Raw genomic sequence first — 288,358 nt, 5'->3', positions numbered from 1 at the left:
GGTTACCGGCGCCTCCTCGCCACCCAGAGCCGTCGAGTGAGGGCGCACCTGCCCCCTCCTCACTACTCCTCACTACAATAAAGTCGAAGAAAGCGAAACCGGGTCGACCCGGGGCTCTCGTTGGGGGCACGGCGCGGTCGGGGTCGACGGCTCCCGGGCCGGGGTCGACGACCCGGCGTATGCGTGGCCGGACGCCCTCGCCGGGTCAAAGACCCGCCGGCCCCGGGGTCACAGACGCGCGCGCTCGCCTCCGATTATTCCCTCTCCAACGCTCCCCGCTTTCCGCTGCACGCAGAGGCGGCAAAGAATGGACCAAACTGGGTTGTAAACCCTGGCACGACTGGTCGGTGTTGCGCGCATTTGTCGCTCCGAACAGTTGGTGCTGATCGTGCTTCGAGAAATCTGGCCCTTTGTGACATTTAAATACCCTTTCAGGAGAACATTATTATTCAGTTGCAGAGGACCAATTGAATGAGATTGGCCGAGAACAGGTTAGAGCCTCCACGAGGAAAGCGATAGAATACTCTGAAGGGCGGGTGTACAGTACTGAGAAAAAGTTGGGAGTTGAAGGAAACTAATAACCTTTGTGGTTTTTTTGGCTAGTAATAAGGATCAAGTGCAAAGAGAAAGTGACGAGCCATGCATATGCGACAGTGCATGTTCATCCCCTGTACAAGCTTTCAGATGACCATTGGCGTTTTTTACCACACTATAGTACGTAGCGCGTTGCTTACAATTTATTCGAGTATCGTAATTCACTATTCTTGTAGAATTTTCGGTTGTAGAGTCACGTGGCGGCGAAATACGTGGGCCTGTGAACTACGCCGATGGTCTGAGCACGCTTAACGACGCGGGAAATATATCGCAGTGGAAGAGTGCCTAGGACCATTACTGACCGGTCGAGGGTACGAATCCCACCAAGTCATCGAAATTACACTCGCTCGAGCGAAGCCAGAAACACGTTCCTTTTCGTGCTTTCTTTTGCCAGCTTACGGTTGTGCCGTCCCATGGGTCAGTGAAATAGAGAAAGGTGCAACGCACTACAGCCCCATTCTCATCTCTTGGAATTTAGCCCTGAGGCCTAAATGACGGTTTCGCTCTCGTTAAAACGCCCTTTGTGAGAAACGGAGTCTCTTTTTACGTGTAGGCCTTGGTCCGATTTCGTTTGTGCATTCAGTGTTTGATTGCTTCGTCGTCATGCTTTGCGCCCACTCTGCTCACGGTCATCCAATTACATTGCAAGGGTGTGCAAATATTGCTTCACTATCTTACTGCGTTCACCTGCGAGTTTCGCGTTATTCTTGTACCTACTACGTGCTCGTGTGAGTCACAAAGGTGCCCGCCATTTTCCTTACACACCGCCGGACTCAGCCGCTGCGCCGAATGACCGCACTGGTACTGGTGGGCTTTCAAGCTCAGCAAAACAGGAAGGTTCTGGCACGTTTATTCAGACCAACAGAGGTTGTGTGGTCGCTAACTTTATCACCGCAATCGATGGGTAAATGTGAGGGTTAATCGATGAAAACTGCAGGTCGCCTGCACTGCCCGGCCGTCTGGACCACTTCGCGTTGTACGCGCAGCGCAGTACATTGTAAAGTGACTGCGTGTGAAAGAGCATGTCTGCGAAGATCCAAGGGATATTGTTAAGTCATGGAGGATTCCGTGTGTCGACGCCGCTGTGCCAGAGGATGGAGTGCGGAATTTGATCACCTGACTACGCTGTGAAACGATGATTTGCTTTGTATAAGCGACACAAAGTGAAGCACGAGGTTCGCCGAGACCAAATCTACATATATTGCAGTAATATCATTCAAATTATCAGTATCATGTACACTGCTTTCGCTGCGCTAAGAACGCCGAGTGGGCTGCCTTGTTGAAACACATTTGTTTGTCTTCTTCTGGACCCCGTCATTAAGTGAAGAAAAATTAAGGTGACGCGCTGGTCTCGCCCATTCTCATTGTGAAAAAATAAATTAGGTCGGCTATATCCTCTTTCTTCACGCGATTTCGAAGATATTGCACTTTTCGTTTGCACCACTAATGCAGTTCCACCTAAAACCCCCCAATAAACTAAAAGTAGCGCCAACATGTGAAGTTTGCCGCCCGCCTCCCCTCCGGCGCTCTCCTTCGTCGTTCGACACTCTCATTGGCCGAGCGCCATCACGTGCTCGAGCGCGCTTTTTTTTTTTTTTTTGGCTGGGCGTGCAGCTTCCTCCTTTCAAGCGGTGAGGGCGGCGCGCGCGCGGCACATATCGCCGTGTGTTTTGCTGCGGTTCGCACCTCTTTCTCGCTGCTCTTTGAAGTCCTTTGTTTCAAATGCCAGCTTGCTGCGCATTCGGGTGCAGCACAACTGAGCGTGATCGCAAGAGGTTGTTTAGAATACCGTCCGGGAATCGAAATGCTGCTCGGAGGAAGGTCTGGCTTCATTGAATAGGCCGGGAGAATTTCAATGCAACACACACTGGCACGCACAGTTCCTCCGTGGCACAAACTAGTCTGTTGATAATGCTTTTATGGTTACCTGAACAATAAACTAATAATCAAAACAAATTAAAAGCGCAAGAATTTCCATGGCTCTGGTTTCTTTGGTGTTGTCAAATATTCAAAACTGGTTCTCTTTGCTGCTCAGCGAAGTGATACACAGTAAGATGTGTTGTCGGCCTAGTTGGTGCAGTACTTCAGACATCTTATAGTAGCGCGAACAAAAACACACACAAGACCCTGTCTTGTACCCTGTCTTGTGTGTGTTTTTGTTCGCGCTACTATAAGATGTCTGAAGAAGTGATACACACACTACTTACCACTTATATAGTTAGTGACTGTTGTTTTATTAAGTTGTATACTACTATTATGTGTAAACAATATTTTCTGTGATCTTATTTTCTACAGGTACGCCTCTTCTGTATTATTTCATGTTGTGCAGAGCATGTTTAAATCTCATTTATGCCGTGTCTAGTTTGTTTGCATCTTGAACAAGTCTGCATAAATGTATACTTACAGTATTTCATGGATCCTGCTTTTTGTTTTCCACCATATATGTACACAAAGTAAAGCAATATGGTTTTTGCTGTTAATTGATGTTTTATACCTATTTTGTTTTATTTTTTACATATTCTTTTATGCACTGAGGCAATAAGCAACGTTATTAAATAATACTGCTATCACGCTTCTCAAGTTTACCGGTACCTCACAAGTCAGTCAAAGTTGCAAAAAAACCACGCGGACTGCTGCTAAATTGTTCTCCTCCACCGGCTGGTTATTTTTTTTTTTCAAGCATGTTGCGCACTTTGGCCGGTGGCAGATACAAGTACGGAGGTAAAAGTGAGTTCAACCAACGCTGACATCGCGTACTAATGGTGTCACACACTGACAGTTGAAAACGAAACCATTTCAGCACAAAATATAAAAAAAAAAACTGCTAACACGCTTCTCTAGTTTAACGGTAGCTAACAAGTCAGTCAAAGCTGCAAAGACACCACACAGACTGCAGCTTCCGCCGCCTAGTTAATTCTGATCTGCAGCTGAAGTTGAAAATACATGGTAGACAACTGCTGCCACACTTCTCAAATTTACCAGCAGCTCGCAAACCAGTCAACGATACACAGACTGTTGCTAAATTGTTCCTGTCCGCCGCCTAGTTACAAATTTTTTAAAGCACGCCGCTGAGTTTGGCGAAGGATGACGAACTACGGACACACGGAGATGACGGCGAGTTCAACCAACGCCGAAATCGCGTACATGTGGTGTAAGACACTCACAGCTGAAACTATTTTGGCCGGAAATCCCTGTCAACATTCCGTAATTATGTTTCAGCAGTGAGTAATATTTTAACCTGAAAACATTGCGGCAAAATGCAAGCTGAAATTCTCTGGTGACACACGGCGCCAGCGCTTTTACCGGCGCACGGCCGCCTCGATCTGCGGGCGCGCGGCGCGACCGCTGATCGAGACAGCCGTGACTGGCGCCTGCTCCGGAGAGCGCGCGCTAGCGCGCTAGTCGCGCACCCCGTAGGTGGAGCCACGGTCGAAATGCGAGAGGAGGAGCGGCACCACCGGAGGAGGAGAGAGGAGATGGCGCTACTTTTAGTTTATTGAGGGGTCTTAATATAGTGCTTAGAATACTAGTCTGCCGTCCGAGCGGGGTGCGGGGTTCCCTACGGAACCGGTTGGCCGCTTCCCGGATGAAAGCGCAGGGGGCGCTGCACGCATTCGGAGCGTGTATAGTGAACTAGAATACTATCGGAGCGTGGTCGCGTTACAGTGAACTAGTCGCGTTGTGTACGTGGTGCTATAGTGCCTAGAATACGCTTGCTAGTGTGCCGTGCGGAGGGGTCTCTCAGTGGGAGGTGGTGGCCGCACCGGCGATGCCTTCCAACTTTGGCCGCCAGGGGCGCTGCTCATCGTAAAGGTGTTTAGAACGGCTTTAGAAATGGTAGGCGCTTAGATGACTGCCTGTTCGTGCTTACCCAATGCATCGAAATATCTAGAGTGGAAAATAGACCTTTGTATTTGGCCTTCCTGGACATAAACGGGGCGTACGACAACGTAAGCAGGGAACTCCTGTGGAACATATTAAAAGAAGAAGGTAGCGGTTATGAGATAATAGAGTTCCTACAGGAAATATACCGGGATAACAAAGTAGAAATTACGTGGGAAGGGATAAGAGGTACGGAGGATGTCAAAGTATGCAAAGGATTAAGACAAGGCTATCCTCTATCACCGGTGCTGTTCATGCTTTATATGATAAACCTGGAACGGAGGATACAAGACAGTAACCTAGGTTTTAACCTGTCATACAGATTAGGTGGAAAGGCGGTAGAGCAGCGCCTCCCCGGTTTGATGTATGCAGACGATATTGTGCTGCTAGCTGAGAGTCTGGAAGAATTGCAAACTCTAGTTAAGTATTGCGGAGACGAAGGGGACGCTCTAGGCTTCAGTTTCAGCGCAGTTAAGTCGGGTCTGATGATTTTCAACGGCTCAACTGATCAGGGTCTTAAAATTCAAGGCCTTGAAATACCTAGAGTAGCAGAATATAAATATTTGGGGGTATGGGTAAACTAAGGATTGGCATACATTGGAAAGCATGAGCAATCACTTAAGGCCAAAGGGCGAAGGAATGCCGTGATAATGAAGCATAAGGCATTGTGGGGATACAATAGGTATGAGGTATTGAGGGGTATTTGGAAAGGAATTATGGTGCCCGGACTTACTTTCGGAAATGCGGTTTTGTGCCTAAAATCAGAGGTACAGTCGACATTAGAAACAAATCAGAGATCCGTTGGACGATTAGCACTAGGTGCCCACGGCAAAACTACAAATGAGGCGGTACAGGGAGATATGGGCTGGGCATCTTTCGAAGTACGGGAAGCTCAGAGTAAAATATTATATGAGGAACGCCTGAGGAAATTGGACAGTAACAGATGGGCAGCTAAGGTATTTAAATACCTGTACCTAAAAAGCGTTGACTCACAATGGAGGAAAAGAACTAGGAAACTAACTAGTAAGTATGCTAGTAACAAGGACGGAGAAATAAAGAGCATTAAGCAACAGGTGAAAAACACAGAAGGTAAAAATTAGATAAATTCGGTGGAAAAAAAAAACAGAGTGTGGAATTATACCGAAAGTGGAAAATGCAGATCAGGAAGGAAGATTTCTTTGATAACTCAAGAGGCAGTGCCCTAGTTTTTGAAGCTAGATCAGGGTGCCTTAGAACACGCAGCTACAAAAAGAAGTTTAACAATGGAGATGACGCATGTGCTGTATGTGGAAACTCCAGTAAAACAATTGACCATATTATACTCGAATGCAATGGTATCCATCCGGAAGTTGATGCAGGCGCAATCACTGTTCCTGAAGCTCTGGGGTTTAGAGATAACAGTGGCCGGGTGAATAAACCGGCGGTGGAAACTAGCAAAAAACGGCTGGAAGATTGGTGGCTTAAAAGCAGAGAAGTGGCATAATGTTAGTAATGTAGGAACAAAATTTAATAAATAGAATGGTGGTTTAGTTAACCATTCTAAATCAAAAATTAAGATATAGAGAAATAAACGAGCATGATAGCAACTGCTACCACCCCGTTTCAAAGGGGACGCTCCTATATTCCATCCATCCATCCGTGCCGTCGACGCCGTCGGCCGCCGGCGCGCCCTTGATTTGTTGCGCTGGCCGAGTCATCAGTGGTTCGAGCGCTCTGGACACGTCTACGCTGTTCTTTTGTTTTAGTCGTTCTGTTCCTTGCATTCATGTGAGAGAATTAAATTTGCAACGACTAATGATGTTTAAAATAAAGCATCAGGGCAGGGAAAAGACATATGTTTCGTGTCACTCTGTCGGAGTGGCTACCGCTCGAATCAGAACTAGGTTTCTATGTTCGGTGTGCCATCGGACCCTGCGCAGCTTGCGTAGTGGAAGCGGCTGATTAAAAGACAGGACCGCAAGTTGACTTCAACATGTGTTGTCTGCGAAATATATTTTGAGGAGAGCTACATCGAGAGAACGTTCAAAGTGACGTTGAACGGCATCGTCAACGAGCTCGCTAGAGATAGACCACGCCTTAAGCCCGAAACCGTGCCAACGCTATTCGACCATTATCCGAACTATCTTCTGCCTAAGAAGGCATCGAAAAGGAAGTTGAGGAACCTCTGTGACCAACCGGCCGCTAAACGACAAAAGCGCAGTGCCAGTAATGTCAGTGGTGCAGACGACAGCCACGGACCGTCAAGGATGTTTGACAATGCTTCCAAGGAGCCGGCAGCAGAAGAGCCGAGCGAGAACTCATGCCTGCAGCAGCAGATGTGCACCTTTGAACCTCAAGATCCGTTTGACTCAATTTACATCCCTGCAACTTGGACCAAATTAACCGAAGCACATGCTGGCTCTGTAGCCTACGCGCGTTATCGAGCCGAAAAAAAGAAAAAAGAACTTTGCCACTTTGTACATATAAAAAATAACTTTTTGAAGCTTGAAGCCTGAACGCAGTTCTGTGGACGCTACCAGTGTATATTCTCTGAAAAAAAAAAAAAAAAAAAAACAAGCACGTACAATACAACATCTAAAGCTGAAGAGCAATATAGTCAGAGTGCACTGGAGGGTACGTTTTGTTCCGGATGTGGCCTGCAACCAGCTGATTCAGGAAGCACATATCATTCATGGGAATGTATTTTGCAGAAAAAGTGTCGCTTGACCGTTAACTCTGAAGTGGTTAGCTGCGCTTAATGCAAATACCAGCGGAGGCTTACACAAGATGCGCAGAAAGAAGGAAAAAGCATGCAACTAGCCAAATAAATGCTGCAACATTTCTCGCGCTCTGAGAAGAGCTAAGAGAAAACTAGCATGGAGCGCAGAAGCAAGTGGCTCAATTGAAAGCGCAAAATGAGGCGCTAATAAGTAAGTCTGCGGTTGAAGCTTTTTTTTTAATCCCGCGCGTGACCTAGACAATTGTGACCGTACAACAAAAGCTCGGCTGCTGAAACCGTGAAGCCGAAACTGGTGAAGTGAAATTAATTATAAATTACTTAGCGGTGGTAAGCGAAAAACCACGTGGAGAATTATACAGGAATATCTAGCGCATCATTAGCAAGTGGAAAAAAATATACCACCAAAAATTGGTATCATACTACTTTAAAATTATTGCGGTGTCATATGTGCGGCCTTTCTCCAAAACCTTTAGCGGTGCATTTCTATATTTTTACTTGTTTATTGTTGCTGAGCCTTTTTGCTCAAATTTTACTGTATTGTAGACTTTGTAAAAAAAAAAAGAATCAATGATACAATCACCAATTTTGTTTCTTGCCTTTCCTTCTGTTACAAAAGAAAGCACACAGCATAATAATCATTTATGTATGAAGCAACAATTAAGTGACTTCCTAATAAAACAAATGAATAAAGAGTAAGAACAAAAACTGAAGTCATATGATTCAGACTGCTTGTGTTTATTGTCGCATATGCGATTTTTGAAAACATGCGCGCGTCCAATATATGTTACGAAAAAGCAAGATGGCCCTTCTTTTCTGTAGCATAAATGTGACGCTATAAAACGTCACTAACCTGATATATATCACCTTAGCAATAAGCATGACTGAATTGCGGAAACGTCGACGTAACCTATCCGAAAGCATGAGGCCCGTATACGTATTGACGTTCGTAGCACTTGACTGCGGCATCGCGATATACCATGGACCATAAGAAAAGACCGAAGAGTAAATAAAATTCAAAGTTGGATTAATGAACAGTGTAAAATATAAGGGTATTTTCTGATACCTGCGTCACACGGACAATAACAGTCGTCGCCGATCCGTTCCGGGTTAGATCGGACTGAAAATATAGTTGCCATAATTCGGGACAGCCACCTGGGATATGAGCTGACTGAGCGCTCACTCAGAAGGAAGATGCATACGATACCCTACATACGCGATCGCGATGCGTGGATCGCAATCGAGTGGCTCCATATCAAATAAAATCGTCATTGGAATATTTCATAGCAATATATTGAACCCGGCCCGGACTCCATCGTTTAATCAAAACAAACTATTGCAACCAACGTGTCAACTTTAGGTGGTTGTTTCAAATTTCTTCTCTCGCTGGATATCAGGAAGTCAATATGTGTTCTGCTTAAGACCTTATCCGGTTCAGCTGAATAAATAAAACAGTTAGATATAGCAGACATGGGCCAAGCAGTATTTGTTAAACGCTTCCTCGAGAGCTATTTCAGCGTATGATTTTCTCCGCACAGTTCTAGGACGGTACGATTGTCTTCCACCAAGACTGCTTTTAGACAAAAAGTGCGCCCAAACCGTCAAGAGACAGGTTTCGCAGTGAAAAGCGCAGCGCGCAATCCGGACCTATATGCCGCCTATGCTGCCAAGGCCGCGAACGCGGAGCGATAGCACCTTAGCTATTAGTAGCGCCTCCCCGCAATGGCGGCGGAAGGCATCACCGCGGTGGCCACGCGAGCGCGCGCCATCGGCACAACTCTATGCTCGGCACACTAGCCAGTATATTCTAGGCACTATAGTGGTGCTGTGCTGTGGCACGGCCGCTCGATGGAAGCGCACTGGGTGCGGCCTGCTGCGTCGCGCCACCGTCAATGGGCAAGCGCGTCCTTGGGGAGTGTACAGTTGCGCCTGCTATTTCTGCTGAGGGCGCCACTGTTCGGGGACGCCTCGCGACTGCGTGGTAAACGCAAACTTTTTTGTGTGAGCGTGTGCAAGCACGTTAACGTTAAGACTGGATGCGTTTGTTTTTTAAGGCGAAAGCCGTTCTAGGCTCATGGAGCGAAAATCTATGCGCAGAAGCTGTGCCTGTTATCTGTGCGTCGCATCTGTGCACTAGTGTGCCAGTCGCAAAAGCGGACGTGCAAGGAGGGAGATTAAGAATGAAAATGATTGATGGTGATAGATAATCAATACAAGTTATAGACATTGATAGAGGTAATGACTAAGGCTAATCACTAATAATGGTTAATAATGACAAATGATTTGTAATGACCAGTATATCAAACTACGACATGTAATGACTGCAACTGATTAGAAAGGAATAAAAGTGCTTAGCGATGTGTGGTAATGACTATAATAGCTAGGCATGGCTCATCATTACTGTTAATGACTACGAAATGACCAATATGTGAAACGACGTTATGTAATGACCACTGCTGATTCTAAATGAGTAACCTGCTTAGTTATGAGTGATGAGGGCTACAATGACTACGCAAGCAGACTCATCATGTCTTAGAAACGACCAATATATCAAATGACGACTTGAAATGACGAACTGTGGCAAACGATGAGAGGCAAATGATAGGAGAAGGGTAGGCTTTCGCCATCCTGCGCTTAAAAGACATCTAATACCTCTGTCACACGAGCAGATTTAATGTCATTCGAATCGAATGTCATTCGATGCATCGAATGTCATTCGGTTTCTTTCGGTGCTACACGGTAAAATATAATGTCATTCGCAAATGGTGGCAATTACGATCAGCTATAAAAAAATGCTGCACTTAAGGAACATCAGTGCGCATAAAAGGCGTTTGAAATCACTGTATAACATTTTAAAGCTGATCAAAACATTTCTGTTCGATAATTTAAGCGAAAAACATTACTTTTGACTATGCGGTAGCACTTTAGCCATAAAAATCCAAGCCAAGTATCGAGTCACCCACAAACCGATAAATGTAAACAAACAATATGGCTGAACACAGCGGAGCGCGTATACACAGACACAGTGCGAAGACGCACGGAGACACGTAGAGCATGCGATTGGCGTCCAAACTGTGAGGCGCTCAGTCAAAACTTTAACTTAGTTCCGAGATAAACATACGGGGAGATGCGGCTACCAAGGAACACAGAGCCCAAAATGATCGTGAGTCGCTGCCATGACTGGACCACTGCTGTGACCGAGAGTAATGCCGTTCCGCGAAAGCCTGCAGTGTTAATAATTTTACACCTAAATTAACAGGTTTTAAAACAAAACTTTAGAAATATAATTTTTAAATTTCAATATGCGCAGAATATGTTGTTGGGTTACTTGTTTCTGCTGCGTATCTGGCGTCAAGAGTATACATTCGGTTCGCGATCGAATGCGAATGAGTTCCCCAAACTCATTCGATGAAGAATGTCATTCGAACCAAATGACATTAAATTTTCTCGTGTAGCGCGGGAATAATGACATTAGATGCTAATGTCATTCGATACGAATGACATTAAATTTGCTCGTGTGACAGAGGTATAAGAGACCCTCTAATTTTATCTGCTGAGCTCGCTTCAGGCAAAGACAGCAGCGAGGAGTGGAAATGCACTCGCTTCCTCTGAAATGAAAGCGGCGCTGAGGTTAAAAAGTCCAGATGCTGAAGCATAATGCCCTATCAGCTGCCATTGAATTTGCTACAAGGGACAGCAGATTGGACTTGTTGGTGATTAATTATAGGTTAACCGTGCAAACAACGTGTCGGGAACACAGAAGAAGAAGACGGCACAACCGCGCTAGTTGTGTCGTCCTCTTTTCCTGTGTTCCCGTCACGTTGTTTAACCTATTTAGTTACCAGGAAGCTGGCCAGTGAACTAGGATTCTTAACGATGTGTTGTGAAGCAGATGAACACGATGAGGTAGCACCAGAGGCTTTTCTCGCAGGTTATGTTGCGAGGACATATCAGAAAAAGCTACGAAGGGTTTTTTTTTATATAAGCATGCAATTTGTTCTAAATTTTGCCGCGCTAGTCTGAGTGGCCTTGCAAGTAAAGGAGCCTGTGCATACAACATTTGTTTATACTGTTGAGACTGTTCGAGCCGATGCGATAAAATTAAAAGCGACGTTGCACACCAAATCCGGCGCCCGCTCTGTCGGCGGAAAGTCGGAAAAAAACCTATCTGGTAAGAGGCACTTTAGTTGGTGATATGGCCAGACACCTTTGGCGCAATGAGAACACATGACATGTTCAATGTGGCAGGAGCTACCAAACCAGAGAGAGTCAATAAGATGTAAGGATGAAATGGGAATTATTGAAAGCGGGACCCTTAGATGCCAAGTCAGGCACACTACACTCCTATAGGGTACGTTCGTACGGTTTCGGTAAAGAGGGGCTTTATATAGCTATGTGTAGGGTGCTATTTTATATAATGCGGTGGCTTAAGGCTGTATTCTAATGATATGCGACAGAGACAGCAATTACGGGATACGGTGAATAAGCAGGTAGCAAAGTGCGGGCACTCTAACGAGGCTCGGCAAGGAGATTTAAGAGCCCCAAGTTTTGTTTATCACTACCAGGTTGTTGTTTAATTTATGCGATATTTGGTAATGGTTTTGAGGCGACATGTCGGTCGTGCAAAAGCCTGTTGCAGGAAATATGAGTCAACTGGACCAGTTACAGGTTGATGAAAACCAAGGATAATGGAGGCTTGATGTACACCGCAAAGGAAGTATCGAGCTTTGTCAGCTTACGAGCACCTTCATTAACAGGATGATGAAGTCTGAAGAGGTCCGGCGAAGTAGCAAGCTGTGTAAACTTTTGATTTCATCACTGTTTTCTCACTGTGCACAGTACCTGCAGCTGATCTATAAAAACAATGATCGTGCCCATGCTAAGGCGCTATGCAAGATATCGTTAATTTGCTGCCCCCACTGGGCTGGAAATGTCAACTCAACAGTGGAGCGATGTTTATGGCTATGGCATAAACCTCTCTCAAAAAAGGTTTTCCGTCTGCGATTGGTAATTTTCTTCCTTTTTTTGTGTGGCCATTAAATAAGAGTACTCGGCTGCTCGCTGAATCTCGGCTGCAGTTGCGCTCTGACGCGTGAACATTCTTGTGATCACAGCTAAGAGTTTCATAACAGCAACACTCGATGCGCGTTCTTCCATTGAAAATTACGAACCAGCTAAATTGTATGGGTTTGCAAGCAGCCAATAAAAATAGTAATAAAATCTTTCGGCGCATATAGCACCTTGTGGCAGACCGGCTGTATCAAGCGCGCTTACTTTGTCCGGTCATGCAAACTGCGGGAAGCCATGATGGATAGCGTTCTGGCGTACAAAGTTTAAGGTCTCCAACTGAGTAGAAGATCCCAGGTTATCATCTAGATTACCCCTAATAAACATCTTCATATTTCCACCGTAAAATTTGTTACAATGAAATAGAAAGGTTGGTTACATGTCGCATTTTCACAGAGGTTGCTCATAGTAGGACATTTTTTTATTTGATAGCGCTGGCAGCTTATAACAGGTTGACATCAATTTGTGTGTAAAAGCTGTATGCAGGAATGACTACATGGTATGAAAATGACACACGGAATTCGCGACATAGTTAATTAAGGGGTTATGCATTAGGCTACCATGGCAGCTGAACAGCTTCGAATTCTTCGCAGCCGGGTCACATTTTAATGTGACGAACAACTGGATCCGAATGCAACATCACGGTAATGCGAGCTCTCCAATCAAGTGGCCTTGAACCACTGTCACTATAAGTTTTTCGGGTACACTCCAGTATACATCCTTGCCGAGCAAGCGCTAAGTGCTGACATGGTCACACTAGACATGACAGTATATATTAATTCTTGTTGCCAAATTGTGTGAAGCGGAGCTCTTATATCCTTAAATAAAAGGCTTCTACCACGCCGACGCCTCCCTCAAAGCGCAGCCAGGCGCAGCTCTCCGCGCGCGGCTGTCCCTGAACGGTGGCGACTCCCGCCGGTTTCGGGCGACGTAGCAGGCCGCACCTAGTGCGCTTCCATCGAGCGGTCGTGGCTGTGGCGGTTGTGCCGTACTGCTAGTCTGCGCCGCGCTGATCCGTTGGTGCCGTGACAAGGCTCGTGCACAACGTGCACTTCTTTTCGCTCGCGAGCCGGAATGCGCGCATATTAGCTAGCATGTGTGCAAGTGTGCCTTTTTTATGGACGTGTGATCGCGTCATGTCCAGAAAACTGGGTAAGCGTGAAGCACGTGTTTCTTGCCCGGGTGCAAGAGCGGGTAGCGCTCGTGCAAGGTGAAATGCTCTCTCTTCAGGACACCGAAAGACGCAGGGAAGAGTGGCAGCGCAACATCAAGCGCGACGGCAAAGGCAATTGTTTATTGCCTCAGCTAGGGCATAAAGGAATATGTAAAACGAAAATTAAAAGGCGTATTAAATGAAAGAAAATAGGTTGGCTGTTCAAGAGAGAACGATGATAAGGTCTTTGCGTGCAAGCAATGTACGAAGATGGGTTGCTCAGCGAAAGGCCCACTGCCGTCAGGTGCCGATATTGTCGGCTTCAGTGGCGGGCAAGCCCACAAGTGGTGAATATCTTCCTCATTATTTTTATTTATTTATTTATATATTTATTGTTTCCTCAAGGGTCCACAGGGGACATTACATGAGGGGTGGGCAAACAAAAAGTTAATACGAACACAGATGGTCTTCAATGGCGGTTTTGAATAGAACACGATTGATGATGGCCGCCACTTCGGATGGAAGGTCATTCCAGTCATTGGCTGTTCGAAGAAAAAATGACATTTTATATGTTTCGGTGCGGGCCCGTTCAGGGTAGACGGCGTTAGGGTGACTATGACGAGAAAAGCGATGAGCGCGTGTTATCGGGGCAGTTTCATGATCGGAAGTGTGATAAAATTTATGATACAGCGAAAGACGGGCGATTTTACGCCGACAGGCCAGTGTTGGGAGATTAAGCTGAGATTTTAGTGCTGTAACGCTAGTATAGCGAGAGTAGTCTGAGCAAATGAATCTGGCGGCACGGTTTTGGACTGCTTCGAGCGTGGTGATTAGGTTAGTATAGTGGGGATCATATGCAGCACATGCGTAATCAAGTTTAGGACGTATGAAAGTTATATAAGCAAGAAGCTTAATGGGAGGGGGAGCTAGTGATAGGTTACGGCGCAAATACCCTAGAACTTGATTGGCTGAATTGGTGATGTGGTGAATATGATGCGACCAGGTTAAATCTTTAATTAAATGGATACCAAGATACTTGTATGAGTCAACGGATGAAATAGGATTGTTGATAATTGTATAAGTATTTTCACGGTGGTTGCGCCGGCGATGGAAAGAAATAAGTGACGTTTTACTGCTATTTAGGGACATGAGCCAAGTACTACACCATTCTTCGACGCGTGCGAGATCTTCTTGAAGAATGGTGGCGTCGGAGGAATTATGTATAGGGCGGTAGATGACGCAATCATCCGCAAAGAGTCGGACATTAGATCTGATGTTAGAGGGTAAATCATTTATGTAGATAAGGAACAGAAGAGGGCCTAAAACGGTCCCCTGAGGGACGCCAGACAAGACAGGGGAGAGGGATGACGAGTGTGAGTTAGCATGAACGAATTGATAACGATCAGTAAGGAAGGCTCGAATCCAATCCAGAACTAGGGGATGAAGGTTTAGGCGTGACAGTTTAAGAATTAGGCGCGCGTGCGGGACTTTATCAAATGCTTTTTCGAAATCCAGAAATATTGAATCCGTGGGAATGTTACGATCTAGGCATGCGTGTATATCATGAAGAAAAAGAACAAGTTGCGTGTCACAGGAATGGTCTTTACGAAAGCCGTGTTGGTTAGAATGAAAAAAATTACGAGATGATAAAAACTTGGCAGTATGAGAATATATGATATGTTCCATAATTTTACAACAAACACAGGTTAATGAGATTGGCCTATAGTTAAGTGGTGAAGATCTGTTACCTTGTGGACTGGAATGACCTTCCCAATGCGCCAGTCCCGTGGTAATGAGCACGAAGAATATGACTGCTGAAAAATCAGAGACAATATGATACTGCAGAGGTCTTTGGTGTTTTTGAGGATTTTGGCATTGATGCCGTCAATACCAGCGGATGAAGAATTTTTTAGTTTATCGATGACCATGGCGATGCCGCGCGGTTCAAATGCAATGTTATCCATAGGTGTGTGAAGAAAACTGGGTGCATCAGGGAGGTTATTAAGAGGTTCGTTTGTGAATATAGAACAAAATGCATCATTTAGAATATTAGGAACCTCTGATTCAGAAGAGGAAACACCAGAATTATCAGTCAGAGAAATTATGCTAGAGGTGGAGGGGCAAATAGTTTTCCAGAAACGCTTCGGGTTTTCATGCAGCATGTTAGGCAAGGTGGATGAGTAGAAGTTATTCTTAGTTTTGATGACCTCGGTATCGTAATTAGCCGCGGCAGTGTAATATTTCTCCCAGGCGGTAGCCGTGCCTGTAGTTTTAGCTGCACGAAATAATCGCTTCTTTTTGTTATTTAATCTTTTAAGTGTTTTGTTATACCATGGGGATCCAGGACGTTCTGTTACGGTTATGGTCGGGATATGTAAATTTATTAGGCGTTGCATTTCGGACTTAAAGAGTAACCAGTTAGATTCAAGAGAGCGTAGTGAAAAACCAGACGAAAAGTTATCAAGGAAAGCAGCAAGATCGCGGTTAAAGCCAACGTAGTTACCTTTATTATAGAGGGTAAGCGTTTTCTTGATCTTTTTCGCGTTTCGTAAATCACAAGAGAATGTAGCATGAATGGCCATGTGGTCGCTGAGCCCTTTAATGTAAGTGATGGGTGAGAAGCTATTAGGTTGTGATGTCAGCACAAGGTCCAGAATATTAGCAGAATGATCTGTTAAACGAGTTGGACGGTCGATTATTTGATCTAATCCAAACGTGAGGCAGGTGTGAACAAATTCACACTCAGGGTTAGATTTTGAAAACGTGGAAGCAAGATCCGACCAGACGATAGATGGAAAGTTGAAGTCGCCAAACAATAAAATTGGAGTATTGGTATAAAGGGTCGTTAGCGTGTTTAGGGCATCATGCAACAAGGAATTAAATAAAGGATCATTGTTTGGGGGGCGATAGCATATACCAATGAGAACACGTGGATAACATGCATTACAGCAGAGCCAAACCATTTCCAATTTGCTTGAAATTGTCACACGTGAGCAACGTAATGAGCGATCAGTGGCAATGAGAACCCCCCCACCCCTCATTTCGCTACGATCTGCTCGAAATATATCAAAATTCGGAAGGGAGGGTAAAATCTCAGTGTCGCAAACAGTAGAGGTAAGCCAAGTTTCGGTTAACAGAATTACGTTAGCAGAACATGATTCAACGAGGTTACATAAAGCATCGCGTTTTGGGATCACACTACGGATGTTAGTGAATAAGAATGATAATGAGGAACGGTAAGTCTGCTTCGCAGTGTGATTCTGTTGAAGTGGTTGCTAGGGTTGCTCATGTTCAACTACATGATTAGTGGTGCGATCAAATATATAAGTCTTACTTCCGGATATCAACTTGTCATGGCGTAATTTAAATTTTAGCCCTTCGCGTTTACCATAGTCATAGAGGCTTTTCCGCGCGAGACGGGTGTTTGGAGAATAATCCTCGGAGACACTGAAGCCAGTACCTTTGAATTTGCTATTCACCGATAGTACATGCTGCTTGTCTTTAAAATGAGCTAATTTGACGATAATCGGCCGGTTTTTATTTGGTGAATATGTGCCTAGTCGGTGGGCACGTTCAATGCTGCGAGGTTCGAGGGATACGTTTAGGTACTGGCTGCAGTGTTCAGTGATTATTTTTTCTGAATCTTGCCACAATTCATTGTCGGAATCTTTTATACCATAAAATACTAGATTGTTTCTTCGTGCTCGATTTTCCATATCGTCCAGTCGGGCAGTCAGTGCTTCCATTTCAGCCATGCATTTAGCTGTCGTAGATTTTATATTTTCGACTTCAGGTTTTATTGAGGAGAAAGAAGCGCAGTCTGCTTCAATTTTAGAAAGGCGGTTATTCACTTCAGTGAAAGCTTTTTCGTGGTCGGATAAAGATGTTTGGATTGATTTTATTTCAGTAAGCATTGTTAACTGCCCGTTCTGGACGTCCTGGATGGCTTTAAGCAGGTCGGATAAGGTTGGTTCAGTAGGTCCAGGATTGGATTCGACATCACCAGCCATTAGAAGCAAGTCAAAAATTACACAAGAACATTCATAGAAAATACTACATGCACAGTGTGGGCTTGGCAGCACGAATAAAAGGCGGTTACTTGAGCGTTTTGCATACAAGGAATGGCAATTGCTCACCTGTACAAGCAAGAAGGGAAAATTCCGAAGGTAAGTGTGGCCCATCATTTCCGTGCCGCCAAGCCCACTGAAGGTCGCTTTGCTGTGGAAAGGGTTTATGTAGACATGCCGAAGTGGTGATAACTGAATCACGAGGCAGGTTCCCCGATAATGTGGTTGGAGCTGATGTGATTGATCCAGGGCAGGAAGACGCACATGCGCAAGTTGGGATGCGCGATGGTCAGATGCGTTGGCTACGCGGCAACGGCACTCGTCCGAGAGATGTTGTTCCTGCTCCCAGGGAAGGCGTTCCCAGGCTGGAACGTGAGCGCGGCCACCGCTGTCAACGAGGGGCATCGGTACATGGCGTGGCACACCGGCAGGGTCCTGGAAGCGAGCGCAGCAGAGGCCAAGGAGCTGTACAAGCAAGAAGGGAAAATTCCGAAGGTAAGTGTGGCCCATCATTTCCGTGCCGCCAAGCCCACTCTGCAGACAGGAAATCCTGGACGTTGATATAAATATCGGTATATATAAATATCGGATGATCCGGATCGGGATTGCCCTCACATTACTGTAACACGAATAAGCTAGTGTCGACGTTTGTGAGCGACACTTCAAACCCTGCTTTATTGAGCGAAGTTTTAAGACAGGTAAAGGTAATTGAGATTCCACGGGATGTTACGCAACTCACCATCTCAATGCTGTTTCTTGACACTCCAAAATACTTGTTGAAACCCCTGCCTCTCAAGAGAAAGGAGCGCAACTTATACGAGCAAAAAACAGTCAGCAGGTAGACCTGCAGAGAAAGAAAAAAGCGCACTGATCCTGAAGCATCAGTGGAGCCAGTTGAAGAATACAGCGGTGGTGGATCGTGTGACGCGAGCCTGCTCCAGGAATGCACAAAGCTGCATGCCACCGCCACTGGGGACAAATATCGATCTTTCTGATGTTGGGCAATTAACATTCGCATAGTGCCATTCAAGCGAGGATGAATCTCCGGAGGCAATCTACGCAAATCGGCGAGTTCTGTTCCATCGCAGTGATACAGGTGAAGCTGCCATGAATGCTGCTGTGTGCATTCGAGGAAACAGTCAAGGAGATAGCTGTAAAATCGACAGAAGAGGTAATTAATCTTCCTCAGGACATTGCGAAACTCAGCTTATGATTGAAGCCTATACCAATTCTTTCCCTCCTACAATGGGCGTTTTTTAATTTGCGACGAACTGTACCATTATTTCTGATGCAGCATGCATATAGCCTGCAAATACTTGCGAAAGTTAACTCAGAACACCCTGTCAAGAAGAAGAAAAAATTCAGAAACAAACTTCTAAGTCTCCAGCAGTTTGTAGTACGAAGGACAAGGGGCAAAGCTGGTAAAAGCTGTATAGGTGAAATGAAAAATGAACACCTTTCAAGGACAGAGTTTGAAAGAAGTGTTTGTGCCCTTCCTCTCAACTAACAGCTGGCTGTTAAAATATGTTTTAGAGGTTGCTAAACGCAAGTCAACAAAAGTGATGGCATACTCTGATGAGTGGCTACTAGGCTTCATAAGCAGCAAAGAGTGCCTATCAGCAGTTTGCCTGAAGCGCGGTGCGATTTGAAGGGCTCGTGTTCCCATCTTGCGTGCTTTAATTGTGCATGCATCCGAAAGTTTCTAGTTCTACATACGTGCTATAACTTAGCTAAACGTCCGAAGAAGTTAAGATGAAACTATAGCGTGAATGAAAACGCCGGCGACAGCGCTCTGTTGCTCGCACATATGGTCCTTGGAGCCTAGGATGTGCGTCTAGTATAGTCCTCAATGCAAGCGCAATTGTTTGCACAAAATCCTCAGACGTCTTCATTACAATACGGCACGGCGGTAGCTTCAGCAGGATAATAGGGTATAAAAAGCAGCTTCGTTTCTACATCGGCTCAGGGGCATGCGCGCAAAACTTCGCTCACGAAAAAAAAAAAAATCGTATCTGTGGTTATGAGAACAACTCGGCTGCGAATTCAATATTACGACGAAACAAAAATCAAAGACTAAAGAGCGGCATCGCATGTACAAGACACCTGACAATGAGCATGCAGCGAATGCATTTCGAAGCGCACGGGCGCGCGCGTCGTCTGCTCCGTCGGCAGTAGCACTGGTAGCACTCCGCTTCACCGCAGCGCCACCGCAGCGATCATTCAGCGGCCGCATCAGTTCAGTTCAGGCGTTCAGTCGTGTCCGACTCTTCGTGACCCTATGGACCATGTCACGCCACGCTTTCCGGTCTCTCACTATCTTCTTAACATCACATAGCTTCATCTGCAATGCCTCGAGGATGCCATCTAACCATCGCGTTCGCTGCCTACCCCTTCTCCGGCGACCCTCAACTTTTCCCAACATCAAATCTTTCTCCAGCGACTCCTCTCTTCTCATCAGATGACCAAAGTAGCTGAGCTTTAACTTTAGAATTTGACCCTCCAATGAGTAGTCAGGGTTTATGGTCGACAATATCGACTGATTTGATATTCTGGCAATCCAAGGAACTCTCAAGAGTCTTCGCCAATAGTGCTCTAGAATATTGCGGCCGCCTCCGTCGCGGCCGGCGGACGACAGACCCCTTCTAACCACCATAGACAGACTATAGGGACCGGGCGCCCGTTGTATGGCGCCACCGTCGCCTCGGTGCACGGCCGGTCTCGAGGGAGAGAGCGTTTCTCGCGCGCTCTCCCTCGAGACCGGCTATGCTTAAAGTCCCTTAATAATACGAAAGTAGCGACTTTCTGTGAACTTTGCCGCTGCTCCGCTTACCCTCGCTGATCCTCCTCTCTCAACTCCCCCATCGGCGCTCTTCTCAACGATGATTGGCTACGCGGGCCGTCGCCGGGAAAAGCGCGCGAAAAGTTTGCTCTTTTCGTGTTTTCATTTTTAGCCGGCGCCATTTTTTAGGCAGCCGCCGTTGCTGGGAGCAAGCTCCCTAGCATTCCGCGCTTGCATTTCGCGCTGTTTTAGTGCAGCGCTATGCTGAGTTGCTGCGTATTTAATTGCACAAGCTGTCGTGAAAAAGGGCTTCATTCTTTTCGCAATTCCGAGCAGGAAGAAGGACACCATTCGAATAAAAAGTGGTTCAACAACATCAGCCGCAAGAACTTCACCCCGACGAAGACTAGTCACCTCTGCTGCCTCTGCGACATACTCTGCATTTGTTCCAAGCGACATGAAACTGCTTGCAAGCGCGTCACAAAGCTGATAAGTTCACTTAATTCACTGATCATTTTGTGCCGTTGTGCGCGTTGTTCTGACTTCATGGTTCCGCTCAACGTGCTATATAATAGCGACTGCTGATGCATACAATGCGCATAAAATAGCCGCTTTAATTTCTGAACTGAAGGTCTCGCTTTTCAACGCTAACGCGTGCAATGTGAGGGATTGTTAATTCATTAATAGGCTTATGTCGCAGGAGCGTGTAGAGTGTATGTATAACATATCCGCACATCAAAATTTTGTCTCCTTAGACCTTCGAAATTAGATCGCGTCCTAATCTGGCGAAAGTTGGTGTCAAACCTAATTTGAATATGGTGAATTTATTAGTTACGTCCAAATTTCCGCGGGCCTCCCTCAGAATGTAGCCCCAGGAACCCCTTAAATTTGACCTCATCCAAAGGTGGCAAAATTGGTGGCTAACCTCATTTGCGCATGGCAAATTCACCGGTTACCTCCAAACCGAGGTGGCCCATTGCCAAAATTTAGCTTTCTGGACCCCCGAAGTTTGACCTCGTCCGAATTTGACCAAAATATGTGTCCAACCTAATGTGCGTATACCTAGCTGGCCTATTTCCAAAATTTAGCTCTCTGGGCCCCCGAAATTTTACCTCGTCTGAATTTGACAAAAATTGGTTTCCGACCTATTTGAGTATGGGGAATTCAGTGGTAATCTCCAAATTTAGGAGGGCCACCCCTGAAATTTGGCCCTCTGAATCCCCAAAATTAGACCTGGTCCGAGTCTGACCGGAAATTGGTGTCTATAACCTAATTTGGGTGTGGTCAACTCAATCTTGACTTCCAAATTTAGGTGGGCCTCCTTAATTATTTGCCTAGTTAACAGGCGTCATATGTCCATTTTCGTAGCGTAGAGCAGCCGTCGGCCGTGGGCCCGAGAGTCTAGTGTGTACAAAGAAAATAATGCTGTTTGGTCTTGAGTTGATATAGGAGTATTTTGTATGTGCGCACCCTGTCGCAGTCATCGATATAAGGCCTGTACTTCCACATTTTGCCACTAAAAGAGTTGAAAGCGTTTTGGGTCACGTTTGTTTAGTCTTGTCAAAGCAAAAGAAAAAAATATTGGTCATACTAAAATTAGGGTTGACACCAATGTGGATGAACTTCCGACAAGGCCAAGCATCGGTGGTGGACAGGGCCAAATTTTGGGGTACCGACGACCGAAAATCGGTGCCCTGATCTTGGCTCTCGGTTTCAGCTCGACGTCACTTCTAGGCCGCCGACACCAGGAGCTAGATCCGTTTCATGCTTAACAGAAAAAAATGTTGATATTCGATCGTTTTCAAGCAGGCGCGAAAATTCTTAACTACGAAAACAATTAAGCAGCTGCATGTTCACTGCGCAGTATCAAACTCAGTCTAAACCTTATTGAGAAATTTTAGGATGACCATCAAAGCATTTGTTCCAGCCTGTTGCTAGCAACCATCGCATTAATGAAACTCCGCTCGTTAACAACTGCATAAACTTTACTTCCGCTAAAATTAGTTTCAGGTGAATGTACATTCAACTGAGCATAGGTATACTGAGAATATTCAGGAATGTTCAAATATATAGTAAATATTATGCTTAATATATTATGCCGTGTTGAGATACACGGTAATGAAAAGTCAAAAGGAATGTGAGGTGTATGCAGCAAGCGGTTTTTGTTTTATGCCACAAGCGCTCGTAATTTGCACTTTCATTGCGCGTACGAGACGCTAATTTATGTGGCTCGCGGTACAGTCAAGCGATTCGCATGTCTTACTCGTGTCTTTATTTGATAACAGAGCGTGGAAAAAGCGCAGACTTAAGAGCGCGCGCACGTGCCAGCCAATTTCCCGGACGGCGAAGGAGCGCTGCCCGAAAAAGCATGCCGTGTGCAGCGCGCGCAGCCGACGGGCGAGGATATTCGAGGAGGAAAGTGCCGGAGTGGAGGAGAGTGTCGCTACTTTCAAATTATCGAGGGGTTTTAGCTATGCTCGGTGGAACAGCGCCGCCCGCGGCGGAGTGCCGAAACAGCGGAATGGCGAGGCAGCTGAGCTTGAGCGGCGCAGTCGTTTCCGTTCTGCGAGGCGTTTTTGAGCCTGTCCCTACCCGTCGTTTTGCGGTGTGGCTTTGAGAGCTTCGAGCTGCTTTGAGTAATCGCAAGGAGTATTTTTTGACGGGGAAATCTTGAAAAAGAAAAGGGCCGTTCTCGGCAGGGCGTGCGTGTTCTTTTTTTTTTTTTTTTTTTGAAACCGCCCGGCGCATGGTATTTCTGTTATATACTCGAAAATGCCGCGCGCGTGGAACACCTTCGTTATGCACTTGTTAAGGCGACTTCGAAGACGGGAATTGCGCCTGCAGTGCGCGTCTATCTTATATTAGGTCTAGTCGGAATCTGCCTGAAGATCAAATGCCGCCGAGCCGTGTAGCCGTGTAGTAGTGGTAGTTGTAATGGTCAGCGTTTATGTAAAATGAAACAGATGCTGCACCTGTCTTTTTTGGTAAAAGCTAGGCTCGAACGATTCAGAGCAGAATAATAGCAAATTACATTCCAGTTTCAACCTTGCAACGAGAGCTGTAAAAGGAGAAAAATAAACAAGCAAGACAAAAGTAGGATCCTATTTATGGTTCGAATAGCAAACACACATATACTTCCAGGACTTCCTGCACAATTACGCTACAATAGCTCACTGAACCCGGCCTTGAGACCATCAAACTTTATCATAATATAAGCCAAATGAGTAATACCACCTCAGCATCATTTTTACATATACTGCAATGCTCTTGTTGAACACGTCGGAGCTGCTACATATAATTGACTTAGAAAATATTATACTATGCATGCCTTTCTCCCGACATGCTGCGGAGGTTGTGAAAATAAAAAGAAAATTAAATTTCCTGCTAGCGTTCTCTCAGCGCAGGAAATTCAACGCGATTTACCGCACCTGCCTTGAACATCTGAAGGCAAGTCCAATACTGTCAAACTGTTAAATACAATCGAAAAAAAAACACAGTGTGATGTGTTGTAAGATAAGCCACCGACAACTAAGAGAGCGTTCTATTGTTAAATGAATCCCTCTGATGGCTCGTTCGCTAAGGTGGTCTACTTTGTCAGCGTACCACGAACTTGCGGGGCCGATACCTAGCTGACCTCGATACCTGATGAGTGTGAGGGGACACGACCATGTATGTAGTTTTCTATGTAGTCAGGTGCAACGCGAATGCAAAAAAAAAAACTGCTACATGGCCTTCGAAATTAAAAAAAAAAAATGGTACGTTTATGCTCGTTTCCACAAATTAAATTGTATTTTTTTTCTTGTTCGACTTTTATATGAAGCCGATAGCAGATTTTGTGACCATGCGGTATTGATTGAGCTGTGAAATGAGTGATTTTATTAGGCGAAATGGACATGCCACAAACAAATATTAACAAATTCTAAGAGTATCAACGCAGAGCTCTCAGCGCATTTTCATTGGTTGACAAACGAAAAGAGGAAAAATGACAAGATCATGGCAATAGGAATTGTTCATGTCTCCTATCTGCTCTTTCTGTTAAGAGAAAAAAGTAAATTATCTTTGACTACGTCAGCGAAAGTATCCGCACAAACATTGTCTCTGCCCATCACTGAAGATCGTAACGCAGCCCGAACGACGATGGTGGAGCTGCCTTTTCTTTTTCCGTGCTGGGGTTTTCTTGAACACAGGCGGGGAAATACTAGCGTTGTAACTTACGCTGTTGGGTTACTTCGATTTCCAATTGTCAATAAAGTGACTACAGATGGAGTGCGGCTTCGACTCCGAGACTCTCGTGCCACCACTCCTGGGGAACAGAAGGCACAGAGCATCCGGTAGCAAGCGGAATTTTAAAAATTCGGTACTTTCCATGACCACACAGTAACCAAATACGTAGATTCGTGTCTTTGCCTTTCAAAGAATCATGCTTAGGTCACCCGCCACTCATGCTTCTGTGGAAACCCGTAGAAATAAATCGACTTCAAAACGTCCGACGAGTTTGCGTAGCTGCCAGTGGAGCCAACAACGCACCACGTACGTTTCGCCAGCCTTGTTCGACCAGACTTCATTTCACTGGACATATTCACACAATTAACTAGCCCAACTTTCTGTTCTCTTGAGGATATATTCAGGCACAACGTCATCTAAACCTTAGGATTTCCAATTTCCACACAAACCAACAACAAACAGTACCCCCCAATGCGCTGGCAATGCGCCGGCCGGGGCCGGCGCATTCCGGCGATTGAGCGATGCGCCGAGAGGCGGCGCCACCCGTTCAGCTGTCCGGCAAGGTCAATGTAGTACAACTGGTCGCGCAACTTGGAAGAAAACGCGTGCAGCTGCCTACTGCCAGCGGCATCAACTCGATGATGAGGGCTCCTGCGAACTGTGAGGCAAATTACTAGCGCGCAGAAAATATTATCTGCCAGAACTCCAAAGAACTAGAAAGTAAACATAATATTCGCGCTCAGGAATGAATGCAGTTTTTGTTCCTTGCGTAAGAAAAAATGTGTCACATTTTTAATAATATTTTAACTTGTTTCTAACGGCCTCTCTCGGCCACTTATTATCCGCTGCGTAGTTGCCCAAAGCTCAGATATGGCTCAGACCAAAGCTTTTTTCATCCGCGGCATGGGTGCGTCGTCGGCCCCGGTTCAACGTTCATCGTTGCTTGCTACGTACAGAGTGGGTTATCTGTAACAGTCAGTATTTCATTCTGCTGGTTGTGGTAGAGCTTTACAGCAAGGCGAAGACTGTCTGTGCTCGATGAGAAACTGATTGCCGCTGCATGTGCGCATTTCCGGACGATGGGACAATGCTGCGTCACAGCTCGGCGGCTCGGCTCGGCCTCCCAGGCACGTCGCAAAAGTGGTGGCTTGTTTTACGGATACACGTCTGCATGAGCGGCGTATCGCTGCATGTTTTAATTGAGTGGTGAAGGTGAGATTTTATTGCCCCCAGGACGCGTGTCGCATTGCTCAGAGCCTTCCGTTCCGCTCTCTTTGCTGCGTGTTTTGCTTACTGCGTCGTACATTACCGCACCAACGTTCGCTGAACGTGCTTTAGCTGTTATTACAGTGATGTTCCTATTGTCAATGGGATCTTTCTCATGAACATGTTAAATGCTTAAGTTGTAAATTTGTAACCTCACATTGACTCCTTTCAGTGGCAAATGAAGCGCGAGTAAAATATGGGAATCATGAACAGGGCGAGATTTATTGGAGCGAAGCTATATCGTAGATATTTTCACTTCTCAGACGCATTAACTTCTAAATACTAGCAATCCCAATTTGAATTGCCTAACTAAGCTCTTACAGGTTGGCGTTCTAGCGCTAGCGTTAGTTATTCCGTTCGTTTGTTTTTGTTCTATGACGCTGATATGTACTTTGTTAGCAAGATCTTTCACCCTTTTATAATCTCACCGCGTCTCGTTTGGAGACCTACGCTCAGGAAATTTTGTTATCACGAGGATTTCATGAAGACCGTGACGAATGAGCGGTGGTCGCTCTCCTACACTTAAAGATTTCATTGTCGTGAAGCTTCTGTGTAAGTAATCGTGAATTAATAAAGCCTGGCTTTCTATGCAGCACAGCTTCACTCATTTATGCCCTTAGTGAAATGCCTCAAGCCATGTGGTTCTATCCATGTGCTTGCCGAATTCGCTTGAAGGCCTTTGTTCACAAACGTGCCCGAAGAAATAAGCCCCAGAATGCGTTTACATGACGCGCGACGAAAGACTAGGCTAACGACGACGGAGGCAGAACGATGCTATGATAAGGTGGTTAAAGATGCCGTAACATTTCAGTTAACGTAAAACTTGACAGTAGAAATCCATGTCAAGTAAAGTTGGCTGAACAGTTACGGTGTCCATTTTTCTGCCTTATCCGAGCATCGTTCTGCCTCCGTCGTTGTTGGCCATGTTTTTCGTTCATAAGCAAAACGACAATCAAATTCCCCGCCAAAAGTACGTTACTGTGACGTCACAAGCAACGTCACGTGTTTGTTGTGCCTCACAGTTCGCAGGGGGCACTGGGAAACTAAAGCCTCGCTCAGAGTCGACACGCAGGCTTCTATGGGAGTTACGCTACCATTTGTTCTTCTACCATGTGTCCGGTCCAATATTTCTAGGGACCCTACTACAAAACCTTGGCAGAGCCACGGCCGGTCTCAAGGCATGCTCAAGGGAGAGATCGCGCGCTCTCCCCCGAGACCGGCTGTGCCAGAGGACCGCTCTTTCTCGGTGGATACGCCGGCGCTGGCGCCACCTACCCTTTCTAGCCACCATAACTGTATGCAAGTATACCACTACAATCTACACATCCGGCTTTCCCGACGTATCCCAAGTCCAAACGGCCCATCCCCATCCATCTACCTTGCGTATCCAGAAAAATGCATAGGGTCTATCGGACGTTAAACTTGAACCCCACCGACTGTAATATTTCCCGGATCCGTCGACGTATCCCGAAGAAAAACGCACCGGGTCCGTCGGACTTACCTTTAGCCACAGCCTTCTCTGTATCGTTGCCCCATTGTGGTGCATTTATGCTTTTTTAGTAAATAATCCTGCATGCTTTAACTAGATTCAGTGTAATTATCTAAGCATTTTGTTTTCGTATCTTGGCTTTCTGAGCAGTTAAGCAGTGGTGAAAAATTGCGTCGTTCTCTGTTAGCTGCTACCATGAAGGGCGGTGCGAAATGCTTTATTTGTTGCTGGATGTTTTGTCTTCATTCGCACAGAAGAGCACGCATTTCTCATGGAGAATTTCAAGTCCCGTGTCTCTCTGTATAGTTGTTGCGAAGAGCATGCTGGCATCACTGTTGCAATTCAGCCGACACCAGCGTCACCGTTGAAGCGTACGTTAACTGTGAAGGGCTCACCCTCGGCGGGGCCTGCAGCTTAACAGATCCGCTTAAAGCGTTCAGATCAGAAACAGAAATATCGGTTAAAGGCGGACAAACCTCACTAGCTGTTTCGATATGTGTGCACCTTGTCGTGACGTTTTGCTGGCCGCCGACAAGCTTGCTTTTGCTGGTCTTTTTCTTTCCAGTACGTCTCTGTTTAACGCTTCGCACAGAAAGGTATAAGAGGGGCAGACAGGCAGGAGTGTATATAGAGACCAAATTGCCAACCTTCGATGGATCATGGAAAAAGCAAGAGAGTTCCAGAAACCCATATACTTCTGCTTTATTGATTATGCGAAAGCGTTTGACTGCGTAGATCACAGCAGATTGTGGCAAGCTCTCCAAGAGATGGGAGTTCCAATTCACCTCATCTGTCTCCTCAGGAACCTGTATGAAGGACAAGAGGCCACAGTCAGAATTCTGGGCATGGTCTTACTGATTGGTTTCCGATTGAGAAAGGAATGAGGCAAGGCTGCATAGTGTCGCCCTGCCTATTTAACCTATATGCAGAGTGCATCATGAGGAAGGCCGGTCTGGACGAGTCTTCAGCTGGAGTGAAGATTGCTGGAAAGCGTATCGACAACCTTAGATATGCGGATGATACCACTTTAATGGCAGAAAGTGAAGTGGAACTCAAGAGACTTCTGATGCGCGTACAAGAAGAGAGTGAGAAGTTCGGGCTTAAATTGAACATTAAAAGATCATGGCGTCTTATCAATGGACAATTGAAGTGGAAGCTGTGACAGATTTTCTCTTCTTGGGCTCCAAGATTACCTCGGAAGGAGACTGCAGCCATGAAATTAGGAGACGCCTGCTTCTGGGGAAGAGAGCAATGGTTAGCCTTGACCGCCTAGTAAAGAGCAGAGACATTAGTCTGCCAACCAAGATCCGTATAACTCGTGCTATGGCCTTTCCAGTTGTGATGTATGGATGCGAGAGTTGGACTGTTAAAAAGGCTGACCGCCGAAGAATTGACACGTTTGAATTGTGGTGCTGGCGGAGACTCTTGAGAGTTCCTATGGACAGCCAGAAGATCAAATCAGTCGATATTGTCGACCATAAACCCTGACTGCTCATTGGAGGGTCAAATTTTAAAGTTAAAGCTCGGCTATACTTTGGTCATCTGATGAGAATAGAGGAGTCGCTGGAGAAAGATTTGATGTTGGGAAAGGTTAATTGAGGGTCGCCGTTGAAGTGGTAGGCAGCGAACGCGATGGTTAGATGGCATCCTCGAGGCACTGCAGATGAAGTTATGTGATGTTAGGAAGATAGTGAGAGACCGGAAAGCGTGGCGTGACATGGTCCATAGGGTCACGAAGAGTCGGACACGACTGAACGACTGAACTGAGGACAAATTGGTTTTAACTCTAGCCACCATAGTTTTAACGGTTTTAACGTTACATCTTTCCTCCGGAAGTGGCGCTACAATAGCATGGTGCGCCCGTGCGCCGCCCTGACCCTGGTTCCTGTTTTCGTCTTCTACGTGGTTCAGTTGTTTCGCTGGTCCAACAGTGATGTTTAATATAAACAAACTGTTAACTAAAATTTCCGATGCAAAGGTAATGGCACGCACATTGCTTCGGGAAGGCTATACACAGCTGCCTTTGATCAACCTGGTCTTGTGCATGTGCTTTTCAGAGCCCGAGTCCGACGAAGCCTCCAAGCCCATCGGAAACATCGGCAGCTGAAGAAGCGACCGCCGAGGTGGTGACCGTTTCCATTTCAATGCAAGCATAGCCTAGCCGGTCGTGATCTGGCTGGCTGCATGGTAGAATTTCCCTCCGCGTTCAACCGCAGGGTTTTATTTTATGATCAGCTGTTTTGTAGCCGTTCATCTCGGAGGCCTGCCACATGCACATGCCATGTGCTAACAAACTTCTGTCAAACTTGAGAGCGGTGCGTAATCCGGCCCCTGGCATACTCTCAAGCAAACTTTTGGCGGCAACGTCCGGCAGGTTGCGTGGTGTCTGGTGATCGGAACATTTGGAGCACTTTCACATCGCCGATATTTCAAAAAGCGCTTCCTTTTACAAGTGAGTGCAGTCTGGTTGCGACTGTCGACTTTTTTGCGGTCTGTGGTGAGCTGCTTTGCTGCAATCTAAAGCGGGCGTTGTTACAGCCACATGTAGTACATACGTGAGTACAGTACAAAGAAAGCGATAGGAGAGAAAGCAAATCTGCCGCCTGTCGTGGCATACTTGGAAGTGCTTTCCCTGTCGTAATGTTCACGTACTTGTTCCACTTGCCATATTTGCAGGCTTCATTTCTGGTTGATAGACAGGTGGCTCTTTGTGACGCAGGGCTTCCTGTGTCCATCGTGCCTGCGAGCTTTCCCGTCGGCAGGTGCCCTGCAGGACCACTATGAGACCAGCCATGGCAGTGACCTGGAGGTGGTCTGCCCAACCTGCCGCATGCGGCTGGGCTCGGAGGTTGAGCTGGAGAGCCACTGTACCCGCCACCATGCAATGCCGTCGGCCAACAACGAGGCAGCAGCGGTGGAGCAGCTTCAGCGCCAGCTGGCAGACCTGCACGTATCCCTGCGGGTGAGACAACTGTGTCCTCTTTGAGAGGTCAGTCCTCACTAAGAGAAGGTACACGGGAGTTCGGTAGGGCTCTGGATAAAAAGGCACAATATCAACGGCAAGAATATGAAAGCACAAGGAAATATTATGCTTGACGGCAGTCAAGAGTAACAACGCAAAATTGGTACTCAGATTTGTCATAAAAGCTAGAAAAGATGCGTAGGAAGAGAGCTAACAAAGGTCCTTATTATAGATATTACAATATGAGCACAAAGCTGGGATACATATTTTATGACTAGGGGTTGGACTTTTCGGTTTAAACCAAAAAACACCGATAAAGGTACGCCGAATGAATTTTAAAAGGTTCAGTTTAAACCCGAAAAGGTCAGTACCTTTTCACGCACACCGCATACTCTCAAAGACGGGAGAACATAACAACAGTGTTTAATCCAGGGGCGTGATGTGGGACAGTGGGATCGTTGGTTTAAGCACAGCAGTTGAGGGTTTTGAGGCATTCTTCATGGCCTCACGAATGGGGAAAGAATGGCAGCCATGCTTCCAGGCCCTCATAAACATATTAAGCGTCCGATGAGGGGCGCCTGCAGCAAGGCAAGCACTTCGAGGGGCTGAGGACAGACCAGAGTATTTGCAGCACAAGTGCTTCCAGGAAATCGCGATGACCAAAATCCGCCATTTTCTTGCCACGTGACACTTCTCAGACACTAGCTTCGAGAAGCGCATTCGTTTAAGTGATTTGGTTTATCGAAACATTTGATTGTAATGAATAATATTTCAGGTATTCCTTTGTCTAACGTGTGAGTTTGTTTTACATAGGTATGTGTTTTGTCATATCCCTAATTTTCATCACAATAGCATTTTCTTCCAAGAGCTTAGCTGTATATATGACCAATTGTACCTTAAATAAAAGGGCATAAAACAACATGCAAGAAAAAACATCTAAAATGAACACTATGTCACTTCTAACTGTAGACGGATGCCTCTTATCTCCCTGAAAAAAAAAAAAAAAAAAAACGATATTTCTTCCGCAGAAAATAATATTAACCGAAAAAGAAAAACGGAAGTTGTGTTTGCAAATAAACTCCGAAAGAAGTCAGCCGAATTCTCCGAAAATAAAAACTGAAAACTCCAATCCCTATTTATGACAGTAGCTTCCATAAAGCCAAATGTAATAGTTTGTAGCGCAGAACGGCTCCATTCATGCGGGAAAAGTGTTGAATGTGTTTTGCATCAAATAAAGACATGGGAGAGCACTCTAAGACATGGTGCCGCACACAGGAGAAAGCTTCATCCTGTGCACTGACTGCTTGAATTCAGCCTCGTCAGATAGAAATGTTCATTTTTGGTTGGTTTGTGAGATTCAATATCCCAAAGTGACTCAGGCTATGCGACGCGCTGTAGTGAAGGGCTCTGGAAATTTCGACCACCTGGTGCTCTTTAACATACGTTGACATCACACAGCACACGGGCACCTAGCTTCTCGCCTCCTTTGAAAAACAACTGCCGCGGCCGGGATTCGATCTCACATCCTTTGGGCACAGTAGTCTAGCACCCTAACCATTGCACCACCACAATGGGGTGTCCTGTTTCAGTTGTTTTAGCAAGCATGTCATAAACATGAGTGGCATGGCTGGAGTTATTTAGTGGGGCAGTCTACTACACAAAGACCGATTCTTTTGCAGACAGTGTTTTTAGGTAAAGTTTTCAGATGGTAGGTAATGTACCTTATAAGATGACAATCATGACGTGAATAGAAGTAATTCAGTTTAGGCATTTTTTGAGGCAGTCTGGGTCCAAAACACAGTCCAGGCATTTTAAAGAGACAGTGCTTTCTTTCATTGCCAATTACTCTCATTATTATAGGAACCTTTGCCAACAGAAATCAAAATGAATGCAGTTTGCTCACCCAGAGCCGAGATTTAGTGCTACCACTCAGAAGTGCCAAGGCAGCCTTGCATTTGGCAGAGTTCAGCACGCAGGGGGAAGGAAACTCCCCTTGGTTTCCCTTTGGCTGCCCTGTTAGCTTTTCTTGGCTCTTCATGTGTGTTGGCCATTTTCTTTTTTGCTCTCTTCCGCTAGAGTAGTTTCAAGTGTCCCAGCTAGCTCTATTTTTACTAGCTTTCTTTTTCTGTGTTAAAAGAAAGAATGTAGTATAATTTTGGACCCATTTCCCAATAGTGAAGGAACTAACTACAAACTAGCTGCCGAACCAACCAGAATTGCACTGCCAAGTTTGTTGACCGCCTCATTTCCGCTGCAAAATATTTCGAGACTATTTGCTCGAAATGAGGATTTGTGGAGTGGATTAAAATATTGAAAATTATGATTTCAGCTATCTCTTTGGCTGTTAGGCATCATAATGTTTCATGCAGCGCATAGGAAGAATGAAAACCACATGCTTGATTTACATCATAGAGTTCCTGTTAACTTGCTGATAACTTGCATACGCTGATCCAGCCAAAACGCATGCTCCATACTGTAAAGAGTACAAGGTAGCGAACACTGAACCGATCAGTTCCACACACTGCACTCAGTTTCGTTCTCTTCTTTCTCGGTTCCGAGAGGCACGCAGCATTACCCCCCCTCTTCAAAAGCGGCGACTCAACGCTGGGAGTGTCCTCAAGCTATATGCACACAGGAGAAGCAGGGAACACAAAGCTGCACACGCGCAAAAGGTCACTGCCTCTCATAATACGGTTTCATCCGCACTACATGAACAGATTCAGCACTTGAGCGCCGCCGTATTGGGGGTCGTTGACCCCGAGGAACAACTTCGTAGGTCACGTTACTAAGACGTCAAATGACCTCATATGGCCCATAGTAACGGCGAAGTAGTAGCTTTTCGGAGAGTCCTCGACGGCGCACTGGTATCCACACTCATACAAGATCGCCAGGCTGGTAGTGAATGTCTCGGTGTCGGAGGTTATACCGACTGGCATCGCGGTGTTGTTGATGTTGAATACGGCACCGTGCGAGCTGGCGCGCTTCTTTGGCCCACTGCAGAAATATGTCGACGTCCGCTTAGGTGTTGGTGGCATCATCGCCGTGACTTATGGGTAGCATAGCATCCAACATCATGGTGACAGGACGACCGTAGACTAGCTGGAATGGCGCAGGACAGGTCGTCTCCTGTTCAGCCGTATTGCATGAAAAAGTTGCATACGGAAGGACTTCATCCCACGTGCGATGTTCAACGTCAACGTACATGGAAATCATGTCTGCAAGTGTTCTATTGAGGCGTTCAGTCAGTCCGTTTGTTTGTGGATGGTAAGCGGTAGTCCTACGGTGACTTGTGCGGGTAAGACTGAAGAGAGCCTGCATTAGTTCGGCCGTAAAGGCTGTACCGCGGTTAGTAATAATAACTGATGGGGCACCGTGGCGCAGTATAATGGTCTTAAGAAAAAACTGGGCTACTTCTGCAGCAGTTACACGGGAAAGTGCCTGTGTCTCGGCATATCGCGTTAAGTAGTCCGTCGCCACTACTATCCATCTGTGCCCTGATGAAGACGTTAGGGAAGGGCCCAGAAGATCCATACCCACTTGCTGGAAAGGGGCTGTTGGCGGAGGTATCGGCTGAAGGAGCCCTGCAGGCTTCAGCGGAGGTCTCTTTCGCCGCTGGCAATCTTGGCATGTTCTCACGTAGGGCTGGACTGAAGGCAGCAGCTTAGGCCAATAGTACTTTTTTAGAATGCGTGCTAATGTTCGCGTGACTCTTAAATGACCAGCCGAAGGCTCATCGTGGCATGCGTGCAAGATTTCTGGCCGGAGGTCGGACGGCACAACGAGAAAAAAGGTTTCTTTGTAGTGCTGAAAGTTTCTCTTATATAGGACGCGATTGCGAATGCTGTAGGAGGATAAACCCCGTGTGAAAGCACGTGGGATAGCTACATCAAGGCCTTCGATATGCTCAATAAGCGGCCGTAAACCGGGGTCAGCCTGTTAACGCTGGGCCATGTCGGTGGTCGTGACTACGGAAAGAAATGGTAAGTCGTCTTCGCTGTCGGGAAAGGCAGTATCAACTGGTGTACGCGACAAGCAATCGGCGTCATTGTGCTTACGACCACACTTGTATACAACCGTAATGTCGTACTCATGGAGACAGAGGCTCCACCTTGCAAGCCGTCCAGAGGGGTCTTTGAGGTTGGCTAGCCAGCATAACGAATGGTGGTCACTCACAGCCCTAAAAGGTCGGCCGTGAAGATAGGGTCGGAACTTACCTAGTTATCGCCCAAACTACTGCGAGACATTCCTTTTCCGTGGTTGAGTAGTTTGCCTCTGCTTTTGAAAGAGAGTGACTTGCATAAGCAATAACTTTCTCAGTGCCATTTTGCCACTGAATCGGAACGGCAGCGAGTCCAAAATTACTGGCATCGGTATGAATATCCATAGCAGCGTTTTCGTCAAAATGGGCAAGTATCGGGGCGGCCTGCAGTCGCCGGCACAACTCATTGAAAGCATCCTCTTGATCATCTTGCCAAGCAAAAGGAACATTGTCTCGGGTAAGACGCGTAAGAGGCTCGGCAATCACTGAAAAATTCTCTACAAAACACCTGTAATAGGCATAAAGACCCAAAAACCTTCTAACAGACTTCTTGTCGGTTGGGCGCGGTATGTAGAGGGACTTGGACTTGGAGAACGATAACGGGAAGAGGTAATGACGCGGGACCCGTATTGTGGGACGTCTGGAGGATTCGTATGCGTCGACAGGTACTCTTCGATTTCGGGTGGCCGTTCACCACTCCGAGGACATTGTGCAGTGGATGGAAGCCACGAAGTCCGGCGCGGTGGTACGGACAGAACCTCAACATGTGACCGGCCTCACCACAGTGGTAACAAAGGGGCCGATTGTCAGGGGCACGCCAGATGTCAGTCCTCCGAAACCGTGCCTCGGCTAGAAGAGGAGGACGGCGCGAGCTTGGATCAAGATTAGGGGTGTCCACTCTGGCTCTGGGAGAGTCGTATCCACTATAGTGCTGGTCTGGATGAGGCACAGTGGGGTTCACTCTTGGAGGATCACAGAGGGTATGCTGCTGAAGCACAGATGCGTGCGTTGGCACACTCGGTGGCGGTGGCTGCACACCAGGCACAGACGGTTCTGAGACGGCTTGCCTGATTTTTTTGCAAACCACCTCCGCGAGTGATGGAATCCTCGACGACGACGTTAGACCCTGTAGCTGAATGTGTCTCAGCTCTTCTCTGACCACAGATCGAATAAGCTCCCTTAAGGCATCATCAGAACCGTTGAAGCCGGAACCATAGACGACTGGTGACATGGCGGACAGGTTACGGCTATAGTGCTGAGCCCTGTGTCAAAGTATTTGTTCTATCATGGTGGCTTCCATTAGAAAATCTGATGCCGTGCCAGGTGGATTGCACACAAGCCCAGCAAATAGTTCTTGTTTCACCCCACGCGTTAGGTGGCGCACTTTCTTCTCCTCTGACATATTTAGATCAGCACGCCTAAAAAGGCGGATCATGTCCTCGTAGTACATTCCAATACTTTCGTTAGGGGCTTGGCAGTGAGATTGCAGTGCCGGCTCCGCACGCTCTCTTCGGTCGTTGGTGGTGTAGGTCGCCAACAGCTGGCGACGAAAGAGGTCCCATGATGATAGTGTCGTTTCGTGGTCCACGAACCACGTCCGCGCTGAATCTTCGAGAGCAAAGTACACATTATAAAGCTTCCTTTGCTCATCCCAGCCGTTGTAATTGGTGACCCGTTCGAATTGGTCCAGCCAGTCTTCAGCGTCCTCTTAAAGCTCGCTATGGAAGGACGGTGCCGTTCGAGACTGGAGGACGATGAACTGGGGGAAGACTCACCGTTAGCCGCAATGTTCATGTTGGATCTGTGCATGTTGGCCACAGGCGCGCAGGAAAGAGGCCTGAACTCTGGCGACTGACCTCGAAGGCGGCGGCTGCAACTGCGATGGACCGGTGTCAAATTCGTGGTGGCTCTCGGTTGCCCTTGAGGGGTGGAACTCAGCAAAAAGGGACATCGTACCCCGCAACTCCACCAGAAAATGTAACGAGTACAAGGCAGCGAACACTGGACCGATCAGTTCCACACACTGCACTCAGTTTCGTTCTCTTCTTTCTTGGTTCCGAGAGGCGCGCGGCAATACCGTGACCAATACCTGCAAGTGATCACTGATGAATGTCATGCGTGCTCTTCTTTCCGATCTGTGCACTCTAGCAGCACACAAGGCGCTGCAAGTACTGGACACACTGCATCCAGTTCTTACGGCTTTACAGCAGAAGGCATCATGGCTCCGTCGAATATGTCTTTTCAAAAGAAAGTCAAGCAAGCTTTTATTTTTCAGTGGAATGCCAGTGGCCTCCAGTCCAGAATTTCAGATATTCGGCAATAGGTTTACAAATATCACTTCCCCATTTTGGATTTTGTGAACTGAATCTAAGAAAAGTTTTGCGAATATCTGTTTATGAGGCATTTGGATCTCCAACACACAATAAAACCAGCAAGGTCATCGTTTATATTCGGCGTGAACTTGCATATGTGCTTCGTATGTGCAGTGCATTGATCGGACAATTTTTAAAGCACGAATTGAGGATGCCAGCACAGAAAGATTCTCCGTAGGTTTTGAAGAAATAATTAAGTTGGCAATGGAAGGTGCAACTTGTTCATTTAACCGAGTTGCAAACTGCACCGATTTTGACATCGCGTTACGACTGCAATCACTTCGGCAGAGGGCAGAGCGTAGATACAGATGCACAAAGTTGCACTTAGACCTCAGAGAAGCAAGGCGCATGCAGAAGAAGATTCAGCGCAAAATTTAAGCACTGCAGACACGATGCTGGAGGTCTTTTTTTGAAAAGCTAGATCCACGCAAGCCTTTGTCATGCGTTTGGAGCGTCATTCATGGCCTTTGCATGTCCCCTCAACAGCGTCTCCCATTCAAATCTCTCACGCCCCACCCAAGACGCAATAAGGTAGAAGTAGTCGAAGATTTGTGCGCGAGATTAACAGTCGCATAGAACCCATCCACAACACTGTATTTCTGCGGTGTTCCACCTTTGCGGTATTCACGGATCGACCTTACCCTTCTCCATGGAGGAACTCACTCGATGCTGCACTGGCATGTTGCAGAGAGTTATCATCGCCAGGACTCGATGGTGTGACATACTCCGCACTATCTAACCTTGGCCAGGAGGCTCGACAGTATTTTTTAAGAGAGAGAGAGAAAAAAATAAACTAGAAAGGCAGGGAGGTTAACCAGGCGACGCCCAGTAAGCTATCCTACACGTGGGAGGGGGTAGAGAGCGTACTCTTAAAGCCTTGAACTCAACCTCGAATCCTTTAGAACTTAAAAAGCGCCTTCACTGAGTTCCTTTGTGATGAAGGAGTCATCCAAGGGCCCAGAATCGTAGCTTCAGTAAGAGCGCGAGAGTCCAAATGGCGAAGTGTAGCAGCCAGGAAGGCACGTCCACACTGAAACTGAGAGCAGCCACAAGGTATGTGCGCAATAATTTCAACCCACCCATACTACTCACACGTTGGAGAGTCAGCCATTCCGATGAGATGGGAATAGGCGTTTGTAAATGCCACTCCCAGCCACAGGTGACAGCATTGTAGCATCAGAGCGGGGGAGGCTGTATGGTACCTGCAGTTGAGGTAACCGGTCAAAGTAGTGTGAGCGGGACGCCCAGTCTCCAGGCGTAGACCATGATTGTCTAGTCACGTTTCAGGAGATCAGTCGCAGGTGCCTTTCTGCGTTGGCTCATGTTAGTGGTATTTCGACAATGTTGGTTGTATCGTGAGCTGAGCAGCATCGTCAGCCAAGTTGTCAACAATTCCACTATGGCCTGGTATCCACTGGTAGATTCGGGACCCTCTTGTAATGCCTGGTGGTGCATATGTCAAACCTCTGCTACAAGTTGCTCATAGTTGCCACGGCTCAAGACCGATTGAATCCATTTTAGGGCAGGTTTGGAATCACAGAACACAGCCCATTTTTGAGGAGCATGGTGTGATGGCACAGTTCCTAATGAATGGAAGACCAGTCATCTGGTTCCACTTCTGAAACCGGGAAAATCGCCACTCGACCTCGCACCATACCATCCATTTGCACTGGCTAGCTGCATCGGCAAAGTCATGAAAAAGAAATGTTACTAACACACATCAAATGATACCTGGAGTGATACCAAATTTATTCATATTTTATGTCCGGGTTTTGCCGTGGCCGCTCCTTTATCGACAATGTGGTTGACCTTGTAACGTCTATGGAGCACATAAAGGCTTTGGAAAGATTGACAGTAGCATTGTTTTTGGACATCAAGGGTGCCTACGACAGCGTAACACATAAGGCCATTTTGGACGCCTTGGTAGATGCTGAGATCGGAGGCCGCGTGTTCGGGGGGATATGCAGCTACCTGTCAGAGAGTTCCCTTTACGTCCATACTAAAGGCGTACCAACGTTTCTACATCGAAGTTCACGTGGAGTTCCACAGGGTGGAGTGCTGAGCCCAACTCTCGTCGCCCTCGTAGACTTACTACCACAATCGGCTCAAATCTCCATCTGTGCAGATGATATATGTATTTGGGCATCAGTGTGACTTGTCCCCAAGTTTGTGCGAGGCTGCAGCAAAAGTCTTCAACGATATTGACGTCATACCTTCATCTGCAAGGCCTAGATATTTCGACCGAGATGTATTCCCTTGTGGCATTCACACGTAGTAAAACAGTGTCACGTTACCCCGTATACATCAGTGGCAAATCCATTCCCTATGAGAAAAGCCATAGCTCTTCGCTCCTGCAGAATAATTCAGAGTTATTGCTTTCTTTCAGAAAGTGCTTTCAGAGAGTGCATTTCTAATTGTGAACATGTATCACACCTTTTTCCCTTAAACAATGCCGTTGTGATGATGTTCAATGTATGGGAGCCTGTGTCTCGTCAAGCTGTCTTTTATGGCAGGGTTTTCTGCAGGCCTCTAGTGTTTTGTACCTTTTATGGGACACAAATAAGCGCATTATTATTATTATTATTATTATTATTATTATTATTATTATTATTATTATTATTATTATTATTATTATTATTATTATTAATGAAAGCTTCCTGCATACATTATGTAATTCGACGGATGTGACATTTTTGATAAATTTTAGACATCTATATTAAACCTTTATGATTCTAGGCACTGGCAAAGGCTCCTAAAAGTATTTCTGTTTAAATTTTGTCTCCTGTTCCTTTATTTTTTAGCCTTTATAAATAAACTTCAGGCGAGGGGGCGCAATTTAAAAGATTCCTATAGAAGAAAACGAAAGGAATTAAAGGACGCCACATGGAGTGGTTCAAGCGGTGGAGCAAAATCAAGGTGGCCCTACATGAAGCAGACGAGCTTCATGAGAGACATCCTGACCACGTCGGTAAACTACCATAAGCATGGTGGAACGATTTAGTGGAATTTTTGTAATCAGCGGTAGAAAAATACCTTGAACAGAGGTCGTAGTTAAGATGACAGGCCGCTGCGCGGGAGGAGAGTGGACTGGAGCTGCTTACCCGTTCCCCCTATTTTTGTTAGTTAGCCTTTCTCATTATTATTTTTTTACTGTTTTCGAGCGGACGCATCCGGTCGCTTGTCGAGTTGTCTCGCTTGAAGAGAGGAAAAAGAGGAATGGCAGTCGGCCCACAGCAAAGGGACGAGATCGGACGAGGTGTATTGTAGGCTGTAGAGCAGAGCCAGCACAGTCCTATTGATGTTTTTAAGCACCGTTTATGAGCGCGGGCACCTTGATGGGACGCATTTCCGCGTACCGTTCGTCTTGTGTCGCTGACCGCGGCTCACCGCTTGGACCCTGTTGGAGAAGTCGCCAAGATCGCTGGGGGGGATTTGTTTAGGCACATCTCGTTAAGAAGATTTCTGTCGGGAGTACGTATGTATGAGCCTGTCGAGGGTTAACGACAGAGAAGGGTGCCGGTTTCGGACCAGAAGGTTTCTCTGTGCCCCTGGGCGCCGCTTTGACGCCGTGTGCCGCCTTGTGCCTATATGGCTGAGTCGTACCGTCCCGTGACTCTCGTGAGAGGCGGCATCAAGGGTTTCCTGAAAGGTTTTGGGAGAGCGGGAGAGTGACGTTTAGGGCCGCTTCCGCACTGCCTCTAGCAGACAAGCGTGCGCTCTCGAAAGCGGTTAAAATATTTTTTCCTCGCTTTGCTTACCACCAACAGGTTCAGATGCCATCTCCTGTATATCGGTTGTGTTCATTTTGTTTTGTTTATTCTCCGACCTGCAGTTGAGAGAGTGTTGAGAGTTGAGAGGGGAAACTGCATACAGTGCTGTAGAACGCATGTGCTGGTGGAGAGGGAAATTACCTCGTGAGTGCCGACATGCCATTGACTTCTTTTCCAACATTTTTTTTTCTACAACAAAACATCCGCGTACCTATTATCCATGCCAAAACAATCTCGTATAGGTAATATATGATCCCCAGTATGGGGGTTCGGTGCACCTGACGTCTACTTGGTGCCAGGTGGGTCAGGTAGCTTTTATTTTTGTTTTGTTAGAGATGGTTGTGGGCGAGCTTTCAGTAAATGCTGAACCATGAAGCCGCACAAAACTGCAACTAAGAGCGGCTAAAAAAGCGTTTAGCTGAATGAGAAGCTGTGGATGCTCGAATTGAGGCAGTGCGAACTGCAATTGCTGCTCAGCAGCCAATGGACGACACAAAGCATTTTTTGTTGTCCTTACATGCAGCTATGTTAAGGGTACCAAGAGATGGAAAACCATCTTAGGATGGAGATGACGAATCTTTTGTATACTTATGCTGGGGGTATGTACCCAACAAACCTAATCATTTGGAGACCCTAACATTAACTAACCTAATTATTGCAAGTCCTCAAATTAACAACGGTTTTCTTGTATAAAATGTTCTTTATTTTATGCAGAAGAATAAAGTTATCGTTTCACGTACAGTAAAACAAAATGGATTTCTTCCGCACATCACAGCCGCAGCCCAGCAGAGGCTTGCTGCCATGGCACAGCACCAGCACCACTGGTGAAATAAGCACAAAATAAGTCTCGTGTGTTCGCGGCTGACCGGCTGTAATTGTGCCCAGTTGGTGGCTGCTGGTCGATCAGCCCTCGTCCATTTCCACTTGTGCTACTACTAGCCTCTTCATCGCAAGTAGTTGACATGTAGGTAGCGTCATCCTGCAGAAAATTGTGCAGCGCGCAGCAAGCAATGTAATCTACATTGTGTGGCAGAAGATTTATGGTGCGGTGGAAAATCCGGAACCTGGATGCATAATCCCAAAGGTGTTTTCCACACACCTCCTGAAATGTGAATAGGAAACAATAAAATTTACACGATGACTAATCTTTTTTTTTTTTTAAGTTAAAGATGTTGAGCACCATATTCACCTCGCTCGGCTTAGCCGATAATTGAAGATTTGTTTTTCCTCACTTTGACCCCTGCCAGAATAAGGGCGCAGAAAGTCCGGGCAAAGCTGGAAGGCTTCATTCCCCATAAATACGTGGGGTGCCAGGGTATTGTTGCCTGGCAGGTTTGCTGGGCTACGGAGGCCAAGACATCCAGCCTCCATGCACTTGCCAAAGCATGAAACACTCAGTGTGCCCCCACATCAATGGCCACATACTTCAGGTCACTATCCACAACCGCCATGAGCACAATATGAGTACGTGCCCTGTAACCAGAATGTCTCATAACAAAGTGCAGCCACCATTTACTGCACGGAAACGAAGATCTATATACCTTGTAGTTGTAGTAGAGGCTGCTTGAGTGTGGCGGTGCCTGAATCTGTACGTTTGCCATCGACTGCGCCGACGCAGTTCGGGAAGTTGCATTTTTGCCTGAAGCCTTCGGCAACCTGCTCCCATTTTTCAGTTGTTGCGACCTAGAATAGAACCTTTGCATTTTACTGGACATTTTTTTAGCAATCAAGATGTACTTCAAATCTTACCACATGTTTCATGCAATTGCAAAGCATTCACTTCTACAACCTGTCAGTTGCGCTGCATTCATAGAATTCAGGACCCAACTCGCCCAACGAATTGTCGTACTGACATGTCTTCCTGTCCTTGAGGCAGGCTGGCTTTAGCGTTGTAAATTCAAACGACAGGGGAACGAGTATATAGCTTTCTTTTTTTATATATAATCATGTGACCTACATGACTGTGACGTCACAGCCATCTCGCGACTGCTGAAGCCGAAACAGGTGCGAAAAGAAATTCGATTATAAATAATTCAGCGGTCGTATGCAAATATCACGTGGTGATCCGTGTACAGTAATGTCTTAAGCACCATTACAAAAGATGAAACGCGAACCCAAACATTTTTGTGTATATACTCCTTTAAGGTAGTGAATGTTACAAACACTGCTATATACAAACAGCAAGCAAGCCTAGCTGTACATGTGCATAAATAAATGTGTGCATGCGCAGAATATATACCTTCAGGTACAAAGGTTGCAAACTGCTCCAGAACAGTCGGCATGTTGAGTGCACAATGGAGGACACTGTGAATATTCCTACGCGGTACTCCATTGAAACATCTTGCATAAACATACCGGATGCCAAGTACCCAGAAAAAATTCTTTGACATTGCTGAGGTTTTCAGTGTAGATTAGTTTGAGTGCATATTTTATATGCTTCATTGTCATAAAATGAAAGAAGATAAACCAACAACACAAAAGGACCTCTCCATGACACATGAGCTATATAAAATGAGAAAAGTTTAAGGAGAACCAGCGTGAATGGATAAGACATTAAGTGCAAACATTTTTAGAGGTCTAACATAGTTTAGGATTCCTACCTGAGGGTCACTGCAAGCCTTGCTTGTGATGGGATTGGCTCTCTCGCAACATGAAGCTTCGTGAGAGGCTCCTCGACAAGCAAGCGCAGCTCTTCAAATGTCTCACGTGTCATCTTGAAATACTTCCTGAAATATGTCAGGTCACCAGACATAAGCATCGGCATCTGTAAAGAGCAACTGCAGTATTAAAAAAACGAGCAAAACGGTTAAAAAAAAAAAGAAAAAACGCCTGCAAAATGGTTTGTGCAGCATGAACTTGCCACAGTATAAAACTCGGACTCTTGCTTCCGGTTCTGCCAAATCGGCCCCGTCCACCACAGCCTCGGGCTGGGCGTATTCATCGACTGTTTCCTCTTCCTCGGGAGGTAATAATGCTCCAAAAGCAAGAGAAGATTACTGAAGCCATCAGCCGGATGGAGCCGAGTGTCGGCTTGACTGTCCACCTGATCGAACACAGTGCGACTTGCTTCTTCGAGCAAAAGCCTCTTCTTTTCGTAAAGAAAGAGTTCCTCGAAGAGCATGAGTGTCAAGTTTTTCATTTTGAACGTGCAAAAATGCCACGGCCGCCGAAGGTGCGAAAGTACAGCGACCCCGTGCAGACGCTCGAACACAACACTACCACTCGCAGTTGCATACAAAAATGAAAGTTTCAAGAATAGTTTTTCGCCTAAATGTAGGTTATACATAAATGAAAAGATATCATACAATAAAATAAAGACAATACATCATGTTTGGCATTTATTTTCTGAAAATAATTTTTTCGGAACCATCAGGACGCTGTCAAGCCGTCAAGAATGTGAAACGGGCTACAGTGCGACAGGGCCAATTTTGTCCTGGGCGTCGCAGCATGTGAAACGGGCTTACGAAATATGTTGGCAGAAACTAAGACGTACGACAGTGCAAGAGGGGAGCGTACAAGGAGGCAGCAATTACGGGCAAGCAAAAGGTTGTGTAAGGATAATGCAAGGCAGAGAAGAATGACAGCTCTTTTTCTAGCAGGGCAGCTGACGGTGTGTTAACACATTCATCGTTTTGCTTGTTGATAGCGAAATCTCAATGCCATTGTTGCGGAGGGTAATGTGTTAGAATATGCTTTCAAATGCTTTGAGCGACTTCTGCTGACGGACTACTTTGGTCACACCGATGAAAACCGTTTTCTCCGGCAAATTATCGTTTTGCATATATTCTATTTCTTGAGTTAAAACCAAAATTCCAATTTTAATTTCACTGTTTGCAACTTCAATTCTGTTTTAGTTCAATTCCAATTTCCCAATTCTCATTAAAACTTAATTTCCAATTGTATTTTTTTCCGAGTCATCCCTTTTCTACTTCTACCAGTCCACACCTGTTAGCGTTCCTAAGTGAATCATCGGACAAGCTCCAAATGCTGTTTTTTTTTTTTATGTAAACGGTTAGTGCTGTCGCATTAAGAATTTTTACCTCGTTGACCACTGTCACATTGTGCACAACAGCAGATATCTTTATGTTCCTTTTTCAACTATGAAGCTACTCAAAACATTGTTTCAAACATGAATGTCAGAGGTGTTTCATTGAATTCCCTTGCATCAGCAGTAGTTTTCAAATGACATTCTAGAATTATCAGGTCTGCTTGTGTGAAGCCTTATTATAAGCTAAAAAACAGACTCCTACCATGTGGGAAAATTATATCCCACTCTCAACACCTTTAATGCCGTAGCGCAGTGGCTTACGTGGTGGGTATTAGTGGTGTTCACTGCTGAGTGCAATTGCCTTTGATGGCAAACATGATCCACTCCCTTGGTCTCAGTTAGAGAAGAATCCCGAGGCATTGAAGGTACCCTTTATAAGAATTCCAGTCCAGCGCAGTGTGGGCACACCAGCTATGCAATGCACTCTAAGGCAGCACTAAATTTAACTTCTTCAGGCAGGCCAGGGTTTTGTGCTCTCAAAACATGCTACCAATACACCTGTTATATGCCGTGAGGAAGCGCCTGTCGTGAACAAGCAGGGACAGTGGCTTCACAGTGCGAAGTGGAGTCTATTAAAAGACAGGCTCTAGTAAAACTGGGGCTGGCACCAAGCTTCAGTACACCTCATGCAAAAAACTGGCACCCATTGCATTGACTGTGCACGTTTCCACCATGTTGGGAGATTACGGAAACTGCATTATATGGTAGTGCGGGATTAGCGATGGTATATGTCATCGTATAAGGTGTCCAAATACTGCTTTGTACCTTGCTGTACAACTACGGAAACAAGGCGGGGCTGCTCGTTTCGTGCCTGGAGCACGATACGAGGTCAGTGGTAAGCTTCTTGCGACTGTTGAGTGCTTTTCAAATGGTAATAATTAGATTGCAAGAAAGGGCCACAAAAAATGAGTTGTTTGCTTATCTTGTATTTGCCTAGGAGCATTTAATCCTGCCTGCTAGCAGTAACGGCATACTATGTCGGTCAGTTAGTAGTTTCTCATACGGGATTACATTAAATTTGCATCTGCCGCTCGGCTTCATGTGCCCGTTTTTTATTCTTGGCATTCAGCTTGTTTTTTTTTTATGCAAGTCTTTTGTTGACAAATAGTGAGCGGATCCACAATGGACCTTCGCGTAGCCCCGGTGGGTTGGCCGTCAGTCATTTACCTCTTGTGGTCGGCTGTTTGGTCTTCATGTACTTTGCGATCTAATTTTCCAAGTGGAATCGTCCGAGCGATGGTGTGCACCCACAGAGTAGCATTAGCAGTAATGTTAAGGCCATTTGGTATCGTGCAGCACAGAAATGCAAGCAGCAACACCAATTATCACGCCCCTTTTTTAACGCGAAGCTACACCAGGGCTATGAGGCACATAGCAGCAGCAGGATACAGATTAATTTGGACCACCTGGGGTTCTTTAACATGTGCCGAAACCTCAGCAGCCGCCGTGTGTGCCTCGTCTTTCTTCATCCTCGTCATCTGGCTGATTTATTATTCTTCAAGACAGTCTACCAAATGACCCAGGTTTCAACTCTCCCTCAGCACACGCGTTTTTGTTTTTCTCCGCTGTCGGAAAAACGGCCGCCGTGGCCGGGATCCAGCCCAGATACTTTTGCTAAGCAGCGTAACGCCTTTGAGCAGCCTTAAATTCTTTAGAAATTAGCAAGCTTCACTAAGATGTGCTCAGTTATCGAGTTGTGATCATGATATGACGTCGTTCTTGCAATGCAGGCGTGAACCCCTTACCTTAACTCAACAATATAATTGTCGACGCAAAACGAAAACAAATGATCTGAGACCTCAAATGAAGAACAGAGTAAGTCTGACATAATAAAAAAAAAGATATCCTTGTCCAGTGCACTCCCTGGTCTTTGATGTCGGCAGGCAGACATATACGACAATGTTGTGAATTTCTTCGCTGTTGGTGCCTCTTTGACTACATTTTCAAAGCATAGGTGGTATTTGTCGCGTGGAAATATGAGCAACACAGAAACATTCAAGGATCACTCATTGCCCATTTATTTCTCAGAGCAAGGCAAGAGCGGAAGCTAGTTGATGTTCCATTATGAAGAAATGGCATCTTTCTGTGTTCACTTCTTTCTGCGCCACTTAGCATGATTTCTTCACTATTCACCATCAAACCGAGGAAGGTACTCACGTGTTCCACATAAGACAATCCCGTGACCGCAGTCCTCCAACATGGCGTTGCTTGCTCGTTTTTGATTTGCCTCTGGTAGATGGCAGCACTTTTGCATATTGAAGGCGGTGCCTCCATCCTGTACGCCTGCACTTTCCTTCTACATTGAGGCACCCTACTTTTAAAAAAACAGCACTGCATGAACATGTGTTGCAACAATATTTAGAACTAAATGAAAATATGGGGAAAACACAGCTTGCATTTTGTAGTGATCGTATGGTGGAAGTGCTATGGTATAAGACATTTAGGCTACCTCGGTGTGCATCCATTTTCAGTGCTGAGTGTTACGCAGTATGTATGGCTCTGGAAAAATTAAGTGAGAACACCGAGAACAGTATCATTTACGCTGATTCAATGAACATACTTATCTCGCTTCGTCCTAGAAATGCAGTTACATCATTATTCGGGTAAATTAGGATCATTGTTGTGTTCGATGACGTTATGCACAGTATGATGTCGCCAAGCGCAACACAGTGTAAAACATTGCTGGGTTCTTAGCCATGTTGGAATAGATGGCAATGAAAAGCTGATACATATGCTTCACGAGCTTGACACACAGATATAAGGGAAGTTAAAATTCCCTACAAAGATGCAGTACAGTTAGTGGGCTCTAAGCTGAAAGATAAGTGGCAGTCTAAGTGGAATCCCAGATTAAATAATAAGCTACTCCCAGTAAAACCTATCATAGCAGGATAGAAGTCATGCTCACACCAAGAACGATTCATTAAGTTATTTTATGTTGCCTTTCCACTGGACACATGCAGCCCACATGCAGTCTTGTTGTAGAAAGAGACACCAGCAGCATGCAGGTTGTGCGGACAAGTGGCCACTGCAAATCACATTTTATGTTAGTGCTCAAAGCTGTATTTTGCACTGTTCTGAATTATACCTTTTGTTGATATGTTAAAATAAGCCACTTTATCAAACTGATACTTTAACTGTGGTTGGGTCATGATGACTGTAGTTGCATAAGCGCCATAAAACACAACACAGCAGTTCCTTCTGCACTGAGGTTTGTTTAAAAACTATTAAACCTTTGGTCGACAGAAATACATTTATTTATATGCTGGCACAAAACTCTAATATCCTTCAAAGTAGTCTCCTTGGTAATGCACACACTTCTCCCAACGCTTCTGCCATTCTTGGCAACACTTCTGGGATGAGTCTTTTGGAATTGAGATCAGCCGGGCCGTAGCGTTCCCCGTGATTCTGGACCTGCCGCGCTTTTTTCTTGGCGTAGGGAGTGTCGGATGTTTCCACTGTGACGACTGCATCTTGGTTTCTGGGTCGCACTCAGACGGCGTTTCTTTTGCTTCATTGTTAGCAGTTTCGGTAGGAATTTTGCGGATGCTCTCCTCATGCCCAACTCCTCAGTTAAAATTGAATGTACGAATCCAGTGCCTACTCTTATCTCATGCGCAAGCTCTCGGACAGTGATGCAACGGTCCTCCATGACCAAAGGCTGCACTTGCTGAGGGACATTTTCATTCCAGCTTGTTGATGGTCTGTCTGAACACGGGTCACTGTCCCTTGATGTGCAGCCATATTTAAAGTGGTTTTACCACTCCTTTATTCGTGAATGGCATCATCTCAGAAAGGCTGTCTTGCGAATAGTTTCGGCTTGGGTATCGCCAAGCTTGTGGCCAAATTTTATCGTTTGGCCGCGGTAAAATTTACTGGAATGCTCACTTATAGGCAGACTGCCAGCGACTGATGCTTTCTGCGGGCCGGAAAAATATTGCACCTGTGAATGAATGTCCCCTCTCCAGTGAAGGAAGTTTCCCATATTTTATTTAAGCTCAATATTTTTTGAACGCACCTCATATAAATGTGAACTGAATTGTACGAATGCTAGAAGAGACACCTTTGCGTCAGGAAATGTTAATTAGCTTTTTTATGAGCTAACATTGTCAATAAAGGCCTTGTGCCTATCATTTTGCAGCATCCTATATGGTTTGGAATATAAGCTTTCCTGGGGAGTACATTTTTATTAGCATTTTTGAGACTGTAATATGTGTAAGGACCAGCGTGTGGCCTCAGACTGCATACTATTTTAAGATCGAATGTTCGTCCATAGTGAGTGATGAAAGCCGAGGCTGAATATCTTCCCCGTAATGCAGTTGCTGTGCTCATGATGCACAGCTAGCAATGCTCTTGGGGAACATTCTTGCGTGGTTGCCACTCCTGTTCAACTGCCACATAAACTGTTTGTTTGCTTTGGATGTCTTGTTTTCCCTTTTGTGCCTCGTGGGTGTCAAATGTCTCCCTTCCTGCAGCAGGCTTTACTATGCGGTCATGCAGGTGTCTCATACTGGACAGAACGAGAGCCTAAAATTTTTAATCTCTCTTGAGAGAATATTGAAAAAAGTTGAAACCACTGGCTTTGTGGGCTTTCGATGCTGTCACCTGAAACAGGGTGGTGCCATGATGAGGAGGACATGGTTGCTATTCAGTAAGGACTTCCACTCATTTGGTGGTGGTGCTAAGCAGTAGGGAAAAGACTGCTGTATGTATGGAAATTTTAAAATGTTTTGCTGCCGAGAAATTGTTTGCATGGGGGATCTCTGATTGCAGGAAGAGCGTTCCTGTTCAGAGGAGCTGCGGACGGAGGTGTCCCGGCTGCATGGAGCTGTTCTCAACAAGGGGGATACCGTGAGTATTGTTTTTGCTTTATTTGCCAAGGCTTATTTTCATGAGTCACCGTAGCCTAATAAAGGCCTTGAAAAGCCGTCATTTTGTATACTCCAGTTAAATATTAAAGGTAATCTGGTGAAACCAATGAAAAAAAAATATATATGTGTTTAATTTCCTTATAGCGCACTCAGAAACACTTTTATGCTTATGCACTCTGCTGTTCAGAGCATGTTGGGATTCTCATTTAGTCTCCTTCTCACCCCTTCGTCCCCACAGCACGTTCAAGTGTGTGCACTGGAGAGCTGCTTCGTTTCTTCACCATAACCCTGTATTTATCTTGGATTCTGAATTCGCGAGGCACTACGATACATGTTGAAATGTTAGAGCATCCTACTTGCATGTTTTGGTACTGCTTCATGGGTCTGTTCCCAATAGAGAAGTGCTTGTGTTTCCAGCACATGTATGCTATCCATCAGCAGCGCGAACACAATCAGAAGAAAAGATCCCCTCCTGCATTTTTTTTTTCTTTTTCTGATTGTGTATTGCGTTTGCACTGCTGATAGAAATGGATCGCAACCAACTAGCCTGGCAGATTTTGTGTAGTTCTTTTACGGGCACTTGATTTGACCTCTTTTGAGAATCAGGCCTCTGAGGTTTAGGGGCCAAGAGTACAAGCCAGGTGGCTGCATAGTTGTAGACTGGTCGCCCCTCAAAGCTCTTTCGGGTAATTCTTTAAGGATGCCATAAGGGCTTCGTTACAAGCGCCGGAACATGTAGCAAAGTTGACCGTGTTGCTTAATATCCACGCTTTATAGCCATACATTTTATAGCAGCCAGTTTTACAGTGTCACAAGTTTCATTGCACCTCTGCCCCTCGCACCGGGTTGTCCACAGTCCTTTAAAGCAGTAGACAAACTAAATTTTTTTGTTGTGTAATTTGACTTTGCAATGATGCGCAGTACTTTACAAAACATCCACATAGATTGCTTGAAAAAGCAAGTAGTTGTGTATAAGTGAATATTGTCACGTGGTAGTAACAAGGCCATAGGAACTAAATGAGGAAACAGGCGTAATAGCTTTGAAATCAACTCTTTATTGTGCTGACTTGCGCCCGCAAAAGGACTAAGCAACTCGGCGGTGGCAATAGCAGCAAACGGGCATGCTGGTTGCCGGAACTGAAAATCCCCGTTGCATTTGTCAGCACTCAATTTAAATTGGGCGAAGAACCATCTGGTCAAAGGGACCTGGAAACGTCTCAATCAATATGCAAATAGTTGTGCCTCGTTACGATTACTCGGGAAAAATCTCAGTGCATCTCGCACTACAAAGAAAGTGATAAAGCCGCATCTGGCAACAACGAGCATGAACAAGGTCATTCCATGCATTACAATCACACCAATAAGTCTGCGTGCTGGTGGCCGTTGAAAATAACGCCAAATAAATCTTCCAGTGGTTCACGCCAATATTTTTCTCGCACAGTTTCGATATCAGCTCCAAACTAAGCCATGGCTGGGATGTCATGGGCACAATGAGGTCACCTGATGCACGAAAAATTTGTTCCTTTTAATCTTCAGCAACTCTGGTGGCAGCCTGCCCAAGAGCTGGAATTGCAGAAAATGAATAACTACTTATTATTTGAACAGTTTTTTTTCTTGACTCGCATGATCAGAGTTCGTCTATCATATCACGACCGTCATTTACTGGCTGAAACCAAAGTACCGCACAAAAAATTCTGTTTAAAGTTATTTAGTTGGCTTTGGTAAACTGCACATTATGCCTCATGTGCACAATTGTCTTGCACACTGTTCTAAAAATAAACAGTGTCCAAAGTGTTGGTGTGTCTATTCTTTTACCCTTTCCTTTGTCTGTCCTTACTATTTTACCCTGTACTGTCTACATTACTCATTAACCCCTTAATCCCTTGCAAGGACGAGCTGCGCTCATCCTTGCAAAGCCGTCCCCAAACCGTTTTGGACAACTATAGCTCGTCCTCGCTGAATAGGTTCTTCCCTTCAGCGTTTCGAACGAGCAGCGCTCGTTTGTGGCTTAGATGGCATTTTGCTCGACAGATGGCAGCACTGACCTCTTAATTTCGTTTTTTTCTGCCACATAAACGTCTTTTTCGTATGGCAACATAATAACCGAAATCAGCACTAAAAAAATAAGCAGTTTTGTTAAGAAATTCGTTGATATAACAAAGCGGTGAAGGGGTTAGAAGGAGTAGACACACATACATTATCTGTTTTGGGATTTTTGCTTTAATTGATCCCTGATGGTCCAAAACAGAGGGGCTACAGCCCAGAAAGCCCCAGTGCAGCTGATTTAATTATCAGGGCATTTACCGAGACCAGTTTCATTTTCAGTATTATGGGGGTTATTCTCGTGGTAATGCTCCAGTGGCTAGAAATGGGAGCCTAGTTCCAGCACGCAAGCCCTAGCAGCAAGAGCCGTGACCCTCAACCCACGATAAGTCACCACTATAGCGGGTTCGAGCCAGGGGAACAGACACAAGTTGCATACTCTAAGCAGGCTTTATTCGGCCCAAGTAATTGCACAGCAAAACACTCAAATACTGCCGTAGCAAGCGAATGCCCCGCTCGCGTACGGAGGTGAAAGAACCGCCGAAAGGGGAAGCGCACACGAAAAGGGCAGAGGAACGTTCTGCTCACCTTATGTAGCTGTGTGCTCACAGCCCGCAGCGGCAAGTGCATACGATAGTCAGGCGATTCAGGTGGCAGTACCCTCAGTAGAAAGTTTTAACCTCGCATGTGCGCATCTACCGGCCGAAAAAACGAAATCGCGGGAGGCGCACTCCTCCCGGGCTGTGGAGAGGTCCCTCCAAAATATGCCAGGAGAAAAGAGGACAGTGGGGTTGCCCTCCCTTCACCATCCTCCTCATGTGACAGCGGCACGTGGCCGTTACAAGGGTGCAGATGTGTATCCTCAGATGCAGTGGAATGCCACACGAGTGCCGCCGAATGGCAAGACTGGTGATCATGTGGACACGGAATCTACTGGTGCATGCGGGTCTCTTTCTTTTTTTTTTTCATTGTGAAAGCAATATTCCAACAGCCAAAACGAGACCTCGGGGCAGCTGCGACATGAAGAGGCATAGCTATGCCGTAAAGAGACGTAGCTATGGTCTCCTCACAAAAAAATCAACCTGCTATGACATTTGAATTCACGTTACCCCTATGCCACGGACAAGAGCTGCCAACTCGGGTCGCTCCTTTCGTATGGGAGGGTGATATCAGAATCGGCCTGCCAGAACTGTTAGCATTCTCGTTACCCCTACGACATGCAGGCACCTCCATACGGCTTAGCTGAAGCATGACTTTATATGTGGGCTGGTAACTTACGCTCACGCGTCATACCCTTAAAGAATGAGCTTAAGTGCCCCCAATAATGTAGCACCTTACACTGACAGGACGTGATAGGGGAATAATGTAGCTGGCAAAAGAAGCTTCCGCCATTGCTTTCGCAACTCAACTAAGGTTAACCAGAGCTAAACCACAACTAGTTTTTTTGTCTGCTTGTGACCTCGCATAAGAAAACATTTAGGCGTCAGCTCCTAAAATTATCTTGCCCGACTACATGGACGTTGCCGATATTGCCACATACTTTGATTTCAACCCGCTCACCAATGACTCAAGTGACGAAAGCTTGGAGAGTTGGCATGCTGGGAATGTCAACTAGTAGTACATCATAATTTTGCAACCTTTTTGGGACACACCAGATCAACCATAACATTTTTTCGAAGTGAATTTTCTACAATGTTTTCCGAAAACTTTTTGTATTGATGTGTGTGTGTGTGTGTGCGCGTGTGCGTGTGCGTCAAATAAAGCTGACTTGACATGTCGAGCAGAGGAACTGATTACCACAAAAATGGTGCTCTTTCGGCCCAGCCAAACCAGAGTCCGGAAAGTCTGTTAGTATTATTTCTTCGCATACATATGTCCTTGTATAGAGGACTGGCTTGGCCAATGCTGCGATGCTTATAGAAGTGATTACTGAGTTGCAAGTGAGCTTTTTTTCCACAGCCGCTTTGCTGCTGCGGCTGCTGCTGCTGCTGCTTCTCTGCGGTGTGACTTGACTAGAATTTGCTAGCTCTGCTTCTGAAGGTGTTGTACAAATTGAGGTTATCTTATCTTATTATGAGATGGGCATCTCACTAGAGCGGGGGGGATGAAAGGCCAACCTTTATTACATCGTTGGCCCATTCCTAAGTGCCGTTCGCTGTCTCTTCAATGCAAAACTGGCTAGGCCTATGAAAGGTTAGATCAGGCAGGAAGCAGTACAGTTCATCGCCCGGCTCACCTGCAGGAAGTGCTATTCCTGAACTTGTGCAGGCATGCAAGTATAGCAGCCAGTACTTTTGGTAATCCTAGTTGAGGCACATGTGCCCCCGCTTACTGGAGGTGTAGAAAAGGCACATGTCACCCGGCTTCAAGTGTGACTGTTTTGTTGACAGCAACGTGAAGCAAGGAAATTCTGAGTCCAGCCTGTGCGTCTGGGCATGCACACAGTCTACCCAAGCGTTGCGTTATGCTTCATCTTGTGCAAAACCATTAAACGCAACGCCGCAGACAGTGGGAAAAGCTATGCTATGACAACTGTGCAAAAGCACACAACTTTCCCGGGGGCATGCAGTCACTGCTGTTTGCTCTGCTGACACGCAGTTGTTGATAACGTCAAGTGTGTGCATTTTTGTCACAAATATGTCACTATTAATGGGTTCTGGATAATGTGGTCTTTGTCCGATTTGTAATTAAAATACCTTTGTGGTCGGGTTTGCTTGGAGAGTACCTCGGTATAGCCAGGAAAGCATTTCAGTTGTTTTCGACACTTGGAAAATTGTTGCCTCTACTGCTTTTTAACCCATGGAACGAATGCATGATCTCTTTCTGATCCCTTGTGCAAACCTGCATGTAGCATCGTATCGCTCAAGAGGAAAGTATACAACAGTTGCATCTTGCCTGTACTCACCTATGGGGCTGAAACGTGGAGGCTAACCAAGAGATTTCTACTTAAGTTGAGGACAACCCAGAGGGCTATGGAACGAGAAATGGTAGGGGTAACATTAAGAGATAGGAAGCGTGCAGAGTGGGTCAGAGAAATAACTCAAGTTACCGACATTCTAGTAGAAATTAAGAAGAAGAAATGGACATGGGCAGGACATGTAGTGCGAAGAGAGGATAACCGATGGTCGCTGAGGGTAACAAACTGGATTCCAAGGGAAGGAAAGCGTAGCAGGGGGCGGCAGAAAGTTAGGTGGGCGGATGAGATTAAGAAGTTCGCAGGGGTCAAGTGGATGCAGCTAGCACAGAACCGGGTTAAGTGGAGAAATATGGGAGAGGCCTTCGCCCTGCAGTGGGTATAATCAGGCTGATGATGATGATGATGATGCATGTAGCTTTGTTACAGCTAACCTCCCATCAAGTACCAAAAGGTTTGTTACCTTGAGGCCTACATGTCAAGGTATCTCCATAACAATTACATGACTGCCACCATTTTTACTTCTGATTGAAACCCTTGGCTTGTAACTTTGGTAGATAGATATGTTTTGGATTTGTTTGACTGAAGTGGGATTTTCTGCACGATCGTTCTCGGACTAACAGTTACATTGATGAGGCAGCCAGTGTCGTTAAGCACTACAAACACCTTGGCTTGTGGCTGTGCCCTTATTGTGCTTTAGTTCAGAGAAATTGTCCTGCAAATAACAATGCTGCTGACTTACCATGCCACCATTTTGCAGGTGGAGGCTGAAATGCTGAGGTCCCAGGTTCGAGCTCTGGAAGAGGGCAAGGCACTGTGTAGGTAGCCATTGAATGCAAGTCTCAGGGCTTCGTGCAAGTACTTGTGTTTACGGTGGGAACTGCTCTTGTCTGCTTGGAAGACACCACTTTTTTTCCTAACACTTTCCTGTCCACGGGAAAAGTAGGGGTTTTTGAGTGGTGTCATAATTTTTTTTTCTTTTTTTTTTTAAACTTGCTTGGTACACAAGTGTATGGTAGCAAATTGTAGAGGAGGAACTTCTCTTCACAATGGTATTAGTCACAATCAACATCTTTATTGCATAGATGAGGAAAAAAAATTATCGGAAAAACATTTGTTAAAAATTCATAGAAACAGCAGAATTTCTTCACACAAATAAAACAAAAAAAGATTGAAATATACATTTTTTAGAACAGGGACTGAGGTAACAATGCTGCAAATTCTAGCTTTCTAACTACAGTATTACTCAAGTTAGGAAAGAAAACATTAGGCCATATGACTAATGTGCCACGGCGCAGAACAGTTCTTTGTTGCCGTGAAACAGACGTTTGCTGCACATGTCTCACAGAGAACATTTGTTTTTTGTTCCACCTTTCTTTCTTCATAGCACAATTTGCAGTTCTTGTACTTCTGCATTTTTTGGGGCTTGTGCTGCAGCCCCTGAGGTTGATCATGAGGTGGAAACAGAGGGCGAACGTTGGGGTCTCCAGGTTGTGACTCACAAAATCCAAGCAGTTGCTCGGGCAATTTTCTTTTGTGTTTTTTAATCTCTTCTGGAGTGACATCTCGCCAAGATCCGTTTTTTTTTGCCGTAGGAAGATTTTCCCAAAATATGCATCCATGCATATTTGTACGTGTTCATGCATATCTCATTGATGATCTCCGTGGTGAAGAATAGCAGAAAGAAATCGGTGGCTCTGGAGTAGCGCAATGCGGTGCTGCGGCTTGCAATGCCGAAGTCGACCCCTGGCTGTCTCCTAGGAGAAAACAGGACTATCTGTGCTGCCGGCGGCCAGTAGTCCCGCTCGAATGACGTTGACACCCTGCAGGTAAAAGTTGTGACCTTCAGAACACTCTGATTTCTACCCATCAGCGCGCAGCAAAAGCGGAACTTTTCTAAAGAGAAAATGAAGCTTACTGGGGCATGGCCATTGACGTTCCTGGTCGGTTTGACGCAGTTTCGCTATAGGTGCTGAAGTCTGAAGAGCTGAATTCCAAGTCATCACTGTCTTCCAAGTCATCACTGTTGCTGTTAGCATCCACAGATGAGCACTCAGATGTGTCAGTATCCATGGAAATGGGCCGCTTCCGAGCAGCAGCAGCGCGCGACGTCGACGCCATTTTGCAAGCAAGGAGCGCCGGTTACGTCACTCCGAAGCTATAAGAACAGGCGTGACGCGGCGAAAAGAAATAAAACAAATTGAAAAACGGGTTGGTCTATTACCCACTAGATGCCGCCGCTTGTCAAGGAGTGCTTCGAAAGCGGGAAAATTCAAACTGTGAAACCATCAATAGCGAGCTAATGATGGGAATAGGTGCGGATAAGAAAGTGTTAAGGATTGTGTAGTAGGGACATGAAGCTAGTAAATTTCTTGGCGAAACAAGACTTTGTGCTAGGCAGCTATATTGGCTAGTGTTGTGCTAAGAAGGCTAAAAATTAGGCTTGCAGGAACACTAGTCTCTTTAATGCAACAGCATCAAAGGCCCCATTCACCGAAAACCTGGCGTTGATGTTCTAAATGAAAAATGACAAGCATGGTGCTGTCGGGTGGTAGCTGGCAGCTGACATGGCTGAGGACTAACTGGACATAGGGCTTCCTGACATTACGTTTGGCAGGAGCTTCCAACTCTGTCCTTTTATATGGGAGGGTGATGTCAGAATCGGTCTACCCAGGACCCTTGCATTCACGTTATCCCTAGGCCAGACATACGGCTTGGTTAAAGCAGGGCTTGATATGCAGGCTGGTAGCCTACGCTATTGCGTCGTATCTTTAAAGGCAGAGCTTTATTGACTTAGTTAGGACTGAAGACAGCTTTGACTTCGCAGTCGTCCTTCGCAGGTTCACTGTCCTTGTTTCCATTTCTATTCTATTTGTTTAAAGCTAGTTTGAACTAAATAACGACTTTCAGGAAATATATGTAAAGCAAACATCTCAAATAGTTCTGGCTGTTAAGGCCATTTTATGAAAATGAAATTGACTAAGCTTTTTGTCACACTGATTGATGCTAAATACGTTGATCTTTGCAAAATGGGCGTTTGAAATTGGGGGCATTGACCTAACATGAAGCCGACCTATATTCATGGGCTGGCGTAAGTTTGTCCACACCATGTTTATTATGCACCACCCCGCACTGGTGGCCATTACTACCATGATTCACAATGCTATGTATGTAAAGAAAATTGTTCCGGATGAGAGAGGGGTAGCACATTAGCAAACTTCTTCCAGTTACCTTGTATGCGTGTGTCATCGCAGCTTTAGCCAAGACTACTGGGCTGTATGCACTTTAGTTTTGAAAGTCAGCTGGGTAGCAGGTATTGAAGTTTTATCTCCTTTGATTGCTGCTGCCTCCTGCTCTTAAAAGGCCTGTGAAACAGCACTTGTCATAATATTCTAAGGCAAAACATCAGTAGAGTAGGTGTTTATGAGTATTCAAGTCAAATTTGAAAGCTTTGCGTGCAACCTGTAATTTACAAATAATTTTTAAAGAGTGCTCGTGACGACCGCTCAACACCTATTAGGGCTGCACCTCTCCCGCACTCCCTTCCTGATGGCGTCATCGCGACTTGCTGGGTGCGCCCTCTTATTGGGCACTCCTGGGCCACTCTAGTGGGACAGGGCGTTGCAGGGCACCATCGCGACTTGTTCATTTTTTCTTGTGCGCCGGCATGCACCAAGAGCATCATTTTCGATGGCTATGTTCGGTGCCAATGAAGCTAAAATTTTTAAAGCAATAGGTTCACTACGTGAGGTAAAGCCACAATCACCATGTGCTTCCGATGGCCTTCAAACAGCTTCGAGGTGAAGTTGGAACCTAAGCCGCAAAGGTCAAAAGTCATACTTACGTGGAAAGTAGCTTAACGCATGAGCAGCTGCGTGGCGAGACACATGATTGCTGATGTCAGTCTTGAGTATATATAGAGGTGTGCTGCGCGTCTCGGCGTGGAGGAAGAGCAACTGAGCAGCCATGATCATCAGTTGGCTGCACCTGATGATCAAGAGGGCATTGCGTTGCGAGCTGAAAGTATGTGAAGGAGAAGAGTAGAGGCTAAAGCCAAAAGAGCGGCAGAAACGCTGGAACAACGTAAGAAGCGTCTTGTGAAGCACTGCCATGACGATGCTACAAGGCTTGAGTGACAAGCAGCTAAGGCGGTGCTGGTGCCACTGCTTCTGCGTCTGCACCGATAGCAGCAACAATGACCGAATTCAGCTATCGCTTCACACCAGGTTTAACCGAAGCTAAACCATTGCCAATCTTTTTTGCACTGTGGAGAGGCTGGATGGGATACTTATTGCTGGTGCACATTTTCTAGTTATAGTGAATAGCTTTTCATGGTTCCTTTAACTGCAACTGCATCTCTCCACAGGACATTTCACAAGAATTACATTAAACTGAAACCACACAAAACGAGCATTGAAATGAACTGAGTCATCATCATCTGCTGAACTATAGCCATTGCAAGGCGAAGGCCTCTCCCGTACTCCTCCAATTGACCCAGTCCTGTGCTAGCTGCGTCCACTTGACCCCTGCAAACTTCTTAACCTCATGTTGAAACAGCGCTAGAAACATGGACAGATAGAAAGACAAGCACACATTGCGCTGACCTGACAACTGAGGTTTTATTCATGAGGCATCTATTTATATACACAGAGAGGGATAGAAAGTGAACAACCAGTTCAATCATGTGACATAAAACGTCACCTTCTCCCTTCCAAAAAAGCTCGTTCCTTCGCATGAAGTATTAGGGAAGGGCTGCTTGCGCATGTTTCTTTACCATCTGCTATGCTTACTGCCTCAATAATTTCTCTTGCTGTTTGGTCTTGGTTTCGGCCTATTACTGTCTTTTGGAAGCACGGTTCACACATGCAGTCCTGGCAATGGCCAACTAGATTTTCGTCCCTTTTCTGCTCTAAAGTGTTCTTGTGCTCGCGGATCCTATCATTTAAACGGTGCCCCGTTTGCCCAACGTATGTCCTTCCACATGTCAACGGAATCCTATACACAACTGCTTTTTCGCATGCGACCGCAGGGGCTTTGTGTTTCTTTTTACACCCACTGACGTTCCTTCCTGGGAAGGTTATTATTTTGCACAATTTTCCCAATGTGTCTGGTGCGGAAGGAAACCACCTTTGTTTGCACCTGAGCATCGGTTCTCAAGTTATGCGACAGCTTGTGGATGTATGGAATCATGACTGTATTTTGCTTTTTTCCACCTGCTGCCTAGCTGGCTGCTGTTTCTTGGCGCAAAGATTTTTGAGCATGCCTTCTGCCACCGAAATCAATATTTGATATGGATACCCTGCATCTGTGAGCCTATCCACGTGCTGCTTAAAACTTTCATAGACCAATTTTGGGGAAGATTTTTTCCAGACCGTTTTAAAAACATTAGCAGGTTTCATGTGGAAAGTATAAAAGCCTGACATCGAGGAACCTAATGGAGCCATCAATAATTTTTTCGTACATAAGGGATTCATTAAAAACAGAAAGTAGCTCTACTACGTCACAGTCATATTTACCTTCATGATGGCTAAAAAGCACCAAATAATCATCTACAGATCTGAACACTAGTGTTCAGATTTGTAGATGGTTATTTGGTGCTTTTTAACCATCAGATGGTTTTTTAGCGCTTTTTAACCATCATGAAGGTAATGTGACAAGGTATTATGTAATAATGTACCTTACTGTTTGACCAAATATTATTGAATATTTGTGCAGATGTACTGAAAATGCAACCCTTTTATCGCAAAATTTGCCACCTTAAATGTCGCACTGTTTTTCATGTGAGTGCAGTGACCTCGGAGTTGGTGTTGGCACGGCAGCAGTTAGGAAGTGACCTGCAGCAGGCACGCATGGTAGGTGTGTGGTGGTGGCATCTCTGGTCTGTGTTGATGCCTGCCCATTTCAGGAGGCCGCCCAGCTCAGGACCCAGCTGGAGCAGATGCTACTGCAGGCACAGCCAACGGTAAGATAATGCGTTGGCTGCGGATACAAGCTGGCTTTTCTTTTGACGCTACATAGCCACTCGGTTGAAATGGTTAAGGAACTCTAGTGCTGTCATTAATAGCTGCAGTTATATTCTACCATTGCCCATCTTTAATGCTTGCTAGTGCTTGCTGTTAGTCTTGCAAGGCATTGTCTCTGCCACTTCAGAGCTCTCAAGGGTAAGAAAGAAGGCGACCTTCAGGACATGGGGGGGATTCTGTGGAGCCTGGAAGCAAATTGTCAAAAAGAGTGGCTGCCACAATATCAAAGTGGTCTGTGTGCCACGCACCTTGTGAAATCATATTGTGGAATTGTATCTGCAAAATCAAAAGAAGATCCAAGCTGTTGCCACTTTTGGATTGTGTGTGTTGCTGCAACATATGCAGCCTTGCTGATAAGTATTGGAGAGCTCACTTGTAACCTTCCATATTCAGTTGTAAGTGGCCAGCCATTGTGGTGCTGGAGCTAATGCTCATTGCAGACTTAATGGAGCTGATGTTAGCTTCAGTGAGCATGTTCCTGATACATGTGCTGGTCTTTGACTGCCAGGCAAAGCTTAGGACATGAAACCCGTAAAGAACATGCCAGACTGCAATCTTGTTTCACATCCTCATTAGCTAGGCGTGGCCAACTGAATGCTTAAGTTAACATTGTGGCACTTTTTGGATTGCGCTGCTTCATCCAGCACGAGCTGCCAACTAGCCTGCACCTCCAGATTGTGATTCTCAGGAGGATGACTGGGGGAAGTACTTGGAAGCCCTTGTGCCACATTGTCTTGCTAAGCACACTTGTCTGGTTATCCAGTTGTAGGGCAACCTGAGCAGAGTAACCCAGGAGGTCTCCGTTATGCTGGCTGATGCGGCTTCCTTATCACTGGCATGCACCCCTTAAATTAAGTTTGGAAATGTTGATGATCCATACTCAAATGGAAATGATATGGCACAAACAAAAACAGGAGAAGTGATAATTTCAGCTTAAGACATAGTAATTGTACATACATTATGCGATAAATATTAGTTAAGTCTGCATCCTATCTGCATTTGTGCGTTATTCTCATTTTAGTATGCGTGCTGCACAGTCTCGAAGGTTCTCCCCATTGAGAGCTCACTTAGTAGCCGAGCATGTGATGGGATCCTCCTGGAGATGTTCTTCTGTTGCTGGCATGCCCATGCTGAGCATTTCTCAGGGCAGATGTGGAAGGGCACCTGAAATTGCCTTGACCAAGGTCACTGCTGGGCAGTTGATGGCACACAGTGCAGTGTAGCCAATGTCTCATTGTTTGTGCCTGAGCAGTCATCTTGCTCTGATCAATACCAGGGTGGCTGGCATGTGGCAGGCCAGGTACTTGCTAAGTCTAGGGGAAACCTTTAAAATAAGGGAGCTTTCCTTTGTACCTTACGGCTGCACTTAGCTGGATGCCAATGACTGATCACTCCCTTATTGCAAATCTACTCTGCTCTGGAGGTGATCCCGCTTTGAGTTATGATCAATCCGCTCTTGCCTTCTCGGTTAGCTCAGTTGGTAGAGCCCTGGAAAGATTAACTACCAAGAAAGCAGTGCTTAGGTAGGTGAGTAATGATGATGCCCATAGTAGGCTGAGCACTGGGATATGCCTCCAGCAAGGAGATCTCTCTGTCAGGCCCGCCTGAGGTGCCCTGGCTCCTAGCATTCCAACCCACAAGCTGCACCTTTGACAAGTCTTCAAGAGGAGACATGGCCATAGGGAGGTTGTGGAGATCTCAGACTCTTGATAACCAAGATAACTTGGCCACCTTTGACGTTGTGCGTTCATATTACATGTCTATTTCAACATCTGTTCTCAGTTTTGAAATAGTCTTGTTTTTCTCCTTTCAGGGTATGGTGGAAAAGCTGTCACAGAGGTTTGTGCATTGTCTGTTCTGTGTAACTCTTTTTGGAGCATTGCCCAGAACAAGTGCAGCCTAGCTGTGTGCCGACAGTGAGGCATTTGGTTCTGAGATGGTGTGTCTACCAGAGTGTGGTGGTGCGTCCTCACACGGCTCCACCACCATGTTGCAGTGTCCAAACGGAAAACGCCGTGGCCTCGCTGCAACAACGGGTGAGACCTTTGCATTCTGTGGTGGTGGTGCACTGAACGGCAGTAGCGGCCATGCAGGAGGCTGAACCCATGACGGGAAAGGAGACGCGGGCAGCACTGGCCTCCCTCACGGCTGAGAAGCAGACCCTGCAGCTTAAGTTGGAGGAAGCTCGGATGCGTGCAGACAAGGCATGTACCTGCTTTTAGTGTGATGAGTGTGTTTAGCGTCTTGTTCTGTGCAGAGGGAGGCCCAGCACCGAGAAGCCCTGGCAAGGAGTGAGGCCGAGAGGCAGCGGCTGCTGGACGAGGTCAGTGGATTCAGCTGTGCTAGGCCAATGGACGAAATGAAGCCACTGCTGGCGATGTGTGACGTCATGTTGGACATGTCTCGAAAAAGGAGAGAAGTGGTGTTAGTTACTCTCGCAGTTTGAGAGAGCAGCTGAGCAGGAACCCCTTGAAACAACGTCTGTGGCACGCAGGTGGAGGCTGGTCGCACGGAGCATGCATCGCTGGCAACATCCCTGGAGGTTGCCAAACAGGGCCTGGATGCTGCTGCATCACGAGCTGTAAGCATCAGATGCCATAGTGTGTGTGTGACTGTGAAGGAAAAAACATGGTCTACTTTGCTGGCCACTGCACTGTTCACGTTTAACTACCGCCCTCTCACACTGCGCATGATCAACTTCTGCCCAAAGTTTTGTAGTGTGCTCACCTGAAGCCTCGTCTTGAAGTCCTAGCTAAAAGCCAAGTGAAATGCATGCCTAAATTCTTATTTCTACGAGTACCATCCATCTTGTTGGATCAGCTGGTTGTGTGTCTTGATTGCTCTAAACTCTCTTCATCAGTTAGAATTAATGGGGTCAGACAGGATGTTGTGCCGAGCAGAAATGTCCTGTGTTCCAGGAGGAGCTGGAAGCGGCACTGGCACTGGAGCAACAGCGGGGCAGCTCCGAGATACAAGCCCACCAGGTGATGCTGGAATGCCACACCTCAACAGAGGGTGGCAGCCAATCGTTGCCAGAGCGCACATATTCAGCTGCACAATGCTGGGCTGCAAATACTGTCCAACCTTTGGAAGTTAAGTTTGGTACTGAGTTACTTCAACTAGAAAGAGCATCTTTCAGAGTTCACATAGTTCTGAGAAGTGCCCTCGCTTGGACAAAGATGGGTCAGATGACATGAGCAAAGTAGCCATTTTTCTTTGGTGCATTACTCCTTCTGTCTGGAGATGCTTAAAGACCAACTGGCAGTGAAAGTTCTTGCGCAGTAAATGAGATATTTTCTAGTGGTACTTCAAGAGAGTGCTGAATTCAGAATATCACATTTAAAGATAAAAGAAGCGAGTGCATCACTAATAGCTCTCTAAAGCCATCATTCTTAAACAGGGCAAAGTAAAATTTTGCAGTTGGCCTTTGAGGAAGCACACAGTCCCTGTACTTGGCCAACATTTTCATGATGTAGCCTGCTAGTGGCATTATTTTAATAAAGTGACAGAAGGCACAGAGTGCCAGATCTTTGCACTGCGGTTGTCACTACCAGGTGGAGGTGGAGGAGCTGCGGAGCCAGCTGGCGCAGCTGTCCGCAGTTGAGGCAGCCCTTCGGGACTCGGCACAGGCAGCACAAACGCAGCTGGCCGAGTATCGCGCCCAGGCAGAGATGCATGCGGAGCAGTTGGCACGGCTGACTGCACAGCTCAAAGTAGGTGGCCCCTGTGCCTTTCTTTTATTTTTTATTAAGCGAACATTTCCATCTAAATATCACATAGAGTAAAATGCAGGTGCATAAATGAGGGTTCATGAGCATAAAAAAGTGAAGGCCTTAGCAGTACACACACACACAAAAAAAAATTGAAATGAATCTTAAAATTTTTTGAAAAATAAGTTAGAAATGCTAGAATGTGGAAGAAGGGAAGTGCAATAAAACAATTCCTGAATGTGCAGAATTGTCTCTCTTCTGAGTTTCTGAAATTTGGGATGCCTGTCTGTAGGTTTCTTTCCTTGGGTGCAGTCCAATTCATTACACGTCTAGCAAGACTGGTTCGTAGATATCTACACATTCTCCTATTGTAACAGTCTACTTCTCTGCACCTCACGCCACCTCGAGGCATATCAAATGAACTAAAACTTTTAGATAACTATCATAAAGTTGCTTTTTAACTTTGTAATAATGCAGATGATAAGCATGTTTTTTACATGTCGCAGATTTTTTTTCAGCAATAATACTGCAAGTCTCCTTGTCACAGTATAAATCCACTATTTTCCAGTGTACTGGTAGCAGATCGTATTGCTCGTGCGGTGGGCCTGTTCATGGAAGACATTACCGAAGTTATTACTCTTTTTTTACTTGTGCTGAATGGTTCATCCTTCTTGGATGTGCTCCTCCACGCAGCACAAAAAAATACAAAATGCTGGAAACTTGAAAAGATTATGGACAAAAGATGACTCGTACAGCCACTACAGCATATAAAAAACAGTGATCTATTCTCACTAGGGGAGAGAACCAAAGACAGCATCAAAGTTTAATCATATACAGGCTAAAATCATTGTGAAACAAGCCAGCATCGTCGAGTGATTTTGTTTTGAGGTTAACTGAATATGCATGAAAGAGTTTGCTAACGCTACTACAGCAAATGAGAGAAACACATCTGCATGCTGTACACCAGAGTCAAGGCTGAAGCAACTGTCATAGTCAAATTACAAAGTGATCATGTGAACACAACATCTCCCAACAGCAACGCGCGCTTCTCTTGTGCGATTCAGGAATATGCAGTGCTAAAAATCTCACGACCATGAAAGCTGCCTAATTGGCCACTAGTTTGCGTACGCATTAACGGAACGACTCACATTTGAAAGGTGGCGGATATGCATTCTCCAGTGATCACGAAGACCATGACTTGCTCAGATGTGAAGAACCGCGCACTGTCTGCCACGTTTAGACAACTAACTAGCCTGCATCTATGTGAGGTAGTCTTCTAGGACAGCTTTGTGAGAATTGGGACGCATCCCAAGATGGCAGCTGTCCGGCTAGACGTGTAAGTAGACATTTACTAGGAAGTATTGAACGGACCCCTTGATAATGAAACTTTATTTATTTATTTATCTGTCTGCTATCAGGACCGTTGAGGTGTTCAACATAGGAGAGGTAAGTAGTCATACAAAATCAAAAATAAGGAGTTCTCGGCATATGTGATGAAGCGCAGATTTGAATGCTTCAGTCTCCATTCATACATTGTCTCCATTCCTTAGAATAGAGACAATGTAGGTGGTTCCAGCCTGAGCTGGACTTCCGGAGGAAAGAGTAGAAGTACTGGTTAGTTCTGCAACTTGGAACATTAGGTTTACAATGATGATCAATGCGGAATGGTACAAAACTCAGGGCAGTGCAAACAAATTATAGCCAATTTGCACAGTTAATCAAATGCGAAGTAGGTGCGGAGGTAAGCACAAGGGAGCACCGCGAGTGCAAGTCTGCTGTGCGTGAAGGCTGAGGAGTGCCTGATGCGAAGGAAAAGATGCCGAAGTTGAGGACGTACGAGCGACACACGACTGCTGACGCTTGTGAAACGTTGCCCAGTGACGGCCGCCACGTCCGCAACTGACATTCCCCTCTCTCGCTGTTTTACTCTCTCACTGGGTGCATCTATGTGGCTGCCCCCTCAGTGTTGTCGCGTGATGTGGGCGTCGCCACTTCCCCTTCCTCCTCTTCAAGGAGAGACGCAAGGACAGAGAGATAGCAGCTTGTGCTGAAGATGTGCAGCTGCTCTACCTCCTCAATGCTGAGCATCGCCACTTTTTCTTTCTGCACTTCAACTTCACGGAGAGATAGAGTGAGAAGCTTTGCACAGACATCGGCGAAATTGCTGCTATACTCGGGGACACTTTTTCTTGGCAATGGAGCCAAAGCTACAAAGCCAAAATCTTCCTACGCAGCTGAATATAATCCATAGTTACTTAAGCAGTTTCTGCAAAAGCAAATTGAAATCATAGCATTAGTTATTTAAGGTATATTTTTTATCACCGCACTGATTTTCCGAAATGCAGCTGTTATGCCTAAACAGCCTTTTTTGTCTGTCGCGGGTTTTCGAGATGCCCTGTCTTTGCAGACAAGATGGCAACAGCCGCCCGTTTGGGTCGTTCTGGTTGTTCTGGTTTGTCCACTCCACAAGGGTTGGAAGCGTATTCGTGCCAAATTCAGGAGACGCTGGCTGTCGAAGCAAATGATGGAAATGATCTGCAGCGTCTATGCAGACCGAAAGCCGCGCGGTTGAACTGCATGACGGAGTGACACGTTTAAAGTCGCCCCGCCTCCCTACCTTGCGCCCATTGCCAAAAAAAAGTGTCCCCGAGTATAGTAGTGCTACGCATTAAAAAAAAACTTTGTTTCAACAATTCAGTTGTAAAATATAGTTTGTGAAATGTGGAAGTCTAGAAAAATGGTGCCCCACAGAAGAATCCGGGAGGTCTAGGGTTCTTTTCATATAAGGAGTGTGATGCTAGATGAAAGCGAGTAGTTATTTAAAATAAAACGAGCTGAACGATTCTGGAGAGAATAAGGGACTTGATGCTGGGATGTCATACGAAAGACACATATTCCATCTTACTTTGAACAGCCATTTTGTACAAAAGTAAGTTCAAAGCGACTGGAGAAGGTGAAAAGTTTGGTGAACGAAGCCAAGCATTCAATTAGCATTGTTACATGTTCGTTATGTGTTTTCCATGAAAGGTCACTGCTGATGTGTACGCCGAGATACTTATACAAAAACAGTTTAAAGGGGAATCATTAAGAACGTATGAATTCGAGTTAGCCTTGTCAGGAAGTCATGCTACTTTCATCGCTTTACATTTGGACACATTAAGTTTCATCACCAATTTTCACACTATATCTAGAAATGTTAATAATGTCTTGCTGGAGAACAATAGTATCAGACAGGTTGGAAATTTCTATATATGACACAGTCATCAGCGAACATCCAGATAGATGATCTTACAAGGTCAGGAAGATTATTAGATCATTAGATAGATTACAAAGAGGAGAGGTTCTATGACAGATCCTTGAGGAATGCCCGATATTACTGAAGAAAGATTTTGAGTTATGGTGATTAGCTGTCAGGTGTTGGATGCAACCACCCAAAAAACATATATAGTCTATTTTAGTATGTCGTTATCTATGTTGAGTTCTAAGCTTCAAGAGTAGAAGAGGATGAGACGCGGTGTCAAAGGCTTTAGCAAAGTCAATGAAAATGCAAAAATGCAATCAACGACTGAGGAATGATCCAAAGCTGCGAAAACGTCATTAGTAAAAGCGAGTAATTGTGTTTCACAGGAGGGATTGTGCCAAAAGCCATGCTGATTGGCTGTGAAAAGGAATAGGACTCAAGATGATTCACAAGGGTAGAAGAGATAACATATTGTAAGGTAACGCAAAGGTCAGACTTGGGGAATCAATCAGGTTTTATTGCAGACCTGAAACCTTGGTCGCACACTGCTTCCCACCACACTCCGCGATGACGATGGGTATCTACAAGAGGGAGCAGGATGAAGATGAAGCAGCACGTTCAGCCGTATGGAAGATGAAGCGCCACACAGTGCTCACACTATTTCGCCCACGCAGTTGAAGCGGCCAGCCTGGCCGCAATTAGTCCGCAGGATTGCGCCGAATAAAAGGCTTCATGCGTGAAACGTGGACAACTTCAGTGCCACGGTAACGACTGTCCGGAGGAGCGTAAACTGGGGAGACGCGATAGTTGACCGGGGAGGTTTTTGCAACAACTGTGTAAGGACCAATGTAACGGTGCTGCAACTTGTCACAAAGGCCAAAAGTGCTTAATGGGGTCCAAAGTAACACCTCGTCGCCGGGACGGAACGAAACTTGGCGATGGGTTGCATCATAGCGGCACTTGCGGTCTTCCTGGCCAGCTTCCGTGTTGGCGCGAGCAAGCCGGCGAGATTTGGCCACTCGGGAAAGGAACTGGTCAGGAAGAGAGGATGAGGAACTGGCATGTGTAGAAAGGAAAGAGGCATCAAGAAAGGTAGCGGGAGAGCGGCCGTAAACGAGGAAAAACGGGGTGTAACCTGTGGTCTGCTGTACAGCCGTATTGTAGGCGAGCGTAACAAAAGGAAGTATTGCGTCCCAGTTTTGGTGGTCCTGGTCGACGTGCATAGACAACATGTCAGAAAGCGTGCGGTGGAACCGCTCAGTCAACCCATTGGTCTGCGGGTGATAGCTGGAGGTCAATTTGTGATGAGTGGTTGAGGCCTCAAGAACTTCGGCTACAATCGTCGACAGAAATGTTTGACCACGATTGCTGAGAAGCACTTGAGGGGCCCCATGGTGCAGTACGAGCGATTCCAAAAAGAAGGTCGCGACCTCATGTGCTGAGCCATTAGGCAGGGGAGCGGTCTCAGCGTAGCGTATTAGGTGGTCGACGGCGGTGACGATCCAGCGATTACCTCGTGCGGACATTGGAAGTGGCCCGTATAAGTCTATGCCAACAACGGCGAAAGGGGTAGCAGGGCAAGGTAACGGCTGTAGTAGGCCAGCAGGAGGAGAAGTCGGCCGTTTGCGGCGCTGGCATGGCAGACAAGACGCGACGTATTTTGCCATGCTTGAGGCGCGGCCTGGCCAGAAGAAACGGGTTTTCACGTGGTGGTAAGTTTTATGAAAGCCTAAGTGACGGCTGTAGCATCATCGTGGAAAGCCGCCAGGATGCGGGTGCGAAGCGCTCTTAGAATCACGGGGACCCAACGGGTGCCTTCAGAGCAATAGATATAATGGGAGAGCATGCCGTTGTCAAGTTTGAACTTTTCGAGTTGCCTGCGCATCCTAGCGGTAGGAGGGTGAGAAGCACCGGTGAGAAGGTCGATTAGGGAAAGACAGTCGGGATCTGCTGGCTGGTGTGAAATAATGGCGTAGCGATCTGGAGCAGCGGCAGGAGTAGCACAGGTGATGTTTGGAGCTCTGGACGACATTGGGATGTCGAGGGTGCACGCAGGAAGGCACGAAGAAGCACTAGGTGGTGATTCTGGGAGCGGGCAACGGAAAGAGCATCGGCATCTCGATGTTTGCAACCCGATTTGTATGTGACATCGAAGTGGTATTCCTGCAAACGCAGAATCCAACGGCCCAGGCATCCAGTCAAATTTTTGAGGGTTGATAACCAACACAGAGCGTGATCGGTAACGATCGTGAAATGGCGGCCGTAGAGGTAGGGGCGGAATTTCTAACTGCCCAAATGACTGAGAGGCACTCTTGCTCAGTGATGGTGCAGTTGCGTTCCACTGTGTTAGAGTTCGACTGGCAAACGCAATTACCTTTTCCAGAGAAGCGGTATCACGTTGAAGAAGTACGGCGCCGATACCGAGGCTGCTGGCATCGGTGTGGAGAATGGTGGCAGCAGTGTCGTCGAAGTGAGCGAGAACAGGGTCCGAAGTGAGGGCATTCTTCAGGGTTTGAAAAGCTTGTTCGCATTCTTCGGACCAATTTAAAGTAGTACGGTCGGTAAGGAGGTGGTGGAGCGGTGCAGCAATGGTAGCGAAATTTCGAATGAAACGGCAAAAGTATGAAGATAGGCCAAGGAAACTGCGTAGATCCTTAGTCCGCTGAGGGCGTGCAAAGTTCAAAACTGCAGCAAACTTGTCAGGGTCGGGTCAGATGTCATCGCGGTTGACGAGGTGGCCCAGGATCTTGATTTCTTTCTTGGCGAAATTACTCTTTTTTGTGTTCAGCTGGAGACCGGCGGATGCCGGGCACGTTAATACTTGATCAAGGCGGCATAAGTGATCAGAAAACGTCGCAGAGAAAATAACTATGTCGTCCAGGTAGCACAAGCATGTTTTCCACTTAAGGCCTCTAAGAACAGTGTCAATCATGCGCTCAAACGTAGCGGGGGCATTACAAAGTCCAAAAGGCATGACATTGAATTCGTAAATCCCGTTGGGAGTAGCGAATGTGGTTTTTTCTTTGTCGGCTTCGTGCATTGGAATCTAACCGGAACGCAAATTCAGCGTGGAGAAATATTCGGCACCCTGAAGACAGTCGAGGGAGTCGTCAATTCGTGGCATAGGGTAAACATCTTTGCGAGTGACTTTGTTAAGTGCGTGGTAATCAACGCAAAAACGCACGGACCCATCCTTTTTTTTTTACCAAGACGACCGGAGATGACCAGGGGCTAGCTGAGGGCCGAATAATGTCTCGTCGGAGCATATCATTCACATTATCTTCTATGATTCTACGTTCTGATAAGGAAACACGGTAAGGGCGGCGGCTAACAATAGAAGTACCTTCTGTAATAATGCGGTGCTGTGCAGAAGAAGTTCGGCCCAAGGTCAGAGAAGTGGCATCAAAGCAGGCTTGGTGTTTTCGGAGTAATTCCTGCAAAGCTTGGCGGTGAGTCGCAGGAAGGTCAGTATTGATGGTGCCAAAGACAACACAGAGAGAAGTATCGGCAGAAGCTGCTGGTGAGGAAGAGGGGGCGGTAAGGGTGGTGAGGGACACCGGGTGAATGTCCAGGGCACAAGGAAAACATGTCCCTTTAGTCAGCACAATGGGCTCTGGGGAAGTGTTCGAAGCAGCGACAAGCGCTGTGCCATGCTCAAACCGAACAAGACTTGGTGGTAGCACGATTCCACGGGTTAGATGGCGATCAGAAGGCACGATTAGCACATCTCCGTTATCAATGTCAGTAGAAGTAAGCGCCACAAGTTGTTCGCATCCAGGGGGCAACACTGAGTCAGTAGCGGCAAGCAGGCGATGAAGGGGCTCGGGAGGTTCAGGAGACGGAACTCTCTCGTTCATGTAAATGACCCTGTCACGACACGAAATGCTGGCTGATGCGGCAGACAGAAAATCCCAGCCTAAAATAATTGGGTGAGCGCACGGTGACAGCACAGCAAATTGTACATGGTGGCGGACACCATCAACAAAAACTTGCACAGTACACTTAGCAAAAGGCCGAATTATTGCACCATTAGCTCCACAAAGTTCAGGTCCATCATAAGGCGTTTTCACTTTTCGCAACCGGGAGCACAAGTCAGTGTGCATCATAGAAACAGCGGCGCCCGTGTCAATCAAAGCCTCAACAGATAAACCTTCAACCCAAACTAAAATAATATTCCAGGGACGTTCCGGAGGATTTTTGGGATGGCCGAAGAGTGCAGTTTTCCCTCCTAAAACTGCAGTGGTCAGTTTTTCGATAGGCGGGGGGTCGTCAGAGAAGCTTGGCGGAGAGGCGAGGTTGAGCGGCGAAAAGGCGAAGGAGAACGGCGTCTTGAAGGCCTGTAACCAGCAGGCGGAGCGGGGCTTTCTGGCGGGGGTGATGAACGTCGGGGATAATCAGGGAATGAACGGTGGTTAGAGCCGGAGAAGCGAGGAGGGTAGTCTGCTTCAAATGAGTCGCAGTCGCGGCGTTCATTCTGGAGCCTGCGACGACAGAAGCGGGAAATATGGCCTCGGTACCCGCAGTAATAACAAACTGGGTGGGCTGGGCGCCAGGTGGGGTAGTATGTCGGCGCCTCGGCAGGTGGTAGGCGCTGGTGGCGTAGGCGCTCCAACTGCAGGCGGCAAGGATGTGACCTGGGCGTACGTTGGCACCTGACAGATGGTAGGAGCGACCTGTGTTGGGGGGGGGGGAAAGGTCATTGAGGCCAGCTCTTTTGACAATGCTACGCAGGCCGGCACTTGAAGGATGTGGCTCAGATGCAGGGCGGCACAAATTACCTTGAGCCGAAAGCTCTTCACGAATTAATCCGCGAATAAGCGCACGGAGGTCAGCATCGGCAGTGAAACCAAATGAAGTGGGATCAGGCTGCAGGCATATTGACTGTAGTTCGTCAAGGCGTTGACAAGTCGATATGATGGCGTCGATCGTGGTAGGGTTCTGCACGGCCAGGGCGTTATAGGCGAGTGGTCCAATACCTTTAAGGTCGTGCCGAACTCGCTCGGCCTCTGGCATGGTGTCATTTATGCGCCGACAAAGTGCGAGAACATCTTCTATATAAGAGGTATAGGTCTCATTGGACCGCTGAAGTCGGGCTTCTAGCTTCTTCTTGGCGGACTCCGTGCGAACAGTAGGAGCGCAGAAAATCTGGCGCAACTTTTGTTTAAAGGTAGCCCAGTCCGGAATCGTTGATTCATGATTTAGGAACCACGTTTTGGCCACATCCGTCAAATAAAAGGACGCATTAATTAGTTTAAGAGAATCGTCCAGAAGGAACCACAAACAAACAGGCTGAACAGCGGTAGAAAACGTTTTTCATTAATTTTTTCTGCACAACCCTGTTACGCCATATATCCATGTGCAGCTGAATAAATGGGCTGCAAAGAATAAAAATTTCAAATTCCTAAACTTGATAACAAACTGAAATTCGAAAATGCTCAGAAATCACAATAAAAAAATTCCAGAATACACAAAATGTACATTGCCTCTTTTCTAACTCCAAGCGAGAAAAAAATATGGCTGGCACTAGTGTTCCCCACTTGCTTCTGTAACAGGTGTTTGTGCCACTCAGTTCTGGAAAACATTGGGACACAAATTTACTGCAAGAAACTGTACCTGGATTTTCTCTTGTTCATTAGCACAGTCGACTATTGCAGAGGGCAGTTTGCGAAGATAACTGATTCTGAGCATTACATGCACACCAGGTTCCCGTCATGAAGATAACTCTGCAAGTGTCTGTGGTGGCAGGGTATTGTTACCATGCAGAAACCCTACCAAAGAGTGATGAAATAATGTGAACGTTTGGTGACAATGCCTCCAGAGCAGGTGGAAACTTAAAGTTTCTCCCATTTGGCCAGTAGTTAATGGCCCAAATTTTTGGTCTCCTATCCAAGGTGAAGTTGGAGCTTGTAAAGTTGTCTTCGCTACTGGTATCATCAAAAAATTCAGAAGTGGCTGAACAGTGCGATTGACAACCTGACGCAAATTTCAGGCCCTGTTTTGCTGGCCCCATTTGTTGCTTAGAAAAATGCAAGCTGGTCTAAAAGTGAAAGTGTATTCCAGTGCGTAGGAATTTTAGCTTGGCAGCAGGTGAAAAATCATAATGGGGCAGTCCCGAAGGGGTTGATATTAATTATGAAATGCATCTGAGAGCACCACTGAAATGTAGACTGTGTGTCCTACCTGGATTGAAGCATTTCAGCTCAAAGCGTTGTTGCTCATCTGAGTCTGTATGATACAAACACACCTTACTGATGCCAGAGCAACTTTTCAAGCTGCCTTTAGAGTTTGCGGAGAGACTCTGTTGAAAGCAGGCCATCCTGGTCACTGCCGATCTTCATCCCAAAAGCAGTTCATGTCATGATGTCACAACCAGGCACTCTGTGAGGGTATTTTTCTTTTATAATTGTTTCAACAAAACAGAAAGAACGACAGGCTGAAAACAGGACAGTTAGTGACTAAATGATCTGGCTGCTTCTTTGTCAGTGCTTATTAAGCTGTCATTGCAAATATCTGTCTCTTGGTCCATTAATAATGCGACTCAAGGGGGGATACGTGATGTCGTTTGCCCGTTTGATTGCACTGCTTGGCCTGTGAATGACCCAGGAGTGTGAGTGTGAGCTGTGCCAGTGCCGGGAGCAGCTGGCCACCAGCCATCGGGAAGCGCAGGCCAGCCGGGAGGAGCTGGTGGCCGGTCGTGCCGAGAAGGTGGAGCTGGCACAGGCGGTGCAGGCTCTGCATCTGGCTAAGAGTCGCCTGGCTGACCAGCTGTCCGCTCTCGAGCTGGAAGTGGGCAACCTGCGCAACAGTCAGGTGGCGCTCGAGGCCGATCGGGCAGCCTTCGAGCTGGAGGCCGAGCAGCTGCGCAAGAGCCACGCGGCACACGAGACCGGCCGAGCTGCTCTTGAGGCAGAGCTAGCCGCAGTCCAGCAACAGCGTGACTGCCAGGCCTCCAACCACCAACAGGTCCTGCAGGGTCTCCAGGCAGAGCTCACTCGGGTGCTCAACAGGGCTGCCGAGGCATGCTTGCAACTGGAGGCAGAGCAGCAGCGCAGTGCCCGACAGGAAGCGGCCGTGGAAGCCCTGCGGGAGCAGCTGGCATCTGAGCAGGCCACCCGCCAAGCTGCCCAGACCCAGCTGGACGCTGTTCAGGGGGACAAGCTGGGTAAGGAGGGATATTCATTAAGGTTTAAAAAAATTGCAGACTGAGACGTCAGTGTTAGCACTAGCACGTCTGCTCTTAAGACACTGCAGCTGTGTTAGCTAGTTCTGTGTTAGGCCCTAACAGTGACATTAATATCAACAAAATTCTGTGGATGTGCCAGATGGGCTATAGTTGTCACAACAGCATCTTGGTTGCTCATGCTTGGTGATTCACCTACACTTGTTCACTATTTCAACCTTTAAGTAATACCAGTGTAGTTTCATTACAAGTTCTCTTTCAATAAATCCTTTCATATGGCAGTTAACCTTGATTGCTCCTGTGTCCTTTTTATGGTGATGTCACTGAAGATGAAAACATTGTGCTACATGTGTGGCCAGAGTTCAACACAGCATAACTAGCAGTGCTGGTCTCCATCTTGCGCCCTACTGCAAATAAGGCTTATTTTTCCTTGTTAGCATGTTCCTGCATTGTGGTGAGAGCAGCAGCTCAGTGCAAGAGGACGAGTTGTAAGCATGAAATTGAACAGCCTGAGTGCAGCAGGTGGCCCTCTCTCTCTGGCATCTGCAGAGCTGGAGGCCAAGCTGGACAATGCCATGGATGAGCGGAGGGCCCTGCTGGACCGATGCCTACGGAGCGAGGCTGAAGCTGAGACGCTGAGGACCAGTGCCGCTGATGTGAGGCGTCGACTTGATGACACCCTGGCTGCCCTGCATGAGCTAGGCCGGGAGAACCAGCTGCTGCAGGTGATAAACGGTTACTAAACAGTTCACAAGGAGAACAAACACCTTTAACAGCAAAAATTACCACTACATGTACGAAGGAACAACAGGACCAACATCTTATAGAATGTAACATGCTTTGCACCGTTCGTAAAATTGTACTCTCTTGCTGTCAACCTGCTGGTGCTGATGCCTGATTTCTTGATTTTTAATGCTTCCAGGATTTCCCTTTCTACCTACGTTTTTCTGTGACCAATGATGTTGATGTCATTGAAAAAGGGGGGTACAAGTTGCAGTATTTTAACCAATTAGCAGTGTTATCTAGCATGCTGTCATGCTAGGTAACACAGCTCTTTGATAATGTCAGTGTCATTGGTCACAGAAAAACACAGGGAGAAAGAAAAATCCTGAAAGCATTTAAAATCAAGAAATTATAATAGAATCTCAATAATACGAATTTTAAGAATGCTTTGAACGGATTACATTGTACAGAATACATTAAGACTCTGAGTGATATGAACACAACCTGCCACGGATATGAACCGTGCAAACCAGCGGCGCATGCGAGCGGGTCGATGCGGTTGGTCTCAAGAGGGCAACATACCCACCGCGGCCGCCGCTGAATCCTCATCCCCCCCCCCCCCCCTCGGATGATACGCATGTTGTACAAATGCACAAACCGAGCTCAGAGGGGGAAAGAGTACCGGCCGCTGCCTCTTCTCTCTACTCCCGCTAGCCACCCTACCCCCACCTTCCTTTCATAACCTGTAGCAACCCGATGAGCCAAGGACGGCCGAGGCGAGTCACGTGCCCGGTCATGTACGTCAACCATTTGCTTCTTATTGGTCTATAGAAAAGTTGTCTCGCCGGCTGCTCCCGGGAAGCCTATGCCACTGGCCTGGCTGCTGCCGTCGCAGTTCTCGTTCTCCGTTTGCCACTTTTTTGTGTTTTTTGTTGTGACGTCCACCGCAGTTCTTCGTTCGCCGCTTCTTTGTCTGCTTCTCTGTGACGTGAAATACCCAAAAGTGACAATGACGCAAGCGTTCGCTGCTGCCGACATGTCGCAGAAGCGGAAAGCCCTCTCTTTTAAGGAGAAGCTTGATGTTCTGAAGAAGGTTGACGAAAAGCTCAAGAAGCGTGTCGACTTAGCAAAAGAGCTGGGGTTACAGTCGAGCCCGCTTATAACGAACCTGAGCGTCACGCGGCGTCCGTTCGTTATATCCCGAAGTTCGTAGTAACTGGACCACAAACTAAAAAAGAGAGAAAAAAAAAAAGTTGCCAGTCAAAACACGAAATGTATTTCTTAGCAAAAAAGTCTGTGATGCTCGTCTGTTTCTGCAGTGCAGATGCGATGAGGGCGGTCTCCAGTTTATTTAAAGCACTAGCGTGCTCTTCGCCGAGTCCCTTGGCATAGACAAGTTGTCTGAGGCCCTCTATATAGCCCATTGCTACAGATGTGCTTACGGGTGCTGGCTCAGACGTTTCATCTTCATCTGATTCTTCCGCGTCGCTCTCGGCCCGCACTTCAGAAACGATGCCTTCGTCCGTGCACGGTTCCGCAATATCCGCGTCTTCATCCGCAGAAATAAAATCCTGCCAACCAATGCCAGGGCCTCCCATGTCGGAGTCGACGACGCACTGCCACAAATCGCCGCCGGAATCATCATCATCGGAGGCATCAGGCCCCGTCCGGTACTGCGTCGACGAAGCCGGCCTTGCGGAAACAGTTTCGCACGCAAGCGGTCGTCGCCTCCGCCCAGGCCGCCTTCACCATCTCAAGGGCTGAATACAATGAAACTCGGAGCGGCAAGTTAGCGGCCGGACGATCAACGGCGATGACCAAGTGCTGCACAATGCAGCGCCTATCGATGCCTTAAAGGAGCGTATTATGCCCAAATCAAGAGGCTGCACTTTAGAAGTGCTATTGGGCGGCAGAAAAAGTACAGTCACTGCCGTCAGAGACGTTTGCACGTGGTGCGCTGAGCAATTGTCGAGCAACAGCAGCACGCGCCTGCTTTGCCTCTGCATGTCGCGGTCAAACTCGCCCAGCCACTCTGTGAATAAATCCCATGTCATCCAGTACTTAGTATTGTGCCTGTAGCGCGCCTGTAGCGCACGGGTACATGGTTCTGAAAGCAACGTGGCTTCTTGGATTTTCCGATTACAAACGGCATGCGCCGGTCGCTGCCATTCATATTAGTGCACAGAAGAACTGTAACGCGCACTTTACTGTATTTACCGCCAGCGCATGACTCCCCTTTCATGGAGTGCGTCTTGTCTGGAAGCATCTGATAAAATAATGCAGTTTCATCTGCGTTATACACATCCTGCTCCGCGTAGCTTGCAATAATGGCTCGGTTTGTTGCAAGCCAATTGGCAACGTCCTGGTCACTTACCGAACGCGCCTCACCGACAATCGATTTAAAAACAATCCCATGCCGCACTTTGAACCGATGTAGCCAGCCATTGCCTGGGCAGAAGTCGGGAAAATCTAGTAGGAATGCGAAGTCTTTGGCTTTGCCCAGCATCATTGGTCCACTTATCGGAATGTTGCGAGCCCGTGCGTCGACGAACCACTTCAGCAGCGCATCCTCTACGTCCGCATAGGTGGCCTTCCGCAGGCGCTTTCTGTCCGCTGTGTTGGCGTCGGAGCTGGCAATCTTTTCCTTATTCTTCAGAATTGTCGAGATGGTTGATTTCGACACGTTTTACTTCTTCACCAGCTCGCAATTTTTAGCACCTTGAGACAGTTCCGTCACAATTGCTCGCTTCGTTGCCATGTCCAGCGCTTTTCGTTTCGTGACCGCTGGAGGCAGGCAATTCCCGTTCGCCATCCCGAATTATACGACTCAGGCCCGACAGACGAAGCGCTCACACCACACACACGAAAATGACAACAAAGCGCCGCAACTGACGGAGCACGTGCGCACGTGCGACAATCACGCGAGGCAAGCGAGGAAGTGCCTAAGGAATGGAACGGAACGGACACACAGCGGGGCATGGTATGCAGCGGGGAGACCAATGAGAGGCATCCCTGAGCGTCAGTGCTGCCACCTGTTGGCTCCTACCGTAGTTGCTTTCAACCGCCGATGGCCTCCGAGATTACCTCCGCAAATCTCGGAGGCCACGAACCGTCACCACCATACTGAATGCAGCGGCGCATTCAGTCCACCCGTGCAAACAGTACAACCGCTCGCGTATGGAGAGGCCTGCCTCATGGCACCCCGCGCCCCTGGCACGGCCGCTCAATGGAACAGCCAGGAAACGAAACGACGAAACTTCGAAGACTGTGCCGGCGGCCGGCGCCGTGGAGACAGGCGAAGACGAGGGAATGGCGAGAGGAGAGGGGAGCGGAGTTGCGAGGAGGGGCGGCAGCTTGGCCTTGGAGGCCACACCACGCGCCGACACTCGTAGGCAGCGCGCGTCGGCGAGCGAAGGGTAGCTCGCTTGCGAGAAGAATTGCGAAAACAGATCAAAAGGGATGGGAGCCCATCATTATCTCGTATCGGGGCGCCGAGTTTACGCCGTCTGTTCGCTGTAACCGATCGGCAGCGCTCATGGACGTTCGTTATACGTGCGATCTTGTGTCATTGAAGTAATGTATATTTTGGCGGTCGCTCCGGTCTCGTTCGTTATAAGCAAAAGTTCGTCTTAAGTGGGGCCGTTATAAGTGGGCTCGACTGTAGTACCATAGTCACTCTGCATCATTGTTGGGCAGTGAGAGGTCATATTAAAGAATGCGCAGCACTTCGGTGTGAATGTCAAGCAGGCGAAAACGGCGACCCATGCCAAGCTGGAAGAAGTCATGCTGACTTGGTTCCGCGAAGTGACAGCGGCTGGCGTCAACGTGGACGGCAAGGTGCTGCATGAAAAAGCCGACAGGCAGTTTCGCTTGAAATTGAAAATTTCCAAGCCTACTGAGGATGGCTGCACCAGTTTAAAGAGAGGCACGGACATTTCTACCAGGTCGTCTCTGGTGAAGGCAGAAAAGCAGACAAGGCAGCTGTTGACAAGTGGCTGAGCACGCTGCCGGCGCTTGATTTCGAAGTACGCGCCACACGACATATTTAATGCCGATGAGACAGTCCTCTTCTTCAGCCTTCAACCAGACAGAAATTTGTGTGAAAGGCCAAGCATGCCAGGGTGACCAAAAAGCAAGGAGAGAGTAATTTTTGCTGTAATTCTGATGGATCCGAGAAGCTCCAGCTTATCGTCATTGGTAAGTCAAAGAAACCAAGGTGCTTCCGATCGGCGGAACGTTTGCCTGTCTCTTACAAAAGTAACTGAAAGTCGTGGATGACAGCAGATTTCTTCCACGAGTTCTTGACAAGCCTTGATCTCAAAATGGCGTCCAGAAACCAGAAAATATTGCTTTTCATGGAGCAGTTCTCTGCCCGCCCAAAGGAAGTTACATTTAATAACATGACAGTCTGGTTCCTACCGGCAAACACTATCAGCCATCTGCAGCCATTGGACGCTGGGATAATTCAAAATGTAAAATATCATTTTAAAGGACTTTTAGTCAGGCATCTGCTGGCGAAAATTGACCGTAAGGAAGCCAACTTGTGGATCAGTCTCTTGTATGCTTTGCACTTTCTGGCCATGTTGTGGGATGATGTAATTGCAGATACAATCTCGAACTGTTTTAGAAAGTGCGAATTTGCCATCGGCTTGATGCGGCTTCGGCGGGAGATTATCAAGAGCCAGGTGACGATTGATTGCTGGGACAGCCTGGAAACTCGAGCTTGGGTTCGAGAATTTGTTACCGCTGAAGACAATGTGGCGACCTGCGGGCTAAAGTCTATTGAAAACTTAGTCAGCGAAGCAGATGATAGCGAACATGTGCCTGACAGCAATGGTGAAGACGCTGACAAGTATGATCAGCCGCCATCAACGGCAGATACTCTTTATGCTCCGGACTTTCTGTGTCGCGCCGTAAGTGTCGGCAGCATGAGCGACTAAGCCGCTGCATAGTTTTATGCATTTCAGGCAGGGCTTGTCCACGACATCAATGGCAAAAAAGTGCTGACAAGCATTGCGGACATTTTCTGCCTGAAATAGTTTGCCATAATAAAGTTTGGTTCATTTTTGTGTTCATTTTCATGTTGAAATTGGCTTGTTTTGGATCATACGAATTCGGGATGATACGAATATTTTGCACGCTCCTTTGGAATTTGTATCATCAAGATTTTACTGTAGGCATGAGCAACAGCTCTGTCAGGTTCACAGCAAGAGAGTACAATTTTATCTATGGTGCGTAACAAGTCACATGCTATAAGATTTTTTATTTATTTAGAAACATACTACGTATTCTTACTGATTCCTTTGAAGCTTACAAGGAAATCGCTACTCCGGGTTCACAAGATGCAACAGCTACGGCTATACAGCGCCTCCTTAACCGCCACCAACTCGCGACCAGAACTGTCGCTATTCACTGGACCCCAGGTCACTCGGACGAATCAGGGGGCAATGCGGCTGCCTTGGCAGGTGGGATGTCCAACTTCCCCACCCCCCTTGCTTCATCCTTATTCGACCTTGGGCGGGCAACTCACCCCTTCTCTGGCCCTTATGCACTATACTCGGACCAGTATTCGTAGCCTCAGTCAGCATCGCATGCAGGTGGCCACACCAGACCCACCTTTTACGAGAAGAACCCACCTCACCCAAAGTCAAGAAGTATTTTTGAATAAGCTCATCGCTCATGCGGCTTACACGCCACGTATTATGGCCCGCTGGTGTCAGTATAAGGAGAAAATGATTACGTGCCCCCACTGTACGACTCTAACCTGCGGCGGCATATCTCATTTACTTTGGGAATGCCCTGCTTTTTCTACTGGACGCCCCGAGATCGAACCCTACCGCTTGAACTACCGTTCCCTTCTAGAAACTGATGCTAACACACAGATGATATTTGCCAAGTATGGCTCGCTTAGTGGCCTGGTTAGAGCAATGTGATTCGAGTGACGACCTAAACAATGAAGATTATGTCTACTCCCCTTTATCCCCATCCATGGCCATGAGCCTTCCCATTCAATAAAGGACATTCAATCAATCAAACATACTGCCAGCCTGGGTCTCGGGCTTTATGCAGGAGTAGGCATACAATGCATACATAGGATCGTAGCAAAAAAGATAAGTAAATCCATGGAACCATAGTTAATCATAAAACCAAACCATCGTTAGGCCAGCGATAAATAAATTTGTTTGCAGAAAGAGAAAGAATGTACAAAGAAACAGGTTGCAACAGAACTCAAAGGCAATACAGCTTGATGCCAAAATTCGAATACATGTCAGTAAAAAGCAGTTTAGTAAACGCATTCAGTGTTCAGACAGCACGGTACAGAATGATGATACACTTGTACACTGGACAACTTTAACAGATAAGGCATTCCACTGGCGAGCCGTTTTAGGAAAGAATCATTCTTTGAAAATGTTAGTTTTGCATGAGTATTCTTTAACGTTTTTAGGGTAATATGAATGTGTTGCGCGTGGATTAATGATTTCAATTTGTCAATTCCTAATTGGTCATGATAAAGCAAATAAAAGGTTTTCATCCTTTCCTGGTAATGTCTTGAAGCCAGGCTTTCCAAACTTGCATCTGATAGGAGCTGGGTTGGGGATGTGCGCCGCTTATATGCATTATAAATAAACGTTAGCAATTTACGTTGTACTTTTTCCAGTTTGGCGATGTTAGTTTGTGTGCAGGGGTCCCAAATAACGGCAGCATATTCCAATACCGGTCTGATGCACGTTTTAAATGCCAAAAGTTTTTTATGTCGCGTGCTGATTGTGCCAGTGTTCCATTGCCTTTTTTTCAACACATTCTATGTGCTAATTCCATCTCAGATCGCTTGTAATTATTAATCCAAGATATTTATAACTTGCTATTAAAACATGGTTGCCAATGCAGTATGTGAAGCGAAAAGGCTGCTTTTTGCGAGTGACAGTCATTGCGACCGTCTTATGGTGATTAATAGCCATTTGCCATGTGGTGCACCATTCTTGTATTTTTACCAGTGATGTGTTTAAATATACTTGATCTTTAGGACTATTGATTTCATTATAAAGTATACAGTCATCTGCAAAACATTTGATTTTCACTGGGATAAGCAATCTCATTAATAAAGATCAAAAACAACAGAGGTCCAAGTACCGATCCCTGAGGAACTCCTGATTCAACTAAAACAGCTCTAGAGGACACATTACCCACTGATGACGACACAACAGATAAGCTTCACTCCATGCAGGCAGGGTGTCATTTTTCAGTAGCACTTTTAGCTTCAATAGTAATTTACAATGGGATATGCGATCGAATGCTTTTTTGAAGTCTAAAAAGATAATGTCGACCTGGTTACGATTATCTAAGGCTGAAGAGAGATTGTGAATCATTTCGAGCAGCTGGGTTACAGTGGACAGGCCTTTCCAGAAACCGTGCTGCCTCATAGCAATTAGTATTTCGTGATTGTGAAGAAAGAGAGATATATGCTTGGAAATGATATGCTCCAGGGTTTTTGCACAAGTGTGTGAAAGTGAAATGAGTCTAAAGCATGCAGGTTGCGACTGGTCGGCAGCTTTAGGTACAGGGGTGGTTTGGGCATATTTCCAGTCGGCTGGAAGTTTGGCGCATGCCAATTATTTGTTTATTATGATGGCCAGGTTTTATTGCGAAAGCAATACTACTTGCACTTCCAAACCTTTGCGTGACCCGGCCGCAGTTATGTCTTACCCACGTGAGACACGGGCTGGCAGGAGCTGCCAACCTGGGTATCTCGTTTCACATGGGACGATTATGTCAGAATCGGCCTGATAGGACCCTGGCATTCACGTTACCCCTATAGGCCACTAAGGCACGTTCATATGGGTTGGTTAAAGCGGGGCTTTATATGTGGGCTGGGGAAGAAGAAAAAGAGAAGAACGCTCGGTCACCTGCAGCTAATGCTTTCGCTCAATATTTGGTTCAGCAGCATTGAACCTTTGTAATTTTATTTTCGCACACCATTCGACATACCTTATTAGAAAACAGTTCTGTATTTCATCTACACCAGACCACTTCTTGGCATCTAAATTGAGTAATAATGAAAGCACACCTTCCTCTCTAGCACAGACGTTACCAATAACTGGGATTTCTTTGTAGTGGTTAAAGCATGGCCTTGAGCCATCATCAAGTGTAAAAACCTAGTAAAAGTAATCATTGGGGGCATTTGAAATTTCGGATTTGTCAGTTGTGACGACGTTATTCAGGCAACCTATAAAAACCTTCAAAATGTCAAGAATGCTATGGCGTGGTTGCTCCTTTAAGCGCTACTCCCCATTTGTACCGTGTGGGGTCGGCGTGGTATATAATCTGCCTTTGTCTTGCGGAGGTGTTTACATAGGGCAAACGGGGCGGTGTCTCAACATTAGGCTAGGGGAACACCACAACTCGTTATTCAGGCACATGCTTCCCAATGATGCTTTTTTTGGCAAATTGTGGCGCCAAAATTTCTTTGGGGATGAACGCAGAAAATTTTTCAGGGACACATTTTGATAATGAGCTCTGGCCCTCTTAATGCTCTCTTTCAACATTGCGCGCAAATTGCCCATTTCCATCGCGTTGGCCGCAGACGGGTGTCGCTTAAGTTGCTTTCTTGCACTTTTCAACTTTCGCCCAATCTGTACGATTTCTTTATTATTCCAAGGGCTAGATTTGCGCGATACCTTTTGCTTAATGGGCACAAAGTCGTTTATGCACCTCAAAACCAAATCCTGGAAAAACTGCCATAGCTGGTCAACAGAACTGCGGTTAGAATGACAAGGAGAGACGAAGTCGGAATAGGAGCCATCTATTGTATCTAATATATCAACGTCGCTAGCGTGAGAAAAGACTGGAACAAAGCATTCTTGCGTTTCTCGTTGTGAAAGAACATTCACCTGCATCGAAAAGCATATTATCCTGTGGTCTGAAATGCCTTCAAAAATGTGGATTTCAGGGTTTCAACGAAGAATTACTGTGCCGACAAGAAACAGGTCTAATACAGATGGTGCATCTATGTCTGTTCCTGCGCAATAAAATAATTTTTTTTTGCCCCTGTTGTTCCTTCGTGCATGTAGTGGCAATTTTCGTCTTTTAAAATTCAAGTGTGTTTCTTTCATTATGCCGTGTAACTGTTCTCCTTGTGAATGGGCTGGTCTTTCTGTTACCCTGAAAAGTTTTGCACTGGAGTAGAAAAAGCAGGTAGACACAAAATGGCTGCATAGGCAAGTTGCATAAGGAAGCCCTAGGCAGGCCCAGTTGGCACCACAGACACAATCTCTCCAGGTTGAAAAGGAAGGACTATCTGCATTCTTTTGCCTTATTTTTCTTGGTTCACCTTTACTCTGGGAGTCACAAAGCAGTGAGCATTGCCTGAACCCTGCAAGCAAAAATGTTTAATGCATTTGCACTTTGGTAAATAATGCATAAAATTTGAAATGGTTGGAAGATGCCCATTGTGGGATGCATCGTGTTTGCCATCACCTGCACCCTTCTTCTATGCAGATGGACAATGCTAAGCATCAGGGCCGAAAGTGGGCAGATGATTCACAAGTCACGCATTGCACAGGATGTGAGAAGCTTTTTACTGTCACCATTCGAAAGGTGAGCATTGTGGTGAGGTCTGTTGGGCAAAAACCTCATGGGATGTCCCGTATCTGTCGGCATTTCTCTAAAGTGAAGGTGCTAAACTCGTTGCGGCCATCATAGCCTTGTGGTCAGAGAAGTGAGCACTATGTTTGGTTTAGTTTGTGGAGTTTAGCGTCCCAAAGCAGCTCAGGCTATCAGAGACGCTGGACACTAATACATGGAACACAGTAGCCGACCGATTTTTCCGACTTTTGTTCCACTCACTCTTTTCCCTCGAGTTCCATCTTGTGGTCTGTGGTTAACCATAGAAACTGAATGTTATTGCTTTGTGTGGTATGTGCTTTCATTTGTGGTATGAGCATGGCCTGCAGCTGTGTGACAGTAAGTGGCATGGTCCTGAAGAAAGTATGACTGGCTGGAGGGCTTTAGTGGTTTTAGCTTAGCACGATCCTCTTCTACCACTGCGCATGTCTTGAGCGAGTTGCCTGCTGTTCAGCAACACTCATGCCTGCCGCGTCGGCGCCAATCAGAGTGTGCGCACTGGCTGCTGTGCCCACCTTATCAGATCATGTGCTCATGGACAGCACGCGGAAGATCACAGTAGCAGATCACGGTGTGCTGTAACTCCCTATTATTGACATATAAATGAAACATAAGGAGCGGTGAAGTTCGTGATGATGTGTAAAGCTGATTTTCCGCATAAATTTTTTTCTTTTTGTTTCTTTTTTTGTCAATTTGATGGACTTTTCAGACTGTTTTATTATTCGGACCATTTCCTGGGTCCTGCAAAGTCTGAAAAATTGATTGGCGGCTGTAGCTGCTTGGTTGTGAAGGCGATATTTATGCACGTGTTTTGCTTGTTGACCCTGGCCAGCACTGTTTTGAAGTGTGAATGTTGGATGCTTAGTGGTGTCATTCTGTACGTCTGAGGGAATTTTCCAAATAGTGATGGCAGCAGCTTGCTCAAAGGTCGTCTGAAGTGAAATGTATGCGCCACTACACAGTAATGCTGCAGGGCAGGCCTCACCTAGGTTATTAATTAATGGCACTTTTGCTGCAGTGACATCTTGATGGAGGGCAGCTCTCTGTTAGCTGGACATTTAACTCCACAGCAGAGTTCCAGTGGGACCTATCCAAGGCACAGCACAGATTCAGCTCTTTAGCAGCTACAGTAATGGGAGCTTGGGCCATACTGGCGAGGCAATGCATTGGGATGGTGTCTTACCGATGGTTTTGTAAAGAGATAGTTGTCTTTTGAATGGTGAAGTGCAGGCTGTTGGTGCTGATAACTTCACTCAAGTGAACATACAAGGTGCTGAGAGTGGGTTTTACCCGACTATAAAAACCCGCATAGTGACAGATTTCGACCTCGTATTACATGTAGATCTGAACAATTTTGAGCCTAAATTTTTGGTTCTAGTCTCGTTATTATTCACCGCTACCAGTATCGGGCTTCCAGCAAGAGCAGGCACTGTCTAGCTGCGGTGTCTGTTGACAGTTTGGTGGTTTCAGTTTCGATGCCGTTTCGCCAAGCTGACCTTGCGATTGCACGATGTCAGGGTTGCGAAAGCACCACTCGGCATTTTGCATGGGTCTGTCACGGGCCTCTTCAGCCATGCTTGCCATGCCTTTATGGGGATTATTCCTGTAAGAACGCTCCAAAGAACAGAACGCGGAAGTCGCCTTCTAACCCCAGCGTGCCAACTGTAACAGTCAGAAATGTAACACCGAACCCGTGGTGTGAGAAGTCGCCACCACGGCGGGACAAGCATGACTTGCGTACTCAAAGCAGACTTTATTGTGCCCGAATAAATATACATGGCAAAACACGACACTCCAGAAACAATCGCTGTAGCAAGCGAACGTCCTGATCGCATGTGAGGGGGAAAAAAACTACCAAAAGGAGTGCATGGGGAGAACAACGTTCTGCTCACATCGCGTGGCTTTGCACTGACGGCCTGCAGCAGTAAGTGCGTAAGATGGCCAGGTGATTCAGGTGACGGTGGTGGTCTCCTCGGCAGAAAGTCTCAACGTGTGTATGGTATGTGCGCGGCATATGCCGAAAGACCAGAGGGAATCGCAGGAGGCGCGCTCCTCCGGACTGTGCAGAGGAGATCCCCCAGATATGCCGGTGGCGCGGGAGACTAGGAGGCAGTTGGGGTGGCCGGAGTGCCTTCCGCTCACCATCCTCCTTAACAGTGCGGGCGTTACCTCGCATGATAATTATGTGCAGCCATTATAGTGGGACGGGATTCATGTGTCTTTCACCTCCGTCTCCTTAAAACTGCTGTATGGCTAAGATGTCGCCGCGTTCATTAAAGGATGTGTCGAGTGGGGCTGGCTAAACGCCGAAACTCTTTCAAATCCATTTAAGAAAAGTGCCAATATATCAAAGTTGCAGGTAGCTCACAGCCACCAGTGTCTCTGCAGAAGGCTATGGTTGCCGAACAGGAAGGGAGGACCGACGACCATCTGAGAGGATCATGGAGCGAAGGGTGCACTTTCGATGACCGCAGCAAATGCAGGTCCGGCTCCTTCAGCATCAGTCGGTCAGAGCAGCTTGCTGGGGAAGCGAGGGCAGCAAGCAGGCAGAAGGCAATTATGTACTCCATCATTCCATTGTGTAATTTATGGCAGGCCCCAGTTAATGGAACAGCATGCTCTCTTTGCTTGCCTCTTTTCCCCTCTGTCGCCGATGCAGCTGAAAGTGTGCGCAGCAGGGTGCCAAGCTGCTGCTGCTGGTGAAGCCGCGGTTGCGACTCCCGAGTGGCGCCAAGGCGGTTTTTCTTTGCAGCTGCCTTCACTGTGGTAGACGTAGGTGCCTGTTCCTCGAACTCTTGCTTGCCTGCCCCGTGGACGACTGGGACCGGTCACAGATTCTTTTTTTTCTCTCTCCTTTTTTCCTTTTTTTCCTTGGCTGTGACATTAAGCTCTGGGTTCAGGAATGCGGCCACTTTCTGAATTGCTTGGCTCTCGACACTGCACCGAAACGGTCATTGTCGTAGCATCCATTGGCTCCTCTCTCAGCTGGCCGCAAGGCTGTCTTTTTCCTAGTTACTTTTTGCCTCTATACTATTCGTTTTCCCAAATCTACCACCACTCGATTTTCTCTAAAGAGAAAGCACGTGCGTGATCTGAAAGCGAAGTGCACTGAATATCGACAGAGTGTTCCGTTCATAATCAGCACAAAAAATTACACCGCGAGTGTTGGTCAGAGTTATTTTTGCCGTGGGCGCATGTTGTAACGCGTCGCGATTCTCAACTGTCGAGCCTGACCTTTCGCTGCCGCTGCTTGCTGGCGGGCAAGAGCGTCCTCCCCGGGCTACACTGCAGTGCTCGAATTCCGGTGCGCTTTGTGTAGAGCCTCCACCATCTTTGCGCGCAGCTCTGTTGCTCATTCAGCATGTGCCCGAAGCAGGAACCATGATGTTGCTGTGAACTTGTAGAGTAAGTTCTACCCGTTCGACAACTTCAACGTGCTCATCACCAGGCAGCGAAATGACACAACCTAAAGCAAGCCTTAGGGCCGCTCGCATGCCCAGCTGTGCACACGTTGTGCGTTATAGCATGTCTCTGCATGGTGTTACCAACCTCGAAGGACACGTGTGTGTCCTTCTAGTGGGGAAAACGGTTGAGCAAGGTGCCATCGGAGTTGGGCCGGCAGGGATCCAACATGCTCACATCTTTAGGCAGATGATACAGTGTACTATGACAATCACTAAAGCTTCAGATCCGAGAACACTTCCTGGGCACACCTTAGCACGATGCTAGACGCAAGCGCATGCTAGCCAACATTTTATGCACCGCTGTCCTGCACGCAAGCTGGACGTGGCATGGACGTTACAACTAGAGGGCCATGTGGCTTTCACGATTTCCGGAGTGAATGTGAGCTGCTCTTTTTTGTGCAGTGCATGAAATTCTCTGATCAATGAGCAGGGGAGCAAACCAGCACGTGAAGGTGCTTGGCCCTAATTGACTCCTGCCACAAGACTGCATTGGACACACGAGCATAGAGCACATTTGACTCACAGGGTGACCGCAGTGCAAACAAGTGGTTTAGGTGAGGTCTGTTCACTCGCATTTAATGCGCATCAACCCTTTTTTTCCCACTTTTACTATCCTGAGACAGCACCTTGTGCTTTATGCAAGGTTTTCTGCATTGTGTGCGCTGCCTTGAGTTTTATGTATTGTGATGGAACTATTGGAAACTGCTTTCAGTGTAGGGAGATATGTTTGAGGGCTATAGTTTTTAACTAACAGGATCAGTGGGATGTCCTTTTATTCTGGATATGGGCCGTCTAACCAAATTCACAGTTGCATACGAAAAGTACTGCAAAAGTAGTCAACACCCAGGCGCTGCCATTGCTCAGGAAAACTACATCGAAATGCCATCTAGTTTGGGGCTGTTTTCACTGATGAGCATATTAGTCAGCTTGACTTAATGCATAGTGCTTCTTGCCAAAACTATCTGATGCAGTAGCAATTCTGCGTGTGGCCGAGATGTGACACGTCAAAAGGTACTGTTTTAGCATTATTGCGGCACTGTTTACAAGTTGCCCGGCAGAAGTGGTATACATCGAAAGCAGCAAAATGGCATGCCTGCTAGTAAAGAAGCTGTCTTAACCCCAGATGCGGCCAGAAGGTGCATTGGAAGGCAGATTTTGGGTTTAGCTATCCCAGTGTTTATAGCACCCGCAGTTCCGGTGACCGTGCTGTTAGCAATGTCGATACTATTATGAATGCGGTTCAGAAAGACAGGATATCGGCAAGATTTTCAGTTTCTGCATTTGGCATTAGTTCAATCCTCCCTCCTGCGTATTCTTCATCGGGCCAGTGATTGTGTCCATTGCAGGACATTCAACCATACGTTGACCCGCAGTGCCTGCTGTCTGTATTCACCAGTATTGTTGTTGTAGTAGAAGAGGCATTATGAGCTTTCAAAACAGCTTCCTCAGCTATTGAAAAGCATGCTGCAAGCATGGTGACTTCGCTTTTATCCAGGGCTTTGCCAGTCCCACTCTTGGTCAGAATGAAAGAGAATGTGGAGTCGCTCTGCCGCACATCCTCCTTCATGTAGTAGTGCCAGGCAATTTGCTTACTATTGAGAGAGAGAAGGCGCTGCTGTTGGGTTTAGGAGGCTCGTATTGGAATACTGTTCATGAAAGTTGCTGCAGAGGACGATCGTATAAAGCGTCCAAAGGCTTGCAGGAAAGCAAGCAAAGCCATTTGCCACCCATGTTGGAAGACATCACGCTGACTTTGATGATTATTTGGAATGCAGTCTGCAATTTCACTGCTGCTGAGCCCTTGATCGTACCGTTTGTGAGATGCAATGGGAATGGACAGTACCCTCGCCCACTACAACTGTAGCTTTGCAGGTGCTGGCGCAAGCTATGTAGACATTGACACTGCAGTTAGTATCACAGTCTTTGTAGTAACAGTCATAGATGGCCATTATTAGGCAGAGTACAAACGTCTTTCCACAGCAGTAGCACCTGTAAGGAACTGTATTGATGTTTGCTTGTCGTCTGTATTGTGGCATAAATTTATTTTCGTGGCATTATGCCTGTATGGCCTGAACTGCGGGATTGTGATTGTGCATCTTGGATTCAGTTTGCTGAGGTCACCAAGAATGTCTATGTTGTCATTTTGATCTAGGAAGTGGGCCCACGTGGGAAATGATCTTGGCAGTTTCAGAGTCTAGGATGCTTGAGCACAGAACTTTCTTGTCTACAATACCTGTGTAGTTGGGCTTTTCTGCCAAGATTTATGCCTATATCGGTATTTTGCTGCTTGGTGAGCATCCTTCTGAGTTGAAATGTTTGCCAGCTGCCAGAGGCATGACCCAACAGAACAAACTATGCTTCAGCTGGAATGGTAAAATGAGTTTTTGGCAAGACATGCTTCAATGAAGTAGCAGACACTAACGGAAGGAAATTGAGATGACAAGATCATCTTTGAGATGCTGTAGCTGATGCATTGAATGATTTGGGTTTTATGAGCAGATTAGTTGCCTTATTCTGCATGCATAAACATGCATGAAAACATGCATTTTCTTGCAGCACCACTGCCGAAACTGTGGAAACATCTTCTGCAACGAATGCTCGTCAAAAAGTGCAGCGACTGCATCATCCAAGAAGCCTGTCCGAGTGTGTGAAAACTGTTATAGTGAACTGATAAAGTGACTGCTTCAGGGAAACTTTCCTAAAGCCTTAAGGCACAACATTGTGTATGCACAACACAGTGCAATTTATTGACAACACGGCTTTTGTGCAGCTGTGATTCACACGAGCACTGAGTGTGATGCGCAACTTCCAGTGCAGTGCACTGAGAAATGTGCCAGTGTGTATCACCGGTAGTGCATGTGTTCCATCACAAGTGGCACTGGTGTTCACCTTTCACATGCATGTAAGGGAACCACATTACTGGTGCCTGTGCAAAGTGTGTGGTGGCAACTTAACCACTTATTTAAGAATGACAAATAAGGATGTCCAACTTTTTGCTTCTGGTTGCAGTCTAGTATCTGGTCAGATTATTTGATCTTTGTCACACTTTATTATTAGACATCATGGGACACAATATAAGAGCAAATGCTGTGTCTTGAATTATTCTCATGTTATGTGTGCGTTGTGATTATATAACTCGAGATAGAAAAAGAGATCTGCTACAAACGATGCTCTTCCTACCAACGTGCTCTGCTTGTCATTTTTCATAGACAGTTCTGCCATGCCTTTGTATTGATCAGCTGCATGTGAAATGCTTGACTGCCTGTTCATGTCAATGTCTAGGCCATTTTTTACATTCTTGACATGCTAGCCATCTGACATGCAGAAAGCCCTGTCTTTGACTTATCTTTGCTGGCTTATTTATTAGTCTGCTGCCAAGGTCATTTGCTTGTTTCACTAGCATTTTACTGATTATTAATAAAAGAAATCTAGAAGATGTTGTATCCATAGTTTGTTGTTTGGCTTTCATGAAAACACCTGAACTGCTTGTCAGCCTGTCCTGCTGCTTCGTGATATTTGTTTTTCATTTCTATTTCTACTACCACCAACTACTGTATGCATCGCACATTCACTAGTTCCACATTTTATTCAGTTTGGACCAACAAGCTTTCATGGCTGCTGGGCATCTAAGCTTGTCATGAACCATAGCAACACGAACGTTTGAGTGTAGTGGGGCCGTGCGGGGTCCCAGGGGCTTGCATGCCTCAAACTCTTTTGTTTTATTAAAGTTATTACGACTGCTTGCCCGTCTCGCAGTTTTAGGCCTCTGGTTCAATACTCACCCTATCCCGATTAACCAAATTTTTATTTTCAGATCAATTATTTTTCTTTAATTGCATAAGGCTTGCAGGAAAATTCAGCAACAATCCAGACAATTTTTGTCTGATCTGTGACATCACATGGGCCAAGAGGACGTTTTGAATTAGGCACCGCTTGCTGATTGGCCTCTGGGGTGATGATGTCATAGTCCTTCTTCACCAGTCAGAGGTTTTTGGTACCATCCTTCGAGGACAAATGCTGTGTTTTGTTATTGAGCCATACAAGGCCTTGAAACATGGCTTGTTTAGCATGGATTGAACGCCACGTTTCAAGAGTGCAAATTGCGATGAGAAAGGTAAACAAAAAAACTGCAGCAGACATGACAGAGGGCAACAAAGGGTGGTACTTGCAACTGGCCTACTTATCTACTCTCCTAACCTTTTAAAGCATGCCCCAAGGTGTTCTTTGACAGTGCAAGGTGTATTGCTGCCAACTGTCGGAAACCACTGTGCCCACTCCTTGCCAGTATGGCACAACTCCATCCATGTGGTTAGTGCAGCACTTTCTCATAACAAATAGTCCATTCCAGCACCTACAGTGGCCATCCTTGCACAGTACTACTTGGCACGACACCTGCCATCTTTCCATGTGCACACAGGGAACTGTATTGGTGAAACAAAACACCTTCCTTCCTTCCTTGTGCTGTACTTAAGTCTCCCATGGCCCACACCACCGAGAGCTGTTGGCATTCATTGCTGCCAGCAGCTCTCGGTATATATTCAATAAATATAAATATTGAAGAGGCGTTTATTGGGGGTTATTCGAAGGACTGGAGACGGCGACTGGTGACACAAGACAACCGTAGAGCGAAGCACAATCTCGTCCGAACAAGACAGTCCGAGCTCTCAGTGCGCGTGCCAGCTGATCGGAGCCTTCATCGTCGTTAGTGTCGGCGCTGTATCATCTTCTTCCTTGCAATATCAATATATTTAAACCCTTATGTCGAAGGGCGACCATGTATTGAATTTTACTGCCCATCAGACCCAGTGCAGTAGCTCAGTGGCTAATATGCTCGGCTAGCTACCAGAATAAGAGTTTGAAACCAGCCACGGCAGCCACGTTTCGATGGAAGTGAAATGCACTGTGCAATGTCTGTGCATGGTAAAGAAATTATTTCATGTCCCTCCACTATGGCACTTCTTCCTCCTAAAATGGCCCCTCCCTTCCCTTAGGTTCAGGTGTCCACCGAGAATTCCAATTTTTTCCCTTTTTGTTCTGGTGTGTCAGCATCACAGAGGACTGGAGCTGCAAATATATACTAGAGTTCTTCCTAATCTTTTCATATTGTGACAGAGTTGCGATTTCTACCCTCAAGCTATGTTCAAGATGTGAAGTGAAAGAGCCAATAAGAGCTTGCTTTGGGCATCATCACAAATGGTTCTCATACAAGTACAGTACAGGTAGGTATGCTTTAAGTTTCTTCAAATCTAGGCCACGCAAGAGCGCTGTATCTTCAGGGCAGGCCCCACACTTCCAACATGCATGTTGAGCCACATTTAAAGCAACTATACTTTTCTAGCAAGTATTCAAAGCTGTTTTTTCCAAAAAATTTCGCTGCCTTTCTCTGCACAAAGGTGAACAAAGAAAAAGCATTGTCATGCGACTGCAGATATCTTGATGCTATACTGTTAATTGCAAAGGACAACCCTACATTGGCAGATGGTAGTGACCGATTGGTGGTGGGATGGGTGTGACCTCAGGATTAAGGGATTGAGTAGCTGTATGGGGACACTTAAAGGTCACTTACATCAGAAATACATGCGTTCCAACTGGCTAAAAGGATTGCTTTCTCTGGGGTTTGCCGACATATCACTGCCAATTTCTTTACTCAGTGAACTCGCACACGAGATAGGCTCCTTCCCATAATTCTTTGCCATCTGGAAAATCTCTACCACCGACTTCACCGGAAATTTGCATTTACAAACAGACTGCAATACCGCTTCAGATCATATTAGCAGTCCGCATTGTGAAAACTGCAACTCAATCTGAACCATAGAACATATTCATGCTTTAGTGCCCTGCATGTGCTGATGAGCATATGTCCTATGAATGAACAAGCCCACTCTAACAATGGGCAGCATTTTAAGTTTCTAGGCACAGAGACATGCAATGGACTTTCTTTGCGTATTTAAATGACATTGGACATCTTGGCATGCTCTTGCATGTCACCCTCGGGCATTTTTCACATTGTCAATTTTTTCAGACTATACATCTCATTTCACGAGATACAAATGCACTTTAGTACGCATTTAATGGAGGAATATGAGTCTCTCTCTCCAGTTTTTTTATTTTCACACTGCTCCCATTTCTGTCTTTCTCCAACAGTTCTCTTTCCTAAGCAAAGCAGCATGCCAGTGAATTTTGAACGCCGCCTAAATTGTTTTTTATACAGGAGTTCCTCTCTGGTCACACACCCTTAAACGCGGAGCTTATTATCGATAGGGCAGCTGCACTGAAATATTTTGCTCAGTAAAACGAGTTTTCTAGTACTACAGTAAGAGGGCACCGAGAACAAAATATGGCATTCATAACAGAAGCGAGTGTTTCAGGAATCTCTTGCAGAAACCAGAGCTTTTTCGAAGTGAAGCTGAAAAAAGGGGCAAAGAGCCGGAAATGATTTAAGAAGGGACACTATCGAACCTCTGGCTATAGTGCTATACCTTGTGGTTTCTACGTGGACATAGGCCACCAACCACCACGGGTTCGAGCGTCGCGCGAGCCGAAGCCCCGATCAGCCGTTACCACGCGCACACTGAAACACCGCAGCGCGCATTCAACCTCCACCGGGAGGAGAGCACTTCGCTGCAAGGTCACCAACCCCCAAGTTCACGAAGGAGACGTTTATTGAAACGCCATCCTCCAGCGGCGCGCACACACACACACACAAAATATACAAACGCACAAGTGAGACGGAGTGCGCGCCGCAAGCACCGCAAGCACGCAAGGGCGTGCTGTGATCTGTCTCTCGCAGTGACCAGAGGGTTCCTTTGAGAGAGAGTGGGCAACCACCGCAAGGTACGCATGTCTCGGATCGTTGGATCACGATCGACAGGCTCGAGTTGCGCTCTCAGGTACGACCCGGAGCAGACGAACTCGAGTACACACTGGTCTGCGCGGACAACGGCCGGCAGACAAGAACAGTAGCGTACGCACCTTACGATGTCTCGGAGGGGTCTCTCCCTGAGCTCCGCTCGGACAGTCGCGCGAGCGCGGCCGTCGAAGCGGTGCCGTGTTCCCGCCAAAAGGCGCCAATGAGAACAGCCACTGGGACGCCAGGGCGGAGCTGTGGCCCGAACGACAGTGACAAGTCGTCCGAGCTCCTCTCCGCCGCCTCAGGCGGGAGAAAGGGAACGGGGAGAACAACTGGGAAGCGGGCGGCGGCCGCGCAAAGGACAGCCGCAGCAAGCCCGAATCCCACATCCTCCGTACGAGTAAGGATCCAGAGCTCTTTCGCTCAGCTCCCAAGCGTCGTTTCGCCCGCCAACGGCTGCAAAGGCAGTTTGTGCGGGTTCACGCCGGTGAGGAAGGGTCATGGCCCCTCTCCATGCGCAGCGTGGCTCAAGGGCCTCGCTTGCCGGCGGTGGCGGGCGATAGGCACGCGCGGCGAGGATGTCGCCTTGAATGCGCTTTGCCTCGGCGGCCAGCTCCTCTAGATCTCGGAATCGGCCGCCGCGCAGGTATGCCGAAAAAGTCGGATGTGCCTGCCTGATCACTCTTTCGACGCGTTCCTCGTTTGAGGCTGTTGGCTCAGCGATTGAGAAAAGGTCTTCCATCGCCCGCACAAACTCCTGGAGCGACTCGTCCGGGGCCTGTGTGCGGAGCTCCAGCTCTCGCCGCATCCTACGCTCATAGTCAGCGGGCAGGAATTCCCGCATGAATGCTGCACGGAACTCCTCGACAGTCGCTGCTCGGTGGCCGGAAAGCCGGTACCACCAGCTGCCGTGACAGTCAGCGCTGCGGGGATGATGCGTGCAAGCACTACCTCATCAGGGAAACCCATAGCTCTCTGGTAATGGGCGAGGGAATCAATGAAATCCCGGGCACTGATAGGATCATCATAGCCGCGGTACGTCGGCATGGGCAACATGACCGCGGGGTGAGACAACTTCGGCGCGGCCGAAAGCGCCTCAACCGCCCCTGTTAGCGACTGAATCATCTGGGCAGCGCTTGTGAGCAGCGCCTGCGTCCTTCCCTCAGAGGAGGTTTGGGCGGGTTGCATGAACAAAGAAGGCAAACGGTCCTCCAGTTCGATGAGCGGCGCGGTCTCCGCAGGGAGTCCGGCCAACGCCTCACCGTTCACCGAGCAAAACTGACTGCTAGCGGGGCACGGCTGCTGTTGCGCGTAGCTGCCGGTAGCGACGGCATCGCGCGAACTGCTTCCGCCATGGGCGGAAAACTGATACAGCGGAGGTATCTGTGTAGCGGTCCCACCACAGGGTGGTCCGGAGAAAGCTCCAATGGGAGCCGAGTGATCAACGTTACTCGCGGCATTGCCGTATAGCCCAATGAGGCCGGCGGCCAGCCACTGTGTTTGGTTGTTCAGAGGAACAGCATCCAACGGATCAAAAGACGCTACGACTGCGTAAGGAGCCGACATATATCGCGTTTCAGATTCGCTGCCGTGTGCCCCGCAGGGGGCGGCAGGCATGGTGCAAGAGCTTGATCGTCAAGGCGACCGGCTCGGCCGATATGCAGTCCAACTCAAAGAGCCAGGACAATTTACGTTGGGCGCCAGTTGTGGTTTCTACGTGGACATAGGCCACCAACCACCGCGGGTTCGAGCGTCGCGCGAGCCGAAGCCCCGATCAGCCGTTACCACGCGCACACTGAAACACCGCAGCGCGCATTCAACCTCCACCGGGAGGAGAGCACTTCGCTGCAAGGACACCAACCCCCAAGTTCACGAAGGAGACGTTTATTGAAACGCCATCCTCCAGCGGCGCACACACACACACACACACACACACACACACACACACACACACACACACACACACACACACACACACACACACACACACACACACACACACACACACACACACACACACACACACACACACACACACAATATACAAACGCACAAGTGACACGGAGTGCGCGCCGCAAGCACGCAAGGGCGTGCTGTGATCTCTCTCTCGCAGTGACCAGAGGGTTCCTTTGAGAGAGAGTGGGCAACCACCGCAAGGTACGCCTGTCTCGGATCGTTGGATCACGATCGACAGGCTCGAGTTGCGCTCTCAGGTACGACCCGGAGCAGACGAACTCGAGTACACACTGGTCTGCGCGGACAACGACCGGCAGACAAGAACAGTAGCGTACGCACCTTACGATGTCTCGGAGGGGTCTCTCCCTGAGCTCCGCTCGGACAGTCGCGCGAGCGCGGCCGTCGAAGCGGTGCCGTGTTCCCGCCAAAAGGCGCCAATGAGAACAGCCACTGGGACGCCATGGCGGAGCTGTGGCCCGAACGACAGTGACAAGTCGTCCGAGCTAAAACCCCTCAATAAACTAAAAGTAGCGCCAACATGTGAAGTTTGCCGCCCGCCTCCTCTCCTGCGCTCTCCTTCGTCGTTCGACCCTCTCATTGGCCGAGCGCCGTCACGTGCGCGCGCGCGCTTTTTTTTTTGCTGGGCGTGCAGCTTCCTCCTTTCCAGCGGGGCGGGCGGCGCGCGCGCGGCACATATCGCCGTATGTTTTGCTGCCACGCGGACTGCTACTAAATCATTCCCGCTGGCTATTTTTTTTTTCAAGCATGTTGCACTCTTTGGCCGGCGACTGATAGAAGCACGGTGGTGAAGGCGAGTTCAACCAACGCAGACATCGCGTACAAATGGTGTCACGCACTGACAGTTGAAAACAGAACCGTTTCAGCGCAAACTATAAAAAAAAACTGCTACCACGCTTCTCAAGTTTCACGGTAGCTTACAATTCAGTCCAACCTGCAAAGAAACCACACAGACTGCAGCTTCCGCAGCCTAGTTAATTTTTTTTCAAGCATGTTGCGCACTTTTGTCAACGGCTGATGGACTCAATGAGGTGAAGGCGAGTTAAATCGACGCCAAAATCGTGTACGTATCGTGACACACCATGGCAGCTGAACACGGCACCGTCTCAACGCCAAATATAAAAAAAAAAATAACTGCTACCACCCTCCCCAAGTTTACCGGTAGCTCACAAGTCAATCAAAGCTGCAAAGACTCCACACAGACTGCAGCTTCCGCCGCCTATAGTTAATTTGATCTGCAGCTGAAGTTGAAAATACATGGAAGACAGCTGCTGCCACACTTCTCAAGTTTACCGGCAGCTCGCAATCCAGTCAACGCTGCAAAGAAACCATACACAGACTGTTCCAAAATTGTTCCTGTCCGCCGCCTAGTTACAAATTTTATAAAGCATGCCGCCGAGTGGCCAAATGTGACGAACTACGGACACACGGAGATGACGGCGAGTTGAACCAACGCCGAAATCGCGTATATGCGGTGTATGACACTCACAGCTGAAAATATTCTGGCTGGAAATCCCTGTCAACATTCGGTAATTATGTTTCAGCAATGAGTAATATTTTAACCTGAACACATTGCGACAAAATGCAAGGCTCTGGTGAGACCCGGCGCACGGCCGCCTCGATCGGCGCGCGCGCGGCGCTGATCGAGACGGCTGTGAAGGGCGCCTGCTCCGGAGAGCGCGCGCTAGTCGCGCACCCCGTAGGTGGAGCCACGGTCGAAATGCGAGAGGAGGAGCGGCGCCACCGGAGGAGGAGAGAGGAGATGGCGCTACTTTTAGTTTATTGAGGGGTTTTAGTCCGAGCCCCTCTCCGCCGCCTCAGGCGGGAGAAAGGGAACGGGGAGAACAACTGGGAAGCGGGCGGCGGCCGCGCAAAGGGCAGCCGCAGCAAGCCCGAATCCCACAACCTTGGCAGGCCTTGAGTGTTCTAGTGGCAGCTTGTTGCAGAAACCTCAGCAACTGGGCATGCATCTGACAATTATTCAGCACAACGAATGAATGCCAGCCGTTGTGCATGGACTGAAATGCGACGCACGCGTTCGTGCCCCGTGGCAAAAATTATAACCACTGCGATGTGGATTTAATAGTTCGTTTGAACGTCTAGCGCTGCCAGTAATTCGGGCAGAGCAGGGTCGAATTGCCAGCCGCAGGGCACAGCTTCAGCACGAGAGATGGGCGCCGGAGCCAAGCGATGGTGATGGCGATGCCGCAGCATTTTCCGTTCTTTGTCTTCTTTACATTTCCCCCACGTGAAGAAGTCGCCATCCTGGCGACTCAGGGAGAAGAGACGACCAGAGGGTTGTAATATGGCTTGAGGCGGCTAACGTGGACAATCTCGCGGCCGCGACGGCGGTGGTCGGAAGAAGGGGTGACTGGCTCGATGACGTAGTTCACAGGGGATGTGCGTTCCAAGACGCGATAAGGTCCGTGGTATTTGGTGTCTAGTTTGTTGGTGGCAGGAACGCATAGCCAAACGAAGCTGTCGGCCTGGAACGTGGGAGCAGGAGTATCGGTATCATGCTGATCTTTGCGATAGCCTTGAGTGTTGGAGGTAAACGTGCGAGCTAGCTGACGGCATTCCTCGGCCTTCTGTACAATGTCTGACAAAGCACTGTACTCAGAGGCATCTGGATGGTATGGCAAAATTGTGTCCAGAGTACATGATGGTTCACGGCCGTATAAGAGGAAGAAGGGCGAAAAACCAGTTGTTGCTTGGGTGGCAGTGTTGTACGCGAACGTTACGAATGGCAGTACTTGGTCCCAGTTCGAGCTTCCAGATTCAGATGTAACATACATTGCGAGCATGTCCCCAAGCGTACGGTTGAAGCGCTCCGTGAGGCCATTTGTTTGCGGGTGGTACGCAGTTGTAGCTCGATGTATCGATTTACAAGACGACAGGAGCTCTTGGACTACTTCGGAAAGAAAGACACGACCTCTATCACTCAGTAGCTCGCGGGGGGCGCCGTGTCGAAGAATGAAGTGGTGCAGAAGAAAATGGGCTACCTCTCGAGCTGTCGCCGCGGGAAGTGCAGCAGTCTCGGCGTAACGGGTCAGGTGGTCGACGGCGACGATGACCCATCGATTACCAGCGGCACTGCATGGTAGCGGACCATAGAGGTCGATTCCCACGCGATCAAACGGGCGAGCTGGACACGGTAAAGGCTGAAGAGGGCCAGCAGGGTGGCGATAAATCTTGCGTTGTTGACAGGCGGTACAAGAGCGAATGTAGCGACGTACGAAATTGTACATTCCCCGCCAGTAGTACCTTTGACGAATTCGATCATATGTTTTGAGGACGCCGGCATGAGCGCTTTGCGGGTCACTATGATGGTGGGCACAAACCTCGGAGCGGAGGTGGCGCGGAATGACAAGAAGCCACGTTCTGCCGTCTGAGTTGTAGTTCCTTCGGTAGAGAAGGCCTTCCCGAATGGCGAAATGGGAGGCCTGTCGGCGGAGTGCCCGAGGATGCGTAGCCGCGGAAGTAGTGCCAAGGATATCTAGCAGGTTAGAAACCCAAGGATCTTGTCGTTGCTCGAAAGGCATATCCTCAATGGTGAGTGCTGACAAGAGTGTTTGAGGAGGGGACGATGAGTTAGGCGAGCACACCGGTGACCGAGAAAGAGCGTCGGCGTCAGAGTGCTTGCGGCCAGAGCGGTACACTACACGGATGTCGTATTCCTGAAGCCTGAGAGCCCAGCGCCCGAGACGGCCAGACGGATCCTTGAGAGACGCGAGCCAGCAGAGAGCGTGATGATCTGTAACTACCTCGAAGGGGTGGCCGTATAAGTAAGGGCGGAACTTCGTTACAGCCCACACGATTGCTAAGCACTCCTTTTCGGTAACGGAGTAGTTGGACTCGGCTTTGGTGAGAGCACGGCTGGCGTAGGCGACAACGTATTCGGAGAAGCCAGGCTTGCGCTGGGCGAGGACGGCGCCGAGGCCGACACCACTGGCATCGGTGTGAAGTTCTGTAGGTGCAGTAGGGTCGTAATGGCGAAGGATTGGCGGTGACGTTAGAACATTGCGCAGTGTCGCGAATGCATCATCGCAGGCTGGCGACCAAGAGGAGAGGTTAGGGGTGCCTTTCAAGAGCTGTGTAAGGGGGGCTATGATGGTTGCGAAATTCCGAACAAAACGACGAAAGTACGAGCAGAGGCCCACGAAGCTTCGCAGTTGTTTCAAAGTGGTCGGTTTCGGAAAGTCAGCGACGGCGCGCAGCTTCTCAGGATCAGGCAGAACTCCATCTTTACACACAACATGTCCGAGTATTGTGAGCTGGCGGGCACCAAAGCGGCACTTTTTGAGGTTCAGTTGAAGACCGGCGCGGGTTAGGCAGGTGAAGACCTGGCGAAGTCGAGTCAGGTGGGTCGGGAAGTCGGTTGAAAAGACGACGATATCATCAAGGTAGCATAAACAGATGTTCCATTTCAGGCCGCGCAGTACAGTGTCCATCATTCTTTCAAATGTGGCTGGGGCGTTACAGAGTCCGAATGGCATAACATTAAATTCGTATAGTCCGTCTGGAGTAATAAAGGCGGTCTTAGGACGATCCGCCTCTGCCATGGGCACCTGCCAATACCCGGAGCGTAAATCGAGTGAGGAAAAGAATTCTGCGCCTTGCAAGCAGTCTAGGGCATCGTCGATTCGTGGGAGGGGGTACACATCACGACGAGTGATTTTGTTGAGACGGCGATAATCAACACAAAATCGTATGGAGCCATCCTTCTTTTTAACTAGGACCACAGGAGACGACCATGGGCTACAGGATTCTCTAATTATTCCGCGTTGGAGCATGTCATCGACTTGTTGGGCAATAACACGGCGCTCAGTCGGCGACACACGATACGGCCGCTGATGGAGAGGTGGATGAGCGCCAGTGTCGATGAGGTGGGAAATGGTCGTCGTGCGGCCCAAGGAAGATTGCGGGATGTCGAAGGAGGAGCGGAATTGGTGTAGAAGGTCAAGAAGTTGCTCGCGGTGGCGCGGCTCTAGAGCGCTGTCCACAGAATGGTCAAAAAGGTCCCGCTGTAGCGGATCGGAAGCCACACGAGTTGGGGTCAAGGCGTCAACTTGGCAAACAGGGAATGACACATCATCAAAGGCGAACAGAAGGTCCACGGGCTCGATGCGGCCAAGGCACTCCCCTTCGATCAACATAGCGGGAGACGCAAGAGGATTGGCTACCAGAAGTGTGCTAGCGCCGTTGTTCATGTCAAGGACGGCAAACGGCAGCGGTAAGTGGCGGCGGCGGCAGACAACGTTAGAGGGCACAAAGAGGACTGTCGCGGCGGTGGTAAAAGAGGCAGTGAGGGGAACCAGAACAGCGCTTCCGGGTGGGATGGTTGTATCATGAGCTACGAGGAGTTTGGTCGCAAAACGAGGACACGGCTCGTGGAACAGGGCATCAGACGGTGCATCACTCGATTCAATGAGCTCTACTTGAGGACTGGCGCAGTCAATGATAGCATGATGCTGGGACAGGAAATCCCAGCCGAGAATGACGTCATGAGAACATGTGGGGAGAACGACGAATTCGATTATGTACAAGGCTGCAGCAATGACGACGCGAGCAGTGCAGATAGCTGTCGGCTGTATACTGTGAGCGGATGCGGTACGAAGCGATAGTCCCTCGAGAGGCGTAGTCACTTTTCGGAGGGAGCGGCAGAGTTTTTGGCTGATAACTGATACAGCGGCACCGGTGTCGACGAGCGCAAGAGTATGAACACCTTCAACGATGACAGCAGTAACATTCGCGGGATTAAGACGAGGACTTTGAAATTCTGTCGAATACGCAGTTCGTGCCTCGCGAACTGCGGCGGTTAGTTTTCCGGCTGAGTAGCGGGTCGTCGGCGCATTGGCGAAATGGAGCGGCGACGTGGTGATGGCGAACGACGAGGCAGGAAGTCCGGAGGGTCAGGGGATGCTGTTGGATGACCCGATGGGACGGGGAATTGGGGGGCCAAATAAGGTGGCGCAGGCCGCGCAGCGAAGGCCATATTTATTCGGCGCCGGCAGTAGCGTGTAGTGTGCCCAGGGATGCCGCAGTGGTAGCAAATAGGCCTGTTGTCTGCAGTGCGCCATGGAGATGGTGTCTGACGCAAGGGGGGAGCAAACGCTGTTGGTGCCGAACGCATAGGGGGCGAAGCATAGGCATATGCTGGCTCAGGAGGTGGACTTGAAGTAACTTCGGCATATGAGCGACGCAATACCTGGGGAGGAGCCGGCGCGAATGCTGGAGCATAGCTCAGTGGCGCAACGCCGGACGATGAAATTGTGGGCGTGGGGAACGGCATTGAGGGTGCGACCGGAGGTGATTGAGGAACAGAATTAGGGAGGACTTCAGATACATGCTGTTGGATTGCACGGCGAAGCTCCGGAACAAGGCCAGTTGGTGACGACTCCTTAACATATGGCTGCAGGGACAGTTGTCGTGCGACCTCCTGACGTACAAAAGCCTTGATGTTTTCAGAGAGGCTAGATGACTCCCTCTCCGCGGCTAGTCCAGCAAGTGATGCTTGAGGCTGGCGAATCAAAACACGCTCCTTGCGGAGTTCGTCGTAGCTTTGACATAGGTCGTAGATTTCCTTGACCGTCGTGGGGCCTTTGGCGACGAGCATGTTGAAAGCGCCGTCATCGATTCCTATGAGGACATGACGTATCTTAACGGCCTCGGTCATGGTCGGGTCAACGCGACGACACATATCAACAATGTCCTCAATGTAACTGGTGAACGTTTCACCGGGTAGCTGCAGTCGCGACCGAAGACGCTGTTCCGCGCGGAGTTTTCGGACGGCGGGGCGGCCAAAGACATCAGAAAATTTCGTCTTGAAACTCGCCCAGGTAGTAAAGTCAGACTCGTGGTTTCTAAACCACAGATTAGCGACGTCGCTCAAGTAAAAGATGACATTGGTGAGCTTACGGTTGTCGTCCCAGTTATTGTGACGGCTGACCCGTTCGTAAGTGGTCAGCCAATCGTCGACGTCGTCATCGCTGCTTCCACTGAAGGTAGCGGGGTCCCGTTGACGAATCGCACCTGTGCAGGTGACGGGCGGAGGTAGGTGCAATGAAGTCGGCTCCGTCATTGGTGTAGTCAACGTTCTGCTGCGAAGTTCCAGGGCGAGATGAGTACAGGGAACCTCAGATTGACCTCCACCAAGTGCGATGTGGATTTAATAGTTCGTTTGAACGTCTAGCGCTGCCAGTAATTCGGGCAGAGCAGGGTCGAATTGCCAGCCGCAGGGCACAGCTTCAGCACGAGAGATGGGCGCCGGAGCCAAGCGATGGTGATGGCGATGCCGCAGCATTTTCCGTTCTTTGTCTTCTTTACACCACCATTGTGGCAAACTGCACTTTCAAGCAAAATTTGAGCCTTTGCAGCTTAGAGTGTTCTAGTAATGCTGGTTCATAGCCAGTTTGCCCATCGGCTTGAGGGCCGTCCTCGAGTGTCTGTACTATATTCAGATAGGTTTTATGCGCACAAAAAGACAAGGGAGAGAGGACGGAGCGCATATTCGTTAAGTTGCCCAACTTTGCGATATGCCACCAGGTACTACATGCGTTGTCTATTACATAGCTTTAGAAACACTATAGAACTCTCCCCTAAGATGTATAAAACCTTGTTATTAAGGCGAAAGCCTTAAATGCCTCATACCGTCGTTAGCAAATGTGTCTGTGTTTTGGGTGCATGCCTTATATGGGCATATGCCAATCACCATTGAATTGATACTTAATAGCAATCGGATGATATCGGGACATGATTTAAATTTTCAAGACAATTTCATAATTTATGACTAATAATAAAATAGTGAAGCAGATGCCCATAGGAACCAATGCATTTGGAAGTCATCTAACTCATTAACCATCACTTAATAATTACGGGGTGTTTAACTAACACTAGCCAGACATTAACTAGTACTCAGAAAGTGCAAGTCATGCTTAACTATCGCTCGGTTTAGTCGTGTCCAACTCTTCGTGACCCTATGGACCATATCACGCCAAGATTTCCAGTCTCCCACTGTGTTCCTTCATCTGCAGCGCCTCGCGAATGCCATCTAACCATCACATTCGCTGCCTACCCCTTCTCCTGTGACCTTCAATCTTTCCCAACACCAAAGTTTTCTCCAGCGACCTCTCTCTTCTCATCAGATGACCGAAGTAGCTGAGCTTTAACTTTAGGATTTGACCCTCCAATGGGCAGTCGGGGTTTATGGTCGACAATAGCGACTGATTTGATCTGGCAGTCCAATGAACTCTCAAGAGTCTCCGCCAGAACCGCAATTCAAAAGCGTCAATTCTTCGGTGATCAGCCTTCTTCACAGTCCACATCACAACTGGAAAGACCATAGCTAGTTATATGAATCTTGGAGCCATGGCTCTCTTTCCCAGAAGCAGGCATCTCTCCATTCATTCATGAATGCAGTCAACTTCCAGGGTAATCTTGGAGCCCAAGAGATAATCTGTCACAGCTTCCACTTCTTGTCCCTGTATGTTCCAGGACTTGACAGGGTAAGACACCATGATCTTAGTCTTTTTAATGTTCAGTTTAAGCCCAAACTTCTCATTCTCTTCTTTCACACACGTCAAAAGTCTCAAGTTCCACTTCACTTTCTGCCTTTAAAGCGATATCATCCGCATATCTAAGATTATTGATCTGTTTTGCAGCAATCCTCACTCCAGCTGAAGACTCGTCCAGACCGGACTTTCTCATGATGCACTTTGCATGTAGGTTAAATAGGCAGGGCGACAGTATGCAGCCTTGTCTCACTCCTTTCTAAATCGGGAACTAATCAGCAAGACCATGCTCAGTTCCAACTGTGGCCTCTTGTCCTTCATACAGGTTCCTGAGGAGACAGATGTGAATTGGAACTCCTATCCCTTAGAGAGCTTCCCACAATCAATAAAGCAGAAGTAGATGGGTTTCTGGAACCTTCTTGCTTTTTCCATGATCCAGCGAAGGTTGGCAATCTGGTCTATCACTAACCAATAGTAATGGTTAGATGTTTCGAGACGTCCATAGCCGTCACATGGTGACGTCATGACACATCCAGTCATGTCTAATAACCGGAAGTGACAATGACGTCACATCCGGTCTCGATATCACCAGGATAGTCACGCATATATGAAACTGACCCCACCGGGCGTTCAATCCAGGCGTTCGTGTGGCGCTTCATCAAACGCCGCACCACAGAGCATATATAGAAATAGACACAGTACAGCAGGCATCAGCGCGACGTTTAAAATTGATTGACAACAAAGGAAAGGTGCAGTATCTGTCACAATTCTAGTCAATCACAAACGGTCTCGCAGTCAATGCTAAGCAGCGCGACGGGAAAGGCTTCCGCCTTGAAGCAAAGTGTCCCCTGAATTTTTATTAGCTTTACTCGCCGATCACGTTATCAGGCATTGTAGCCAAAATAATTTTATTGCATGTTGGCCTCAAATTTGTTTTTTTGCACAAGGACATAAAACCCTGAGCCAGCAGTGATAGTCTGTGTGCACTTTGCCATTTTGCTTCCCTGGCCAGACTTCCCCGATGAAGTACCTACTTCCGGCGACTGCTCACCTCATTGAAATGCCTTCAGGGCATCGACAGCTGTGTCTAAGCTGGCAGTCTGAAGGAAGACTCACTTCCAGACAGCATGGTAGAGGATCGAATCGCATAGTTCTAGAAGAAAAATTAAATTTAGAGGGCATTTTGCATGCAGTACCACTAAAGCACTAAAGTGCGATGAGGCGAAAGCCATTAATAGTGCGGTGGATCTTAGCCCTCCACTACGGCATCTCTATATCTCCCGTTCAATTCTTTCATTCCCATCTTCCTCCCTTCCTTTATGGTGCAGTACATGTGTCAGCAGAGAATTGCAACAGATACTGCGCTTTTTTTTTCCTGTAAAACAATTTGAAAAACCGCTGATGCCTGCTGTACTAACGCCTCCTAGACGTAACTGGGTCTGCTTCTGTTTGCCGTGTGGCGCGGCGTTCCAAGAAGCATCAAATGAAAAGCGCTGCACGGACGCCTGGAGCTGCCCATAGGGCCATTTTTTTAATCTACACCAGCAAAAATCCATTGTAAGTATACATTTCCTACACTGGTGCAGCTGGTGTAGGTTAAACAAATGGCCCTCATGAATCGCTTGGTGACGTCACGACCAGTAGTGATGGCACATGGCGCGCCCTTTTTCGAACACAACCAGCATTTCATTGAAGGCATCAAAGTTCACCGGCGTTCTACACTTCGTTCAGGAAAGCAAAGGCGCAGTATCTGTCACTCGCGGAATCCCACTATCATCCTCACGGTAGACAAGGGAAATTATAATGAGCATTTCACGATCCTTCAAAAAAAAATTACGGCCAATTTGCATAGTTAATCAAATGCGAAGTATGTGCGTAGCACTGCTTAGGCACAGAGGTAAGCACAAGCTGCTTCACGACGCGGCGAGCAGCTTGGAGCAGAGGTCCAGGGAGCACCGCACGTGCACTTCGGCTGTCCATGAAGGCTGAGGAGTCTAGGGGAAAAGATGCCGAAGTTGAAGACGCGCGAGCGACACACGACTGCTCACTCCGGAGTAACACGCGCTTGTGCAACGCTGCCCAAAGACTGCCACCATGTCCGCAACTTACACGCCCTCTCTCACTGGGTGCATCTATGCCGATGCAAGCGTCGCCACTTCCCCTTCCTCCTCTTCAAGTTTAAGCAGAGACGGATAGACAGAGAGAGCGGCCTGTGCTGCAGTTGTGCGGCCGCTCCGCCCCCTCAATGCTGAGCCGCGCAATGCGCTCGTCACCACCTTCTCTTTCTCCACTTCAAGTTCACAAAGAAAGAGTGAGCGGCTTCAGACAGACATGGGCGAAATCGGTGACTGCGGCTAGTAGTGCTACGCACTAAAAAAAAGCATCCGGTGCGTGGTGCAGTTGGTAAAGCACTCGGCTGGGGATCCAAGGGATGGAGGTTCGATCTCCGGTGGAGACTAGATTTATTTATTTTTAACTATCTTCCTTATGGTAGACAAAAAAATGACGCGGGTCATAGTCGATGACGTCACCAGGTCATGACGTCCCAATCTCGCGATATTCCGCAGAATTTCATGAAGTGCGACACTTCTCTCAAACGGACTACAGGCTTTCGCCTTATCAAGAAAGCCTGTACTAACTGTTGGCTTAGAAAAGTGTTGTGTGCACACCATTACAGTATCATCCTACGCATTCTCCAGTTTGCCCATGGAGTCGCAAAAAATTCCGACCGATCTAGTTGCTATGATGTGAACAGGATTGGGCAATACATGTGCACAGAAAGGCCTATTCATCACGTGATTTTCTTCATACGCTGGAGTGAGCCCATGACAGGGGCTGCTGCCAGTAGCCAATGTGAAAATATATGGCTCAAACAAATTCTCAAGTGTCTTAGCAACATAAAAAAAAAAACAACCATAAAAAAGCAACATAGTAGAACCTACCATGGGCCTTGCTTCATCTGATCAATAAGATGAGCTTTAAATTCAGTTTTTATTTGAACATTTCGAGCACAATAGCAATCTTTCAAGTTGAAGAGTGTGTCTGCTCGCTATCTGAGAAGCAGGCTGTTCTCTAGCAAAACGAAGAAAAGCATGAGAGTAACTGTATGATGTACAGGAATATGTCAACATTTTAAAGAAGCACTAAATAGAGTTCTGCATAATTTAATTTTTGCTTTTACTTTGACTTACTGACTTGGATAGTTTTAGTTGCAGACAACGCGGTTATAAATTAAGCCTACGGCAATAGTTTGCTTTCGTGAGATTCAACCTCATCACTATTTGGTGGCTAATGAAAATTTTCTAATCCTTGAAGACATCGAGGGCCATCTTTGTTGGTGTTTTTGGGTACGATGCAAATAAGATAGAACCATTACACATTTGTGGCGCAAAGAGCAAGTCACAACCATTCCACATATTAGCCCGCCGACAGCAGAGCTGCCATACAACTCCCCGAAATTAACTCTGCGCGCTGAGAGACTCCTCCTACTCTCTGCAGCAAGTTCAAAAAAAGGCACAAGCTGGGATGTATTATGACTAACATTAAAATCCAGGGCAAATTATTTAAAGTTTTGTATGAATGCTCAAACAGACTTCCTGCATTAAAAGATGCCTTCAAAATTCACTTCAGTGCACCAGTAGGATACCAAGCGTCAATATTTAATTCCCCTTTGACCAAATTTTAGCCTGCATTATCTTTTTTGAATGAGCTTGACTTCCAGGGTCACTTGGTGGTATTGTTTCATTAAAACTTCCTGCTGGGCGAGTTGGTAGTTCATCTTGATGTAGGGTTTTTTTTTAGCGCAAACAAAGACAAAGACAAGAAACGCGCGACGTACACACACGCGCGCTATGCGTATTGCCCTACGAGTGCTGGATAACTCGTAACAAAATTCTTGATGCTGTTTCGGCTTCAACAACTGAACAATGGCTGTGGCATCGATGGTTGCTTTAGATCACGTGATGCACGAAAAGAATGGCAATATCACAGTATCACATCTAAACGGAATCTGAATTAACAAATGAAACAGCTCTTCTGTTTAGCTGAGCAAGAAAAGTTGCTCCGTACCACCACTGGGAATTTGCCATGGGCGAAAACACTTCTTTCATGCCTCACATTACCTCAGATGTTGAAATCTGTGTTCAATTGATGTAACCAGAACAGGACGAGAGAAGAATTTTAAATTTAGCAGTCATAGGCAAAAACTGAGAAAACAAACCAAGCATCTATAGAGTGAGGAAGAAAGCAGTAGCACTATGCCTCTTGATAACAGTGTGTAGCATGTCCACCTATTCCCATTTCGAGAAAAGTGCCTTGCTGCGCTTCTCTAGACTTGTGCAAGGCAACTGCAGTGCAGTTCTGTTCAAGCAGTGGCAAATGTTTGCGTACTAAAACCACATCAAGCTCAACATTTTTTCCATCAGACTATGCGCTATTACACATTTTGCAGATACCACAAAATATTTATGGCATTCACCAACATAAATATTCAGCAAGACAAAATTCTATTATATGCATGTAGACATTTCATTTTCTATTCTTGGCAGCCTCACCATACCACGCTTGTGCACCATTAATGGAGAAACTTAAGTGCTTGTTTCCTACAAGGTAAAAATTTAGCAAGTGCATAGGTAGGCCACACCAGTATCTGAACCTTGTCTAAGCAACCCAAACAAAAGCAGATAAGTTGATTAGATTCCTACACAGCCATTAGATAGTGCCCGTCGCAAAGGCTCAAACATCCCGAGCATGCAGCGCAATAAGTAGGCAGTAGGCTGTAATAAGGCAACAAATTTATTTTGGCATGCTCCACAAAGTACATCACAGCAGGGTGTGGCCTAGCTTGCTAAACAGCTGGAAGGGGTTCTAAGCTGGGCTGCTTCTCGAGTCCAGGGAGAGCAACACTTGTGGAATGTGTCATCTCTGGCCAGCACGGGGATGTGCGGAAAACAAAAAAATGTACAGCATGCACAAACACTCCGCAGCCTCCTCTCTCTCTCTCTCACACACACATAAATAACCTCTGGGGGAGGGAATACTGCGGGGACTAGCCGTCTGTCGCTCCTCTCAGGCCTCTGCACACCTGCACACAACAACAGCCATCATGTGTTGATTTGGAGAAAAGGCGGACATTTTGTGCAATGTGTGGATGTCAGTGTGTTTCGCAGTGGGAAAGCGATGTGAAACATCTGAATGTCTAACCTAGCAAAGTTTGCTACTGCAAGATCCCTGCAAAAGGACCCACTGGACGCTGCGTGAAAGATTTCAAACACACTGAATGAACAGAAGCGTGGAAATATGTCCTGAGTGTGAACTTCTCTGGTAAGCTCAGTGGCTAGTGCCCTAGATTTGACAAGCTTGGGCCCACCTGAAGCTTCAGAGGGCACCGAAGGGATCGTTTACGGCGGCAGGCTGGCTGCTAGCTGCTGCAGGTGCCGGGGCACCAAACAGGCTGCCTGCCATGAGTGGTGGCTGTGCTGCTCCAGGTGGCCGGAAGGGCACCAGGGGCGGGGTCCCAAAGGGCATGGGTGACCCCCCCCACTGTGCTCCAGGGGCTGCCATTGCCTGCACAGGTACACGAAATGCTCCCTTCAGTTTCATGCCACACTTGGGTCGAGTACTTGCCATATGCAGTGCCAATGAACCAAAACAACAAGGTTTTCAAAAAACAGAATGCCCACAAGAGAACAAGCGCGCTAACCAAAACGTTGCAGGGAATGTGGAAGCAAAAGTTTGGCTCAGCTCTTTTGGGACTGTGAAAAAAATGGAGATTCTGGGGGCTCTTTGAAAGGTTACATATACTGGACACAAAAACCAACTCTCCCAAACAAGGGTATTACCTGAGGGCTCTTGGAAAAGCCTTTTATAAACACAATATTTAAACAGCCCTGGTTTAACATATCAAAATAGAGCTATTTAAATGCTCTTTTATATACATGAGCACCATGTATATAAAACTGTCTGGCGCACCTATTTTTTCTCATTTCAGTAGTGCTGTTTGTAAGCCATGGCATGGCCGCTCGATGGAAGCACACAAGGCCATTACTTGGGGTCAGCTGCACCGGCTCCGCTTTGACTGATGCATTGGCATGGTTGGAGCTTTGCTATTTTAAGGATTTAGGAGCTCTGTTCCACACAATGTGGCAACACGAATTCATAGTGCAAACATGTCAGTACTACAGCAAAACCTTGTTAATTCGAACTCTGCTTATTCGAAATCCCGCATAATTCGAAGGTTTTCAGCGGTTCCGACATTTATGAAAATTTTGCCGGACAAATTGAACAGTTAGGGTGCCTCAACTCGGTTAATTCGTCGGTTCTGACTGTGGTGTCAGTGATCTGTGCTATACGGCACAAGTTTCTGAGGCTAGAACCAGTTCCCAGAGATTGCACGGTCTGGTCTTATCGTCTTTGCTGCATTTCAACCTGTTCTGTGCCGTGAGTGGATGTGTATGATCTATGCTCTTTGTTTCCGACCACGTGCACGGAGTTTCTGAGAAGAAAATGACGAAGTACAGTCGCCGACCGATTTTTTTGGACCCTCAAAGGGCCGAGATAGTGTCCGGAAAATCAGGCAGTCCGAAAAAACGAATTCACGCAACAAATGTCACTTCATTTAGCGAGCGGCTTGAAAAAGGGGCTCAATATGCCTCTGCGGGGCGCTATGTTGCCGTAAAAGTAAGTCAGCTTGCACGTCTGCAAGGATGTTTTTGCTGTACACAGCCAAAAGCACCATCAGAGCTCGGATTAGTTCACTGCTAGTTAGCAGCACAGCTCCTTACTGTCTGAGTCATCACTTTCAAGCACCTGGCGAACAATTTCGTCGTCAGTAAGTTCAGCGCAGTTCGATCTCGCTGTCAGCGTTAGCAAACTGCTCCAGTGTCACTTCCATGAGAACGGCTCCTGCAGCGCGCAAGTGCTCGATGAGGACAGCAGACGAAGACTGCTGATGGGATTCACTGGCGCTATCATCGGATGATGACAGCACTTCATCTCTGATCGCGAAACCAGCGTGGCAGAAGCAATTCCGCAGTGTCTTCTCGGTCACAGCCTCCCATGCATCGGAAATCATGCTGAGTGCAGACAAGTCAACACTAGGTTTTGTCGCTGTCCACGCATAACACCATGCGACTAAGCACGCGTGACCGATAGAGGTGCCCGAGTATGATAGTTGACGCGGCGATGTAAACAGCACAACACACAACACTTGAATGGCGACCGCGGCGACTGACGACTGGGCACGGCGGCAGCACCTTGGCAGCACGGCAGAGCTGGCACTGGCGGGACGCTGCAGCAAGCAGTGCCTGCTATCGAGGCTATACCGGGTATGCGAGGTTCTGATCGGACGATATGACACGTGCGTTCGAGGTTGCAGAAAACCAAAATGGCAGCAGCCAGAAAAGCAAAATGGCACCAGTGTTCGCGTTTTCGGTAGCTCTTGAGTCTCGAATCGAAAGAAAAAGTCTGGAAAATTGAACGAGTCAAACGTCCGAAATTTCGGGCGGTGTTATACATTGACTATGGAGTGCATGGCTGTCCCATGGCAAGGTCTGGATTTTCAGGCAGGTCCGGAAAATTGGGCGACTGTATAAAGCCTCGAGTCTGTGCCAAAAGGTGTTCCTCATTGAAAAGGCAGAAAAATGGACGAGGTCCAGAACGCAGCTGGCAGAAAAAAAACCTTCCTCTATCAACCCTTTCGACTAGAAAAACAAAGCGAAGGTTCTCGAAGCTTATGGAAAGACCCATTCAGCGAAGCGGACAAGAATTCGTTTTCCAACCTATCCGGACGATGAAGGCGCTCTACTGAAATGGCTACAGCAAGCAAATGCAGCGCACCTATGGCACACTACTATGCGAAAAAGCCAGTGAGCTTGCCCTGCGAGTGGGCCATGAGGAATGTGCAGCAACGGCTGGTTGGGTCGATTTAACGACTGCAACAACCTCACATTCGTGACAGTGTGCGGTGAAAGTGGGAGCGTTGACACAAACGTCGAGCAGTGGAAGCACATGCACTGGCTCCACTGCTTCAAGAGCATGCAGAGGATGATGTCGACAATTTAGACAAAGCTGCATTGTTCTACAAAATGCTTCCAACAAAGACTTTTGCACCAAAAGATGAGGTTGTCAGTGGAAAAAAAACGACCAAAGGGACAGGATAATCTCACTGTTCGGAGTGAATATGTCCAGCAATTACAGTCAAACCTCGATATAACGAACACGCATATAGCGAATTATTGAATATAGCGAACTCTTCCGAAATATCTTTTTCAAACACATGTATTTTTAACTTCCCATAGCAAACGCGGTTTGGCATAAAACGGATATTATGAACTTCGCGACGCCAAGCACTACCTCACTTTAATAGCAGGAGGCAGGCTTCGTTGCACTACATGCGTGTTATGCGGCGCAGCAAATGTTCAGGATTACCTCGCAGGCGCTGACAGCGCCACAGATGCCACGACGGCATTGGGAGTTGACAGCCAAAGAAATCTATCGCCTCCGAGATTACCCCCGCGTGCCTGTTTGTGCGCACGGAGGTGATCTCTGAGGCCATTAGAAATCATTCGCATCTCACAATCGCTGACAGCGCCGCTTCAGCAGCGACGGCAACGGCGCGATCGAATGTTTTTTGCCTTTTTGCATGGAGGAAGCAAAAAACTTGCTTTTTTGGTTTTAGTGTTAGCAGCGGCGTGGCCGACCGTCGTAGCGTTTGGCGGAGGTTGCGTCGGTCGTTGTGTCGAGTGTGGTGCGCAGTTGTGCGTATTGCTGTGATGGCGGTGAACATGAAAAAAAGAGCAGCACTGGCGTTAAAGCCCAAGTTCAAGATAAAGGCAGTTTACAAGAGGAGGCTGATTGACACTCTTCTCGTGAAGCTTCTTATAAAGCAGGACTTGAACATAGACTTGTTGGGAGCATTAAAGCGGCATGGGACAGCGTGAAAGGCGAAACGATTGCCAACTGCTTTCGGCACGCAGGTTTTGTTCCAGCAGAGGCTCGTGCATCAAGTGACGATGGGGACGAAGCAGAAGCAGAGCTCTGCGAGCTCGATGAGATTGGAACGAGTTTTGTTGGTGACATGCCCGCAACAATGACTGTAGAAGACTTTGTAGGCGGCGACGGCAACCATAGCTGTACTGACGGACGCCGAAATCGCTGTGGAAGTTTCTGAACATCCCGCAGACGAAGCTCAGGCTGACCGTGCAAACGATAACATTCAGACTTCACAAGAAGCACTTACTGCATTGGATTTACTGCGCCGCCACTACAGTGCTATTGAGAGCAGTGGGTTTGCCCTTGTTGAGCGTTTGCAAACTGTGGAACAGGGCGTGATATGGAACGCGATCAACACAAAGAAGCAGGTTGCGATAACGCAGTTCTTTGCGCGTAAATAAATGGATGTGACCCAAGAAGGCACCCTCCGAGTTGCTGTGCCTTCTCTGATTGAGGTTTGCTGCTCTTGCATGGATTTTTTACGAAATTTTATGTTACGAATTATGGATAGAGCGAACTATTTTCTGATTTTTTAACTGTTCGTTTTATAACGAGGTTTCACTGTATAAGCTCCCAATGCTAATCATTGGGAAAGCAGCGAAGCCTCAATGCTTCAAAAATGCCCGGCTCCCTTCCAAGGACGATGTACTCTAAAAGAGCAACCGCCTGGATGACAGCAGCACTTTTCGAGGAGTATGTGCGCCACCTCGAACACAAGTTTGCTGCATTGGGGCAGAAAATTGTTTTCATTGTGGACAACTGCCCAGCCCATGGACCAAGGAATCATCCTGCATGCAAGGAAGATTTATCACTAAGACAACGAAGGGAAAGCACTCTGTGTGTGCATGAACAGTGTAATTTAGTTTGTAATCAAAACTGAAAATTTGCTCTGAAAGCTACATGTTCAAACTCAGCTCAATGAAGCTGAGAGAGCTTTGTACTTGCAGAGTTTTTGAGGTGTCACCTCACGTGGCTGAACTTTGTTGCAGAAATCGTAGCACAGGTTACTGAAACCCAGCAAACAAAAATAAAGCAGCGGCAACGCAATGTGAACATGTGTAACATGTGTAACAGCTCAAGGGTGAGCTGAAATTGAAAGTATGCATTCCTTGGATAACTAGCTAAAATTCAATGCTTATATTTGACATTCGCTATCTGACCTGAAGTCAGAACTTGTGAAATTTTCTTTGGACCCTCGGCTACCGCTGTCAAGAAAATCAGCAGCAGTATCAGGGGAATGGCACTGATGTCCTAATAAAGGCTGACATTTTTGTTGACAACTAATACTACCCGCTGCGAATAATTATCTCTTCTATGTCGAAGTGAACCCCATGAAACCCTCACCTGTGGCTGGAAGAGGTGCTGTGGGGAGCCACCAGCAGCCCATGCCCCTCCAGGGGTCCAATTGGTGCCACCAGTCTTGCCAGCTGGCTTGGGCGACCCCCACTGGTGGCCTCCACCCGAAGTCCTGAAACAAGACACCTTGGAACATTTACCCCCCAATCAGTAGCCAACAGCAGCAGCGACCTGGAATACAAGTCGAGACATGTTTATGAATATATCTCTGCCAAGATGTTTCCATTTGGGCATTACAGAAGCTGTTAGTGCACTACTACCACACCATACCATGAAGCCTGGTTAAAGATGGGGGTGGCCTTATTACATAATGACCACAAGGTTCCGGGAGAGTCTGGCGTCACTACCCAATGCAGTAATACTAGCATGAGGCACACACTGATGTCTACACAAAGCATTTCTCACCATTTTGTGCAACTGCTTTCGACAAACAGTAGTGGCACCGCAAACGCTTACAGCCCAAGATGGCCCACAACTCGAGAGATTTTGTGCTCTCACTAAACTTAAGCCATAGTCTCATAGCATAGTACATTTAAATTTTAGATTAGGATTACACTACCATAGCTTAGTAGTAGTATACTGATGCGCAAGAAAGCAATGTTTTCCTTGCATATATCATTATCTGGGCTCATTATTGTGTGAACATGTTTCCAAGAACAGCATCACTGGTTGCCAACAAACTGTCAGTGGTCAATTACATGTACAACTATACTTTGCTCAAAAAAAAAATTTCCTGGGGCCCAAGTTGTTGGAAGGTACTGATGTAAGTGGCATGCACCTATACTCCCGTACGACAGAATTTTGTGGCCAAAACTACAGAGCTTCATGAAACGCATCAGCTCACTGCGCAGCATAATATAGTCCCTTCAGAAATATCCCGGATCATGCTCTGGAATAATATACCATTATAAAAATTACTGTTAAGCCAAGATTACACAACAATACAAGCCCGCAACCCCTTAGTGCATGCTAAAATCAGAACACTGTCCCACGCAAACTAAACGACAGCCACCTGTCGGGAAAGTGCAGTCGAACCCGGATATATTGAACTTGAAGGGGATCACGAAGTAGTTAGATTCGATATACAGAAATCTGCTTGAGACACCGCTTGCAATCGTGAAAAATGATATGGTATTTGTCGCGTAATCAACCCACTCAAATAATGAACTCACCCTCCACTTTTTCCACAGAGAATGAGCAAAAAAAAAAAGTTAGCCAGTGACACGTCTCTCCGATTCGGCCGTTGCATCCACACCACATTTATTGGCAGCGCACCGAGATGCAGCACAGCAATAACATCACGACGTGTTTACCTTTTGACTATAATTTTGATAGCTCCTGCATTGGCGGGGAGCGAACTTGGCGACTGCACAAGCCTGGTTCAATTTATCATGCCGCGCTTGGAGCGGCTGGAGTCCACTGCCACAAAATTATTGGAAAGCGCGGTTGCTGCAAATGCCCTTTGAAGCAAATAATGCTAAAAGCCGGTATCATGATCGCAGCTGACCGTGTGCTTTCATTGATTCCATAGATGCAAAAATAAACAACTCTAGCAAAAAAAAATTGCCGCTTCTCAACGTCTGCAGCAGCACAACGACAACACACACTTGAGAAAGCATCTGACGTTCTGTCTGCCACAGGCCGAGCTGGCTTGTTGGTACATGAATAGTGAGGAAAGGGAGTAAGCTCGGCAGAAGGTTGGGCACACCCTTGCACAATCGGATTGTTTCCCCTCTCCTGAACACCACGGCTGCATTGGCTGTGTCTGCTCCGTACCTGCTGTTGTCAATCCGGTTCCCTCTTGTTCCTTCACGCACATGGCTTGCAAACGTCACGTGCTGGCGCGTGGCAAACAGTCACCGCAGATGCACGTGCCTTTGGGGAAGGGGTGCAACACTGCTCTAGACCAGCCGTCGCCGAACTCTTTTCTCTCATTCCTTCCGCACGTGATTTGAACATGTCACGCGGCAAACGGCAGAGGGTGATGAGATCATTTTAGAGGAAGGCGCAACTTCCAGTACTAGTGCGGAGTTCGACATCGAATGACCTGCGCAATTTGAGTTCGATGTATGGCGCAGCTTTCATATACTTTTACATGGGATTTTCAAGGGAATATTACACGAGTTCGATATAACCAAAATTCGAATTATCCATGTTCAATACTCGGGTTCGACTGTATGTCGTCTACTGTTTCTGCTGCAACTATCTGCCGGTTTCTGCACAGTTTTGCAATGCGCTTGTTTTGACAACATACATAACGTGGGATATCTATTAACCGCGAATTTATATTCACTTAAGCCTTTAGTAGTGTAAAGAAACATTTCTAAATCGTTGGCAGCTAACCGTAACTGAGGCTTGGTATGCTAGAAGTATACAGTGTAGTAATACATCGTTAATCCGGATCGCAAAGAACCGGCAAAAATGTCAAAGTTAACCAAATTCCGGATTATCGAATTTACCATGAAAACAAAAAATGTACTGGGCGTGCACATACAGTGAAAGCTCATTAATTCGAACCTCGATAATTCGAACTACACTACTTGGTCCGGCCAAGCTCCATAGAGATCTGCGTATAAAAAAGCCGTTAATTCGAACGCGAGTCGGTTGCGCTACGGATAATTCGAACTACGCGCCGCCGTGTCTGGGCGGCTTGGCGCACATCACGCGGCCAAAAAAAAAAGTAAAGAAACACCTCCGTGATCGGAAGGCATAATTAGAGGTTGCGAACATCCAAAACGGGGACAGAAGACTGAACCGGGTAAAACCATGGGAAAGTGGGTAAAACTTAAATGGCGCCATGACTGGCACGGCAGCCGGCGGCGTTGGAGGGAAGAGACTGCAGCCGCGGCAAGTCAGTGCATGGCGGCGGCGCCGGCTGCCTGCTCTCTCTTCTGCGCAACCTCCGTAGCTCGCAACTAAATACTCGTTAATTCCAACCCTGTTAATTTGGAAATAGGGATAAGTACTGTCGGTGCGGTCCCAGCCGACACCCATGTAAGGTTGATCTCGGACGAGCACTATGGGTTAAACTTTTTTTTTTTTGCGATAGCTATCCATCCTTCCACCCATCAGTTGTCAACGGAAGTATGCGAGTCAGCCGCGATCATGGCGTTGGCTTTTAGCACCGTTCGCTTCAAAAGCCGCTTGCTGCTATCGCGCGTTCCGATTATTGGAGTGGCAGTAGACTGCACCCACCCCAGTCGCTCATAGCATGATAAAGCGAACATACTGAAAAGGAGGCTTGCACAACCGGACAAGCGCTGGCACTTTGCCAAGTTAGCTTCTCCCTTTCAAGCGCGCGGTTACCGGCGCTACCTAGCCACTACTGCTCAAATGATCTGTTATGATCATAACGTTTCTTGCCTTTTAGCATTTTTTTTTTTGTTGCCGGTTTTTTGTTTTTTTTTTCTTTGCCGAGCAACGTGCAGATTGACTTGCTTCGTATCAGTTTCCTGTTGCCCGCCCGCTGTGGATGCACATCCGTGCCGTATCTCACGGTAATGTAGGTAGGTCGGTAGCCGTTAATCGATGTATGGGTAAATGCCTCTGAGATAATGAGCGCTTGCCGCACTGAACTACGCAGTCTTGCCGGGACCACGCAGCGAGTGCAAGCTAATTGAATTTGAGTTAATGAGAGCTGGATAAACGAGGTGTTACTATAGTAACACTGACAGAAGTTCTGCTCCCCATAGCCTTGGCTGTCACGAAACGTTAGTATAGTTATGATTACATGGCAACATGCACAGATATGTTCACATTCAAAGCAGTCACTGCCAAGCTGCACTTGAACTGCTGAAGCCTGTGTCCAAAAAAGGGTCAAGTATTGGGAGATTGCAAGGGTGGAGAGACCCACTTGCGTGCTGCAGCCTGCTTGGGACCATTGATGTCGAGGTTTTGTGCGAGACTAGCCAGCGTGGCATCCAAGTCTCCTTTCAGCAGGCCTCCTCCACTTGTAGAAACAGCCTTGGAGGCCAAGGAGCTCTCGGCTGTGGAGGGTGCAGTGGTTGCAGGACTGGCGAGTCCACCCATCAGTGGCCGAGGCTGCAGAACATCTCCAAATGAATCCATGCCTGCAAAAGAGAGAAGATTGCTGAAGCCAAGCCGCACACCACGCTGCAACCATCGATAACTGGGTGCAAACTCAACAGACGGCAACCAAGCGTAACTGAACCAAGGCCATGCCAACCAAGGAGAACAAAGCGCAACAGTGCGCCACCTGCACTGTGAGCAGGCGATGAAGCACCTCCCAAGGCTTGCTGGATGGCAAAATTGAGGTCATCCAGGGCCGATGCAGGCTTGGTTAGTGGCTTGACTGGCATCGGCGCCACCATTGCGCCAGGCATCACCACATTGGGTATCGCCGCACCGGGCATCGCTGCGCCAGGCATCGCTCCGCCAGGCATGGCTGCTGGTGGCTTTGCCATCACTGGCCTGGAGGCAACCTCCTGTGGCTGGCCCTGATCAAAGCCCAGCCAGCCGGCCGGGGCTGCACCGCGTGTGGCCGGCTCCAAGGGCCAGGGCTCCTCTGAGGTGTCTAGATCGCCAAAGCCAGGCTCGGGCATATGTGCCAGGATGGGAGTGGTGCCGGCGCCCCGCATCAACTCGGCCGTGGGTGATGGTGAAGAAGAGCGGGGGGGCGGGGGCTCAAGGGTGGGCAGTGTCAGCCCACCCACCGTAGGTCGTACCTCCTCTTCCTCATCTGGGGATGGGCATCATCTCGCACCACTCATCTAGCAATGCTCATGTGTGCACTTTAACTAGCAGAGAACAAGGTGATGCAAAGCACGATAATGAATATACTATGACTCATTGGTAGAGTTGCATCGGGACGTTACAAAAGCATCAGGAACAAGTCTCTGCATTACATGTAAAACAATGGACACCGCTTGCCTCCAACTTGCCTAGCAGATAACCAGAAATTGTACGACACCATCTGCATGGTGAATTAATGAGTCACACTTTTGATAAAGCTAGGAAAACTGGTGAGACTAACAACACGCGATGGACTGTCTGCTTTTGCATGATATCTAGCCATCCCTCTAGGGCACAAATGCCATTTCCTCGTAATGGAACATATAATTCTTTCACACTGAAGTATAAACAGGGGCAATGAAGTTTTAGGGAAACAAGGTCAATGCTCGCCGATTTTGATTAAGGGGCATCAGCAATGATTGAGAATTCCTGGGAAAGTGCAACAAAAATGTGAGGAAAGCAGAGGTCAACACTGACTGCAAAGCATCACTTGGAGGAAGCTGTCATGTGCAGCAACTTCAGGAGCTTTCAGGGCCAAAACGTACCTTGTGACAGGCTACCCAAAGTGCTGTGGGCACAGTTGCCATGCTACCACACTGAAGCATAATGCTCGCTGATAACACAGAGATATGATCACGCAAAAGCTAAGGAGACAAAACTCCCGAGAAAGTCCTCACTGTGCAATTGCAAAGAAAAGCTCTAACAGCACATTTGTTTCCTTAAGCACTGCAAACAATTGCCCAGGTTCTTGAACAAGGTAAAACTTTGGGCATCAAAGGCTTCCAGCTTTAAAATAACCCTTCAATAGAGAAGAACTAAGAAATTTGAGCTCAAATGAGCAAAGTACTTCAATTTTCAGTAAACTGGCCACTTTAAGAAATTAGATTGAGATGAGACGTTTAAAAGTTCATAAAATGTTTTTAGAAATGCGAAGCTAACTGAATGACTCATGCACATATAGAATATAGCAAGCAGACAGCAGCTATAAAAAGACCAGATTATTCATCAATATGCTTACAATATTTTTACTTCTCGAACTTTTGTATCTCAGCCTCTAAAATGGCTTTTGAGGCATTTCTGACATTAGGTAAGCAGAAAGGTAAACTTTTTTTCACATACAGTCGAACCCGGATATATTGGACCCGGATATATCGAATTTTGGTTATATCGAACTCACGGAATATCCCCTTGAAAATCCCATGTAAAAGTATAGGAAAGCTGCGTCATATATCGAACTTAATTTCACCAGTCGTTCGATATATCGAACTCCGCACCACGCACTGGAAAGTGTGCCTTCCCCAAAGACGATCGCATCACCCTTGGACAGTTTGCCACGTGCCGTTTTCAAGCCACGTGCGGAAGGAATGAGAGGGGACAGTTCGGCGACGGCTGGTCCGGGCAGCGCCGCGCCCATTCCCCAAAGGCGCGCGCATCTGCAGTTATCGTTTTCCGCGCGCCAGCACATGACGTTTGCAAGCCATGTGCGTGGGTGTGCCCATTCTTTTCCCAAGCTATCTGTCTCCTTCAGCACGCGCTACGCATGCGCCAAGCCAGCTCAGCCCGTTTTCAGACAGGCGTCGACGCTTTCTCCAGCAGGTGTTGCGAACCCTCTGCGCGCGCAGCGGCTGAGGTGGCTATGGTGCCTTCGAACGTTAAAAAGCGGCAGCTCTCTGTTTTTTTTTTTTTTTTTTTTTTTTGCGAGTCATACTTTTTCTTATCGTTGTGCTGTTCGGACATTGAGAAGCGGCAGGTATTTTTTTTTTTTTTTTTGCAGGAGTCGTTTATGCTTGCATGTATGAGTCAACGAAAGCACGCGGTCAGCTGCTGCGATCATGATGCCCGCCCCAAGCGCGGCGTGATAAATCAAACCAGGCTTGTACATGCAATCAAGCCATTACGGGCACTCTGCCAAGTTCGCTCCCCGCCACCGCAGGAGCTATCAAAAGATAAACGCGCCTCGACGTTATCGCTGCGCAGCATCTTGGCACGCTGCCAAGCAATGAGCTATGGATGAGACGATCGAAACGGAGTGACGCGCGCCATCGACATGCAAGCAAAAACGCTCGCGATTTCTGCCGCGGCAACACAGAAACCTAGTTAAGAGCTGCCGCGGTGGCTCGAGCGGCGAGAGGGAGTTTGAAATTTTTCGCGCTGTCGCTGCTGCTCGTCACTGAGACCGCTCAATCGCTTGCATGTCAGCGAGCTGGCTTAACGCTTTTTTTTCAAATTCTCCATGCAAAAGTGCAGGGTGGGTTCATTATGCGAGTGGGTTGCTTACACGACAAATACGGTATCGTTTTTTGGCATCGTAAGTGCCGTCACAAGCCGATTTGTATATCGAATTATCGATATATCGAACTATTTCGCGAACCCCTTCGAGTTCGATATATCCGGGTTCGACTGTATTTAGAACTACAGCTGAGCCTACAAGAAAGCATGTCCCTGGTTTTCTTTCACCAAGTGAAATCTCCAATCTTGAAGCTTGACTCAATAGGTACACACTGAGCCCACCTAAACTATACTTGAGTTCCATATCTACCTGGGCTTCTACTGCAGCAGCAGAAAAATCTTAGACACTTACATTGTATTTCTTCAGAGAAAGGTACATACAAGGAAAGCGAGCGAGCTGAATGCCCTTGGACACTTATTAGCATGACAAACCATTTAAAAATGGATGACATTCTCTCATTGCCCGGTCCAATATACATTTCACTTAATTTACGACTTGGTTGTTTTTGCCACCTCTGCAGGTCCTACACTACTTACAAATGACAACATGAGGCCTCGCTAGTGTTAAATGCAAGCCCCTAGCAGGCAGTGGCCTACCTGAGGCAGCTGCGGGGGGCACAGATCCAAAAGCAGCGGCAAATGAGGCATCTGACGCAAAGGTGCCTGAGGGCGTGGACACTGGTTGGGACATGAATCCTGCGCACATGGGTATGGAACCACATTTTAGGACAGGAGTAGAATCTGATCCTGGCCAAAGGTGTGCAAAGGAGACACTTTTCACCTCACTGGTTTCACAGCTCAAACACCCCAATTGCTACGAGCAATGTCAAGCCCACATCTGGTCACTGTGACCCCCTTTCTGCAAAGCCATGTAAGGCCAAAGGGGGAAGCTAATGGACAAATTGAAGCAACAAGGCAAGACAGGTAATCTACCAATGCTCAGGTATGTTGATGGGCTGCAGCAAGAGGGAGAAAAGGTAGCAGGAACAAGTGCTGCTGAATGCTTTTTATCCATAGACTAAAACAAGGTAATTTGGACTCCAAGGGACTTGAATGGGTTGAATAGGGAAGAGCACTATTCAACTCCACCAAAGAGCTGTGCACCACAGTGTCAGGCAAAAGCCTGGGTGATGGGTCACATGCTTGGATGCGAAGAAATATGACCTTCACTGTGTGACCAGCAACAGAGGAGCCACATGAGAGAGGACAATCAACAGAGCATGCAACAAAACTGCAGCTTCAGCACAGTGGTAGAACTAAGAAGGAAGAGAAACATCTGTGCAAGAATAGCGCAGAAAAAATTGAGTTCCAACTATCCTAGCACCGAGTCAAAAGCATTAGTCATCGGTGTATTCGCTGCTGCCGCTTCAACCTTGGCTCGATTCAATGCTAGGTAAGATTCTCAACAACGATCTCGTTCAATGGTCTGGCATGGCTGCGGTCTCAGTCTTTAGTGAGTGTGGCTTCCTCTATGCCTGGTCGATTCGCCCAACACTATGCTCACGGTTGCCCAGCTGGTTCATGTGATGGTGTATTTATCGATTGAAGGACTGGTGCAGTCATGATGTCGTTTCACACGAGGAGTGATCACCTGGGCCAGATTTCATTATAACCAAGGTCATGCACTGTTTACAAATTACGGAATAACGCTCTAAAAATCCAGTGATGCACCACAGCATTTTCACATCTTACCAACTGGCAAGACACCAAGTGCCAAATGCGGTGATCTTTGGCCAAACCTGGCTTCTCGTGCTGTTGGAATTTTCAGACATTTTTGCGGTTCTTCCCTAACGGCAATGTGGGCCAGCAACTGTGGTGCAGGGAGAGGTGTGTCATCTTGAAAATTTGCGCTCAACCACTATCCCCTTGTACCACACTTCGTTAATAATTTTACATGTGACTGCCAATGTCACCGAACAGCAGACAATGCTTGCACAAACATTTGGGAACTTCCCTGTTTAGCACTGCTGCAAGGTGCCTAAAGGGGTATTTATTGTTGGTTTCAAGAGTTATCTCAAAAACTACTCGCATATATTTACTTGAAATTTTTACCTTTACTATTAATGATTGCGGCTCTGAGGCCATGCAGTTTTTGTTTACTGCCAATACTTTGGTACTCGAGTGCCAAACATTAGGCAAAGTATAAAATTAAATGCACAGGATTGGTCAAATGTTTTCAGGCCACAGGATCTGTTTTTACTGGGACAGTCCACTTACTTTTTCAACATTTTTTTCTTTCTTCATTTGAAAGCTCCATCCCCAAATTATTGAATACCCGGCTGTGGAACTGACAAACATGCAGAACTATATAAAGCTGAATTTTTCCATATGATAGTCTTGTTTTCTCAGTGGCAGATTGTACAAGTAATACTCTTGTTTGGGCGAGTTGGTTCATCTTTAAAAGGTTACGTCAAAGACGTGCCAAAGCAGTGCCCCTCTTCGAATTTCTGCCGAGAGCGTTTATATTCCGCCACGTTCCAGTGTTTTTGTGACTGTTAACTGCGATGAACTACGTGACAGAACAGCGGTCGCTGAGGGCAACCAGTCCCTTTTGCTCACCCACGGCATCACCTCGGCGCGGAGTCTCATTTATCTGCGTAACGGCCGATCTGAGCTCCTGGTGACTAACTTCACGAACGAACCCCACCATCTTTTCCGCGCTACCGCAATCGCATTCGCCGACGCCTTAGCGGACGTTTCTGAATGTTTTACGTTCGGAGAAGTTGAAAATGTGCGCCCATCCCTTGATCGTCTGGATATTAGTACAGATCTCTCGGAAACACAGCAGCACGACCTGCGTTCTCTCCTTCTAAAAAAATACAGTGCTTGTTTCGCGACGTCATCGACAATTCGGCAAACGCCTCTTATGAAGCACCATATAGTTACTCCCAACGATGCCCGCCATATACGCCAGCAGCCGTACCGCATCTCAACGACGGAACGTGAAGCGATTCAGACACAGGTTCAGGAGACGCTTCGTGATGGTGTCATCCAACCCTCCAACAGTCCGTGGTCGTCCCCTGTCGTGCTGGTGAAAAAAAGGATGGCACCCTTCGCTTCTGTGCTGACTATCGAAAGTTGAACGACATCACTAAAAAAGACGTCTACCCGCTGCCCCGTATCGACGATTCGCTCGACAAGCTTCGTCGCGCCCAGTACTTCTCCTCCATTGACTTGAAGAGCGGGTACTGGCAGATTGAGGTCGATGAGCGGGACCGCGAAAAAACAGCTTTTGTCACCCCAGATGGACTGTATGAGTTTAAAGTGCTGCCATTCGGCCTATGTTCAGCTCCAGCTACTTTTCAGCGCATGATGGACACCGTTCTCGCCGGCCTCAAATGGCAAATTTGTTTAGTTTATCTCGACGACGTTGTCGTGTTCTCTGAAACCTTTGGAGAACACCTCGAACGCCTTCGCGCAGTATTAGATGCCCTCCAGTCAGCTGACTTGACGCTCAAGCCCGAGAAGTGCCACTTTGGCTACAAAGAGTTGAAGTTTCTCGGTCATCTCGTGAGTGCCGCAGGCGTTAGGCCAGACCCCGACAAGACTGCCGCTGTCACCAAATTTCCCGTTCCTGCCACGAAGAGGAGTTTAAAACGTTTCCTGGGTTCCTGTGGGTACTACCGCCGCTTCATCGCCGACTTTTCCAAGATAGCCGCACCCCTGACCCGCCTCAAGCGGGATGATACACAGTTCGTGTGGGCCGCCGAGCAATAGGAGGCTTTTGCGGAGCTGCGCAGACGACTGCAAACTACCCCTGTTCTTGCGCACTTTGATGAAGACGCTGCCACCGAAGACAGACGCCAGCAACATCGGCCTTGGCGCTGTACTCGTTCAACACCAAGCTGGCGTGGAAAGGGTCATTGCGTATGCCAGCCGCACGCTCTCCCGCGCTGAAGCAAATTATTCCACTACGGAAAAGGAATGCCTCGCGGTTGTGTGGGCAACTATGAAATTTAGGCCTTACCTCTATGGCCGTGAGTTTAAAGTCGTTACTGACCACCATTCTTTGTGCTGGCTGGCCAATCTCCGTGACCCATCGGGGTGCCTAGCACGATGGAGCCTTCGCCTCCAAGAATTTGATTACTCCATTGTGTACAAATCTGGTCAGAAGCACGAAGATGCTGACGCCCTCTACCGGGCACCCGTTGGGTTTGTCGATAACGTCACGGATGACAGAGGTTTTCTTGGACTAGTGAATGCCTCAGACATAATAACCCGACAGCGAGCTGACCCAGACCTTCGACCTGTCATTCACCACCTGGAGGGTCGCGCTGCTGACGTCCCCCGCCAGTTTGGAAGGCACCTGTCTGCATTCTGTCTTCGGAATGGCGTTTTATTCAAGAAAAACTCCAGCACTGTTGATCGAGCGCACCTCCTTGTCGTGCCGGCCGACCTTCGCGACGATATCCTTTTTGCTTGCCACGATGAGCCCACCTCCGGCCACTTGGGCTTTGCACGCACACTCTCTCGAGTTCGTCAAGCCTATTATTGGCCTAAACTTTCTGACGCTGTCCATCGCTACGTCAGAGGCTGCCGCGAGTGTCAACGTCGAAAGGTGCCTCCTCTCAAGCCCGCGGGTTTGCTCCAACCTATTATTCCACCTCTGACGCCGTTTGACTAAGTCGGCATCGACCTACTGGGCCCATTTCCGCTGTCATCGATGGGTAACAAATGGATTATAGTCGCGACAGACTATCTCACACGTTATGCGGAAACCAAGGCAGTGCAGCGGGGTACACCAATTGAGATCGCTCAATTCTTTATGCAGCAAATCGTGTTGCGTCATGGCGCACCGTCCCTAGTCGTAACCGATCGAGGCACCGCGTTTACGGCACAGCTCATGCACGACGTGCTCGAGCTTAGTCATACCAGCCACCGAAAAACTACTGCATATCACCCGCAGGCGAATGGCCTCATGGAGAGACTCAACAAAACCATCGCCGACATGATCGCAATGTACATAGACTCGCAGCACAAAAACTGGGATGAAATTCTCTCCTACATCACATCTGCCTACAACACGGCCACCCAAGAGACGACGCGTTTTACACCATTTCGCCTAGTCTACGGACGTGACGTTCAGACGATGTTGGATGCCATGCTTCCGAGCTGCACAGATGATCATCTACTCACGCCAGACGCCGAACAGTTTCCTCAGTGCGCTGAGGAAACACTTCAACTTGCCCGCATTCACATTCAACAACAGCAGGGCACGGATGCACGCCGCTACAACCTCCATCATCGACACGTCGCATACCATCCTGGAGAGAAAGTTTGGGTGTGGACCCCGGTGCGTCGGCCCGGCTTGTGTGATAAACTGATTTCCCGTTACTTCGGACCTTACGAAGTTCTGCGCCGAGTCACGGAAGTGACTTACGAAATTCTTCCAGTGGGTACTGTGCAGCCCTCGCGTCGGCAACCACGCTCCGAGGTCGTGCCTGTTGTCCGCATGAAGCCCTATTTCACGCTGTAGTGCGCTATGCGCTTGTTTCGTTGTCGCGTAGGTCACCTTACCCCGCCTCCGTTATCTATGCTGTCCATGTGCTGATCTTTCTTTTCGCTTACATTGGCCATCGCTTGCGCTCCGTCCCTTATTTCTTTTTTTAAGAGGGAGAGTAATGCCACCTGGTGTCCCCATGTTCTTGCTGCGCCTGGAAGAAGAGGACACTGAAGTTGACTCGCGTGCTGTGCGCCGAACGTTTGCCTGCTGGTACAGTTTCGTCCCGTCGTTTTAGTCAAGTCTAGCCCTGTTGTACGTGACAGTATACTTGCGCGAAGAAGACTGGACACAAAAAAGGCACACACACGACATGTACGGAGCACAACTTCCAACTGGTTTAATTTTTTGAAAAGGCCGATACATTTATACCGGCACTGTGCAAACACAAGAAAAATGAACGCACTGCCCACGTAGCATCCCGCCGCCAAGTGTTCCGCCAGATAGCGAACGTGTAAAACTGATATCCTTCGATATACAGTAATCAAATACAAGAAAAGGCCACGACACGGATAAAAGGGAAGATGAAGCATGAAGTGAACGATGAACATATAACATTTCTTAGCAAAAGCAATGTCAAGAGAAAAAAAAAAAAGAAGAAAGAAAAGGGAAAAAAAAAGACAAAAAAAAAGAAAACAAAATAAAAGCAAAAAAAGAAAAAAACGGACAATGTGTAAAATTTGCTCATCGTAGCAATAGCAGTGTCAAAAAGTAAGAAATAACTACCGTAAAATTCCGAACAAGCGCCCCCACCCATGCAAGCGCCCCCCCTAATTTCACTGTCAATTTCAAATTTCCGCGCCGTTCCGGGAAAGCGCCCCCTCCCACCCACCGCCCTTGTCACGCATCGCGCCCAAGCAACACTGGTCCATCCTGCCCATCCCATCCCATCCAACAATCCAATCCAATCCTGCTTTTCAATCCACCCGCATGCATGCCCGCATATGCTCATTCGCACACGCCATTTGTCGACTTGTTTTTGCTTAGAGAAGTTCGCGATGCCGATGCATTCGTACACAGTGGCGAAAAAAGTTGAGGTTGTGCAATGGCATCGGGAAAACGAAAGAAACGTGCACCAAACGTCTCGGCATTTCAAGCTCGACCGCAAACGGGTACGAGAATGGGACAAAGATTTCGAGAAGTTGCTTCAACAAAACTATGGGAGAGCAAAACTCCGAAGAAAGTTGAGTAACGGCGTGCCAGTTTTCAGCGAGTACGTGGACGATGCGCTCTTCGAGTTCTTCGAGGGGGAAAGAGCGGCAGGACGTGCTGTTAGTAACCGGCTTCTTTCTGAAGAGGCTGTCAGAATAGCCAAAAACATGCAGTTGGAAAACTTCATTGCTTCCAGCCATTACGTAAGTCGATGGAAGCAGCGGTTCGGCGTATCAATGCGCCGTTCTACGAACGAAAGTCAGAAGAAGCCCGAAGAGTTTGCAGAGGCAGCTAGTGCCTTTCGATCTGCCGCAAACTCCCTGCGACGGCGCAACGACTACACATTGTACAACATAGCCAATATGGACCAGACGATGGTCCGAATAAATAACCCAGAGAACAGGACGAACAACGTGGTCGGCGAAAGCACCATACGGATAGCAAACACTGGATGTGCCCGACGCGGCTTCACGGTTTGCCTAGCCGCATGCGCCACCGGCCACAAGCTCCCGGCCTTCGTTATTTTCAAGGAGCCAACCGGGAAAATTCCAGCCAGGGCCTTCGCGAGCCTTCGCATACCAGGTGAGAATTATTTTTTTTCAGTGGGGCGAGGAATCACGATGTCGCAAAGTTCGTTCTATCAAAGCGCTGACTTTTTTTTTCTTTTCTTCTTTCACTCGTAGGAAATGTTCGTCTCACCGCCACAAAAAATGGCTGGATGACATCTGAAAAGCTGCAGGAGTGGCTATCAAGAATCTGGGGCCCAAACGTCGATGACGTGCGGCGTTTGCTGGTACTAGACCAGGCGCCCATCCACAAAACGCAAGCTGCAAAGAATGCTTTTGAGGAGCGCGATACCGACGTGCTCTATGTGCCTGCGGGGTGCACGAGCATCCTGCAGCCAGCTGACGTGTACTGGAACAAGCCGTTCAAGTCCACCCTACGGCGTTTGTGGGAAGAATATATGCGCGAAGAAGAGAGGACGCCCAAAGGAAACCTGAAGAAGCCGTCGCGCCAGCATGTGCTTGATTTTGTTGCCCAGGCGTGGGCTGCTGTACCCGAGGAGACTGTGGCACGCTCCTTCAAGGGATGCGGCATCACTAACGCACTCGATGGCTCTGAGGACGGCGACCTGCATGGCGGACTGGCAGATGTTGGAGTCGTGGTGCCAGAAGACCGGGGTGGGCTTCAAGCCGAGTGCTGTGAACTTTTCTTTGCGACTGACTCGGAGGAGTCTTTTGATGGTTTTCAGAGTGATTGATATAGTTATCATAAATCTTTCACTCAGTATCAATGTAGTTCACATTCCTAAAGGTAAATAAAATTTTCAATCCATGTGCACTGCGCTTTTTTTTTTCTGGCGGGGAAATGTCGCCGCCATCTTGAATTTCGGCACCGTTCCGGGATAGCGCCCCCCCTACTTTGCCAGTGATTCGACTTGCTAGAGGGGGGGGGCGCTTGCTCGGAATTTTACGGTAGACGCCGAAAGGCCAGAACAAGGCAAACACGGTGGGAAAAGGCTTATCTAACCAAACAGCAAACGGAGGCTAGGTCAACAACCCACCAAAACTAAGGTGAGGCAAACAAGAAAAAGAAGAAGAAGAAGAAGAGAAAGAAAACACTGACGCTGTGGACACCACATACAATTAATATAGTAACTATGCAGCATTATGAACACAACTGCGACGCCACCCAAGTTCCGTGCAGAATGTGTCATTAAAAGACTTTAAACTATAATTGAGAGTACTAAAATAGCTGTAAATAAAATAAAATGAATAAATAAACTAAGCAAATCAAGCGACACCTACTGCAAACATCAACAACAATTCCTGCTTGTAGCACTGTGCTGCCATCAGTGCCTCTACAAGTGTTTTGAACACATTTGAAAAAGCAAACCCAGCAAGATTAAGAAATAAAAGTAGCTAAAATTTATTGAAAGACAAAAAAGTAGGCTGATAAGAATACCAATGCCGCTCTGCATGATGCTGTCGCATAGTCATAAAACATAGCATATTCACTTAAGACGCTCTAAACAGATGCCATTTACGTAGTAGCAATGAAAGGACACTGTATGGTACCACTATCTGCTAAAACCAGACTTTCTTGATTAATTTACAATATATATTCCCAGTAAAATTTTGAGTTCTTCCCTCGATACTGCCACCAAGTTGGTAAGATCTACCAAGATATGCCAACATTTTTATACCCATCCCCAGCAGAACTCCCCTTTAAGCAATACAATTTGGCACCTAAGATAACCCTAGGGTTCCAAATCCAAGTAAAGGGCAGTAGAAGTATCATTTGCACTTCAGCTGTCGGGATATGCCGCTGAGAACACCCTCCTTTTAACAATAGAAATTAGTACGACGTGGGAATTCCACATATCAATGGCCTTAAATTTAGCGAACCTAAAACACACCTGATGTCGAATAAACTGTAAAAGAACTTTCAACCTATTCATTTCTTTCATTCTTTAAACACAGCTAGTTTCATAAAAAGTTAGGTTCAGACTATTGACAACAGACTGCAATAGAACCTTGGAAATTTTCAGCACAAAAGCTACCAAGACATGGTACATTGTCAAAACATTTTCAAAAATGCCAATTCGGAAAAAAAAAAAATGCTTATGTTCCCCATCTACAACAGGGGTTCAATAGACACCAGGCAAATATATCCCAAACTAAGGGTGTTATTTCTCCTTAGTGTGTGTGTCTTTTTTTTTCTTTTTTCAAAACAGCATACAATGCTGACTACTGTAGCATGCCACAGCACCACAAATGATGCTGGACTCAACAAATGCTTGTTCAATTGCTTCACCGATTGATGTCCCATCATGGAAATACTTGCCTTGACACGCCTGCTTCATTATTTTTAAAACAGCAGTGTGCCACAGGTTACCTTTATTGAGGCTACCCACACTATGCTGACAGTCCCCCCCATTTGGTTCTACACAACTTTATTTCCCTCGCCACATTTTACCCCAATTAAGCACAATTAACGTGGAAGAATGACTGAAAACCATGGCTCAATGCCCTCGGGACACCACCTTGTGCTTCAGTTCTTTCCTCCAGGAACACAAAACAGTTGCTCAAAATAGCCCATTTGCACTCTCATTTTCGCATGTGTGCTGAAATGTGCACCGCCAAATGTCTGGTACGAGGCACTCTCCCATCACCACAATAATAAATAAAACCATACCAAAAAACAAGCCTCTCTGGCAATCAATGCAAGTATAAAATGGTTTTATTATCAGTGCTGTCTTGTCATTTGGCTCCACAGCTCAAGCAGTTGTGACAACAATGTTATGCTGGATGCTTTGCGGCTTACTTGAACCAGGACAGCTAGATGGACAGCAATGAACGCGGGCACATCGTCCCCACACACCACAGTGGAGACGCATGTTTTAGGCACAGAGCCCTTAGCGCTTTTGTTCTGATGGAACCCTGCAGACTCACAGAGCTGACTTAACTGTGTTTGCGTTGCATTTAGGCAACACATGGTGGCTGTATGGAGGCAAACTCATTCAGTGCCTCCTCAAAGACAAGAACAGGTGGTCACGCTACATTAGGCAACAAAGCACATGCTCAACAACAGTCACTAGTTCTTGCGCAGAGCATCACCGTCTTCACAAATTTCCATTCGTGTGTAAGCCAGTCTCAAAGCAAGACGACAGACAAAATGTGTCCGCTTGTAGGAAGGAGCAAGGACAGAAAGCAAGTCCAGGCATCTCGTCTACCACATCTGGACGGCCAATACTTAATTCACTTTAATTTTATGCACCTAGGCATTTGATTTGTAAAGAATACAATAATTAAAGAAACAGCTCGTGAACAAATGCTGACATGTGCCATATTTTAATACCAGCACATTAACATCAATTTTTGAATGCCACTGAGTCTGCACTCAACACTGCATTGATTTGCTGCTCGCACTTTTTTTGGTAACGAAATAAACAAAAATTGTGGTCAATGTTCGTTTTATATGCGGCACAATACTAAGAATCCCAGAGGCTGTAAAGAGAGTGCTCCAACAGCAAAGCAACTCAGTAGCCCAGCAAAGATAAAAGGAGGCTGACCATTTGTGGTGAACTGTGCAAAGGCCAGTTGCTGTTGTGGGCTTTGCATTGTGGGTGGCGGCGGCGCTGGGCTGGGCTCGGCAAACGGGTTCCCCAGGCAGAGCAGGTCATCACTGGCAGCAGAAGGGGCGGCGGAGAACAGGTCCAGCACGGGCTCGCTAGTGGCTGGGGGCTCTGGCGAAGCCGACAGGAAGGGATTGGTGCTGGCCTCAGCCTCCTTGAGATGCCGCTCCTGCAGCCAGCCACACACTCCCGCTACAGATCTGCCCCATGCCCAATGGCATGCACTCCATGCTCTCACCTCAGCACTGCCCACTGCTGGCTGGAACGAGACATGCACGGGTCAGACACCATTCAACAGCAAGGAAAAGAAATTAGCAGCAAAGGCCTAGTCAGCTGGCTTCCAGCAACAACATTTTGCCCTCACACTCGGGTGATTTTACTGCTCTGTGCCATGCCATCAACAGAGATCCGTATCATGTGACGACAGGATTTAAATCCTTAAAAAACATTTTGAGGGCTGCAGACTCCCCTAGTAAAGCTGGCACCCACGGCTGGCAAGCTTAGCCAAACTGCACATGGCCATGCTAGTAGCAAAATTCCAAATGGGTGCGCAGCAGGCAAGAAGACCCAGGTGTAAGCTAAACAGTACCACCCTACAATATTAGCCTTTTCAGTAGGGGTATGCTGAAATTTTCAAATATGCCTTTGAACACTGAATTCAGTGAAGAAAGAATGAAAACATAAAGATAGCAAACATTGATCATCTTATTTATTTCAAAATTCACATACTATTTGCAAATAAAATTGAACTAGAATTGCACAGAAGTGTATGCAGTCGTGTCTCGTTAATATGGACACCTGGGTTTCTGCACAAAACTGTGCATAAAGCGAGTCGCCCGTAATGACTCTGAATAACTTCTGAAAAAAATAATAAATGCTACGGATAAGGTCTGCTTTAGAGCATAATGTAGGCCAGCGAAGCGAATATTAGGAGCTACAAGAACGTTATCCGACTCACCGTTAAGCTTCAAGTGCAATGCAATTGAAAGTATGTATTGTGATGCAGTTGCATATTGTTCTCGATGGCATTTCATTAATAAATTACTTGACTTCTACTTTTCATCTCCCACAACTGCTACGTATCAGAATTCAGTCGGCTGAAAGTTGCTGAATCCAACTTTCTACAAGGCACCAGCTGCTATCAAAGTTTTGCTCAAGTCAATTCATGCAATACAAAAAATCGTAACGTGCATTAGCTGTACAACTTCGCAGTATAACATATGCATCCAAAGAAAAAAGGGCAATCAATCAGTCATTGGCACTACATTAATGTGGTGCCTGTTAACAAAATGTAGGGGAAAACATCTTTGAAGCAGTGTAACGATTTGGTTTCCATTACTTTTGTATTAATGTGACAAAAACACATGAACCCTAATGGTATCTGTGCATTTTCTCCTTGTTCACTATCCGGACAGCATATTACCAAGATGTAAATGCATGGAAAACATTTGTAAGAAAAACTGTCCATAATTCGAGTTGTCCATATTAACGGGTGTCATTAACGAGGCGCGACTGTACCCTACATATATATCCAGTATACATTTTATACAGGATACCAGTCTTTTGTATAGCATGGACCTGCACAAAACTTGGTGGAGCTGTCAAATTGCTGCTGAATACAGTAAGCTCATTAATTCGGCCTTCAAGGGACCACAAAGAATGTCCAAATTAACTGAAAGCTCGAATTATGAAACGGGCCTAAAGAAACTGCCAAAAACTGCTTTATCACTCCTGCATGATACTTGTCTGCATTAAGGTGAACTTCGCTCTTGGCACACTGTCGGGAAGGCCCTCTTCACAAAACAGGCCCATCACCGAACAGCAGTTTTTCAAACATGAAACAAATTTGAAATTTCGAATATTTGCAGCAAAGAATGCAGCCCTACAAAGCAATCTATAATATAACGAATCAAAGTGCAAAGAGGCCATTTCTGGTTGCCCAAGTTTTAAAGGGAAACTGAAGAGATTTTAGAATTCAACTAAATTTAAGGAGTTGATGTGTGATGGCTAAGGTTCAATCATGCCAAGCCATCTTGAGCTAGCATTTAAATTGACGACGTAATCACTGAATAGAACTATTTCGGTGATAAGTGGGAACACCAGTGATTACGTCATGTATAGAGGTGATGCATTTCCAACGCGAAAATATTTGCTCTGAGGATGAAGACCAACGCCAACAAAGGTAAAGGTCGCGAGGAGTCATTCTGCGGCATCGGGTGAAAGAGTTGAAATTTGAAACGTCACCTATAATGACATCATTGTTTAGTTTCACCATAGTGCTGCAATGATGCGAGAAGAAGCCTGAGAATTGTTGCAAATTTAACAGTAGATTGCGTCATTACTTTATATCGTAGCACAAAACCTTTTCATGAGCTTAATATACAACTTTCATATACTCTAATGCACCCATCTCGGGAAATTGTCAAAAAGCATTTCAGCTACCCCTCTGATGCAGAACTTCTCCCCCAATCAGCCAATGGTTTGGTTTATGGGGTTTAATATCCCAAAGTAACTCTGGCTATGAAAGACATCAGGGCTCCGGAAATATCAGCCACCTGGGGTTCAATAACATGCAATGAGACTGCACAGCACACAGGCAGATGAGGTCCAACCACCACAGAGGGCGTGCAAGTACAAGCAACAAGAAAGGTGGGCAACAAAACCAGCTGCTTTTTTGCGCCTGAGTCTTTCCTGCAGTCTGGTGCAGTGCTCGGAACAGTTCCAGCTACCTGTGTGCAACTGAAAAAAAAAGCTGAATTTACTCATTTCTATGTTCCATGGCACTGATCACTAGCATTCTTCAATACTTAACAATAGCTGCAATGCATGGCCAACAGCAGAAGCCTCATGTCTCCAATATTCTGCTCTGATAAGACAAGCAAAGAGTAAATGGACCAAGTACAGTAATGGCCATGCATTTTGCTTTGATAGACAGTCCCTGATAACACACACCAATAAGTCTGCTTTTGATAAGCAACCAAGAAAAGGGCAAAAACCACACCTACATCGATTTGGTTGGTTGATTTGTGGGGTTTAACGTCTCAAAGCGACTCTGGCTATGAGAGGCGCCGTAGTGGACGACTCCGGAAATTTCTACCACCTGGGGTTCTTTAACGTGCACTAACATCGCACAGCACACAGGCGCCTTGCTTTTCGCCTCCATCGAAAAGCAGCTGCCGAGCCCGGGATTCGATCCCGCATCCTTGGGCACAGTAGTTGAGCGCCGTAACCACTGCACCACCCCAGCGGGGCCCTGCTACATCGATTTATAGTCGCACAAATACCAACTGGACAAGCGTGCTAGTAACAATGAAAAACATATATTAATCTTCATCCACTGCCTCTCTGCCTTTCCTCCCTCAGTGAACAAATAATAGAAATACCCACCACCCACGCAACTGCCCCAGAAAAGACTCCCTACCACTACCTTCCCCAAGTTCTAAGTGGGCAATTTCAGAGGCAAAAGAATGGTCAACTTGCTCAAAGAAACACCACCTAAGGGTTCACTTGTACTGCTTCAGTAAGGGGCGACAACGTAGTAGAGGTGACTGCCTTGGAAGATGCAGCTTCATTGCTCAGGTGCAAGTGCAGTGATGCTGTAGAAATGCAAGCTGCTTCAAACAAACAAGACATCACCCAATATCGCCTCATCAGCTAAGGGAGCAATATTTAAGCAACAAAACTGGTGCAATTGCAGGCTGAGTGAGGGGAGGACCACTGATGCAGTGCTGCTGCCTGGTTCGGTTGCCAGGGCCGTTTGAAACTTGCTTGAGCATTGACTCTCGCACTCCTGGCTAAATTGTTTGTATACCCCCCCCCCCCCCCCTCCTCTTTAGCGCTTGGCACGATGACAGAACAATAACCCCTTCAGGCATGAACTTTGCAATAAAAAATGTGCGCTTCAAATGATGCATTCTGAAGAAACTGAAATAAAAATGCGCCTCAGTAAATGCATGCTACTAGCAGAAAGTGTGATACTAGTGTCCTTAGCAAGATATTGGGCACAAAAGATGGTTAACGGATTACTGCTTGATTAATTAAATCAATCACTTCAGAATATACTTATAGTTAAAAAAGGCAAAAGCAATTGCTCTGAGCAGGCATGCACAAAAAGATGCTTTTGGCAGCAAATCCAGCACTTTGCTGTGCATCCTTCATAGCGGTAGCACTGAGAGTTTGGTGTGTTGACTTGTTCCGGCCGGTGGTTGCAGCTGTAATTGCTGAATCATAGCTGTCAGTAGCAAATGTGGTTTAGCCTTCAATGCAACAGGCTCTGGGTACTCACTACTTGGCCGACCGCGCTATTTTTGAGGTGTTCTGCTGCATGCGATTAGGCTGTGCGCAACGTCAGTTTGGAAGGCCGTCATGTCCAAAATAATTTTCAGTGCAAGCTTCTCAGCTCTTGCGTCTCAAGGGTACTTTATCCAGCTGTTGCAAAGCGCAAAAGATAGAAAGTGAGAAATTAGTCACCGGCTACTTTCTGGTTCTTGACCTAAGAGGGTACAGTGAGAAGAGTTTGTTGACTTGTCAAGTTTAGAGTTTTTTTATTGCCTATTTGCACAGCAGGGTGCACAAAGTAAAAAAGTGACGCCAAACACTCACAAAAGGAGTGTGCTGGCAGAGGCAGCTTTGAGGCGCCCTGTCCCCGAACAGGGACGCTAACATTAGGAAGTCATGCAAGGCTGAATACACTCGCAACTAAGATGATAGCATTAGTCATGAGCCTTTCCTCCGACAAATAAATGCTAATATTTTGGGCAGCGAAGATTCTTAACAGTACAAAATGACAAAAGCAAGAAGCAATTACTTTTAGCTTCTTAGAACGTAGTCGTGTCCATTCATGCCGCACTTTTTAGGCAGGATTTCTTTTACTTCGCGTAAGATGGTGCCAGTTCAATAATGTAGCTCAAGGCGTATGTTTCAAAATCTTCAAAGCAGCATTTTAGTACACTGCCTTTTTGCACAGCAGGCCACACAAAGTTCACGCGACACATGTTGAGGCGAGCGGCATATGCAGCCAACAGCATTCATTCATTCATTCATTCATAAATGCAATGCACAAACAATTATAAGCCGACCAAACTATTCATGCGATCAGTTAGCTGTGTATGCTGCTCACATCAAATGGCACCAACATCCTGAATCAGATTACGAATTTTCAAACAGCACATCGCAATGAAGTGTTGCAATAGACCACTGCAACCTCGATGCATGTGCACCATGCAGCAGCTGATGCAAAACTCACATTTTTTACTGATCATGAACAAAGTCAGCATACATATTTCTGTGAATTCAAATCTTTATTTGTTCTTTTTCGATCACCGCTGGCATGCAGTCTCATCAATGTGAATCTAGCGCACAGATCAATTCTTTATTCTTTGTTCATGCCCGGTGTCGCAAGACGCTGCTTTATCATTTCCTTTGTTGTGGCAGATGATTCGAGATGTATCTCGAAGGATTCCAGCCACACGCTTCTATTTCTACTATGTTCCAGGTTATGCTAGTCACTGTTCACAGTTTTATCTAGATGTTCCTTTGCCGCTTTTAAATTGAGTGCTGATGAGTAAAGCGGGCATCCTCAGTTCGTCGACCAGAGAGCACGTTTGTTGCTATCTCCGCCGCCGAGTTGTTTAGATTTTTTGCTGGCGCTAGTCAGCCCAATAAAGAGTTTGTTTAGTGCACTCCCGCATGCTTCACCTGTTCTCATCAGCCTTGTCACCATCAGGTGATGATACCATACCACATGCTTGTGCATACCAAGATACTTTGTTGGGCGAGTTGGTACACATCCATTATTAATTTAAACAGCGCGAACAAGAAGACACAGGATAAGATAAAAGGAAGCCACAGTACAAGCGCCGACTCACAACTATGCCTAAGCCTTTACTCCAAGGCCCACATAAAAACATATATGATCCTGGCTCCGTAGTGCACAGAATTTCACATGGCCTCAAAAATGTAGGCAAGAGGTATGGTGCTGACGTCGCATTGACCGCCCCGCTCAAGATGAAGATTTGCCCGGCTATTCAAATAGAAAGAAAATCGAAGAAGCAAGAATCTGGGGTGAAACACAGAGACCCATTTGTTGGATGCAAGACTAGTGTTGTGTACAGGCTTCCACTCTCTTGTGGAGCCTGTTATATAGGGCAAACAGGACTCTGACCGGAACTTAGAAAGTGGCAAGGACAGAACATTTCTGGTCTCACATTGCCATTCATGTGAAACAATGAAGAAGGAGAAGAAGAAATGTACTCCTATGTTTACCAGGCTAGGATTTTGTATCGCCACAAAGAATACATGACGAGAGAAATAGTTGAATCGTATTTTATTTCAACAGACAATAAGTGTGTCAGCAAGACTTCTCTTGCTCTTTCAAGCAAAGAGATGTCTTTTTTGAGTGACTTTGTGCAGCAGGTGAACCCAAGGGTTGTTTCACATGAATATTTCGTTTTCGTCGTATATGTTTTTATCTGGGCCTTGGAGTAAAGGCTTAGGCATAGTTGTGAGTCAGCGCTTGTACTGTAGCTTCCTTTTATCTTGTCCTGTGTCTTCCTGTTCGCGCTGTTTAAATTAATAATGAATGCTTGTGCATGTTTACTTTTTAAACGTGATGTGGAGGATGAGTTTATGGTTAACTCAGGCCCCGTTCTCGTTGACGAGTGGAATGATTTGAGTCTCTGTGCCATTTAGCACAGCACGCACGCCACTGATCATAGCACCAGCCATTGTCTGCTTCCATGTGACGGCGACAGCTACACCATTTCGGCCCTCACCGCTGAGGATGTGCTGAGTTTTCCTGAACTTTTCATGAACTGAACTTGCACGATGACTGCACTGTTTTAAACGAGCAGCATCGTGCAAAGGGTGCCATGTTGTGCCACCGAAACAAATGGCGAAGTGCAGCACCACAAGATCCAATTCCTGTAATGCAGCTGAACGAACAGACCTACTACCACAGCACGGCAGGCAAAGCAGAGTGTGGCGTTGGTGATCGATGTGATGCTGGATACATGGAGGAAGGGTGATGAGTTTTCTAGCTGCGTGGTGCTAGAATGGCATCAGTCCCAAATGGTTTTGAAGTAAGCAGAGGAGCCTCATCCGAGGGTACTGAATTGGATGCATCTGTGAAAATGTAGGTCACTGCTGGGCAGGGTCAGGAATGGGCACTAAGGGCCACCGTATGACAAGTGCAGAAGGAAAAGACGTGGGCAGGAGCCCAAAAATTAGAGGGTTCAAGGCTGCTGAACAAAATGTGAAGCAAAAGCTTTCACTGCGCATGACCGAGCATTGCATCAAACACAACCAGCGTTTCGTTGAACGCAAAAAGTTCGCCAGCATTCTTGGCAGAATCCACTTTCATACCCTGCCCATGCGATGCCAATAGATACTTTCCTGCCCCACTCGATCAACTCTCAGTGGTGGCGCGTGCATGCACAGTGCAGGAACTACCCTTCTCCTCTTCACGCCTCTTAGGATGCCACTACCACCCTCATCCTCCCTGCAGCAAGCGCAGCGGCGGAACACTTTTGGAACGGTGCAACTGGTTGCCATGGTAACAGTGCACTGCCGCTCTTTTCCAGGCTTCGCGAAATGAGTGAAGGGCAGCATTTGCTACAAAAGTGCACACCTGGCGCTTCAGGTTGAGGTGAGACAAAACAGGGCCCGAAATGGGCAGCGATGGCTTGGCTCATGGCAGGCAGCACGAAAGGAGGGAGAAAATGCACAAGTACGAGACCAGCCATAAGGGAGGTTAGTTGCACAACATGCCTTGATGCCATGAGCAGACCAAGACGAGACCCACTAACTGTGGCCCCAGCCAGAATGGTGAAAATTGCCAACTTCAGCCTGTCTAGAATGCAACACAAACTTGAATTCAACGCAGTGCATTGCAGCCGCTTCTATTAAAGCTATGCAGCAAGTAGATTAAGGAGTGACCTCCTTGAGGGAATCTGCCCTTGTTCACTCTGCGGTCATGTAGCTGTGTCCTCCCTAGTTAAAAACCCACTTTGGAATGCAAAGATAACCTGGTCCCCTTGACAAAGCCCTAGTGGTACAGCTTGAAGCAATCCCAACACTGGGCTCACCTTGAGCTGATCCATGGCAGCTGCTTCTTCCTCGAGGGCCCTGCGCACGCTGGCCTCGTCCACACGCACACCGTTGAGCTCGGCACCCGTGCCACCGACCGAGCCGAAGGCACTGCTCGTGCAAGAGAGCGCCGACACCGCACTCTGCACGTTGCTGCTCACCCTGCTCAGGCCGCAAGGGGGAGAAAAAGCATGCAAGCAGCCATGCAGCCAAGATGCAAAACAAACAAAAAGGGACGCTGCTTCTTGCAATCAATGCAAAGAATGTCACGCATTGCATGCATGTTGCCAGATCCTGTTCACACACCAAGGAACATATTGCCCCATCCTGGCTTGCAAAAAAGGTTTAAGCACACCCCGTTGCAGCAGTATCAGCGCCATGAATTACAACACTATTTGTGAATGCCCTCAGTGCAAGTGGAGCACAAGCGACCCACATGATTGTGACAGCTCTGCTCTTCACGGCACGACCACTGTACAGTCAAATCTAGTTACTACAAACGCCACATTAACCAATTTCTCAGCTTTAGGAATATATTAAAGATCCCCACCAGATTGTGAACATTATCAATGTAAACATATTTCACAACTACATAAGACATTTATTTTTGCCTCTATAATCAAGGAATATCCTAAAAATTAACAGCTCCGCAACTCTATAGTGAAACAGTCACCATAAAGCAGTGGCTTTAATATGGAGTAGCCTAGCAGGTTTAGTCACCTGCCTTTCTCTCAGTGCTGAGTGCCGTTTGCTGGCCGGTCAATCACGTGTGTGGGCAGGTATTTTTTATTGCGGGTGATTGAAGTTTGTGCGAGATATGAAAATGAATACAGCCAATGATATCCCCCAAGAAGAAGCGAAAGGAGTTTTCGCTGCAGGAAAAAGTGGATATACTGCAAGAAATCAACTTCTGCAGAGAGCGTTGCATTGCTCCACTGACCGCTGCAGCCATTTTGAAAGAAAGACAAGATTGTCAAACTTGAGTAAACACTGAAGATGAAGTCATATCAAACTGTGATGTTTTGATTCACATGAACAAAGTCCGCACTTTGACTGCTCAGTGCAATGACATGCCCAATGCGATGCTGAAGTGCTCTTAATCAGTCATGTACTGCATGTTCCAGAAGAAAACTGGCAAACATAGCAGCTTTGAAGAGAGTACAACATTTTCATTTTAGATTTTGCCTGTTTGCACATGTGTCCACTGTGAAGGGATGCCATTTTCGTACCTAGGTTTGACCACTGGCTTACAGCAGCAAGTTTTTCATTACAACAATATATTTCAAAATAATGTTTGGCATGTACTAAATTAAGGCCGGTAATTGTTATTTCTATTAATGAACTGTTATCGAACAGAAGAGCTGTACAAAGCTTTTAAATCAAAACAAAAACACTGGTGGCCAAACACAGCAAATGAAGCTTCGATCCCTGTAGGTCCCACTGACGTTACAAATGGCAACAAAGGGTTTCACACAGAACAGAAGCACAGGGTGACAACAGTTTCTATGCACTAAGGTGTACCAAAAAACGGCACTGGGCAAACACGAAAACAAAATTGAAAAAAGAAAAAAACTCAAGGCCATGCGTTGAACCAGAAGGTGGTACCTTGTCACAACTGCTCCTGTTCCTCCCTTGCGGCCTTCAAGCGCAGCCAGATGCTGCTCCAGGGCATCCAGCAGGCTGCTGGGGGCCTGCAAAGCAGCACACGTGTCCACCCCAGGGTGGCCAGCAGAGAACCAGTGGCACACCACGCGCTCCTTACTTTTGCCCCTTACCTCTGACGTCCTACGGGCAAAGCTTATTAGGAACACTTCAAAGTACTGAAAAAGGAGAGAGGCGTGCGCCGCACCCCATGATCCGACCCCCACGAAACAGTGCCAGCACCTACCTTGGTCAGGTCGGGGATGTCACCTTTGTCGATGCCCACCGTCTGCACAGCAGGAACAAAAGTCACCCTCAATGCACCCCACCAGCAGCAGAGACTGGCTCACCTCGGCCACCTTGAGGAACTCTGCCACCCGATCCATGCGGATGAGGAACTTTTTGTAGATGTCCAGGGCCTCACGGCAGTGTTTCTTGTTCATGTCAAAGTACTTCTCTGCACAGAACGAGATGGCACACTCTGATCTACTTACACTCTGTGAACAGAGGAGATATACACCCTCTAGTGGGTGTCACTCTGTTTACTTTTCCAATCACAGAGACATATGGGGCCCTCCCATCAGTCTGCAAGGCGATCAAGTCCTGCTTGAGCATTCTGCACATCAGACGCCGGGTGTCAGGGGCACCTTTATATGGCTACAAAATGCCCGGCACCTAGTGTATGAATGCTCAGTAGTGGCAGATCACCAAATGGCCGCAGCACAATCCAATGCATTGCTAAGTCACGATTCCATTTCAAGCACTCACACATTCACCAGTGCTCTAGACCTGCTTCTGTCACATAACAAAGAGGCCAATAATCTTTAAAACCAATGAAAGCACAGCAATACAACACGTGAAGGGCCAATTACATGCAACACTAAGCCGAGTGAGAGACAAGCAGAGTTTGTAGGTTGCAGCCAAGGAAGAGTTGAGCTCTTCAAAGATTACCGATTTTCTTAAAATACCATGGGATTTCATCTGTGCCTGCTTTGTTACACAGATCACAGCACACATTCCATGAGGCAAGGACACAGGTTATTTGCTCAAAGAAAGTACTTTGAAGCTCTTTTAGACTGTGATAAAAGAAAAATGAGCCACTTGGTCCAAGTACATGGAACATTGCTGCCAACTCAGTTGCAGTGGTTAAAAAATTGGGAGCAGTCAGCTGAGTTTCCTTTCATTACCAAGCAGGTTGATGATTCCATCGTTGTAGCAGGCAAAGAGTCGGATCAGGTCCCGAAAGAGCAGCATGAAACACGAGCTGATGACCCCATTGGTCAGGTCGTTTGCTGTGCACTGCAAAGACACACCTATTTAGCTGACAGCCACAACAGCAGCCAGCCACAGCCACTCACATCGAATTCGAGCAAAGCATCCAGCTGGCTCTGGAGGGCCGGCACTGTCTTCAGCAGCTGCAACAAGAGACCAGAGTGTTTAAACACTTTGGGGAAAGTGTTTACACACTTTCCCCAATGCAAGTTCTGTGCCAAATACCATAGCAGAACGCTTGTAGTAAATATAAACACTAAAACAGGTAAAAAGAAAATAAACAGTGCTGCAGCCAGCCTAGATGCAAAAACGAAGGCATGTCAAAAGTTTCATAGCGAACATGAGCGCATAAACACAGACAACAGAGAGAATAGTGACAAGATCTCATATGAGCTACATATTCACAAGAAAGCAACGTCTCCAATGTCTCCAGTCTATTCCTGACTAGCTGCAATTCAGTCATGGTGGCTGCAACAGGCTGATTTCGTGGCGGAGAAAAATCACACCACTCAATAAAGAACCTAGAATGTAAAAAATATTTAAAAGGTGTGATGAATACTGAGTACAAGACTGCTTTAATCAAGTCCACTAATGTCCATAGAATTGCATGCAAGCCAGAAAAATCTCAACATTAGAACGATCCGGCTCTGTTCCATTCCCAGTTACTTAGGAGTATCACTGAAATTATGGATGAAAGAACTATACATTTGAGTGGGTCCGAACAAGATCTCTGCATCACCGGTCACTGGTGGGTCACGTAAGTTAATACTGATGATCAGTTTTATTCTCAAAGGGGCCTTAATTATGCTTTATGGCCATGAATAATACCAGCAGCAGTGAACATGTTATCATAAACACCTGTTACAGTCCTCACTAAGCCCCTCAAGTTCTTGAACATAGTACCAAAAATACAAGACAAGCAAAAACACAGGCACATTCCAACTCGTGTAAAAAAAACAAGCCCATACACCCGTAAAGTAAGTGCTTTTTAACTTCATAAAAATACTCGTAGACTGCCACAGTGAGCCTGCAGAGAAGACTTTTTGGCAGGGAAATCCAACCCACTTCTATATTTCAATGCTAGAGGTGCACTAAAGAGTATTTTGGAAAATTTCAGCTTTTATTTTGTTTCCTGCATTTCCGTTGAAAAAAAAAGTTCAACACATCCGCAATTTAAGCTCGTGGAAATATAACATGTGCATTGTTTGCTTTCAAGAGGCACAACCTTATCACTTTGCAGTGACCAATGAAAATACATAGACTGTTGGAACGCTATGTTGCAAAGAAGTCAGCGCAAAAAAACGGATGACGGAGGTCATTCTATGTGTCCTCTCAAGCAAGCAGACTATGTTTATGTGTCCTCTCAAGCAAGCAGACTATGTTCAAAGGATCACACCACGTATTACTCTGCCGACGACAGAGCAGCCATTACATTTGGCTCCTCCTACTTTCTGCCGCAAGTTCAAAAAGAGGTGGGATGTTTAGTGTGGTTTATGGGGTTTTCTAAAGCGACTCAGGCTATGAGGAAATTACATGCATTGACATCGCACAGCACACGGTTGCTTTTCTTTTTGCCTCCACTAAAAAGTGGCCACTGTGGCCAGAATTCGATCCCACATTTTTGGGCACAGTAGTCGCGCCTTAATTGCACCACCGCGATGGGGCACTGGGATGTTTAATTTGAATTAAATCAGCCACACGGGGCAACAATTTGAAACTTTAGGAATGCTTGAAGCATGTAGACAAAATCTTTTGGGTGAATCTTCAAAAAAAAAGACATGTAACCTGTACTCACCTTGTCAGTCGGCATGGTGCGCAGGGTGCCATCTTCTTTCCTGCAATGAACAACAGAATTACACACAAATCTGTGCACCCCCTGCAAAGTCGAAAAGGAGAGGCACCACATTTTCAGCTGAGTACTTTCTATGGAATTCACCCAGTTGGCTACGATGTCAAAGTATACTTGGATGTAAAATTCTTTGCAACAGAGTCAAATGTTAGTAAAGCGCACGACAGCAGCACAGCAAATGTACACACTGCATGCACCCTTGTCAATGTAGGCCAAGTGCCACTGCAAATCTGCGAGGATATGTTCACAAGGAAACTATATCCAGGGCACCATAAGGAAGTGGAATGGACCACAAGGAGAGAGTCTTAAAAATTTGGCACTCACCCCCTTTTCACCTTGCAGAAGTCAAACGCCACAGTGCGGTAGGAGACAGCCTTCTCTGTGAGGTACTTGGCATAGCGTCGAATGAACGTCGACATGTCGAAGCCAGCTGCACAGACACATGCATCACAGTCAAATGCAAGCTCCACTTGACAAATGTAAAAAAAGTGTTTCCAACAAACCCGCGTCACCAGTTGCTGAGGGGAGAAAAAAAGGACCACGGTTAGCTGGCACTGTGATACAAGCAGACGCTACCAACACTACACAAGGAGATCTGCACATGATGCGTATCTGGTACAGTGAAAAAGAGCTCACCCTGGACACCTGTTTTGTCCACAAAGGTGCCTAGCTGGAAGGTGCAGTTGCTGGATGCCAAGTACTGGGTGAACCTCTGCATGAGGGACAAGGGTTAACCCAGGTCAGCCAGCAGAACCAGCAGCCTACCTCATTGCCGTAGCACATCAGGTGGTGGATGGTGACCAGGGACTTGAACACCACCACCCAGTTGCTGTTCTGTGTGCGCTCAATCAGCAGGTTGGCCAGTTGTGGGATGGAAACATTCGGCTCATTTGTGCAATGCAGCAGGTCTGCAAACAAACATCTGCTATAGTGGCTCCTGTGTTGTACGTTGTGAGCATAAAGCGAACAAATATTCGCTCTGACTGCACTGCCACAACACATGAAACAAGCTCTGTGGACGCTCCACCTCAACATCACCCATCCTGCACTTGTAGGCACAGCCCAACCAGGAAGCCATTAGGCTGCCCGGAGAAAGATCACAGAAATGCACCAGTAGAAGAGCAAGTTCCCGCCCGATCAGTAGCATAGCCAGAAATATTTTTTGCGGAGGTGTTACATGTCGTGGTTGATAAAAATGGGCAAAAAAAAAAGAGGGGGGGGGGGGGGGGGGGGTAAAAGGAGGCGGTGAGGTGATGCAGAGACAGAGACCAGAAAATATATGCGGTGCTCTGGCACCAAAACTCCCTCTGTGTCGAATAATAAGTTTCTGAAATTTCATTTTTTTTTTAAAGCATGCATCGCTTGCATAGAAAAGGTTTTTCCTTTCCTGATTACTAAGCCACTTCTGTTGGGCCCTGTCATTTGGGTCATTTCTTTAAGTAGTTACGAAAACGATTAAGCTTATCTTAGGCCTACGCTTCTAAGCGAATAAAAATGCCCTCTCCAGAGTCACAGAGGTGCTCACATGAAACATGAAGGCATTCATCTTTAAAGCAGTTTCCTGAATTCATTTTGCATACCTGGCTTGAAAATGTACAGTACCACTAGTTTTAAAGGATCTGAAATGTTAACCAGTAATTCACAGCACAACCCAGCAATGGCTGGAACCTCAACCGCAATGTTTACACTCATTTTGGGACCTTCAGAGAGCACCTGCAATTTCCCTCTATATATTCTCTACCCTTTCAGATGTCTGTGATGGATGAGCTGCTACTAGGAAATGAGGCAGGAATTGATCACAAGTAACCCGCAGTTCCTGCATATAGCTGAAGATGAGGGCCCTCCACCATAACGTGGCACAGGGCCTTCTTGGTGTTGGCAAATCAGATCAATAAGTCAGGAAGGACACTTAACTTTTCTTCAGCCTTGTCTACTGCTGGAAATTCCCGTTGGCATTGCAATAAATGTTGCATTGGGAGGGACGAACATTGCTTTCAGCACATGGCGAGACAAGTTTGTGACACCAACCTGCCCTAGCCATAACCCATCGAAGTATCAAAGCAGGGAAGTCAACCAAGCAGATGAAATCGCCTACGCTGGAAACAGATTCGACCAAGAAAAATGACCTCCTCAAGCACTTCCGCTTTCATCTACATTAAGCTTAGTTCAAGCTGAGCTAAATATTTCAGAATATGCGCCCGCCACAGAACTTAACATGCGATCACGAATTTTCGTGTAAAGAGACGCAAACAAATGAAATGTACAAAGAAAGCGTGTTTACACAGGGATGCACTCAAGCATGCACTGACGTGCCACCGGGAATGAGCGGGGCTGCTTGCTCCAAGCGGTGGTGCACTTTTGAGCCCGACAGCAGGGTGTCACGCAGGGCATACTGGAAAGCCACCGTTCCGAAATTCGCTGCACAAACAGAAGGGGTTACTCTCCCTTGTCGCAGACGGGCGACGGAGGGAGGCGGTGGCGAGACCGCGACATTTGAGACTGCAGCACAGGAGGGTGTCATGCAGCAGTGCGCAGCTGGGGCCGGGAGGGCCGGGGGCGGTGACAGCGCGGCGGCCCTTCGGCAGTGCGCACTGTTAGGCTTATAACTCAGGGTCCACCTCGGAGCAACCGGCGAGCAGCCACAAGCGTGAGCGCCAGGCACAGAACGAGCGGCCCACTTACAGTCGAGGTGTTTCTTCTTGGGACCGATCACTTCCTCGGTGGTTGCTTTGCAGACCACCCTGGCGAGGCCTTGACCCGCTATGGTGTGCCGGGCTGCCATTAGCCGATCGTTGAGACTCTGGCCGGACATCTTCGACATAGGTGCTCGCGAACCTGGCTACGAGGACGGACCCGCAAGACAACCCTGCGACAGAAGAGTGTTGCCCCTGCTGGCACAGCGCTCCGCCGAGGCCCCAAACACACACACACCAAGCGGTGGGCAACGAGAGAAAACCGTTCACGTCAGCGCATGACGTCACGCCGGCCCTATGGTCTGCTTTGACCAATGGTGACGCTCTCCATCACCCTCCCTTTCGCCGCCCTCTTTTGCAACATTTTGCCAGCTACCGTCGCGAGCGCGGCAAAATAACCACAAGTATACAAAAAATATCCACCAGAGTTCACCACGAGGAACTTGGCGACAGCGTGTGCAGAGCACACGCGGCAAAAATTGCGAAAATGGTGCTTCGGTGCTGCAACGTTGTGGCAGAAAAGGGCGCTGGCGTTTGAAAACCAAAACAAGGCTGCGCAAAACTAGAGCTCCGCGGATGCCGGCCTCAAGGACATGCGGTGAAATCGAATTCAACGTTCATTTTGTCTCCCAGCCCCGTGGAAAATGTCACACGTGACGCGAGCAGATATAGTCGTCAGTTCAGGCGTTCAGTCGTGTCCGACTCTTCGTGACCCTATGGACCATGTCACGCCACGCTTTCCGGTCTCTCACTATCTTCTTAACATCACATAGCTTCATCTGCAATGCCTCGAGGATGCCATCTAACCATCGCGTTCGCTGCCTACCCCTTCTCCGGCGACCCTCAACCTTTCCCAACATCAAATGGGACATGCTTATTCTTCCGGTCGCGGCCAACAGCACACGTGATGTCTGCTCAAAATTTTTAGCTTTGATCAATATGGGAATGCATCCGCAGAGCGGCACAAGAAACATCTCTTCCATTTTTGTTTTAGCTGCCACTCATATCTAGCTAGTGCATTTAAGCTGACTCCAAACTTTCAAACCCAGTAAAAAAAAAAAAAAAAAAAAATCAATGGGTCCAATTCGGAATTTTCCAACTGAAATGAATTGGTCAAACCAATTGTGTTTTCGCCACCAATATATATGGACCTGACCATTTGATATGAATTGGTGCTTGAATTGGAAATAATTGGATAAAACGTGCACCATCGCTCCTGCCGGGTGGCGTTCCTTAATTGGCGCGCGTTTTCAAGTGTGACATTGCAGATGGCAGGGTCGACGTACGTCTCGACCAATCAGAACGCCGCAAAAGCGGGGCACACCACGACAGCATGAGTCATTAAAGGCTTTCGCCTTAAAAAACGGCACACACTTTTACGGCGAAAGCCTCCAATGGCTCATATTGTCGTGGACAAAGTGTGTCCCGGTTTTGCGGCTGCTGTCGCGTGGTGTTCCTTGGCGCGCTTTCAAGTATGGGATTGCAAATGACAGCTGAACGCTTGACAAGATGAGACTTCTGAAGGAAAGGTGCAGTATCTGTCACACTTTCTCCGACAAGTGTGCGTTTGGATGCTACGTACGCCACCGCTCCTGCGCCTGGTGCGTTCCTTGGAGAGCGTTCAATTGTGGGATTGCAGATGGCAGGAACGCTAGACAAAATGAGACTTCCGGAGGAAAGGCTGTCTTTCTCCGACAAGTGTGCGTTTGGATGGTACGCCATATAGACCAACACCGTGTTTACAAACAAAGGGGGCGCTCGCGGCGCCGCATCCGACTGGGGGTGAAAAGTAGGCTTAGCGTCCATAGGAATACGGAATCGAAATATTCCAAAGCAGTTTTCTCATTTCACGGGGCACCTGTGATGTCATTATTCGGTACGAAGCAACTATAGACATCCTAGAACAGATCGTCAAAATATGAAATCTCGTCACCGAGGCGAAGTATTTTTGAAATACCGCGAAACATGTGTGGGTGCAAGTTGGGAGGGCGACCCGTAGAAATGCATGTAAACACAACTTACCGGAACATTTTTTCTCATTTCGCAGAGCATCAGAAGTGGTGGCCGGTCATTAAACGTTGACCAGCGCTTTGAAGAAGTGTGTGATGAAATATATGGCGCGTCATTACGGAGGCAGTCTACTTTTAAAACTCGAATAACCTGTGTTATGAATCCAGACACCGCCAAAAGGCAAGCTGGGTGTAACGAATCGAGCAGTTTTGCTTACAGTCTGATATGCGGCCGCATAGGGTAAATAAGCTTGATAGTAATGTCGCTCCAGTGATACGTCCTAGACAGAATTACATTTAAAAAGCAGTTGTTAAACGCCATACAACCGAACGAGATTCGCGCATTGCAGCAGACGACCGCGCCGCTGGCGATACCCACCGCGGCCGCCTCTAACTCCGGAGCGTCTGCTAGCGACAGCGCAGGTTATGCATGGTCGTCTGCAACTGTGCGCTGTCAGTTTATCCTGCTGTGAACGGTTCCACAAGTCGTCAGACTTGCATTACTTGCAAGAGAATGTAGTTTGTCATGCAACATGACGTCGGGGCGTCGTACAAGACGTTCACTAAAAAATGAGAAAGGTTCAACGCTGCTGAACCGAGCAAAATGTTGCGGTAAGTTGTGTTTACATGTATTTCTATGGGTCGCCCTCTCAACTCGCACCCCCGTGCGTTTCGCGGTGTTTTAAAAATACTTCGCCTCGGTAATGAGATTTCACACTTACACGATCTATTCCAGGGCGTTCATGGTTGCTCTGTGCCGAATAATGACATCACGGATGACCCGTGAAATTAGAAAACTGTTTTGGAATATTTCACTTCCATGTATTCCTATGAGCGCTAAGCCTACTTTTCACCCCCAGTCGGCCCACGCTGGCGATAGAAGCGCCACCGCATCGTGCTTACGTCACAGCACGCCGGTCTCGAAGGAGAGCGCGCACTCTTTCTTACGGCCTTCTCAATCGCCGCGGGAACAATGGGAACGCATGTTGCCGAGCTAGTTGGTGATCCATTAAGTAAAAAAAATTAGCGCAGAAAAAAAGACAAAGGACAAAAAAGAACACACAAGACGTTTGACGAGCGCTTTCTACTACACACAAATGTTCTCGAAGTACTTAAGATCCTGATTCAATCAGCACTTGAGAATTACCATTGAGTTGCCCGGTAGGCATTGACAACAGCCATGTTATAAGGTCCGCTTCCAGTATCTGAAAACTTTTTCAGAATCCTTCTTGTCAATTAATTATGCCTAGAAAGTGACAGACAGGAACGAGAGGCCAACTCCTTATGTACACAATCCATGCAGGAAGATTTTGAGACTGCAAATTTTCTAGCCGCAAGTCGCATTTTGATGAATTGATGAATAGACAGTACAATGTGTAACTTTGAAAGTCCATAATTTTTTTTTAGTGTTTGCCGCTCTTTTCAATTATGCATAACTGTTTATGCCTATTCCCTTGATTAAATGTTATTGTTTATCTATGTATTAAACAGACTACGTCTCTCATGAATGTGTGCACGGGCAGAGGCATATTATGTTTTATTACTTTTGGGTAGCCTTACCATAATATATGTGTATAATATATGTATGACGGACATGTCATACATGTCCGTCAGTCGCGAGACTACATATACATCTTCGGTATTTCAACCGACCGATATATTTTGAACGAAGCTAGAACAGCCCACTCCCCTAGACAACTGAAATTTTAACTATATGCGTAAATATTTGTTCCTTACTCTGAATCTGAGACGCGCCATGAATTTTCGCCGGTCCTCTTTTGCTCTGAACGAAAACGGTAGCGGTTGACAGAATCTCCACCCAACAGTTCACTATGCACTCACGTCAGGTCGCGCTACATCTGCTTAAAACATTCAAAGGCACATTGCATAGCCTGGTAAATTTATTTTTGTACAAAACTTAGGGGTAAAAATTGTTGAAGTGTACCCGAAGCTTCATTCGACCGTGCACGGCCCCACTGACGAAGGCGCGCGCGTGTGAGCGGATTGTTGACTATTTTATTTTTCGTACACGATAAATGTTCGATTCTGATTACCGCCTTTGTATAAATCATAAGGGGCGAAATGTCAGGACCTGCCGGTTGCAACTGACGCGGGCGAAGCTAAAAGCGAGCGCGCGTTTCCCTTGCGCGTGAACGGCTGCTTTAGCGGTGGCGACTTAGTGGCGACCCCACCGGGGCGCGGCAGGCGGTGGAAACAGACCCCATTGGAGAGACCGTAAGTATAGTGCCTAGAATATACTGGCTAGTGTGCCGTGCGGAGGGGTATAGTGAACTAGAATACTTTCTAGTGGCGCGAACAACGGCGCTCGGGCACGCCGCTTTTCATTGACACCGCCAGATGGCGCCACTGCAACATCTTCTAGTCAACTTTTCAATGCTTTCTTGCAATGGTGCGACATAGTACCAATGGTTTTGTGCGCCTATTCAGTAAAAGTGGTGATTTTTTCCCTATGCCGACGTATGTGGACCTCCACCCATGATAGAAGGCGTTTCATTCGACATTATTCGGGTTTTCACCGTTGCACTAGGGTGAAAGCGCTCTTATTTCGCTGGCGTCTGCTACAGCTCATGCGGGACGAGTTATCGCGCACTGTAAATCATTACAGCACATAATTTGCACGGGACAGGTATTTTTCTGAGCCCTGCAGAGCCCGCTTTATTACAGAGCCAACTCAGCTGTCAGCAGCAGACTGGTAGCAGAGTGGCCAGGCATCGTGCGCACGCACGGGTTCTCGCATCTCTCCAACCACGCCGCGGTAACTTTCCTTTAGCCAATAATGACGATTATATTACACTGCGCTATTCGGTATCCACTGGTAACCAGGAATGCTCATTTTAGCGTGATATCTGCTTAGCGTTAGGAAATTTGCCAACTGGTAAAGTGAGGAGCAGCTTCAGGCTGTTACATTTGTTGTTGTTGTTTTTTTTTTTGACAAAGTGGTCATGAAAAAAAAATTCCTATGCTTTGAAACGAATCAGCCGGCGATATTCTGTGGCGTCACCATTATTCTCTGTTCATAGCAACAATATCTGTTATAAATCAACACTGTAAGCCAGGCGTTAAAATCCTTTCATCATCTCATATGCATAACATATATGCCAAAAATACATACATGAGGAGGGCAGAGCAGTTTGGTTAGGTACTTCACAGGGCATCTCCACTGCTGTTTTATTTTATTTGAGCGCATGGGACAAAAGCCATCAACAATGAGTTGTTTTGTGAAATTATTGACTACACAAACAGAGCTGAGCATCCATCTGCTCATCTTCAGGTGCATTGAAGCTTGACATTGCGCTGGTTAATGCATTTTGTGAAAAAGTGCAAGGGTAGTCAAGCAGTGATTTCAGCTGCACCAATTTGACAGTGGTCAGAGTACCCAAGTTAGCAGGTTTGCTTGGCCAGTAGCATACTGAATACAAGCTGTCAGCTTGAATTTAAACTGAAGCAAGTTGTAAACACATTCTCAAGGTCAACCACAAACTGGTATCACTTGAAGGGTGCAAAAGGCCTCTGTTGTCCTTAAAATTAGTAAAATTAGCCAAGTTTAATACATGTGACTTATCTTTTTCTTTTCAAAAAAAAAAAGATTAAAGCATTTCTAACAGTTAGTTTGAGGTAGGATTTGAGGTAGGATAGAGAGACCACAATTGTATACAGCTGCCAGCCAGGCTCACCCCAGGCAATTTTTTATTTTGAAGTTAAGTAATAGTAATTATTTTTTAATTACTAACTATTGCCTTTAGACAATAACTGGGTTTGCAGAATTTGAGAGCGCCTTCTAAAACCTCCATTTCATTTATTTCCGATAAAGAAAGCCTCATCGTTTTTCCAAGCTCTAAAGAAAGCCCGCGAAATACAAAAATTATCAGCCTGTACTGAGACTGGGCTGTTGAGTCACGACCGCCACTAATTTCTGTCACTCAAACCATACACGGTTGGGAGCACCACAATATCGTAGCGCATGAATGCGTCAGTCACGTGATATTTTTTTTTTTTTATTTCGCGGGCTTTCTAAAGAGGTGGGAAAAACTATGCACGTGAGGTTTTCTTTATCGGGAATAAATGAAATGAGGGTTTCAGAAGGGCCTCCCCAACTTTGCAAATCACGTTTATTTGAAAGAAATACTTAGTAAATTAGAATTGCAAAATGAAAAATTGCTTGCACTGTTTTTTTAATCGATATTTATTGTCTTAAGGCATCAGTAGGGTATGATATGAAGGATGAATAAATGATTAAATTAATGTACCAGCTAGAGATCCAAGGACATACCATGACTACGCGGAATTGAATTTAATTTAATCTCAGCTGTCTGCTTTATTGAGCCAGTGTAGTATTCGAGATCACGCAAACAGTCGAAGCTTTCTTCCCCGAAGTCTTACTTTTGTTCAGATTTGTTCAGACAGCCACCTGGTGCGCCAGGTGGCTGTCAGCAAGTGGTTTCTTTGGCCCATCTCAAATGGTTTATTTTTAACCCTTGGCTGAAGTTAGCTTGGACACGCGGTATAAAATATGTCGGCTATTGTTTGGTGTCACAGGCTTAATAGCAAGAATCTGCACTGAGCACAACTCTCTGCAACATCAATATTGCCCCCATCCAGCCTTGGCTTTACGGGTTTGACGGTAATATATGCCGGACAACCCGGCAAGAGTGCATAGGCACCACATCAGGTGCCAATGGCTTTTCACACGGTATATCCTCACTTTTGCCGTTGATCATATATATAGTCACGCAGCAGGATGAGATGCGGCTCGAAATGATGCTCACACACTGTCGATGTTTCTGTGAGAGGCTTTTCCTGCCTTCACAAGCTTCGTTTCCGCTTTCTGCGATGTTTGTTGTCCCTCGGAGCAGCAAACAAAGGTGACTGGAGCACCCGGATAGCCGAGCTTCGGCCTCTCGGATCAAAACAGTGCGAATTGGTCTTTTTCCTGGCCATTTCGAACTGCACATGGTGCTTTTGAAGAGCTGAGATGTCTTAGTTGCTGTGATGAAAGGCAGAACTGAAAGTTCGAGGGCAAAATTGCAAGAATGTGCAGACTGCACGGCGCGCCAAGCCTTGACTTCCCTTTGCGGACGCGCACGCGGTACTAGTAAACGTAACTGCAGCGCCACCAGCGGCGGTCAGTGGCGTCCGGCGTGCAAGAGGCGCCCATTTTCCTTCCGTTCGCGCCACTAGAAAGTATTCTAGGTGTCCGCGCCGGCGATGCCTTCCAACTTTGGCCGCCAGGGGCGCTGCTCATCGTAAAGGTGCCGTCGACGCCGTCGGCCGCCGGCGCGCCCTTGATTTGCCGCAGCTGCGCTGGCCGAGCCATCAGTGGGTTCGAGCGCTTTGGACGCGTCTACGCTGTTCTTTTGTTTTAGTCGTTCTGTTTCTTGCATTCATATGAGATAATTAAATTTTCAACGACTAATGATGCTAAAAATAAAGCATCAGGGCAGGGAAAAGATATGTTTCGTGTCGCTCTGTCGGAGTGGCTACCGCTCAGGACTAGCTAGTTTCTATGTTCGGTGTGCCATCGGACCCTGCGCAGCTTGCGTAGTGGAAGCGGCTGATTAAAAGACAGGACCGCAAGTTGACTTCAACGTGTGTTGTCTGCGAAAAATATTTTGAGGAGAGCTACATCCAGAGAACGTTCAAAGTGACAGTAAACGGCATCGTCAACGATCGAGCTCGATAGAGATAGACCACGAATAACCGTGCCAACGCTATTCGAACATTATCCGAACCATCTTCTGCCTAAGAAGACATCGAAAAGAAAGTTGAGGAACCTCTGTGACCAACCGGCCGCTAAACGACAAAAACGCAGTGCCGTAATGCCAGTGGTGCAGACGACAGCCATGCACGCACCGTCAAGGATGTTTGACAATGCTTCCAAGGAGCTGGCAGCAGAAGAGCCGAGCGAGAACTCATGCCCGCAGCAGCAGACGTGCAGATTTGAGCCTCGGGATCCGTTTGACTCAATTTACATACTTGCAACTTGGACCAAATTAACCGAAGCACCTGCTGGATCTGTAGCCTACGCGCGTTATCGTGCCTAAAAAAAAAAAAAAAAAAAAGGAACTTTGTCACTTTGTACATAGAAAAAGCGATAACTTTTGGAAGCCTGAACGCGGTTCTGTGGACACAATAGTGTATATTCTCGGAAAAGAAAAAAACAAGCGCGTACAATACAACAATATCTAAAGCTGAAGATAGAGCTATATAGGTAGAGTGCACTGGAGGGTCTTTGTTCCGAATGTGACCTGCAACCAGCTGGTTCAGGAAGCACATATCATTCATGGGAATATATTTTGCAGAAAAAGTGTCGCTTGACCGTCAACTCTGAAGGGGTTAGCTGCGCTTAATGCAAATACCAGCGGAGGCTTACACAAGATGCGCAGAAAGAAGGAAAAAGCATGCAACTAGCCAAATAAATGCTGCAACATTTCTCGCGCTCTGAGAAGAGCTAAGAGAAAACTGGCATGGAGCGCAGAACAAGTGGCTCTATTGAAAGCGCAAAATGAGGAGCTAATTAGTGAGTCTGCGGTTGAAGCTTTTTTTTTTTTTTTTTTTTTTTTTAATCCCGCGCGTGACCTATACAATTGTGACCGTACAACAACCGCTCGGCTGCTGAAACCGCGAAGCCGAAACTGGTGAAGAAAGTAAAATTAATTATAAATTACTTAGCGGTGGTAAGCGAGAAACCACGTGGAGAATTATACAGGAATATCTAGCGCATCATTAGCAAGTGAAAAAAAAAAATACCACCAAAAATTGGTATCAGACTACTTTAAAATTATTGCGGTGTCATATGTGCGGCCTTTCTCCAAAACCTTTAGCGGTGCATTTCTATTTTTTTACTTGTCTATTGTTGCTGCGCCGTTTTGCTCAAATTTTACTATATTGTAGACTTTGTAAAAAAAAAGAATCAGTGATACAATCACCACTTTTGTTTCTTGCCTTTCCTTCTGTTACAAAAGAAAGCATACCGCATAATAATCATTTATGTATGAAGCAACAATTAAGTGACTTCCTAATAAAACAAATGAATAAAGAGTAAGAACAAAAGCTGAAGTCATATGATTCAGACTGCTTGTGTTTATTGTCGCATATGCGATTTTTGAAAACATGCGCGCGTCCAATATATGTTACGAAAAAGCAAGATGGCCCTTCTTTTCTGTAGCATAAATGTGACGCTATAAAACGTCACTAACCTGATATATATCACCTTAGCAATAAGCATGACTGAATTGCGGAAACGTCGACGTAACCTATCCGAAAGCATGAGGCCCGTATACGTATTGACGTTCGTAGCACTTGACTGCGGCATCGCGATATACCATGGACCATACGAACGCTACATTCAAAGGACGTTCAAGCATCTCATAAACGGGAAGGTTGTGGAAATTGATCGCGAGCGGCCAGCGCTCACCGATGATGCCGTCCCGACGATATTTCCGACGAAGGAATAACGTCAGAAACATAGAACCGACAGAACGGTTTGTGAAGCTGATGGAGAAACTAATTTTTATAATGTCATCCAGAATCCCAACAAAAGGCCTTCGTGCTGAATCGAGAAGTGCAGAGTTTTTGAGCGAGTTCATTGCATTTCTCAAAGAATGGGAACAATATGCGGCACAATTAACATATGGTGGCGGCTTTTTAAGTCCAGGAACTGCCTTTGGAATGCGTGTAACGCTACAAAGTACACTATCGCTTATAAAATACCTCACCGCATCCCTGCAATATAAATACTTGTTGACAGCAAACTTAAGTCAAGACAGGATGGAGAATGTGTTTGGGATTGTGCGACAGTGCTTTGGCTGCAACGACCATCCGACTGTAGGGCAGTTTTTGATAATTATCATGCAATACAATCTCGTAAAGCCGCCAAAAGGAGGAAACGCATCTGCAGAAGTAGTGACTGCCCTCCTGCAACCATCTGACATCCCTAAAAAAAAAAAAAAAAAAAAATACACGAATAACTGAACTTGTTGATGGATGGTGACCCTGGCTTCTGCTGCAGAGGTATACTCGAGGAGCACAGCAGCCTGAACGATCATCAGAGCTGTGTAGAAAAAAAAAAAAGTGACAGCCGACTAATTTTTTATATAGCCGGATATGTTGTCAGGAAAATACTGAAGAAGTTTCCTTGCCCTGAATGTGCAACTTATTTCAGCACTTTGCCTCTGCAAGCTGAGTCGAACAACAATGCCTCGCTTACACGACAGTTTGACCATGGAGGCTTAGTTTATCCATCAAAACCAATTGAACAGCTGATAGAAAAGCTTGAAAACCAATTTACCGTCTTTTTCAGCCGCAACAAGCTACATGCAGAGAGTACGATTAGCTTCCTGCATTTTCTTCAGGGAAGTGAGCTTCAGGGTGTGGGCTGCGAGGAGCATGGACGTCGAATTACAACAGAAATCATCAAGTTTTATGCTCTGACTAGGATGCATTTCTTTGTGAAGGCAGTAAACAAAGAGCGCATGATAAGATGACCTCCATTTCTTTCGGAATAGTTTTATATCCGGCATCTGTTTTGGAAGCAACCCTAATATCTTATTTCGCATAAGATTTAGTCACTGCTAAATAATTAGTAATAAAGAAATTTTCAGCCTGTAAAATTGCTTCCCAGAACATGACAGTGCCCATGCGCAGTTTATATCTTCGCAGCGAGTAATTCGTAGCTTGCACATTAACGTTACTGAAAATTAATCGCTGATTATTGTAAATTCTGTCAAGTGTGTAAATGTTCTCTCACACAGTGAATTTTATTGGCATTCCAAAACAAAATAATTGCACTACTAATTTACCGTTATATATTAACATCACACACATCAGAAATCCCTTATACTTTCCTCGGTTTCGGGAAATCATTTCCAGTTAGTGGCGCATGCAGTAATACACTATCACATTCTATGACAGTGGCCGCAAAAAGCATCTCGGCAAATGCAATCCATTCAGCGCTGCACAAGTGAACTATCAGCTTTCCTGTGCGGTGTTGTGCCTGGCCAAAGCCGCCTAGAAATTCAGCCGGACGCCAAACTTCTTCGGCGAACGCCTCCTTCACAAACTTTGGATACTTCTCTGCAAAGCACCAATGCACTGGAGGCGAGCCGTACCAAAGGGACAGAAGCGACGTGTTTCAACATGCGCTGAACGTCCAGACAGCACGGCGCGCCGTGGCCATGACGGTGAACCCCTTCTCGCCCCGCAGCATATTTGAAGCGAGAGCGCAGCAAGCTCTCCCATTGGCCCTGCGAAAGTGCTGCCGTCGGATTGGACCATTTTGAGCGTCAACGGTTCTCGGCAACGGAGTCTCAAGTGCTTCCGTTCGAGACTCCGAGTGTGAGTTCGTCACGAGCGTCCATCGGGAGCAGTTCGCCCCCTGACAGTGCGGACGCGGCGGAATCTCCCCGGCCGTCGCTGCGCGAGAACAGTCGCGTACGGCTATGTTAGCTTTCGGCCCCAGAGCCGATCTTGTTGTGTAAATGCATGTAAATAGTGTATAAAGCCTTTTCTTCATCTCACCAACGCCGACTCGGATTCATCGCTACCGCCCAGGGAGCTGACAGCCCTCGTTCACGAAACGGGTGACGAGCGCTGCGTTACCAACTCCTTGGCACAACCCTGTTGACGGTGGGCTACTGTGTGATAACCCCACCGGCACAACATTGGTGGCAGTTGCAGGATCCACTGGCACAACCCTGTTGACGGTGGGCTACTGTGTGATAACCCCACCGGCACAACAGCGGCGAGGTTCCTGTATATTGTCGGCGTGATTTCATTTTTGGGAAATACTTGTGCGTGGTTGTCTGGGGCCAGAGTTGATGTGCACTCAGTCTAAAACAACTCGCCATGCAGTGCGCTGCCAATGCTACATTTAACCTGCTTAATTAATCCTCGAATCAAGTACGATATAATGAACCAGGCTTTCTCGATTCAATCTATAGTATTGCAGGTATCTGCCTGGCCTTGACACTAAATTTGCCGGTCTCACTCGCATGAGACACGCGCAAACTGTTTAAAAGTCGATAAGAAAAACAAAGCTGTCATTAGGCAGGCCTAAGCATTAGGCGCGCGAGCGCGCTACAGCGCAAGAAACGTGCAAAGTAAATTTGGAAGTCTGGTGGTTGCGTGCTTTGTTTTTCTAAAATCCGCTTTTCTTCTGCTGCATTGGCGAAATCCTTGGATCTTTTTCTGCAATATTGCAAAAATACTACAGAAGACACGCTTTCATCGCCAACAAACCCGCCGTAAACTCGGGAGCAGACCTACGCAGCGTGCGTTTCTGCGAGCGCCGCCGGCTGCCGATCCACACTACCGGAGTGATGGTGGCGCCACCTCTAGGTCGATCTCGCGGCGATATTCGCCGCGAGATCGACCTAGAGGTGGCGCCACCGGGAATGTGGAGCGGCAGCCGACGGCACTCGCAGAAACGCACGCTGCGTAGGTCTGCTCCCGAGTTTACGGCGGGTTTGTTGGCGATGAAAACGTGTCTTCTGTAGTATTTTTGCAATATTGCAGAAAAAGATCCAAGGATTTCGCCAATGCAGCAGAAGAAAAGCGGATTTTAGAAAAACAAAGCACGCAACCACCAGACTTCCAAATTTACTTTGCACGTTTCTTGCGCTGTAGCGCGCTCGCGCGCCTAATGCTTAGGCCTGCCTAATGACAGCTTTGTTTTTCTTATCGACTTTTAAACAGTTTGCGCGTGTCTCATGCGAGTGAGACCGGCAAATTTAGTGTCAAGGCCAGGCAGATACCTGCAATACTATAGATTGAATCGAGAAAGCCTGGTTCATTATATCGTACTTGATTCGAGGATTAATTAAGCAGGTTAAATGTAGCATTGGCAGCGCACTGCATGGCGAGTTGTTTTAGACTGAGTGCACATCAACTCTGGCCCCAGACAACCACGCACAAGTATTTCCCAAAAATGAAATCACGCCGACAATATACAGGAACCTCGCCGCACAGGAAAGCTGATAGTTCACTTGTGCAGCGCTGAATGGATTGCATTTGCCGAGATGCTTTTTGCGGCCACTGTCATAGAATGTGATAGTGTATTACTGCATGCGCCACTAACTGGAAATGATTTCCCGAAACCGAGGAAAGTATAAGGGATTTCTGATGTGTGTGATGTTAATATATAATGGTAAATTAGTAGTGCAATTATTTTGTTTTGGAATGCCAATAAAATTCACTGTGTGAGAGAACATTTACACACTTGACAGAATTTACAATATTCAGCGATTAATTTTCAGTAACGTTAATGTGCAAGCTACGAATTACTCGCTGCGAAGATATAAACTGCGCATGGGCACTGTCATGTTCTGGGAAGCAATTTTACAGGCTGAAAATTTCTTTATTACTAATTATTTAGCAGTGACTAAATCTTATGCGAAATAAGATATTAGGGTTGCTTCCAAAACAGATGCCGGATATAAAACTATTCCGAAAGAAATGGAGGTCATCTTATCATGCGGCTATAAAGATGTATTTATTCCCGAACTAAACACTGATATTTAAGCCCGCATGAGGCTGTTTTACTCCCCTTGTCAGAAACGACGAGTTTGCTCGGAAGACAGCACTTGGGCGAAAAGGGATTGTAATGATTATAATAGGCTACCAGTAAAGTACATTAATCTAGGTGTATTATATAATATTTAGGGTAACTATTAGGTGCAGGGAATACGCTTCCCAAACATTTGAGCATTTCTCTAAAGCAAAATGTGCTCACTAAAACTTTTACGGATGCACAGGAGCCTTCAACACCAAAAAAAAAAAAAAAAGAAAAGAAAAGCATATTGGCCCGGGTTTAACGCATGAAAGCGGCATCGGCTATGACGGATGATTGCAGAGGCTGGTTTTGGTGTCGTTTTTTTTTTTTTTTCATTATTAACACCACATTTACCACGTGGGATTGTTTATTGTGCAGTCAAATCCCACAGCAGAGGAGCGCCTTTCGAAACGGTTGTGATTGAATCCCCCGTTCTCGAAATCAGCAGTCGAGCGACCTTACCATTGAGACACCGCGACAGAGGTTTAAAAGCAAAAAAAAAAAAAAAAGTATACTTACACAACTGTATCGTGAATACAGAAGGCATAGTATGCATAGAGTGGTCTGTTCAAATTGCATTCTGCTATATGAAGCAGTCTGCGGTGGCATATGTTTCAGTAGCTGCGGTATTCCAAACAGAAACGGGAATATGCGATTTCTGAGCGCTTGCATTACCTTTCATTGACGGCAGCGACCTGTTTTGCTTTGACACGGCGGTAACGACAGTACCACTTCGTTTGAGACATTGCATGTCAAAGGATCTCAAGCGCCAAAGACCGCGATGGATGATGTCCTTATCCAAGCATGACATATGCTCGATACGGACAAGTATATATATTTTTAATGAAGCGTGGGGTTATAGACTGTTCATATTTCTTTTGCAAAAGGCATAGGTAAGCAAAAGCGCACAGGAACCGCGAAACAAACAAAAACACTCGTGTACACGCCGCATGCGCGCGCGTAAATCACTGCGGGCTGGCACGCGACGCGAAAACGCATCCACACTGAGTAGGTTTCGCCGCTGAGCCGCCAGGTGGCGACTCTGCTCGATCTCGAGGCCAGCCTAAGTAAAAAGACAAATTCCCCGCCAAAAGTATGTCACTGTGACGTCACAAGCAACGTCACGTGTTTGTTGTGCCTCACAGTTCGCAGGGGGCGCCAGGAAACTAAAGCCTCGCTCAAAGTCGACACGCAGGCTTCTATGGGAGTTACGCTACCATTTGTTCTTCTACCATGTAAGGCACGCATTCGCGCATACTGTGGTGGTGCTATAGTGCCTAGAATATACTGGCTAGTGTGCCGTGCGGAGGGCTCTCTCAATGGGAGGAGGTGTCCGCGCCAGCGATGCCTTCCAACTTTGGCCGCCAGGGGCGCTGCTCATCGTAAAGGTGCCGTCGACGCCGTCGGCCGCCGGCGCGCCCTTGATTTGCCGCAGCTGCGCTGGCCGAGCCATCAGTGGGTTCGAGCGCTTTGGACGCGTCTACGCTGTTATTTTGTTTTAGTTGTTCTGTTTCTTGCATTCATATGAGATAATTAAATTTGCAACGACTAATGATGCTAAAAATAAAGCATCAGGGCAGGGAAAAGACATGTTTCGTGTCGCTCTGTCGGAGTGGCTACCGCTCGAATCAGGACTAGGTTTCTATGTTCGGTGTGCCTTCGGACCCTGCGCAGCTTGCGTAGTGGAAGCGGCTGATTAAAAGACAGGACCGCAAGTTGACTTCAACGTGTGTTCTCTGCGAAAAATATTTTGAGGAGAGCTACATCGAGAGAATGTTCAAAGTGACAGTAAACGGCATCGTCAACGAGATAGACCACGAATTAAGCCCGAAACCGTGCCAACGCTATTCAACCATTATCCGAACCATCTTCTGCCTAAGAAGACATCGAAAAGAAAGTTGAGGAACCTCTGTGACCAACCGGCCGCTAAACGACAAAAACGCAGTGCCGTAATGCCAGTGGTGCAGACGACAGCCATGCACGCACCGTCAAGGATGTTTGACAATGCTTCCAAGGAGCTGGCAGCAGAAGAGCCTAGCGAGAACTCATGCCCGCAGCAGCAGACGTGCAGCTTTGAGCCTCGGGATCGGTTTGACTCAATTTACATACCTGCAACTTGGACCAAATTAACCGAAGCACCTGCTGGATCTGTAGCCTACTTGCGTTATCGAGCCTAAAAAAAAAAAGAAAAAAAAAAGAACTTTGTCACTTTGTACATAGAAAAAGTGATAACTTTTGGAAGCCTGAACGCAGTTCTGTGGACACTACAGTGTATATTCTCGGAAAAGAAAAAAACAAGCGCGTACAATACAACAATATCTAAAGCTGAAGATAGAGCTATATATATAGGTAGAGTGCACTGGAGGGTCTTTGTTCCGAATGTGGCCTGCAACCAGCTGATTCAGGAAGCACATATCATTCATGGGAATATAGTTTGCAGAAAAAGTGTCGCAATCGACCGTAAACTCTGAAGGGGTTAGCTGCGCTTAATGCAAATACCAGCGGAGGCTTACACAAGATGCGCAGAAAGAAGGAAAAAGCATGCAACTAGCCAAATAAATGCTGCAACATTTCTCGCGCTCTGAGAAGAGCTAAGAGAAAACTGGCATGGAGCGCAGAACAAGTGGCTCTATTGAAAGCGCAAAATGAGGAGCTAATAAGTGAGTCTGTGGTTAAAGTTTTTTTTTTTTCTTTTTTAATCCCGCGCGTGACCTAGACAATTGTGACCGTACAACAACCGCTCGGCTGCTGAAACCGCGAAGCCGAAACTGGTGACGAAAGTAAAATTAATTATAAATTACTTAGCGGTGGTAAGCGAGAAACGACGTGGAGAATTATACAGGAATATCTAGCGCATCATTAGCAAGTGAAAAAAAAAAAAAAATACCACCAAAAATTGGTATCAGACTACTTTAAAATTATTGCGGTGTCATATGTGCGGCCTTTCTCAAAAACCTTTAGCGGTGCATTTCTATATTTTTACTTGTTTATTGTTGCTGCGCCTTTTTGCTCAAATTTTACTATATTGTAGACTTTTAAAAAAAAGAAAGAATCAGTGATACAATCACCACTTTTGTTTCTTGCCTTTCCTTCTGTTACAAAAGAAAGCACACCGCATAATAATCATTTATGTATGAAGCAACAATTAAGTGACTTCCTAATAAAACACATGAATAAAGAGTAAGAACAAAAACTGAAGTCAGATTCAGACTGCTTGTGTTTATTGTCGCATATGCGATTTTTGAAAACATGCGCGCGTGCAATATATGTTACGAAAAAGCAAGATCGCCCTTCTTTTCTGTAGCATATATGTGACGCTATAAAACGTCACTAACCTGGTATATGTCACCTTAGCAATAATCATGACTGAATTGCAGAAACGTCGACGTAACCTATCCGAAAGCATGAGGCCCGTATACGTATTGACGTTCGTAGCACTTGACTGCGGCATATCGCGATATATACAATGGACCATAAGAAAAGACCGAAGAGTAAATAAAATTCAAAGTTGGATTAATGAACAGTGTAAAATATTAAGGGTATTTTCTGATACCTGTGTCACACGGACAATAACAGTCGTCGTCGATCCGTTCCGGGTTAGATCGCGATTGAGAATATAGTTCCCATAATTCAGGACAACCACCTGGGCTGACTGAGCGCTCACTCAGAAGGAAGATGCATACGATACCTTACATCCGCAATCGCGATGCGTGGATCGCAATCGAGTGGCTCTAGATCAAATAAAATTGTCATCGGAATATATTTCATAGCAATATATTGAATCCGGCCCGGACTCGATCGTTTAATCAAAGATTAACAAACTATTGCAACCAACGTGTCAACTTTAGGTGGTTTTTCTCAAATTTCTTCTCTCTCTGGATATCAGGAAGTCAATATGTGTTCTGCTTAAGACCTTATCCGGTCCAGCTGAATAAATAAAACAGATTATAGCAGACATGGACCAGACAGTATTTGTTAAACGCTTCCTCGAGCGCTATTTGAGCGTATGATTTTCTCCGCACAGTACTAGGACGGTATGAATGTCTTCCACCAAGACTGTTTTTAGACACAAAGTGCGCTTAAACCGTCAAGAGACAGGTTTCGCAGCGAAAAGCGCAGCGCGCTATCCGGACCTATAGACCTCCTTCATGTTTGTAAACAAACAAGGCGATCGAGGTGGCGCTGCTCTCGTCAGCGATCCCACGGTAGGCAAAAAGCACGACCGCGGCCGGTGTACAGTGGTTAGCCGGGGCACTGTGGCCGAGCTTGTCAAGGCAGTGTTATTGTGATTTGCAGGCGCCTTCTAGGCAGACGAAGTGACCATGTGCTAGTATTTCGTGAGCCTCAGCGATGAGAACAGAAGCGATACACTGAAAAACTCTACGTACACGGCGTGCAGCGTACGGACCCGCACGCCCTACCGATGGGGATTGGGTTCAAGGCGCACAAGAGAAGCGTTGCTGCCAGCCGAGGAAAATGAGCGACGTTGGCATCTATTTTCTGTTTTCTCCCAGAAAATTATGCATGGAACGCATCGAGAATTACAAAGCTTCGGATGCTCACAACTACTTTGAGTCGAGTAAGCTGACGGCGATATTTCTCGCTCATAAATAGCGCTCGTACCGCGTACGAATAGTCCGCTCGAAGCATCATAGCATAATCGGAGGATTCTTCACACCGAGCGGTAAATGAGCGTTCTTGGTAAGCACGAAGCACCTCGCTAGCGTCGAGCGGCTGTACGGTTAAGATGATTTAGGTCAGTGTGGCAACGGTAGCCTTGACACCACACGGTTTGCGTATCATTGCGTTATTGGTTGAGATCAGAACGCTGCGCATCTGTTATATTTGCTTTGTTCGTGGGCGGCTGTCGTCGATAAAGGTAGCAATTTTATTACGGGTAGTCGCGCTGTTAGCTTGCATTACAATTACGAGCTGCAGCGGCCACTGTGGTTCCGTGGGTTCCGGTAAAAACGTCCCAGGAACAAATGGCCCCAAACAGATGCAATGAAACGTACTGCAAAGTCGAGCTTTCCCCTTGCCTGGTGCTTGGCTTATCAGCGATGAATTACGCTCATTGTAATCAACTTTCACTGTTTTTATCTTACATTGTGTTTATTGTTTTAGCGAACATTATGTATATTTTGAACCCCGCCGTTTTATTGTTTGTTTTTTTTTTACGTTCTGTAGTTCTGTTTACTAAAAACGTAGACTGAGTTTCCTTGTGTCTAGCCGTCATAATGTATGCTACAGTGCTTTTTTCTACCCGTCCGCTTGAAATTTGCAAAACATGGCACTGATGCCGTGTGTTCGCAAAGAAAAAAAAACGTTATGGCGCCGAAATTTGTGCTGTCGAGGGCAAACACGTCTCTCGAATGTGTAATATTAGCCGGGTGATTAGACCTATATTAAAGAGCGATATTTCCCAGCTTGGAAACTGGGAACTATGCACTGTATAATACTCGCTGGATGTTATAGTGGTGGGGTTGTTTTTTTTTTTCGGTTTTTTTTTTTTCAATGCTTTCTCGCCAAGCCTTCTCCAGCTCCTGTAAATCTGTAAAGCACCCAGAGGGCATACTGCCCAAACAATAGTTGCATCTATTCTAAAAAAAAAAAAAAAAAAAAAAAAAAGGCGTCCAATAAGATGTTCAGTTTTTCGCGGAGTGAGTTCCGGGCAGATTTTCAGCCAATTTCTTCGGTGACATTTTTTCCTAGGGGCCGCTTCCTGATAGGACCTTTCTGGACGATTATTCCGGGGCTATATATCTCAGGGACTTTTTTTTCGGGACTGTATCTTCTGAGGAACTCTTTTCTGGGGCCGTTTTTACCTTCACCCGTGATTCCGTAGTTAGGGCGGCCCAGTTCGGTCTCGGCCACTGTGACCGCGTTTCAATGTAGGATAAACCCCACAACTCGCATTCACAATCAGCCGCTGTGAATACAAATAAAAGCGCTCGGCATAAATAAAAAAATGCAGCTCCAATCCAAATCAGCAGCTGTCAACGTGAAGTGGCAATCTTCATCAGGCAGTAGATTAAAATAATTTGGAGTGAACGCGGCGAAGTTTAGCCATGCAATATGGTACATCACGGATCGAGGAGTGCTACACAGATCACTTGCGTAGCAGCTCACGCGCTTACATACACAGCGAAAAAACGGGCTTGAGGAACAGTTTACAAAGGTAAAACATCTACGCATGCTCCAACAAAGAAACGCGCAGGTACATATGTTACCTGCGCACCCGCGCCCGCACCAGCACTAAAACAGTACCAAGATCCCATCACGCGTCGTAAAAAGGCCAAACTCGAGATATTCGCGACCTTTGATCCGATAGACCGCTCTGGCGTAAAGGTGAATAAGTTTCAGCTTAGCCGTGACGAAGTATTTGCCACATATTCGATGAGCAGGCGTCGGTATCCAGCCTTGGCGCTTCACCGCGGCGGCCCACCACTGTTTACGGCGACCATTGACGGCAAGAAACCTATGCAAGCTTACTAAACTTCCTCTTGTTTGTCTTTCAACACATGTCATAGCGACGCGATTAGTCGGCATGGTGCTCTGCATTCCCCGGCAGCAGCAAGCCATCGCACAATCACGGTAGGCAAAGCGACTGAAGCGTGTTTTTGCCTACCACGCGAAAGTCACTAACGACGACAGCGCCACCGCATTTTCATGACGTAGCCGGAGTGAAGGAGGTCTATATTCTAGGCACTATAGTGGTGCTCTGTGATTAGTCGAGACCTCCATGACGTCATCAAAGAGAGCCGCTGAAAAAGCGTGACGCTGACGACAACGACGAGGCTATGAAGGCTTTCGCCTTAAAATGTGTATGATCCAAAGGGTGCTGCACTCCTTGCACACCTGACTGTCACATCTGGTTACATGAGTAGTTTGCACTGTGAAGTGCCCCTTTAATTTACTAATTGCTATACTTTCTCGGAAGCTGTTTGCAGCACTGCCAAGGGCAGGGCGACTGGTCCCAATCTTGGAACCTCTTGCCTCTGTGCACTGTAACAGATATTTGTGCTGCCACTGTCAACCCCACCAATTCAGGCTGGGGAGTGTAGAATCACAATTGCCTATTATAATGCATATGAGCCTAATGGATTACTAGTTTGCTTGATTTTATTTTGTGCACAATTGGGGGGGGGGGGGGGGTGCATTGTAAACACTTGTGTCTCTTTAATACCACGCAGATGCATTGCTGCTGCATGAAAGATAGTGATTGCATCTTTCAATTTATTTTCGTTGCTGCCCCTCAAATATTTCCTAAACCTTTCACTGATGGTATTGATTTTTTTTTTTTTTTTTCAGAAAAATGTTTCATCTCGGTCTACAAGTTCAGCAGTTAGAATATTGCCTGCACACAGTAACCATCCCCTCTGCATGGAGCTTGTGCTGCTGTGACCATCCTCAAGACTGAAAGAGGCCTTAATATGTCATGAATAAAATTATTTTAATCTGCTTTGCAGTAACTAAATGTTGAGGCATGCATCTGACATATGGTTAGGTGTGTCCCCAGCAAGTGAATGCCTCTCGTACTGCGCTAGGCCCATCCGGGCCAGGAATAGCTATAATCCCTCCAGGCCCTTGACACAGATTAGTAGAACTTTTCAGCCATTTATTATTGGTTTCATGCATGTTGGGGCATAATGCATACATGCTAACTGAACATTCACAGCAAACAATGCAACATATGTGATTCAGTTGCAGTTTGCAATACAGCTGAAATATTCAATTGCATGAGACTTTTTATTATGTACGTAATACTAGGCTACGGCTGCTATAGCAGCCTGAATATTCAGCTCTTGGTAATGCAGAGCCGTCGGAATATGTTTACTCTAATGTATAATAGACACACATTTAGCGGCTGTACAACAAAAGTAGCAACCGACAAACTTTTAGCAAGCGATTGGAGCGTATGCTAAACTTCAGCACGACCCGACGACACGACTACAACGCCTTTTCACTCTTTTTTCAGGCAGACAACGCTGAACGTGGACACAATAATGTACACAGATCATGCTGACCTTTTTTTGCTACTTCATTAGTGCTCAAAACACAAATGAAAATATGAATTAAATCTTGACTGCGCCGCGTTTCAAGCGCTGCTCCGTAGACGCATTTCTCGTCGAGCAAGCTGGAAGTTGGAGTACCCAGCATGCTTTGCGCTTCGTTCACTTTGACCACCACCTATTGCGCAGTAGCAATTAGAGCCGAAGGCAGGGCTTCGCTCATTGTCTGCTACAGAGCTCTCTGTATTGGACTGAAATCCGCTTCAATTGCTAGTCTTTCGGATGAGAGTCAGAAGTGTAATCTTTTTCGCCGGTGTACCGTGCGACCACAACTTCCCAATTGATAAATTTCTATGAAGATGTTTATCTATAGATGCAAATGGTCAGGCAGCTCTGTTATCTGCCGCCGAGTGCAGCTGCTTACACAAGTCATTCGGCGATTAAGGCAACAAGAACGCTGCTTTATCACAACAGCGACCTCAAGTGCGATTTCCTTCCTGTCTAGACCGAGAGCACAGCTGCGTCTGGTCACTTCACGTTTTCTGCTCGTCCAAAATATCAAGAGTGCGAAAAGAAGACTTGCAGATTCATGTGTCAAGGAATGTTCACAGCGATGAAGAATACTCAAAGACGTATACTGCTGCAGCTGCAACTGCTCTGCAACGACTCTTCGACTCTGCAAAAAGTAGACTCCAGACGCATCTGTGCTCTCAGTCTAGACAGGAAGGAGTTACATTTTGGGTCGCCGTTGTGACAAGGCAACATTCTTGTTGCTTTAATTGTCGAATGACTCATATAAGCAGTTTCACTCTGTGGCAGACAATGGGGAGACCTGAACATTTTCGTCTGTAGGTAAACTTTGTCATAGAAATTTAAAAACCGGGAAGTTGCAATGTCACCGTACCACCGGAGGAAATGATTGCACTTTTAGCACTCATACGAAAGACTTGCAATCGAAGCCCACTTCATAGCAATATATAGTGCACTGTAGCAGATGATGAGCGATGCCCCGCCTACGGACCTCATTGCTCCTGTGCAATAGTTTCTACGGCACCCGCCAGAGGCGCTCCGCAGAGCGCCGGCAGCATGGAGAGAGATTCTAAAGAGTGGACAATCCTGTAATTGACAGATGAAAAATTAGTAGGCAATGGCCCCGCATAGAGCAGAAAGAGTGAAATCAGAAAAGAATAACTTTACTGAAAAAAATTGAAGAGGTCCCATGTTTAAAGCAAGATTAGGATGCCCTAATATGCTGATCTACAAAAACAACAAACGGAAAAAAACTCAAGATAATGACTCAATGTACAGCATATGGCAAGCAGTAAAAGCAAAACATATATGTCCTTCCTGGCTTGGACTGCACGAGATCCCGTGTAATAAGCAAATAAAAAATATTTTGTAGGAGTGGTACAATACCTATCTAGATATCAATACTATTACAAATAGTATATGCCAAGACCATGAAGTTCCAGTACATCAAAAATAGCATGAATGTATGTACTAATAGTGTAATTAGCAGAAAGTGGGATTTATGGTAGAGAAGTAAGGAAGCAGTATAGAGGAAGATAAAAAATATATAAATGAAGTTGACTAAGGCCTAAACGTCACAGATATTAAAAAGTTTAGTTTGCTTCAGTTACAACATTACATATGTGCACAATGGCAGAGGACACAACACAGTGCCTTTTTGCTATCATTTATGCCTTTAGCACTGTGGCTACGGTGCTCCACCTTAATTAGTTGTACGAAGGTTAAGAAAACAAAAAACAAATTTAAAATATTTACTAAGTAGGGTGATACCGTCCTGAAAGACAGCAACACTCTTACTGTCCTTCCAGCATCTCCTACCACAAGAAGGAGTGATTTATTTGCAACAAAGTGAACCGAGCATCTCATAAGCTCATCTACATTGCTGTCAGAGGCTGAACACCCAAGAGACGCATGCCCTGCGCCAGTGTGACTCTTGCAGCATGGAAAAGCAACAGCCTTGCCTGTGAAAAATAAAAACATATCCCAATTACAAATGTTGCTTTCTGTAACATCGCTGCTGTATATATAGGGAAATGAAAAAAAAAAAAAAAAAATGCACGCAAGCATAAAAAATGCCACAACAATGAAACAGCAGAAGGAAAAAGTTCCAACACTTGCACTTAACATGCAGCAGCCGCGGAAATCGATGCACTTATCCACATTGGTCAGGAATAAATGGGTGTATTATTTGATTGTGTGTACAACATATTTTGACACTGCATCAATCATTACCAAAGCTGCTCTCAACAATAACGCCACAAAGAAGCTGACGACAAGCACAGTGCTCCTAGAATACACTGGCAATTCCAACCTCATCTGATGGTATCCTAAAAGCACCTGTATATGACACTGTTCATCAAATAAATATTATTTGAGACAGGCACTGCACAGGTTACTGCTCTTATTTAGGAGAAGAGGGTCATAAAAAATTGCTCAGTCACAATTATTAACTCATCAAGGATCATGTGTTTTTGCATGTCCTTCTATAATATGATACTTAATTTTCTGTTCAGAGCTTTCAATAAATTTTGCTCTAGGAAACTTGATAAAATGACACCAATGATTTTTCTGGACATCAAGGAATGCAATGAGAAAAAAGTGATCACCCTAGCTATTACAGAACTCGAGCTTCCACTTTGGAAACAAAGATGCAAGCTTTTCCTCTCGTTTCCGGAATGGCATTTTCGATACACTATTAACTCATTATCTATGGCAGGCGGGATGACAATTACACACTTACTGCATTCCTTGAAGTCAGGGTAAAACCTATGGCATCCATTTTATAAAGTTTTCTGTGGGGAAATTTCTTGAAGGCTCTCCTCAAAAAAGTTACTTAGTATTGTACAGGGTGTCCTGTATTTATCTGTTCGAGTTGTGAAAAATTCTCCAGCGAAAACTACTGGACCATTCGGGCTCAAACACCGACAACACTCGGTACTTGGTGGCGGTCTATATTTTTCAACAATGTAATCTGTTGCCTTAACTTGCCTGCATTTTCTGGAACCAACAAAACACTGCAGTCGTCTGCAACTAAACTTTTCGTCGCGGCGAGCAGATAAACTGATCCTACAGGCTGCGCCATCTGGCGAACTGTGAAGAAATCAATATCCTGCATAGGCTGTCGCAGGCCTCGAAGTTTCCTGGATAGCGCAGTCTGTCGAATCCGTTGATCTGCTCACCATGACGAAAGGTTACACTGCAGATGACTGCAGTGTTCTGCCAAATCTAGAAAATGCAGGCAAATTCAGGCATTAAATTACATTACCAAAAAATATAGATCATCACAAGTTATCTTGTGATCAGCGTTTTAAGCTCGAATAGTCCAGTAGTTTGTGCAAAATTTTTCACAGCTCGAACAGATAAATACGAAACGCCCTGTATGCAAGAGCACAAAAATTAATGCACAATGACTCCTTTTGCATTAAATTAAATCACATATTTATATAATATCAAAAGAATAGCAAAGTGGGCGAGTGGGTGATACATAGTTATAAATAAAACAGCGCGAAAGCAGACGAAAGAAGAGAATAACACACCACAAGCGCTGACTCTCAACTGGAAACACGATATACAAGGGAACACAACAAACTCAAAGAAGTGTGCAAAATTTTTCACAGCTCGAACAGATAAATACGAAACGCCCTGTATGCAAGAGCACAAAAATTAATGCACAATGACTCCTTTTGCATTAAATTAAATCACATATTTATATAATATCAAAAGAATAGCAAAGTGGGTGAGTGGGTGATACATAGTTATAAATAAAACAGCGCGAAAGCAGACGAAAGAAGAGAATAACACACCACAAGCGCTGACTCTCAACTGGAAACACGATATACAAGGGAACACAACAAACTCAAAGAAGAGCACATGTAGCTATGTATTGTCAAGATACGTCACTTCACTATCACGAAGTAACAGCACTAGCACTGAGCCCTGCGACGTGCCTTTGCTATCTAACTATCCTCCTCATCCAAAAAACGCTGAATAGGAAAATTCAGTTAATTTGGACACCCGCTCACGCTGCCGTCTTGGTAACGAGGCAGCTCACGAGCTATCCCGAGGTCTCTACTTCCGGGTAGCTGTCGAGGCCCCTGAACATTGGGCATACGATGAGCGTCTGCAAAATCACAGGGAAATCATCGACCATTATAAATTGGGGCGTAGACTGGTACCCCCGCCAGATATTAGCCTAAATAATAAAGAAGCTGTCGCGTGGAGGCGGCTACAAACTAATACCTTCATGAACCCGGTCTGGGCATTTCACGCACTACCAGACCTTAGGGGCAATTATCTGTTCAAACACTATGGGGCGAGAAAGACCCTCGACCACATAATTTGGGAGTGCCCACAAACTCCAGGGATAGGACAAAATATAACAAGTAGAGAAGCCTGGGATACCCTGCTGCGAAGTGCGGACCCTGCGATCCAGCACCGTACCATCCATCTGGCGGAAGAGGTCGCAACAAGCCAAGGGCTACCTGCCAGCCTCTAATTCACGGGCGCACCAGGGAAGGGGACGCCTATTTCCGATGGAAATAAAAGTTGTGCACCCAATGCAGAAACAGCAATGGTTTGCTAATAAGCAACCTCAGTCTTTTCTTCATTTTAAAGACTTCAAAGATTTCACGCATCAGTTGCAATGGGTGTTCGTACAAAATGTCACTATAGTGGAATAGAGGGGAACGGAATTGGCACCCTTGGCAATGGTCAGTTAATTTCGAGGAACAGGCAGATTCCAGTGAGCGGTTATGTTCACCGAGACGTGTATTAATGCAACGTCTTGTTTGGCAAACGTAAACTTGGCCACAGGCAAAGGAAATTTTATACACCACTCCCTGACAACAAGGAACGTACTCCAGGTCATGCTTTATCCCACACATCTGTTCTGGTTTCGAAGCGTTACAGGTCTTATTGTCCACAATAGAACAGAAGAGATTTTTCCGAGCTTATTTGGTGCCGAAAAAACAACTCGAACACCAGATCTGCGGGCCATATTTTAAAGGTTGAGACAGTCGGTGTATATAAGGAATAAACGCGATCTTCTGCATTTCACAATCTTTCTGAGGTGTTGGCAAGTTCTTTAGCCTTTTTAATAATTTATTATGCCCAAGAGTGATCACATCATCCGGGTAATCTGCCTCTCTGAGCCTCTGCACTTGATCAAGAAAGCTTTGATCCATCTTATGTGCGCAGGATCTTCATAACACCAATGACAAGAAAGATACAACAATCCCGTTTTTAATGGTTTTTGAATGCTTCGAAACATAGTTAAGTAAAGGTTTGTCAGTCCGTGGTGAATATTTCCAGCATAAATGATCCTTCCCATATACAAACATAAATCTACAAACTTTATTTTATTATCAACCAGGACTTCATTGGTGAACTGTAAACTGCAACCGTTCGCTTTAAACACATCCATCCCTTCGACCATATGCCTCGAAAAATGCATTTTAGCAACAAATACTAAGAAATAATCCACGTATCTGAAAATGTGCGATGTCTCACCCAAGTCCTTTTGAATGGCTCTATCGATAAAAGAAAGAAAAATATCACTAAGAACAGGCGCTATTCTCTAACCTATACACACACCTCCTTTTTGGGTGTATAGTAGACCTTCCTGTTCAATGAAAGTAGACCGCACATAAAAAGACAGCAGTTCAAAAACCCCCCTACAGAAATTCCACATGACCATATGAATTCTTCTTCATCATTGTTTAAAGCGATACAGTTTGACATAGCAGTCATTAAATTCTGGTGGGGAAGAGAGTAGTATAAATCCACCACATCTATGCTGAAAGCCGTGCACGAACCTGGATTTTCCTGATATAAAAACTTTGCAACGCATTCGCAATTGCAAGCCTTGAAAGGATTGTTAATAACCAAAGATGACAACTGCTTCTGTAAATATCCGAAAACCTGGTATTGCCAAGTGTTCTTCTCCGTCACAATGGCACGGAACGGTGTCCCTAATTTATGTTTTGGCTGTGAAAAAGACATGTTAACAATAATCTTTGCCTTCTTCACACTGCCCAAAAGTTGTCCTAGATTCAACTGTTCAAGTAGGTGCAAAGCTCCGGATTTTACTTTTACTAGGTCTTCTGAGACCTGGCGAAAATTCTTATGGAAAGCCTCCATAGCCTTTTCCAAAAACGACTGGTAATACAACATCCTTATCCGCAGTGACCAATCGCAAACCATTACAGACTAAAAAGTTTGCCAGAGAGCCAAACTCCTTGCTAAATGACATTATAGTGACATTTTGTACAAACACACAGTGCAGCTGACATGTGAAATCGTTGCAGCCTTTGAAATGAAGAAAAGACCAAGGTTGTTCATCAGAAAACCATCGCCGTTACTGCGTGATAGTGAAGTGACGTATCTTGACAATACGTAGCTACATGTGCTCTCCTTTGTGTTTGTTGTGTTCCCTTATATACCGTGTTTCCCTTATATATATTGTTATATATTGTGTTGACAGTTAGCACTTGTGGTAACAATCATATAATCTGCACACAGAAATGCAGTCCCCTTAAAATTCATAATTGCGACTTGATTAGTAACAAAAAGAAAATTTTTTCTAAGGCTCTCTTAATAAAGATTATGACACCATGAAAGAAATATTTATTTGTGCCAGCTGTTCTTCTGAGATGCTTGGTTTTCTGTAAGAACCTTGACATGAGATATTTGCAATTCAAGGGCAATGGTGTTAAAAACTGCATTTATAGAAAAGTGAATAACTGGAACCTGAATGAGGTGTTGAGATAATCCAACAAGATGCAGACAGATGCAAAGTTATATCACCAAGCACACACTGCGTCCCCTTGTTTATTAGTGGCTCGTAATAACCCGCATATTCTACCTGTGCTACGGGCAGAGCTTGGTTCTTGACAGGTAGTTCCTTGCTGGCTCGACCAATGGTGTGACTGCACAGACAGCGCAAACAAGGGCTTGTGACACCTCTCCCCGCTCAGCCAGTTTTGTTTGTTGAAGACAGACTCTGCCACCACAAGCATTACCAGCCATTTGCAGAGGCGTGGCAGTACTGGCTGACAATTTGCCCTTGAGAAGCAAAGTTGTGTCAGCAAAACAAAGGTAAGACAGTTCAGGCACAAAACCTACAAGGAATAAAGCATCGCCAAAGAGAAACAACTTTGCATTTTATTCTTTCTCATGAGTGCCACCAGAAGAGATGCACATTAGGGGCTAAGTTAAATCATTAATTCAAAACAGTCACATGTGTACAGCAGAATGCACCCCACCAATTCTATACTCTTGTTCAGTCAAAGGATGGAGCACAGAAAATCTACTGAGGGCTGCCACCACAACTACCTACCTCAGAGTGAACAGGTACTGCACCACAATGCAGGGCTCCAGCTGGACCAAGGCATTGCACACCACCTCTTCAAACCTGCAGGCAGATATGTCCTCAAGGGAGCACCCCTCCTCATGGCACAAGCCCATCCAACAGTTGTTCTCAGCAGTGGAAGGGAGGGCACACTGGGCCACTAGACACGCACACCTGATGCGTCGCTCTCCCCACAGTAACCCATCTACTGACACTTCTTGTCCTAGCACATTTGCTGTCATCGAGAACACCGTTATTTCCTTGACCTTTGACTGTAAGCAGCTGTTAGAAATATGCCTCGAATAATGAGTACTAACAACATACTATGTTTCAAGAAGAAACAATAACTGCAAGTGGGGCTTTAGGAACACAGGAATGTTTGGTAGTGTTGTCACCTACCATTATCACGTCGGAGGCCAAATCCACAAGGCCATTAAGACAACGGAGCTGCTCTTGGTGGCCTATGCCTTGTGCCACTACCTCCTGAGCCTGGGCGTCACACTGCCGTATCGTAAACTGTTGCTAAGTGTCAACAGTTTTCTCAGCTGTGACCACCTGGCAGCAGTGCTTCCACAATGGTTTGGGTTGGTTTATGGGGTTTAACTTGCCAAAGTGACTCAGGCTATGAGACACGCCGTAGTGAAAAGCTCCGGAAACTTCAATCACCTTGGGCACTTATATCGTATAGCACACGGGTGCTTTGCTTTTCGCCTCCATCAAAAAGCAGCCGTCACGATCGGGATTCGATCCTGCATCCTTGGGCACAGCGGTCGAGCAACCTAACCACTGCACCACCGCGATGGGTGCTTCCACAATGGTCCCGAGTTTCAATGAAATACATTCTTGAAGCATGGTGCTCAAGCATCCCATCTGATGCCCACTATGGATTATCCTGACTGAGGGAAGCAATGTTCAAGGGCAGTCCTGCTTCTCTTGTCCATGTGCTAACACGCCGACACAGAAAAAGAAATCACCTGCTCTCAACATTTTTTGCAGTTTATATTAATACAGTTAAGATGGGGCATAAGCATACAGGCACAAACTTATTTCCAACAAATTTAGTTTGGGAAGCTGGGGCATGAATGCAGCTTTTTTTTTTTTTTCATACACCATCGAGTAATGAAACTGTGCCATCATATATTGTCACGGGTTCTATCGCTACCCAGACGGCAGTCCAGAAGTACAGGGTCAAAGGACGGGGTTGGGGCGCTGAGGCACAGGAAGCAGAGAGCAGGCGCTTGACCAGGCAAAAGCAGCGGCGGCGGCCCAGAACCATGCGCACTCAGCACGAACTTCGTCTTCTTCCCCCTCCAGAACTGACACGGTTAGCGCGGGTTACACTACTCCTCCCCCGATGCGCGCTCCAGCGTAGCTGAAACGTTAAATCGAGCAGAGCTCAGAGTCAGAATACGTGGTTCTAGCATTCGCAATAAGTTTTGAGACGAACCACATGCACCACTTCAGAATGAGGGGACCGACGAGATGTGCTCGGAACAATTGGAATCACCTTGTAATTCACGTCGCTTATACGGCGAACGACATCGTATGGGCCAAAGTAACGTTTTAGGAGCTTCTCGCTGAGACCGCGACGGCGAACGGGAGTCCACACCCACACTTTATCACCAGGTGCAAAATGAGCTTCACAATGCCGGAGGTTGTACCTGCGTGCATCGACGCGCTGGCGGTCTTGGATGCGTAGTCGTGCCAACTGCTGGGCTTCTTCCGCGTGCTGGGTTACCACTTGGACATTGTCGTAAGAGTAGGCCTCCGGCTCATGGGGAAGCATGGCGTCAAGCATGGTAATCACCTCTCGGCCATGCACTAGGCGAAACAGCGAAAACCCGGTTGTTTCCTGAGTTGCGGTGTTATAAGCGAAAGTTACGTAGGGAAGAATGTCATCCCATGTACGGTGCTCGACGTCCACATACATAGATATCATGTCGGCCATAGTCTCATTAAGGCGCTCAGTGAGCCCATTCGTTTGGGGGTGGTATGCGGTAGTTTTGCAGCGGTGCGTGTTGCTTAAACGCAAGATCTCTGCCATTTAGCTGGGACACGAATGTGGCACCGCGATCTGTAATCAAGACTTTGGGAGCACCGTGACGGAGGACGATGGACTCGACGAAAAACTTCGCTATATCAGCCGCTGTTGCAGAAGGTAAAGCTCGCGATTCAGCATACCGCGTGAGGTAATCCGTAGCAACAGCAATCCAGCGGTGTCCCAAGTTGGACGTAGGAAAAGGTCCGAGTAGGTCCATGCCTACCTGTTGGAACGGAGTCATAGGCGGTGGAATGGGGTGAAGATGTCCTGCAGGTTGTATGGGCGGAGTCTTACGCCTCTGACATTCGCGGCAGGTCCTGGTATAGTGACGAACAGTCTTAGCAAGTTGAGGCCAGTAATACTTAGAACGAATTCGTGCGAGTGTTCCCCAAATGCCCGGAAGTTGGGTCGTCATGACAGGCGTCCATAATTTCATTACGTAGGTCAGCCGGAACAACCAGTAGCCAAGACCTCGCACTCGCTGCGAAGCTCTTTTTGTATAACACATTGTTGCGAAGACGTAATGCTGGTAGAAAGCGCAAGAAGACGCGTGGAATGGTGCCTTCTTGACCTTCCAGATGGGCGATTACTTCACGGAGTTCAGTGTCGTGTCGCTGCCGCGCTGCCATATCGACCGTGCTTATGGTACCTATAAAAGCGTCTTCATATTCGTCGTCATGACCGTCAGATGCTGATTCTATAGGGGCTCTCGAGAGGCAGTCAGCATCTGTGTGCCTGCGACCGGACTTATAAACTATAGTAGCATCGAATTCTTGCAATCGAAGGGCCCACCGTGCAAGTCGCCCTGAAGGGTCTCTCAGAGTGCCGAGCCAACATAGAGAGTGATGGTCGGTAACCACCTGAAATGGGCGTCCGTACAAGTAGGGTCTGAACCTATTAATCGCCCAAACTACCGCGAGGCATTCTTTTTCAGTGGTTGAGTAGTTAGTCTCCGCCTTCAATAATGTTCGACTTGCGTAAGCGATTACATGCTCGGTCCCGTTCTGTTTTTGAATAAGCACGGCTCCGAGGCCCTTGTTGCTGGCGTCTGTATGAACTTCAGTCTCGGCGTCCTGGTCAAAGTGCCTGAGTACAGGGGAGGTCTGTAAGCTTTGTTTAAGGCGGTCGAATGCACGCTGCGCTTCATCCGACCACTGGAAGGCGACGTTCTCCTTCGTGAGATGAGTAAGTGGTGCAGCGACATGAGAAAAATTGGGAACAAAGCGCCTATAGTAAGCACAGAGGCCCATAAACCTCCGTACGGCGTTCTTGTCCGATGGTGTAGGAAAGGAGGCGACAGCGGCTGTTTTATCGAGGTCTGGGCGAACACCTGCGCTACTGACGACGTGGCCAAGAAATTTTAGTTCATCGTAAGCAAACTTGCACTTTGTTGGTTTCAGAGTGAGGCCTGCACTTCTTATAGCTTGTAGTACTGCCCTCAGGAGAAGAGGATGATCGGAGAACGTGCTTGAGAAGATTACAACATTGTCAAGGTAGACCAGACAAGCTTGCCACTTCAGTCCGGCCAAGACGGTGTCCATAACGCGCTGAAAGGTTGCTGGGGCGGTACAGAGGCCGAACGGCATCACTTTAAACTTATATAGACCATCCGGGGTGATAAAAGCAGTCTTCTCTCGGTCGCGCTCATCAACTTCGATTAGCCAGTAACCACTTTTCAGATCTATGGATAAAAAGTAACGGGCACGTCGTAGATGATCAAGTGCGTCATCAATGCGAGGAAGGGGATAAACATCCTTCTTGGTGACGTTGTTGAGGCGGCGATAGTCAACACAGAGTCGAAGAGTGCTATCCTTTTTCTTTACTAGTACCACTGAAGCTGCCCATGGGCTGTGCGAGGGTTGGATTATGTCGTCGGCCCGCATTTCTTGCACTTGGTTCTGAATAACTTCATGTTCTTTGAAAGAAACTCGGTAAAGCGACTGACGAACAGGGTGAGCAGCGTCATCGGTAATTATTCTGTGTTTGGCAATGGTCGATGGTCGTCTGGCGAACTCCGGATGACGTAGAGAAGCAGTCTTGGAATTCTGCCAGCACCACTATCAATTCGGCCCTCTCGCTCACAGAGAGATTAGGTGCAATGCTTACACCCAAAGGTGCATCGTTCTGCAGCGAAGAGAAGGAGGAGAAAGCACCTTCGGACAGGGAAACTTGAATAGGGGCGGTAATGCTCTTGATGGTACCAAGAGCCGTGCCTTTCGTAAGGCGCTGTGAACTGCCACAAAAGTTGGTGACAAGGACGTGTACGCAGCCAGTATCCAGCTGCGTGAGACCTCGACCAACGACCTAAACAATGAAGATTCTGTCTACTCCCCTTTATCCCCATCCATGGCCATGAGCCTTCCCATTCAATAAAGGACATTCAATCAATCAATCGCAAGTCTGAATCCGCTTCACTAAACAGCACCATAAATGGATTGGAATTTAATGAAGGCCGTTAAAATCAGTGCAAGAATAGAGAGAAACCTCACCTGGCTATCTGAATGGCCAGGGCAAGAGCAGGAGGCTCTTGCAACGTGTCCACTGCGACTCTAGTATTCACTGGAAAGCCAGCCTTCTCCTCAAGGCTGAAAAAAAAAAAAAAATCTACGATTGCTCCAGCAAGACAATCTGTGGTGTGCACATGCTGGTCATAGAAACAGCTGCTGTGCTTATGCCCATGTGAACTATGTACCTGTCCCTAAAAGGCAACTCCAGCATTTTTGCAATTATATTGAGTTGAATAACTGTTTCATGTTTCTAAAAACCTCCTGTAATATGTACAGCACATGATTTTAAAATTCAACCACGAAATAATTTTAAAACAGCCAAAAACGCCACACCGAAAAATGACATGAGCAGTGACATCATGGTTTTCGGCTGTTTGTGCAGCTAATGCTAGCTGAAAGTATCAATACACATTGTCTGATGATTTCATAAGATGTTTTTACAAAGGCTACTTCATCTGGCTTGGGTTTCACAAGAGTGATGCATGCTGTCCCAGGCCTGCATGTCCCAGGCCAGGAAGATTACGGATGCACATCCCAACTTTGTCATATCTGAAGAGTTAGGTTCAGGAAACTACCAATGCCGCCCACTTGCATTCTGACTAATATCAACTATGTACAATAAAACATGCTCGGTACATACTAAACTGTTTCTTCTACATTTTATTGCCAGTATATAGCCTGCATCCCAGCTCCCATATGTGAATATCCGAGAAATGTCCAGCAACTGACCTCCAGAAACCAGTCAGAGCGTGGTGGCTGGGACATGGTGTAACAAGCAAAACAAGACAACACTCAGCCACAAAGCCCATGCAGGAATGATAGTAAATTTAAAGGAGTAGAGACAGTGGAATGATATGCAGCACATTACTGAATATGAGTACAGATTGTGTGAAAAAGAGGCAAATTATTTATAAGAAAAATTCTTCCTCTGTGCAGTTTTGGTTTCAATTGCCAAACGATGGCCATGACATGACAGACACCTGAGGTCACATGAATACACAAATTGCAGTATGGTTGCTGTTTTGTTCACTTTATGCTAACTCTTGCACAAGCCTGCCCCAAAGTTTGAACCACAAAAATTAATAAGCAGTGATCTGTTTTTTCATGCCTCATGAGACCAAAACTTTTCTGTGACATCACAGCCTTTGTTCGGCAGCTGAAAGTGAAACCGAAAAACTTTGTTAAAAATTATTTAGCTGATCTAGGTGAATTCTGCTTTGCGATTCATGTTCTTGAATGCATATTGACTGAGGCTCAAAAAGCTTAAAGTAAGTGCAGTCTTCATACCGTTAAGGTGCAAGCACAGGCTTGTTGCCAGCAGACCAGTTGACTCGGAGGAGGCCCTTGGCATTTAGAAATTTATGACAGATCATGGCTGCTGTCATACCCGTTCCCATGGCCCACCACTGTGACATATACTTCTCATCAAGCTAAAAGCTCAACTGGTATAAGCACACTTGGACGTCACAAAACTGCTTACAAATCCCCATTTCCACGTGTGCCTGATCAACCCGTGACCTGTAGAAATTGCCCGAGTATGCAGTTTGGTTCACATCAAGGGCTGCTTATACAATAGTGGAAAATTATATCACGTTGAGATACAAAGCTGACATGGGCGATTGGAATAAGATGGAGAATACAGAGTTAAAATTTCTTTACCCCCCCCCCCCCCCCATTTGAGAACACCAAAAAATTGCCAGAGTTTGCCTTTAAGCAACCTACCACTGGTGCTAAAAACAAAATGTGCCAGTTTCAGCTAGTCAGATCTCTGCACATAGTGATGCTATGCTGGCTAATGTAGCTGTCAGAAAGGCATGCAAAACTTGACCTACCTCTTGCAGCCTTCTAAAGAACTGTCAGACATCTCAGGTCCAACATATGCATCATGCACATGCTTCCAAAGTGAGTGGCAAAAAAAAAGAGCAGAGCAGTGCCTGAGTTGCCTTCCTTTCAGCTTTCCTTGCATAGCGCTGTCAGATAACCATGAATGGCACATGCATTTCCCACTTTACATCACGCAGAATGTTGTGTTGTGCATCAGACGCCCCAACAGCCATGCCTCTGACCACACTCCATCTCAGTGCTTTCCCAGAGATGTCCTTAGAAAGTGTTAATGCTCACCTTACTGTCTGCCTTTGACTACACAAAAGACTGCGATACAATGCCAGAAAAACTTATGTCCGGGCTAGTAGGTTACTCATAGCTAATGACTGCTGACAAACCATAGTGCGTCACGTAAACGAGAGACAGCACTGAAACAAAAAAACCACACCGGTGATGTGCACACTACAAACTGATGTTTTATTTTTGGTTGGAAAAAAAAAATGTTCCAGGAATAAAGAAAAAGAGGGAGCCATATAAGAAGAAGAAGAAGAAAAGAATTGAGGAAAAGAAATGAAAGCAAAAAGTTCAAGAAAAAGGAAACAAAAGCATGAACCATTTTGAAAACAAAAAAGTGCTCCTATTGTCCCAAAGAAGCATTCGCATCTCCTTCCAGCTGAGGGCTACCAACAGCACACTCACACATTCCCTCTTCTGACCAAAAGCCATCTTGATCATCTCCCGAGCCAAGGAGCCTTCGGATGTCAGAACAACAGTGTCCGCCAACCTGGCCTTGCAAAGCTCCATCCTGCTTTAATTTTGGAACTTGACTGCCCCGTATGCATCAATGATTTCTTCAACAACGAGGATGACCAACTGCTGTGGGATGTTGTAGAAAAGGTCTTTCACGCCAACAACGCATTGCTGGTCATGAATTCAGATGAACTAGTCGACTTCCTTCAACGGACCACACCCGTCAGGTGCTTCTAGGTACATGCGAAAGACCTATTCTGCAACATCCCACAGCAGTTGCCCATCCTCACTGTTGCATGCACAGAGGGAGCAGTGGTGTAGAGGCAGAACATCCACCTCACGTGCAAGAGGACTGTGGTACAAATCCCGGTGCTATGCAATTCGCCACTGGAATAAAAAAAATATGCATGTCCATTGAATTTCATAAACAGGTTTGGGAGTGCGGCCTGATGCCGATGAATACCTCCGAAAACGCACTACCTCACCAAAACAAGATTTGACTACCCTGGTGTAGTAAATGAACTCCAATACACCTCCGGCCCTCAGTCCCAAGTGGCTGAGAAGCAAGTGGCCACACTAGCATTCAGACCTATCACGCAGTGAAGGGTCCTAAGAATCTCTGGCTCCGGACAAGCTGCCATTGGAAACTGACCCTGACAATGTGTAACGCTAGAACTTTAGCTAGCGAGGCTAGTTTAGCAGCGCTGTTCGAAAAACTAGGGCTCATAAAATTGAATAATGTCACGTGCTTGGGGCGTCAGGAAAGGAAGAAGAGGCTGGAGAGAAGAAGAAGAAACGGAAGACACAGTGGTGTGTCCTAGTGTTCCTTGCGTTACTCGCAGCGCTTTAGACTACCAATAAACACCCCCGTTACGTACTGAGTACGTAACAGTTGTGGTGGAGGTGCTGAGTCTCCTGTCTCCTGAGGTGCTGAGGAGGAGGCAGAGTCTCGAATCCAGGCAATGATAAACACAGTGTTGGGAGCACAGGAGCGCCGAATTTTGACGGACCTGCTCTCCAAGCATGTTTCGGTTTTCGACTTCGCCAGAGATCATCAGCCACCGATTCCAAATTCTCGCATCCATCATTCGATTGATACTGGAATTTCTCACCCGATCAGACAGAAGCCCTATCGTGTGTCTCCGGCCGAACGTCAGCTTATTGACGAACAAGTTCATGACTTGCTCCAACGTGGCGTTATCCAGGAATCGTCAAGTCCTTGGGCAGCTCCAGTTATTCTCGTTAAAAAGAAAGACAACACATGGTGTTTCTGTGTGAACTATCGTCGCCTTAACGCTGTCACCAAAAAAGATGTATGTCCACTTCCACGTGTTGACGATGCAATCGACTGTCTTCATTCGGCGTCATACTTCTCCTCGGTAGAATTGAGATCGGGGTACCGATGAACCCAAGCGACAAAGAAAAGACGGCATTTCTGACCCCCGATGGTCTCTATGAGTTTAACGTAATGCCCTTTGGATTGTGCAATGCGCCTGCCACGTTCGAACGATTCATGGACACCATTCTGCGCGGACTCAAGTGGAAAATTTGTTTGTGCTATTTGGATGACGTTGTGATCTTCGGCAAGACCTTTCAGGAACACAATAGCTGCCTCGCCATCGTTCTTGATTGCATTGAGAGAGCAGGCCTCGTCCTCAACTCTAAGAAGTGCCACTTTGGCGAACGCCAAACAATTGTTCTTGGTTACTTGGTCGATAAGGATGGTGTTCGGCCGGATCCTCAGAAGATTGCGGCTGTAACCAGCTTTACAGCACCGAAATCAGTGAAGCAGCTTCGGAGATTTTTAGGACTGTGTTCCTATTTTCGTCGTTTTGTGCCCAGATTCGCTGACATCGCATACCCGCTCACGTGCCTTTTGCACAAAGATGCACCGTTCAATTGGACTACTGACTGCAACTCTGCCTTCCGCCACCTCAAATTCCTTCTGACATCAGGACCTATCCTACGTCACTTCTGTCCTTCTGCCCCTATCGAAGTTCACACCGACGCTAGTGGCGTGGGCGTTGGTGCTGTGCTCAACAGCGTCAGGGCACTGATCAGCACGTGATAGCTTATGCTAGTCGTTCGTTGAGCAAGGCAGAGCGCAACTACACCGTTACTGAACAAGAGTGCCTCACAGTAGTTTTTGCGGTGCAACAATTCCGTTCCTACCTATATGGCAATGTTTTTGTCATCGTCACTGACCACCATTCGCTCTGTTGGCTCGTAAATCTTCATGACCCTTGCGGCCGGCTCGCTCGATGGGCATTGCGGTTGCAAGAGTTTAACTTCACTGTGGCATACAAAAGCAGCCGCCAACATGCTGACGCTGACTGTCTGTCACGCTTGCCGCTTTCATCAACTGGTAGTGATGATGACAACTTTGATGACTACCTGGCGCCTATCTCGGCAACGTTTCCTGACCCTCAACTGTTTCAGACAGAACAACGCAACGATCAGACTTTGGCACCGCTCTTCTCTGCCACTCATGATTCAAGAGATGCGCGTTTCTGTGTTCACACCGGCCTACTTTACAAGAATTTCAACCCCGGAAGTGCACGCTTTCTCCTCGTCATGCCGGAAAACCTCCGCATTCCCGTTCTTGAAATGATGCACGACGATACCACGTCGGGCCACTTGGGTGTCGCCCGGACCCTTCATCGCACACAGGAGCGCTTTTACTGGCCGAAAATGCGTCAAGTCATTCAGCGCTATGTAGCCAGTTGCGTCAAGTGCCAGCAGTACAAGCTCCCTACTTCCCGTCCACCCGGACCGCTGCACCCTATTGCGCCTTCGACCACACCCTTTAAGCAGGTGGGCATCGACCTCTTGGGTCCTTTTCCGCGATCTTCTAACGGTAACCGGTGGATAGTGGTATGTGTTGACCATCTCACTCGATATTCAGAAACAACCGCAATACCCTCAGCCACTGCTTACGAAGTATCCCTATTTCTTCTGCGATTTGTCGTCCTGCGCCATGGCCCTCCTCGAGTTCTGATCAGTGACCGTGGGCGCCAATTTACTGCTGAAGTTATCGAAGAACTCCTTCGTCTATGCACCTGCGATTACCGTCATACAACGCCGTATCACCCGCAATCGAATGGACTTGTTGAACGGACCAACCGCACTCTGACCACTATGTTGGCGATGTACGTGGACTCTGATCACAAGAACTGGGATGAAATTCTCCCATTTATTACATTCGCGTATAACACTGCACAGCATGAGACGACTGGCTACAGTCCGTTTTACCTCCTGTATGCTCGAGTTCCCCGCAGTTGTCTTGATACCATCCTTCCTTTCTCCCTCCACAACGAGATTTCTATCGCCACTACTTTATGTCGAGCCAAAGAAGCTCGCCGCGTTGCCCGCCTCCGCATCCTAGACTCACAGGAACGTTCGAAGGAGCGTTATGACAACCGGCGCCCACATGTCTCTTATGTGCCCGGTGATTTAGTGTTGCTGTGGACGCCGCTACGCAAGCGTGGTTTAACCCAGAAGCTGCTGTTTCGTTATAGCGGCCCTTTTGTCGTTTTGGAGCACCTGAGTGACGTGAACTATGTAATTTCACACCGCACTGAAAGTGGCCGATGCTCACGCCGGACCCAGGTGGTGCATGTGGCTCAGCTAAAAAGGTTCCATCCCCGGCACCTTCCTTAAACTGCTTGTCCTGGGGCTTCGTCTGCGAGGGGGGAAGTGTCACGTGCTCGGGGCGTCAGGAAAGGAAGAAGAGGCTGGAGAGAAGAAGAAGAAACGGAAGACACAGTGGTGTGTGCTGGTGTTCCTTGCGTGACTCGCAGTGCTTTAGACTACCAATAAACACCCCCGTTACGTACTGAGTACATAACAATATCATAGGGCTTAGTGAGGTTAGGAGGCCGAGTGAAGCATATACTATACTAAAGGAAGGGCACATATTGTGTTATCAAGGTTTAATGGAAAGGCAAGAACTAGGAGGAAGGTTCCTTGTCAATGGGAATATGGCTCGCGTTTCACTGGGCTTTCGTGGGTGGCAAACACCAAAGATGGGGAGGTACCAACATTCTTCTCCATCTCGAAGCGGTGGGGCTTCCTCGGCATGGCCGTTCTTGAACATCTTGTCCATGAAGTTCGTGAATTGTTCCCTCAGTTCTGGTTTCTTCTTCATGGTCCGTTGGAGAGAAGTGAGACGTGTCTGGGCCAGGTTCTTGTTATTCGGAAGCCTAGGTCTTGGGGAACGGAAGAGAAGAGGCGCTACCCAACTGTTTGATTCGTCCCGCAAGAACTCACCATCCATTATCTTCAAGAACTTCCTGTCCTCCACGGAAAAGGAAGGTCTGTTGTCATCCTTCGTAGTCTGGAATAGCGTTTCTGCGATTCCATTATCATAGCTGTCGTTCCTAGCAGCGTGCTGAGCAGGTTGGAAGCAGTGTATCAACTCAGGAGTGCTTGCGATCTCCTTGACCAGGAAGTGATTCTGGCATGGCTCAAAAAGGGAGGGACGTCCATTTTCGGGGACATTTATTTTGAAGTTGTTGACACAGTCTGGTCCAACTCCCAAATCCCAGGTCCAGTCTGTGAGCAAATGGTGCATCAGCTGGCCCATTGCGCTTGTCGAACCTTGTTTACTCTGAGGATGTCTCCCCCGAAGAGAAGTAGAATTTTGACCTCCGAGTCCAAACAAGGAATGAATCTAGCTACAGATTTGAGATGAGGGTGATGCAATGGCACTTCCGGTGTAGGAATCTCATTCCTGTTGTTAGGCATGTCGTTGCACTCAATGAGTGTTGGTAAGGGCAGCTTCAAGGAGCCGTGAATGTCTTCAATGAGAAATCCGGATGCCCTTCTTCCCACTGCTTCCATAATTCCAGCACACGTCCTTAGAGTGTAGGCAGAACTTTGTCCATTAAGACCGAAAATGTCGAAGAACTCCGTTCTTGCAAGGGACCTGTTGCTCTGGTCGTCTAGGATGGCATACATTTTTGCAATCTTGTGAGGCTGGACCGGATGACTGACTTTAACCAAACAGACCTTTGAGCATGACTTGTCACTGTAGCCTTGTCCGCACACTTCTGTACACTTGGACGATACTTCAAGTGAGGAATCCTGGTCTCCTCTGGCGTCTTCAGTACTGTGCTCAAGGACAGAAAACCCATGGGTGACATTTCCTGCGTGGAGTGGTGTAGCATGCCTATCGTTACTACAATCGGCACACTTGAGAAATATTCTGCAATCTCTTGCAAAGTGGTCTGTATAAACACAGCACCTGAAGCAGATCCCATATTCTTTCAGCAGGGACTTTCGTTCATCCAGTGGCTTTTCTCTCAAGGCGTGACACTTCCAGAGAGGGTGAGGTTTCTTGTGCAGAGGACAATGCTTGGTTGCATCCTGCAGCTTCGGTGTGTTTGGGGGTGGATGCTCAGTGCCTGCCTCCATGTCAGTCAGTTGGACTGAGATGGGTGGTCTTCTCATGCCCTCATTCGTTGCCAATCTGTATGCTTTTGGGAGACTTGAAGGGGTGCTACTTGCTGAGCTCGATTTGAAGCTGCGGTCGTTTCTTATTTTCGCCTGGTCCCTGACAAAGCTGGAGAAGATCGAGAAGGGGCAAAAGGCGATCTGATGATCTTGCTTGTATTTGGAGTCTGTGATCCACATCTCCTGCAAGCGGTGCAGCAGCTTTTCTACAATGGGATTTACCCCTCTTGCGGTGTAAAGATAAGCTAGCCCAGTCAAGTGAAGGTCCTCTTTTGCAGCGTCAACCTCAAGAAGCAGATCTCCAAGCTCTCTTAATTTATGGGTGTCTTTCTCGGACAATCTGGGGAAGCTTGAAATTCTCCTGAAGATGGTCTCTTCTATAATTTCCGGGTGGCCATAACATTCCTCAAGTCTTTCCCAGACTATCTTTAGCCTGGCCTCCGGGTTGTCCACGTGCACTGAACGTAGCCTCTTTGCATAGCTTGACAGCTCAGTCCCAAGCTACTTCACGAGGTCAAGTTCCTCGCTTGCTGTGACTTCAAGAGTCCGTGTCATTCCCTTGAACATAGATTTCCACGACTGGTAGTTTTCAGGGCAGTCGTCGAACTTTGAAAGGGCAGTACTCACAAGATCGCGTCGAATCATACACTTCGCCATGGCGGTCAGCTCCAGAGCATTAGCTTGATCAGCTTGCTTACTCGCAAAGTTCGGCGTGACCCCTTGGTTGCGAGCGCTTGGTGTGTATGAAGCGTGGCCCTCAGGTTCCGTTGCAGCGTTCCGAGAGACGTGGTGCTCACCGCCGTCATGCTGCTGCGATTGCGGACGCCAGTTAGAGGGAGGTTTGAGACAGAGAGAAAGCGCGAGGGCGAGAGGGAAGGCGAGTGGAGAGGAGTCCAGTGTTTCCAGATGACGGTTGTGCACGGTGGGAAAATTGAACTCAAATCATGTAACAGCACACAGTCAGCCCAAGGAAGGCTGTAGTGTGCAGCATAAGGAACACTTCGCAGTTGCTGCAAGAGAGTTTAAAGACTCCTCTGACGTGTAGAAAGGCGTATGCAGGACAGACTGGTCACTATCTCCTTGAGCATCGGATGGCATGTGAAGTATTGTGGATGCCAGGAAACCCGACAACCCACTCACTACTCCTGGTGCGAAAAAGATGGCATAGAGAGGGATTCTTGTGTGAAGCTTTGCAAGGCCAGGTTCGTGGACACAACCGTCTTGGCAACATCCGAAAAGAGTTTGATTAGGATGATAATTGAAGTTTTTAAAATGACTGACTTCGGACAAGAGGGAGAACGTGTGAGTGAGCCATTGGTAGCCCTCAACAGGAACGAGATGCCAACAGAAGACAGGATTTTTTTTTCCCGAACATAGTTCATGTTTCTCTAAGTTTTCTTCTTAAGGTTTTGTTTTCATTAATCCAAAAATATTTTATGCTTCCCTCTTTTTCTTTAGTCCTGGAATGTTTTCGCCTTTTTCTTCAAACCAGAAATAAACCGTCATTCGGTAGTGTGCGCATCACCAGTGTGGACTTCATTTAGTATTATCTCTTGTGTTTGTGATAGACTATGCCACGTCAGAAGACATCAGCCTGCTCAAGCTTTTCAGAAGTGAGCGCGTGTTGACGTCTTCAAGCACAGGACAGACTGGAATGTCAACATACAGTATGAACATAACGAATACCAAGTACAATCAAACCCACTTATACCAATATACTGGATATAACAATAGACAGCCATAGCACTACATCTTCTATAGTAAAATAACCCGCATATAACAATTCTGTAACAGTAGATTATTGGTTATAACACTTACATTTGTCACTGAGTGCAAATCCTAGCGGGAAAAAAAAACACAAAAAGCTCACAAACACTGCGACCATGTCAACCAAACCACATCACGAAGTCCTAAGAATGACCAAGTCCTTGCGGAACCTCATTTGTGCTAAATATTTTTCACTCAGCTATGCACAGCAGCTGGATGGCCTGCAGAGGGATGTCGACAATATTAGCATGAAGCAGTCAAACTAAATTTAAGCTGATTAATTGTGTATTTTTGCCTGCAATTAAGTGAAAAATGTAAGCAGCTACTTTCTCTTAAATAAAAACTCTCCAGTTTCTCATGCTTTCTTTGTTGTTTTGGCTTAGCTCAGTTATAACAATTATTGGTTATAACCATAATATTTTCGTGGCACTTCAACATTGTTATAAGTGGATTTGCTTGTAATATAGAGTGCTCCAGTTGTCCAATCACAAAACACAACACCAGTGCCAGCTCACATCCAGCCTCAGTGATACCACACTACTGTGCCGAGAAGAAGAGAGGACATCAAAGCACTCAAGTATCCTTGGCAGCAGCTATGGCAGGGTTGTGGTGTAGTGATGCCTGTCTCACAGTACACACCTGCACAGCCTGGCGTGAGTGTACTGCAGCGAGACGCCTGAGTCACCAGCTGCATGAAGCGCCTGCTGCCAGTCAAAGGTGACATCCCTGCTGCGCCGACCACGAAGGCAATTCACCACCACGGCCGCCAGCCCCAGCTGCTCGGCTGTCAGCCCTAGTGCCTCCTCGCCATTCACTCGTGTAGCTGCGCAGCCCCTTCCAGTTTTAGGGCCTCTAAAAAATGTGCTGCACAGTTGATAAACTGACAGGGCTATGCACAAATAAGACATGACTAGTTTCTTATCCCCTCCCACCTGAAACTTTTCATGCCTACCATTACAGACAAGAGTTAGCCCATGACGTCAGAGATAAGGCAGCACTGGCGACAGCAGTGACTTTCGTGGTGTAGGCAAAAGCTCGGTCCTTCTGTATTGGCTGTGTGATGCTTGCTCTATTTTAGAGCATAATTATCAATATTCCGACAAGCTGTAGTGCAGTTGGTTGCGTCGCAAAAACGGCACCTGTTTTCATGAGTTTTTTGCAGTTGGATAGAAATGAAAGCAAAGGGTAGCGGCGTGGAGCGCTACAAGTAGACCCTTCGGCGACGGATATCGCCTTCGTGGCTAACGTGTGTTGCCCTTCTGCACTGAAATTGGATCAGTTTGTTCGCGGCTCTTAATCCCATGATTGCTCTACAATAGTGCGACGAATAAAGCAAGAACAAACACCTGCAGCTCATGCATTTTTGTTGTACCCTCAACAATAAGAAGTTTAGATGGAATATTCTGTGTGCATGTGACCTTAATCCAAACACAAGGAAGCTGTCAGATCCTACTCGCCTGCACTACTTCCTGCGCTCTATTTCTACAGAAAGGGACACAAAAGCTGCCGCCAGTTATCTTGAGTGCGAAGCACAATGTCTCTGAAACAGCATCGAACTTGTCAAGTAGCACGCTTTCCTCCGTTTTCACTTTCATGAGTTTCAACCAGTGACCCTTTCAACATCGGTCCTAGAAAGTGGGTATAAATGTTGCTAGGATCTCAACACAGTCACCCAGTAATATCTCCCAGACTATCTAAATTTTCCTACCGAAGGTTGTTTAAAACCTGACTAATAAACGAAATATCCATGTACTGAACACTCTAATTAAGCAGGCTAAGCATATACCGTATACACGCGTGTAATGGCTGCACACATGTAATGACCGCACCCCGAACTTTAGAAAGAAAATTGAGAAAAAAATTTTTTTAAAAATTTCCCGAGTAAAAGCCGCACCATGAGTTTCAGGCAGTTGGGCAGTGCCGTCTACTGTGCGGTGCAAGAAATACGGAACGTTTCGTGGGGCCCAAAAATCAAGTGAAAGCCAAAATGAAGCGTAAGGTTAGAAGTAGAATTGCCAATAAGAATTAGGAAAATATTTGAGGAAAAAAAAAAGTCGAGCATGGGGGCAGCGGCCACCACCTCCGTTACAAAGAGGGCGCTCCTAGCCGCAGCGATGCAAGCCCGTAAGGGTGAGGCCAGCAAATCCAATGCAATCCAATCCAAGTCTGTTCGCTCCTTCGTTTAACAGCCATTTCCTCGATCGCCCGCATTTTTCTTCCTCCATGATCGCCCGAAGTATATCACGTGCGATCTCGCAATCGAAACGCATCGCTGCCCTGATTTGTTCTGCGCTCGTGAGCTGAAGATTTTCTTTTTCCTCGATGGGAAAATGTGTTAGTTATACCGCTCATCAGTTATATCAAACAGGCTGGACGGTATGGAGGATGACCTCATCTGGGACAAGGACGAGCCTGAAGTCCCGATGAGTTCGGAGGAGGAGGAGGACGACAACGAGGAGTGATGTTTTGGACACGGGACAAGCCTGAAATCCCGACGAGTTTAGCGGAGGAGGACGAGGAGATTTTTGACAATAATAAAGGCAGGTACCACCGCAAATAATTTTTTTTCGCTGTCTTTTTTTCTCATGTAATCGCAGCACCCCCTGATTTTCACCCCAATCTCGGAAAAAAAGGTGCGGCTATTACACGCGTGTATACGGTATGTTACAAGTCCCAAAGTGAAACTAGCTATGAGGGATGCAATATAAGCAGAACAAGATGACATACATTTGAATAAAAAATTTCAAAATGGCTCAGCACAGCGAGTGTAATTTTCGCTGCAAGCACGTGCAAAACATTGGCATGCGCACTTTTGCAGCTCTCCTATATATCGAAGAGACCGAAATGAGCCCATTCATGCCGCCCTCCAGATATGCATTACCTGCGAGTCACCTTGACTATTGCCTCAAACGTCTCTTTCATCAAGCAGAATATAACAAGTTGACAGCACAATCGGCGAAGTTTCTTAAAACTATCGCGCGAGTGGCGACTGCTGCGCTGGAAGGCAAAAGATATAAGTTGACAGCACAATCGGCGAAGTTTCTTAAAACTATCGCGCGAGTGGCGACTGCTGCGCTGGAAGGCAAAAGAGAGGAGAAAGCATGCGAAGGCGCACCCACAATTCCTTCTGCTGCAGTGAGTGCCGTCTGCTGGGAGCCGTTCTAATTAGTGATGCCACCCTTACTCATAAACGACTATTGTGTATCGAGGCCCAAGAAGCTGCGACGTTTTTTTTTTCATCAGCTGCATACAGTGCGGTTGATATTTCCGACAAATAAAGCAGCATGCTTCAAAAAACCAGCTGTGATCATTACTTATGGAAAAGGACCCTCGATATCGGCAGTCAAAAGAAACGCCCTCGGGACGGTACCTGCAAACACGTCTGGAGCTTGGCATCGTGGTTAGAATGTAAAGCATTTGCCTCAATGAAAGCAAAAACACGCAGCAAACAGAACACACACACAAAACAAAAACGCGCTCTGAACTCTGCCGTAAAACTTGTTTCGCGGGGTTATTTCACACGATGCAAAACAGCCAACCAGATAACACTCGGCATGATCCTCTCCTGATTTCTGCTTTGCTTCATCTTCTGCACCTGGAAATCAATGCACGTACGATACTGTTAAAAAAAGTGGCTGACTGTACAAAGGTTCAGTAGTTATTCATCAAAATAAGAGTATAGCTTAAGTTCTCTTGAGTGATGGTGCACGGCCCATGAAAAAGTTTGTCATGTGAAAAAGAGACTTCCAGTCGTTCCAGGGTTCATGGTGGGCGGCAGTGGTTTTGCCACCCACCCTGAAGACCGACCACCCACCATCAACACGTACCTCTCGGGCTTTCTGCGACTGTGATGAGGCTGGTCATGCCATTTCAGATGCTGCAGTGCATGTCATGCACGTCACTGGTTTTTAGTTGTTTTTTTCGGGATGGCGTCGTGCTGTTCCAAAGCCTACTCATATTTTCTGCTTCCTTGAGTATGCTGAGCTGTTGCGTTTTTGAGGATGCTCAGATGCACGGGTCACACTATATGTAGGGACGTATTGCCATAATGCAAACGGGCCGTTTGCTGCCATCATGTGTCTTGTTGTGCACGTTGTTGCTGCTTCCTTGAAAAATGCAGCAAGCACCGGATTGCTTAGATAGTTACCGGCTAGTCTTTGTGCAATTTTTTCGTGACTTTTGAAGCGAAAGGTTCAATACGCCATGTAAAGCCAAGGTCGCTGTTCGTGGCACACCGCCACAACAGACTCGCCATAACCATGGCGGTGTTTCGCCGCTCTGCTCCAGATGTGCGTGTTGGCGCGGAGAGAAGGGTTGCTTCTGCACTGCACATGTGCGCACCGCCACGGAGAGCTAAAGTGGGCGAAAGCTGCACTTTTCATGCCGGCTGATGATCCATGGATTTAGAATGAAACACCCAACAGTGCAACACGATGCAAAGAAATGATGGGCACAACATAATTAAAAGAAAACAGCGGGGAGCAGCAGTGCAGCAAGGACGCCGAGATGGCAAAGAAACATTCGCCTGAGAACTGGCAGTCTGAGGGACGTAAGCGCGGCGGTGCTCCGCTTTCCCAGGCGGCCTTGCGCGGCTGCTCGGTGGCACGGCGGAATTACTGGAAAGGTCTATTAGGCGCCACCATACTGTGAAAAGGGCGATGGTGGTACTTGAAGCAATTCTTTGACATTCCTGACACCATTGCACAGTTGCATAGGTTTCATTTCAAATGTATATACAACCATATTCCAGGTTTCATTGTATAAAATTGCTCTGATGCAAACGGTTTTTGACAGTTTTTTAGGGCTATTTGATAATTCTAACATTTTTCCTGAGGGTCAAATTAACAAACAAGATTTTACTCTATTCGAAAGAAGAGCTGTGCAGCCACGTCTCCTGTCGTTTTTTTTCTCTCAAGACATCTGCCGCGTTATCATTATCGGTATATACTGCCATTCTCCCTCTCCCCGGTCATCAAATGTGCATCTGTCAAAATTTTCTGAAGAGAACTGAGTTGTTCATGGCGTTGTCCACCTCCTCACATGCACGAGCAATCAGCCCAGAAGTCCAGGAGGGTAGGTGATTAGTATTTGTCATACCTTACACCTTCATTTAATTTAATCAGTGACTGTGCAATCACACAACGTAGCCATGCCGCCATGAAGATGGAAGCTGATATAGCACTCTGTATGCCCTTCTGGGGAATAGACTGAAAATCTACTCTCCAGGCCTTGAAACATTTGCACGTGTGAGTTGGTTTCAAAGGCAGCATTGCTTGACGCACTGTAGGCATGTTGCGTTTTTGCCTCCCCCCTCCCCCATCGCTGCAGATCGCAGCATCATATTCAATAATCCAGCATCCAGCCTTTGCGCTTCTCTCCGGGGCCCCACTGTTTACAGCGACCTTCGTCCTGCGCAAGCTTACTAAACGTTCCTTCTGTTCTCAGCGCATGCCACGGTGATGTCGCCATGATGCTCTATTTCTTTCTGGCAGCAGCAAATCACTCTGCAATCAATGCGTTGAAATGGTGACAATGCCACAGAACTATCTCAAAGGTTATCAAGACAGGGCAAGCAAATACCTACTGGGTGCCTGGTCCATGGCAAGGCGAGCACGACGCGCAGCTTCATCTAACAGGTCGTCAAGCAGCATGCCGACCCCTTTGCGGCTGCTGACACCCCGGATACGACCAAAGGGCACATGCTGCACACGACTGGCCCATTCCACACCCAGCCGCTCCAGCACCAAGGCCAGCCGACGAAAGTGTTCTGCCTGGGACCTGTCCACCTGCGCCATGCCACTGAATAAAGTGTGATACTGATCCTCCATTTTCCTGTTCTACAGAAAATACATGGCTTCATCCTGTCATGGAAAAGGCAGACATTTCTCTGTAGCTGCAACCTCACTTGCTGGATCTCTCTGTTCAGTTGAAATGTACTATTGTGGAGATCCTGAACATGTTTGCAGGTGCACTCATTTTAAGCCATTATGAAGGAATTCAAGACTGTAACCGGATGGTGCGGTGGATTCTACCATCACCTCGCCAATGTGGAGTGAAATGCTTTCATCTTCAGTGGGGTTACCTATATGTTTTGCATTTCAGTTCACTGCTGGCGCCTTTTCTCAGGTATCGATCTCTTCATGGTTATGCAGCTTGCTCTCTGACATTCACGCCTGGTGACACTATAATGAAAATAAATAAATAAATAATTGTCCCAAAAAATTCCATCTTAAATAATGCTCAAGCTTTATGCTGCCTCTACATGAAGAGCCAGGTCACTGCAATAGAATCTATGAACATAGTTGAGATACGGTTTCATAAAACTGTCTGGCTGAAGTGCAGTATTTCGGACATTCTCTCTTCTGCGTCACTACAATGTGTGAACCATGATTGTGCAATGTGGCACACACCACGAGCATTGCATCAAGTTTAAAAGCGCGATAGCTAGCTGTGCGCTTGGCCCCTGATGTTGCTGACATTGTGACTGAGCGTGGCCTGCATGTCGCACTTCGTAAGTCTGTGACTGAACGTAGGCATTTGGCCTGTGTTGTTGATGTTGTGACCACCAGCTGCATGAACTGCGAGCAGTGAGCAAATAAATTCCGTTAGCCACCCTGTGAACTCATGCTTTACATGCAGACCATGAGAAATTCAAAATTATACAAATTTTTTCAAAGCCCCAAGGAGGTTTCAATTCTTTGGCTGCCAACACTTACCACGTAGTAGGCCCAGTCAAAGTTGTGCAGCTCCTTGCGCTCCAAGGCTGCCACCACATCCCTGCAGCAGCAGGAGAGCACTCGTGCAATACTCACCTGGTGCTCGTCTGCCATTGTTCACTGGGAAAAACTGAACAGCTTCAACTGAACATTGGAATAGCGATGGCCTGACAACAGCTGCCTAGACAAGCTTGAAATGCATACAGTAAGTATTCAAGTACCTCCTGATCCATATAGACCCGTTTTATCATTTGTATAGGTGGTACCATCTAGTAGCTACACTGGGATGTGTGGTCGCACCCGCGGAACAGGAGACACCTTAGTGCACAACGGCATTTCAGCAGCAGTCAAGTCGTCAGAAAAGACCAGAATTTATGCACCTGATTGGGTCGGCTGAGGAATGCAAGCCTGATTACAGTGTTATGTGGCTCAGAGAAAAACACCATTGGCCGTGAGGGAGGTGAAGCAAACAACTTTTGATCTACTTTTTATCCTTGAATGATTTTTAAGGTATCATAACAGTTTGTGCAATGAAAGCAAGCATTCATGTCATTTTTAGAAGCAATGCTAGTCTCGCTACATTTGTTGGGCTGACCGATTATGCATATACTCTGTTTACTGCTTGAGTGGTCACTGCGAGGAGTTGTGTCCACTGGGGTTCTACTGATAAGGATCCACTATCCACTTCAGGCCCATTTACTCTGCCCTAGGTCACTGTTATCGAGTAACAAAGCCGCCGCGTTAAAGTGTCTGCAGCATTGACTGCCTGGAGATCGAATTTCAGCATTGCCTGCATGACTTTGCCACCGGTATACCAATTGCGTGCAAGGAGCGGCAATCACTGTCGTCGACAGCTGGCGCTGCTATCCTGGAATTTCTGTGACTGGCCCCTAGCTTCATTTGTCTGACGCTGCTGCCATGCTCACATCTGGCAGATGAAACAGAAAACAGATGATTGATCCTTATGGAATAGTGACCTAATAGAATAATGTCCCATAATGACATCAGCAAGAATTGGTTGGTTTGGTTTGGTTTTGTGGAGTTTAACGTCCCAAAGGGAATCAGCAAAGATTGCTTCTACGAACAATTATTTTATAGTCCATTTGTTGTAGCAAAATTTGCTTATTTTAAGAAATGGTTGTCGTTCTCATGACCACATTCACATTTATTACTAGCAGCCAAATTATGAGATGAGAGTTTTTGGAAAAAAAAAAATTGTGGCACTGCTTCAATAAATAATAAGTTGACAACCAATTTATTAGATATCGTTGACTGCATGTGGGACATGCATGTTCTTTCATACTTGCATAAATCTCAGGTGACTACTGTGCTGAAATAGTTTTTCTTCACCAGATGACATCTCATAAATTTTTGCCGCAAAGAATATCATCCACCTGTCGCATGGCTATTGAGTTTTTCCTGTCCCTCCTCTACAAACACAGTGTTCGGAACTTGAACGAAAGGCTGCCAAGGCAAAATATTTTCGGTTGGTGCTTGAAATTTAGTGGCCACTCGTCTTCACCTCATTAGAATAGTTGCAAGTAGAACAGCGTACAGTGACATGCATGCACTCCAGCACTGTTAATCTTATTACCTTTTTTTTTTAACGATCTGTTTTTGGTTGTTATTCCCTCGTTAATTCGGACATCGAAGTAAAGAAAAAGATTTTGCTAGCTGCGGCACTCGTTAGCAGCTAAGCTGTGGCCGGCAGAAACGAAACAATCGGGGATGGGAAGGAAAGGGTGAAAAGAAGACAGTACAGGGGTAGGCATATAAAGAACTAAAGATAGAACGTATCAGCTGAGCAGCTTGGACGCTTTTTGGCTATTCAAGATGCTTTGTGTGCAAAAGAGTGCGTGGCCCAGGCGCCCCCGCTGCAATCACCTCGTCTTCACATACCAGAGAGGAGGAGTGAGGCTGCGCACTCCAGTTTCAGGCCATTGTCCCCCTCGCCACGAAAACAGTGTACAGGACACCATTACTATATTTTGACTACCATTTCTGTAGCTGGTTCTGACTTGTTGACATTCAACTTGTAGGCCAATAGCTCGACCACTCAGAATGATTTCTGCAACGATTCTAACTGCCAAAGACACGAGAAAATGTACCAGTTTGATGGCATAGTTAATTGGGCCAGCTGAATATCTCACATTTGAATAACCCCTGATTATCCTCATGCCATGAAGAGTTGCTGCACAAGCAATTATTTGGGCAAATCTTGGACATGAAACCAGAAAGTCGCCAATTACCTTGTCACGTAGAGACTGGCTCCAGAGCTCTTTGCCAGGGGCACAAACTCTGGACACTCAATTCCCAGGACGCCATCCCTGCAAGTCGCACACAAGGAAGCTGTCGGCACTAACAGATAGCAACAGTCTAATCTCGTTACTACTAACACCACATTAACAAAGTTTTCAAACTTATGAATATTCTCAAAATCCCTGCCAGATTCCTAACATTTTGAAAGCAAAAATATTTCAAAATTACGAATTTCAATATATAGTGCACATTCCAGAATAACGCACCAAATTGACTTTTTCCTTTACAATCAAGGAACATCCGTATTATGAATTGGGCAAAAATTAACAGCACCACAACTGTCACCTGAAACAGAAACCACTGTTTCTCTGTGCATATACCTTGGGCAGTAGCTATCATCGTGCCGAATCCTAGCACCACCTAAAAGCTGCTCTTTATTTCTCTTTTCCCTTTGTGTTGTGTGTCATTCAAGCTGTTCAAACGGGTAGGTACGTATTTTTTGTTGTGGGAGGTCACAGTGCAAAGTTTGTGCGAGATCCAACGATGAATGCAGCCAGCGGCGGCACCAAGAAGAAGCGAAAGCAGTTCTTGCTGCAAGAAAAAGTGAACATATTGAAATCGATGCCAAGGAAAAGTGAACCGACTTGGTGCAGACAATCTGGCATTTGCAGCCCACTGACTGCCGCAACCATTTTGAGACTAAGACAAGACGGCCAAATTTCCCTGAGCACAGAAGACAACACCCTAGCGAATGCTTTAGCACATGACTTTCATCGCTCAGTGGTAAACAAAGACCGGGTTTACAAGTGCGCATTGGTTGTGTGTTCTGCAGCTGCCAGAAGAAAATAAGTGACTTCATCAAGTAAAGCAGGTTTGAAGCGAATGCAACATTTCCCTTTGAGATTTTCCCTGTCTGCGCGCACGTTTACTGCTAAGGTCACTTTCATTGCTAAGTTTCACCAATAAACCCCAGAGTTTTTCCTTACAATGACATTTCAAAATAACGAATAATTTTTGACGATCCCGTATGATTTGACTATACCTTAACTAGCCACACAACATCAGCCCCTCACCACATTCCAGCGATCTTGACATCAATTCTCATCAGTGCTGTTAACAGGTAATGAAGCAAAGGTGATACAATACTCCGAGGTCTTGAACACTATTTGTAGTGCACAGGTTGCATGAGTGGACATTTATCGGCAATATTAATTTTAAAATATCTGAGCGCAGTAACAGTGGCTGCTGTTTGTATTTTTCAGAGCAATTAGCAAGTAACCTTCTTCTATGCTGCCCCAGAGGTAGACTGAAATAAGAAGGATGTTGTTGGATGGCCCCTCTCCAAAACTACCTCACCCCACCAACCTGTGTATTACAGCACATTAACTATGTGCGTGTATCAGGGGCCCTAAGCCAAACAGTGACTACAGTATGATAGCAAAAATAGCATGCTTCCAGCTGCAAAGTAGACACATTTTTAGCGGCACACCTAAGGACCAATCTCTGAGGTTGCTCTCACAGCTGCTGAAGCCTGCTTCACAGATACTACAAAAACACTTTTATGAGAATAGTAACTACACTTACGCCTTCCCGTAATATATTCGCAAGCAATGACATACTTTAACAAGACAAACAAGCAAACACACTTGCGGGAGACTAGCTTCCCCTCCGCACGCAGCCGCTTCAGCAGGTCCAGGGCAGCCCAGCTGTGCCTGGACTCCGCATCCAGAACATCAAAAGAGATACCCAGGCGCTGCAAAGACAGCACTGGCTAAACAGACTCTGTTAGGACACATACTAAGCTGGACTGCCTCCACTAGTGTGTGGAGAGACAGCTATGATAGGCCTCCATTATTAGATCCTCCTCCTTGAATCCTCAATCCAGGTTATCCCGTTTCATAGCAGCCAGAGCTAAATGGTAGGCAGTTAACAAGTTTTTAACAGCACCAGTGTGCACAGCCGCAATCCCAAAAGTGACGAAATGCATGGAAAAAGAGTTCTACTAGCAGCAATCATGAAATGCAAGTCACCTTGTAGTGCTGGCTGTAGCCATCCAGGCTCAGCTGCCGCCAGCGCTGCCACATGTCCAGCATCCCCGGTTCACCTAGAAGGTGCAAGAATTACCATGCACAGGATGAGCTCCAACAGCCAGCTGCACGATGCTTTAGTCAGCCCACTAAATATAACAATGGCAGCAGCTCTCACCAGCCTCGAGGTCAGCGAAGCATTGCAGAGCTTCAGAGCGAAAGTCCGGGTCCTTTTCTGCTTCTGCATTGGCTGCCACATACACCTGAACAACAAAACTAAAACTTGTTTTGAAGGCATAAAAAACATAGGTATTCACATGGCTCTAGGCATGCATGGGTGGTTCAGTTTCAACTGTCTTGTCCCTCTGATACTCGCTTAATCACTAATCCCTGAATAGGCACGCAGTTCTCAAGTCCACACGATATATCACAAAGGAGCCACCCACGGCGAAATGTTCTGCAGAATAGAGCCGGGCCGGATTATCCAGGGTTGAAAGGGTTCAAATGAACCAGACCTTCCGTTCTCCGGGGCCCCCAAAAGCTGGAAAAATATGGCGCATTTCTAAGTTTAGTCCGAAAAACAGTCAAATCATCTTGTTCCTGATGTCCCGTGATTGAATTAGAGCTTATGTATTGTAATTCCGAATGCTTCAAAAGCTGTTCTTCGCATTCTACGCTAATGTTCTGCAGAATTGAGCCGGGCCGGATTATCCAGGGTTGAAAGGGTTCAAATGAACCGGACCTTCCTTCTCCGGGGCCCCCAAAAGCTGGAAAAATATAGCGCATTTTTGGTTTAGTCAGAAAAACAGTCAAATCATCTTGTTCCTGATGTCCCGTGATTGAATAAGAGCTTATGTATTGTAATTCCGAATGCTTCAAAAGCTGTTCGTCGCATTGTACGCTTAATCGCAAAGCCAGTCTCATGATTCGCCAAAGTACAAAATTTTGTATTGGCTCAAATAGATAAAAAAATTCCAAATGGTTGCATCCATAGGCCGTTTTCATGGCGAGGAGGAAAATAGCCTCGAACTAGAGCGCACAGCGCCGCTCCTCTTCTCTAGTATGTGGGGACGCGGTGATAATAGCAGGAGCGTCAGGCCTTTCTACGGGAAAGCACATGTGTTGCGCAGTCTTTCACACACAAAATGTCTTTAATAGCTGAAAAGTGTCTAAGTTGGTTAGCTGATGCAAGCGATCTGTTACCTTTAAAGCCATTTTTATATTCTATAACTTTTTACATACCTCATCTATGTTATTTCTTCTTTTCGCCCTTTTTTTTTCCTTCCTTTTCATAAGTGTTTCATTTCTGCCAGCCGCAGTTTAGGTGCTAAGAAGTGCCGCGGCTAGCAAAATTTATTACTTTACTCAACCAAAAGGAGGTGATTAACGGAAGATAAAAGATTTACACCGGTGGTATGCGTGTGTGTCGCTCTACGCTGCTCCAGTTGCAACACTTTCAATTGGGTGAAGACGAACAGCCTCTGAATTTAAAGCCCCAACCGAAAGTGTTTCGCCTTGGCAGACTTTCGTTCGAGTTTCGAACACTGCGTTTGTGGAGAACGAACAGGAAAAACTGAATACCAGTGTAGCAACGGTAGCCTTTGGGCAACAAGCGGATGATATTCCTTGCAGCAAATATTTACGAAATGCCGCCTGGGATTTAAGGAAAGAAACTATTTCGATGCAGTCACCTGAGGTGTATGAAATTATGAAAGAACATGTCCCACTTAAAGACAACGATGCCTAATAAATTGGTTGCGCTACAATTCTTCTTTTTTTTTTTTGCAAAACACTTATCTTGTAAGCTTCTGCTGCTGATAATGGAAATATGGTCATGGGAACAGCAGCTATTTCTTGAAGTAAGCAAACCTTGCGAAGACAAACAACTTTCGCTGAGGTCATTATGGGACATAATATAAGGTCACTATTCTATAAGTATCAATTGTGCATTTTCTCTTTCACCTGGATGTCAGCATGATGGCAGCATCAGACAAACACAGCTAGTGACCACTCAAAGAAATTGTAGGATAGCCGCTCCCATTGTCGACAACCTTGCCTACATGACTCGGGCAAAACGGTTCCCGAGTCATGTAGGCAAGGCTGAGATCCAATTGCCTAGTAGTAGACTCTTGAATGACCCAGCTTTGCCACCCAACAAAAGCATTCAGACATGGTGCTGGTGCACAAGAAAGACACACACACAGAAGGTAGGGAGACAGGACACACTCTAGACTTGCAAGTGAATTTTACTCTGCAAAAAGACGCATTTATACACAATTTCTCTTTCTTCCTCCTCTTTAACATTGCTCCGCCGGTGCCGCACTCAGTTGAAGTAAAATTTAGTTGCAAGTCTAGCGTGTGTCTTGTCCACCTATCTTCTGTGTATGTTTTCTTGTGCGCTAGCACCATGCTTCAATTCGTTCACCAACTAGCCCAATTAGGAGTACGACCAACAAAAATAGCCTAGAGCAGATCAAATGGATCCGAAATGGATAATAGATTCTTAAGAATAAAAACCCCAGTGAAGGTGTGAGAACTCCTGCAGTAGCCACTCAAGCAGTAAACAGTATATTAATGATCGACTGACCCGACAAATGTAGAGCGATTAGCATTGCTCCTAAGCATGACATGAAACATCTACATTCACTTGCTTTCATTGCTCATATTGTTACGGTAGCCTGTCTCAAAAAATCATTTAAGGATAAACAGTAGATCGAAAGCTGCCCTGCCTTGCTTGCTTCATCGCTGTCGTGAAGCAAGTGGTGCGCCACCGTCTCTCTGTGTCACATAAAAGTTACACACTATAATTGTAATTAGGCTTGTAGCCTTCAACTGATCCGAACAGGAGCATAAATTTTGGTCATTTCTGACTGAACAGCTTGGCTGCTGCTGAAAAGGTTTTTTTTTCTTTCAGCCAGGTCATTTCAGAATACAAAAAATTTGCATGCTAAAGTTCCGAAATGTCAATGTGCGCTGTACATGTCCCCTGCTGTGCAAATGAAACTGCACATACTAGCATGGCAGCTTTTTTCAAATTGGCTGCTAGATGGCGCCACATACACAAATGAGCATGATAGCTACTGCTACCACTCCGTTTCAAAGGGGACGCTCCTATATTCCATCCATCCATCGGCGGCGCCTATAATAAAATGGTCTACAGTTCCAAATGTTTCAGCTGAGTTCAGCTAGTTCCAGCTGGTACTCAACAGGTATTAAGTGGTTCCAGATGCCTACAAGCTGTAAGTCAGCTGGTTCTAGCTGGCTTTCAGTTGGGTGTCATCTCGTACCAGCTGGTAAACCAACTGACCTCTGTCATTACTGCTGTTGAGGACAGTTGCGTGTTTTATAAATCTGAGCATAAGCAGTGAAAGCTGTAACAAAATCAATAAATTATTAGTTAGGTATTGTGACTGTTCATAGCTGGCAGCCACCTCAGTAATTTGCCGCTACTGTGAGTGGAGACTGGAGGTCCTTAGATGGGGCAACGTTGAAGGTCTCATCAAGGAACTCTCCCACCAAAAGGTTTGAAAGCGCTGCGTAAATACCTTTATTTACTTGCTTATAAGCTGGACCAAAATCAGACATGCTATGTGAATAAACTGAATTCCTGTCAAATGATAACACTTATATTTTCTGCATTGTGTAAACATGTAACGTTTCTGTAAAAAGATAGGGGGAAGCTTAAGCTTCGCTTTGCAGATGCGATAGCACGGCTTAAGTGTTCACCCTATCTTAAGGGTAAGTGCATGCATTCGCAAACAACAAACCACAAGAGGGGGGGGGGGGGGGGGAATGTGGGAGCCATTAACGTTATCATATAATACACTTAAAGGCAAAGCTTAAGTGTCCACCACCTAAGGCTGCGGCTTCTCGGTGGAATGAGCTGCATATGCTAGTTCGTAAAACGTCAATTTTTTCAGTAAACTGAAAGCAGAAAAGTGGGTGACGCATGCAAAAGTTCTTCCTTTTGCTAAGATGAAAATTTTGTGAAAATTTTAAACATACTCTGTTTGTAACTATGAATAATCTGTATAAATGTAAATATATATTACTGAATATTTTGGCCCGTTATAACTTTATTTTGTGCCAGTTCAGTAACAATGTCATTTTCTACAGGCGCAACAATTTCAAAACGGTTTAACTCCCTGCAGTATGAAAGCGTGTGGAGAAATAAACATTATTTTCTGTACTTGATAAGTCGGCATATAGGACATAATATAACTGTTTCTGTAGAAACATTGCGTTAGGCGAGCTTTCTTTTTCTAGATGAATTCACAAAACTATTAGATGATTGGTAACGCATTTACGGAAAGGATTTGCGAACTGCTTATGAACAAGCCCCATCTCTATATTTGATCTGTGGTCACACGCAGCCAATCGTGCTTTGCTATCGGATGAGCAAGTAAAAAAACCACTCGAGAAATTTGTTTTTTTACAAATGCCCGTCTGATTTCTGAGGGAGATGTTCTGTGCCCTGTCTTCCCGAAAATAGCTCAGTCTAGAAGCCAATCTGTCCAGGTGCTGTGTGAGAAAGTATATTCTCAGGTGATGCACATAAACAGTCCGCAGATTTTTAGAGTAAATATGGCGTGTGTTCTCAGTAGAAGTTCTAAAACGCGCCAAGTCTCAAACGTGTCAACAATCAGCGGATGAGTGTGTGTGTATTGGGGAAGGGGGACTTACAGGTGTCCTCTTAATATTGGGCCCTCATCACTGTCAATCCCTGTTGAATAGCGAAGCCTGTAAAGGCACATGTCCATTCATGGCCTTGTACACAAGGTGCAGTACTGATACCAATGCAAGAGGAAAACTGGCAGGCATATTAAACGTTTAGCAATCCCATTCGCAATGTCACAAGTACGGTCCCTGAATGATGCAAAACTATGAGAATACATTTACACTGCAGGGCAGAAGGAGTACAGAGCAAGAAAGAATGTGCACAGATTGAGGTGCATAAATTACTACAGAGGCATGTTCCATTACCTCACACTATTAGGAAGATTTTAAGGCATAAAGACAAAACCATCCCTTCTCGTTGTGCCCTGTGATTTCAATTCCTAGTTGAAAAGCTGTAACATGGAAGCTATAGAGAATTTTTGTAGGGGTTGACACCAACCGACAGAAGGTGCCTGAGAGGATCCTTGGCAAGCTCCTCGCTGTTGCCATACTTGCCAAAACCTGCTACGAGGAGACCTGCAATCATTACAGCAATGATATTATTACTTTTGATTTCTGCCTGAAAAAAAAATGATCTCCAAACAGTAGCCACAGCACACAACACTGCTCGTTTTTCAAATGCTCAAATGCACTAAGAGAGAGCATGTTTTACCGCGCAAACATCATGTTACTGCGGGTGAGGTAGATTTGTCTACTTACACCACTGAAGTTCTGGAGCACGGGCCCAAGTTTGCCATACCCCCGAAGATTGATGCAGCTGGCAACCTTGCCATTGTAAGACATATCGCCCAAACAGCGGAAGAAGAGGATGCTAGTAGAGCTTTGGGTGAAGGTATTGACTATTTGAATCGCACACAAGAAAAGAAAAGATCCAAGTTAAGTTTTGAAAAGGTTGTTAAGGAACTTGGAAGCAAGGACCTGAAGCTTTGCCAGTTGGATAAAGAAGGGGGCTTTATAGTTTTGGACTCTTCCAACTATGGAGAGAGAGCTTTGAATGCCATGAACAAGAACTTTCGTGAGGTAAAGAAAAAAGATTTGAAGGCTGCCAAGAGGATGATTATAGGAATACTAGAGGAAGGAAACTTGAAGCAGCTGTGCCTCAAGATAAAAAGTACAAAGAAGATACCTTGTCAGTGTTCTTTAGTGTGAAGACACACAAAGCAGATATACCTTTCAGGGCTATTTTATCTGAAGCGCACACTTGGCAGATGTTAATCTCTGGTTACCTAGTGACGCATTTAAGCAAAGTTCAAGTGGATGATCCTTTCAGGATAAAGAATTCCGAAGAGTTCGTATTTGACATTAAGAAATATGAGAAGAAGACTTTATTTGGGTTTTCACTAGATATTGAAGATATGTATTATTCAATTCCACAGGATGGTTTGTTGAGAGAACTAAGAGACATGATTGAGAATCATGGCGCCATCTCTTTCCAAAATGCAGCCGGTGTGTCTGTGGACACGTTCCTAGAACTGCTAGGAGCTTACCTTAAGTCAACTGTTGCCAGCTATGAAGGATTACTATATGTCCAAAAGAGTGGAGTTTGTACTGGGTCAAGGGTGGCACCGGCCTTGAGTCATGTGTACCTTGCAGCTTGTGACAGAAGGATAAAGGAAGAATTAACAGATAAGTGTTTTGTTAAGGTCGTGCGTTATGTTGACGACTTTTTGGTGCTGTGTGAGGGACGTGACACAGAAGACTTCAGAGACATAGTGCTGGGAGTTTTTCAAAGATGTTGTCCTGATCTTCGATTCACTTGAGAACTCCCAGAAGAAGGTGTTCTAAGGTTCCTGGACTTGCGGCTTGAATTCTTGGCTGGACATCTGTGTTGGAGTTATCAGCCCCGAGCGAAGAAGCAATTCCTGCCATATACGTCATATCATTCGAAGACAGTGAAGAGAGGCATAGCGAAGGCTGCTTTGCTTTCAGCTCTTAAGAAATCATGCCATCACACTAGTAGGCAAAGTTTCTTAAACCAGTATGAAAGGCTTATAGACGCAGGACTTCCTGATGAATTCATATGCCAAATGGCTGAAAGCTTGTTGACACAGAATAAGAGACAAAGGATAGAGAATAGACATCTGTTGCCGAGGAAGAAGAGCTCTTTGGTGCCCTATATCCATGGCTTCACCCACAACATGATGAAGATTGGGAAGAAGCATGGCATTCATATAATTCCTACGGCTCCCAACGAAGCTAGAAGTATGTATGCGTGTGTAAATTGGAATGACAATCGATCGAGATGCAGAACAGCACATTGAACAAGATACTCTGAGCGCATCCAAGGGATTGTTTATGGCATCCCCTTGTCCTGTGGCAAGAATTATATTGGCCAGACCGGAAGATGCATAAAGATAGGATTAGAGAACATGCCTCTACGATATTGGAAAAGTCCAGGACTAACCTTGCGATAAACTGCAAGGGCTGCACTCTTTGTGAAAAAAGAATGTCTCCAACAGAACTTAATAAAGTAGCAGTTTTGAGGAAGAACAAGGACAGATTAATGAGAGAGATTTTGAAAGCTTAGGAGATATCTTTAGCTGGTGAAGACTGCGTGAGCATGCCTTCTGTTCTCCTGTCGAAGAAAGAGAAAGACTTTTTAGATCATTGGGAGGGCCGTCAAAGAAGAAGTGGAGTGTGTCCTTAGAAGTGGAGAAGGAAGAGGATGTTGGTGTTAATTTAATCAGTTGTCAGTGTAGCATTGTCCTTGTTCATGTGTAGGTGTGTATTGCGTGCCTCTCCTGTGTTTCGTCGCCTACTCTGCTGCGTGGTGCATCATGTCAGCTCAACTTTACTAGACTTCTAAGGAAATTAAATTTAAAAAATGAAGTTAGCGCAAGGATCACAGGAAGTTATGCATAGAATCACATTGGCCTTGTGGTATATTCCAAATGGTGATCTCAAGTATCCTTCCCAGCTCCATAAATTAAAACCCAGGTTCCAGAGGGCGATTTGGACTTATGCCCCAATCATGGATCAGGGACAACTCGCTGTGCGGAGGATTTTGTTTCAAACAACAATTTGGATTTTGTGCAAGTAGAGAGCGATTCCCCAGAGAGAAAGATGACATTATATAGTTACGAAGTGCATTCACAAAAGAATAAATCCCTTTCAGAGAATTTCTGATGTGTGACCTCTAATCATGAACAGCTATGCTTACCTATTTTCCCTTTGGAAGTATTTTATGCATCGTAGTTGCCTTTGAACTGCACCACCATCAACATCACATCTTGTTTTTTTTTTTCTCTGAAGCTTTTTACAACTCATGAATCATGATAGTCAGAGGCTAAACGAGTTGGCCCCCTATGGTCCTTTAACCATTTCAGCCTCAACACTTGAGGTTTGAAAACAGCATGAAATAACATGGCACAAAGTATACACAAACTATTTCTAAGCAGTATAATGCCATCAAATAATTGAGAGTAAAATGAGGCAAACAGCAGTACCACACTGGGTACCCCAGTCTCCTAGGAAGTTGAGTCGCGTGACGTGGTGGCCAGCCAAGCTGAGCAGGTTGCAGAGGCTGTGGCCCAGCACGGTGGAGCGCAAGTGGCCGACATGGAATGGTTTGGCCACATTGGGGGAGCTGAAGTCCACCACATAGCGTAGGGCACGCACGGCACGGGGCATGGTCCCCGCTGACTGCAGCGCTGCCTGCAAGCAAGCTGACCCCTGAAAACGGAACATCTGGACGACTATGGTGATAACAGAAGAATCAGTCTTAACATCATAGACTTTGAATCGAGCGTATTTAGGGGAGAGGTATAGATTTAAACTGGGGAGCAATTACTCATTGGCCTGCTTAGCCTGTATGGGTCATGCTTTGCAATTTGTCCTCACAGTTACTTGGCATGGTAGTACAGTCGAGCCTGCTTATACAAATCTGAGCGTCACACGAAAAATGTTCGTTGTATCCAGAAGTTCGTGACATGTGGGCCGCTCACAAAAAAATCGACATCAATGAAAAAAAAAAATTCAGAAAACGTCTGAAAAAAAGTCGGTGATCGTTGTCTGCCTCTTAAGCGCGCATCCGACGACGGCGGTTTCAAGCTTGTTCAAAGCTGCGATGTTTCGTCGCCCAATTAATTGTCACTAACGTTCCATTGCGTGCCACCATGGAGTCACAAAGCATAAAAGTAAGCCGAGCGAGTGGTGTCACTTCAAACTTGCCTGTAACACTAAGAAGGAAATCACTGCGTTTCAAGAAAGAAATTTATACTTCCCACTTTCATTTTTATTCGAAGTTGCCAATACACTCCCCCCCCCCGCTCCCATCCCCATCCCCTTGCTTTTCCAAACAGATTTCTGGAAAGGACGGTCTGCACTGAAGTTGAAAGTGTATCACGGCTATATAGTGTGCAAATAGCAATCTTTAATTTACAGACACAAATTGAACATTGTAGATATATCGAATGGCGAATCAGATGAATCACGTATCTTTGTGACTCCATGGTGGCACGCAACGGAACGTCAGTGACAATTAATTGGGCGACGAACACATCGCAGCTTTGAACAAGCTTGAAACCGCCGTCGTCGGATGCGCGCTTAAGAGGCAGACAACGATCACCGACTTTCTTTCAGACGTTTTCTGAAATTTGTTTTTTTCATCGATGTCGATTTTTTTGTGAGAGGCCCACATGTCATGAATTTCTGCACGCTTTGTATTTAATATATCAAGTTAAGAAGCCGCACTGTGAGTTACATTCACTTCTGCTCGTGCATATGTTCGCACAGAAAAGGTCACAAAAGTTGCTGGGAAGGTAACTGCTGTTAGTTTGAGCGCTCACTCCAGCGCGATATTGCCGAAACAGGTCTTGTGAAGCAGTTTTCTCTAATATCACTTTCGCGAGTTTCAACGAGTGACTCTTCATCACCGGCCCTATAGAAAGTAAGTAAATATTGTTAGGATCAGGGCAAATTCACGCAGCGTCATTTCTCAGCACTTTCTTTTTGAAGGTCATTTGCATTTTCATCCAGATCATAGATTATAAGTCCTAAGTTTCGATATAAGTAAACCATACACAGCATCGAACATCTCGCGAAAATCCAAGAAAAAACAGTCAACATCTAGCTGCTTCTCAGTAACCAGAGCTAAGTTATGCATAAACTCTGCTAGCTATGCAAAGCGAGGAGTGAATATGGTGTGACTTTGAGTTGCTTGAGCTGGAAAGTGGCCCAAATGTTGGTGCGCAAGCAGCCAAGTCGAGTCTTGATCTTCCTTGCCCGTCAGTAATTCCCATGGCGCGGACCTGGTTACAGCATGGGGTGTCATCCGATATTGAAAGATCAGTCGTGCTAAGTTTTGATGTGTCCAGGTGCACTCTTCAGTTTGTCCTCGATAGTTCTCACCACTCTTTCTGAAGCCAGTTAGAGGCGGGGTAGTTTGTTGCGATTCGTGTTAGCGGCTATGTGCGAACTTGAATCGCAGTTCTGCGCTTAACCAGCGCTCAGGTTAAAGATCGGATAATAATTGTAGTTGGAGTGATGCCGCAACGCACATCATGCCTAAAAGTGCCTGTAAGGCATTGTGTGGGTTAACTTGTTGTGATTCATGTTATTATGCAAATCTGAGCGTCACACGAAAATCGTTCGTTGTATCCAGAAGTTCGTGACATGTGGGCCGCTCACAAAAAAATCGACATCAATGAAAAAAAAATTTCAGAAAACGTCTGAAAAAAAGTCGCTGATCGTTGTCTGCCTCTTAAGCGCACATCCGACGACGGTGGTTTCAAGCTTGTTCAAAGCTGTGATGTGTTCGTTGCCCAAGGCCTTAAAATATACAAAATTTTTAAGTGCTTCAATATGGTTCACAGCTGCGCTTGTGCTTACGGGTGCTGGCTTCGATGGCTCACTGTCGTCGTGATCCGATGCTTCGGCGTCGCTTAATGCCCGCATTTTCTGGATGACCGTCTTACCACAAAAAGACTCCGCGACTTCAGCAGTGTCGTCCGCATCAACAAAATCTTGCCAATCGATATCGCGACCGGCCAGATCAGCATCAACGTGTCGCCACCAGTCATCATCAGGCTGGCTTTGTTAAGTGTCTTCAATGCCCACTTCAGTTGCGTCGGCAAAGCCGGCCTTGCAAAAAACAATTCCGGATAGAATTGGGCGTCACTTACGCTGCTTTGATCAATTCCACCGCCGAGTACAGCGAGATCTGGAGAGGCACATTGGCAGAAGGACGATCAACTGCAATCAGCATCCACTGCACAACACAACCATATTATGCCCATGTCCAGCGGTTGCGCTTTTGATGTCGCATTTGAGGGCAGAAAAAGCAGCTCAACTGCCGTGGAGCCTGCACATGGTGGACAGTATAGTTGCCAAGAATGAGAAGAACTCTGCACTCTTTCTTTTCCATGCTGCTGTCAAAATCGATGAGCCATTCTGTGAACAACTCGCGTGTCATCCACGATTTTGATTTGTGTCTGTACCACATAGGTACGTAAGTGCAGAAGCAACGTGGCCTCTTTCACTTGCTGATGACAAATGGCAAGCACCGATCGATTCCGTCCACATTCGTGCACAGCAGTACAGTTATCCTCACTTTGCTGTGCTTACCGCTAGCACACTTGTCACCCTTCATAGCATGCGTTTTGCCAGGCAACATTTGGTAGAATAGGGCCGTTTCATCTGCATTATATATGTCGTCCCTTTCAGCATACCTTGATACATGGGCCAAGTTTGGTAACAGCCATGTACTGACGTCTTCGTCATTTACTGCTGCCGATTCGGCATTGATGCACTTGAAAATTATCCAGTGGCGAGCTTGAAGTGATTGAGCCAGCCATTTCCAGGGGAATATCTGGGAAGTCCAGGAGGAATGCAAGGTCTTTTGCCTTGGACAAAATCAGCGGCCGGCTGATAGGCACATTGCGTGTCCGAGCGCCAAGGAACCATTTAAGGAACGTGTCTTCAGCGTCTGCATATATGGCCTTCTGTAGGCGCTTCCTTGTCGCGGAGTCCGTGGTGGCACTCTTGTAGATTTTATCTTTCTTTTTCGGTATTGTGGACAGTGTCGACTTTGACAAACCATACTTTTTAACCAGTTCATAATTCTTCGTGCCTTGAGAAAGGTCTTTCAATATCGAAAGTTTTGTGGCCAAGTCCAAAGCTTTACGCTTCAATGTCGAAGCAGATGCTGGCAAATCCGCCATCTTGAATATAAGCTTCACACCACTAGAAACAAACAACGCACCAGCACAACTGCAACCAAGAAAAACGAGTGAACAACTGCGAACTGCGCCACTGTCAGTCATGTGAGATGTGGGGATAGAGAGAAGGGGTGAGAGGGAAGGGAAGGTGGGTTCGACAGCAAGTGATTGCATGCTACGTTGTCGATTGGTAGCGAATCTGACCGTTGCTCTGACGTTGACGGTGGCGAATGGGGTACCGTGGCAAATGAGACGTTACTCTCGGTCCTTTCCTTCGACCTGCATGTTCACATGGCTCACACGTGCTGGACTCGGCTAGCTTTTTTATCCCCCTTTTTTTTTCGTTTCACCGCTTTCTTTGCCCTTCTTTGCTTTTCTCTGATGCTTCTTCCGTGCCTCCGTCTAAGGGCTCATTCTCACAGCCAGTTTTTCCCTCCTCCATCGCCTCCATCGCGCAGGCATTTGACAGAGGAGGATAGTTAATGGTGCCGATAGTCCCCGAAATCGGGTGGCTGGTGCCGTAGGCTCTTGCTCTACGATGCCGCCGTCCGGCAAGCAATGGATTCCACTTCAAGAAAGCCGGACCAGTGAGCGCACTCCCTTCTCTCACGTGACCCTACGTCGCGGCTTGCGTGTCGCGACCAAGCGAGCACCGGCGGAGTGGCCGCGTGGTCTCACATGCAGAAAGCGGTGCACGAGCACAGAGAGAAAAAAACTTGGCAGCGGCTTAGCTCTGCTATGCCTGGATACACGTTAAGTAAAGCATGCGCAGTAGCGCATGGCGCAACTGTCGTAAACAGGGCTCCGGCTAAGGGTCACGCATCAGAGACAGCGCATGCTGGCGGCGGTGGTGAGAAGCACGCACCGGCTGTGGCGAGGAGGTGGCACACCTGCGCCTCTTGTGACATCACGTGGCTCTCGTGCATGCGCATAACGGGCGGCACACACTGACGCGAAACTGGACTCTGACCTGCGTAGTGTAGCTTTACGTTTCAGTTGGTGCCTTTTCAGCTTGATTTTTTAATGCTTGTATCAAAAGGCATCTTGCCATGCTGTCGCGAAGAATTCTTTTATTGATAAAATAGTTCATTACGTTTTCGCTGATTGCCCTGATTGCGAAGAATAATTTTGCTCATTGTGAATTTCACTGATTGAGAAGAAGGAGAAAAAAAAAAAGAGCTGATGTAGAGTAGATAGCTTTGAGAGCGGCGAGGCTCCGCCAAAACAGGTTTGACAAGTGTCCGGCGCCCCTTTCTGTTAGAACATTGCGCTGCTCTAACCGTCGTGCGGTGCCCCCGCCGCTGTTGCCGTGACCGAGAGGAGCACCGGCTGTGAGAATGAGGCCTAACCAGGGAAGTCGCTTGCCGCATTTGGGCCGCTTCTCATTGCTCCAGCGAGACGCTGCGAGAGATAAACCGGGAATCCTCTTGTTGCGTCTGCACTGCCTCTCATGCCTCGGGCGAGATGCCGCGTGGGAATCGGGAGTGCCAATTGCCATGGCTTGCAGAGCACAGGATCGACGGATCTCACTCAGAATGTGGAAAGTGGTCTGCGGCACCAAGGCGTTCGCTGTAGCCGATTGGCTAGTCTCAGAGATGTTCATTGTAGCCAAGACAGCGCCATAGCTCTAATGTGTATTTTGACGGTCGCACCGGACTTGTTCGTGATAAGCAAGCGTTCGTCTTAAGTGGGGCCGTTATAAATGGGCTCAACTATACTGTCATCAGCAAAATAGGGATGACAACGCTGGTTTGTGGCACATCTCCGAGTGACACAGGGACACCACAGTAGAGAACCTCGACATCACATGGGTGCCTTGCGTTCTGGCTCAGCAGACGAACGCTCTAACTACTGAGCCTCCACGCAGACAACAATTGAATAACTCGAGAAAGTTGGAGGATACCTAGGCAGCTGCAAATGGTAAGGAGGTGCCACCTATGTATATGGTTAGAACACATCTCACAGGTACTCCGAGATCACAAAAAAAGAAAAGTATATGACAGCTGTATCTTACCAGTACATACCTATGGACACTACGAGTACAAGGTATAAAAAAAAGGAAAATGATAGATGCAACATCTGGAGGCTGGAAGAGTGGATCAGGGAACAAACACGAGCCGGTATCATCCCATTTGAAATGGGAAGGTGGGAACTTCATGCAATGCAAAGGCAACTAATGGTTGTTGACGAAATGGAAGCAAGCAAAGCAGAGGGAGAACAAGTAAAGTGGACGGATGAGATTAGGCGGTTTGCAGGGGCAAGGTGGCTGCAGCTACAAACACACAACTACTAACAGAAGCTACTAAGAGTTAACTGGAGAGATATATGTGGAAGGCCACAGTCGTGCAGTAGGTGTGGTTATAGTCTTGCGATGATGACAACTCACCAGCTCAGCTGCATATATGCATAAAAGGCAGTATAGTAGGATACAGTCCCGTCGTAAAGAGAAAAAACAAAGGGTTATAAAACGTGTTTCAATCAGGCAATCTTACTGCTAAATAGCAGTGACAATTCTTATTTCATAAAGGACACACAGCATCTGTCATGGATCAGACCGTAGTGATGTCATGTTAACATTAGAAGCAATGCAAAGGGGGAAAGGGAAAGATCAGGGGACTGCAGATTTGTTGATAGGCAGCGAGGCGCTGGAAATGGTAGAGGAATAAGTCTACACTACGAAAGAGAAATATCTAAAAGAATCAGATTTCGATGGAGTGCATTTGGCAAGTACTCTCAGATTATGAATGTCAGCTTACCAGTATGCTTCAAGAGGAAGGTATATATAGTATCGTCTGTACCTTAGCTAATGAAAAGGGCTGAAACTAAGCTGAGGACCGTGCACAAAGCTATGCAGCAGAAAATGGTAGGTGTAATTTTAAGAGACAGGAAGGGTGCCGAGTGGGTCAGGAAACAAGACAGAGTTCATCATCATCAGCCTGACTATACCCACTGCAGGGCGAAGGCCTCTCCCATATTTCTCCAATTATTCCGATTCTGTGCTAGCTGCATCCACTTGACCCCTGCGAACTTCTTAACCTCATCCGCCCACCTAACTTTCTGCCGCCCCCTTCTATGCTTTCCTTCCTTTGGAGTCCAGTTTGTTACCCTAAGCGACCATCGGTTATCCTCTCTTCGCACTACATATCCTGCCCATGTCCATTCCTTCTTCTTGATTTCCGCTAGAATGTCGGTAACTTGAGTTATTTCTCTGACCCACTCTGCACGCTTCCTATCTCTTAATGTTACCCCTACCATTTTTCGTTCTATAGCCCTCTGGGTTGTCCTCAACTTAAGTAGAACCCTCTTGGTTAGCCTCGTTTCAGCCCCATAGGTGAGTACAGGTAAGATGCAACTGTTGTATACTTTCCTCTGGAGCGATACCGGTAAGCTGCTAGTCATAATCTGCGAGTGCTTGCCAAATGCGCTCCATCCCAATCTAATTCTTCTTGTTATTTCCTTTTCAAGGTCCAGATCCGCGGTTACTACCTGTCCTAAGTAGACATATTCACCTACTACTTCCAGTACTTCGCTACCTAATTTAAACTGCTGTTCCTTCCCGAGGCTGTTGAACATTACCTTAGTCTTCTGCATATTGTTTTCAAGCCTACCTTTCTACTTTTCCTGTCTAGGTCATCAATCATTATTTGCAGTTCATCCCCCGAGTTGCTTAGCAAGGCAATGTCATCAGCAAATCGCAGATTACCGAGGTATTCTCCATCTACCCTTATCCCCAGCTGCTCCCATTCCAAGTCTCTGAATACTTCCTCTAAGCAAGCTGTGAATAGTACTGGGGAGATTGTGTCTTCTTGCCTAACTCCTTTCTTTATTGGAATTTTGTTACTTTCTTTATGCAGAACTATGGTTGCTGTGCAGCCACTATATATATCTTCCAGCACTTTCACGTACGGCTCGTCTACCCCCTGATTTCGCAATGCCTGCTTCACCGCTGAGATTTCAACTGAGTCAAATGCTTTTTTGTAATCAATGAATGCTATGTATAAAGACTGGTTATATTCTGAGCATTTTTCTATCACCTGGTTGATGGTATGGATATGATCGATAGTAGAGTACCGTTTCCGAAAACCTGCTTGACCCTTTCTTGATTGCAATCTAAGGTTGTCCTGATTCTATTAGCGATTACCTTAGTAAATACCTTATACGTAACAGACAGTAAGCTGATTGGTCTGTAAGTTTTATAGTGCTTAGAGTCCCCTTTCCTATGAATGAGGATAATGTTTGCATTCTTCCATGGTTCCGGTACCATCTATGACGGTACAAGGTGGCCAGTTTTTCTAGCACGATATCCCCCCGTCTTTCAACAAATCTGTAGTTATCTGATCTTCTCCAACTGATTTCCCCCTTTTCATAGTTTCTAATGCTTTCTTGACCTCGTCCTTCGTCACTGGTGGAACGTCTCACCGTTTGCCTACCGCCAATCTCATTACGGTCCTGACTGCTCTGGCAACTGTAGAAATCTGTATAGAACTCCTTGGTTACTTTGACTATCTTGTCCATACTCGTGATGACGTTGCCCGCCTTGTCCTTTATCGCATACATCTGGTTTTTCCCTAGGCCCAATTTCTTCTTTACCGCTTTAAGGCTTCCCCCGTTCTTTACAGCATGCTCAATTTTCTCCATGTTATACTTTATATTGGCCACCTTCAGCTTATTGATAAGCTTTGATATCTCGGCCAATTCTATCTGGTCGGTTGGATTGGAAGCTTTCATATTCTGGTGTTTCTTATTCAAATCTTTCGCCTCCTTAGACAGCTTACCGGTATCCTCTCTAACTATCCTACCGCCTACTTCTACAGCGCACTCAGTAATAATATCTCCGAAATTATTGGTCATTGCTTCTAGGGTAATGTCGCCATCCTTGGTTAGAGCTGAATATCTATTCTGTAGAGAGATCCTGAACTCTTCTGCCCTCTCGCTCACCGCTAATTCGTTGGTGGGTTTCTTTCTTACTAATCTGTTGCGTTCCTTCTTTAGATTTAGTCTAATTCGGGACCTCACCACCCTGTGCTCACTGCATTGCACTTTCCCGATTACCTTACATCTTGCATAATGGCGGGGGTTGAACACAGTATGAAGTCAATTTCATTTTTAATCTCCCTGTTAGGACTTTTCCATGTCCATTTCCGGTTCTTCCGCTTGCTGAAGAAGGTATTCATGATTCTTAAGTTATTGCTAATGGCGAATTCCAATCGCAGAACTGGAGCAGCGTGCACGCTCCATCACAGAACGCCTCAATCCGGCGGAGAGCACGCTCCCAGACTCTGCGTTTCGAATACTCTTGCTCCAGCCGGAGCAAGTAGGTGGCGCTCGCGAGCAAACGGAGATGGAGAAAGTACCCATCATTCCTTGCACTTGCCCGCGCTTTTCGTGCACTCGCGTCGTCTGCTTTGCAAGCCTGCAGCCTTTCTTCCCTTTGATATGGAGGTTACACCAGCCGTTTGCGCAATTATATCCTCCTTGCTAGAAGAACCGAGCGCGGACACACACGGTGAGACTCCTTCAGCACTTTTTTTAATATGGAAGAAAACTTCGGTTCACGTACCGAATGTTTGCAGTCTTCCAGAGCTGAGCTGTAACGTGCGCGGCTTTGAGTTTACACGGACGATGGACATATAAATAGTTGATTCTTGATTCTTCGACAGGTGAGTCGGAACTGCTGCTCTCCAACTCGCTGTCCTCAAGCAAAGCGAGCGCAAGAGCGCGACGCGAATCACCATCCATGGCAGCGGCAAATACTGATCGTCTGCTATGGAGCGGCGCGTTGCAGAGACCAGAAGCCAACGCGGCGAGCCACCGGAAATGGATGCGCTAGCTAGCGCATGCGCAAGCGTCGTTCGGAAAGTCACGTCACGCAAACTTCCGGTCGGTTCCCCCGATTTCGGCGGAGCAGTTTTGACTGCTCCGCGGAGCAACCCTTGCTCGGCAATTGCTCCCGTTCTGCGTTTGGAAGACGCGATCCGTGTTCCGGATCTGCGTTTGGAAGACAATTGCTCCGAAAGGAGCAGAAAACGTTGCTCTGGAAGTGCTCCTGCCCTGCGATTGGAATTCACCATTAACTAGTAACTCCCCCTTGCTATTCCTAGAACCAATGCCATAGTCACCTACTGCCTGGTCTCCTGTTTGCTTTTTCCCTACCTTGGCATTGAAGTCGCCCATTAGTACAGTGTACTGCGTCTTTACTTTTCGCATTGTCGATTCTACAAACTGCCTGGTCATCATAACTACATGTAGGTGCATAGGCCTGTACAACCTTCAGTTTATACCGCTTATTAAGTCTAATTGCAATGCCTGCCACCCTCTCATTAATACTATAGAATTCATCTATATTACCCACTATATACTTATTGACAAGGAAACCTACTCCTAGTTGTCGCCTCTCCGGTAAACCTCGATAACACAGTACATGCCCATCTTTCAGTACAGTATATGCCTCATTCGGCCTCCTAACCTCACTAAGCCTTATGACATCCAATTTCATACCCTCTAGTTCCTCTAACAGCACTGCTAAACTAGCTTCACTAGCTAGGGTTCTAGCGTTAAACGTTGCCAGGATCAGTTTCCAATGGCGGCCTGTCCAGCGGTGCCAGGTATTCTTAGCGCGCCCTGCTGCGTCACAGGTCTGACCGCAGCCGTTGGTCAGTTGTTCTGCAGCCGCTGGTGACTGAGGGTCAGGGCTTAATGGAACTAATCATGAGGTTGCGGCCAATTACTGCACCAGGGTGGCCAACTCCTGTTCTGGAGAGGGAGTGCGTTGCCGGAGGTGTTCACCGGCATCAGGTCGCACCCCAAACCTGTTGATGAAATTCCATCGACACACGGATTTTTTATTTTTTTGTTAACCGGTGGAGACTGCGCGGCACCGGGATTTGAGCCCCAGTCCTCTCTCATGCGAGGCGGATGTTCTACCGCTATGCCACCGCCCCATCTTTAGACCGAATTAATGACATTCTAAGTCAAAATCAAGAAGGAATGAGCACAACATGTAAGGTGAAGAGAGGATAACCAACAGTCGCTAAAGGGTAGCAAATTCGATTCCAATAGAAAGCAAAGCGTATCAGTGGGTGGCACAAAGTTGGGTGGGTAGATGAGATAAGGAAGTTTGTGGGAAGTTTGCAGTTCACATAGGACTGGGTTAAGTGGTGGGTATTGCCTTTGTCCTGCAGTTGGTGTGGTCTGGCCCCTAATGACTCCTTTTTAAACACTCCATGGTTGTCAATGTCAACAGTTAAAACTACTGCCTAAGAATGCTGGTAGTTTACTTGAGCAGTCTCACCAGATCACAAGGCCATTCAGAAGTGGTGCTGTGCACAATTGATCCCTTCCAAGGAACGTCTCCTTATTCAGAAGAAGGAGCTCGACGACTACTACGCATTTCCAAAGCATCTGAAGGCCTGGGCAAACGATGCAAGCTGCTGTCCTTGGTGCTAAAATACAACTTACTCATAACACTCATTAGCAGCTACAAAGAAATTTTTTTGTCTTGGGTGGATGCCAACAAGTGCCTTATTACAAATTCTACTCCATCTCTGGAGAATGTGCCAAACACTGGACCAACAACTCACTCAGTTTCGTTTTCGTGATGCCACCCGCAACGACCTTTACCGCACCCTGTTTTACTGGCCTTACAAGAATTTTATATGCAAGGAGGCCCTTTACATCAAGATTAATACTGAACAGAGAGTTTCAAGCTACAAGGCAATTTAGAAAATCGGAGAACCATGCACATGTGATGTAAGAGTCATACTTATGCACTTAAGCATGGTCTTATTTATTTGATAATTGTTATTAAGAATATTTTCCTTTCTAGTTACGGACACGAACACTACCTCATTCAAGTTTAACTCCGCCTGCCAATCTTCATGCCATTTAATCTGTCAAAAACCTCTACTGCAACGTTATTTGTGTATACATCACCTTTTGTGCACATATATTTAACATTATATACAACATTATAAGTATACATTATATTAGAAAAATATATGTGGTTACATGTTAGGTGTTTTGTTTAGATTCGATATCAGAGCGTGAAAGTAGATTGCCGTGCCTAGTCTCATTAGTATTAGCTGTGAAGATAGAAATATTCACCTCAGAAAACCAAATACCTGAAGGAAAGTGGCTCGGTCAAGGGCCACGGACAGCTCACCACCCACCTCGGACACCACCTCCTGGGACCATAACATCAAACAAAGCACAGGAGAAGAAAAATATCACCTAGTATGGGGCAAATAAGGTCGGAGTGCCAATCATGTGTTTCAAATTATTCAATACAGATATTTCTGGCTAAAGCTCAGAAAGATGCACCAGTGTGGTCTGTGCAGGCAGACATTATATGTGACAAAGTGTAATAAAAACATGAATATCCAATGAGGTTCTTAATTTTTGTTTGAGAGTACAACATTATATTTCAAGATTGAAGACCTTGAACGTTGAAGGAGAGCCCAGTTTATTATAAAATTTATAAATTGACGTCACAGCTGGAAACATCGAAAGTGAAAAATATGCATTTGATATGAGCACAATAAGCTGGCTTTGCTGCAGTGCACACTGCTTAACGTAACCCTTCTTCTCTTGATCGCCAATCATTACGCTTCTCCCTTCAGCTCTTCATCGGGCTACTGGAGGTGTGCGGCACTACATAAAGCGGCTTGACTGGGCTGTTTTTCCCACATCATGATCTCTACCTAAGCCGCCTCATGAGGCTACCTCCACAGATAACCACATACAAAACTCCCTGTTTCACAACCACTACACAGACCCTACTTGAGGCATTCAACGAGGTACAGCATTATGGAGTCATTCCAAGAGCACTCTACTGTTCCAATACCCAAGTTTCCACCTGTTTTTCAATTGACCATCCGCCGTACTTCCCTCATGCTTGCAAGCTTTCTCGCAGCTCGCTAGTTATGATGGTTACCCAGAATCTTGAATCGATTTCTATCCTCAAATCTGAATGTTTTGGCTGCAGAAAAACCTAACTACTCCTTCCCCCCAGAGTCATCTTCTTCGTATCACAGCAGATATCACGAAGGTATATGACAACATCCTACATCCCAAACAGGTTCCTCCATTCAATCCTTTCGAATACGTAGAACCTTCAGTGTATGTGTTCACAAGAAGCACTTAGGTCCCGTCACCTCGAACCAAGGAGTGCTCCAGGCCTCCATTCTTGCTACCACATTTTCTAACATGGCTGTTATTCCTCTTGATATCCCTTCTATTAGCTTTCTTGCCTATGCAAATAACATAACCTTGTGGTCCTCTTACATTCAGCTTTCCAGCACATCCCTCACCTGAGTCTCTGTTTCTATCATGTACTAAATATGTTTCATTCGCATTGGAAACAAATCTGGCTTACACAAAACTCCTCTCTGATTTTTACGTCAAATACTAGAAAATGTCCTAAGTCTCCTTCTTCATACATCTGGGACTGCCCGTGAATCAGCAGTCTTATTCGCCATTGGCGGCATGCATTCTGATACTGCCCGCGAGCTTGTACGCTCCATCCTCCAGCCACGGATAGCATACCAGGCAAGAGTGGTACTCCTGTATCAATATGCGGCATAACTCCTTCAAGAATATGCTCAACCTAACACAGCTCATCGACCAGCACAAGGCAAAAAGAGCAAGCATCTTCAACTTGATCATACTGCCGGCTTTTAGTTCCTCCACATTATTTATTTATTTATTTTTTGAGTACGTACAAATCGCCCCACTGAGCATTAGAGTATGGCTAGAAAAGGTCTAAGAAGTAGTCAAATTATGCTCTTAGTCACTGCCTATGATTAAAAATAGAGCTTATACATTGCAATGTCCAATGCTTCAAAATCTGATTATTTTATGCTTAATCCCAAAGCCATTCAAAGTATACAAAACTTTGTACTCGCCCAAATAGAGTAAAAAAATTTACAACCGATTTGCATAGTTAATCAAATGGGAAGTAGGTGCGTAGCACTGCTTATCCCTGCTATACCTTGCCATCGCTAGCAGTCGCGCAGCCCGTTGTCCTAAAGTTTCTACCTCACGTTTGATCCTCTTCGCTTCGGCATCTGTTTCACGATGACGCTCAGTGTCTTGAGTAGTTTCCTGAGCACTATCGGCCCGTTTCCTCATTCTTTGTGCTAGATTCTTAAACCGTTTAGCTGCAATTTTAGAATCAGTAGACTGAGGATTCCGCTGCCTTCATAACCATTGTACTTCAGCACATCGAGCATGACGAACCTGCGCCGCAGTGCCAGACGGCCCGGCTTTGTCCATTGCGACGCAAAACAAACGCGCAGCACAGCTGTGTTCTCAGCTTTCCTTACACCATCTTCAGGAATGAATGTAAACAAGCCCAATGTACCCCTTTACAATGCACTGCTCTGCGGCCAAAAGGTGTGGGGTGGGATCATAGAGGGATAGAAAGAGAGAAGAGAGAGGGAAACGTGCTTGAAGGCGAGCGCCAGTTGGCGCGAAGGTGAGCACAAGCTGCTTCACGACGCGGTGAGCAGCTTGGAGCAAAGAGCCAGGGAGAACTGCGCGTCTGCTACCCGTGAAGGCTGAGGAGTGACTGATGCGCAGGGAGAGATGCCAAAATTGAGGACACGCGAGCGACACACGACTGCTCACTCCAAGGTAATACACACTCGTGCAACGCTGCCCAGTGACAGCCGCCACGCCCGCAACAGACACGCCCCTTTCTCACTGTCTTACTGTCTCAATAGATGCATCTATGCGGCCACTCTACCCCCTCAGTGTTAAGTCGCGTGGTACGGTCGTCTTCACTTTCCCTTCCTCTCTTCAAGTTCACGAAGAGATGGATGAACAGAGAGAGAGAGCGGCTCCTGCTGCAGCTGTGCGACCGCTCCGCCTCCTCAATGCCGAGCCGCGCGACCTCTTTCTAACTTCAGGTTCACAAAAAGAGAGAGAGTGAGTGGCTTCGGACAGACATCGGCGAAATCTGCGGCTAGTAGAGCTACGCACTAAAGAATTCAAATGGTTGCAGCTGGTTCTAAATGGCTTCATATGTTTCCAGCTGATTCCAGCTGGTACTTAACTAGCATTAACTGGCTCCAGATGCCTACTAGCTAGTAGTAAAACGGAATCAATGGGTTCTAGCTGGCTTACAGGTTGAAGTCAGGTCACGTCAGCTGGTAAAGCAACTGACCTCTGTCATAACTGCTGTTGAGGCCAGTTGTGTTTTCTATTAATCTGAGCGTAAGCAGTCGGATTTTCAGAAAATAGCAAGGAGAGATAAGAATGACTTCCTGAACATACAGTGCCAAGCAGTTGAGGACAACAGCCTATTGAGGAACACAAGAGCTCTGTATAAGACAATCAAAGATATCAAAGGAAGCTTCTATGCTAAGCTGGGTGTCATAAAGGACAAAGGAGGCAGGGACCTCACTGAAGCCTCAGAGATAAAGAAGAAGTGGCAGGAATACACGGAACTGTACAAGAAGGACCCGGATGTGCAAACCCAACATAAGACGATTGTGATTACTGATCTCGAGCCAGGCATCTTGAAGAGTGAAGTTGAATGGGCCTCAGCCAGCCTTGCTAAGAACAAAGCTAGCGGAATTGATGGCATTCCAGCTGAGTTGCTTCAAAACCTCAACCATGATGCTGTTAACATTCTGCATACATTATGTCAGAAGATTTAGACAACCCTGCAGTGGCCACAGGATTGGAGGAGGTCAGTTTACATCCCCATTCCAAAGAAAGGCAGTGCCAAAGATTGTTCCAACTACTGCACGATCGCGCTTATTTCCCATGCTAGCAAGGTGATGTTGAAAATCCTCTAAGGAAGGCTGCAGCAGTATGTGGATCGGGAGCTTCCGGACGTGCAAGCTGGGTTTCGCAAGGGCACAGGAACTAGAGACCAGATTGCCAACCTTCGCTGGATCATGGAAAAAGCAAGAGAGTTCCAGAAACCTATCTACTTCTGCTTTATTGATTATGCGAAAGCGTTTGCCTGCATAGATCACAGCAGATTGTGGCAAGCTCTCCAAGAGATGGGAGTTCCAATTCACCTCATCTGTCTCCTCAGGAACCTGTATGAAGGGCAAGAGGCCACAGTCAGAACTGGGCATGGTCGTACTGATTGGTTTCCGATTGAGAAAGGAGTGAGACAAGGCTGCATACTGTTGCCCTGCCTATTTAACCTATATGCAGAGTGCATCATGAGGAAGGCCGGTCTGGACGAGTCTTCAGCTGGAGTGAAGATTGCTGGAAAACATATCAACAACCTTAGATATGCGGATGATACCACTTTAATGGCAGAAAGTGAAATGGAACTCAAGAGACTTCTGATGCGCGTACAAGAAGAGAGTGAGAAGTTTGGGCTTAAACTGATCATTAAAAAGACAAAGATCATGGCATCTTGCCCTATCAAGTCCTGGAGAATCAAGGGACAAGTGGAAGCTGTGACAGATTTTCTCTTCTTGGGCTCCAAGATTACCCCGGAAAGAGGCTGCAGCCATGAAATTAGGAGACGCCTGCTTCTGGGAAAGAGAGCCATGGCTAGCCTTGACCGCCTAGTAAAAAGCAGAGACATTAAACTGCCAACCAAGATCCGTATAACTCGTGCTATGGTCTTTCCAGTTGTGATGTATGGATGCGAGAGTTGGACTGTGAAGAAGGCTGACCGCCTAAGAATTGACGCGTCTGAATTGTGGTGCTGGCGGAGACTCTTGAGAGTTCCTTGGACTGCCAGAAGATCAAATCAGTCTATATTGTTGACCATAAACCCTGACTGCTCATTGGAGGGTCGAATTCTAAAGTTAAAGCTCAGCTACTTTGGTCATCTGATGAGAAGAGAGGAGTGGCTGGAGAAATATTTGATGTTGGGAAAGGTTGAAGGTCACCGGAGAAGGGGTAGGCAGTGAACACGGTGGTTGGATGGCATCCTCGAGGCACTGCAGATGAAGTTATGTGATGTTAGGAAGATAGTGAGAGACCGGAAAGTGTAGCGTGATATGGTCCATAGGGTCACGAAGAGTCGGACACGACTGAACGACTGAACTGAACTGAAGCAGTCAAAGCAATAGGTTATTAAAGATTATGACTGCTCATAGCTGACAGCCGCCTCAGTCATTTTTCGCTGCTGAGTATAGATGCGAGATTCGCAGGAGGGTCAACGTGGATCACGTAAATACCTTTATATTCATTTGCTTAGGTGTGGAATGAAAAAAGCAGACATGTTATACGAATTCACACTTCATTTAAAGGTTGAATTCCTGTGAAATACTTAAACTTATATTTCCTTCATTGGGTATATATGTACTGTGTCTGCAAGAAAGCAGAAGAATGCTTAAGCTTACCCTTGCAGATACAATACCACGGCTTAATCGTTTACCCTATTTTAAGAGACGACGCGAATGAGAATCCGCATGGGGAGCTGTTAACACTGTCCCATAATCTAAGGGAGGAGCTTAAGTGTGCACCCGATTCTCAGTGCCCACCCTATTTTTTCCTATCAGTCTACGGCGGCAACAGCTTATTGGGGGAAAGAACTACATACAATATCTAGTAAAATGATAAATTTATTCTATAAACTGGAAGCATAAAAGGTGTGCGACACATGCAAAAGTGCTCCCTTCTGTTTTAAAAGTGGAAATTTTGTGCAAAATGTTAATATCAAAATGTTGTTATAAATGTGCACAATCTGTAATATGCAAATATACATTACTGATTATTTGAGTGTGCTAAAAGCATTCATCTAGTGCCAGTGCAGTAACAGTTTCATTTTCTACAAGTGCCACCATTTTGAAAAGCCACAGCTCCCCGCATCCTGACAGCATTTGAAGTAATAAAGATTATTTGCTGTGCTTTAAGCCAGCTTATCGAACATATATAATCACATTTTCTGTAAAAACACTGTCTTACATGAGCTTCAATTAGTCTTTCTGGACAAGTTCACAAAACTATTAGATGATTGGTAGCATATTTACAGGAAGAATTTGTGAGCAGCTTATGAAGACCCATCTCTACTTCGTCTGTGCTCACACGCAGCCAATTGATCTGCACTTTTGACTTAGCCAAAAGAAAAACCACTCTAGAAATTTATCACGAATGCGAGTTCTGTTTTTGAGGGGGGCGATGTGTGCCCAGTCATTTCCTAGAATAGCTCAGTCTACATGCCAGTCTGTCTGTGCGCTCTGCGGAAAGTATATATTGCTACGAGTGGAAATCACGCACCGATGGGTAACACCACTCTGAAATCAATGGGCACCACTTAGCCACACAACTCAACACTTCGTCCACACACCCAGACACTTCTTTCTTCACTTGCTGAATGCCAGCATGGTACGCCACATAACATTACCCCCACCACAGAAGCACAGTCCCGGTGAGTTCTAGGTAAACGAAGCAGGACGTGAATAATACGGCTTGAGTCGTGTCACGTGCACAATGTCGGAAGCTTGTGGTGCAAGACTTCGGGTTCAAAGGTTCGATTTCGTATGTGACGTCAGTGACTCGGCGCAAGATACGGTAGGGGCCTGTGTAGCGTGGTAGAAGTTTTTCGCACAAGCCCACCTGGCGTGATGGGAGCCAGAGCAGCACGAGAGAGCCTGGGGTGTAATGCACATCGCGATGGCGACTGTTATAACGGGATTACTGGGAGCCTTGGGAGGCAAAGAGCCTGTCGCGTGCTATGTGACGAGCATCATTAGCGCGGGAGATGGCATCATGAGTGTAAGTACTAGTGGCAGCGTCAGTACCATGTGGCGTGTATCAAAGGGGAGTAATGGGTGTCGGTCAAAGAGCAGATAAAAGGGAGAGTAGCCAGCGGTATCATGACGAGAAGAGTTATAGGCGAATGCTAGAAAGGGTAGATTAATGTCCCAATCCCGATGGTCGCCGGAGACATGCATTGATAACATGTCTGTGAGCGTCCGGTTGAGGCGTTCTGTGAGGCCGTTGGTCTGAGGATGATAGGCGGTGGTAAATTTGTGGCGGACAGTGCACACACGAAGTAGCTCGTCAACCACTCTGGAGAGGAAGCAGCGACCGCGATCCGTGAGCAGTTCACGAGGGGCACCGTGTTGTAGTATCACATCGTGGAGGAGGAAATCAGCGACGTCTGTAGCGCAGCTAGTCGGGATCACGCAGGCAATGGCGTAACGCATAGCATAGTCGGTCGCTACGGCGATCTATTTGTTGCCCAACGCAGAGACCAGGAAGGGTCCAAGCAAATCAACACCAACACGGAAAAAGGGTCAGCTGGGATGGATATTGGCTGCAGGTGTCCTGATGGAAATACGGGAGTTTTTTCCGACGCTGGCACAGTTCACATGCAGCCACATAATGCTGAATTGAGCGATAGAGACCCGGCCAGTAAAAATGTCGGCGCACGCTGTCATACGTGCGGGACACGCCAAGATGTCCAGCGGTGAGAGCATCATGAAACTGTTCCAAGATCGTGGAGCGCAGATGTTTTGGAACGACGAGCAAGAGCTCAGCGCCATCAGGTCGCATATTGCGGCGGTATGGTGCGTCCCCATGGAGTATGAACAAGGCGAGGGCGGGAGAGACTGGCCGGTAGTCAGACAGTCGACGATAGACCGGAGTGCGGAGCCCAAGCACTGTTTGTTGGCTATGTGGGAAAAGGCCGATAAAGACAGGACACATGTGTCAATGTCACAGGTCGTAGAGCTGGGAGTATCGACAGGGTGGCGGGACAAGCAGTCTGCATCTTGGTGAAGGCGACCAGACTTATAAACCACAGAAAAGGTGTATTCTTGCAATCTTAACGCCCAGTGTCCCAAACGTCCAGTAGGGCCTTTGAGTGAAGATAGCCAGCATAAGGCATGGTAGTCCGTGGCAACAGTAAAGGGTCGTCCAAACAAATAAGGGCGGAATTTCGCAATAGCCCAAACAAGAGCTAGGCACTCCTTCTCTGTGATAGAGTAATTTCGTTCTGCCCTAGATAGTAGGCGGCTGGTATACGCAATCACTCTGGTGCGGTCATGGTGTCGCTGAGCGAGGATAGCTCCAATGCCATGACCCCTGGCATCAGTGCGGAGTTCAGTAGGGGCCGAAGAGTTGAAGTGGGCCAAAACGGGTGGATTAGTGAGAGCAGCGATAAGTTCGGAGAAAGCTGCAGCTTAGTCAGGGCTCCAAGAGAAAGGTGCATCTTCTTTCAGTTGGGCAGTGAGAGGGCGAGCAAGGACTGCGACGTTCTGGACGAAACAACGAAAATACGAACACAAGCCAAGAAAACTTCGAACATCACTAGATGAACGTAGTGTGGAAAAAGTACGAACGGCGTGAATCTTATCGAGTCAGGCTGAACACCAGCAGCATTTACTAAGTGGCCAAGAACTTTGATTTCCCGATGGCTGACACTGCATTTCTTGGAGTTAAGTTGAAGGCCGACGCAGCAGAATAGCTTGAGAATGGTAGAAAGGCGAGAGAAGCGGCTGTCAAAAGTGGACGAGAAAACAGTGACGTCGCCTAAGTAACAAAGACAAGTCGTCCACTTGAAGCCGCGCAGCAACGAGTCCATCATCCGTTCGAAAGTTGCAGGGGCGTTACATAGGCCAAAAGGCATGACTTTATATTGGTAGAGGCCGTCAGGAGTGATAAATGCCGTTTTTTTCGCAGTCTCGTTCATCGACGGAGATTTGCCAGTAGCCAGAGCGAAGGTTGATGGAGGAAAAGTAGCTGGCTCCATGTAAGCAATCAAGTGCATTGTCGATGCGCAGAAGAGGGTAGACGTCTTTTCTGGTCAACTTGTTGAGGTGGCGATAGTCGACACAGAATCTCCAGCTCCGATCTTTCTTCTGGACTAGCCCAACAGGTGACGCCCAGGGACTGTTTGAAGGCTCAATGTCGTCGTCAGCCAGCATCTTGTCGACTTCACGTTGAATCACCTGGCGCTAGGAAAGGGAGACACAGTACGATCCCTTGTGAACAGGAGCAGCATCGCCGGTGTCGATGCGGTGGGCTACAACAGACGTTTGGCCAAGAGGTCGGGCCCCAAAATAAAAAATGTCGCTATATGAAAGTAACAGCTTGTAGAGCGTGTAATCAATACACAGCATTCGTAATCAATGAATGCTATGTATAAGGGCTGATTATATTCCGAGCATTTTTCTATCACCTGGTTGATGCTATGGATATGATCGATAGTAGAGTACCTTTTCCGAACACCTGCTTGATCCTTTGCTTGGTTGCAGTCTAAGGTTGTCCCGGTTATATTAGCGATTACCTTGGTAAATAACTTATATGTAACAGACAGTAAGCTGATTGGTCTAATTTTTCAAGTCTTAAGTGTTCCCTTTCTTATAAATTAAGATAATGTTTGCGTTCTTCCATGGTTCCGGTACCATTGATGACACCAGGTACTGCGTATACAGGGTGGCCAGTTACCTGATCCTCTCCAGCTGCTTTCCCCCTTTTCATAGTTTCTAATGCTTTCTTAACTTTGCCCTTCATCACTGGCGGAACGTCTGACTGCATTTGCCTACATCTCATTTATTGTCCTGACTTCTTTGGCTACTGTATAGATCCGTGTAGAACTCATCGGCTATCTTGTCCATATTTGTGATGACATTGCCCGCCCTTGTCCCTTAGCGCATACATCTGATTTTTTCCTATGACCAATTTCTTCATCGCTTTAAGGCTTCCGCCGCTCTTTACAACATGCTCAAATTTCTCGATGTGATACTTCCTTACATCAGCCACTTTGCACTTTTTGATTAGCTTTGATATCTCTGCCAATTCTATTTGGTTTGTTGGATTGGAAGCTTTCATACTCTGGCGTTTCTTAATCAAATCTTTCGTTTCCTTAGACAGCTTATCGGTATCCTCACTAACTATTCTACCACCTACTTCTACAGCACACTCAGTAATGATATCTCTGAAATTATTGTTTATTGCTTCTAGGGTAATGTCGCCATCCTCTGTTAGAGCTGAATATCTATTCTGTAGCGAGATCCTGAACTCTTCTGCCCTCCTCCTCACCGCTAATTTGTTGATGGACTGCTTTCATACTAATCTGTTGCGTTCCTTCTTCAGATTTAGACTAATTCGGGACTTCAACATCCTATGGTCACTGCATCACACTTTTCCGATTATCTCTACATCTTGCATATTGGCGGGGGTTGAACACAGTATGAAGTCAATTTAATTTTTAGCCTCCCCGTTAGGACTTCCCCATGTCCATTTCCGGTTCTTCCATTTGCTAAAGAAGGTATTCATGATTCCTAAGTTATTGCACTCTGCAAATTAGTAATTTCCCCCGGCTATTCCTAAAGCCAATGCCATAGTCACCCACTGCCTGGTCTCCTGCCCGCTTTTTCCCTATCTTGGCATTGAAGTCGCCCATTAGTACAGTATACTGCGTCTTTCCTTTCCGCATTGCCAATTCTACATCTTCGTAGAAGCTTTCAACTGCCTGGTCATCATGACTACATGTAGGTGCGTAGGCCTGTACAACCTTCAGTTTATGCTGCTTATTAAGCTTAATTATGAGGCCTGCTACACTCTCATTATTGCTACAGAATTCATCTATATTACCAGCTATATACTTATTGTTCTCGCTTCTCCGGTAAACCTCGATAACACAGTACATGCCAGTCCTTCAGTACAGTATATGCCTCAATCGGTCTCCTAACCTCACTAAGGCCTATGATATCCCATTCCATACCTTCTAGTTCCTCTAACAGCATTGCTAAACTAACTTCACTAGCTAGGGTTCTAGCATTAAACATTGCCAGGGTCAGTTTCCAATGGCAGCCTCTCCAGCGGAGCCAGAGATTCTTAGCACCCACCGCTGCATCACATATCTGACCGCCGCTGTGGTCAGTTGCTCCACAGCCGCTGGTGACTGAGGGCCGTGGTTTTATAGGACTAATATCATGGGAGGTTGCAGCCAAATACTGCACCGGGGTGACCAACTTCTGTTCTGGTGAGGGAGTGCAATGTCGGAGGTGTCCACCGGCATCAGGTCGCACCCCAAGCCTGTTTACGCAATTCTATCGACACGCGGAGTTTTTTTTTTATCCTGTGGAGAATTGCGCAGCACCGGGATTCGAGCCATGGTCCTCTTGCACGTGAGGCGGATGTTCTACGTCTACGCCACCGCTGCACCGCATGTGGTTAATTATTATTCGCTTCATCAGGAGCTTTTGTGAATATGTAGACTAGTCTATCGAGAAAGTTTACCACCGCTGTGACAGGGGCAAAGAAGAAACGGAAGGACAAGAACTACTAACAACTGACGTTTATTTGAAAAATACATTAATGCCGTATTAATGCGGCAATAATTATATAGGCTGTACCGAGAAATGCATAAACATGCCCTTGCACCAACATAAAACGTCTTTGAATGGTGTTCCTTCATCACATTCATCCCTACATTACAGAGACTGTCATTTTAACAAACCAAGTGTGTCTAATGTGTCAAATAAAAAGCATGCACTCCTCTTTTAGCAGGACTAAGGTTATGTTCAGACATCAAGATCAAATGACCAGGGAACTGTGTGAAGCCTATTATATTCACAAAGACAGCAACAAGTGCGTAAAGCACTCCGTCAGTAAACATTCATGACTGTGAAATTTCATTCCTTTTTTTTTATCGATATTTATTGCCTCAGGGCATCAGTAGGGTACGAGATGAAAGATGAATAAATGATTAAATGAATGGAAAAAGGTTGGCTGATTTTATGAAGTCCAGAAGTGAGCGATGATGAGGTCCCTGCGTCCAAGTGACATATGAGGCAGGATTGGTTGCTGAAAGGCCAGCTATGCTCAGGTGCCGGATTCGTGTTGGTTTGAGTGCTGGGCAGTCCCACAGCAAGTGGTGGATGTCGGCCTCAACATCTTCGTTTTTACAGATCGGGCACCCTGGGCGGGGATATAAGTGTTGGAAGTATGACCACGTCCTAGTGACAGCTGGTGTGAGGGCGACACCGACCCGGATCCTTCTAAGCGCAACCTCCTCTGTACGGGTGAGACCGCGGGGAAGGGATATCGCACACAGAGAGATAAGTGCACATGTGCGGTGCCGGAGGTGTTCCTTTCTTGACAAAAGGAGGGTAGCGTCGTCCACTTCAAGGAGCCGTGGGATTGATACGTCTTGGTTCACGAGGCAGGTTGCTAAATCAGCTTGACTTTGGGAAGGCAGCAGGTCCCGTGGGACCCACACAATGCGTACTGACTGTGGGATGCATGCCGCAAGCTGATGGATGTCTTAGCAAATTTTAGGGCAGCGGCTGACACGTCGGAGCAGACGTACTGCTTGAAGTGCGTCAGTGCGGATGACAACGTGGGCTGTCGGGAGCATGGTTATGGAAGCCACGGAGCAGAGTGCCTCCTGAACTGCCACGAGCTCAGCGCAGAAAGGTGTAAGTGGTTTGGAAAGCTGAAACGTAGCAATCTGATTCAGGTTAGGTCTCCGTGGACAGTAGATTGCTGTTTTGGCTTCACAGCCTTGCAGGCTTCCATCCACGTACACTACTATGGAATCTTGAGGCAGGTGAGTATCGTGCTCTTCAAATTTCTAGCGAAGCAATGATGCCGGGTTGGCAGACGTTGGTCTGCGGATATCAGTTGGCTTGTTGTCTCCTAACTGTACAAATTTCCAGGGAGGGAGAACTGGAGCAGGTGGCTGAAGAATAATGTGTGATGTTGCATACGCCCTTAGTGCTTGCGTGGAATGTGACAAAGTGGCCTTGAGTCAGCGAGCATCACAGCGCTGCTGCACCAGTTCATCGATGGTGTTGAGCTGCGCATTCTCCTGTAACGCTACGACTGGTGTGAGTCGTGGAAGGCATGTTATGGTCCCCATAGCTTCTCGATTTACGGCTACAAGGCGATCCCATTGTACTCTTGCAAGATGCTGGAACTGGGCCTGATAAACAATTTCGTTCCTAATCACAGCATTTGTGCTTTTTTTCTTTGGGAGGGTGGGGGGGCTGGCGTGTGCACTTCTGGTTGTCTTTTGTGAGTATATTACCCACATGTTTTTCAGATAACTTCAGTTGTTAGTAGCACTTGACTTTCCTTCTCCTCTTTGTCCCCTGCCACAGCACTCATAAGTTTTCAAAGATGTACCAACTAGCAGAAATGTCTGTTTTGCTACCTCTAAATTTATACCACATTACCTCCCCCCTTCCCACCATGCCTTATGGCAAGCATCTTATATAAATAAAGAGGTCAAGGGAAAATATTACAACCGGTATGACTGGCGATCAGCTAGAGCACTGAGGAGTACATGTTTGCGTCTCAGGTGAGACTGGCAATATTGAAAATAAATAATCTTTGTCCACACTTATTGTGTCGATGTGCTGGAAATTGAATTTTAAATAACCAAAGTTACAGAAGTTGTTGACAATTGATTCAAGTCCTCCATAACATATGTTTCCAGAAAGAGAGCTTTCCTGAATTTCTGTTTTGTAGAGGGTAACAGAATTTGGTCATACAAGTGCAAATAAAAAATGCGGCCATGCAAGCTCTAGCATGCCATGCCAGTGGCCAGTACGGGTGCACTGGTAAATGTGAGATATTCAAAATGTGCCCTTTTGCCACAAAGGTAGTAGATTTTGCACAAAATCAACACAGTGCAAAAACTATTTTGCAAGTAAAAGTACTGCAATAGAAATGATACAATAGTGGCTTTACCAATGTTCTATACTTCTAAATTAAAGCTTGGTGTGAACCCCGTGCATTCAAAGATAATTTAAATACTGTCATTGTTCTTAACTATAAACATACTTTTTCACTTTTAACCTTCGTCCCACATTAATTAGGACATCATGCACTTATCACAGACTGTCCTGAATCTGCCAACTATACTGGCTGCCTCTAATGAATACATCACGAGTTCACCAGCTCTGTTCCCGACAAGCTTCTTGCAATATGCTCGTAATATTGACTGCTCAGGCTAGGAGCCATCTAAATCCCATTCGTGTGCATTAGGGAAGATTTTAGTAATGACTTTGCAAGAACTCTTACTGAAATATGTTATGTACACACCGCTCCTTTCTTCCGGTAAAAGTCTGTCAGTTTCCATATGTCCTGCTATGTTTCATAGTGCAGCACAAGGGACAGACACAAGCGCGTAACTTCCAAGGCTTTATTTGGCACTCATAGAATTAATACAAGAAGATAAAACAGTATGTGTGGGATTAAACAAGATATTTTGTAAACAAAAAGGAAAAACCTAAAGGCATAAAACATGTTTCACTGGTTGGCAAACCGCCCTGAATCTAACAAGGCTATATCTTTTTTTGTCCTCACCCTGTTCCGTCTTGCTAACAAACAAACAAACAAACAAAAAAAAAAAAGCACTCACACACAGGCAACAACAGGAAGAACATAAAGTTCACTATTATACGTTGGTGGTTCGAAATGCTGAAATGTAATCTGGAAAGCCAGCCAGGTGTACTACCAAAAAACATCAGTGCCTCCACATACTGAATTTAACCTTAGAGTTTTATTGGGGAGATGCAAGATGCCAACACCTACCGAAAGCCATCTGAGAAAAATTACTTTTAACTTGGTCTCTCGCTTTTGGAGTTGAAATAACATGTAAACAAATGGAAAAAGCAGGGCGTTGTCTCTTTAATATTATTATTATTTTTGCTGTGATTCTGAAGTGCTAAAAATATGCACCAGCCGGTTGCGTTTCCCAGTAAAAAAACAGCAGTGAGCTCTGACAGGCAGTACAGAAGCTAGTCATGAGCATGTTCACTGAATGCGTGTAGCTTCCGTATAAATGCAGAGTAAACAAAGATATCCACTATAACACATTTATTAACTCAATGACCCAGCAGCTCCTTCACTGTCACTTTCTCTCACTTACAGGGTTTGGTGGTTTGGAAAAGGCAGATATGATGTAGTACATAAAGTTAGGTTAACATTTTCTATGATGTGAACGATCTCAGAAAAACATTCTGAACAGGCATGGAACTTTCGTGCACAGCTTCGAGGAAAACTACTGAATATGATGCTTATAAGCCCATGCTACCAATGCTACCCAGTGCTGGAATAACGGGTGGGTGGGGATGAGGAGGCTGCAGCCCAGGCTTTATTTACTCTGAAGGCCTTTCGGCATTACAGAGAGGGTGGGTACATGTGATCTACAAACAGAATCAACAATAAAGAACTTAAAAGACACGAACAAAAATGCGTGTCTTTCATTAAGGTGGCGGTTCCACTCCAGCGGTAAAGAGACGACATTTTTGGTGATATTCGTACGTCTACTGTGCCTCACTAGTTTAGTTTATAAATGTGATTTTAATATCTTTGTAAAGCTTATTTTCTTTGCTTTCGAATAGTGCACTTGGTTTAGAAATAGCTGCAAAGATGTTTAAGTTGTAAAGGAAAACACGAAGGTAAGAAACGGTTTCTCAGCTCTCTTTGTCTCAAGAAATGCAAAATTGTGCGAAACCTTTTGCACCTAGAGGAAAACCATTCGAGATGTTTTGAGATTAGATGGTAATGAACAAAGTTAAGCATTTTTATCAGCGTGTATCGCCTAGTTTATTATCCACGTGCCTTTGAAAAGTGCACGAAACAGGTAATTATATATACAATAACTTTCAAGATATGCATTGTGCTGCGGAAATTTTTTGCACAGTTGGAGGTCGTGCAGGGTTTGCTTTTTCCTGAAAATATTGTCTGTCTGCTTCATTTAGTGTAAAAGTTATTTGTGTTCAAAGTTGGCATTTTTTGTAAAATGGCTAAAAGAAAATGCTAAACTGTTAAAGTAAGAAGCTTTTAGCGGTGGTGAGGTTTCACGTGAAAAAAACTTTACACTTTGCTGTCAGAGGATAAGAATCGGTTTGCTCTATGACTCTCGAGGAATGTGCACGGTCAGGGTGATTTCAGCTAATTTTTTCGTGGTTCGCTTGAAGCGCGCGAGCTCTTTAAGCACATTTGAAGCGCTCCATGGCTTTTTTTCTGGCAAATATAACTTAATGTTTCGGGCTTTCGTTCCTTTATTCAACTGGTAACAATTATCAACTACAAAGTGTACAAAAAAACAAATAATAGTGGAATAGCAGAGCCACGTACGATAAATGCAGTAGGTAGCGCCATCTACAAAATAAACATGGACTAACAATGTTGCAGTTCAGTAAAATTACGAGGGTGGCACTACAAATATCCTGAATCGAGGGGTATTTACGAGAGGGTGTTATGTTTCCACAACGTTGTCACTCTGCCCTTTCCTTTCCATTGGGCGAGGGAGGTAAACACTGGCGGGTCGGGTCGAGTGGTTGAGTCGAACTATTGTGCAGGGGTGGGTTGACTCGGTTCGACCCCACTACAGAAAGCATGTAAATGCGGTCTAGTTGAGTCGGGGCACAGTGGGACATCGCCCCATGTATTTGCCATGGAGGGGGACATCCGAACAATAGCTGGAGTATTGTTGGGGTCTCCCCCTCTTTGACGAATCAAGTTTGGCGACCTCTGCAAATTGACCTTTTTCCAAAGCGCACCCTTCTTAAGGGCGTCAGGCGAAGTACTATTGACAGGACCGGTTGCCAAGAATTTGTGCAGAAATTCATTCCTAGTAGTGGGGTGAGCTTATCTTCCAAACAGTAGTTAAGTGCAGAGCTGGTCTCGTCTAGCCTGTGTGGAGACGCGTTAGTCATCTGTGAACGTACCTTGATACACTACCCCCCTCCCCTTTTTAACCATGACAATGACAACAGGAAGCTGGCGAACCTGGCCACGTCTTCTCTGTTGAGGCAAGCTACAGGAGGCGTGGACAATATGGACAATATTATGCGTGCATTCCTAAGGGCTAGAAGATGCTAGCACTGCAAACAATTATTGTGCAGCAGTTCGTCATGTTGATGGAGCGAGGGACGGCGTTTCCTGGAAAAAGACATGCAGCAAAGTTCTCCCCCTATTTTCGTGTGGCATCCTGACGAAAATGGCGTCCGAGGACGCTTCGCGCATGCTCAGTAGCGCTATTTGAAAAAGAAAAAGGTCCACTGACAGCATACACTTGCTTGCTTTGCGATTTATTTATCCCCTCCAATTCAATGTGTCATACTGCTTGTGTGCCGAAACGCCACCAACGCTCCCGCGTGTGCAGCTGTGGTGCACCCTGGCTACAGTCAACACTGTATCCCAGTGAACGAATTGTGCTTCTCGTCCAGTACAAGTAGTGGCTTTCGTTACTCATTTTTAGTTTTTTTTTTAGTAACACACATGATGTATGCTTGTGTTTGGCAAAAGTGAGCATCTCGCTGCTCATGGGGATGCCTCGCAAGAGAAGCGAACAACCTCTAATACGAGGAAACCGACAAACAGAGGAGGCCTCTTTCCTTCCTTAGAAACGACTAAGCGGAATCAGCAATTGAAAGAACAATTCTGTCATAATTTCAACCTACCAGCTAGAGATACATCCAGAAAACGCGGAATCTCTCTGCATTCTTATTATCGAGTCAGTCTTACCCTGAAAGTGAAGATATGAAGTCTTGCGCGTTAGAGGGTCGGTATCATGCAAACCCTCGAAGAAAAAATAAAATTTGATGCTATAAAATGATTGAAATGAGAAGATGAGGTTGTTACGTGCTTCACAAATTTATTGCATGATATGAAGATTTTACGAGTTCACAACAAAGATAAAAATGGTAAAACAAATAAAATTCTGCTTCGGTCTGCACACATCATAAAGAATGCATCGGATGCTGAACTCTGGTATCGGCCCAAGTACATTACTGTTTGCTTATTTCCCGCATTTTAGGCAGGACAGAAAAAAAATGTTATAAAAGTGTGAATAAACTTTAATTTGACTTTGCCGCCGCAGCTTCGTTCAATCATCGTCGACTACTCATGCAAGACAGTCCAGCTGAGGGAAGAAAAAGAAAATGGTTGGCAGGGTAGTAGCAGCGAAAATGACCCCACCTCTGTCTTCTGTGCTCAACGTTACTTCTGCACATCCCCTTTCTTTTGGATGGGTTTGTTTTTTTACTTGCGCCCTTTTTTCACTAAACTTACTCTCTTCATTGCTTCCCTGATTGACAAAGAAACGTTAGTGCTCAGAAACAGCGGTCCTGTGTACTTCAGTGTCCGTCATATTCCGTGAGGCTGGAAACAGGGACATCGGTCTTGGTGGCTCTTTACAGCTACCTGTTGGGTCGGCAATTATCAAAAGGGTCCTTGTTATAGGCTTTTCATCATCAAAAGTGCAAAGGTGGTTTAGTGGCTTCCGTTCCTGCTCCTTCGTCGTTTCTACTGTTTTTTATTATTTTTTCTTCGAAGCCTAGCTGCAGTGCTTGTGCCATGTTCCATTGCATCTGTTTTCTCTACGACAGTAGCAGTGGAGGAGAGAGTGTACTGGCCGCTCATGTCTTTCATGTTCGCCGGCTACATTTTGTTACTACTGAAACTACGCCTCTTGTGGAGCATTTGCCCTCGCCCACAAACTCTATCTCCCCTCCCCCATACACACACAAGGACGACGCGCGCGTGTGAATAAATATAATGAGGACTCTGTGGAGCATCAAATTGGAAGAGGGGAAGAGGATGCCATAAGCGCCTACAAAACTGGCCCCGTTCGGTCCTTTCTTCTGGACACGTTCCTTTACAACCACCCTCTCCCCTTCTCCCATTTCCCACTTAGCAAATCCACCTCTTCAGTGCCGAAGTGAACATGAATACATTCCGGCATCCTGCGCGGTACATAGCCTCTTGGTGGATTTCATGTCCCTTTCGCAGTATCGATTCATCTCAAAAGGAAAAAAAAAAAATTGGCATCAATCACTTATCCACATATTGCAACTTACTAACTCTAGTTTCCAAGGTTGGACAAGCACGAACTAAAAATAAACAAGGACGACTGTTGACTGAAGTTCAGTTAATTATAGCTATATTATCATATATGTAATAACGTTTGATAAAACAAATCTTTTGTTGACCACAAGAGCTGGCAGTTTACACTCCAGTGGAGGAGTGTTCCGGTCCCTACTATATATATGGCATCTACAGTAGAGAGCTTTGGAGTAGGGGGCCCCTACGGCTTAGTGGGATAGGGTAATGGAGCGGCAACAGACGACGAGGGGTGCGGTAATTATACTGGGCATGCCTACTTCGTCCTGCCATTACCTTATCTCCCTAACTGATAGGGTCTCCGATAGGGTCTCCGTATTCTAAAGCTCATGATTACGCGATTGCACAGCCCGAGGATCAAAAGAACGCAAGACAGGCGCTGACTTCAACTGAGGTTCATTGTCTAAGCCTGCAGAAATATATGCACGAGACACAAATAATTTGCATAATATCGCCCCTTTCCCTTTTTTACTGCTTTTCCTTTTTACTGGTAATAAATTTGCACTGTGATCATGCGGACACCCTGTTTTATTTCTGTTTAGGCGGGCTAGCATACTGCAGTCAAATCCACCAGTCGTGGCTCTCGTTTCACAATATGTTTGCAGCACTACGAAAAGTAGATGCACCCTGACGGGCACTACAATAGGCAATTGTGCTCCTAGGCGCCTCTCGCCTCCCAAATTGAATTGGAGGGGGCCACAGTAGGAGCACAATTGCAAAGGCTCCTCTGCCTTCCCCAGTGCTGCAGATATCTTGTGAGACGAAGTAGCCGTAGGTACGTGGGTTGAAGAGGGGAATTAAATAAGACAGCCTATGCTGTGCAGGACGGGGACAAAAGTTCTTCCCTTCTCTGCCTGGGCTTTGCTGTAGAGCCACAAAAATATTTGAAAGCCTGCTCAGCAACAAAAGAAAAACCTTCAGGCAGCGTACGAAGACTAAGCACTCAATTCCTCATTCATGGATTGGTGGCAGAATCTAACTACTATAAAGATGGCGACCGTGGAACCGTCACTTTAATGAAGAAGAAAAAAAAGCACATCAAGAAAGAAAAAGTGGCCGGGGGAAAAGAAAATTTCTTACTTCCAAGAGTGGGTGAATGCAGATGGGATTGAGCAGAAAATCTTCCTTTTCCGCAGCAACCACCACCATCGTTCTATATCTCTCAAACAGTTTGTGCGTCCCGAGCTAGCACATTTTATCTCCTCGTCTTAGCCCTAGTGGCTGCATTTGTGTTGTTGTGTGCACGGGCAATGTTTACCACTGCTAATGCATTACTATCGCATTGATCGCATATTTTTCTTTGGGGTACATTACAAAAGCGTGCTATGGAAGAGAGAGCAGCTACATGAAATTAGGGCCCCCATTTTTCTTAAGCCATCTCTGATGCCGCTCACCAGGTTTTCCAAGTCTGCTCTGAGGGTCCTTACATCTTCAGCACCAATGCCCAGCGTGTCACCAAGGTCTAATTCAGAGATCGCCAGGAACGGCGACGTGCAGCTGGTAAGAAAATAGAAGTAACTTTAGTGAAGGAGAATGCGGATTGAAAACACTACAACTTTACCTTTTATCAGTTTTCAATTTTACAATATGAAGAAGGTGTTCCGCGGACTTCACGTCACGGCAACGCGCTATGCGTGTCGCAGCCTGGCATATCTGCAAAACTACATTTGGGGCCATCTTTCGAGCAATCGCATAATAAATACCTGCTCAGCAATCTTGAGCCGAAGTCCTGACGCCATTATGGCACTACAGGGAAAGAAACGAGCGTTTGGATCATGGGTTTCTCAAAATTGGCCAGATTGCACGATACGGTACGGTTCGAATGGTTCTCTGCTGCTAAGCGCGTTTTTAGTACGGTTTAGTGGCAACAGCGGGGCGCGTTTCGCTGGGAGGCGCTGAGGAAAAAAAAAAAGCGGTCGGCCGCGCTAGGCGCTGCCGTCGAATACTGGAATAGACCTTTGTATTTGGCCTTCCTGGATGTACGGGGCGTACGACAACGTAAGCAGGGAACTCCTGTGGAATATATTAAAAGAAGAAGGTATCGGTTATGAGGTAATAAAGTTCCTACAGAAAATATACCGGGATAACAAAGTAGAAGTTACGTGGGAAGGGATAAGAAGTACGGAGGATGTCAAAGTATGCAAAGGATTAAGACAAGGCTGTCCTCTATTACCGCTGCTGTTCATGCTTTATATGATAAACCTGGAACGGAGGATACAAGACAGTAACCTAGGTTTTAACCTGTCATATAGACTAAGTGGAAAGGCGGTAGAGCAGCGTCTCCCCGGTTTGATGTATGCAGACGACATTGTGCATGCTAGCTGAGAGTCTGGAAGAATTGCAAACTCTAGTTAAGTTTAACTCTAGTTTAACTAATCCTAAGATTATTGCACAAAACTTTAACCAATACTTCCACAGTGTCTTCTCTACTTCAGCTGGACCTTCACTTTCTACTTTCCCCTCGCATTTCCTTAATGTTACCGACTTGATTTCAAACGAAGGGGTATTGAACATGCTGCTTAGACTAAAAGTTAAATCTTCTCCAGGACCTGATGGTATACCAGGCGCATTCCTTCGCCGTTTTGCTGAAACACTGTGCAAGTTTCTCGTTTTGATATTTCGAGCTTCTATTAGAACTGCATCCATACCTGAAGACTGGAAGACTGCGCGTGTGGTGCCCGTCCTGAAGAAGGGGGACCCACTTTTATTATCTAACTACCGACCCATATCTATATTATGCTCTTCTTGTAAATTCATGGAGCATATCGTAGCCGACCTCATTTCTAAATTTCTCCAAGATAATAACATTTTGTCGGAACACCAGCATGGCTTCAGGAAAGGGTTTTCTACGGTCACACAGTTAGTCACTTTATTTCACTTTCTTGCTTCCGTCGTGGATAGGACCGGCCAGGTAGACTTAATTTTTTTGGATTACAGCAAGGCGTTCGACCTAGTACCGCATAACAAACTAATAGAGAAACTTCAAATGATAGGATTGCCCGATTTCCTAGTTGCCTGGGTTTCTATGTATTTATTGCAACGCAAACAGTATGTTACAATTAACGGAGAAAGTTCTTGTGCTCTTCCGGTTACATCTGGTATCCCTCAGGGCAGTGTTCTTGGGCCGCTGCTGTTTTTGATATATTGCAATGATATTGTCAATCGAGCAGAACCACCTAGTCTAGGTGGTTCTGGTTCGAGCGCTGCCGTTGGAAAAAAGGATGAATTGGGCTAATAGTCGTGTTGAGGTGCAAAAAAAAAAAAAAAAAAAAAAAAAAGAAAAAAAAAAGGAATATCCATAGGGGCGAGAGAGAGAGACAGAGTAAACTTTAATTGTTTAACGGAATAGCGTGGGTGGTTTCCTCAGTCCAGGATACCATCGCCATAGGATAGGATAGGAAATACGTTAGTTTCTCTAGAAGAGTTCCATCTTCCGCCTTCTCACAGCTAGGGTCGGTGCCCCTATTCCAGGGCTCCGCTGAGCTTCGCTGCTCGCTGGGCGTGCTGGATTAGACCTAGTTGGCAATCCAAATCACCGCTGGAGAGCCGGCTCTCCCACTGTTCCGCACTCGGGTCTTTACGAAAGCTGTCGTTATTTCTGCATTGCCACGTGATGTGGTATAACGATGTGTGCTACCACACCATGGGCAGGTGTCCCGATATTGTGACGGGTAAATTTTGCTTAGGATATGCAGGTTAGGGAATGTTCCTGTCTGCAGTCTTCGCCAGTACACTGCCTCTTGTTGTTTTAGATCCCGATGAGGTGGCGGATAGCGGATCCGTACCCCCTTATAGTAATTCAGAATATCTGAGTACGTAGGGCCGACTCGCTCGGGTAGATCGTCCGATTGGAAGGAAGCTCGGCTCGTGTACCCTCGAGCTACCTGATCGGCGCGCGTTCGTTCCCCGCTATGTCGGTGTGTCCTGGCACCCAGTAGATGTTGTGTTTGACTTTTGATGGGGTCGCGCTCTGGAGGAGCCTGAGCGCGGCGCGACCTATACGGCCGTTCATGTAGTTACGGCACGCTTCTCTAGAATCTGTGAGAATGGTAAGGGACGTGTTGCTTCGATACCCGGCTACCATCGCCAAAGAGTACCCCAGTCACACGGTCATTTTCAAAGGCGATGGAGTTGATAGCCTTCGAGATTTTCAATCGCGATCGAACTCGAAGGAGTTGTGCCGCTGCGCTACACGGCAAAGCTTGAAGTCTATTAAAATAGTTATGGTGTTCGGCGCCAAACATTTATGGCGCCACTATCGTTGCTTTCGGTTTTGCTTAAATAACTAAAATCTCTCTATAAATGTAAAATAAAGTTTAACTGTTGCCTTTTTTAGTAACTGCAGGTGTTTAGTCGTTATTCAAGGACATAATTTCTTTTTTAACGCGTTGGCGTTTATACAACTTTGCTTTTTATTGTGTTTGTTTTTCTCAGCGGTGCATGCTACAGTTATGGTGGCTAGACTACAGTACTACAGTCATAGATAGTTTAGAGGGAAAGCTGGGACCAGACTACAGTGTACTAGAATACTTTGGGTAGTGGAAAGAGCGCGGGGCGCGGCCTACGAGAGGGCTGTTGCCATTTCTGTTAACCGCCGCGCGTGGCGCTGGCGTCTAGAAACCGAGGAGATCGGCGCCGCAGTAGCACGTGTAGGTTGCTGTTAGTTAGGTTGTGCACGTACGCTGTGTATGCTTTTTTTACAGCGTTTCCGGCATCTTATACTTTCTTGCATTGCGTTGTACGCACAAACAGTGAGTGGTTCGCCTGCAGCCATGGAGAAGAAAGCCAAAAGAGCGGACACGCATTGCTACGCGCCAGGTTGTAAGACCGGGTACCCTGGATTTCGTGAGTTGAACGGACGGACGTTGTCGTTGTTTAAAGCTCCGAAAGACGAAGCCCAACGACAGCAGTGGGAGAGGAATTTGCACCGCAGTGACAAGCCACTCTCGGAAACGTCGGCAGTGTGCGAAAGGCATTTCGAAGCGTCGTTCATCGTGCGGCATTATGTGCACAAAATCGACGGCAAAGAAGTGAGGATCCCTCGTGGCAAACCTGCACTGACCGCTGATGCGGTCCCAACCTTGCTGCCCGACTTGCCGGCCTACCTTTCCAAGCAAGTTCAGCAAAAACGACGAGAGAGAAAGCGTCCAGTTGCATGTGCTGTGGCACCGGCCAAGAAAGTGCGCTTGTTGCGGCGTGACTTTCACGATTCCGGTCAGCACGACACAAATGTGCAAGACGAGAGCGTGAGCCCGAATTTGAACGAGCCCAGTGAGCCTGCTTCATTGCAGAAAATCGCTGACAAACTCAGCCTTCCGAGCACGTGGACAAAACTTAATGTGCCCGATTTTGATGGAGTTGTGTACGCTACAACTACCGTGACCAGAGATCCATTTCTTGTCGCGCACGAGAAGCTGCTGGTGTTTACTGCAGACGACAGGAAACGGGTCTTCGCTCGCCCTTATTTTCATGTCAAAGAAGCGAAAGAAGTTGAAGTTAAGACCATGGTAGACGCTCGAAAACTTCTTCATCAAACAGCCACTGCTATTGTTTGCAAAGGAGCGATGGACCGACAGCAGTACACCAGCGACTACGCTGAACACCTTACAGACCGGCTGAAGGCTTCTGTGCTCCTCGTACAAGATAGTGTGTTCAGCAAGTCCTGTACAGGAACTGTTACTGACAAAGGTAAGCAGCTATATTTCGTTGTCGAGATAGGATAGGTTGCAATGAAAGTACTTTTAATCAGCAAGGAGGATCATTGTAAAAATAATGTAGTACATAATCGTAGCTTATCATCCCTAAATTATGCATTTTTGCTGTTTAAGTAATAGTGATCATATTTTTGGTTTTAATCTCTTTTAGCTGATGCAACTGTTAATTACACCTCCAAAGGCCTGTGTTACCACTCATTTACAAAAACTATATTGTAGCAAAGAGGACATAGAGCTAAGATTTTGTATGTAGCATTTTTCACATCATATGCTTTTAAATTACAGGTACTGCCTGTCTGGCATGTCGCTACCTCCGGAAAGGGCTCCAGGCAAGAAGATTCCGAGTAAAAATGCAGAAACCGGTGAAAAGAAACCTTCGAAATTCGCTGAAGTTTTCCCGGCAAAAGACAAAGCGCCTTCCCTCACGCCTGTGCACACTGCAGCAGCATATTCTCAGAATGCAGGACCAGAACAGTCGCATTACTGAAGAAGTTTTCAAAACAAAAATAGAAAGCCTGCCACCTAAGCAAAAGCAAGCAGCCCATCACATTTTTGCAGCAGCCAAGCGTAAGAGCATGAAAGGTATGGTTTACTCAAAGGAGTGGATGCTTGAATGCATCATTATCAAAAATGAAAGGACCAAAGCTGTATGAACATATGCGCAAGCAGCAGATCCTTGTTCTACCGTCAAAAGTCACCCTACGCAATTACACTAGGGAATACAGGTCAGGATTCGGATTCAGCAGAAAGGTTTTCGATGTGCTAAAGGAGAAGACGAGCTCAATGGATGTCTTCAAGAAACACGGAGGACTCTTGGTCGACGAAATGAAACTTTCAGAGAACCTTTCTGTGATACCTGGTGGCCACATTGATGGGTTCGTTGATTTGGGCGCTTTCACCCCAGACACTGACAAACATGCAGTGTGTGACCACGGGATGGTAATTGTCTTTGTGCCTTTTGTTGGCAGTTGGACACAAATTATTGCCGTGTTTGCTACACACAGCAATGTGAAAGGAAACCTGCTAGCAAAAATCATGACAGAGGCTGTAATCCTTGCTGAGCAAGCTGGCTTATTTGTTGATTTTATTACCAGCGATGGCGCTGCATGGAACAGGAGGATGTGGGCGCTCATGGGTATTCGGGCAACTCCAACTTTCACTAGGAACAAGGTACAACATCCAGTGGATCCCAGCCGCTCACTCCATTTTGTATCCGATTTCCCTCATTTGGTAAAATGCCTTAGGAATGGACTCCTGAAGTCGAGCTTCAACACCCCACCAGGCGAGGTAATAGCAGCATTCCATTTTGTTCTTTTCCTAAGGACTCGGAGCAAGTAGCATTGAGCCATATGTGTAGTCATGTGCAATTTCTTATGAAAAAATATATCTTTTATGTGTAGCCGTATGGCTGCGCTTGGGTGGATGCAATGAGTAATTACTCCCTTATTATCTTTTATGTGTATTACAGGTGTCACTACGGCCTGTGCGAGAAGCCCTGAAACTTGATGGATCTAATGTTACACTTCAAGCTATGCCCGGGATCAGAAGCTGCCACGTCAACCCGAATAATTTTGAAAAAATGAGGGTCGACTATGCATTTCAACTGTTTGGCAACACTGTCCTCAATGGCCTCCGTCTCTACAAGACCGAGCTTGAAGCAAGCTGGGGAAGCCTAGATCCAGTGCTCACATTTTTTGGGTATGTCCTTTTCTCAATGAACTTGTTGTCTAAGCATGAAAGCCATTTTTTGGTGGACTGCAATGAAAAAGAATACAGTGCTGTTTAGTGTAACAACCACTTATCTTCAGTATTTCAAACATCTTTTTATCATACATTTGTACTGCAGAATGATTCGAGACTTGATTGACATTATGACGTCCCGGTTCCCTGCTAAAGCCCTGCGGCCTGGATCTGTCGCTGAGGACCAGTTGCTGTCCTTCCTGGCCTACCTCACAGAGTGGGAGCTTCATGCTGGGGGACAAGGGGGCTTCCTGTCCACATCTACAGCAGTGGGGCTTCGAGTTACTGTGGCTAGTGTTTTATCAATACTTGATTATTTGTCAAAACATGTTGGCTACAAGTACATAATGACATCGAAGCTGAGTCAAGACCCTGTCGAAAACCTTTTTGGGATTGTAAGACAATCATCGGGGTGCAACAGTCATCCCACACCGCAACAGTTCTTAATAACTGTTGGCTGCCTAAGCTTCTATGGGCTAGCCAAATCTGTGTCAAATGGGAATGCGGAGTCAGGTGTGCTGTCGTCCCTCCTAAAACCAGATGGAGTAGGCCCTAATAAGCAAAGCAAACAGGACCTCATTGAAAGATTGCTTGAAGATGGCAACCTAACTAGTGCAGAGCAACACATCAGTAATGTTGTTCCAGATCATGCCCCATGCGTTGTTGCAAAGAGTGATGCAAGACTAGTTTTTTACATATGTGGATATGTAGCAAGGAAGTTTGTCCTCAAAACAAACTGTGAAGAGTGTCACAAATTGCTCCTAACAAGCAAGGAGAGTGTACAGTTGCTGGGTGCTGCTGACTACACGAGGTTGAAGGACAAAGGTGGTCTCCTGTACCCTCATGGTCACCTGTTCCGGTTCATATATAAACTCGAAGACCTCTTCACTAGTTGCTTCAGCTTACATGAGCTTCATCATGACAGTGTTATGGACATTGTTAGTTTGATAAAGAAAAAGCAGCAAGAGAGCGTTGGATGTGTTAATCATTCAGAGTCGCTGACAGTGCAAATGGTTGCCTTCTATGTGACCACACGTCTACACTTCTTTGTAAGGGCACTTAATCGCACCAGGTGCCAGAAACGGGAAACCGCTAACTACCTAAAGCTAAGCCGTTGCACATGAGCGTGTTTAATTGTTTTTCAGAGAACAATGCGCTTTCGTGTGAACAGTTTCGAACACCAGCTTTGAACGAATTGTTTTGTGATTATGCCTACTACACTTGTCTTTAATCAGTGATTTTAAATAAATGTTTGATGTGTAAAGGTGTTTTTTCCTCAATTCTAACTTTATCAGCTTCAGTACTAAATAAAATTATAGCTTTGACCTGCGTGTTTGAAGAAAAAGACAAAATCACAACAACAGAGGAGAGGTCGGCATCCCATTCCCCCTTTCTCAACTTATGCCTTGCGGCAAACTTTTCGAAAAAAAAAAAAAAAGTCTGCGACACGAGGAACGGGATACTACAAAACAAAAAACGCGCAGGTGTTGCGATGCTGTCTGCTAGTGTTGCAGAGGCGAGCGCCTGTGATAAGAGAACTGGAGTGCTAAATGGGGGCCCAGAATGTGCTGTTTGCCTTTCGCTGGAGCTGCTCGTACTAACCCGCCAGTAAAATGACGCAGACGTCACCGTTCAGAGCAAAGTCTGACTGGTTACTGAAGTAAATGCGAAGCTTCACGCATTTCGTGCCTTGCGCCGTCTGCTCACTTAAAGTAATCTGACGAAACCTTAGCCTTGCTGAAGTCATATTACTTCAATTAATTCGCTCATAAGCAAATAAGAGCGTTTGCATCGGGAGTACTACTCTTACATATGGCAAAAATAAAGAAAACTTCCGTGCTTGCTGCTGCCTGGCTACGGTCGGTCTCTGAATGCTGCTCGGTTAGGCACCGCTAGCGCCACCTGGTAGAGTTAACATGAAGTGCCTCACGCGCTGACCGCCGCTTTTTCCACTACCCAAAGTATTCTAGTACACTGTAACCAGACCTTCTTTATTGGAATGCTCCGTCGCTTCTGCGCATGCGCCAGCTGAAAGAAGAGAGGAGGAATGACTTGCCGGATGTGGCGTAAAACTTGTGCCGGCGCTAGTGTCGCCGGCTCCGTGATCGCTCGCTAGCTGCACCACGGCTGCACTTGGCTGTGGCGATGGTGGCGGACGGGTTTCTTGGCATCGTAGTTTGAACGTTTGAATATCGTAGCCGAGTGGCCGTGTGTGGCCGTGTTCCTTTCCACTTGTTATAATACTCCTTGAGCTTCGGCCTCGCGTACTGCTGTTCGTCAAGCGGCATGCTGTGATATTCCCATGCGTTCTCTTAGTTACAGATATCACCAATAGCACCGTCTCCGACCTGTGGACTCTGCGACGCTAGTTCACGGCCGGGCGCTCTCCCTCGAGACCGGCCGTGGCTAGTTCTGCAATGCGTGTCAGCCCGCCCTTGTCGATGGAACATGCCTGCAGTATGTTGCAAGTAACTGGTGTGGTCAGCATTCCATGTACTTACTTGCATTTCCCGAAATTTATACGAGTCACTGCCTTTGGATCATCCTGAAGTACGTATACAATTCGGACTGAGGTGTACAGCGCAAGCAGCGCAACACATGAGATGCGAAAAACTCGTCTGCGATCGAGTACTGGAATGGAATCTCCCTGTCATTTTTATCGTTGTCCTCGACTTCGACACCACTATCCAGCAGCAGTGGTAAACTTTAATCACCTCGAAAGTTTTGTTCAAGTTTTGTTAAACCACCTCGAAATACCAGTATAAAAAGGCCGGTGGGAGCCTGTAATTTGTACGAAATTTCCTCTCTATCCTGGATTTCAAGAGGTCGGTTAGTGTATCCACAGGGCAAATGTTTTGCCATTTTCGTTGCCTTTATCGGATGTACAAACAGGAATTCGGTGTCCAATTGATGCAGGCAGCTTGGCACAGCTAATCTATTATGAAGCTCCGGTGCGATAGCCAGCCCGGGACTAACCGGGAAATAGAACCTCAACCGGGAAGGCCAGCTATTCATCACAGCTCTCAAGCGACTCACTGCCCGCCTACTGGGCTAGTCATGCAACCGTGGAACCCAGGTATATTTTCAAGTAAACTTCTGTGCTTAGGAGTGCCGGGAGGTAGTCCGCCCGCGCAAAGAAAAAATGCTCTCCACATCACCCGACGCAGTCCTGCCTCTAGTTTTGCTCGTAAAGTTGAAGGCTCGAAGCGCAAGCTGTGAAAGTCCTGGTATTTTTGCACAGTATTTATCTTCCAGCTGCTCTAGCTCTAGACAGTTCTTGTATCGAATTCCTGTATTTTTTTTATTTTTTTTTTGTCTCAGAAAACATCCCACGACGTCCTATTCGATCGATGTTATTTCTACCTGCCCTGTTGTGCTTATCATTGTAGACAAGCATGTAGACTAGTGTCAAAACAATAAATAAACAGTGCTGCGTCCGTGATTCCATCATTGTCCTGTCATTGCCCTTGCGACTAGTTGCAGCATGCACCAAAAACAAAGTTTGCCAAGTAATTATTTCCTCTGCCTTAGGAAAAAACAGGCCAGCTGTGAAAACTGCAAAGATATGGACTGATATCCCTTCATATTGTTTCACACAATCATGCTAATGATGTGTTCTATTTTCAAAGACCTGCTTGCCAGCGCAAGAGGAACATTTATTGCGGACTGCATATTGGTTGTGTAGTGTCAAAATACACACATGCATCTCGATTTCAGGACATTCAATACCCTCGGGTGGTTACAAAATACTCCAGTTGTCATGATAGCCAACTGCAGCTATGGGATAAAAAAGTTATAGGGACATAAATCATTGCAAGAGTAACAAAACTGCATAAATTTGCACTGTTAAAAATATTAAACACTACACAGCGAAAGTAGTTTTGCTAGAACCATTGCTGTGACTGACATGGCAAACAGTGCTTGTTGCCTTTAGTGATGTGTTGAGCACAAGGCCTGCATGGAGATTTTAATTCTTTCAGGTAGGCAGAGTTATGTCCTGTTTTTGTTGTGTTATCATACATGCAGGCCAAGGTAATGCCATATGCTCCTTGGTTCCAACACTGCAATTCTGAAAAAGTGACTGCCAACACAGGCCCGATGTACACCGTCCCACTGCTGACCGTGTATGTTCCTAAGTGATGTCCAAGTCTTGGGCAGACACTAATCGACGCAGCTCACAAAGCAACATTCCTGCCAAGGTGGTTGCCTACCATAAAACCCACATGCCATAGCTGCCATTCATGGCAGCCCAGAAGTAATGAAGTGCTAACGAAACTCATTTCAGATGTTCAGTGAGTTTACACAAGAGGGAGTTGTTAATATGGTTAATTAGTCATCCAGTGAAATTTACACTGTATTTATTTTGTTAAACAAAGCTCCTTTTGTGAAGTGAAACAAGCTCCTAGTAGCCACAGGCAAAAAGTAGGCAAATGGCAATACATATTTAAATACGTATTGTGAATTGTGTTTTATTGTCGGATTCTTTGAAGGGACACTAAGGAGGATGGAAAGCAGTTTTTCTGTATCGCTAAGATACAGTGTTCTAATCTTAAAGAGACCACACGAGTCGCTTTGGGACATTAAACCCCACAAACCATTAAAGAGACCACTTAAAATGAAAGCAGAGGTTTTAAAAGGATGGAAAGACCAAAAAACAGAACAAAGATGCTGCCATTGCCAGCCAATTTTGCAAGTAAAATGCATGCTTCCACACAGAAGTTTTGATTCAGATTACTGCAAGATATAGTGTGTCATGACCCACTCTAATGTGGCAGTGACACGTCCTTTTCAGCAAGGTCATCATGAATCGACTCATGGGAAGGCTTCCAATTTAAATAGGTTGAGGTTTTGAGGAGTATTTGGAAAGAAATTATGGTGCCCGGACTTACTTTCGGAAATGCGGTTTTGTGCCTAAAATCAGAGGTACAGTCGGCATTAGAAATAAATCAGAGATCCGTTGGACGATTAGCACTAGGTGCCCACGGCAAAACTACAAATGAGGCGGTACAGGGAGATATGGGCTGGGCATCTTTCGAAGTACGGGAAGCTCAGACTAAAATATTATATGAGGAACGCCTGAGGAAATTGGACAGTAACAGATGGGCAGCTAAAGTATTTAAATACCTTTACTTAAAAAGCGTTGACTCACAATGGAGGAAAAGAACTAGGAAACTAACCAGTAAGTATGCTAGTCACAAGGACGGAGAAATAAAGAGCATTAAGCAACAGGTGAAAAACACAGAAGGTAAAAATTGGATACATTCGATGGAAAAGAAACAGAGTGTGGAATTATACCAAAAGTGGAAAATGCAGATCAGGAAGGAAGATTTCTTTGATAACTCAAGAGGCAGTGCTTTACTTTTTGAAGCTAGATCAGGGTGCCTTAGAACACGCAGCTACAAAAAGAAATTTAACAATGGAGATGACGCATGGTGCTGTATGTGGTAACTCCAGTGAAACAACTGACCATATTATACTCGAATGCAATGGTATCCATCCGGAAGTCGATGCAGGCACAGTCACTACGGATGCGAAAGACACAGCTGAAAGCATCTGCAGTGCAAAAGTTTCCTTTTGCTTTTCTTGTTGCGAAAAATTAACGTGAAAGGCTCGCGGTGAGCCAGGCGAGCTCACCGAGAAATGGCTACAAAACCAACCCCTTGTTTACATTCAGAGATAGCGCACTTTTGGAGAAGCAAGCAAGCTGCTTACCAAAAACTTGCCTTCCTCTCAAAGAATCTGTTAGTCATTCCAGCCACAAGTTGTAGCACCGAAAGAAACTTCAGCGCTATACCGTCGGGCTCATTATCCAGGAGCGCCGCAAACGCCTCAATTCAATGCATAACTTGTTGTTTTTGTACAATAAGTTAATTCTACGTACGTGCTATACCTCTACATATTAAGCAAATTTGCCATTTCAAATGTGAGAACTCAACATTAAAAAATCTTGGATAAAACTTTTCCTGAAATTACTTTTTTTTTTCATAGCTTCAACTGCTATTATAGCATGACAGTCCAGGTCGGACCCGGGTCTTAAATATGAGCGCCGGGCTGGGCCGAAATGCGCTCAGTCCCTTTCAGAGTCGGGCTGGGCCGGGCTTGGGTCTAAGCGTCAGGCTTGAGCCGGGCTCGGGCTCAAAATTTCGGCCCGTGCACACCTCTATCACACACTGCCTTCAACATACATACAAAGCTGGGACTATAGCACTTACCCACACCGCATACAAGCATTTTCTACTCAAAAGAAGTACAAAATGCTGCTCTGTTGCTCTGAATTAGAATTAAAAGGCCAATAAATGTGTTAGGAGCAGTATCATTTAACTTTATGCAAGGCACAAAATATATCTTCAAGGGTAACAGATGCCTCTTAGGACAATATAAGAAATAACGGCCAACAACAAATAGGGCATTCTTTATTTACGCTGTTATTTTGGTCCAACTTGCTCTAACGTTTTTAAAAATAAACAGGTGCTAGCCGACTGAAGAAGAATCCACCAATATCATGTCATAGATCACTTATAAAAGCACAAGCAAATGAAACATTAACTTTATGTTAAATGACACACATTATCCACCATATGCATTAAATAAACGTGGAACACAAGTGCAATCAGGCCGCGGAAAGTTAGCGGAATTCCAAGTTCCGTCCCGTCTAATTCACCACGCCTCTTCACACACGGAGGCAAAAAGCGTAAAAGCAAAAGATGGGAAGAGGATTTCTCCTTCGCACTTGAATTTTTCCTTCGCACCGATGGCGCCGCGGCTCCGCTTAGGCTCCGCTGCCCAGCTGCGCCCTCGGACGAACCATAAATGTTCAGACTCCACTCGTTTTGAATTTGAACCAACATCTGCATCGGTCGCCTGGCTAGCCTAACGTCGTGATTTTTCTGCGTGTTAGCTTATCGGCCACAGTCACAATTGTTCTTCGCTGCTTTAGTACACTGTGTGTCTCATTCCTGCTGGCTCTCCGCCCCTTCGTAAGAGGAAATACTTTTGTTTGTGTACAGCTCCAGTTCCATGGACCCATCTCTTCTGCTGATTGTGTTGGCCATTATATTCGACGGCAGCCGCTGTGGTTGGTGTTGTTGAACTTGTTACCTTCATGTGCTGTGGAGAGGCGCAAGTGCATTTTGAAGACTACGGTTTTTCCAGGAAGAGTAATGCAAATTTTTAATTGTGTATTTTGGTTATGTACAGCACGGCAACATGCGATTACTTGCAAAAAATACCAACCACCAGGTAACTAGAACGCAAGCATTTACTCTATTTTCCTGCATTGCTTTGCTGGTACGAAATGCATAGAATGAATATCTGTATCATTTATTTAATTTCTCATCAACTGTGCACTTGCTGACACAACCAGTTCTGTAGGGTCTGCCAGAAAACTGGGTTCTTTTGCTTTGATAAAGCAGGCATGCAAGATTGCAATGTTAGCAAAGAAAACTACTGTAACCTTTTGACCATGTAAAGTTGCTGTGTGTGTGATACTCCATCACATCTTGTCATTCTATATTTCACGTGCAAACAGTTAATAAAAGAAGGGAAATGATATCTGTTCTCTGTGCCATTTCTTGCCGCGGTTGGGTATGCTTGCTCGCAAGCGCGTGCGCTCTCGAGAACGCTATGCCTGTAGTTTTGTTTCCATCACACAGTTCTGCCGCGAGCAGGTCGTGCCACAGCATGAACGGAATGTTGCAGTAGAAAATCCGCTACAGCGTTCTCCCGGGTGCGAACGCACGCAAGTGTGCGACCTGCGTTGCTTGAAGCAATCTGCTGACACCCCCTTCAGTGTACGGTTTTTTATTGCGAAAGCAATATACTACGCTAGGTTTCGAGCCTTCAGCGTAGTGAGGTCCGGTAGTTGCGCTTTACGCCACAGTGACTACTGACGTCATACCAGCGCGAGATCTGGGCTACCAAGTCTGCTCTTCAGCGTAGCGTGGCTGGTAGCCACGCCGGGTGTCTCGCGCTTCTCTTACTAGGTGCGCTGTGGTCTAACAGGTGGTGTCGTCTTCCATTGGAGACACTTTGCCTCTCTTCGGTATGTAGAGAAGGGGAGGCTGCGCTTTATAAAGTATGCCATTTCAGCACTTGTAAGACAGTTCGTCATGCTGTCTGAGAAGCAGAGGGGAAGGCGGCTCGCCAGTGTGAAGCCAGGAAGCGACAGCGAGCTACGGAGACAGAGGACCAACCGTGCTCAAGATGCGGCTTGGCGAATGCGTGCTTCTCAAGCCACTGAAACAGTTGCTTTCGCAATCTCCTAGGCTTAACTACAGCTAAGCCACTGTGAATTTTTTTGGACCGCTACGCTATACGGCCTCCCCTGTCATTTTTAACGTGACCCCTCCCGCTACGAATGTAGCTAAAGGGGAGTTTGGCACTAGCGTCTGTAACTCATGGCCGCTGGGAGGTATAGGAAGTTTCATTCCCCCTCCCACCTTGGGTAAAATCATCATCATCATCAGCCTGATTATACCCACTGCAGGGTGAAGGCCTCTCCCATATTTCTCCACTTAACCTGGGTAAAATCACAGGGGAAAAAAGTAAAGTCATTCGCACCCTCTTGTTAATGCTGAATGGAATCACAAAGAGGTTCACAATGGCAGAAACACAACATGCAAAAGCTTGGAAATGTGACATTCAATAGCCATCTTGATAAGAATGTGGCTATTTGGGACTGTTTGTTTCATTCTTGCAATAAAAAACTAAAACCAGCCTTTGTTCTTACAAAGAATTATTCCAGTAATGGAAGTATCAGTGTAACAGCTGCACTGTACAGCTTGACAACAGGCAGCTGAAGAGTTTGTGACTAGAACATGTTTTGTCACACTTGGGAGCAAGGAATGTTTGACTGGCATCCATAAAGTGATGCCTGATCCGGGCATTGTAATGTGGATGCAGAGCTCGCATGCGTCCCGCATGGGCGGGTACATCCCAGCACTCAATTCCATTTTCTTTCAAATGGCAGCACTCAATTTATCCTCAATTCCGAGAGGTTTTCCATGAGAAACCAGAACATGTGAGCACTCCACACATTCCAATAGCCAATTGCTTCAGTCATAGCACGCATTTTCTTTTTTCCGCATGTGCTATTTGGGAGAAACGCTTGGTTTTGACCAAGGATAGGGATAGCCCAGAAGCAAATGCCTTCTTCTGTAGAGCACAATTAAAAACACAGCATAGGCTGGCAGGCGCTTGTTCTGATCCTTCCATGGCTAAGAGTCTGTGGTTCATGCCTTTTCACACTGCCCTGACAAGCGGTGTTGCTTAGGAGGCCAGCCGCTCATGCAGCAGGCGTTCAGCGTGATAGACCTTGTCCAGCACCAGGTACTGGCGTACCAATTTGAAGAGGGTGAGCGCATTGAGCAGCACCAGCAGACTCGCTGTGAGCAGCCGATGCCATTCGGACGAACTGGTCAGCAGGTAGAGCAGGAACAGCAACTGTGCTGCCTGCAGAGCCAGCGCACCTCCAACCACTGCAGCTGGACTGCGGAACAGACCATAGAAGCGGCCGTGCCACGGGTGGCCTGGTTCTGCGGCATTGCTCACACCCTCAGCTCGGAAGAACTCTCGACTGTGCTTCACCAGATTGTTCTGTGGCCACAGCACAGTCTCGGACCACCTGCGTTCCAGAGAAAACGTAACTGAGATGAATGGATACTACCTAACAACATGCATTCTATGACCTTTTTCAACCAGAAAAGCAATGGGCTAGCATCTGTACACTGCGGAGCGACATTGGTGGCACATCCAACTAAGATATGGTATATGGGTTTCATGTACACTGCAGTTGAGGGCCACCTGGAAAAGGGGCTCGACATGCAATCGATTCTCCTTTCCAGGTGGCTGCAAGCCTTTTCCAGACTGACGCAGTGAGTAGGCTTCGCGCACTTGTGCGGGAGCTTACACTCGCCTTGTGGAATTCTGGCCAGTTTGCAAACCCTCGCTTAAAATTCCTAGACCCTGATCTGAAGCTCTGGCTTACATCAGGCCTACCCCAACGTGAAGAAACTTTTCTGTGCCCCCTGTGGGTTGGTGTAGCGTTCACCAACCATTATTCATTCGTAATATGTATGGTTAATAGCCTTGCATGTGCCACCTGCAGGTGCGGCGAGACTATAGCCCCATATACAGTGTTGAAAGACGGTCTCTCTGCCATGTGCTCGAGCATCTACGTAGATGGACACCCGCTGACAGAAATGAAGATTCTAGGCCACTATTATTATTATTAAACCACTGGCCGCGGCAATCGTCAGCGGTGAAGGTCTCGCACTGCTCTGCTTCTTGAGAACCATGGCTGTGATTTTGCAGCATGCTATACGGACTTCATATTCCTATATCTCCCTTTTATCCTTCACCTTTATATCCACTCACCCAGTGCACGGTAGCAAACCGGTTTCTTTTTCCACTTAACCTCCCTGCCTTTCCTCCTCCAGCTACCTAAGGCTTTTTAACGCGGTAGCGTTAAGGAGCTCGTGTCGCAGAAAAGCCGGTGTCGTCGGCGGCGTTGGCCATGAGCGATAAATCTCGGCATGCACTTCCTATATAAAAAGAAACTTCCATGTGCGGCGCTGCCCCAACACGTGGCGCGCCACTCGCCCCTGACGTTTCGCCGTGCACCCTCACGGGTTGTAAAATCAAGCGTCTTAGATCACTATCTTCGCTCACCCGCTTCTCCCCTTCGGGCCGCGCAGGTACCGGTGCGAGGATGCCCCAATACCCTTGCGTTTAATAAGTTTTCTCGCTCTCTCCCCTTCCAACATCCAGCGTGCGTCACTCGACCAGTGGTGTTTAGGCGACGCGGCTCCTCTTTCCGCTCACAGCGCGATTGCTAGGTGCAGCGTCTGATGCCGGACGCCTCTGACGTGATCGCTGCGCCGTAGCGCTTCTGCTGGGAAAGCGTCCCCTACGATGTAATAACGCTATCGCGTTCCACTCTTGAAGGCGAAGCTTAAGTGTCCACCAAATTTTAATAGCATCCTCGATCGCCCGCACCATTGCGCACCGGGGCGCCCTGGTGCGCACCATACATCCTCGATCAACCTCACCAGTGCGCACCCGCTGTCCTCGATCACCGGAAGCGCCCCTTGCTGGGGCAGTTTTTCGTTGCCCCGTCACGCACCCAGAAAATCAGTGGTTCGCAGGGGTGCAATCCTGGCAAGCACTGCGGAACGCGCGCTGCAGGGAAGCTGCTTTGCCCTGTTGATGTGCTCGCGTCTGCACGCTGACTGACGAGATGGAGAAAAATAGTATGGATGATTGCCGCAATCGATAAACTGCTGTCAAGATCATATCTGGTTACGAAGACGGTACGACAACCGACCTCACACAGCGTAAACACGGTGAATGCTTGAAAGTCGCCCAGTTTTCTCGTCGGGCTGATCATCTAGCGCCTCAACGATAGCGAGCGGCTGAGTACGATTCCCTGCTTAACATCGCAGTGTGCAGAGCCTTTGACACATCAAGCTTGTAACGTACGACAGGTGCCTTTGAGACGTGAATCATGTTATTTATATGCAGTTCCGAAAGCATTTCTGGGTGAGCAGGAACGTACGTCTGCTACAATGTGATCGGCACGGCTATGAGAATTGTCGTGCTTTTAAGCTCAGCGGGGCTCTTACCCACTGAAGACGGCTAAAGAACAAGTCCTTTCATTTCTTGTTTTTGAGTAATCACGACTGCGTGCATAATGACTGGATTTAACTCACTTATGGTATGCAGGAAACAAACGTAGCGAACAAGCCGTCACCGTAATATTTAGCATATCAGAAAGTACACTCTATGTCATAATCGACCGTATAGCTGCTTCCATGACATCATTCAGTTCTCTTACAGACATTGTCGAATGATATATCGTACCGCTGATGTTGTTGCTTTCTACAACGGTATGTGTGGAGCACAGAGTTTGGCAAGATTGCAGCAGACAATCAAATTTGCGCTCCAGAAGAAAGGTGTCGCTGCATGCATGCACCCGCTGGGTGCATTTTGTCCTCGATGTTGATCCTTCTCAGGGTGCCACCGCCGCACTGCGCCGGTTTTGGGGATCGAGGATGCTATAAGATTGCACATCACTATGCACCTTACATTTAACCTTCACCGAAATGCAGCTGCCAAGGCACCACAACCACTGAGCCACTAAACCAAATAGGCAATTATGGAACTTCAGGTCAGTTTATTTGAAATATAGAATGACTTAACTGTGAATGTACACAGCTTGTGGGCTGGCAACAATGCCTATAGGGAACCCAAGTCGGTAGTTTGCTCCGCGACACCAGTGCTCTGTTTCTGACGCAGCAGATAGAAGCAGCCTTACCTACGTGCAGCCGCATAGCGCATGGCTTGCGGAGCCTGCGCAGTCCGCCTGCCAAGCACCACCACATGTACACATAGAGCAGAAGCACAAGGAGGAACAGTCGTAGAGACACGTGCAAAGTCCGTGCTTTTTGCAAGTGGGGCTTCTCATTTTTGCAATTTTCAGTCGGCTGACAAAGAAGCTGGTTGGAAACATGTTTTTTATTGGTGCTTTCAAAAGTGAGAAATTATGATTAACTGATGGACTGTCGTCACTGTGCACTGCTTCAGGTCTTCAAAAACGAGCCGCGGACAATGTTTTGGTTTGGTTTATGAAGTTTAACACCCCACAGTGACCGGACAATGTTTTTAAATAGCGCTTGTTGGCAGGCTCTGAGACATAGAAAAAAGGATCATGAACGTGGAATCACTACTTGAAAGAGAGAGGCAAGTGACAGATAACTTCAATAAAATTTTGGTTGGGGCTACTTGGTTTGCGCGCCTGTTCTTGTCTCTTCTCTGTAGATTGTCTAGTGTTTGCACTCATTAGTTAACTAAGAAAAAAGAGACAGGTACCCGAGGCGGGACATTGTGTTGTTAAGGTGTAGGAAACTAAAGAATAACGTGGAAGCCTCGATGTCTCTGTCCCTGCTGCTCAAAGAAAGGAATGGTGCAGTCTTTTCGTGAAGAATCATTGATACGAGTTTACACATCAACGAGTGCTCTGGACACCGATTAAGGAGCTTCCCTTCCCTTTGGGGTCACTCACACGGAAAGGGCCCACTCAACTCTTTGACGACAGATGTTTTAGGCAACCCCCACTACAAGGTCAATGAAACTAAAGACTTACCCCGAGATGGAGACTGCTGTCATTACATGGATAAAGGAATATTCCATTAAGTGCATTCCTGCAAAGGCAGCGGACTTCGCCGGCCAAATGGGCATTGGAGGGCTGGTTATCTCATCTCAAGAGCCACCATGGGCTGACATATAAAAACTTCTGTGGAAAGGCAGCTGCAGTGGACAAAGAGAGAGAGAGAGAGAAAACTTTATTGTTGGGAGTAGGGTGGCTTGCGGCAACTTCTTCAGCGCGGTTTACGGCGCCCAATGGTATATCGGGGCTCGCGTTACGCAGCACTTCCTCCCAGGATTCAAGTGAGGGAGCTTCTAAGAGAGCCCTGGGAGGTGGGTCCTCTGAGCAATCCCACAGGATATGATTAAGGTCGGCTTTCTCTCCGCACTTAGTGCATGATGAGCTTATGCTGTCCAGAAATATGTGTGAGTAAACCGCAGGGTTGGAGGAGTTCGTTTGTAGTTTCCTCCAAACAATTTCTTGTTGTCTTGTTAGTGATTTGTGTGGTGGTGGGTATACTCTCCTAGAGAGTTTGAAGTGTTGTGTAAGGTCGCTATATGTGAGCAATCCTTCCATTTCAAGTTCCTCGGCATTAGGTCTCACCGCTCGGCTGACAAAACCTCGAGTGTGTTGGTGAGCAGCCTCATTGCCTCGGTTCCCTGAGTGGGCAGGTGTCCATACGAGTTCTATCTCTCTGTCGAATCTGATATTCGCAAAGATGTTTCTGGCAGTATTTGATATTCTGCCACGCAAGAAGTTACGCATGGCAGTTTTTGAATCAGTGACAATTATGTCTGCATCTGTTGTAGCAATGGCTAAAGCGATTGCGGCTTCTTCCACCTGGTCCGAGTAGCGGACTTTGACCAAAGCAGCTGATACGCATTTACTGGCCTTACTGTACTGCTTAAATACACAGATGGCAAAGGCACCTTCAGCCATATTGTAGTCCGAGGTGTCGGTATACACCACCTCATCGTGATTTCGGTACTTTCTGTTTAGGGCCCTAGCTCTAGCTTTCCTCCTGCTTTCATGGAAGGAGGGATGCATGTTTTTGGGCAAAGGTTTGGAGATAATTTTGTCGCGCACTCCTCTTGGTAGTGGTCCTGGGTGGTTGGCTAGTGGTTCGGCATTAATTCCCATGCGGTTGAGAATTTGTCTGCCTGCTTTAGAGTTCGTTAGTCTTTGTAGCTGTGCTGTCTTATGTGCTGTGATCAGCTCCTCTACAGTGTTGTGTATCCTAAGTGAGAGAAGTTTTTCGGTTGAAGTGTTTCTGGGGTAGACCTAGCCCAGCCTTGTAGGTGCTTCTAATGAGTCTAATTTCTCCTTGTCAGATAGAATGAGGCGGAGATAAAGGACTGAGTATCGACTTAGTAAAAAGGTATGGATAAGACGGCAAATGTCAGCCTCTTTCATTCCTCTCTTTCTTGCCGTTACTCTGTGCATCAGTCTAGTGATTTGTTGCACAGTCATTTCCAGCCTGTTGATAGTAACATTGCTCTTCCTATTGCTCTGGATGTAGAGCCCGAGTACTCTAATAGTATCGACTGTAGGTATGGGCACTCCGTGCAGGCAGACTTTTATCTCTACTTTGTCTTGCGTTTTCCTTCTGACTGCTAGTAGTTCAGACTTAGGTTGTGAGCATTTCAGCCCAATCTGGTTAGCGTATGGCTGGACTACATTCACTGCTTCTTGAAGCGTTTCCTCTATGTGAGCGTCCAAACCTTTTGTTGCCCACAAGGTGACATCGTCAGCATATAGGGAGTGTTGAAGATCTTGGATTTCTTAAGTTTGGGAGGCAGACCTATCAGTGCTAGGTTGAATAAGAAGGGAGAGAGGACTGATCCTTGCGGGGTTCCTCTGTCTCCTATTGCTATTTTGTCCGATCTAAGTCCTGCGATACTTAGCTCCGCAGTCCTTCCCAAAGAAAGAAAAGAATGTGAAACCTGTGAAAATTGAGTCCCATGTGAACAAAGGAGTATATTGCTGATTACTCGCTCTCTGATGTCTTCAATGCTGATGAAACCACACTTTATTTTAAGTTGCTCCCAAACAAGACTGTGAGTTATAAGGGCGATACGTGCTCAGGCGGGAAGCGAAGCAAAGAAATGGTTACCGTGCTAGCGTTCGCGAATGTGACGGGCATGGAACGGTGCCACTTGCTAGTGATAGGCAAAGCAGCGAAGCCTCGTTGCTTTAAAAGCCTGAAGACTCTCCCTGTTGAGTACACTTCGAACAAAAAGTCGTGTATGAAGCGAGCAATCTTCACAGACTGATCGCGCACACTGGACAGAAAGTTCGCGGCACAGAATAAGAATACAGTCGAACCCGGTTACATCTAACCCGGATGTATCGAATTTTGGTTATATCGAACTCACGAAATATCCCCTTGAAAATCCCATGTAAAAGTATAGGAAAGCCACGTCATATACCGAACTCAATTTCACCGGTCATTCGATATATCGAACTCCGCACCACGCACTGGAAAGTGTGCCTTCCCCAAAGAAAATCGCATCACCCTTGGCCGTTTGCCGCGTGACGTTTTCAAGCCACGCGCGCGCGGAAGGAATGAGAGGGGACAGTTCGGCGACGGCTTGTCTGGGCAGCACCGCGCCCATTCCCCAAAGGCGCGCGCATCTGCAGTTGTCGTTTCCCGCGCGCCAACACATGATGTTTGCAAGCCATGTGCGTGGGTGTGCCTATTCTTTTGCCGAGCTATCTCTTTCCTTCAGCACGCGCAACGCATGCGCCAAGCCAGCTCAGCCCGTTTTCAGCCAGACGTCGGACGCTTTCTCCAGCGTGTGTTGCGAACCCTCTGCATGCGGCGGCGCGGCGGCTGACGTGGCTATGGCGCCTGCGGATGTTAAGAAGCGGCAGCTCTCTCTGTTTATTTTTTTTTTATTTTTTCGAGAGTCATCCTTTCTTATCGTTGTGCTGTACGCGCGGCGTAGCGTAAGATATGGCGGCTGCGGACGTTAAAAAGCGGCACAGTTTTTTTCTTTTCTTTTTTTTTTTTTTGCGGGGATGTTTATTTTTATGTTTTATTTTTTATCGTTTATCCTTGCATGTATGAATCAGCGAAAGAACGTGGTCAGCTGCTGCGATCATGACGCCCGCCCCAAGCGCGGCGTGATAAATCGAACGAGGCTCGTGCAATCAAGCCATCACGGGCACTCTGCCAAGTTCGCTCCCCGCCACCGCAGGAGCTATCAAAAGATAAACGCGCCCTGGCGTTATCGCTGCGCAGCATCTTGGCACACTGCCAATAAGCTGTGGATGAGACGACCGAAACGAACTGACGCGCGTCATCGACATGCAAGCGAAAATGCTCGCGATTTCTGCCGCCGCGGCGACACAGAAACCTTGTTTTGAGCTGCCGCGGTGGCTCGAGCGGCGAGAGGGACGCAGTTCCAACAAGTTTGAAAATTTTCGCTCTGTCGCTGCCGCTCGTCGCTGAGATCGCTCAGTTGCTTGCATGTGAGTGAGCTGGCCTTAACGCATTTTTGTTTTTCAAATTCTCGGGTGCAAAAGTGGAGGGTGGGTTCATTATGCGAGTGGGTTGATTACGCGACAAATACGGTATCGTTTTTTCGCATCGTAAGTGCCGTCACAAGCCGATTTCTGTGTATCAAATTATCGATATATCGAACTATTTTGTGATCCCCTTCGAGTTCGATATATCCGGGTTCCACTGTACTCTTTTGTTCGTAGGCAACAGTTCTGCACATTGTGACGTCAACGAACTGAAGGCGATCCGCCTGGCATTTTTGCCAAAAAATACTACTGCTGTACTGTAGCCTCTGGACCTCGGAATTATTAAAAATCTCAAGACACTGTACAGGCGCCACCTCCTAGAGCGGATTCTTATGTGTATGAAAAGCGGCAAGCCGTACGATGTCAACCTGCTCGAAGCTTGCCACATGCTGGCAACATCGTGGTATGCCGTCAAGGCAGACACCATCACAAACTGTTTCTGCAAGTGTGGCTTCAGTAAAACCACGGAAGCCAGCAGTGCGACAGACTTTGACGTTCAAGTGGTTCAAGGTGCTGGACCCTGCCTACGGTGTTTTATTGGAAGGTGTTGACTTCAAGAGCTTTGTGGACGTAGACAACGGGGCCCTTAAGTGACGCCGAGGTTATCGAGGCTGCGTGCAGTCAGCAGCACGACTCACGCACTCGAGCGAGCATGCCTGACAGTGACGACGAGTTCAACAAAGAGAACGATCCGTTGCCACCCCCGAGCTCATGTGAAGCTGCATTGGCACTCGATTGGCTACGCACTATTTCTCCACCGATGCTGCGCTGGAGATGTTGGGCAAGTTGGAGACAATGCTTCTCGAGTCGTGGCAAACAAATGCAAATCACCGATTATTTTTCATTTTGATATGCTTTGATCGACAGTCTGCTGTTAATAAACATGTTTTTGGAGCATGAATAGAGTCATATTTCATCATTAAGCTTGACGCTCATGCCGGTACATTTCTTATTAGTTCCAGGCACGTAAATTTATTGGCTATTTTTACTTCCTTTGGTGTTTGGACTCGGATGATTTTAATACCCGCAATCGCCTACCACAAAGTGTAGTAGTGCGTATTCCGCAATAACGATCCCAAATTTGGCTTCGGTGGGTGTGATGACATCTTATTTTTTTAATGCGAGAGTATTACTTCGCTATGTTCACAGATTTCTGTCCGCAAAATCGTGTCCGCAGCAGTTGTGAGCAATTGAGAAGCAGTAGAGGTAAATGGGTGGTAAAAATAATTAGGCCAATAAGTTAATTAGGTAATTAATTACAGGCAAACAATGTAAAAGTTGTCTGCAGCAGTTGTAATTTTTTTTTGCTGCCCGCTCGTTAATTCAAATACCGCTTAACTCGAACAATTTTCCAGTCCCCCTAGAGTTCAAATTAACGAGCTTTTACTGTACCTCCAATTGGGGGAAGCCACTGAGACTTCTATGTGGAATGCTTTTCTGGATCCTGTAGGCAATCTCGTCTCCTCCAAAGGCAGATGCCAGGGGATAGCTGGCCCGAAGTATGCAGCACCAACAAGAAAACTCGTCGTACACCTGTCTTTTGCTTCTGGACAGTGAAGTGTATGGTAAATATGGCAAGCTCTAGTGGGCTTTGCATGAAGAATGTGGCATGCTCAGGAGATCCTTGCCGCCATTCTAAGAAGTAGCACTCCTATTCCCAAGCCAGAGAGTCTGAAGTTGTTCTCATGTAGCCTTTTTCCAAGGAAAACTTTGTTAATGTTGTATAGCTAGCCGGCACACACTGTATTATTTGCAAGTGCAACAAACAGCATTTGAGTTTTTGTGCATTGGTGTTCTTTGTTCCCTCTGCAGTCCTTTGTTCCCTCTGGGGCGGAAGACTGCCCCCTCATATCGCCACAGCTACCAACTTAATGTTTTATTGCGCACAGGTTCTGTAGCTGCTAAGGATGAGGACTCTGCTTTTGCTATTACCTAATGACACTATCTGCTTTTAATCGAATTATTTGTCATTTCACCCGTTTTCGAGTGGTTGTTATTTCTGGCCTAATGTTTACACTGTTTCTGTAAAAAATGAATGGGTGGTCGTGGGTCAGTGTCATTCCTGGTGCCTTAGTATCTATAAAAGTTGTGCCTGCTTTCAAAAGAACATTCAGTTGGTACCTGTCCTCTTGTTTGCGCATCTGCTGTGTAGTTTCTTCATACTGCATATTTTCCATGATCCCAGTCTAGCCACACTGTGGCCCGTGGTAGTTCTCTTGGCGTGCTCAAAGGTTGCATCTCGTTTTGGAAAGCTAAAGATCCTAGATGTTTTTGGCAATACAGTAAAAGCTCGTTAATTCGAACTTCGCAGGACCGGGAAAAAATCTTGAATTATCCGATGTTCGAATTATCGAATTGCTTCGAAAAAACTGCCAAGAACCATTTGCATTACGATAAATTTATCGTATTTACTCGCGTAACAAACCCACTCACCCACCCATCCTTGATTTTTTGCCTAAGAATATGAAAAAAAAAAAAAAAGGGAGGTGTCAGTTGTTAGCGGGTTCCTCCACTTTGCGCCGTCACGGTCCACAACGCGTTCCCTGGCAGAGTGCCAGGATGCTGCTCAGCGATGCAGAGTGCCAACACTTGTCCGGCTGTGCAAGCCTCGCTTTCAGTATGATCGCTTTATCATGCCATGGGCGACTGGGGCAGGAGCTGTCTACTGCCACAGCGGCAAACATCTTTTGAAGCGAACAATGCTGCCGGCGTCATAATCGCGGCTGAACCGCGTGCTTTAGTTGATTGATGGGTTGGAAGGATGGACAACTCTTGCAAAAAAAAAAAAAAAAAATTTGCATGTAACTCGTAACACCTGTTCGAAGTCGTAGCCTGTCAAGGGCATTGGCCGGGACTGCGCCGACAGTGCTTCTCCGTATTTTAGTTCCAAGTTTTGGAGGTTGCGCGGAAGAGAGAGCAGGCAACCGGTTCCGAAGCCGCCAACCCCTACCCTCCGGCAAAGTCGGCCGCCGTGCTGGTCATGGCGCCATTTAAGCTTTACCCTCTCTTCCATGGTTTTACCTGGTTTCATCTGTCCACGTTTTGGATGTGCGCAACCTCTAACTATGCCTCTCCATCGCGGAGGCCTTTATTTGGCCATGTGCTGGGCATCAGGCCGCCCAGAAGTGGCGGCGCGTAGTTCAAATTATCAGTAGCGGAACCGATTCGCGTTCAAATTAACGGGCTCTTTTGTACACAGACCTTTATGGAGTTTGGCCGGACCAAGTAGTGTAGTTCGAATTATCCGAAAATTCGAATTATCGAGGTTCGAATTAACAAGCTTTCACTGTAGTCTAGGAAAGAAAACAGAAACCAATAGCTAGTGCAGTGACTCACAGGTGATGTGGGGCATGGACATGGCGAGCCTCCAGGCGGCGCCAGCGCCCCAGGTGCAGGGCAGCCCGGTGAAGCGAGTCCAAGTAGCGGGCTGGGAAGAGCTGGGACGCATGCAGAGTCAGGGCAGCCAGCCATGCCAACAGGCCGTGCTGGGCCAGTGCCCAGGGCTCCAGGTGCAGAGAGGACGGCACAAAGCAGCACGGCTGCAGGGCTGCATAGTAGGTCACCAGCAGTGCCTGGAATTGATTCACGCAAATTGGCAGGTGACTAGATCGCATGATATCTCGAGACCACGACATGGAATGGAGGCACGGTTAAAGTGGGCATTTATGCTTACATCAGGTGGCCTCTTGCATAATTTTATATGCACCTTACGATTGTATGCTAATGTATATAAAAGACTACTAACCTAAGCAGGTAACAAGGTGAATGGACTCTAACAAAGATCCACCAGGCGAGCCATTAACTGCCTCATCATGACAACACTTAAGTGTCCCCCCAATTATTTTGAACCTCAGTTCTACTAAACAACACATCAACTATGTGGTGGCTACAATCTCGAGGTTTTGAGAAGACAATCTGACAGACTCCAATTGCACAAAAACTTGGTGCGTGTAATGTTCAGAGACAGGAAGCGCGCAAAAGGGGTCAGGAAAAAATATGACAATGATTTTCTCGACGTCGAAGTCAAGAATAATTAAGAAATGGGCATGGGCCAGTCAAGTAATGAGTGGGAATGAGAACAGATAGTTACTAAGGGTGACAAATTGGATTCCGAGGGAACGCAAACTTAGCAGGGGTGACAGAAAGGTTGGTGAAATTGGGCCGTAGTCAAGTGGATGTTTTTGGCAGGGTTAACTGGAGAGATATGAACCATGCAGTAGGCATTGATTGATTGGTGTGCGACGTCACAAGAACAGACGCAGGTGTGTTTACACGGCTTGGTTTATACAGTCAAATCTCGGTACTATGAACACCACATTAACGAATTCTTCTTAAGAATCCCCAGAAGATTGCCTATGTTTTCAAAATAAAACTATTTCAGAATTATGAATTTCAATATAGTTTATATTTCAAAATAGCGTACATATCTTGATTTTTTTTCTATAATCTAGGAACATCACTATTTACAAATTTGGCTAAAATTAACAGCACCACAGCTCGTAACTCCTCGCGTAAAACAGAAACCACCATTTCTGTGTGTATGGTCTGCGGGCTGCAGCCATCATCATCACCATACCTGTGCCAGCTCCTAGCGGGAAGATATTTTTGCAGGTCCTGGGCGCGCAATCACGTGACAGAAAAGTGACGTCACTCTGGCGTGCCCTGTCACGTTTCTTCTTTTTCATTTTTTTTTCCTATATTCTACTGGATGGAAAGAGGGTGGCTGCAAGATGTCTCTAAAGACCATGCTAGCCACCGTACCAATGCGCGGAAAGGATGAAAGGAGGCGCTTGCCATTCAGAGCGCGGCGTGGCTTCCAGCTGGAGGAGGGGAAGCATCTAGCCGTCGTGCGAACAAAGCACACAGCAGAACGCATGCTTTTTCTTTTTTTTTTTTCTTAGAAGTGAGGAGCGGGCAGGCTAGCAGCTAGCCAACATAGAAAGCGCGGCTCCAAACCAGTGAGGGCTTGGAGCTGCCCTCAGTTAAGCACAGAGCAGTATGCACGCTCACTTAAAGCCCCTCGACGCTCGCTTTTTTTTTCCTTCGCAGTGGGCTGAGCGGCAGCGGAGGTACCCCTAAAGATCTTAATGCTTATGTGCGCAGCGCGTTAGCTTTTGTACCTTAAGTTACGCCCGTTATGTGAAACAACTATAGAGACGAAAAACTGTCTGTCCGTAAGATATAGTAAGATCTTGTATAATTTCATAGTGTTACGTGGCGACAAGCAAGAAAACGGCACAACATGGTGACATGGTGAAGGATGATCTAATGGCTGGCCTAGTGCAAGGACTCCTCTCGCGCCACTGCCGATCTTCTTTGCAACACTTCCCGGGGCCGCCGAGGTGCACAACTGGATCCGGCGGCTCCTCCGTAAGAGGTAGAGCGAGCTGAACAACACTTGTGGCACAATCAATGAGAGCAGAATGTTCAGAGAGAAAGTCAAGGCCGAGGATTAGGTCATGAGGGCAGTGTTCAAGGTCAGTGAAGAGAACAGAAGTATGACGGCCGGCGATTGACACACAAGCTGTACACATTCCAACGACAGCAGAAGTACCACCATCAGCGACACGGACAACAGCTGAGAGGGCAGGAGTGAGCACTTTTTTTAGGCGATGGCAGAGACGGGTATTCATAACGGATACATTCGCTCCCGTGTCGATCAGAGCTGTAACAGTGATCCCGTCCACATCGATGCTAAGCATGTTCCGTCGGGCCTGGAGAATTGGAGGGTTTTCGGGTCGGGTCGTCAGAGCAGAATCACCTCCAGACACTGCAGCCATTAGTTCTCCGAACGACATTGAGCATACGGGTCAGGAGATGACGGACAGCGAAATCGAGGCGATGGAGAACGACGGCGACGGATGGTTGGTGAACAGAGTCTGAGTGTCGGAGCTTGAGAATTGCTGTTCTGAGGGCGATGAAGAGCGGCGGGAATAGACATAATCCAGGTAGTGTCGGTAGGTCGATAACGGACGAGTTCGGCAGAGTCGAGAGATGTGACCGACTCGGAGCAGTTAAAGCAGATAAGCCTGTTGTCAGGTGTTCTCCACTCATCTTGGTTGCGGCTGCAGCGAGGGTAGTACGGATGTCCAGAACCAAGTACAGGGGACACACGGCGAGCATTTGGGGAGCTAATGGAGCATATAGGTTGGATCCCGAGATTGGCGAATTCCTGCCAGACAACAGCCCGTATAAGGGCACTGTCCGGTACCAATAGTTGGGAAACTGTGGGATACACTGCTTCTAGCTCCTGGCGCACAAGTCGTGTCAGGCTGTCGGATGTTGGCAGAGGGCAAGGTGGGGTTGAGTCCACACAGGACAATGTCGCAGCCGTGTTCGGCAGCCGCATGAACTGCGAGGAAATACGGCGGCTTTTCGCTTGTTCAAACCGGCGGCATTCCTTTATGATCGCTTCAACCGTTCCGCAGTCCTTGTACACAAGCAAGCTGAAGACGTCGTCTGCTATTTTCTTTAATACATGATCAACTTTATCACTCTCTGATGCTGCGGTGTCAACTTTCACGCAGAGAGCCAAAATATCCTGAATATATGACACATACGGCTCTGTGGACAATTATTTTTGGCATGCGAGCTCCTTCTGCGCGGCCAGGTGACGTCCGATTGGCTTACCAAACAAGTCAGAAAGTTTCCGCTTGCAGAAGTCCCAACTGGTTAGTTCCTCCTCGTGGGGCTCGAACCAGACCCTTGCAGTGCCCGTCAGGCAGAAAATGACGTTAGCCAACTTCATGGTCGGGTTCCACCGGTTGTGTGCGCTCACACGCTCATACATAGCGAGTCAGTCCTCCACATAAGCACCATCCACTCCATTGAAGGTTCCGGGATCACATGGGTGGGCAATGATGATAGCCAGGGTGGGGGACGCCGATGGTGCGGCCCCGTCGCTGGGCATAGCTACAGAGCCGGGAAGTCGAAGACCGCTGCGGAGTTCTGTGCTTGCCATAGGCTACCCTGCACCTCCAGAGAGTAGACAAACAGAGCGTAGATGTATTAACAAATATTTACAAAGGGATAGCTGACCACAGACTAAATACTGCAGGCCAGCGGCACCCAGCAAGAACCACCCACACTTCGTCGTCCTCGTGTTCCCCACATTCCGCACGCGAGCACAGCACTTTGTCCTCATCGTCCCTTGACAATAGCTTATAATTACAAACGTAAATGTTTACGTGCTCTTAGAAGATGATGCTCTTAGTCTAACAGTTGTCTTTCCCGCCACTACAAGACTGCATGTGTCTGGGCACGCGTTCGTGCAAATAACTCATGCGCAGATACTCAATATATTTGCGGCCCCGCATACAGTTAGCGACTCCTGCACGTTTTCATTACAATGAGGAAAGCAAACGCGAAATCCCTGCAGCGCGCTGCGAAGCAGCAGACCCACAGCTCAGTGTCCCTGCGTTGCCAGCGTCGCTTCGAACACTATGCCATACCGACCAACCACCGGAAAAAAAAAAAAAAAAAAATGAAAGCAAAAGATTGCGAACGCACAGAATCGGCGCTCCCTCTACACTCCCCCCCCCCCCCCCCCCAATCGCCTTTTACTGAGCCGCGCGCCTCTCAAGAAAAGAAAAAAAAATATATATATCTATATATATATAAAAGAACCACGAGCATCGTGAATGTGACATGTAGGCTGCATCACTAATGTGTCACGTGATTGCGCGCCGAGGACCTGCTAAAATATTCTCCTGCTCCTAGCACCACCAAAAAGCTGTGGTTTGATATGCAGTAGCCAGCAGACCTAGCTGCCTGTGTTTTTTCTATCTGCATTGTGAGTCGTTTGCCACTTGGTCACTTGTGCCATTTGCGGTTGCGGAAAAGTTCCTTTTTATCGTTTTCGATTGCGGATCATATTATTGCGAAGTTTGTGGGAGATCTAACGATGACTGCAGCCAGCGAAGGTGCCAAGAAGAGGAAAGCAGCTTTTACGGGAAGAAAATGACGCAAGAAAAAAGCAAATCGGCCTCTGCAGGCAGCTAGTATTGCCCCATGGACCGCTGCGATCATTTTGAAAGACTGAGACAAGATTTTCAAACTTCATGGGACACTGAAAATGAGGTCATATCCAATGCTGATGTTTTTTTTTTTGCACATGAACGAAGTCCGTACTTTCATTGGTCGGTGTAATCACACACCAGATGGGGTGTTGCGCAAAGTGGAAGGTGTATGTGCTGTAATGTAGTGCATAGTCATGTTTGTTGCATGCACGCGCGGCAGAAGAAAATTACTGATTTCTTCAAATAAATCAGCTTTGAAGATAGTGCAACATTTTCATTTGAGGTTTTGCTTGTCTACACACGTGCCTATTGCTAAGGTACGCCATTTCCATACCCAGGTTTGACCACTGGCTTATAATCGCAGATTTTTCATTACACCAATATTTCAAAATAATAAACAATTTTTCGCGGTCCCACGGGATTCGTTATATCGAGATTTGACTGTATCAGGTGGACGTAATGTGGTAGGTAGCGATTGTGCGCTAAAGAGCAGCCACAAGGGTATCTGCAGATGTGAGCGCCACACCCTTTAAGATGGAGCTTAAATCTAAACCAGCATTGAGGCCCACGCTGAAATTCAGCCTATAGGACATCTGCAGCCAGACCTGGAAGAGGCAGCGCTTGAGTCGTTCATTGAAGTCATGCTTGTGACGCTCCACCTCCGCCCTCACTTCGGCTGGCACTGACGAGCACACATGCGCCACAGGCATGGGCCACTCGCGAATCAGCCCTGGCCTGGGGCCAAACAGCACCACGTGGATCACCCCTCTGCAGCACAAAAGTAAAAGCAACTATTCCACAGAGTATCAAACAGCGGTCAATGGTGCCTGTGGCAAAATGTAAATTGACATTTTCAGGACAGAACCAAGGTTAAAACTTACCTACATATGCCAGTTTAACCCAACTCAAAGCACTTGAAACAGAACAAGCATACTTTTTCAAGAATGCCTGCCAATGTCATCTTAATTTTGTGGCAGTAAACCATACACATGCTTCAAGCATTTACGGAAAGATAAACACAGAGACTCACTGGCCTACACATAAAAATATGGTTGATAGGCAATAGCCAATTTTGTTTGTTTTATGTATTTCTTTGGGCCTTCTTTCCTTCTGCAGAAGACCTGGCTAACTCTTCTGCTACCTCCCTTGACTGCTTCTTTACCGTGCATTGTTAGCCCACTAGCAATAACTTACAACAGGCTTCTGCATTTTTCTATGGACATTCTTTGCTATTTGGCATGTGATCGGAAAACTGAATTTCAGTTTACACTGTACTTCTTTTTTTTTTTTTTTTATGTGCTCTGAAGACATGGTAGAACTATTAGTCCACCAACAACGATTTCCATGCCGATTTCGGAGCCTTTGCTTTATGGACACGCTGAGCAATCTAGCATGCAATGAGTCAACTGAAGTTTCACTTTCAATGTTGTTCTCCTTTTTCTGTAGAGGTGCAATTTTTTTACTGCATTCCAAAAGACGCAGTAGCAATCAAGTCGAAAACGAGAAGCGCTAGCTTGGAAACGTTGCAAATCTCGTGACTTCGCCTCGCCTCCTGCTAATTTTATTGATACCCTGAGCAGCTAGGAGTCAGAACATGCTGCCTTTACCATCATAATTAAGTTTTTACAGCCATCACGAGGTAAACCAGGCTGAAACATCGGCATCTTCTCAACGGTTAGTTTCATTTTCGTTGTTGGCCTCGTTTTGCATGTACAAATATTACTTTGCGCCAGGAACAGTATTCAACTTGTAACTCTTTTTTTTATTATTATTATTTTTTTTTTCACGAATAGTGGCCAATAAGAGGGCCAACATTTTGTACATTGCAGAAAAATGTAAGCTTTTTTTTCCTTTTCAGGTACACATGTGGTTTTACAAATTTAGTTCTATATTTTTTGCGCAATCCTGTTCTTGGCAATTAAAATGTTTGTTGCAACAAAAATTTTGTTTTTAAAATTGTATACACAAAAACCAGATTTATTTAGCTTCTACTTTATGTTTTACAGAAAACATTAAATGTAATAAATTTTGTACAGAAAAGGAAACCTGAAACCTATAGAATATGATCATTTTCCCTATGGTAAGGAAAAAGTTAATGAGGGCACCACATGAGGCTACAAGAGAGAGAGACACTACTTGGGAAGGGAACTGTTGTCTAGCATCAATAATTACAAGCAGAGCTCAAGGACGTAAAAGCAGCAACCATTGTAAGCACTGATGTGGCTGACTGCATAGCAATGATAAGGTCTGACAATTGAACCATGTACTTTTAGTGGAGTTATTACATCCCAATGAATTAACAATAAAAATCCCTTTACAACCACCGAAATCAATCTGCACGAGGAGTTATGAAGGCAATCAAAACAGAATTCAAAACGATTAGGTAAATGTGTTATGAGACTTTTTGAAGGTGCGCATACACGCTATGACCACCCAACATAACCTTTTGTTTTTTGTTCTACACTGTGAGTGGCCGCGTCCATTAATGCAGCACAACACTTGCCTCCTGCTGACTCATTAAAGAGCCACTCGGATGGGGTCCAGCGAGAAAACCCCATGACAGCAAAAGTCTAGCCCTCAGAATACAGGTGATTAAAAACGGCCTTTCCCTCTTCAACTGATGCAGCTCAGAACTTAAAGATCACAAAGTGCTCCGCTCAAGAAAGCGTCAAGTTTACTTTCCTTTGCCACTTGCTCCTCCCCCTTTGCAGAGCAGATGAAAGAAATGGAGACGCCACAATCTCCTACTTCCCTTTTGACTGGCAAAAAAATGACGGCCCTTCCTTACTGTTTGATGCTATGGAGTGCCACTGACGATATAATATGCGGAAACTCGTGTGAACGCCAGGGACTGCAGTGTGCGGGCCGAAAGCACCCATAAATTATCAGCTCACTTTTGGGCACTTGCACTCAGTGGACATAGTGAAACTATTTGATAGCCACTTTCTGGATCCAATCAGGGGGCTATGAAAAATGCTCACGGGTAAGCGAGGCACAGAACGCTGAACACGCCATGCTTGCAGCACACATGGAAGGCGGCCCAAGCCACCAACCCCGCGGTGGCCACCAGCGTGAACCCCCGGCACATGGCTGTGGCTTGGGGCTTCCAGCTGGTTGGCAACAGCGCGGACACCCCCCATTTGGCCAGGGCCGCCGGCAGCGGGTGGCACATGACAGTGAGGCTGAGGATGGCCGCGTGAGGCTCCACCAGTTCATAGTGCAGTGCCTGGTCCTGGTGTGCGTGCGGCAGCCACCAGGCGGCCCGATGCAGCTGTACCTGCTGGCACACAAGCAGCACCACCGCAAACAGGGCTGCTTGTGCCTCAAAGGCCAGCTCACCATCAGCGGGCAGCTCGGGCAGCTGGATGTGGCGGGCAAGGGGCCCCTCTGGGTTCAGCCCCACCCTGCACACAGGTTGAAAGTTCACCCTGACGCAACCACCACACCATTTTAATGCATTAACATTGCAACGCCCAGGAAAAATGTAACTGCTTCCACTCATCTGCCAAATACCAAACTCCTCATGATAGCACAAACACATGGTAAAATAGGTCACCTTGCAGTATTGAGGCTACGTACAAGAGGTGCAAATGGGAGACAGGCTCTAGTGCCAACACCCCCTGACATTTTTTGGTACCAAAGCAACACACTAAGGCTAAAAGGCATGTCATATTGGAGGTCTCAAGGACCATACTTTCACGCAAATAACCCGCTCCAATAATCAGGAAAACACACAAAAAAGTAGATTTCAAAAGGAGGTTCATGGAAATGTGCCCTTCTGCATATACCATAATTCTCATCACCGAAAGTGCACTGCTGCACTGCTGGATCAATAAAGCATGCTCAAACGCTTCCACTGTTGTATTACGAAGTACATGGACTCAATGAAAACAAAACTGTGTGCAATCATAGCGACTGGCTATGTACTGAATGAGCACTGCAAGATAAACTTGTGCAGACCGTTAACTGAACGTCTGCATAGGTGTACAGGCGACGCAAAGGGTAGGTTATGCTCATGACAAAACGGTAATATCAACCACCTCAGGTTCTTAATATGTGCCAAAATCTTGGTGCAGGAGCGCTGTCGCATTTCACCTCCACCAAAATGCATCTTCCAAAGTATGGGATTAAACCAGCCCCTTTGAAAGCCATATGAACTTTTCTCCTGTATTGGGTCTGATCACTGTGTCCGTCATCAATTCTCTGACTTCAACAAACTATGTGGACAGCATATTCACAGTGGTGTTCAAGAAACAGAGATAAACAGTTTCTGTATGTTAAAGAACTGCAACTGTGCATCCATTAGTTCAGTGCATTTTCATTAAAGGAGGCACGTCATTCGACAGTAGTTCTTTTACTTTTCAAATAAATCGCATAAATATGAGGCGGGAGATTTTACTCAGTTACTGAGGAGTGCTGCAGACACCTCAATTTGCAACTTCCACCTTACAAAGGCAGCAAGCATTTCTCTCATCCTAACCACTGCAAAATGCTGGCTGTCAAAAAAGAAAGTTATGATAGGTCTGTGATTAACATTAATAGCCATTTCACTTATTTAAATTCTGCACTGGCCAGCAACAAATTCTTCAGAACAAATGCTGCGGATAGGGGACATGTAGCCAGCCAGCCATCTTTATTATTATTATTATTATTATTATTATTATTATACGGACAGCTTGCATTTTTCTTTGATGATATACGGATGTATGAATTTTGAGAATGCAGTTTGCTTATTATATTTCCCTTGTTTAATAAGATCTTGTTTAATGTGTGCTCGGCTCTCATCACCCGTCAATGGCGGTTAGGTTGAAGCAGGCATTTAGTTTCGTGCTGTGCATGCAAAACAGCCACATGGAGCACTAACTTAGTCCAACAAAAATGACGAGAAAGACAGATGCGGAGATGGCGGTGCGCAAACGTGCTTTGTGTCATGCTTCGCGACGTTGTCTTTGTAGCTTTTCCCAAGCGTTTCGTTCACTCTCTTCATCGAGACAGTATACGGTTCCGCACGAAAAGGAAAAATTTATTTGCCTCACCTGTTACCGTTTTCTCATCAGCTGCTACATGCATGAAAACTAACGAATATAAGACGAAACTAGGTACTACGTACCTTTCATCCGTCGGTATCACAGCCTTACTCGCGCCAGGCTTTGCGAAGTTTCTTCTGGCATTGGCAACTCTAGTCATTTCTGTTCAAGACTACACACTACACAGGTGCACGCAGCAGACGATGGCTGACACAACGAGACTACAGCCGGTCTCACGTGCCACTAGTTTAGGTATGGTATAGTGCCTAGAATATAGTATAGGGCAAGGAAGGCGAGCTACACGGGGTTGCATAATCGAAGAAGCCCATTTTCGTGCGACAAATTTTACGTCACGTACCAGTTTTATGTCGCGTACCAGGGAAAATAACTCAAGGAGGCACTGACTGTACTAGAATAGAAAGTATTAAAACCCGCCATGAATAGAGTTTTTTCGGCTAACAAAGTACCTAAATGTTGACTATTATGTCCCTAGTTGAGTCTGAATTTGTCCCCAGATTCGTGGCAGGCTGGCGGGCTTTTCGGCTCTTTCCTCGTTGTCGCCGAAATACAGACCTGGGGCCCGATCCTCGATATTCGCCTTTTCGGCCATGTTGTGACGTACCCGTGACGTAAATATTGGGGCGGCGCTAAAACGCGTATAAACAGAAATTGATGACGAAATTTAAAAAACAAGGAAAAAAGTTACAAAAAATAACGCCGTCGTCTGCTACTTGGCGCCGATTACAAAAATGCCAACGCTGCGATGCCAAGAAGCTGAAGGGTCGGTGCGAACAGTGTTTACGCTGCATACACGCGTCGCGCGGCAGGGCAAGGCTGAGGAGATAGTGAGATACTTACGTATACATTGCGGCTGTACTGTACTATTATAGTAACGGTAGTTGCGACCACAGTGCATCATAGTACACACGCTGTCGGACGTCCACCAGCAGCTAGGCTGAGCGAACGGCGGTACTCGACGCAAACCCCACAAACAGCCGGTCGTCAAGTGTGAGCGATGCCTCACTTGAGATGCCTGCATGTTGCTAGCTGTCCGTGTTTCATTTATGGACTTAGTCGCGCAGAGAAATCGGCGAGTATCAGGATTAAAGAATTTGTTTACGACTGAGAATTGGAAGCGCCCAACAGATTTTCGGGCAGCAGTTGCCTCTAGAGAAGAGACGCACCTATCCGACGACAACGCTGGCCTTCTCAGGGTATCACTGTCGTTGGAAACTGCCTGCGGCAGCCCACCGTTTCCATCATGTTAGCAAGTCTGCTACGGCCGGGTATACGTGTCGGCTTCTGTGGCGTAGCGTGCGGATATCGGCCCGACTGGAGCGGCGTAGTGAAAACACGCATAGTGGAGAGCTCGATTAGGCCATATATCTGGCGATCTTAGCATGCGCTGACATCGGACCACCTTTAGCGTGTTAATTCCATCGAAATGCGATCGTCGTAGCTGGGCTACGCACATATTGCGGGTCAGAGAGCCGAGCGTCTATAATCATTACTGAGCCATCGAGGCGGGGACGTTTTCACGCAGCCGCAAAAATAAGCAGATAAGATTTTCTGGCAGCAATGAAAATGCAATGAAAAGTGTATCCAGATGCCCACTGGCAGCAACAGGTTAGCTTTCACGCTGATGGCATTTAATGTGCCCTGAATTAGACATAGCACGCTGTATGCACATTTCACCGCATGCAGAGTGTGTCACTCTGTTGTGGCAGATGCCTCGTTAAAATAATAATAATAAAAAAAAAAGCTGTCGGTATTATTCTGCTTGGTTTCTGAGCATGTTGCATAAAAACATTTTATAAAAGTAGCAACACTGCTCGTCTGATGCAGGTGCACATCACACCACAATGTCACAAGAGAAACAAAATTTGTCAGGTACAGCCTAGTTCCTTTGCTACTGTTTACCAGTTTTGCACTTGCAATAGCATCCGGCACTTTCTTTCAGTGCAGCATGATTCCTCAGAGGAGAGAAGGGTGATGAGGTCGGCTAGAGATATGCCTTCACATATACTATTTGACGATCAGGAAGTGAAGGAACAGACATGAAGAGTGAATATGATATATGATGCCTAATTACAATGAGCTAGATGCAGTACGGAAACCATTTTCTTGAAGCAATTGTCAATTGAATGTAGCATTCATGCACACATTAACCAGTGCACATGCTATATACACAAAGCCCGAACCTGTCTCTGAGTGAAGCAAGGGAGCCAAAGGGGAAAGCAAGCATGACTTTAAAGACACCGTAAGTAAAAAGTAACAGCAACAAAAAAGAAAAACAGAAGCATGCACAGGAACAATATTCGACAAAAAGAGGCATGAATTGCAAGGCCTGCAGCAATGTGGCCTGCAGCACATCAGGGTGGTGTTCTGGATTTTTTGGCAAAGGTTCATTAATGCCAGGTGATAATACTGTATGATTTGTATTGGCTGTGCCATCCCCTGTGTGCTCTTCCAGCAATGCATAATGTCCAACGTGCAACTGTCTAACATCCACTCTCTACACTCTGACTCAAAAACATGCTCAAATGAACCTCACCTGAATACGGGCATAAATATGGGAATAAAGCATGAAATTTACTTTTTCGACATTCTGATTGCATATCATTGGAAAACTAAACGTGATTTAAATGAGCGTATGATTTGCAGCTAGTGCGTCTTGTATGCATGGTTCTTCCAACAGGTTGCAGTATAGCTTCTGTCCTTTATTTTGGTAAAACATGCACACTTTAAGAGACCTGCTACTCACGTAACACATTCCCTGTAGCTTTAAACAGCTCGTCGTTGACTAACAATTGGTGTATCATTTGCTTTCGGTACTTTTTGGCATTTTTTTTTACATGCACCTGACATGAAGCCTTGCTTATAAGAAAACTGAAAATTACAATACACAAAACAATACAAAATTTATTTACAGCACTCACACTCTACAATACACAGCCTAAAATGAAAGGCTGTCACACATTCAAGTAATTACAGTATTGTTGTACTTGTACAGCTCATCGCCATATCTGAAAGGTGGCACGGCCTTGGAGACCAAAGAAGAGAAATTAGTTATACAAAGCAAGGGAACACAAGATAGGGTCAAAAACCCATTCTCCAAGTGTTTGGCCCAAGATAACCCCAACACCAGCAAAGCAATCACCCACTGTTTTACCAATGAGTACCCAACACCACTGAGGATTGGTCCCCAAATGCTCAAACCACTAGGCTGCAACTGCAGTCAAGGGATGCTATGCGTTCCGCAGTATTACCAGTATCAAAGATTATGGAACTCAACGTCATTTAAATGGTAGTCGGCACCTGGGACAGAGCAAGTATTCCCTGATTCTGTTATGGACAGGGCAAAGGTAGTTATAGTGTGTGTAAGAATGATTTTATCTGTGCATAAATGCCTGCCACACCTAGAATGTTCCCTTTATGCAGTCTACCAAAAAGGAGAAATGTTTGGCTCAGGAAGACAAGCCTTAAGCATTATTTCAGCAAGTCACTCAGTGTGACGGCTATCAGGCAAACCAGCACAGCACTTGAAAACTTCATGCTCTAAAAACAATTGTGGGGACACGCAAGCTCAGCATTTACCGCTATGACACAACAGCTTTTATGGCTCCTGTCTGCAGACTCTCATTCGTGTGAATCGACTTTGCTACTGCTAACATCTAGTATTTATTCTATGATACATATCAGTAGCATATACCTGTAAGTTATCCAATTATGTGGAAGACCACTTGTCTAGATACCTATAAAGCCCACTCTAACCAAGCTGTACGGATGCGTTTCCATGGCCTAAGGGTTGCCTGTCTTATTACCCAAAGATCCTGCAAGGTTTATCACCTCACACATTCATCTCAAAGGTGAAGCCAGAGACATCACACTGAGTACTCGGCCATGTCACCTGTCTGAAATGTGCCCAAGATTTTCCACTCACAACGTCGCGTTTTGTGCAGAAAAGAGGCTTTAACGTTGCTGCATCAAAAAAAAAAAAAGCAAGAAGCCAATAGCTGAACATCAACGCTACATTAGGCTCTGCTGGCTCGCAAGACATTTGACCACAGTGTCAACAGCCGAGTTATAGATGCAGCTGTGGCAGAGGCTGTACCACAGAAACAACAGATGAATGTGGTCAAGATAAAATGAAATCGCTTTGTTCACAAATTCTTCAATACATCACGAAAAAGAATGGCTCACTTATGGATAGTATGACGTCTACTGTGTTCAATAGGATTGTACCTTCAGGAAGTTATCTTTTGAATGCAATCTTAAGAATATATTGTGGTGTTCAATTTAGGCTGTACACATAGCAGACGTGCAAAATATGCAGCACATTCTGAGGGTTAAATGCAGAGAGGATTGCTGAAGCTGATATAATAGGAAAGCATAGGGATACTAGATAACATAGAAAACACATGCGACAATAGGATAGGTGTAAGTGAAACTAGCGCAGCTGTCACTTATGAGAGCAAAAAGTTATACAACTCAGTACTAGCACAATGGTACAAAATGTTGAAAAGTGATGATGAAACACAAGTTTCCTTGAAAGTGCTTCTACATAAATGAAATGAAAGTGATTGGCATAAAATTTGTGCCCCTTCCTTAAAATTCTCAATTTAAAGCTCACAAAGAACAATGAAGGCTACAAAAGCAACTAACAGAAAAAAAGTAATGAAGCAGTTATACACAGCTGCAATCATTCGATAAACATCTCGAGTGATGAAGCCAGTCTCCAGTGGCTTAGAGCATGAATATGTGAGCTTTACCAACCCTCTTTTAACATATGTGAGTGCCGGAGGGCATGTGGCAGCAGCAAGAATGTGTCAAGAAGCAAATGGCCCAGATAGCAGCCTCATAATAGAGGTATGGAAGGACTACACACAACGCTATCATGGAGGGAGGTATTTTATGGAACAAGATATGTAGCAATGCACAAAAGGAGCAAAGCATTTTGTAGAGCTGCAGTCAAAAATTTATGAAGGACAATCTTATCAAAAAGTTTTTATTTCACTCCTGCGCTTGTGCATCATTATTGTGACTATGAGTTATATAGTGAAACATGAAATGTCAAGCAATTTATCCCGTACACAAATGAATGCATTCTTTCCCCTGCGAAGCCACCTTCAAGAACTTTTGCCAGTGGGTGCACATGCACATCAATATCACCTAGTTACAAAACAGAGAAGTCAATAGTTGCCTTTGTGAAAAAACTGAAGAATACAAAAATGTTCATTGATCGCCGAGCCACACAAATGATGCAGAGGTTAAACAGGTTATCTGGGATCTTGATTAACATCACTACAAAGCATCAGTAATTGCAGTGCAAAATGAAACTGGCAAATTTTGCAAAAGTGGAATCTAAAATTGCCAAAATGGGTTGACAAGTTGGCGGGGGCCTCATTTTCCGTGCATACAACAATGAAAGACAATGACCACCAAATAGATGCACAAATTATCCTTGGGAAAACTAGTTGATTGCTGTTCATCTACATTCAGCATATGAAGGAAGCAATAGAAAACAAGCATAAAGGCAACCAAATACAAAGAAGCACAGCTCGCTTCACTCTGCAGTTTGTGGAAAAACACAGTGGGCACCTCACATTTCACCCTAGTAGCACACAAGATAGGTGTAACGAAATGGACTCTGCTATGGTAAACGACTGCAGACACATCCACCAGGGTGCACGTATGTCAAATATTCTCACTGAAGTAGTACATCGCAGGCTGCCTGCTTGCCACAAACACCAAAGTGAATTGTGAACTGTTGCTGCCCGCATGTCCTACTCAGAATGGCACTTCTGGAGGTAGAAGGAGAACGTTTTTGTACCTTCCTGTGTTTCATTGACATGAAGCACTTAATAAAATGCACACTGAGTTTAAGCAGAACACAAAAAAGCAAAGTATACAACAAAGAATGACAGCTCTCAGCAAGGGCCACAGCACTTGTAGAATACACTCAGTATGTCTACAGATGGTAGACAAAAAATTATAGCACCAAGGAAAGGTTTGGTTTGGTTTGTGGGGTTTAACGTCCCAAAGCGACTCAGACTATGAGAGACGTCGTAGTGGAGGGCTCCGGAAATTTCGACCACCTGGGGTTCTAACATCGCACTAATGTGCACTAACATCGCACAGCACATGGGCGCCTTGCTTTTCACCTCCATCGAAAAGCGGCCGCCGAGGCCGGGATTCGATCCCGCGTCTTTGGGAACAATAGTCGAGCGCCGTAACCACTGCGCCACCCCAAAGCTGAACTTGGTTCTTGCACATGCTATCAACAAAATGTACACCAAAGAGATGGTTATATCTCAAAACCACAGAAAAAATTAAGACTTGGACGGCTTTTCAGCAGTATGCTATCGAACATGAAGCAGTAAGAATGTGCACATTGATCACTTGTGGCATATATCAAAATCATGACAGCGAGTGAAAATCTCAAGTGCAGGTGATCAAATTGTTCCTGTCCGAGTTAATATAAATGTTGCACGTCCTCTTCCTTGTACTTGTTGATGTTCCTGCTGCGATTACCATTTGCAGGTGGCGTCAATGTCATGTGATCTGCACACACTACAAGCTGTAACGATCTTCAAAAAGAGCTGTCCATCTGCATAGCACTTCACATCTGATGTGGCCGTCCAAGGACAAGGCGTGGCCTCCCAGATTATACAAGCCTAGCAGAGAGGTTAATGATGTTGAATATGGCCCCAGGACTTCTCGACCACATGATGACTCGGATTGGAAGTGCTGCAACGGCTGCACAAGGTCCACACGATCACCTGCAAATGTTTAGTGCCTAAATTATATGCAAATAAAATATCAAACACGCATGGCACAGGAACATTCAAAATCATCAAAGCTACAAGCTAGGCTGCGGTAAAGTGTAATCTATGAATGCAAGAAATGGTCAGTGCAAAACCTAAACCTAAGTGAACCATTTCCGTAACAGGTAAAGACGGCTTGGTGGCGGAAATTGTATTGTGGCTAACTTTTTCTTTCTTTTTTTGCAATTAAGGGAACGACTTATATCAGGCGATTTCACTTGTTTTTCCTTCCTCGGTCGTCGAAACCATTAACCAAGAAATCTTGACAACTACAAGCACACTCAGTTTTTTTTTTTTTTTTTTTTTTTTTTTTTTTTTTTAAGTTCGTGCAGTGTAGAGAAGTTGAAGAAAATTATAATGCGTCGTAGAAATATGCAGCTAAAAGCAACGCAAAGTGCTGATTAAAAATATCGGATTCGCCGCATGCGTCCTGTGAGTATTCCTTTAATCTTCAGTCATTTCCCGCCTGCGTACAACTTGAATGCGAATGACGCTGTATGAACAGTCACCTTTACAGGTTTTCTTATTGCACTTACCTCTGTGATGCTCGACGTGCTGCACCATTTCCAGCAGATTGACTGCGTTGCCCTGCTGGTCGACACCCATCGAGAAGCCCGACACATTCCGGGAGCTTGTCGCTCGGCCGAACGAATACATTTCGTGCCATCCAACATCAGAGGCGTTCACCACTGGCGATCACACCCGAAGCACCAGTAGCTCAACAGTTCAACATTCCGAGCGCAGGACAATTCTCGCCTCGGAGCTTGCAAAGCCGCCACACTACACTCCTCGTCAGATGATTGATCTGACTGTACTGACGAGCTATCTTTCAAGACAATTTGACAGCATTGCTGTGCTGCAGCAAATCCTCGATCACTACTTGCAGACGACGAACGGCACGAAGACCACTCATAAGCGTACAAGTTCTTTCTTTCCTCCATGTAAGCTATAGTGAACTAGAATATATATTCTAGTTCACTATAATGAAAGCGTACCTCCCTTCATGCCTCCCTCCATGGCCGCCGCCATTGCTGGGTTATCATAACCGCACAGACCAATGATTTCTTACCATGGGAAGAAAGGGTTTGAAATAAGAAAGCAGTTAGCGCCGTCACGCGGCCGCAAGCTTCTGCCCCCATTACAGATTGTCTCAAGCGTCCTTTATTTCATACGCGCTCATTATTTGCCTTTCTATTGCGTTTAAAAGCCATGCAAGGTGTATATAAAGTTATCCTTTTACTTTTAATAACAAGCTAAGAAACTACGGTAGGCTAACGGCTGCATAAATCAGCTTGCCTGTCGCCATAGTCTCATTAGCATAATTCGGGCACCTCGCCACTCGGCGAAATTATGGCGGCCAAACGTCAGCATTTTCGGTAATGGCGGCACATCAGTTACGTCATGACGCGTCAATTTGACGTAATCTAAATATGCCTGCGTATCACGTGTTTCACGTGACATAGCTCCAGCCAATCAAATTTGAGCATCCGCTCCTTCCCAGTATGCCATTATTTTCATCACATTGGTTAATCGAGCGTAAGTGTTCTCCAAACCACCATCAGTAACTTTGCTTCCACTCCAAAATCATTCGTATTTGTCATCCAGGCAACAAGGATAGCTCCGGTTGAAATCAATTTTCACGGCTACGTCATTTTGACGTAACCGCTAAAAGTGCTTGCCTCAACTGATGGTTTCGCGCCACAAGTTTGAAGCACGTGACTCTTTTCAGAGCCAATCAGAAAGACAATATGGCGCCGCCAGGGGAAGGCGAATATCGAGGATCGGGCCCCTGATAGCACCATAGCACTATAGTGCCTAGAATATACTGGCTAGTGTGCCGAGGGCGCGCGCTGGCGTGTCCGCCGCGGTGATGCCTTTCCGCCGCCACCGCGGGGCGGCGCTACCAATAGCTAAGGTTTAGTTGACAATTCTAAATCAATAATTAAGATATATGGAGAAAAATGAGCATGATAGCTACTGCTATCACCCCGTTTCAAAGGGGACGCTCCTATATTCCATCCATCCATCCGTGCTATCGCTCCGCGTTCGCGGCCTCGGCAGCATAAGCGGCATATAGGTCCGGATAGCGTGCTGCGCTTTTCACTGCGAAACCTGTCTCTTGACGGTTTAAGCGCACTTTGTGTCTAAAAACAGTCTTGGTGGAAGACATTCATACCGTCCTAGTACTGTGCGGAGAAAATCATACGCTC

General features: G+C 46.4%; 4 protein-coding genes, 2 long non-coding RNA genes and 1 pseudogene across 18 annotated transcripts; 2 read left to right on the top strand and 5 right to left on the bottom strand.

Moving 5' to 3' along the window:
- Positions 1-17,590: 17,590 nt before the first annotated feature.
- LOC146207105 (uncharacterized) lies at positions 17,591-91,967 on the top strand. Of its 4 annotated transcripts, XR_014706512.1 has the most exons (19): positions 17,591-17,974; positions 29,295-29,360; positions 29,957-30,199; positions 49,199-49,276; positions 55,014-55,071; positions 60,044-60,105; positions 60,159-60,215; positions 62,090-62,115; positions 62,273-62,312; positions 62,370-62,480; positions 62,534-62,599; positions 62,771-62,857; positions 63,195-63,260; positions 63,831-63,989; positions 73,831-74,389; positions 74,957-75,132; positions 84,626-84,724; positions 88,618-88,769; positions 90,772-91,967. XR_014706512.1 is itself a non-coding variant. In XM_084600128.1 (18 exons), the coding sequence occupies exons 1-18, from the start codon at positions 17,744-17,746 to the stop codon at positions 90,892-90,894; spliced, it is 2,307 nt and encodes a 768-aa protein (XP_084456254.1). In that variant the 5' UTR covers positions 17,597-17,743; the 3' UTR covers positions 90,895-91,965. The 4 variants fall into 4 exon arrangements, 3 of the variants coding, with proteins under 3 accessions (XP_084456286.1, XP_084456254.1, XP_084456372.1); XM_084600128.1 differs by lacking the exon at positions 88,618-88,769 and having other exon boundaries at positions 17,597-17,974; positions 90,772-91,965; XM_084600246.1 differs by lacking the exons at positions 17,591-17,974; positions 88,618-88,769 and adding an exon at positions 29,078-29,215 and having other exon boundaries at positions 90,772-91,963.
- A 1,714-nt stretch (positions 91,968-93,681) lies between these two features.
- Positions 93,682-96,530, bottom strand: LOC146207104 (uncharacterized; annotated as a pseudogene).
- Positions 96,531-110,330: 13,800 nt separating this feature from the next.
- lap (phosphatidylinositol-binding clathrin assembly protein lap) lies at positions 110,331-149,528 on the bottom strand. 8 transcript variants are annotated; one of them, XR_014706305.1, is made up of 21 exons: positions 149,197-149,528; positions 147,280-147,422; positions 147,151-147,226; positions 146,839-146,944; positions 146,461-146,500; positions 144,752-144,808; positions 144,581-144,692; positions 143,744-143,850; positions 143,641-143,682; positions 143,528-143,572; positions 143,358-143,443; positions 141,752-141,914; positions 133,906-133,926; positions 133,605-133,836; positions 123,475-123,573; positions 120,113-120,595; positions 119,750-119,966; positions 115,885-116,008; positions 110,918-111,114; positions 110,752-110,800; positions 110,331-110,632 (listed from the first exon to the last, which is right to left on the bottom strand). XR_014706305.1 is itself a non-coding variant. In XM_084599724.1 (20 exons), exons 1-19 carry the CDS (start codon positions 149,333-149,335, stop codon positions 110,926-110,928), a joined length of 2,481 nt encoding a protein of 826 aa, XP_084455850.1. In that variant the 5' UTR covers positions 149,336-149,521; the 3' UTR covers positions 110,331-110,632; positions 110,918-110,925. The 8 variants fall into 8 exon arrangements, 7 of the variants coding, with proteins under 7 accessions (XP_084455850.1, XP_084455945.1, XP_084455998.1 ...); XM_084599724.1 differs by lacking the exon at positions 110,752-110,800 and having other exon boundaries at positions 149,197-149,521; XM_084599819.1 differs by lacking the exon at positions 110,752-110,800 and having other exon boundaries at positions 120,140-120,595; positions 149,197-149,521.
- A 17,360-nt stretch (positions 149,529-166,888) lies between these two features.
- LOC146207102 (uncharacterized) lies at positions 166,889-170,247 on the top strand. The gene is made up of 2 exons (XR_014706301.1): positions 166,889-167,364; positions 170,097-170,247. It is a non-coding gene; the product is annotated as an uncharacterized LOC146207102 (long non-coding RNA).
- A 1,382-nt stretch (positions 170,248-171,629) lies between these two features.
- ArgRS-m (arginyl-tRNA synthetase, mitochondrial) lies at positions 171,630-244,051 on the bottom strand. 3 transcript variants are annotated; one of them, XM_084599661.1, is made up of 17 exons: positions 243,851-244,051; positions 243,709-243,800; positions 243,542-243,644; positions 223,475-223,537; positions 211,644-211,851; positions 208,637-208,713; positions 203,699-203,783; positions 203,524-203,597; positions 203,140-203,246; positions 201,484-201,561; positions 199,235-199,295; positions 198,103-198,304; positions 193,158-193,341; positions 182,706-182,801; positions 178,164-178,238; positions 177,690-177,753; positions 171,631-172,788 (listed from the first exon to the last, which is right to left on the bottom strand). In XM_084599661.1, the coding sequence occupies exons 1-17, from the start codon at positions 243,884-243,886 to the stop codon at positions 172,702-172,704; spliced, it is 1,692 nt and encodes a 563-aa protein (XP_084455787.1). In that variant the 5' UTR covers positions 243,887-244,051; the 3' UTR covers positions 171,631-172,701. The 3 variants fall into 3 exon arrangements, with proteins under 3 accessions (XP_084455805.1, XP_084455808.1, XP_084455787.1); XM_084599679.1 differs by lacking the exon at positions 223,475-223,537 and having other exon boundaries at positions 171,630-172,788; XM_084599682.1 differs by lacking the exons at positions 243,709-243,800; positions 243,851-244,051 and having other exon boundaries at positions 171,630-172,788; positions 223,458-223,537; positions 243,542-243,598.
- A 9,209-nt stretch (positions 244,052-253,260) lies between these two features.
- Positions 253,261-280,437, bottom strand: LOC146207100 (transmembrane protein 39A). The gene is made up of 5 exons (XM_084599426.1): positions 279,405-280,437; positions 277,276-277,698; positions 274,900-275,062; positions 269,613-269,848; positions 253,261-259,223 (listed from the first exon to the last, which is right to left on the bottom strand). The coding sequence occupies exons 1-5, from the start codon at positions 279,479-279,481 to the stop codon at positions 258,869-258,871; spliced, it is 1,254 nt and encodes a 417-aa protein (XP_084455552.1). The 5' UTR covers positions 279,482-280,437; the 3' UTR covers positions 253,261-258,868.
- Positions 280,438-282,020: 1,583 nt separating this feature from the next.
- LOC146207099 (uncharacterized) lies at positions 282,021-287,929 on the bottom strand. Its single transcript, XR_014706206.1, has 2 exons — positions 286,685-287,929; positions 282,021-286,103 (listed from the first exon to the last, which is right to left on the bottom strand). It is a non-coding gene; the product is annotated as an uncharacterized LOC146207099 (long non-coding RNA).
- Between the last annotated feature and the right edge of the window lie 429 nt (positions 287,930-288,358).

Source organism: Amblyomma maculatum, chromosome 1 (genome assembly GCF_055883805.1).
Source record: "Amblyomma maculatum isolate TAMU_Amacu chromosome 1, ASM5588380v1, whole genome shotgun sequence".
Taxonomy (NCBI): Eukaryota; Metazoa; Arthropoda; class Arachnida; order Ixodida; family Ixodidae; genus Amblyomma; species Amblyomma maculatum.
Note: the sequence above shows the minus strand (reverse complement) of the source record. Positions and strands in the feature narration are given on the sequence as shown.

Bases quoted from the DNA above. Each gene is read 5' to 3' on its own strand.
- LOC146207105 (XM_084600128.1), top strand. From the start codon at position 17,744: ATGCGCAAGTTGGGATGCGCGATGGTCAGATGCGTTGGCTACGCGGCA. The intron at 49,277-55,013 runs GTGAGTATTGTT...ACCATTTTGCAG, and splicing joins TTCTCAACAAGGGGGATACC to GTGGAGGCTGAAATGCTGAG. The intron at 55,072-60,043 runs GTAGGTAGCCAT...ATGTGAGTGCAG, and splicing joins GGAAGAGGGCAAGGCACTGT to TGACCTCGGAGTTGGTGTTG.
- lap (XM_084599724.1), bottom strand. From the start codon at position 149,335: ATGTCGAAGATGTCCGGCCAGAGTCTCAACGATCGGCTAATGGCAGCC. The intron at 146,501-146,838 runs GTGAGTGCCAAA...TGTTCATTGCAG, and splicing joins TTCTGCAAGGTGAAAAGGGG to GAAAGAAGATGGCACCCTGC. The intron at 144,809-146,460 runs GTGAGTACAGGT...CTCTTGTTGCAG, and splicing joins GCACCATGCCGACTGACAAG to CTGCTGAAGACAGTGCCGGC.
- ArgRS-m (XM_084599661.1), bottom strand. From the start codon at position 243,886: ATGGCGTCAGGACTTCGGCTCAAGATTGCTGAGCAG. The intron at 203,598-203,698 runs GTGAGAGCTGCT...TGCACCTTCTAG, and splicing joins CTTCGCTGACCTCGAGGCTG to GTGAACCGGGGATGCTGGAC. The intron at 201,562-203,139 runs GTGTGTTTGCTT...TGCGACTTGCAG, and splicing joins GGGAAGCTAGTCTCCCGCAA to GGATGGCGTCCTGGGAATTG.
- LOC146207100 (XM_084599426.1), bottom strand. From the start codon at position 279,481: ATGACTAGAGTTGCCAATGCCAGAAGAAACTTCGCAAAGCCTGGCGCG. The intron at 277,699-279,404 runs GTACGTAGTACC...ACCTGTGTGCAG, and splicing joins GTGATACCGACGGATGAAAG to GGTGGGGCTGAACCCAGAGG. The intron at 259,224-269,612 runs GTGAGTCACTGC...TCTGGAACGCAG, and splicing joins GTCCATGCCCCACATCACCT to GTGGTCCGAGACTGTGCTGT.